The sequence below is a fragment of the Ranitomeya imitator genome, chromosome 4 (assembly GCF_032444005.1).
Source record: "Ranitomeya imitator isolate aRanImi1 chromosome 4, aRanImi1.pri, whole genome shotgun sequence".
NCBI classification, from domain to species: Eukaryota; Metazoa; Chordata; class Amphibia; order Anura; family Dendrobatidae; genus Ranitomeya; species Ranitomeya imitator.
The window spans coordinates 394564415-394824467 of record NC_091285.1 but is presented as its reverse complement, the minus strand read 5'-3'; the positions used below and the strand labels follow the sequence as shown (position 1 = coordinate 394824467).

At 43.0% G+C, this 260053-nt stretch overlaps 1 protein-coding gene across 2 annotated transcripts; it reads left to right on the top strand.

Moving 5' to 3' along the window:
* The first annotated feature begins 16834 nt into the window (after positions 1-16834).
* Positions 16835-149776, top strand: TAF3 (TATA-box binding protein associated factor 3). Of its 2 annotated transcripts, none has more exons than XM_069765299.1 (7): positions 16835-17156; positions 26861-27103; positions 118493-120258; positions 123908-123993; positions 139700-139952; positions 144230-144336; positions 148802-149776. In XM_069765299.1, exons 1-7 carry the CDS (start codon positions 16991-16993, stop codon positions 148911-148913), a joined length of 2733 nt encoding a protein of 910 aa, XP_069621400.1. In that variant the 5' UTR covers positions 16835-16990; the 3' UTR covers positions 148914-149776. The 2 variants fall into 2 exon arrangements, with proteins under 2 accessions (XP_069621400.1, XP_069621401.1); XM_069765300.1 differs by having other exon boundaries at positions 16853-17071.
* Positions 149777-260053: the final 110277 nt, after the last annotated feature.

The following is a 260053-nucleotide window of genomic DNA, read 5'->3' as shown; positions in this document are numbered from 1 at the left end:
AGATAGAAATACAAGCCTGACTTACCTCAGAGAAATACCCCAAAGGAATAGGCAGCCCCCACATATAATGACTGTTAGCAAGATGAAAAGACAAACGTAGGAATGAAATAGATTCAGCAAAGTGAGGCCCGATATTCTAGACAGAGCGAGGATAGCAAAGAGAACTATGCAGTCTACAAAAAACCCTAAAACGAAAACCACGCAAAGGGGCAAAAAGACCCACCGTGCCGAACTAACAGCACGGCGGTGCACCCCTTTGCTTCTCAGAGCTTCCAGCAAAAGATAATAACAAGCTGGACAGAAAAAACAGAAAACAAACTAGAAGCACTTATCTAGCAGAGCAGCAGGCCCAAGGAAAGATGCAGTAGCTCAGATCCAACACTGGAACATTGACAAGGAGCAAGGAAGACAGACTCAGGTGGAGCTAAATAGCAAGGCAGCCAACGAGCTCACCAAAACACCTGAGGGAGGACGCCCAGAGACTGCAATACCACTTGTGACCACAGAATTCACAACAGGACTCTACCTGCAGGATTTCACCTCCAAACTACTTATATGCACATGTGGCTCTTTCAAAGACAAGTCCACAATACCTTTACATGGCCAGTCTGTTCCTCCTTTGCTAAGAAATCAGTGTTTTCATTGATATGAGGGGTAGCTCTGAAGCCTCTGTCACTCCAGCTCTGTTCTCCACGCAGCGCTGCCTGCTCCTGCCTGACTGATGGCTCATCTGCCTGAAGTCACACAGTATAGAGGCTGTCAGTCAAACAGGAGGAGGCAGTGCTGTGAGGGGAATAGATCTGGAGTGACAGGTGACCTATCAGTTCAAACACTGATTTCTCAGTAATGGAGGAACTGGGTACAGGTATTGCTGGACTTGTCTTTGAAAGAGCTGCGTGCGCATATAAATAATTCGGGGTGTGAACTCCTACTGACACATCTCCTTCAGGGTATTATTTCATACAGCGATGGCTTATCACTAGGGTATACCATCCCAGGGTCTGACTTCTGAAACACATGCCATACCTGATGAGGGTCACAATGCAGGTGTGTAGGTATGAGCAGCACATAAGAGAGCATACAGTAATGGCACATCAATGTCCTACTCCAATTTATGAGCTGGAAATCCTTAGATTTGATCATTTGCAGAGTTCTCTATGTACAGCAGCAACTGCCCCAGCAATGTTTGGCGGAGCTAGGCCCCCTCTTAAAGATTTTAGGAAAACTTGAGGAATAGTGGTACACATTTTCATTAGCCTGGGAACAATGTATTTTTAAGCAGGTTGGCCCATTGATGCCAGCCAGGTGCAGTTTCTGCATCCACAACAGAACACTCGCCTCTTAACATCATAGATTACATCTATCTTTTCAGGCTGCAGAAAAGATGGTCACCTCCTGTGCCCTGCTTCCACTCAGGTGAGGCTTGCAAATAAAAATGCAAACTACTGCTGTGCAAACATGGCCTCAAGCCAATTAAAAAAGGGCCGTAGCTTTGACCTAGTTTTAAGACCTATTGTCTGTTTCTTTAAATCCTGTCTGATAAAGCCTATCACTGTATGCAGGTATAGTAAGGCCACGTTCATATGGTAGTATTCTGCATCATTATGCTGCAAAACGAGCCGATCCAACTATCACACCAGGTAGAAATCAGATCTACTAATACTGCGGTGTGACAGTCATCTATTTCTGTATAAAGGCACTTACCAACTCAATGGGAATGTATAGCTATGTGTGGCACTCCGTCAAAGAGAAAGATGCCAGTGTATAGTTACAATGTATTTATGAACAGTTTATCGCGGTGTGGAGAGCTACAGAAACGGTCACTATATTGTTTGTCATACAGGACTCTGTGCTAAAATCCGTTACCCATGTCATAGTCACCCTTACATTATATAGCAATTCCACATCATATGGAAACCAAGCTGTAACACATAACTACCTGCAATCCCCATAAAATGACATTATTAGGGTGCAGAAAAGTCTGTTACAGGGAATCTGTCAGCAGGTTTTTGCCTTGTAATCAGAGGACCGCATGAGGCATGAGCTAGGGGTTAAAACACTGAATTAAACTATGTATAACATGTCCAGCTGTGTGCTGTTGTTTACTTAGACCAGGAGTGTCAAACTGCATTCCTCAAGGGCTGCAAACAGATCATGTTTTCAGGATTTCCTTGTATTGCACAGGTGATAATTTAATCACCTGCACAGAATGATTCCAGCACCTTGTGTAATGCAAAGGAAATCTTGAAAACACGCATGGTCTGAGGCCCTCGAGGAATGCAGTTTGACACCCCTGACTTAGACTGAAGTTTTAATGTGAATAACATTGCTGTGACTAGCTGGCCTTGGTGCTTGCAAGTCTGACTCCGCCCCCTTCTGTGATAAGCAGCTCACGGTTTATAAACAAAGTACATGCAGAGCAAAAAGAAAAACCAGCTCACCGCAATCAATGTCCAAATGTCCGCAGCACAGAAAGACGTCTTTTGCAGGTCCGCAGTAGAAATGGCAGACAGAGGAGTCCAGCTTCACAGGATAAAACTTGTCTTTATTAGTTAATACTAGTGAATACCAAAGGTGAAGGTAAAAACATAGATGGAATATCACAAAAACTTGAAAAAGCTGAAAGCTCTGAAATCAACGCATTTCCAGTGTGATACACACTTAGGGCTCATACCCATATGCGAGAAAAAAAAGGTCTGATTTCTGGACCAAAAAATCGGAGGCAAAACGTGCGCGTATCACGCGATGTCAATGCGATTTTTTTTTTTTATTTTTATTGTTTTTAATCGCAACATCCGTATGCATTTCGATTTTAACATGAGCTTTTACAAACAGCAGTTCTCTGACATTTACACATCGTTTTACAACTAAATATTGTTCCAAAATATATATATATATATATATATATATATATATATATATATATATTATATTGACAGATAGAAAAGGCGGCAATTCCTGTGCGCTTACAGTAAAATCACACTGACAGGTTGCAATAAAATAAATGTCTACACATAGTATAGGTAGTACATATATATATGTGAAACAAGCACTGGAACACAGGAAAAATGCGGCAGCACTCACCCGTCCTGGAGTGATCTGAGTCCTTTATTGAGACATTGTTAAAATAACATCTTCACGGCTCGGGGGTGTGCAGATGAAAAGGTGTGCAGGGGATGATATTGTCAATTGACATTGATTGCCCGGCCCAAAGCTCCGGCGATACTCGCATGGCTGCCGCCATCTTCCGTTCCCAGGATGCATTGCGAAATTACCCAGATGACTTAGCGGTCTCGCGAGACCGCTAAGTATTCTGGGTAATTTCGCAATGCATCTATGGGAACGGAAGATGGCGGAGGCAGCGCGCAGCTCAGCGGACAACTGAGGGTGAGTATAGCAGGTTTTTTGTTTTTTTATTATTTTTAACATTACATTTTTTTTACTATTGATGCCGCGTAGGCAGCATCAATAGTAAAAGGTTGGGGACACACAGGGTTAATACCGGCGGTAATGGAGTGCGTTACCCGCGGCATAATGCGGTCCGTTACCGCCGGCATTGAAGGGAACCTGTCACCCCGAAAATCGCGGGTGAGGTAAGCCCACCGGCATCAGGGGCTTATCTTCAGCATTCTGGAATGCTGTAGATAAGCCCCCGATGTTACCTGAAAAAGGAGAAAAAGATGTTAGATTATACTCACCCAGGGGCGGTCCCGCTGCTGGTCAGGTCAGATGGGCGTCTCTGGTCCGCTGCGGCGCCTCCCATCTTCATTACAAGACGTCCTCTTCTGATCTTCAGCCACGGCTCCGGCGCAGGCGTACTTTGCTCTGCCCTGTTGAGGGCAAAGTACTGCAGTGCGCAGGCGCCGGGCCTCTGACCTTTCCGGCGCCTGCGCACTGCAGTACTATCCTCTGCCCTCGAGGGCAGAGCAAAGTACGCCTGCGCCGGAGCCGTGGCTGAAGATCAGAAGAGGACGTCTTGTAATGAAGATGGGAGGTGCCGGAGCGGACCAGAGACGCCCATCTGACCTGACCAGCAGCGGGACCGCCCCTGGGAGAGTATAATCTAACGTCTTTTTCTCCTTTTTCAGGTAACATCGGGGGCTTATCTACAGCATTACAGAATGCTGTAGATAAGCCCCTGATGCCGGTGGGCTTACCTCACCCGTGATTTTCGGGGTGACAGGTTCCCTTTAACCCTGTGTTAGCGGTGGCCGGAGGGGAGTATGCAGGCGCCGGGCAGTGAGTGCGGGGAGTAAGGAGCGGCCATTTTCTTCCGGACTGTGCCCGTCGCTGATTGGTCGTGGCTGTTTTGCCGCGACCAATCAGCGACTTGGATTTCCTTGACAGACAGAGGCCACGACCAATGAATATCCATGACAGACAGACAGAAGGACAGAAAGACGGAAGTGACCCTTAGACAATTATATAGTAGATATATATTTATATTCTCTACCTATACTATGTCTATAGATCTATTCTAACCTGTCAGTGTGATTTCACTGTACACCGCGCTGAATTAGTGGCTTTTCAAAGAACACCGATGCGTAAAAATCAGACAGCACTCGCATGGTGCGAGTGCTGTGCGATTTATTTATTTTTTTCTCTCGCACCCAATGACTTGCAATGGCGAGTTTCGTCCGAGACTCACAGCAAATTGCAGCATGCTGCGATTTTTTTTCTCAGTCCGATTTCGGCTGAGAAAAAAATTGCGAATGAGATGTCACCCATTGACTAACGTTAGTCCGAGTGCAATCTGATTTTTTTTTTTTATCGGATTGCACTCGTCTGCTTTGCTCACAAGTGAGTATGAGCCCTTAGTCATAGAATTACTGGAATCACAGGATCGATAAACATGTTAGTGATACTCATTTGGTACCAAGCATGAGCGCAATGTGCAGAAATCCATCCACTTCCACTCCTTGGCAGTCGATCAGTGAGTTTAGTAATGGTTGTCTGAGGTGTGTTCAGCCACACTGAATGCAAATCGTAAAACTCTGCTGCTGGCAGCTCCCTTTGCAATTGCCAACCGATGATGTCTCCAATGTGCTTGATGGGAGACAAGTCTAGAGATGCTGCAGGCCATGGTAGTACGTTTAGGCCGGGATCACACATGCGAGGAATATGGCCGAGTCTCGCATGTTAATACCTGGCATTGCCGCAGTCACTCAGGAGCGGAGCGTGCGGCTCCATGTATTGCTAGGTGGCCGCACGCTCTACATACTGTGCACGGTAACTTGAGTAACAAGCGGCCTGACATTTCTGTTAGAATACTGGAAAACCCCCACTGGTTTAATGACCAAATCAATGTATCACCAAGCAGCTAGTGTACTTCAAATGATCAATAAAGGAGTCTGACTACATTGTTACTCTACACCTTAGGCTCCTTCACACATCTGTTTTTTGTGTCCGTTTCCTGTCCATTTTTTGCAAGGGCCACAAACGGACACCCACACATCCATTGTCTTCAATGATGGTGCGTACGTGTCAGGTTTTTCAGACCATGTGAAAAACCCACAGAGAGGTCAGTTTGTTTTTTTTTATCAGCAGCAAGGACAAATGCACGCAGCACACTGATGACATACATGTGTCACCAGCGTGATGCAACAGCGCCTGGGAAGAAGCGTTAATGTTTGTGCTGTTCCCAGGCGCCGGCTGCTGAAAACCGCTCTCAACATTGTATCTTGGTCTTTCTGAGACCAGCGCGACCATGATGGGAGTTGTATTCAGCACCTGCTATGTCCCTCCTATGTAATATGAAGAATTAAACTTAAAAAAATGGCATGGACTCCCGTGCAAATTTCATAACAAGCAAATTTCATAACAAGCAGAGGCAAAGCCCATGGCTGGGGACTGATGTTCATAATTTGGGATAATGGACAATGTCCCAAAAGGTTCCCAGCCTACTAATAACAGCTCATAGCTGTTTGCTTAGCCTTTACTGGTGAATTAACGAGGAATCCAAGAAAAAAAAAAAGTCCCCCTATAAATTCAAACCACCAAAGGCTAAACAGACAGCTGAGGGTTGATATTAATAGCCTGGGAAAGGACCAGAGATATTGCTTCCTTCACCCCAGGCTACCAACATCAGCCCTCACCTGTCCCAGAAATGGCACATCCATACGCTGCGCCAAATCTGGCACTTAGCCTTGCTTTTCCCAGTTGCCCTGTGGCAGTGGCAAGTGAGGTAATAGTTGTGGGGTTGATGTCACCTTGGTATTGTCAGCCCAGGAATAAGCAATGGAGAGATGTCTATAAGATGCCCTCATTACTAACCCCATAGTAAGTTTTGAAATAAACACAGCAAGAATCGAATCCTGTTTGAAATAAAACAAAACACCATTTTACAAATTTATTTAAAAAAAAGAAAGTTAATACTCGCCTCTATGCCTAATCCATTGAAGTCCATATCCTCTGTACAAAAAAAAAAAAAAAAAAGTTAAAATAATAAACAACCATATCCCTCACCTGTGCGATGTGAAGATAATCCATACTTGTCCCACGCCATAATCCATCTCTGCGACATCTGTTTTTTGAATTGAACGATGGCATGATGTGATGGTCCAGGTTGAAAAACATGAGCCAATGAGCTGCTTTGCGTGCAGCTTCAGTGATGAGCGATGATGTCATAGCGGATACCACTGGTCACTGAAGCTGCATTCCCAATCTCAACAATGATATGTGCTGCCTTCAGCAGCCGATGCCTGGGATCAGTGCGAAATGTACTGCTTTTCCCAGATACTGGTATGTGGCACACGGACAGCAAACGGATACACGTACATATGGATGGCACATGGGCCACAGATCTCTCCAGTACTGTTTTATCCTCTACAGGAATCACCAGGACGTGTGAAAGAGGCCTTATTCCCAGTAGTTGGGCCAAAGTAATGTTTCCTCTTGAAAGATTCTTCACTACCTTATGTGGTCTCCAGAGAACAAATAGAATGGAGACATTTCCTCTTCAAAGATGACTTCCACGCTTGTTTTTGACACAATGGCAATGCTCCAGTCTGTCCTCAACTCTGCTGCCCGACTAATCCACCTCTCTCCTCGCTACTCCCTTGTTTCTCCCCTCTGCAAATCCCTCCACTGGCTCCCAATTCCCCAACGAATCCAGTTCAAACTACTAACACTGATCTACAAAGCCATCCACAACCAGTCCCCTCCCTATATCTCTGAACTAATCTCCCACATCTTCCCTCACGCAATCTTCGATCCTCCCATGACCTCCTACTTTCCTCCCCACTCATTCGTTCCTCACACAATGGCCTTCAAGACTTCTCCCGAATATCCCCCATCCTCTGGAATTCCACGCCTCAACACGTCCGATTATCCACCACCCTCGGATCCTTCAGACCGAACCTGAAAACCCATCTCTTCTGGAAAGCCTACAGCCTGCAATAACCAATTGCAATGTGCAATCACTATCACCAGAGCTGCTGCACCCTCGACCTTCTGTCTCTTCCCCATTATCCCGTAAAATGTAAGTCCGCAAGGACAGGGTCCTCTCCCCTCTGTACCAGTCTGTCATTGTAAACTTGTTTACTGTAAACGATATCTATAACCCTGTATGTAACCCCTTTCTCATGTACAGCACCATGAAATTAATGGTGCTCTATAAATAAATAATAATAAGAGGCCTTTTTGAAGAAACATCTCACTTATGCTGTTCCAATGATTGTGATGTGACAAAATGTATGTAAGCCTACACTAATAGCTCAACTTTGACATTGATTTCATGGTGGAACCAGTGGTATGACCATTTCTCCAAAATATCTCAGGAGCTGTTTTTCAACAAGTAGCTTGGTCTAAACATGGCGTGGCTTAAACGTACTAACATGGCCTTTAGCATCACCAGACTTGCCTCCTATCAAGCACCTCTAGGACAGCAATTTCAAAGTGAGCTGCCAGCAGTGGATCTTGATGATTTGTGAGCCCAAATGTATTCACCGTGGCAGAACATTCCTCAGACGATGATTAATGATTTAATTGATGGAATTCAAGGCATATGTGTACTTCTATGGGTGGCATTCATATCAGGTACTGAATAAATAGATCTTTTGAAAATGTTTACATTTTTTCATCATTTGCATATCATTAACATGTCTATTAATCCTGTGATTTCCATAATTTCATGACGTTTCCTACTTGCTGTTGCAATTTCAATATTATGGAGTGTAGATAGCGAGAGATCATATATAACGTAAATCTAATGGAGGACACAGCTACTTGAGGTGCCATCTTTTATCCACACGCTGCAATTGCCGCCTATTTTTACACATAAAATGTATAATTTATACTTCACTACTTCTCATATTATATATGACTGTGATGTGCATTTGGCCGTTTTGCCCACTGTTCATATTTTACTATATAGTGATGCTGTTTATGCTGGGCAAAGGACAAGGTTAAACCTGGCAACCAAATAGAACAGCATCCTGATGCAGTCCATAAAATGATGATGGGTATAAAGTATGTTTGCTATTTTGCAAGATATTTTATTACTTGCAAGGACTGTAATCTGAGGAAGCCCTGAGCGACATTGAAACCGTGGACACAAGGAAGCTTTCTGTTGGGAGTTGCTGGAGACATCTTACATATTGCATCCATGGTTGCCAACTTTATTTTTTTTCTGGACAGTTTTTCAAAAATCACAAATAGCCAACTTTTTTAACCCCTTTCTGCCATTAGACATACTATTCCATCCATGTGGGGTGGGCCTTACTTCCCAAGGACGGAATAGTACGTCATAGACGATCGGCCACACTCACGAGGGGAGCACGGCCGATCGCAGCCGGGTGTCAGCTGCTTATCGCAGCTGACATCTGGCACTATGTGCCAGTAGTGGTCACGGACCGCCCCCGGCACATTAACCCCCGGCACACCGCGATCAAACATGATCGCGATGTGCCGGCGGTACAGGGAAGCATCGCGCAGGGAGGGGGCTCCCTGCGGGCTTCCCTGAGCCCCCCGCAGCAACGCGATGTGATCGCGTTGCTCCGGGGGTCTCCTACCTTCCTCCCTGCAGCAAATCCCGGATCCAAGATGGCCGCGGATCCGGGTCCTGCAGGGAGGGAGGTGGCTTACCAAATGCCTGCTCAGAGCAGGCACTTGGTAACGCTGCAGCGCTCTGAGACAGATCAGTGATCTGACAGAGTGCTGTACAAACTGTCAGATCACCGTAAAAAAGTAAAAAAAAAATTTACAAGTGTGTAAAAAAAAAAAAAAAAATCCTAAACAATGAAAAAAAAAAATTATTATTCCCATAAATACATTTCTTTATCTAAATTAAAAAAAAACAATAAAAGTGCACATATTTAGTATCGCCGTGTCCGTAACGACCCGACCTATAAAACTGTCCCACTAGTTAACCCCTTCAGTAAACACCGTAAGAAAAAAAAAAAGAGGCAAAAAAACAACGCTTTATTATCATACCGCCGAACAAAAAGTGGAATAACACGCGATCAAAAAGACGGATATAAATAACCATTGTACCGCTGAAAGCGTCATCTTGTCCCGCAAAAAACGAGTCGCCATACAGCAACATCAGCAAAAAAATAAAGAAGTTATAGTCCTCAGAATAAAGCGATGCAAAAATAATTATTTTTTCTATAAAAGTTTTTATCGTATAAAAGCGCCAAAACATAAAAAAAATGATATAAATGAGGTGTCGCTGTAATCGTACTGACCCGAAGAATAAAACTGCTTTATCAATTTTACCAAACGCGGAACGGTATAAACGCCTCCCCCAAAAGAAATTCATGAATAGCTGGTTTTTGGTCATTCTGCCTCACAAAAATCGGAATAAAAAGCGATCAAAAAATGTCACGTGCCCGAAAATGTTACCAATAAAAACGTCAACTCGTCCCGCAAAAAACAAGACCTCACATGACTCTGTGGGCCAAAATATGGAAAAATTATAGCTCTCAAAATGTGGTAACGCAAAAAATATTTTTTGCAATAAAAAGCGTCTTTCAGTGTGTGATGGCTGCCAATCATAAAAATCCGCTAAAAAACTCGCTATAAAAGTAAATCAAACCCCCCTTCATCATCCCCTTAGTTAGGGAAAAATAAAAAAATTAAAAAAATGTATTTATTTCCATTTTCCCATTAGGGTTAGGGCTAGGTTTAGGGTTAGGGTTGGGGCTAGGGTTATGGTTAGGGCTAGGGTTAAGGCTACAGTTAGGGTTAAGGCTACAGTTAGGGTTGGGGCTAAAGTTAGGGTTAGGGTTTGGATTACATTTGCGGTTGGGAATAGGGTTGGGACTAGGGTTAGGGGTGTGTCTGGGTTACCGTTGGAATTGGGGTTAGGGGTGTGTTTGGATTAGGGTTTCAGTTATAATTGGGGGGTTTCCACTGTTTAGACACATCAGGGGCTCTCCAAACGCGACATGGCGTCCGATCTCAATTCCAGCAAATTCTGCGTTGAAAAAGTAAAACAGTGCTCCTTCCCTTTCGAGCTCTCCCGTGTGCCCAAACAGGAGTTTACCCCAACATATGGGGTATCAGCGTACTCAGGACAAATTGGACACCAACTTTTGGGGTCCAATTTCTCCTGTTACCCTTGGGAAAATACAAAACTGGGGGCTAAAAAATAATTTTTGTGGGAAAAAAAGATTTTTTATTTTCACAGCTCTGCGTTATAAACTGTAGTGAAACACTTGGGGGCTCAAAGTTCTCACAACACATCTAGATAAGTTCGTGGGGGGGTCTAGTTTCCAATATGGGGTCACTTGTGGGGGGTTTCTACTGTTTAGGTACATTAGGGGCTCTGCAAACGCAATGTGATGCCTGCAGACCATTCCATCTAAGTCTGTATTCCAAATGGCGCTCCTTCCCTTCCGAGCCCTCCCATGCGCCCAAACGGTGGTTCCCCCCACATATGGGGTATCAGCGCACTCAGGACAAATTACACAACAACTGTTGGGGTCCAATTTCTCCTGTTACCCTCGGGAAAATACAAAACTGGGGGCTAAAAATAATTTTTGTGGGAAAAAATTTTAGTTTTATTTTTACGGCTCTGCATTATAAACTTCTGTGAAGCTCTTGATGGGTCAAAGTGCTCACCACACATCTAGATAAGTTCCTTAGGGGGTCTACTTTCCAAAATGGTGTCACTTGTGGGGGGTTTCAATGTTTAGGCACATCAGTGGCTCTCCAAACGCAACATGGCGTCCCATCTCAATTCCTGTGAATTTTGCATTGAAAAGTCAAACGGCGCTCCTTCCCTTCCGAGCTCTCCCATGCGCCCAGTGGTTTACCCCCAGATATGGGGTATCAGCGTACTCAGGACAAATTGTACAACAACTTTTTAGTTCCAATTTCTGCTCTTACCATTGGGAAAATAAAAAATTGGGGGCGAAAAGATAATTTTTGTGAAAAAAAAAGATTTTTTATTTTTACGGTTCCGCATTATAAACTTCTGTGAAGCACTTGGTGGGTCAAAGTGCTCACCACACCTCTAGATAAGTTCCTTAGGGGGTCTACTTTCCAAAATGGTGTCACTTGTGGGGGGTTTCTAATGTTTAGGTACATTAGGGGCTCTGCAATCGCAATGTGACGCCTGCAGACCATTCCATCTAAGTCTATATTCCAAATGGCGCTAGTTCCCTCTAAAAAAAACCCTCCCATGCGCCCAAACGGTGGTTCCCCCCACATATGGGGTATCAGCACACTCAGGACAAACTGCACAACAACTGTTGGGGTCCAATTTCTCATGTTACCCTCGGGAAAATACAAAACTGGGGGCTAAAAAATAATTTTTGTGGGAAAAAATTTTTGTTTTATTTTTACGGCTCTGCATTATAAACTTCTGTGAAGCTCTTGGTGGGTCAAAGTGCTCACCACACACCTAGATAAGTTTCTTAGGGGGTCTACTTTCCAAAATGGTGTCACTTGTGGGGGGTTTCAATGTTTAGGCACATCAGTGGCTCTCCAAACACAACATGGCGTCCCATCTCAATTCCTGTGAATTTTGCATTGAAAAGTCAAACGGCGCTCCTTCCCTTCCGAGCTCTCCCATGCGCCCAAACAGTGGTTTACTCCCACATATGGGGTATCAGCGTACTCAGGACAAATTGTACAACAACTTTTTGGTTCCAATTTCTTCTCTTACCATTGGGAAAATAAAAAATTGGGGGCGGAAAATAATTTTTGTGAAAAAAAAATGATTTTTTATTTTTACGGTTCTGCATTATAAACTTCTGTGAAGCACTTGGTGGGTCAAAGTGCTCACCACACCTCTAGATAAGTTCCTTAGGGGGTCTACTTTCCAAAATGGTGTCACTTGTGGGGGGTTTCAATGTTTAGGCACATCAGTGGCTCTTCAAACGCAACATGGCGTACCATCGTAATTCCTGTCAATATTGCATTGAAAAGTCAAACGGCGCTCCTTCCCTTCCGAGCTCTCCCATGTGCCCAAACAGTGGTTTACCCCCACATATGGGGTATCAGAGTACTCAGGATAAATTGTGCAACAACTTTTTGGTTCCAATTTCTTCTCTTACCATTGGGAAAAAAAAAAATTGGGGGCGAAAAGATAATTTTTGTGAAAAAAAAATGATTTTTTATTTTTACGGTTCTGCATTATAAACTTCTGTGAAGCACTTGGTGGGTCAAAGTGCTCACCACACCTCTAGATAAGTTCCTTAGGGGGTCTACTTTCCAAAATGTTGTCACTTGTGGGGGGTTTCAATGTTTAGGCACATCAGTGGCTCTCCAAACGCAATATGGCGTCCCATCTCAATTCCAGTCATTGAAAAGTCAAATGGCACTCCTTCGCTTCCAAGCTCTGTCATGCGCCCATGCGCCCAAACAGTGGCTTACCTCCACATATAGAGTATCGGCATACTCAGGACAAATTGTACAACAAGGTTTGGGGTCCATTTTCTCCTGTAACCCTTGGTAAAATAAAACAAATTGGAGCTGAAGTAAATTTTTTGTGAAAAAAAGTTAAATGTTAATTTTTATTTAAACATTCCAAAAATTCCTGTGAAACACCTGAAGGGTTAATAAACTTCTTGAATGTGGTTTTGAGAACCTTGAGGGGTGCAGTTTTTAGAATGGTGTCACACTTGGGTATTTTCTATCATATAGACCCCTCAAAATGACTTCAAATGAGATGTGGTCCCTAAAATAAAATGGTGTTGTAAAAATGAGAAATTGCTGGTCAACTTTTAACCCTTATAATTCCCTAACAAAAAAAAATTTTGGTTCCAAAATTGTGCTGATGTAAAGTAGAGATGTGGGAAATGTTACTTATTAAGTATTTTGTGTGATATATCTCTGTGATTTAATTGCATAAAAATTCAAAGTTGGAAAATTGCCAAATTTTCAAAATTTTCACCATATTTTCGTTTTTTTTTCCACAAATAAACGCAGGTAATATCAAAGAAATTTTACCACTACCATGAAGTACAATATGTCACGAGAAAACAATGTCAGAATCACCGGGATCCGTTGAAGCGTTCCAGAGTTATAACCTCATAAAGGGACAGTGGTCAGAATTGTAAAAATTGGCCCGGTCCATACCGTGCAAACCACCCTTGGGGGTAAAGGGGTTAAAGGACACATTAGAAAACCATAAAGAATCAATAAGATTACCATCTAGTAAGATTATAAGTGATATATGTCTATAGCCCATAATTCTGATAGGAAGACATTATCTACATTGACTGTGAACTGTAAAATGATGATAGTCAAAAGAATCTGTATGAGTTTCTCCAGCTTCAAAAAAATCACGGACGCAACGATTTTTTTTTAGGAATCAGGGAAAAAAGTGCCTAATTTCTGGACGGTTGGCAACCCTGATTGCACCTCATATAATAGTTCAGAAAAACATGGTGGATAGTAATTTGAACAGTCTCTTATGCGAGCACCTCTGATATCTCGGGTTAGATCAAAAAAATGGTGCACAGCAGTGTGAGCAGTCTCTTCTTACCTCAACACCCCTGGTATCTCCAGTATTAGATCAGACAGGGTGAACAGCAGAGTGAGCAGAAACTTCTTACCTCAGCACCCCTGGTATCTCCAGTATTAGATCAGACAGGGTGAACAGCAGAGTGAGCAGTCTCTTCTTACCTTAGCACCCCTGGTATCTCCAGTATTAGATCAGACAGGGCGAACAGCAGAGTGAGCAGTCTCTTCTTACCTCAGCACCCCTGGTATCTCCAGTATTAGATCAGACAGGGTGAACAGCAGAGTGAGCAGTCTCTTCTTACCTTAGCACCCCTGGTATCTCCAGTATTAGATCAGACAGGGTGAACAGCAGAGTGAGCAGTCTCTTCTTACCTCAGCACCCCTGGTATCTCCAGTATTAGATCAGACAGGGTGAACAGCAGAGTGAGCAGAAACTTCTTACCTTAGCACCCCTGGTATCTACAGTATTAGATCAGACAGGGTGAACAGCAGAGTGAGCAGAAACTTCTTACCTTAGCACCCCTGGTATCTACAGTATTAGATCAGACAGGGTGAACAGCAGAGTGAGCAGTCTCTTCTTACCTTAGCACCCCTGGTATCTCCAGTATTAGATCAGACAGGGTGAACAGCAGAGTGAGCAGTCTCTTCTTACCTTAGCACCCCTGGTATCTCCAGTATTAGATCAGACAGGGCGAACAGCAGAGTGAGCAGTCTCTTCTTACCTCAGCACCCCTGGTATCTCCAGTATTAGATCAGACAGGGTGAACAGCAGAGTGAGCAGTCTCTTCTTACCTTAGCACCCCTGGTATCTCCAGTATTAGATCAGACAGGGTGAACAGCAGAGTGAGCAGTCTCTTCTTACCTCAGCACCCCTGGTATCTCCAGTATTAGATCAGACAGGGTGAACAGCAGAGTGAGCAGTCTCTTCTTACCTTAGCACCCCTGGTATCTCCAGTATTAGATCAGACAGGGTGAACAGCAGAGTGAGCAGTCTCTTCTTACCTTAGCACCCCTGGTATCTCCAGTATTAGATCAGACAGGGTGAACAGCAGAGTGAGCAGTCTCTTCTTACCTTAGCACCCCTGGTATCTCCAGTATTAGATCAGACAGGGTGAACAGCAGAGTGAGCAGTCTCTTCTTACCTTAGCACCCCTGGTATCTCCAGTATTAGATCAGACAGGGTGAACAGCAGAGTGAGCAGTCTCTTCTTACCTCAGCACCCCTGGTATCTCCAGTATTAGATCAGACAGGGCGAACAGCAGAGTGAGCAGTCTCTTCTTACCTTAGCACCCCTGGTATCTCCAGTATTAGATTAGAAAGACATGGTGCACAGCAGCCTCTTCATACCTCAGCTGCTACCTCCAGTATTAGATCAGACATGGTGGACAGCAGTGTGAGTAGTCTCTTCTTACCTCAGCACCCTTGGTATCTCCAATATTAGATCAGACAGGGTGGACAGCAGTGTGAGCAGTGTCTTCTTACCTCATCACCCCTGGTATCTACAGTATTAGATTAGAAAAACATAGTGCACAGCAGTGTGAGCAGCCTCTTCATACCTCAGCACCCCTGGTATCTCCAGTATTAGATCAGACATGGTGGACAGCAGTGTGAGTAGTCTCTTCTTACCTCAGCACCCTTGGTATCTCCAATATTAGATCAGACAGGGTGGACAGCAGTGTGAGCAGCCTCTTCATACCTCAGCACCCCTGGTATCTCCAGTATTAGATCAGACATGGTGGACAGCTGTGTGAGCAGTGTCTTCTTACCTCAGAACCCCTGGTATCTCCAGTATTAGATCAGATAGACATGATGGACAGCAGTGTGAGCAGTCTCTTCTTGCCTCAGCATCAATGGTATCGCCAGTATTAGATCCGACAGACAGGATGGATAGCAGTGTGCGTTACACCTACCCCTACTCTTATACCCCCCTCTGGCATCTTCAACCATTTTTTGGTGCAGCTCTGGTCTCATGGAGCCATCTTGTCACTGCAAGTTGGAAGCTACGTCACAAGCTCTCAATACAGGCCTATGAGAGCTAGAGCGAGGCCCCCATAGACTTGTAGTGAGCTGTGTGTGACCTCTGGCTAGGTCACATTCTGTGGGGGACAGATGGGTACAGCGGTGATGACAGAGGAAGGCGCTGGAAGGTGAGTATCGTATCACACAGGGGGCAGAGGACTTAGATTTGAAGCAACACGCCAGCAGTAAAAGAAAAACCCGCTGCAGTGGAGCTATCTCCCAGACAAAAAAGGCAAGGAATTTATTAATAATGACATTCTCTTCATTTTTTTTACTAATGACGTAGAACCTTTGCCTGGTTTGTGCCCAGTAGAACCTCCGGGGGGCACCCAGGTAGGCAAGGAGCAGAGAAGTGTAATGGAGGACAAGCAGGAGGCGACAGAACAGGGGGCGTGAGGGAGAGAACAGGCGGCCTCATGTACCCCGCTAAGATTAGGGTCTATTTGGGACTGTGTACAGGGGACTGGGACTCCGGCACGTAGCGGAGCGTTATCACTACTGATCTGATGTCACCGTCAAAATTGAAATCTTTGAGAAAGGACTTGTGGGTTTTAATAGTAAGCATACCAGCCCCATCAGGTATAAGAGCTCTACCTCTCAGTGTATGCACTGTACTGTAGGAGCTGAGGGCAGCTGCTATAATGGCCGTCTGTCTGATCACTGGAGGGGTAATGGATAGTATGGGGTCTCAGCAGCTGCAGGCAGGCGGCTCCGGATACTTTCCAGTCCGATTCTGGGATTCCAATGTCTGGTATTTTGCCCTGGAGCAAAATGGCGACCAGCAGCCCAAGTGTGAAGTCCACGGTCCTCCGCCTCGTTATAACGCCTCCTCCAGGGAGCAGTGGCTGATGCCAGAGCAGCAGATTCAGGCCGGAAGCTGCTGAGCGAACAGCTCGGGGATGGATTGGAGCGGACTGCTGCCTCTGCTAAGCGGCGACAAGAGGGGAGGCCAAGATGGCGGCACGGGCGAGAGCGCGGAAGGGGCCGTGCGGATAACCGGCTGGAAAGCGGCGAGACTGCGGCGCCTGCGCGTGTGATGGGCGCGGGATAAGTCGGGATGTGTGAGAGCTACTCGCGCTCGCTGCTGCGGGTGTCGGTGGCGCAGATCTGCCAAGCTCTGGGCTGGGACTCCGTGCAGGTGACCGCCTGCGACCTGCTCACCGACGTGCTGCATAGGTACCTGCAGCAGCTGTGCCGGGGAGCCCACCGCTACTCCGAGCTGTGTGAGTACCGGCGCTAGCGGCACCCTCCTGCCCGGGCACCGTGTGCTGGCGCTGCCTGTCTGTGGGGGGCACCGAGGGCTGAGACCTGGCAGCTGCGGCCATGGCTGGCTGCCCTCAGTGACCAACTTCTCTGCTGCTGGTACAGGGCAGACCTGAGTGATGGGGTATGCCATTGTTTAAAGGGGTTGTACCTTTTCATAAAATTCCAATCACTAGATGTATTTTATTTAACCCTCCCAGGACCGTCCCTGAGATCCCACTGGAGTCTGTTGTCTGCATTGCCATGTTGGTACCACTGCAGCCAATCAGTGCGCTCAGTCTCCGAGGCTGCGTTCCCACCATTGGGTTTTTCGTGTTGTTGAGAAACCCAGGCAGCCAGTTTTCCTTAATGGGGGCAGAAGATCTGCGTCACCATAAGCTCATTGTGGCGCCGTAGCCTCCGCCACTGACCGCCTGCCGCCTTCTCCACTTGGCATCCACCAGTGTTGTCGCTGGCTCCAGGGGCAGCAGCCGATACTGAGTGATGGACCTGAGGAGGGTGAATAAAGCGGCAGCTGGAGGACAGGAATTTTCTGAAAGGTGACAACCCCTTTAACTGTAATACAATCACTGTGCAGCAGATATAGGGAGCAGTCACTATATCCTGCGCTTGGTGCGAGTCCCATAGGTCTGATCCCCAGGGATGGTTGTCTGGGACCCCTTCTCTCACATCAGGCGATGATTGGTGCTGATTCCCCCCTGCACATGATAGGCGGGCATTGTGCACCCATCCTGGTCTTTGGTACATGGGCACAGTACCTGCAGAATGTGTGTCTCCTGCTGGTTTTCTGCACACAGCCCCTTTAAGTGATATTTAGTGACATTCCAGCGCTTACTGAGATGGGTGTAAGGGCACCTTTTATTGCTACACAGTTCTGTGGGATCAACTGGAACCCCTTTGATCCCTAAACCAAGAGATCCCGGTCCCAGCAGTCAGCCGGTTCCCCCAATCTTACATTTGTCACCAGTAGATGATGATTCTGGCTGGAGAGCCTGTTTAACCCTTTGGTTTTCTGTGCTCTTATAGTGGCAGTAATCACACTTTATCATCAGTCCTAACATTAAAGCCACCTCCAGGTATATAATGCTTCTCATTACAGGGGCACCTATGAATGAGCGTTATGTACTGACCCCTGCACCGGGTCTATTAAATGGCTCATTACAGGGGCACCTATGAATGAGCGTTATGTACCGGACCCCTGCCCCGGGTCTATTGAATGGCTCATTATGGGGGCACCTATGAATGAGCGTTATGTACCTGACCCCTGCCCCGGGTCTATTGAATGGCTCATTACAGGGGCACCTATGAATGAGCGTTATGTACTGACCCCTGCACCGGGTCTATTAAATGGCTCATTACAGGGGCACCTATGAATGAGCGTTATGTACTGACCCCTGCATCGGGTCTATTGAATGGCTCATTATGGGGTCACCTATGAATGAGCGTTATGTACCTGACCCCTGCACCGGGTCTATTGAATGGCTCATTACAGGGGCACCTATGAATGAGCGTTATGTACCGGACCCCTGCACCGGGTCTATTGAATGGCTCATTACAGGGGCACCTATGAATAAGCGTTATGTACTGACCCCTGCACCGGGTCTATTGAATGGCTCCTCACGGGGGCACCTATGAATGAGCGTTATGTACTGACCCCTGCACCGGGTCTATTGAATGGCTCATTACAGGGGCACCTATGAATGAGCGTTATGTACTGACCCCTGCACCGGGTCTATTGAATGGCTCATTACAGGGGCACCTATGAATGAGCGTTATGTACTGACCCCTGCACCGGGTCTATTGAATGGCTCCTCACGGGGGCACCTATGAATGAGCGTTATGTACTGACCCCTGCACCGGGTCTATTGAATGGCTCATTACAGGGGCACCTATGAATGAGCGTTATGTACCGGACCCCTGCACCGGGTCTATTGAATGGCTCATTACAGGGGCACCTATGAATGAGCGTTATGTACTGACCCCTGCATCGGGTCTATTGAATGGCTCCTCACGGGGGCACCTATGAATGAGCGTTATGTACTGACCCCTGCACCGGGTCTATTGAATGGCTCCTCACGGGGGCACCTATGAATGAGCGTTATGTACTGACCCCTGCACCGGGTCTATTAAATGGCTCATTACAGGGGCACCTATGAATGAGCGTTATGTACCGGACCCCTGCACCGGGTCTATTGAATTGCTCATTACAGGGGCACCTATGAATAAGCGTTATGTACTGACCCCTGCACCGGGTCTATTGAATGGCTCCTCACGGGGGCACCTATGAATGAGCGTTATGTACTGACCCCTGCACCGGGTCTATTGAATGGCTCATTACAGGGGCACCTATGAATGAGCGTTATGTACTGACCCCTGCACCGGGTCTATTGAATGGCTCATTACAGGGGCACCTATGAATGAGCGTTATGTACTGACCCCTGCACCGGGTCTATTGAATGGCTCCTCACGGGGGCACCTATGAATGAGCGTTATGTACTGACCCCTGCACCGGGTCTATTGAATGGCTCATTACAGGGGCACCTATGAATGAGCGTTATGTACTGACCCCTGCATCGGGTCTATTGAATGGCTCCTCACGGGGGCACCTATGAATGAGCGTTATGTACTGACCCCTGCACCGGGTCTATTGAATGGCTCCTCACGGGGGCACCTATGAATGAGCGTTATGTACTGACCCCTGCACCGGGTCTATTGAATGGCTCATTATGGGGGCACCTATGAATGAGCGTTATGTACCGGACCCCTGCCCCGGGTCTATTGAATGGCTCATTATGGGGGCACCTATGAATGAGCGTTATGTACCGGACCCCTGCATCGGGTCTATTGAATGGCTCATTACAGGGGCACCTATGAATGAGCGTTATGTACCGGACCCCTGCCCCGGGTCTATTGAATGGCTCATTATGGGGGCACCTATGAATGAGCGTTATGTACCGGACCCCTGCCCCGGGTCTATTGAATGGCTCATTATGGGGGCACCTATGAATGAGCGTTATGTACCTGACCCCTGCACCGGGTCTATTGAATGGCTCATTACAGGGGCACCTATGAATGAGCGTTATGTACCTGACCCCTGCACCGGGTCTATTGAATGGCTCATTATGGGGGCACCTATGAATGAGCGTTATGTACCGGACCCCTGCCCCGGGTCTATTGAATGGCTCATTACAGGGGCACCTATGAATGAGCGTTATGTACCGGACCCCTGCCCCGGGTCTATTGAATGGCTCATTATGGGGGCACCTATGAATGAGCGTTATGTACCTGACCCCTGCACCGGGTCTATTGAATGGCTCATTACAGGGGCACCTATGAATGAGCGTTATGTACCTGACCCCTGCACCGGGTCTATTGAATGGCTCATTATGGGGGCACCTATGAATGAGCGTTATGTACCGGACCCCTGCACCGGGTCTATTGAATGGCTCATTACAGGGGCACCTATGAATGAGCGTTATGTACCGGACCCCTGCCCCGGGTCTATTGAATGGCTCATTATGGGGGCACCTATGAATGAGCGTTATGTACCTGACCCCTGCACCGGGTCTATTGAATGGCTCATTACAGGGGCACCTATGAATGAGCGTTATGTACCTGACCCCTGCACCGGGTCTATTGAATGGCTCATTATGGGGGCACCTATGAATGAGCGTTATGTACCTGACCCCTGCCCCGGGTCTATTAAATGGCTCATTACAGGGGCACCTATGAATGAGCGTTATGTACCTGACCCCTGCACCGGGTCTATTAAATGGCTCATTACAGGGGCACCTATGAATGAGCGTTATGTACTGACCCCTGCATCGGGTCTATTGAATGGCTCATTACAGTGGCACCTATGAATGAGCGTTATGTACTTACCCCTGCACCGGGTCTATTAAATGGCTCATTACAGGGGCACCTATGAATGAGCGTTATGTACTGACCCCTGCATCGGGTCTATTGAATGGCTCATTACAGGGGCACCTATGAATGAGCGTTATGTACCTGACCCCTGCACCGGGTCTATTGAATGGCTCATTATGGGGGCACCTATGAATGAGCGTTATGTACCTGACCCCTGCACCGGGTCTATAGAATGGCTGCTCGAGTCCACATTGTGGCAGGCAACATCTGGGCTGCAGTGTAATGGCTGCAATGAATGAGTAGCGCCATAAAAATATCTCGGGTAGCGGAAGTCAGTTCCTAAAGTATGTGTGCGGGAAACCCCAAAAATGGGCAAGAGTGAGGATGTGAGACCCTCAGACCAAATAGTGATGTCTAGACAACTGGGTCAAATAAGTGTTTCCAGCATGCGGTGGTTGAGCGCTGGCACTTTGGATTACTGTAAGAAGGGAGTTGTACCACTGGTTTCATTATCGATCTCCTTCTTCAGCATAAATACATATAAACAGATGGGCTCCATGTCCTGGCCCGGCAGCTTCAGTTTGGTTCTGTGCCCTCATCTAATGCCCCTGATCTTCTGCAGCTTAGGTCAGGACAGACCAGTCTTGCAGTGTAAAAGGTTTTTGAATTTGGTAGTGCCAAATACGTGTTCCTGCAATTTTCTTGACCCTTTCCTACAAATTTTGCTCCTTTTTTTTTTCAGGCTGACTGCCTGTTTATTTTTCTTTTTTGTCCAGATTGGCGCAGGTGTGTGACAGGTTTCACTCTACATTAGATGCAATCCACAGAAAGAGTTGTCATGCTACAGACGTAACTCCTTCCTGTACCTGACACGTGCCATTATAGTATAGCACGGGCTAAGACGGCAGGTATAAGCATCTAAGGGCTCTTTCAGATGTCAGTGTGTCTGGTGACAGTTTTCACACACACGTATCGGAGACCCTTACACACGTGACCCATTCAAGTGAATGGGTCTGTGCCCATGTCAGTGTGTGTCCATGGGCAAGATGTGCTGACGTGTCCATTTTGTGTCATCAGCACGGTCCACACCAATAACATCATCCGTGTGTCATGAGTGTGGCACGTACCGCATGGAAATCAGCTTTTAGCGCTGTTCCCCGACTCCGGGTGCTGAACGGCTCTCTTCATTCTCCCCTGCTCATGCTGGGATCAGCGCTAGCAGATTAGAATGTTAAGAGTTGTATTCAACTGATAACCGTAAAAGCAGGCGCCGGCCCATGCTACAAATAATAAAACTGGCGAGGGTCACCAACAAGGCAAAACTGACAGCACAGCTATGGCTGCACCCCTCAGCGCTCAGCTTCAGCAAGGCTACTTATCAAGAATAGAGGGGTCTCCACGCTTTTTATTTAAAAAAATAAAAAAGTGACATGGGGGTCCCCCTATTTTTAACCCATTCATGACCTCGGATATTTTAATTTTTTGTCTTCGTTTTTCGCTCCCCTCCTTCCCAGAGCCATAAATTTTTATTTTTCCGTCAGTATGGCCATGTGAGGGTTTATTTATTGCAGGACAAGTTGTACTTTTGAACGACCATTGATTTTAGCATGTCATGTACTAGAAAACTGTGGAAAAAAAAATTCCAACTCCGGTGAAATTGCATAAAAAGTAGAATCCCACACTCATTTTTTGTTTGGCTTTTTTACTAGGTTCACTAAATGGTAAAACTTACCTGCCATTATCATTCTCCAGGTCATTACGAGCTCATAGACACCAAACATGTCTAGGTTCTCTAAGTGGTGAGAAAAAAAATTCCAGACTTTGCTATTTTTCGTGATATGGGGTTGGATTAGGGCTTATTTTTTGCGTGCCGAGCTGACATTTTTATTGATACCATTTTGGTGCAGATACATTATCTTGATCGCCCATTATTGCATTTTAATACAATGTCGCGGCAACCAAAAGATACCACAATTCTGGCGTTCTGAATTTTTTTTTCTCGCTGCACTTTTTATCAATCGGGTTAATCCTCCTCCTCCTTTTTTTTTTTTTTTTTTTTTTTTTATATTGGATCAGGTGATTCTGCACACAGCGATACCAAATATGCGTAGGCTTGATTTTTATTTACTTTTAGATTTTATTTTGAATGGGGCGAAAGGGGGGTGATTTTAACTTTTTTTTTTTTTTTTTTTTTTTTTAAATTCTTTATTTTTTTTCATATTTTTTAAAAACTTTTTTTTTTTTTTTTTTTACCTTTGCTATGGTTCAATATCCTCCATGGGAGGCTAGAAGCTGCCACAACTTGATTGGCTCTGCTCTGTAGAACGCATTTTTCCATTTTTATTTAAAAATAAGGTATGTGAGTATAACGCCGCTTACGTTGAAGCCCTCATCTCCTGTAATAAAGCAAAAATAAAAAACAATCATATCCCTCATGTCTGTAGTTCTATCCCACGCCATAATTCATATCTGGGGACAAATTGTTTTCAACCGGGACGGTGCCAAGATGCGTCCGTGATCTGCTGTAAACTCACTGACGTTTTCTCATGGTGCTGATGTCGCAGCAGCTCATTCCTCAGTGGTTCTCAGCCTGGACAGTCGCATCTTGGCATGGGATAGAACGACTGACAGGTGAGGGATATTGTTTTTTTTCACTTGTTTTATTACAGGAGGCTAGGGCTTCAATGGAATGGGCGATTGGTGAGTATGACTGATTATTTTTAAACAAAAATGGGAAAAGTAAAATATACAAACAACTAAGGGCGCTGCACAAAGGGTTACGCTAGAATTTCTCCCTTGCTGCAAATAAAAGGACACAACTACCAAAAAGTGTCCAAGGTAAAATGTAAAAAACACAAAAACTAAAATATATATATATATATTTGCGCTAGGGAACCCCAAAAGCTGAGAAACAATTAGTAACAAAACTATTAGTAACAAAACTATATACCCAAGATGGTATAACTCATAACATGTACCGAAAAGATTACCTATTTGGCATAATTTTTCTTTCATCCATACAATCTACACAATGTGACAGGCGTCCACGTGTGTGCTGCACTTTCCCGAATAGCAGTGACTCTCCAAAAACAAGTGAGGAAAAGGGTGTGAAAAACTGTCCCGGCCGGTGACAGTCACCCCCTACCTCTTCCCTGAAGAAGGAGTCTGCCGACTCCGAAACGCGTTGGATAAGTCTTTTGGTCCTAGGTGCATCTCGTCAGCCGATCACGTGTATCATCACGTGCATGTGACGTCACGAGAGGTCCTGCAGCTTCTCTGCACCTCGCCGGCAAACTTGTTTACAGAAGCGCGGCTTTTTGCAGCTGAAGATCTGGGATTATCGCCGGGTACTCGCCCGAGTAAGTGCGGTCCCACCGCTGAAGATCCAGGAAGATCGCCTGTGAGGTAGGGGGTGACTGTCACCGGCCGGGACAGTTTTTCACACCCTTTTCCTCACTTGTTTTTGGAGAGTCACTGCTATTCGGGAAAGTGCAGCACACACGTGGACGCCTGTCACATTGTGTAGATTGTATGGATGAAGGAAAAATTATGCCAAATAGGTAATCTTTTCGGTACATGTTATGAGTTATACCATCTTGGGTATATAGTTTTGTTACTAATAGTTTTGTTACTAATTGTTTCTCAGCTTTTGGGGTTCCCTAGCGCAAATATATATATATTTTAAAAATGGGAAAAGTGTTTTTGTTTCAAATAAAAGACTTTATACTTGCTTTGTCTTTATTTACCATATAACTATAGGATTAGTAATAGATAGGTGTCTTACAGACCTCTCCATTACTAATCTGTGGGCTTGATGTCCTCCGACAATACAAAGGTGACATAATCCCCACAAATATGAACCCCAAAAATAGCTGGGGGCTGCTATTTTTAGTCTGGGGGAGGCAATATCCATGGCAGCCAGCTGTCTGCTTTTGCAAGGTTTGTTCTCAAACATTTAAAAAAAAAAAATAATACAGCGTGGGGACTCCACTATTTTTGATAACCAGCCTTGCTGAGGCTGACAGCTGAGGTTTGCATCCTGCAACTGTTAGTTTTGCCCGGCTGGTTAAATATAGAAAATACAGGGGGACCCATGCCATTTTTTTATTTATTTATTTTTATTACTTCTAGCGCATGCAGCGGCTGATGAATACTCTATTCAGCCGTCGCCTGCTCTCGCTATTATCAGCTGAATACAACTCTCAACGTCCTCCCTTGCTAGCGCTGGTCTCAGCACTAGCTGTCTTCAGCACCCAATGCTGAGGAACAGCGCAAACAGTATCGCTGCATCCCAGGTGCCGGTCCGTGTGGTACTGATGCGGCACACGGTTGCCACATGTATTACACACATGGATGCTGATATCTCCGGTACTGATTTTTCTCATCTCATCCTCTCTGCTGTTAATGTAATATTCTAAGGATTCTTTGTACACACATACGGATAGGAAATGTGCAGCCTGTGTGTGAGCATTTTTTTCCTGGGCTGCAATTGTTGGCCAGTGATTGTTTCAAGGGCTCTAGTTCACGGACAACAAACGTGAGCTATATAGTTGACTCTTGGGTGCTATGAAAATTGTTCTATATGTTGTACTGGAGGGGTTCACAGTGTAAAGACACGGGGGGACATCTATTTGTCGCAATTGCTTTTTATTGCCGCAGGTGGATATCAGATGTATAAACCGTGCTATGGCACACCACATGCCACAGTGCCATACTTCTAGTAGATCAGACGGCACAAAAATATACGTGATACTGTTTGGCTACTAGTAGTGTGAAGAATACACTTGACCCAAACTCTTGTGTGTTTATTAGGAGAGCGCTCACAGCCCCTCTCCACCTCTCTGCAGTGACTGATAGACCGCTGCCAATACACACATGTCCAGCAACCTGCCAGGATGGTGCTCTCCTACAGAATACACTGGCCTCACGCACCATGTATGTGCTGTAGTATTTCGCCACTCCTATAGCTAACCAGTGAGGGGTTCGTCCTGCATAGCTACACCGGATGCCAGAATGTGCTGTGCCCTCTTTATAATCTTTGTCATCTTTTTGCCTGTATAACCCCACAGGCTTCATGTGTTTGTAATTAAACCCTTATTCGCCCCCTAAAGCGTATGTATCACATGACATGTTAGAGGCTTTGAACCCTGGGGGCCGGGCTCTGGCATGCAGGGGTGGGATCGTTCAGCTTGTGCTCCTCCTGTTGTAAATAATTTATTTTCCTGCTTTTCATACAGAAACTCTGTAAATGATTTTTCACTGGCTTTCTTAGGCTTCTTTCACACTAGCGTCGGAATCTCCCCGTCGCAATGCGTCGGGAGAGATTCCGACGCTAGCGTTTAACGCTTTGCACAATGGGTGCAGCGGATGCATTTTTCCGGCGCATCCGCTGCCCCATTGTAATGTGCGGGGAGGTAGGGGCGGAGTTCCGGCCGCGCATGCGCGGTCGGAAAAAGCGGTCCGTCGGGAGAAAAAAACGTTACATGTAGGGTTTTTTTTTCCCGACGGTCCGCCAAAGCACGACGCATCCGTCGCAAGACGGATGCGAAGTGTGCAAATCCGTCGCAAATGCGTCGCCAATAGAAGTCTATGGGGAAAAAACGCATCCTGCAAGCACTTTTGCAGGATGCGTTTTTTCTGCAAAACGACGCATTGTGACGGATTTACAAAAAACGCTAGTGTGAAAGTACCCTTATGTGATCTCATTCTTTTCTCCATGTAATACTTTGGAATTATGTACTGCTATATCCCAAGTATCTTATTTGCTTTTCTATTGTGTTGTTTTTTTGTGTTCTAGATGGAAGAACAGACCCTGTGCTGGACGATGTAGGACAAGCCTTTAAGCTGATGGGGGTGAATCTCCATGAACTGGAAGACTACATTCATAATATTGAACCAGTCACCTTCCCACACCAGATCCCGTCCTTCCCTGTTAGCAAGAATAATGTCCTGCAGTTTCCTCCTCCTGGAAGCAAAGATGTTGAGGACCGGAAGGAATACATACCGGACTACTTGCCGCTTATCATCTCTTCACAAGAAGGTATTGTGTGCATCCTAATTGTGATCTTTTCCTTTTGGTACTTTCTGACAGTCCAGCACATTATGCTGATGTAAACTTGGTGAATGATAGGAGAATAATCAACTTCTGATACATCATAGATACATGAGAAAAGATCAGTGGTAGAGCCTGTGACTTCAGATTCCCATTGATGTTGTTCATTAGAAATCTGAAACCATTTTCTTAAAGGGAATCTGTTACCTGTTTTTTTTTTTTCATCTGAGAGCAACTTAATGTATGAAAAGAGACTCTGAATCCAACGATGTATCACTTAGTTTACTAGGTGAAGCCGTTCTCATACAAAGCTCAAAGATGCAGCAGAGTTGAGAAAACTAACCCCGCCCACACCAGGCTCTGTATGTACGTTGTCTATAGAGAGTGAGCTGCTTATCATAGGAAGGGGCAGAGTTGGACAACTTGGCATGCGCCAGCTAGCCACAGCAATGATGAGGTCCTAGTGATAAAACCTTCATTGTATGTAAACAGGAGCACATAGCTTGATAAGCGAAACATTTCTGTATTTGGTGTTTTAATGTCCTCAGATTACATGGCAAAAACCTGCTGACAAATTCCCTTTAACCTTCGTCAGGTTGCATAATTTTACAACGTTAACAGGCTGCAGAGGTACAATTGTACCTTCATATATATATTTTATTGAAATTTGGCCAATATATTCTGGACCAAAACTGCAGAGATGTCACAATTTCAGCCCTCTACGGCTTTTCGAAAAAAAGTTATTGTAATTTTAAAACGGAATAGTTAAAATTGTACCTACTCAGCCGGACGAAGGTTAAAGGGTTTTCTAATTTTTCAAAAAAACCTGTTCTCTGGCTGCAGTTGGTTGTTTAAAAAAAAAAAAAGCCTGTGTTTTTTTTTTTTTTCACTTTTTACTAGTCCAGTGCTGAGTCTCCGCAGCTGGTCCGGGTGTCTCATTGCCTGGAACGCTAACTACATGTTGACCACTCTGTGGCCAATAACAAAGCTCAGTGGCTAATGCAGTCAATTGGGGCAAAGCTGTTGAGCTTAGTTATTGTCTACCCCTCCACCAGACCTATCCATCAATGTCAATGGCTGCTCACTATCCCCAGTCCCACACGCCCGGTGCCTCGGGGTGATCCTCGACTCTGCCCTCTCTTTCAAGCCACATATCCAAGCCCTTGCCTCCTCCTGTCGTCTCAAACTCAAAAATATTTCCCGGATCCGTGCTTTCCTTGACCGCAACACTGCAAAAACGCTAGTGCATGCCCTTATCTCCCGCCTCGACTACTGCAACCTCCTACTCTCTGGACTCCCCTCTAGCACTCTGGCACCACTCCAATCCATCCTACACTCTGCTGCCCGACTAATCCACCTGTCCCCCCGCTATTCCGCAGCCTCCCCCCTGTGTCAAGCCCTTCACTGGCTTCCTATCGCCCAGAGACTCCAGTTCAAAACCCTCACACTGCCATACAAAGCCATCCACAACCTGTCTCCTCCATACATCTGTGACATGGTCTCCCGGTACCTACCTACACGCGACCTCCGATCCTCCCAAGACCTCCTTCTCTACTCCCCTCTCATCTCTTCTTCCCATAACCGCATCCAAGACTTCTCCCGTGCTTCCCCCATACTCTGGAACTCTCTACCCCAACACATCAGACTCTCGCCTAACATAGAAACCTTCAAAAAGAACCTGAAGACCCACCTCTTCCGACAAGCCTACAGCCTGCAGTGATCCTCAACCTACTGAACAGCCGCGCAACCTGCCCCTACCCTCTCCTAGTGTATCCTCACCCACCCCCTGCAGACTGTGAGCCCTCGCGGGCAGGGTCCTCCCTCCTTATGTACTCGTGTGCCTTGTTATCTGCTCATGGTTAATGTATTTGTCTACATTTGCCCCGTATTCACATGTAAAGCGCCATGGAATAAATGGCGCTATAAAAATGTATAATAATAATAATAATAATAATTGTCTGCAGCACAGTCCACATGTCAGCATGTCTGGCAATGACAGACACCGGGAGCAGAGGTGGAGACCCAATTTCTGGTCCCAGAGAACCTCAATAAAGCACTGGGTTTGCAGCTTGGGACAAGGATTTTCTGAACCTGGAAAACCCTTTTTATCCTACATTCCCAATATGAGTATTTGGAGCATTTCCAGGTTTCAGATTTTATGCACATGTTATGTTACTTAGGTTGGTTGCAGTTTTTTTTTTTTTTTTAACTCCTTTTATAATTATTATACGATATAATAAGGTTACATTAAAGAACAAACCGCATTTCTCATTGCTCATTAATACTGTCTGGCAAATTTAGCTTTGCCCGTAACATATCATGGGTGTTGGGCACCAAATTTCACATACTTAAAGGGAACCTGTCACATGCAAAGTGTCCTCAGTGCATTGTCGTCATACAATGTGCATCACTAACACGTTTTGTTTTCCTTTAAATCGCTGCTTTAATCCTTATCAAAAAGCACTTGACTAGTTGTTCCCAGCGCCTGTGCACTGAAGGTGTGAGTAGTTCCCAGCTTCACTGGCTCCGGCGTATGCGCACACAGTCAGTGAAGCTGGGAACTGCTCACAGCTTAAAGGGAACCTGTCACCCCGTTTTTTGAGATTGAGCTATAAATACTGTTAAATAGGGCCTGCGCTGTGTGTTCCTATAGTGTATGTAGTGTACCCCGATTCCCCATGTATGCTGAGAAATAACTTACCAAAGTCGCCGTTTTCGCCTGTCAATCAGGCTGGTCAGGTCGGGAGGGCGTGGTGACATCGCTGGTTCTTCCTCAGCTTTACGTTGGTGGCGTAGTGGTGAACAAGCAGCGCGCGATCTGCGCTGTCATCCCTTTCGTCGGTGGGGGCGGCCATCTTCCTGGGGCCGCGCGTGCGCAGATCGAGTGCTCTGCTTCACGGGGCTTCAGGAAAATGGCCGCGGGATGCCGCGCGTGCGCATTAGAGATCGCGGCGGCCATTTTCCCAAAGCCGAGTTTGCATCTCGGCTTTGGGAAAATGGCCGCCGCGATCTCTAATGCGCACGCGCGGCCCCAGGAAGATGGCCGCCCCCACCGACGAAAGGGATGACAGCGCAGATCGCGCGCTGCTTGTTCACCACTACGCCACCAACGTAAAGCTGAGGAATAACCAGCGATGTCACCGCCCTCCCGACCTGACCAGCCTGATTGACAGGCGAAAACGGCGACTTTGGTAAGTTATTTCTCAGCATAGGTGGGGAATCGGGGTACACTACATACACTATAGGAACACACAGCGCAGGCCCTATTTAACAGTATTTGTAGCTCAATCTCAAAAAACGGGGTGACAGGTTCCCTTTAATTGCTCACTCACAGGCACGAGCTGCTCGCTGATAAACACTGCGCAAGCGCGGCTCCTTTTATACACACTGCACAAGTGCAGCAGCCAAATGCACATCTTGCATGGATGGGATTTCAAGTGACGTTGGCACAAACCCGGGAACATAAATAAAATTGCGTGTAAGGTGGCAACCGTGATTGCAATGTATCACAACTATATGACTAAACGAGCAAGTAAGATCTAACTATGTAAAGTGCTTTTTGATCAGGATTACCGCGGTGTTTTTTTTTTTTTTTTGTAATTAAAATTGCGTTCGTGATGCACAAAGCTAACAACGGACCTTATAGATGCTACAAATGACGTGACAGGATCTCTTTAACCCCTTAGTGACAGAGCCAATTTGGTACTTAATGACCAGGCCAATTTTTGCAATTCTGACCACTGTCACTTTATGAGGTTATAACTCTGGAACGCTTCAACGGATCCCGCTGATTCTGAGATTGTTTTTTCGTGACATATTGTACTTCATGTTAGTGGTAACATTTCTTCGATATTACTTGCGATTATTTATGAAAAAAACGGAAATATGGCGAAAATTTTGCAATTTTCAAACTTTGTATTTTTATGCCCTTAAATCAGAGAGATATGTCACGAAAAATAGTTAATAAATAACATTTCCCACATGTCTACTTTACATCAGCACAATTTTGGAAATTTTTTTTGTTAGGGAGTTATAAGGGTTAAAAGTTGACCAGCAATTTCTCATTTTTACAACACCATTTTTTTTTTTTTTTTAGGGACCACATCACATTTGAAGTCATTTTGAGGGGTCTATATGATAGAAAATAATGGTGTGACACCATTCTAAAAACTACACCCCTCAAGGTTCTCAAAACCACATTCAAGAAGTTTATTAACCCTTTACATGCTTCACAGGAACTGAAACAATGTGGAAGGAAAAAATGAACATTTAACTTTTTTTTGCAAACATCTTAATTCAGAACCATTTTTTTTTATTTTCACAAGTGTAAAAACAGAAATGTAACCATAAATTTTGTTATGCAATTTCTCCTGAATACGCCAATACCCCATATGTGGGGGTAAACCACTGTTTGGGCGCACCGCAGAACTTGGAAGAGAAGGAGCGCCGTTTGACTTTTAAAATGCAGAATTGGCTGGAATTGAGATCGGACGCCATGTCACGTTTGGAGAGCCCCTGATGTGCCTAAACAGTGGAAACCCCCCACAAGTGACACCATTTTGGAAACTAGACCCCTTAAGGAACATATCTAGATGTGTGGTGAGCACTTTGAACCCCCATGTGCTTCACAGAAGTTTAGAATGCAGAGCCGTGAAAATAAAAAATATTTTTTTTTTCCACAAAAAAGATTTTTTAGCCCCCAAGTTTTTATTTTCACAAGGGTAACAGGAGAAATTGGACCCCAAAAGTTGTTGTCCAATTTGTCCTGAGTATGCTGGTACCCCATATGTGGGGGTAAACCACTGTTTGGGCGCACGGCAGAGCTCGGAAGGAAGGAGCGCCGTTTTGGAATGCAGACTTTGATAGAATGGTCTGCGGGTATTATGTTGCGTTTGCAGAGCCCCTGATGTACCTAACCAGTAGAAACCCTCCACAAGTGACCCCATTTTGGAAACTAGACCCCCCAAGGAACATATCTAGATGTGTGGTGAGAACTTTGAATGCCCAAGTGCTTCACAGAAGTTTAGAATGCAGAGTCGTGAAAATAAAAAATATTTTTTTTTTCCACAAAAAAGATATTGTAGCCCCCAAGTTTTTATTTTCACAAGGGTAACAGGAGAAATTGGACCCCAGAAGTTGTCCAATTTATCCCGAGTATGCTGATGCCCCATATGTGGGGGTAACCCACTGTTTGGGCGCACGGCAGAGCTCAGAAGGGAGGGAGCACCATTTGACTTTTTGAGCGCAAAATTGGCTGTCGTGTTTGGAGACCCCCTGATGTACCTAAACAGTGGAAACCCCCCAATTCTAGCTCCAACCCTAACCCCAACACACCCCTAACCCGAATCCCAACCTGATCCATAATCCTAATCACAACCCTTACCCCAAAACAACCCTAATGTCAACCCTAACCATAACCCTAATCAAAACCCTAAATCCAACACACCCCTAATCCTAATCTCAACCCTAACCTCAAACCTAACCCTAATCCCAATACACCCCTAATCACAACCCTAACCTTAACCCTAATCCCAAGCGTAACCCTAATGCCAACCCTAACCCTAATACCAACCCTAATCCAAACCCTAACCCTAATCCCAGCTCTAACCCTAACTTTAGCCCCAACCCTAGCCCTAACTTTAGCCCTAACCCTAGCCCTAAGGCTACTTTCACACTTGCGTCGTTTGGCATTCCGTCGCAATCCGTCGTTTTGGACAAGAAACGGATCCTGCAAATGTGCCCGCAGGATGCGTTTTTTGCACATAGACTTGTATTGCCGACGGATCGTGACGGATGGCCACACGTCGCGTCCGTCGTGCACTGGATCAGTTGTGTTTTGGCGGACTGTCGGCACAAAAAAACGTTCAATGAAACTTTTTTTTTGTACGTCGCATCCGCCATTTCTGACCGCGCATGCGTGGCCGTAACTCCGCCCCCTCCTCCCCAGGACATAGATTGGGCAGCGGATGCGTTGAAAAACTACAGCTGCTGCCCACGTTGTGCACAATTTTCACAACGTGCGTCGGTATGTCGGGCCGACGCATTGCGACGGCCCCGTACCGACGTACGTGTGAAAGAAGCCTAACCCTAAATTTAGCCCCAACCCTAGCCCTACCCCTAGCCCTAGCCCTAACACTACCCCTAACCCTAATTTTAGCCCCAACTGCTGTTCTCCTGCCGGCCGGCAGATGGAGACAGATGGCGGGCGCACTGCGCATGCGCCCGCCATTTTCTTCTGCCGGCGGCCAGGAGGAGCAGCAAGAGGATCCAGGGACACAGGTGAGTATTGTAGGGTCCCCGAATCCCCCTATTTCTCTGTCCTCTGATGTGCGATCACATCAGAGGACAGAGAATTACACTTTGCTTTTTTTTTTTTTTTTTTTTTTTGCGGTCGCCGGTAAACAGTTAATTACCGGCGATCGCAAAACAGGGGTCGGTAAAACCGACCCCGATCATGCTCTTTGGGGTCTCGGCTACCCCCGGCAGCCGAGACCCCAAAGATTCTCCCCGTGGCGGGCGCACTGCGCATGCGCCCGCCATTTTGAAGATGGCGGCACCCACCGGGAGACACGAGGAGCATCGGGGGAGATAGGTGAGTATTGAGGGGCCACCTGGGACCCCTTTTCTCTGTCCTCCGATGTGCGATCACATCGGAGGACAGAGAAATTAAAAAGAGATCGCGTTTTTTTTTTTTTTTTGCGATCGCCGGTAAACGGTTAATTACCGGCGATCGCAAATGCGGGGTGGGTTAAAAAAACCCCGAATCATGTTCTCTGGGGTCTCGGCTACCCCCGCCAGCCGAGACCCCGGAGAAAATCTGCCTCTGGGGGGAGCTATTCACTTTTTCCACAGCGCCGTTAATTAACGGCGCTGTGGTTTAACCCCTTTCTGCCATTAGACGTACTATTGCGTCCATGTGGGGTGGGCTTTACTTCCCAAGGACGCAATAGTACGTCATATGCGATCGGCAGCGCTCACGGGGGGAGCGCCGCCGATCGCGGCCGGGTGTCAGCTGCCTATCGCAGCTGACATCCGGCACTATGTGCCAGGAGCGGTCAAAGACCGCCCCCGGCACATTAACCTCCGGCACACCGCGATCAAAGATGATCGCGATGTGCCGGCGGTGCAGGGAAGCACCGCGCAGGGAGGGGGCTCCCTGCGGGCTTCCCTGAGCCCCCCGCAGCAACGCGATGTGATCGCGTTGCTGCGAGGGTCTTGCCTCCCTCCCTCCCTGCTCCAGGCCCGGATCCAAGATGGCCGCGGATCCGGGTCCTGCAGGGAGGGAGGTGGCTTCACAGAGCCTGCTCAGAGCAGGCACTGTGAAGCAGCCTGCACTCCTATCAGATCGGTGATCTGACAGTGCTGTGCAAACTGTCAGATCACCGATCTGTGATGTTCCCCCCCCCCCCCTGGGACAAAGTAAAAAAGTAAAAAAAAAAAATTTTCAAATGTGTAAAAAAAAAAATTTAAAAAAATATTCCAAAATAATGAAGAAAAAAAATATTATTCCCATAAATACATTTCTTTATCTAAATAAAATAAACAAAACAATAAAAGTACATATATTTAGTATCGCCGCGTCCGTAACGGCCCGACCTATAAAACTGGCCCACTAGTTAACCCCTTCAGTAAACACCGTAAAAATTAAAAAAAAAACGAGGCAAAAAACGCTTTATTCTCATACCGCCGAACAAAAAGTGGAATAACACGCGATCAAAAAGATGGATATAAATAACCATGGTACCGCTGAAAGCGTCATCTTGTCCCGCAAAAAACGAGCCGCCATACAGCATCATCAGCAAAAACATAAAAAAGTTATAGTCCTGAGAATAAAGCGATGCAAAAATAATTATTTTTTCCGTAAAATAGTTTTTATCGTATAAAAGCGCCAAAACATAAAAAAATGATATAAATGAGGTGTCGCTGTAATCGTACTGACCTGAAGAATAAAACTGCTTTATCAATTTTACCAAACGCAGAACGGTATAAACGCCTCCCCCAAAAGAAATTCATGAATAGCTGTTTTTTGGTCATTCTTCCTCACAAAAATCGGAATAAAAAGCGATCAAAAAATGTCACGTGCCTGAAAATGTTACCAATAAAATCGTCAACTCGTCCCGCAAAAAACAAGACCTCACATGACTCTGTGGACCAAAATATGGAAAAATTATAGCTCTCAAAATGTGGTAACGCAAAAAATATTTTTTTGCAATAAAAAGCGTCTTTCAGTGTGTGACGGCTGCCAATCATAAAAATCCGCTAAAAAACCCGCTATAAAAGGAAATCAAACCCCCCTTCATCACCCCCTTAGTTAGGGGAAAAATTAAAAAAATGTATTTATATCCATTTTCCCGTTAGGGCTAGGGCTAGGGTTAGGGTTAGGGTTGGGGCTACAGTTAGGGTTGGGGCTACAGTTAGGGTTGGGGCTACAGTTAGGGTTGGGGCTACAGTTAGGGTTGGGGCTACAGTTAGGGTTGGGGCTAAAGTTAGGGTTAGGGTTTAGATTACATTTACGGTTGGGAATAGGGTTGGGATTAGGGTTAGGGGTGTGTCAGGGTTAGAGGTGTGGTTAGGGTTACTGTTGGGATTAGGGTTAGGGGTGTGTTTGGATTAGGGTTTCAGTTATAATTGGGGGGTTTCCACTGTTTAGGCACATCAGGGGCTCTCCAAACACGACATGGCGTCCGATCTCAATTCCAGCCAATTCTGCGTTGAAAAAGTAAAACAGTGCTCCTTCCCTTCCGAGCTCTCCCGTGTGCCCAAACAGGGGTTTGCCCCAACATATGGGGTATCAGCGTACTCAGGACAAATAGGACAACAACTTTTGGGGTCCAATTTCTCCTGTTACCCTTGGGAAAAAACAAACTAGGGGCTAAAAAATTTTTGTGGGGAGAAAAAAAAAAAGATTTTTAATTTTCACTGCTCTGCGTTATAAACTGTAGTGAAACACTTGGGGGTTCAAAGTTCTCCCAACACATCTAGATGAGTTCCCTGGGGGGTCTAGTTTCCAATATGGGGTCACTTGTGGGGGGTTTCTACTGTTTAGGTACATTAGGGGCTCTGCAAACGCAATGTGACGCCTGCAGACTATTCCATCTAAGTCTGCATTCCAAATGGCACTCCTTCCCTTCTGAGCCCTCCCATGCGCCCAAACGGTGGTTCCCTCCACATATGGGGTATCAGCGTACTCAGGACAAATTGGACAACAACTTTTGGGGTCGAATTTCTCCTCTTACCCTCGGGAAAATACAAAACTGGGGGCTAAAAAATAATTTTTGTGGGAAAAAATTTTTGTTTTATTTTTACGGCTCTGCATTATAAACTTCTGTGAAGCCCTTGGTGGCTCAAAGCGCTCACCACACCTCTAGATAAGTTCCTTAGGGGGTCTACTTTCCAAAATGTTGTCACTTGTGGGGGGTTTCAATGTTTAGGCACATCAGGGGCTCTCCAAACGCAACATGGTGTCCCATCTCGATTCCAGTCAATTTTGCATTAAAAAGTCAAATGGCGCTCCTTCGCTTCCGAGCTCTGTCATGCGCCCAAACAGTGGTTTACCCCCACATATGGGGTATCGGTGTACTCGGGACAAATTGTACAACAACTTTTGCGGTCCGTTTTCTCCCGTTACCCTTGGTAAAATAAAACAAATTGGAGCTGAATTAAATTTTTTGTGAAAAAAAGTTAAATGTTCATTTTTATTTAAACATTCCAAAAATTCCTGTGAAGCACCAGAAGGGTTAATAAACTTCTTGAATATGGTTTTGAGCACCTTGAGGGGTGCAGTTTTTAGAATGGTGTCACACTTGGGCATTTTCTATCATATAGACCCCTCAAAATGACTTCAAATGAGATGTGGTCCCTAAAAAAAAAAAATGGTGTTGTAAAAATGAGAAATTGCTGGTCAACTTTTAACCCTTATAACTCCCTAACAAAAAAAAATTTTGGTTCCAAAATTGTGCTGATGTAAAGTAGACATGTGGGAAATGTTACTTATTAAGTATTTTGTGGGACATATATCCGTGATTTAATTGCATAAAAATTCAAAGTTGGAAAATTGCGAAATTTTCATAATTTTCGCCAAATTTCCGTTTTTTTCACAAATAAACGCAAGTACTATCAAAGAATTTTTACCATTGTCATGAAGTACAATATGTCACGAGAAAACAATGTCAGAATCACTGGAATCCATTGAAGTGTTCCAGAGTTATAACCTCATAAAGGGACAGTGGTCAGAATTGTAAAAATTGGCCCGGTCATTAACGTGCAAACCACCCTTGGGGGTAAAGGGGTTAAGTACCCTTAGCGGCCGCCGTTAAAAGGCGTATCGGCGGTCGCTAAGGGGTTAAGGCTGGGATCACACATGCGAGAAACACGTCCGTGTCTTGCATGTGAAATCCAAGCTCTGGCGCCGGCACTTCAGAGCGGAGCGTGCGGCTCCATGTGTTCCTATGCGGCCGCACGCTCCGTTCCACAGTGCCGGCGCCAGAGCTTGGATTTCACATGCGAGACACGGACGTGATTCTCGCATGTGTGATCCCGGCCTAATCATGAGAATACTTCTAGTCACCTGGGGACTGTTAATCATGGGGGGAATCACACCAAGGTTTCCATACCTTATCACATTTTTGAGGACCGTATCTGTTTTTATATATGACCCTCCTCATAGAAAGCTTCAGTATTTACCATATTGACTGTAGTGCTAAAATGTTAATGGCCATCAGGAATCCATATTGGTAGCCTGTCTTTAAGGCACCTTTAAGATATTAGTAACCTTTCAGCTTATATTAGCCTTGTATTTTCTGTAATCTTCCAACAACTGGACTGCATAGCTCCTTTATCAATATTTAGTGGGAAAGCATATGTTTATAGTATCATCCAATTACTGCATAGTGTCGTTATCCATGTTTAGTGGGAAATGTTGTGTTTATAGTATGGTAAAACATTTGGTACCAGGAGAGCCTCTGGCATATTTTATCCAATGATGTATTTGTCCAATGTTGATTGACATCTAAAGAGTTGGCCACTTCGCCAGAAGTGTACTTTATCGGACAAATAGAACTTGTTAGGGCTTGTGTAATACTTGGTTACGCAAGCATTTGTTTCTAAACAAGTTATAAGTTGGGGAAGACTTCAGCAAAGACAGAAACCCTGTTAACCTGTGGACTTAAAAGGGGATGCCCGTGACGCCACAGTGTGGATCCCAGGATTTTCTCTGTCTTCGCTGTTCTGCTTCTCACAGCTGATGTTCCCAGACAGAGGATGTGCTACTCCTGGTGAAGTTTTTCCTTTGTACTGTGCAGTATAAGTACTTTACCTTTAGTGACTTAGATTATGCAAAAGTGTACGCAATATCACACTATTTCCTATTTTCTGTAATCATTTAATTGTTATAATAAAATTAATCACTGCCTTTAAAGCCGTATCTGACCCCTTTGAATACTTGGCAAAACAATTGACCCAGTGTTAAATTTGCGGGGGTCTTCTATCCATCTCATGGTGATAACCTTGCAAGCCAAAAACAATGTTTCCCTGAGAAGATTGCAAGGGTAGTGAGGCCAGGTCTCTGCATAAAGGATTCCTAGTAAGCACACCTTAAAGGGATACTCCGGGGAAATAAAAAGAAAAAACGTTTGTACTGTCCCTGCCCTCATAAACTATAAGGATGAGATGCCCACTTCTATTATCTTTATAACACTTACAATTCCATGTAACAGGAGCTTCTCCTCCCTGCTCCAAGCTGCTCCCATCTGGGACAATGTCACACACCAGTGTGAAGCTCCCCGCTGTGAGTAAGGGCCAGTCCGAGAAGAGGGGACCTGAGTAAGCGCCCTGTTCTCTGCAGAGAAACGGCTATTAGGAGGCTGGCTGGAGTCTCTGATCCGCCTATATAGAAGGAAATGCCAATATAATAGAAAAAAAAATACTAGTAAAGCCAATGAATAAATCGGATATTAAACCTATACACAGTATTCAAAATTGGGCAAAATTGATTTGTAAGAATGACTTTAGTAAACCATTTACAAAATGCAGCGAACAAAATACCATAAAACAGGTATTTTGTATATGGTTTAACCCCTTACTGACATCGGACGGGATAGTACGTCCGATGTCAGCATCCCCTGCTTTGATGTGGGTTCCGGCGGTGAGCCCACCTCAAAGCCGGAAAATGCGTTCACCGGTGACCCGTGTCACGTGATCGCAGGTCACCGGTGTGTCAGCATGACTACCCTCTATGGTTGTTGATGCCGGATTGCTGTGAGCGCCACCCTGTGGTCGGCGCTCATAGCAAGTCTGTAATTCAGCTATATAGAGGCAATCTGCCAATCAAGTTGTGGCAGCTTCTAGCCTCCCAATGAGGCTAATGAAGCATGCCAAAAGTAAAAAAAAAAAAAAAAAAAAGTTCAAATCACCACCTTTTGCCCCATTCAAAATAAAGCAATAAAAATTAAATCAAATATAGACATATTTTGGTATTGCAGTGTTCAGAATCGCCCGATCTAGCAATAAAAAAAGATTAACCTGATTGCTAAATGGCGTAGCGAGGGGGGGGGGGAAAAAAAAAGCAAAATGCCAGAATTACACTTTTTTTTTTTTTTTTTTTTTTTTTTGTTGCCGCGACATTGCCTTAACCCCTTTCTGCCATATGATGTACTACCCGTCGAGGTGACATGGGACTTAATTCCCAGGGACGGGATAGTAAGTCATGGGCGATCAACTACGCTCACAGGGGGAGCGTGGGCAATCGCCGCCGGGTGTCAGCTGATTATTACAGCTGACATTCGGCACTATGTGGCACATTAACCCCCGGCACACTGCGATCAAAGATGATCGCAGCGTTTTGGCGGCATAGGGAAGCATCGCGCAGGGAGGGGCCTCCATGCGTGCTTCCCTGAGACCCCTGATCACGTTGTTCCGAGCGTCTCCTCCCTGCGGGCCACAAATCCAAAAAGGCTTCAGGGCTCCTTCCGGGTCCTGCAGGGAGGTGGCTTGCAAGTGCCTGCTGAGAGCAGGCGCCGGCAAGCCTGCAGCACTGCCTGTCAAATCGCTGATCTGACACAGTGCTGTGCAAAGTGTCAGATCAGCAATCTGACACTATACAACCATGTCCCACCCTGGGACAAAGTAAAAAAGTAGAAAACATTTTTTTTTTTTTTTACAGGTGTATAAATAAAATTCCTAAATAAAGAAAAAAAATTGTTCCAATAAATACTTTTCTTTATGTAAATAAAAAAAAAAAATAGAAGTACATATATTTAGTATCGCCGCGTCCGAAATGACCCGACCTAGAAAACTGTCCCACCAGTTAACCCCTTCAGTGAACACCATAAAAAAGGCAAAAAACCAACGCTTTATTATCATACCGCTGAACAAAAAGTGGAATAACACACGATCAAAAAGATGGATATAGATAAACATGGTACCGCTGAAAACGTCATCTTGTCCCACAAAAAACGAGCCGCCATACAGTGTCATCAGCAAAAAATAAGTTAGTCCTCAGAATAAAGCGATGCAAAAATAATTATTTTTTATATAAAATAGTTATCATATAAAAGCACCAAAACATAAAAAAAAAAGATATAAATGAGGTATCATACCGTGAAATGTTCCCGGAGGCGGGTCTTTCCCCCCTAATTAGACGCAGCACAGCCGTCACTCCGGACCTGTGTGCGCCGGGCGCCGCCGCCTCTTGCTGCATTATCATCCCCGTCACCTGCGCATTAAGTTTTTCTTTTTCCGGGCGTGCGCAGTTGCGCTGCCCTTCGTACTTACAGCGCAGGCGCCAGGGACAATAATGCAGCAAGAGGAGGCGGCGCACACAGGTCCGGAGTGACTGCTGTGCTGCGTCTGATTAGGGGGGAAAAACCCGCCTCCGGGAACATTTCACGGTATGAGGGGGCACTTTTTATAAACGTTTATTTCAGCGTGTGCAGGCATCATAACTAAAAGAGCCACCTTGTCAGAATGCAGCATTTGTGCTGCACAAGGTGGCTCTTTTAGTTACAAACGCCTGAGGGGGGTGACAGTTTCCCTTTAAGGGGTTAAAATGCAATAACAGGCGATCAAAAGATCATATGTGCACAAAAATGGTATAATTAATAACCTCAGCTTGGCACTCAAAAAATAAGCCCTCACCCAACCCGAGATCACAAAAAATGGAGACGCTACGGGTATCGGAAAATGGCGCAAATTTTTTTTAATCCGTTTGGAAATTTTTTTCACCACTTGGATAAAAAAGAACCTAGACATGTTTGTTGTCTATGAACACGTAATGACCTGGAGAATCATAATAGCAGGGCAGTTTTAGCATTTAGTGAGCCTAACAAAAAGTCAGACAAAAAAACAAATGTGGGATTGCACTTTTTTTGCAATTTCACCGCACTTGGAATTTTTTTTTTCGGTTTTCTGTTACCATTGGTTTTACCATGCCGTGTATCATTCAAAAGTACAACTCATCCCGCAAAAAATAAGCCCTCACATGGCCATATTGATGGAAAAATAAAAAAAATTATGGCTCTGGAGAGAAGGGGAGCGAAAACCAAAAACGCAAAACCGAAAAGCTCCTGTCATGAAGGGGTTAAAAAAGTCCGTATTCTTACAAAAACAATTTTGCCTAATTTTGAATACTGCATTTTGGTTTAGAAAGAGAACACAAGGCTGTATCCTCTCGATGAGGACAGCTTTGACCTCCTTCCAGAAGTCTTCAATAGGAGGGCTATACCACATCAGGTGTATAAAATCTGCCCCCTCATCTGTGGTAATCTGCAGTGGTAGATCTACCCATTTTATATAACCTGATGGGTGTCGGGTAGCATTGATTGATTGGATTATATACATTTGGACTGACTTATTAAATGTTGGTGACACAAACTGTGGTGTGGTCAAGGCCTCGCTCCAATCCTGTAATAGTGAGGGTATTACTGTCCTCCATTTGGCCTCAACCAACAATAGCGATCATCTCCTGCTCAGTTACTGGGTATATAAAAAGGAGATCAATCCCTTTGGTCTGGCTCTTTAGAATCTCTATCAGGTGGTATGAGAATACTTCTAATGTCTGGGAACAGGCTATTTGGGGCATGCCTCATTTGTAGATGCCTAAAGAAAGCGTGTCTGGGGACTTGATTAATCTGTTGACATTGATCGAGGGGAAACAAGTCCAAAAATATAAATATGTATGTGTACATGTGCCAGTGTCTTGACCTGAAACTGAGCTTCTTGGGGAATGCAGAACTGTCCTTAAATTGAAAAATCTTTTTGGTGGCTCTCCACATTTGAACAGCAAGTCTGTGAATTTGCAAGAAGGATCAGGAGTATGGCTCTGGTGCCTCCAAGACACCCCCCTTCCTGTAGACTCTGAAGACTCCAAACCATGTCCAAGGTAGTGTTCAGATTTGAGTAAATGATTATCTGCTACCAAGTGTTGTAGAAAGTGAATTTGGCCAGCTAACTAATATATGAAGTCTAGGACTGCTGCACCTGCCTCATCCCTGGGCCACTGAAGTTGTCCCTTTCAGTTTGTCCGTTTTACCCCCATATGAAGGATGCGAAGTGAGAGTTGATCATAACAAAGAATTTTAGTGGGACTAAGGAGGATGTTCGTTCAAAAACATATAGGGATTTAGGGAGGATTTATCATTTTAATGACAGATTCTCCCAGCTATTGACAGAGGGAGGTCACTCCATATCGTAAGAGGAGATATATTAAAGGGAACCTGTCACCCCCAAAATGGAAGTTAAGCTAAGCCCACCAGCATCAGGGGCTTATCTACAGGATTCTGTAATGCTGTAGATAAGCCCCCGATGTATCCTGAATGATGAGAAAAAGAGGTTAGATTATACTCGCCCAGGGGCGGTCCCGCTGCGGTCTGGTCCGATGGGCGTCGTGGTCCGGTCCGGGGCCTCCCATCTTCTTACAATGACGTCCTCTTCTTGTCTTCATGTTCCGGCACAGGCGTACTTTGTCTGCCCTGTTGAGGGCAGGGCAAAGTACTGCAGTGCGCAGGGAAAGGTCAGAGAGGCCCAGCGCCTGCGCACTGTAGTACTTTGCTCTGCCCTCAACCGGGCAGACAAAGTACGCATGCGCCGGAGCCGCAGCGTGAAGACAAGAGGAGGACGTCATCCTATGAAGATGGGAGGCCCCGGACCGCAACGCCCATCATCTCGGGACCGCCCCTGGGTGAGTATAATCTAACCTCTTTTTCTCATCTTTCAGGATACATCGGGGGCTTATCTACAGCATTCCAGAATGCTGTAGATAAGCCCCTGATGCTGGGGGGCTTAGCTCACCTTCGATTTTGGGGGTGACAGGCTCCCTTTAACCCCTTAGTGACCGAGCCAAATTTTTGAAATCTGACCAGTGTCACTTTATGTGGTAATAACTCTGCAACGCTTCAACAAATCCCAGTGATTTTGAGATTGTTTTTTCGTGACACATTATACTTTATGATAATGGTAAATTTAGTTCAACATTTTTTGTGTTTATTTATAAAAAATATAAAAAATTTGAGAAAAATGTTAAAAAATTAGCAATTTTCTAAATTTGAATGATTATCCCTTTAATCCAGATAGTCATACAACAGCAAACCATTAATAAATAACATTTCCCACATGTCGGCTTTACATCAGCACCATTTGTAAAATGTTATTTTATTTTGTTAGCATTTTAGGAGGTTTAAAAATGTAGCAGCAATTTTTCATTTTTTCAAAGAAATTTACCACATTTATTTTTTTAGGGACTTATCCATGTTTGAAGTGACTTTAGGGGTCCCATATATTGGGAAACCCCCAAACGTGATACCATTTTAAAAACAGCACCCCCTGACATATTGAAAACTGCTGTCAGATAGTTTATTAACCCTTCAGGTGCTTTACAGGAATTAATGCAAAGTGACATGACAGAAATGAAAATGTGTATTTTTACCACCTAAATGTTGCTAACTTCTAAACAGATTACTATAGCCGGCAGACTCTAAGGCCACTATTTGGTCATGAATTGCCATCGCAAACATCAGGACAACAAAATCATGATCTGAGGGCACCAATTGGGATAAAGAAGAAGCCCCCACACTCTGTTAACCATTTATAATGATGTAGTCACTATTGACAGCAGCATCTAAGGGGTTAAACAGATTTGGACGGTGCAAACACTGATCATGGCTGATACAGCAAGTTGTCAGCTATAGTGTACAACCAACAGATGCTGGATTGTCACCTGTATGGGGAGGCCATTCTCTTATATGTCAGGTCAGTTAAAAGGCGTATTGGCGGTCATTAAGGGGTTAAAATCAGAGTTCCGAGTGATTTCGTACTGTGTATATTTTGATATTTAAAGTGGGATACTATTCGTAGCGTGCAGAATTCATCCCATACTGCGCCCAAATTAATCATTCGGATCCATTAACCAAAGGCAATGTAACTCTTGAACTAGCCATAAACAGGATTGAGTCATCTGCATATAACCCAAAGCGGTCCTCTTGGGAACCTACTTTAATCCCTTGATACCCTGTAGCAGTATTCCCCCAACTCCGGTCCTCAAGAGCCACCAGCAGGTCATGTTTTCAGGATTTCCTTAGCATTGCACAGGTGATTGAATGCTTGCCTGTCGAGGTGATGCAATTATCACCTGTGCAATACTAAGGAAATCCTGAAATCATGACCCGTTGGTGGCTCTTGAGGATTGGAGTTGGGGAACACTGCCCTATAGTCTTACAGAGCCATACAGATAGTGGTTTAATAATAATAATAATATTATTATTATTATTATATAGTGGTTGAATGGCAAACAAAAGGGGGGACAGAGGGTGCACCTGTCTAGTCCCTCTACCTTAGGGAATTGGTGAGGACATACAACCATTAAAGGGCTACTGTCACCCCCCTCCAGCCGTTATAAACTAAAAGAGCCACCTTGTGCAGCAGTAATGCTGCATTCTAACAAGGTGGCTCTTTTAGTTTTTTGTTCATGTATTCCCAAAATACCTCTTTGTCCATGGAGGCGGGTCCTCACTCCCCAGCTTGAACCGCTACTCTGCCGTCACTCACATCTTCAGGGGCTTTCGGCACCGCCCCCTCCGCGCTTTTTTCGCTTCAAAACTGGCGCCTGCGCTGTGTACGACTGTGTGGGGGCAGGCGCAGTAAGCTCTGGCCATCTGACGTCCCAGCCAGGCTTGCAGACTGCGCCTGTGTGGGCAGTGCGGCCACCCACCTTGGGAATCCCAGCCCCACAGTGTGTTATGCATTATGCACAGTGCGGGGCTGGGATTCATAGGCAGGGCGGCCGCACAGGCGCAGTCTGCAAGCCTGGCTGTGACGTCAGACGGCCAGAGCTTACTGCGCCTGCCCCACACAGTTGTACACAGCGCAGGCGCCGGTTTGAAGCGAAAAAAGCGCGGAGGGGGCGGCGCCGAAAGCCCCTGAAGATGTGAGTGACGGCAGAGTAGCGGTTCAAGCTGGGGAATGAGGACCCGCCTCCATGGACAAAGAGGTATTTTGGATAAGTTTCAAAGCGCTTTATTTTGGGAATACATGAACAAAAAACTAAAAGAGCCACCTTGTTAGAATGCAGCATTACTGCTGCACAAGGTGGCTCTTTTAGTTTATAACGGCTGGAGGGAGTGACCGTGGCCCTTTATTCAGGACCCTTGGCTTTCAGAGATCAATACAAGACTGAATCCATCTACTGAAGCCTGGTCCAAAGCCAAATAGTAGAAGGGCCTTCTCATGGTAGGTCCACTTGACAGAATCAAATGCCTTAGCAGCATTCAGAGATGCCAAGGCCCAACTGTGCAATTTCCTGCTTTTCTTATTATTGGATGTAGACTGACCCAGAATTAATCTGCACTGGTGTGGATAAATAATTTTGTGAATTACTTTTAGTCTATTTGCTAGAATTGTGGTCAGTATTTTATAAGGATATAAGTCTATATGATTCACAACCTCCAGGAGGCTTATTAGGTTTTAGTATTACCACAATATTGGGCTGGAAATCCTTCTTCCAGTGAGGAATTATTTACTTTTGATATTTAGAGCAACTGGCTCCTCATCATCTTAGGGTACCGTCACACAGTGGCATTTTGATCGCTACGATGGCACGATTTGTGACGTTCGAGCGATATATCCGTGACGTTCCAGCGATCTCGCTGTGTCTGACACGCTCCTGCGATCAGGGACCCCGCTGAGAATCGTACGTCGTAGCAGATCGTTTGAAACTTTCTTTCGTCGTCTAGTGTCCCGCTGTGGCGGCATGATCGCATGGTGTAACAAAGGTGTGCACGATATTGTATACGATGTGCGCATAGTAACCAACGGCTTCTACATCGCACATACGTCATGAAATTATCGCTCCAGCGTCGTACATTGCAAAGTGTGACAGCAGTCTACGACGCTGGAGCGATATTGTTACGATGCTGGAGCGTCACGAATCGTGCCGTCGTAGCGATCAAAATGCCACTGTGTGACGGTACCCTTAGACTTTCAGATGGAGGCCATTTGGACCCGGAAACTTCCCCCATGCCATACCTCTGGCTTCTTCCGTTATCTCTTCTCCAGCAATAGGGGTCTTTAGGACCGCAGCACTTTCCTCTCCGAGGATCTTGAGATTTATACTGTTCATATATTCCTGTAGAGTCTTCTCCATGTAATCAGCCCAAGCGGAGTACAGGTCTATCTGCTTTGTCTATTAAAAGTTGTACATATTGTCTACCAGTCTGAAGCCAGCTGTGTTTGTCAGAGGGGTTAGCCACAAAAGCAGCCTTCATTGTGAGGCTAAAGGTACCGTCACACTTTAGCGACGCTGCAGCGATACCGACAACGATCCGGATCGCTGCAGCGTCGCTGGAGAGCTGTCACACAGACAGCTCTCCAGCGAATAACGATCCCGAGATCCCCGGTAACCAGGGTAAACATCGGGTTACTAAGCGCAGGGCCGCGCTTAGTAACCCGATGTTTACCCTGGTTACCAGCGAAGACATCGCTGAATCGGCGTCACACACGCCGATTCGGCGATGTCAGCGGGACCTCAACGATCAAAAAATGGCCCAGGCCATTCCGACACGACCAGCGATCTTACAGCAGGGGCCTGATCGCTGGTACGTTCACTCATAGCGAGATCGCTACTGAGATCGCTGTTGCGTCACAAAACTTGTGACTCGGCAGCGATCTCGCTATGTGTGACGGGGCCTTAACTCCTCTTCCCGTGATGAGGGGTTTTGTTTTTATTTTTTTTATGTAGGAGATGGTAGAGCAATAATCAATGAGAGACACACAACATTAAACATGTCAGTCTCAACTGTAGCCATAGAACAAAGTAGTTGAACCTAAACCCACGAATCTGAGCTATCAGGTTACAAAGGTTGTGGCACTAACATTAGAGGAGTCCATACGGTTGTTTTGAAACGGTCACCGCACGGACTGTACATCCTGCTGGAAAAGATTGCTAGTAAAGTCCTTCCTGGACAGAGTTAAATACCAGTAGGTTGGGAACGACTCTTATCCAAGTAATCCATCAGAATTCCTTTGATTTAAAGTAGAAAAACAAAAGATGTATCTCTCTCTGCCCGGTTCTAGCATGTCACCTTCTGTCTCTTGGTCAGCCAGTTATCAGTCTCACTAGGGGTGGTAAAGAAATGGGCATGGCCTCCATCAACCACTCATAGTCGAGCCGGGAATGCACTGAATATGGTGTCTGGATATCTCGCAGGCGATGTTTGATGTTGATGAATGTGGCTTTTTGCTTCCATGCAACGGAAAAGTCTGGGAAGATGGAAACTATGCCATTGTCAAACTGGAGCACTGCTTTACATCTAGCCATGTGGAGTGTCTTGGTCCTGGTAATCTAGAAGTCTGTCTAAAAATGGACTGTGGAGGGACATGGTCCCGGAGGAGGATATTTATTTGCAAGAGAACTTGACATGTTGTGGATTTTAAACAGGCATTGCAGGTCAGTTTCCACTGTGCGTGTGTGTGTATATGTATATGTATGTGTATATATGTATATATATATTATTATTATTATTATTATTATTATTATTATTATTATTATTATTATTATTATTATTATTATACAAATACATTAAACATGAGCAGATAACAAGGCACACGAGTACATAAGGAGGGAGGACCCTGCCCGCGAGGGCTCACAGTCTGCAGGGGGTGGGTGAGGATACACTAGGAGAGGGAAGAGCTGGCTGTACGGCTGTTCAGTAGGTTGAGGATCACTGCAGGCTGTAGGCTTGTCGGAAGAGATGAGTCTTCAGGTTCTTTTTGAAGGTTTCTATGGTAGGCGCAAGTCTGATGTGTTGGGGTAGAGAGTTCCAGAGTATGGGGGAAGCACGGGAGAAGTCTTGGATGCGGTTATGGGAAGAAGAGATGAGAGGGGAGTAGAGAAGGAGGTCTTGGGAGGATCGGAGGTCGCGTGTAGGTAGGTACCGGGAGACCATGTCACAGATGTATGGAGGAGACAGGTTGTGGATGGCTTTGTATGGCAGTGTGAGGGTTTTGAACTGGAGTCTCTGGGCGATAGGAAGCCAGTGAAGGGCTTGACACAGGGGAGAGGCTGGGGAATAGCGGGGGGACAGGTGGATTAGTCGGGCAGCAGAGTGTAGGATGGATTGGAGTGGTGCCAGAGTGCTAGAGGGGAGTCCAGAGAGTAGGAGGTTGCAGTAGTCGAGGCGGGAGATGATAAGGGCATGCACTAGCGTTTTTGCAGTGTTGCGGTCAAGGAAAGCACGGATCCGGGAAATATTTTTGAGTTTGAGACGACAGGAGGAGGCAAGGGCTTGGATATGTGGCTTGAAAGAGAGGGCAGAGTCGAGGATCACCCCGAGGCACCGGGCGTGTGGGACTGGGGATAGTGAGCAGCCATTGACATTGATGGATAGGTCTGGTGGAGGGGTAGAGTGAGGTGGGGGAAAGATGATGAATTCTGTTTTGTCCATGTTCAGTTGTAGAAAGCGAGCAGAAAAGAAGGCTGAAATGGCAGACAGACAGTGCGGGATTTTGGTAAGCAAGGAGGAGAGGTCAGGTCCGGAGAGGTAGATCTGCGTGTCGTCAGCGTAGAGATGGTACTGCATACCGTGGGATTCTATGAGCTGTCCCAGGCCGAAAGTGTAGATGGAGAAGAGTAGGGGTCCTAGAACAGAGCCTTGAGGAACACCGACTGACAAGGGGCGAAGTGAGGAGGTGGTGTGGGGGAGGGAGACACTGAATGTTCGGTCTGTCAGATATGACGAGATCCAGGAAAGGGCCAAGTCTGTGATGCCAAGGGATGAGAGGATTTGTAGCAAAAGGGAGTTGTCTACAGTGTCAAAGGCAGAAGACAAGTCCAGGAGAAGGAGGACAGAGTAGTGTCGCTTGCTCCTGGCAGTTAGTAGGTCATTGGTGACTTTAGTTAGGGCAGTTTCAGCTGAGTGATGGGAACGGAAGCCTGATTGTAACCGATCAAAGAGGGAGCAGGAGGAGAAGTGGGAGGACAGTTGAAGATGGACGTGTTGCTCCAGCTATATATATATTAATATCTCTATCAGCAAACGAAGGCAGCACTCCAAATCCTTATAGAGGTGAAAAAATGTGACTTTTATTGAACCCACATCTCTGTGCGACGTTTCGGCTCACACTGAGCCTATTTCATATTCTACAAATCCATTCCACTTTGCCAGAACTCTAGGATGCTGTGTTTGCTTTGCACAGCGCCAAAAACGCATTGTGATAACCTAATGTACATGGTTTATATTGTGAAACCTGGTGACAAATCTTCATTTCAGCTAAGTTACTGTTAGGCTATGTGCACACGTTGAGTATTTGATTGCAGACATTTCTGCATCATTAGGAACTTGGCATAAAAAAAATCCCACATTTTTGTATGCGTTTATGTACAGCAATGTATACTTTTTTTGAAACTACCGTAAATAAAGATATTTAAAAAAAAAATAAATAAATGTTATGTCATTTCCTTGTTCAAAACCTTCTTTTTTTTTTTTTTTTTTTTTTCTTGCTTATTTTCCCTGTCCCAGGCTAAAAATACCAGTCCTCAATTGCCCCAGAAATAGACCTTCATATTTGAAACACCAATTCTGGCACTTAACCCGGGCTTTTCTCCATGTCTGGTGCAGTCGCATTGGGGTAATGGCATGAGAGGTTGGTTTCAGCTGCTGTCGCTGACACCATGCCCTAGGTTTAGCAATGAAGGTGTCAGCAAGACACCGATTTTACTAACCCTGTAAGTAAAGAGTTAAACACTCACACTTAGGCCAGCCTCACACACAGCGAGATACGGCCGAGTCTCGCAGGTTAAAACCAAGCTCTGGCACCGGCACTCCAGAGCGGACGCTGCATGATGCAGTTTTTTTCTGCGCCAAAAAGCACGCAAAAGTGAACGCATGCGTCACAAAACGCTGCGTTGTGCATTGCGTTGCCGACACTGCACCGCACAACGCTAATGTGAACGTAGAGTTTGCATGCTGCGAATGTCCTTGTATGTCAGACGAGAATCATCAATGTGTGCGAGAATATAATTACATGTTACTGACTGTGCGACTGCTGTCCAAATTTCTTTTTTTTCACACCCATGTCCTTGAAAACCCAACATTTCATCTGAGACATACCGTAAAACCACAGCGTGACCTGACAAAATAGAATAGATATATGAACATGTCAGTCACATATATAATTAGTACAGTGTAACTTACTGTACGTGTATTTAATGATTTTTCTTAAAAAAATAAATAAAATAAATTGTGTGGATTACCGCATAATTTTCATAACCAGCTGAGGGAAAGCGGACAGCTGATGGCTGATGTTTGTATCTTGGGAAGGGGTTAATACCAATGAAGCTTCCCAGGCTATTTAATATCAGCTCACAGCGGTATACTAAGCCTTTCCTTGTTAGTAAAATGGGGGGACACCCACAAAAAAATTATGCAGTGTCTCCCTATATTTAATACCATAAAAGGCTAGGCAGACAGCTATGGGCTGATATTAATAACTCGGAAGGGCCATGGATATTTGCCCCATCCCAGACTTGAAACATCAGCTCTACATCATCCATAAGATGTGCCAGTTCTTGCATTTAGCCTCGCTTTTCCTACTTGCCCGGGTGCGATGGCAAGTGGGGCTGTCGATAGTATTGAGGTTAATTTCACCTTAGTATTGTCAGGTGACATCAAGCCCAGAGGTTAGTAATGGAGGGGTGTCTATAAGACGCCCCATTACTAACCCCCCCATTACTAACCCCCTTAGTGATATTGTGTGTATATATCTATATCGTCCTTTAATTGAAATAATGACAAACTCCTTTTATTGCATCTAAATTAAACCATCCGAATGTCATCGCCCAGTCCACTGAAGCCATGGTTTCCTGTAAATTAACTAAAACACCAATATTCCTCACCTGTCTGCCAAGATGATCCTGACGACTGAGAGTAATCACTGCCTTTCATTCCCATTTATGGATCCCCACAAATGTCCCCGATTTAACAATTCAAGGTATTACCCTGAACATGGGTTTAGTAAAAAAAAAATAAATAAATAAATACACTGCTTTTAGTGGGCAAGCAACAGAATCTGCCCGCAGCACCCCAGTATTTGCAGCTGTCATGTCTCGAGCCCGTTATGAAGCCCTAATGAGACTCCTTCATTTTAATAAAAATTTCCAAGAAATGACCCCAACCACGATCGGCTGAGCAAATTGGGACCCCAAATTTACCTGCTGAAAGATTAATATCTAAATTCCTATCCACCTGAGCAAAATTTTGTGGATGAGTCCTTGATGAGTTTTATGGGCTGTTATTCCGCCAATTCGTCCACTATAAGCAAGCAAAATACGGCGTCCAACTATACAAAATGTGCGAGAGCACATCAGAGCACCCATCCACTTTCCTAATATATGAAGGTAGGGACCGCCAAATTTACCCCCTCCAGACAATTGTTGTCCCAGGTAAAATTGTGTGCAAGCCATTGATGCGCATATATATATATATATATATATATATATATATATATATATATATATATATATATATATATATATATATATATATATTTTATTATTATTATTATTTATTGTTATAGCGCCATTTATTCCATGGCGCTTTACATGTGAGGAGGGGTATACATAATGAAAACAAGTACAATAATCTTAAACAATACAAGTCATAACTGGTACAGGAGGAATGAGGACCCTGCCCGCGAGGGCTCACAATCTACAAGGGATGGGTGAGAATACAGTAGGTGAGGGTAGAGATGGGCATGCAGCGGTTTGGTCGATCGGTGGTAGCTGCAGGTTGTAGGCTTGTCTGAAGAGGTGGGTCTTCAGGTTCTTTTTGAAGGTTTCGATGGTAGGCGAGAGTCTGATGTGTTGTGGTAGAGGGTTCCAGAGTAGGGGTGATACGCGAGAGAAATCTTGTATACGATTGTGGGAAGAGGAGATAAGAGGGGAGTAGAGTAGGAGATCTTGTGAGGATCGGAGGTTGCGGGTAGGTAAGTACCGGGAGACGAGGTCACAGATGTATGGAGGAGACAGGTTGTGGATGGCTTTGTACGTCATGGTTATGGTTTTGTAGTGGAGTCTCTGGGCAATGGGGAGCCAGTGAAGGGATTGACAGAGGGGAGAGGCCGGGGAATAGCGGGGGGACAGGTGGATTAGTCGGGCAGCAGAGTTTAGAATAGATTGGAGGGGTGCGAGAGTGTTAGCGGGGAGGCCACAGAGCAGGAGGTTGCAGTAGTCAAGGCGAGAGATGATGAGGGCATGGACTAGGGTTTTTGCAGATTCATGGTTGAGGAATGAACGGATTCGTGAAATATTTTTGAGTTGCAGTCGGCAGGAAGTGGAAAGGGCTTGGATATGTGGTTTGATATATATATATTTTACAATGTGTACACCAATAATTATTAAATCAGTATCCCCCTGTACCTATCCCTCAGCTGCAAATACAGGGCCTGTGGGACAGTCAGAAAAAAGAGTAGGGTTTCCATTGCAGTTGGTGTCCAGACGTTCGGAGAAGGTTACGACATTCTCACTTGCAAGTGACCAACTTCTTTCAGTGAAGTGGAATGATGTGCATTCTGACCACCCTGCATGCGGACACCACTGTGTCGGTCAGACAGGTGCCACCAGGGACAGCAAAAACCAATCTGCATCACAAACTCTTAATAAATTTATGGGTGTCGTTGGCTTGTCAGACCAACTGCTGCTACCGTATCTGGAGAAGCGGAAAACCAGGGCCTGGTACAAAAAGGTAGCAATCTACCTCATCCAGATTACTACTTAGAACAGTTTTGTTCTGCGCAAAAAGTCACAAGGAGCACTCGCTCTTCTTCAGTTCCAGGAGAAAACTGTCGAGTGTCTCCTATTTGATTCAATGTCACAAGAGTCAGTCTTCGAGTCAAAAAAAAAAAAGTGGTCACTTGTGAGTGTTTTCTGCTGTCTTGGTGCTTTCGGGGCCCTGCAAATGTGACATGGTGCCCACCATCTATTTGTTTTCCAAAATTCAAATGGTCCTCCTTCCATTCCGAGCCCAGCAGTCTGTCCATACAGAGCTTTTTGACTACATGTGGGGTATCACAGCACTCGTAAGAAAGTGGGTAACTGTGGGGTCCACTTTTTGGTGTTGCCTCTTGTAAAAGTAAGAAATTCTGGACTAAATAAACATTTTAGAGGTAAAATGTATGCATTTTTTTTCATTCCACTTTGCATTAATTCCTGTGTAGCAACTGAGGGGTTTAAAAAAAAAAAAAAAAAAAAATTGAAAGGTTTTGAAGTGTTTGAGGGGTGTTTTTTTTTTTTTTTTTTTTTTGTATCACTTTTGCAGAGTTTCCAATGTACAGGCCCCTCAAAGTCCATTTCAATCTGAACGAGTCTTTTTGAAGAAACCGATTTTGTAAAATTGCTGAAAAAATAAATTGCTGCTAAACATTTTAACCCTTCTAACATCCTAACAAAATATTTGAAAAATTACATAGATATAAAGCAGGGCTGTGGAGTCGATAAGCCAAACCTCCAACTCCTCAATTTCCATGACAGAATCTGACTCCACGTAGATACAGTATATGTGAAATGTTGTTTATTCTGAACAGCATAACTAACTGGTTTAAGGATATAAAGATCAGAAGTTTGAACATTGTGAATTTTTTGCCAAAATAGCAATATCTTAATAAGTAAATGGAAAAAAATATTGGCCTATATTTACCAATAACATGAAGTTAACATGTCAGGAAAAAAACAAGTCTCATAATCACAATATTACCACATAAAGGGACATTGGTCAGATTTATAAAATTTGGCCTGGTCATGACGGTGAAAATTAAACCTGTGTTGATTGCACTGTATACTGCAGTATTGCGGTATGTAGTGTAAATATTGGTTTCCTTTGAAGCCTAGTACATAACTGAGCTTCACAGCAGTACCGAATGGACATCGAAGGCCTTCAGCAGCCCCCCAGTTGTCGTAATAACCCCTCAGTTCACCATAATGGCATCACAGGTGGTTGATGAGAGCCGATGCTGAGTACACTGCATTAAAATGCTGCAGTCCAAGATTGACATTGCCATTTAAATTAACATCCACAGTCAGAACTTGGCTGATGTCGGTTATGTAATAAAGTTGGCATCAGCTGCGTGCGGAGGGAGCATGAATTCGTGCATTAACCTATTATCTACCAATGTCCTTTTTATGGGACGCCTAATCTTCAGCTTCTTGCAACTAAGATTTTATAATTAGGTCCAATTTTTTGTGTTTGTAAAATGAATGTTTTCAAAATAGAAAATCATGTTGTTCTCATTTGTAAATGAATATTGGGATTTTTATTTTCTGAAAAATCCGTACTTGTAAGAATTTTGCAAATTGTTTGATTCATTAGGACCCAAATCATTAAAAATCTGTCATTTGAGAAAAAAATTGCTAATTTGCCAAGTAATGGGTTAAAGGAAATTTGTCAACAGGTTTTTGATATGTAATCTGAGGACTGCATGAATTAGGGTGGTTAACCCCTTTCTGCCACTAGACGTACTATCCTGTCGAGATGACCTGGGACTTAATTCCCAGGGACGGGATAGTACATCATAGGGGAGTGCGGCCGGGTGTCGGCTGATTATTACAGCTGACATCCGGCACTATGTGCCAGGAGCGGTCACGGACCGCTCCCGGCACATTAACCCCCAGAACACTGCAATCAAACATGATCACAGCGTTCTGGCGGCACAGGGAAGCATCACGCAGAGAGGGGGCTCCCTGCGTGCTTCCCTGAGACCCTCGGAACAACGCGATGTGATTGCATTGTTCCGAGTGTCCCCTCCATCGTCCTCCCTGCAGGCTCCGGATCCAAGATGGCAGCAGGGGGCATTCCGGGTTCTGCAGGGAGGTGGCTTGCAAGCGCCTGCTGAGAGCACTGCCTGTCAGATCGCTGATCTGACACTATACCATGATATCCCACCCTGGGACAAAGTAAAAAAAATATATATATTTACATGTGTTTGAAAGAAAGAAAGAAAAAAATCTATATATTGTTCCAATAAATTTATGTAAATAAAAAACAATAAAAGTGCACATATTTAGTAACGACCCGACCTATAAAACTGTCCCACTAGTTAGCCCTTTCAGTGAAAACTGTAAAAAAAATAAATAAATAAACGAGGCAAAATAAAAGCTTTATCATACCACCAAACAAAAAGTGGAATAACACTCAAACAAAAAGACGGATATAAATAAACATGGTACCGCCGAAAATGTCATCTTGTCCCACAAAAAACAAGCCGCCATACACAGTCATCAGCAAAAAAAATTAAGTTATAGCCCTCAGAATAAAGCAATGCAAAAATAATTGTCTATAAAATAGTTTTTATTGTATAAAAGCGCCAAAACCTAATAAAATGATATAGATGAGGTATCGCTGTAATTGTACTGACCCCCCCCCAAGAAATTCTCAAATTGCTGGTTTGTGTTCATTCTGCCTAACAAAAATCTGAATAAAAAGCAATCAAAAAATGTCATGTGCCCGAAACGGGTACCAATAAAAAGGTTAACTCGTCCCGCAAAAAAACAAGACCTCACATGACTCTGTGGACAAAAATATGGAAAAATTATAGCTCTCAAAATGTGGTAATGCAAAATACATTTTTTGCAATAAAAAGCGTCTTTTAGTGTGACAGCTGCCAAACATAAAAACCCGCTATGAATAGTAAATCATATACCCCTTTTATCACCGCCTTAGTTAGGGAAAAATATACTGCTCAAAAAATAAAGGGAACACTTACGGTATATTCTGTTTAACTCCAAGTAAATCAAACTTCTGTGAAATCAACTGTCAAATTAGGAAGCAACACTGACAATCAATTTCACATGCTGTTGTGCAAATGGAATAGAAAACAGATGGAAATTATTGGCAATTATCAAGACACCCTCAATAAGAGTGGTTCTGTAGGTGGGAACCACAGACCACCTCACAGTACCAATGCTTTCTGGCTGATGTTTTTGTCACTTTTAAATGTTGGTTATGCTTTTACACTCGTGGTAGTATGAAATGGAATCTACAACCCACACAAGTGGCTCAGTGCAGCTCATCCAGGATGGCACATCAATACGAGCTGTGGCAAGAAGGTTTGCGGTGTCTGTCAGCGTAGTGTCCAGAGGCGCTACCAGGAGACATGGAGGGGGCCGTAGGAGGTCCACAACCCAGCAGCAGGACCGTTACCTCAGCCTTTGTGCAAGGAGGAACAGGAGGAGCACTGCCAGAACCCTGCAAAATGACCTCCAGCAGGCCACAAATGTGTCTGCACAAAATGGTTAGAAACCGACTCCATGAAGATGGTTTGAGTGCCCGACGTCCACATATGGGGGTCGTGCTCAAAGCCCAACACCATGCAGGACGCTTGGCATTTACCACAGAACACCAGGATTGGCAAATTCACCACTGGCGCCCTGTCCTCTTCACAGATGAAAGCAGGTTCACACTGAGCACATGTGACAGGCGTGACAGAGTCTGGAGATGCCGTGGAGAGGGATCTGCTGCCTGCAACATCCTTCAGCATGACCGATTTGGCAGTGGGTCAGTAATGGTGTGGTGTGACATTCTTTGGAGGGCCGCACAGCCCTCCATGTGCTCACCAGAGGTAGCCTGACTGTCATTAGTTACTGAGATGAGATCCTCAGACCTGTTGTGAGATCATATGCTGCTGTGGTTGGCCCTGGGTTCCTCCTAATGAAGGACAATGCCAGAACTCATGTGGCTGGAGTGTGTCAGCAGTTCCTGCAAAATGAAGGCATTGAAGCTATGGACTGGCCCGCCCGTTCCCCAGACCTGAATCCGATTGAACACATCTGGGACATCATGTCTCGCACCATCCACCAACGCACAACAGACTGTCCAGGAGTTGGTGGATGCATTAGTCCAGGTCTGGGAGGAGATCCCTCAGGAGACCATCCACCGCCTCATCAGGAGCATGCCCAGGCGTTGTAGGGAGGTCATACAGGCACGTGGAGGCCATACACACTACTTGGCATCATTTCCTTGTCTTGAGGCATTTCCCTTGAAGTTGGAGCAGCCTATAACTTCATTTTCCACTTTGATTTTGAGCATCATTCCAACTCCAGACCTCCGTGGGTTATTAGTTGTGATTTACGTTGATCATTTTAAGGTTTTATTGTTCTCGACACATTCCACTATGTAATGAATAAAGATTTACAACTGGAATATTTCATTCAGTGATATCTAGGATGTGGGATTTTAGTGTTCCCTTTATTTATTTTTTTTTTTAGCAGTGTTTTAAAAAAAAAAAAATGTATTTACTTCCATTTTCCTGTTAGGGTTGAGGCTAAAGTTAGGGTTTGGATTACGGTTGGGTTAGGAGTGTGTCAGGGTTATGGCTATGGTTAGGGTTAAGGTTGGGATTAGGGTTAGGGGTGTGTTGGGGTTGGAGTTAGAATTGGGAGGTTTCCACTGTTTAGGCACACCAGGGGTTCTGCAAATGCAACATGACATCTGATCTCAATTCCATCCAATTCTGCGTTGAAAAAGTAAAATGCCACTTTCCAGGACGTCCTCCTGACAGCACCCTGGAGGACGTCCTCCTCCCCTTGCTGGGACAGGAAACGCACGAGTTTAAAAGGTCAAGTCCCAACCACAGTCCTCAGTGTTTTTCCTGTCCCTGCAAGGAAGGGACGCACGAGTGAGAAGCTGCGCAGGACTTACCGGAGCTCAGGGGGATCGTGCGGCTTGCCAATACCCTTCCCCCTGTCAAGAGGCTCAGGGCAGAAACCCTCCGGTGGGGGGTCCCTCTGCTCCAAAGACCAGGAGCGGGACGAGGCTCCTGGTGGCAGCCGCTCCTCCCGGTGGGAGGCTCTCGGCTGCGGACGCTATCCACGCGGTGTGCGGCCATCCTGAGGCAGCGTGGTGTCCAGAACGGCGTCTCCAGGCAGGAAGTCGTCAGAACGCATCACTTCCGGTCCGTCGGCATTTCGTTACCGCTACTTCCGGTAACGCTGTATGTGCGGGGGAAAGCGTGCAGTGAATCGCACAGCGGCAGAAGCGCTCCTGATCTGGCGATGAGAGCTGCGGGGACCTGCTACCCTCATCATGGAAGCAAGCATACCAACCGAGGAGGGGGTAAGTGCGCATAGCGCAGATTCCCCTATCTGTATGCAGAAGCAAGCTCACCCCAGTGCTTATCCCTTCTTATGTCATTTAAGGATAAGGGAAACCCCGCGGGTCCTCCTGTTCAGATTAAGAAATCCGGCAAGGCATCTGGGAAATCCTCTAGATGTCCCCTTTGTAATATGAAGCTCCCGGACTCCCATGGGAAAACCTTATATGGGGACTGCACAGCTAAGGTCGTAAGGGACGAGCAAACCACACTGCTGGCTGAAATGAGATCCCTTATACGCGAAGAAGTACAAGCTTCTTTGTCTACCATGGTGCAGAAATCCAGTCCTATCCCCAGCCGTAAGCGGGCCAGACGGTAGCAGGATTTAAGAGAGCAGGAGGTTACTTCTGAGGACAAGTCTAACTCAGAAGACTTCGTCTCAGAGGAAGAGGGAGAGCTTCCGTCAGGAAGCCAGGATTATCAAAGAAAATACCTCTTCCAGGCAGAAGACACAAATGATCTGGTGCAGGCGGTGCGATGCACTATGCAAATAGAGGAGACATCTAAACCACAAACCAGGCAGGACTTGATGTTTGGGGGACTTATGTCACGTCAGCAGACAGTGTTTCCGGTTAGCGAGCATATTAAGGCCATGATTCTGGAAGAGTGGAAAGAGGCAGAACGCCGGCTGGTGTTATCCAAGGACTTTAAGGCTCGTCTACCTTATGAGCCTGAAGACATAAGATTATGGGACGAAGTTCCCAAAATAGACGTTCCTGTGGCAAAGGTGGCTAAGAAAACGGCCATACCTTTTGAGGACTCGTCAAACCTGCGCGATCCTATGGATAGGAAGGCTGACATATTGTTAAAAAGAGCCTGGGAATCTTCTGCGGCTCTAATAAAAACAAATATAGCAGCTACTTCGGTAGCTCGGTCTATGTACCTGTGGATGGGTCAATTGGAGGAGCACCTATCCAATAAGACCCCGAGATCCGAAATCTTAAATTCTCTCCCTATAATGAAATCTGCCACGGCTTATCTGTCCGATATGACTGCTGAGTCAGTCAGATTTTCGGCCAGATGCAGTTCCTTATCTAACGCGGCTAGGAGGGCGGTCTGGCTAAGGTCCTGGTCAGGGGATAATGCTTCTAAATCTAAATTATGTTCAATTCCCTTCTCAGGTGAAAGGGTTTTTGGACCCTCCCTGGATACTATTCTGGAGTCAGCCTCTGACAAAAAGAAAGGGTTTCCAGAGGAGAAATCTAAGAAGCCCCAATCCTTTCGGAGAGGATTCCCCTTCAGGAGGCAGTCTGAGTTTAGAGGAGGCAGATCCAATAGAGGATCTTTATAGGGGTTCCCGTAGCCAGGGCAATAGAAACAGAGGTTTCTTCTTCAGTCCTTCCTCAAAATCTAAGTCTCAATGACGCCACGCTTATAGGGGGTCGGCTCCGCCATTTTTCGCACAATTGGGCCCGGATCACCCAAAATCAGAAGGCTACAATATCGAGCTGTACTCCCCCCCCCCCCCCCCCCCCCCCCCCCAACCAGACAGATTCCCGTGGATAGTTAGATTCATCAGAGCCACCCAGAGGTTGCGCCCCACCATCAGACATCTGTCGCCTTCTTGGGACCTTAACCTGGTCCTCAGATTTCTTCAAAGACCTCTATGCGTCAGTGGATAATATGCCCATTTCCATTCTTACACGTAAAACGGCATTTCTAGTGGCAGTTACTACGGCTAAAAGGGTGGGGGAAATTCAGGCCCTGTGTACTAGGGACCCATACCTCCAAATTAGAGAGGATTGTATAATTCTTAAACTCGACCCCTCTTTTATTCCACAAGTAGGAACAACTAAAAATAGAAATCAAGAGATCGTGTTACCATCTTTCTGCAATAACCCTGCTAACGCTAAAGAAAAGGCCCTTCATTCACTGGATGTCAGGCAGGCAGTTCTAGACTACCTGGCAGCCACCAACGCTTGGCGCATTGACCCAAACCTATTCATTTTGTATGGGGGCAAGAATAGGGGTAAAAAGGCCTCTATCGCACGGTGGATCACGTCGGTGATCTCTGAGGCCTACCAATCTGAAGGGCTCTCTCCTCCGGAGGGTCTCCATGTACATTCTACTAGAGGGATAGCTACTTCTTGGGCAGAGAGGGCAGGCGCCTCTCTAGAACAGATTTGTAAGGCCGCGACATGGGCTAGTGCCAATACCTTTTGTAAACACTATAAACTTGATGTTTTGTCTGGTCATCATACTGCATTTGGGAGAAAGGTTCTCCAAGCGGTAATCCCACCCTGAGGAGGTGCTTTGGTACTCTCCAGGGTGCTGTCAGGAGGACGTCCTGGAAAATGGGTATTAAGCTTACCGTTAATGATGTTTCCAGGAGTCCATCCTGACAGCAAGGGTAGTTCCCTCCCTGTATTTTATATTAAGTATGGTATTCTAGCATGTATGTAACCTATTCCTTGCATATGATGTAATATGTTCCTGGTTATAATGTAATATGTTTACCATTAAACAATCTTTTTCTGCATTTCCTTGAGGCGGTTCTTGTTACAACACTGAGGACTGTGGGTGGGACTTGACCTTTTAAACTTGCGTGTTTCCTGTCCCAGCAAGGGGAGGAGGACGTCCTCCAGGGTGCTGTCAGGATGGACTCCTGGAAACATCATTAACGGTAAGCTTAATACCTATTTTTTTCCCTTCCGACCTCTGCCATGCGCCTAAACAGTAGTTTTCTCCCACAAATGGGGTTTTGGCGTACTCAGGACAAATTGCACAACAACTTTTGGGTCCAATTTCTCCTTTTACCCTTGGGAAAATACAAAACTGGGGGCTAAAAAAACACTTTTGTGGGGAAAAAAAAGTATTTTCACGGCTCTGTTATAAACTTTAGTGAAACAATTGTGGGTTCAAAGTTCTCACAACACATCTAGATAAGTTCCTTGAGGGGTCTAGTTTTTAATATGGGGTCACTTGTGGGGGGTTTCTACTCTTTAGGTACATCAGGGGTTCTGCAAACGCAGCGTGACACCCGCAGACCATTCCATCAGAGTCTGCATGCCAAAACACCACTTCTTCCGTTCCGAGCTTTGCCATGCTCCCAAACAGTAGTTTTCTTCCACATATGGGTTATCAGCGTACTCAGGATAAATTGGACAACAACCTTTGGGGTCCAATTTTTCCAGATACCCTTGGGAAAATGCAAAACTGGGGGCTAAAAGATAATTTTTGTGGAAAAAAAATTGATTTTTTTATTTTTACGACTCTACATTATAAACTTCTATGAAGCACTTGGGGGTTCAAAGTGCTCACCACACATCTAGATAAGTTCCTTAGGGGTCTACTTTCCAAAATTGTGTCACTTTTGGGGGGGTTCCACTGCTTAGGCACATCAGGATGCCATGTCTCATTTGGAGAGCTCCTATCTCAGTTCCAGCCAGTTTTGCATTGAAAAGTCAAACGGGGCTCCTTCCCTTCTGAGCTCTGCCATGCGTCCAAACAGTGGTTTACCCCCACATATGGGGTATTGGCGTACTCAGGACAAATTGCACAACTTTTAACCCTTAACTCCCTAACAAAAAACAATTTTTTTTGTTCCAAAATTGTGGTAGACATGTGGGAAATGTTACATATTAAGTATTTTTTGTATGACCTATCTCTCTGATTTTTAAGGGCATGAAAATTCAAAGTTGGAAAATTGCGACATTTTCAAAATTTTCGCCAAATTACTGTTTGTTTTTCACAAATAAACGCGAGTAATGTCAAGGAAATTTTACCAGTAACATGAAGTACAATATGTCACGAGAAAACAATGTCAGAATCGCTGGACTCCATGAAAGCGTTCCTGAGTTATAACCTCCTAAAGGGACAGTGGTCAGAATTGTAAAAAGTGACCCAGTCATTAACATGCAAACCACCCTTAGGGGTTTAAGGGGTTAAAACAGTATATTCAGAAACGTGTCACTTCTCAGGCTGTGTGCTCTTTGTAACTTACAATGAAGGTTTTATGACCAGGATATTATCACTACTGGACTAGGTCTCACGCTCCTGCTATACAGACTCCGCCCCCTCCTCTGATGAGCAGCTCGCTGTCGATATACAGTGTACACTGAAAACTGTGGTGTGGGTGGGGTTAGCTTTTTAGCTCTGCTGCATCTGTGAACTCTGTATGAGAACGGCTACACCCAGTAAACTAAGTGATAGTTCATTGGATTCAGCTTCTTTTTCTACATTATCCTGCCTTCAGATAAGGTAGCAAAAACCTGCTGACAACCCTTTTCTGCATTAAAGGGAGTCCAAGCTTGGGTAAGCCTTCATTATCTCTTATAAATGTGCTCATTGATCATCTCTTTTCTCAGAAACTCATGTAAAATAATACACCTATTTAATATAGGGTTTGTTCGATATTTATTGTGCTAAGTCTTAAACACTAAAAGCTAAAAATCCTAAAAATAGGTGTTTTTGCTTTTTGTGTAAACTGCTCACACAACTAGGGCAACGATTGTATTGATAATGTAGTCATTTGGAGACATATAAAGCCTTGCACATTCAGGGTCCGCCTTCTTGAAGTGTACAGCACATGTATTGAATATATCCTGTTTGTGGTCTGTGGATGGACGAGTGTTTTTGCCTGTAAATGACAGAATGTTTTCCACTTCTAAGGATCCTGCACAAAGTTGGGATTTTTGTGACATCTGTTTGTGTGTGTAGCTGTGCGCTTACTTAAACTACATTTCTTTATTTGAAACACTCCTAATGCTTTTCTTTTGACTAGCACATTGCTAATTGCTCCGGACAGAAGCACATGGGAATAGTCCATGGATGTAATGGCTTCTGACCAGTGCACACCATGCTACTGAACTCAGAAAGTCACGAAGCATTTTCACAGCCTTTTGTCTGGATTCGTCTGAGTGTAGCTGCTATGGGGAGTGAGAGGAACTTCTGGGATGATGTATCACTAGAGAAGAGGGAACCCAAACTTAAAAGTTTGAGGTTTGTACCGGATACTTGGTGTCCAGTGCTAAACTCCAATCACGGGCTTCTCCTGGACGTCTGTTTTAATGTGCAGAGTTCCGGGGAAAGTCTGGGGACGAGAGAATATTCCAGCTCAAAAGTTCGGGTCTCTGTTGTTTTCAATGCGGTTTGGTTTCTGGTTCAAGTTTGATACAGTCTTTCTAACTGAACTTTGGACACCAGAACACAAACTTCCACGTGTCCGCTTGTCTCTATACATTACTTCTTTTCCTCGGTAACAAAGGTTCATGCCTCTAAGTACTAGGCTTTCTTGTCTTTGATGTGCTACGAATACATTCATAGAGAAGTCACTGGCTTCTTAGGGTGCACGAATAAGGGGGTTGTCCTCTACTTAGTTCCCCCATGTCAAATAGTAATCACTCTGTTACAAGCATTGTTCCAGCGTTGTTGGCGCATGCTATCCCAGGGATTGTGTTACAATGTTAGGCGAGCCCCGCAACCATTCTGCTGCCACTTCTGACGAATGCCAGCAACGTTCGAAGGAAATCAGAGCATCAGCTGACATTTCTGGGTGACAGTTTTGTCCAAAGTAAGTGAGAGGGCAGGGACTGTTCATTGACTTGTAGGGCTCGTGTGTGCAGGTGGCGCTGGGACAGTGTAAAATTGTCCCAGAAAATGAAGTATTTCTCCCAGAAAGCTATTGCAATTACACATGTTTTGTTATACATGTTTATCTCCTTTTATGCGCCCCCTGCTGGTATAACCTCAGATAAACTCAAGCGTGGGAATTTTTCTGAATATTTTCTCACGCTCGAGTTCATCTGAGGTTATGCCAGCAGGGGGCGCAGCACCGCAAGTCTAGGTAGCTACGTTCCCCTGCTTTCCATTCATTCACCAGATTTTACAGGCAGGGGCGGCTGCATTAGCAGGCTCCTGCTTGTAAAATTATTTAACCCCTTCAGATGGATTTACAGCGTGGGACAAGACTGAACGACGGAAGGTATGGGATATTGTTGATTTTTTTTTATTTTAACTTTGTTTCAGGTGACAAGGGTCTTCAATTGGATTGAGAGTATAATAAACTATTACAACACCCTGTGTCTTTTTTTCAATAAAATACTTTTTTCCTAATGTGTGTGTTTTATTAACAATTTACTACTATTGGATTAATAATGGATAGGTGTCTTATTGACTCCTCTCCATTATTAATCTGGCTTAATGTCACCTTACAATAGCAAGGTGACATTAACCCTTTATTACCCCATATCCCACCGCTACATGGGAGTGGGAAGAGAGAGGCTAAGTGCCAGAATAGGGGCATCTTACAGATGTGCCTTTTCTGGGGTGGCTGGGGGCAGATGTCTTTAGCCAGGGAAGGGGGGGGGGGGCAATAACCATGGACCCTCTCCAGGCTATTAATATCTTGCCCTCAGTCACTGGCTTTCCCGCTCTGGCGGAGAAAATTGCCAGTTTTTTCCGCGATTTAACCCTTTATTTTAACAGCTAGAGTCCCCAAATTTTGCACACATACACTTCTAACATTAGTAGTGAGGAATATTTAAAAAAATAAGGGATATGAAATGGTTTACTGTATGTAAACCATGTCTCATATCCTGTTGGATTTGGGAAGGAGATAGCAAAAGCCGGCAATTGAATTACCGGCTTTTCTGCTATCTAGCGCTGTATGAAATATACATTATAACTATATATGTTTTAACGAATATTTGAGCCCATGGATCCTTTGTATGTCTGTTTTGCAAGCCGGCGAGAAAATCTCGCTGTACGGATGCCATACGGATTACATACAGAGGATGACATGCGTAAATACGCTGCCACACCCTGCCTACGGATGACATACGGATCACTATTTTGGGAACATTTCTGCGTGTTACGGCCATAAAAAACGGACCGTATTTTCATACGCCTAGTGTGACGCCGGCCTTACTCTTTAACCCCTTCACTCTCGAGCCGGTTTTCACCTTCATGACCAGACCCAATTTTGCAATTTTGATCAGTGTCCCTTATGAGGTTATAACTCTGGAACTCTTCAACGGATCCCACTGATTCTGAGACTGTTTTTTCATGACATATTGTACTTCATGTTAGTGGTAAAATAACTTCGATATGACTTGTTTGTTTATGAAAAAAAATAATGTAATTTTGGTGAAAATTTAGCAATTTTCAAACTCTTAATTTTTATGTCCTTAAATCAGTTACCAGCAGGTCACACCAAATAGTTAATAAATAACATTTCCCACATGTCTACTTTACATCAGCACAATTTTTAAAATAATTTTTTTTGTTAGGAAGTTATAAGGGTTAAAATTTGACCAGCGATTGATTTTTTTTTTTATTTTCTTCTTCTTTATTCTTCCAACAATTTACAAAACCATTTTTTAGGGACCACATTGCATTTGAAGTGACTTTTGAGGGGTCTATATGATAGAAAATGCCCAAAATTGACTCCATTATAAAAACTGCACCCCTCAAGGTGCTCAAAACTATTATTAGACGTTTAAAAACCAGTCAGGTGCTTCACAGGAATTAATGGAATGTGGAAGGAAAAAATGAACATGCAAATTTCACTTTAGACCCAAATTTTTTTTATTTTCACATGGGTAACCGGAGAAAATTAACCCCAAAAATGTTGTGCAAATTCTCGTGAGTACGCCGATGCTCCATATGTGGGGGAAAACTACCGCCTGCGCACACGGCATAGCTTAGAAGGCAAGGAACAGTGTTTGACTTTTTCAATGCAATATTGGCTGGAATAGAGAGCGGAACCCATGTCATGTTTGGAGAGCCCCTGATGTGCCTAAACAGTGGACACCCCCCACAAGTGAAGTCAACCCCCCCCCCCCAAGGAATTTATTTAAGTATGTGATGGGTAGCTTGAACTCGCATGTTCCTCATAGAAAATTATAACGTTGAATTGTGAAGAACAAAAGAGTGGTGCAAAATGGAGGGGGAATAGTGGAAAAAAGTTGCAGAAAACAGCAAGCATGACTGCAGACCAGTACTTTGCGTCACTGATCAACGCTTGGCTGCTGCAGGACGCGTGCACGGAGGTGGTGAAAGGGGATGAAGGGGGGGTTATGGACAGGGATTAAAAAAAAAAGTCCTGAAAAACAGCGAGCATGGACATTGATCCGTGGTTTGCGACACTGATCAACGCTCGGTGGCTGCAGGAAGCATGAAAAAAAACTGCCAAAAATCAAGCGATCAAGTACTGATCACTCTGCTGCAGAAGGTAATTGGGGTGGATTAGGAAAGATCAGGGAGGGATCAGGAACTCTTCTTATTTTTCTGCAGGAGCACAGGCGACAGCAGCAATAATTGTGATGGCGCATGATTCTGTGGCACCACAAGGCCCAGCACGGCGCACAGAGTGACACCGTGACCACCCTGTACAAATCTGCAGCTAGAATGAGGAAGTACAAAATTTGAACAGCCAATCACAGCGATCGTAGTTGCGGAGGTGCGTCCTCACCCCCCAGGACATCTCCATGTGCTCAGCTTTAAGATGGTGGCTCCCTTTTTTTACATGCTCACCTGAGCGAAAAATATTTCAATGTGGGCGTCCTCCATGGTTGATACCTTTCAACTGAGAGAAACTATTTTGGAAATGCTCTCCAGAATTGGTGACTGGTCCGGGAAGGCCTCATTCAGACCTCTGTTTGTCACCGAGCTGTTTGTCCTTGGTTTTCACAGGTGACGTCGATGTGCTGTCCATTTCTCACATTCTATTGAGTGGGAGAAGCATTTAAAATGTAGTAATTTTTGGGGGGCCCATGCTTGAAAACCACTGATGGTAAAATACAAACACCCTGACAAAACACCGATGAAAATCTGATCCATCTTCATATACAACAAAAAAAATGGACGACTGAATGAGGCCTAATGCATAGAGCTACATAGTCTATGGACAAGAGAGAAAAATCCTTTACTGTAACCTTTGACAAACGCTTTATGGACGCTTTAAGGAAGAACACCGTAATCCGGAACGACTTGATGAAAGAATAGTGACTGTACATATTCTCGTAGTTTTGTTTTCGATAATAGTTAATAATTGCCCATTTTCTGCTGGAAGGAACAATTGTAAAATTTAAATGGGCAATTTTGGAGTATTTCCACCAGGTGGCGCTGTTGTCATACATTACACATTACTTAAGAAAGCAAGTGCTGGTTTAAATTAGCATTGAAGGAATCTGTGCTGGGATCGAGAACGCTGGTGGGGGATTAAGGACCTGCTCGCAGTATGTATAGCTGAAATGTATACATACACCAGGACTGGCAATTCAGACAAATATTAATGGAGCCGTTAGGCAGATTATTCTTTACTGCATGTATCGTTGAGTAAATGTTTTCTCTTTCTAAAGCAATTACTGCCATTAAATTAAACTCTGGATTGTAACGTAAAGAGTTCTTCTACATATTCATCAGCAGCACAAGATTGTTATATATATATATATATATATATATATATATATATATATATATATAAAAATATGCAGCTGATAATTTATTTAGCAATTAATATAAAGTATGAAATGCCACTATTAACAAAAAAACTAATTATATAATTTTATTTACTTGAGATCATATGGCTAATATTGCATTGTACATATATATATATATATATAATACTTTGTATGTGTACACAGAATACATTTATATATATAGTATAATATGATTAGTGTGGGTGTATATGTCTGTAATATTACTAATATAATTAATATATTAATTATTTAAGTGTGGGTGTGTGTAATATATATTATATATATATATATATATATATTACACACACCCACACTTAAATGATTGATACATATATTAATATATTATTACCGGCACACCCACACTTCATTAATACATAAATTAATACATATTACTATTACAGACATATACACAGTCATACTAGGTAGAGGTATAATTATAATGTATTATATGTGCACATACACAAAGTATGTGTGTGTGTATATGTATATATGTGTGTGTGTGTGTGTGTGTGTGTGTGTATATATATATATATATGTATGTGTATATATATATAATATATATATTATTGCAATGTGATCTCAAGTAAATAAAGTTATTTTTTTTTAATAGCGGTTTTTCATATTAGACATATACCGGTACACACAGTCATACTTGCCATATATTATAATTATGTATAAATTTCTATGTACACATATATTACACACACAACCACACTTAATTAATACATATATTAATAATTGTTAGTAATATTAGATATATTTATACCGGTATATATATACCGTATTAGTAATTTTGCACTCACCCACCTACTCGATAGATAGAAAATATATATAATGAATTTTTCTAAATGTTGCTTGTCTTTTCAGAATGTTATTATATATTACATATTCAAATAATCTGCCCACTCTTATAGTGCAGGGGTTCGGTTACAAAGCGCACAAACCGTTCCATTACAAGAGCTGATGAGAGTACTTCTTGCTTTAAGTTTGGAGCACATCCTAGTTAACCTTTTTTTTTTTTTAGTTTTCTTTATGTTTCCGGAGGTACACTTCATCATGTGTTTTAGAGATTGTTTCCTTCTTTCATGTTTTACTTGCTGCTTATTGACATAATATTCCAACTTGATGAATGTTCGCTTTCCCCGCATCTATCAGCTAATACACGGATTCATTGCGGTTTCAGTAAGGAGCGACACTGGAGATAATATTTATAGAAATGTTGCCGGACAGCCTACACTTTTACTTTAGGTCAAAAAGGGTCATGTCAGATCTGTGGTGTTATTTTACCAGCAAAAGGCACTGAAGCACATTTATCGTGCAAATAAAAATGATCTATACAGGAAGAGACCATGAGGCACGCCAGATCACTGTTTGCCCAAAATTTGAGGGAATAACTTCTATGGCTTCTTACCTCCTGTTTATTTGAAGAAAAAAAAAAAACTTTTAAGACTTATAGAAATGGTATTTAAATTAATCTATATATTATAGTGTGTATGTATGTGTGTGTGTGTATATATATATATATATATATATATATATATATATATATATTTTATAATATAATAATAATTTTTTATTTATATAGCGCCAACATATTCCGCAGCGCTTTGCAAATTATAGAGGGGACTTGTACAGACAATAGACATTACAGCATAACAGAAATACAGTTCAAAACAGATACCAGGAGGAATGAGGGCCCTGCTCGCAAGCTTACAAACTATGAGGAAAAGGGGAGACACGAGAGGTGGATGGTAACAATTGCTTTAGTTATTCGGACCAGCTATAGTGTAAGGCTCAGGTGTTCATGTAAAGCTGCATGAACCAGTTACCTGCCTAAGTATGTAGCAGTACAGACACAGAGGGCTAATACTGCATAAAGTGTATGAGAACATGATGCGAGAAACCTTTTTTTTAATATTTTTTTTATTATAAATAGGCCACACAGGGATCGTTAGGTTAATGCATTGAGGCGGTAGGCCAGTCTGAACAAATGAGTTTTTAGGGCACGCTTAAAACTGTGGGGATTGGGGATTAATCGTATTAACCTAGGTAGTGCATTCCAAAGAATCGGCGCAGCACGTGTAAAGTCTTGGAGACGGGAGTGGGAGGTTCTGATTATTGAGGATGCTAACCTGAGGTCATTAGCGGAGCGGAGGGCACGGGTAGGGTGGTAGACTGATACCAGGCCATGGAGTGCTTTGTGGATGAGGGTAGTAGTTTTGTACTGGATTCTGGAGTGGATGGGTAGCCAGTGTAATGACTGGGTAGAGGCATCGGTGTAACGGTTGGTGAGGAATATGATCCTGGCTGCAGCATTCAGGACAGATTGGAGCGGGGAGAGTTTTGCAAGAGGGAGGCCGATTAGTAGAGAGTTACAATAGTCCAGACGAGAATGAATAAGTGAAACAGTCAGAGTTTTTGCAGAGTCGAAAGTAAGAAAAGGGCGAATTCAAGAAATGTTTTTGAGATGCAGATAAGAAGAGCGAGCCAGTGATCGGATGTAGGGGGTGAATGAAAGGTCAGAATCAAGGATGACCCCAAGGCAGCGGGCATGTTGCTTTGGAGTAATGGTGGAACCGCACACGGAGATGGCAATGTCAGGCAAAGGTAGGTTAGTAGAGGGAGAGAACACGAGGAGTTCAGTATATATATATATATATATATATTGTTTACAGATACTGAATGTAAAGTTTTCGTCTAAAGGTTTCACTGTATGATGTATTTTTTGTTTCTCCTCAAGGAGAACTAGCAAAATGAAAAAAAAAAAAGTGCCCGAGAGTCCATTTACAGTCATCACAACCCCTTAGTAATATCTTTTAAAATAATAATTTTCTATAGCACCAACATATTCCGCAGCACTGTACAATTTAGTGGGGCCGTGTACAGACAATAAATGCGACACGAAGTAACCCACAGTTCACCACTGCTCACCATCTATAAGATTATCTTTTTTTTTTTTTCACATTCATTTGAGTAAGTGAAAAATGCAAAAAAAAAAATTGACATGCAGGAGATTTAAAAAAAAAAAAAACAAAAAAAAAAAAACACCCGAAACAAAACGCTCTGCCGATACATGAAGACCACAGCACCTTGGCCACGTACAGAACTGCGATCCAGCCTGCATTGCTGAAAGAGACGCTCTCGTATCAAAATTGTGACACTTGGAATGAAGAGTGCAGACTGAAACTTTTGTTAACTAAATGTAACCACTATCGCCTGTTAAAACATTTTTCCATGTCAAAGATGTCCATTATTGTTAAATCAAACCTGACCAATCTTGCTGGAACTACACCTGCATTCTGAAGTTTTTACATCTTGTTTTCAGTTTGTTTTTTTTTACCTGGCTTTTTTTGTATTTGTACTGGCCAAGGTCAATGTATGAAGGCAAGAAAATATATGCTGCTTACGTGGTGCACGGTCTCTCCATGTACCGCCTCAGCGCATGTAATGGGGGCCGTGACGTCGCCCTCTCCTCCTCACCATAGTTTTCTATATACTGACATGTTACTCCTGGCTTTTTCTAGTTTGCCCTTCCCGATGTAACTTGTATTTGATATTTTTGTGAGAGACGCTCCGTGGGAGTTCAAGTGTTTCCTGATCTTCCCACAGAAAGGGAAGTGCGTGCTCAAGCCTGTCTCTGAGGTTCATGATGGAAGGAAACAGGATGTTAATAAGAAGGGAGGCAGGAGACCAATTGAAGGTATAATCTACTCCTGACTAGATGGTTGTCAGCCTGCATATGTAGTGCTAGAGCTGGGGGCATATGTACGAGCTGTTCTGCAATGACGGCGGGTATCAGATCGGCACCCCATAGTGATGACCTACCCCACGGATGGCTTATCAATAGGGTCTAACCAGACAACCCCTCTTGATAAATTTTACCCTGCCAGTGACTTTCTTATACACTATCCTGTTTGCTCCGAGGTTGCCTTGGGCATCTCGTCATGGGAGTTTCATTTCCAAAAAAACATATATATATATTTGTTAGCGTAGCTGTCAAGTGACAGGATGTCCATTAAAAGTTTATTGAAAGCTCCTTGTCAGAAGAGTACGTTCCCGGCCTCCGATCTTACCATCAATTGATAGTTTGGGTCGGCAGTCATGGACAGCGGCCTAGAAATGAAGGTACTGCCGGTGCGTGTGCTCCGGCTCCCATCGGCTTTTTTGTGACGCGAGTGTGGAACACTAAGGCTATGTGCACATGGTGCGGATTGGATCCGCAGCAGTTTTCCATGCGTTGTACAATACCATGAAAAAACAAAATCCACTGCACACGTGCTGTGAAAAATTCCGCGTGGAAACGCTCCGGTTTATTTTCCGCAGCATGTCCATTCTTTGTGCGGAATCCGCAGCGTTTTACACCTATTTCATTATAGGAAGCTGCAGGTGTAAAATTGCAGGCGAAATCCGAACAAAATCTGCACAAAAACGCAGGCAGAATCCGCAACGTGTGCACATAGCCTTAAAGGTTTCTTTTTTCCGATGGTAACCCTTCTGCTATCACTGCGTCCATGAAAATGTGAAATGAACCCAATACCTAAACACTGTAAAGATTTAAAAAGCTTGAAACGCCAGAAATGTTTACTGTGCAAAGAACCCAAACGACTACAGCTGAACTGCATTTTTTTATTTCACAACGTCATCCTACTTGGATTTTTTTCCCATTTTTCAGTACCTTTTATGGTAAAATGAATGGTGTCCTAAAGAACAAACCCCTGTGTGGGATGAAGGACAAAATGATGGCTCTTGAAAGAAGGAAGAGAAAATGAAAGGGCAAATAATGGAAAATTGCCTTGTCCCGGCAGGGTTAGGGTATGTGCACACGTCCGGAATGCATGCAGAATTTTCCTGAGATAAACCTGAGGTTTTCCGCAGGAATTCTGCATGCGTTTTTTGTGCGTATTTTATGTGGATTTTTTGCATTTTTTTTCCAATAACTCCAATATAATGGGAAATCCGCAAAAATAATGAACATGATGCTTCTTTTTCCGGAATGCGTTTTTTTTGCGGAAAAAAATGCATCATGTGCACAAAAATTGCGGAATGCATTCTAAATGATAGGATGCATATGTATGCGTATTTTATAGCGTTTTTATCGCAAAAAAATGCGCAAAAAACGCAAAAACGTGTTACTGTCACTTTTTTTACCGTGGGCCAATTTTCACCTGGAATAGGGGGATTGTGTGTAGATTTTAGTTTAGGAAACCTACATGATTTTCCAACTTCTTTTACAGTAAATGCATATTAAAACAGTTGTCAGCCAGGATGAGGAAGCTCTGTTTTCAGTGTGAGCGTGGAACTGGGGGTTAAAGGGATGTTCCGAGGGAAAAATATCCTCTATGGAAATATAAGGTCTATTCAGCAGGACTGTGAGAGTATGGTGGTGGCAGAAGAGAAGCATGTTTTCCTTGTGTTCCCACTGGTTTTGGCATGCTAGATTTGTCTGCTGTGCATGCTGCTGAAAAAAATAAAATCCTATTCCTTAGAATCAGGTTTTGGCACAAAAAAACGTAACAAAATCTGACACTTGTGTTTTTTGTTTCGTTTTTTTTTTTCACCAACTATTCAAGTCAATGGGTGAAAATTGCTAAAAAAAAAATTAAAAAACCCTGAAAGAGGTAACATGCTGTATGTCCAAGAAAACATACACAATACTGATGACAAAAATCCCAATGTGTGTACATGAGATTTCTGAAATCTGTCTTTGCTTTTACTGTAAAACACAGCTGAAAAAACACGAAAAAGCAGCAAAAACACCCTGTGTGAACGTTAATCATCTAGCTGATCTTCTGATCACTGCATGAATTAAAAAAAAAAAAAAATTGGAAAGCTAAAAAGCTTTTAATTTTTTCGTGAACTTTAAATGCATCTTACTTGTTCACTACTATCCGGACTGATTTGGCATCACATAGGATCTTTGTGCAGTAAGTGTAGCCGCTCTGAGACGCGGGAGTGAAGGAGTTCTCCCATGTAAGTGTTAAGGTCGCCAGGGTGTCCTGTTTTTAGTTTAGGCTTACGAAGTTATGGGCTGTTATGGAAGTAATGTGATTAAAGTCGAGGCATGAACGGGCAGCCCTTTAATCTACTGTTTTCAGCAGATCTTCTCACTTTTGGCCAATATTTTTGTTACAAGGGTTGAAGCAGTAACCCCTTGTGGGGGAGCTGTATGATATGGAGCCGTCGCCTTCAGCACTGAAGAAATTTAAAAGTCGTGGGAAGAAGCCTTGCGTACACTTTAATACATTAATGAGTCTCTGTAGGGATTCTGAGTATCGCAGGTAGGGTAAAGTTTCCAAAGCCGAGCTCTCTTTAAGTGGGAATTGTCCATGAAATGCATTAACAAGCCTGGCAGGGCTTTCCTTGGGCCACCAACAGTTTTCTCTAAGTGCCGCAGTGGAGGGGATGTTTCCATGTCGGCTGCCTGTTCTGTGTGTAAGTCACGTTGGGAAGATCTTGTCACATTGTAGGCCATCTCTGGACGGCTCCTCGTTAATGAAGCCCTGGATTGCGAGACGCCATGTGCAGCATTTTGTGTCCTCCGTCGGCTATAGGTGCGTGCGTATTTATACTGTAGCTGTACTTTCTTTGAGGCCGGTAACCGGATTATTAATGACCAGATCTAGTTGCAGTCTGTGAACACTTTTATGACAAGTCTGCTTCCCCAGTTATACAATACGGTTAATAAGTCTCAGTTTACGGAACTTTGTTACAATATCCTTTTTTTCTATTTGTTTCACATTTAAGTTTTGATTAGTCTTGAGGTAGTTTATGGTATATTGCACTTTGGCGTTCTGCAGTAAGGTGCTCTAGTGCAGTGTCTCCTGTTTGGGGAAAAATATGTCCAGTTTTGTTCTAAACTTTAAATTGTTATTGTTTTCTGAAAGTATCTGTTATATAGTAATTGGGCGAGCACTGGAAACCCTGCAAGGATAAAAGCACTTGGCAGCAGAAGTAGGTCAACATTGAGCTGTCCATTGGGTACAAACACTGTGACCCTGATACAAAATCAGTAAGGCTCCAGTCCGAATCCTCTCATTTTCGATGACATGAGAACCTAGTTGATGTTACTCTTGTTCTTGTTTCCACACTGCCTTGCATTTTTGTGTGGTTCCTGTCTCGTCACCAATCCTGTGATCCTGTTTCCCCAAATATTCACGACTGCCGCAGTTTTGGTCCACTGAAAGGTGTCATCTCATCTTTTTTTTTTTGTCTTCAGGAGTGTTCCACTACCATGCCTCGTGGCTTGCTGGGGGACGGGTGTACTCCTGAAGATTGACAATTCTGACCAGCGGAACGGTTGCACAACTGTGCCATACTGTGCCCACTCTCATGCTGCAATTTTACCCATTTAACAAGTTCAGAAAACCCCCTCAGATTTCCCAACAGTAAAGCTGCACTTGTAGGAAGAAATCTGATGTTTTGCGTACATCTTTACAACACCACTTGCTAATATCGGTTTCAGTGCAAGTGGGGATAGGTGTCTGTCAGACCTTTTTGAGGTTGCTTACCCCAGGTCAAACAGGAACAAAAGGGTAAATTCAATATGTCCAAACCCCACAGATTGTCATGCATTTGTCATTAACATTATACTGTGTGTTACAAGCATGGTGACTTCATATAATATTTATCTTGCATCTTGGCTCTAGTTTCTGTATTCTTGTGCGCAGGCATTGGCTAGCAGTCTCTGGGTTTGCAGGCCTTTTGGCTTGTGATGCCGTCATGTTGGTATGAATCTGTAAACTGGATATGGATCTTGGGTTGCATTTTTCTTTTTCTTCGTTCTGTCAATCATTCTTTATACTCCTTTCCTTTTTCTTGACTTTTTTTTCCCCCTTACCTTCACTCCTTTTTCCCCCTTACCTTCACTCTCATTTTCCCCCTTACCTTCACTCCTTTTTCCCCCTTATCTTCACGCTTTTTTTCCCCTTACCTTCACACTTTTTTCACGCTTCCCTTCACTCCTTTTTCCCCCTTACATTCACTCCTTTTTCCCCCTTACCTTCACTCCTTTTTCCCCCTTATCTTCACTCTTTTTCTCCCCCTTATCTTCACTCTTTTCTCCCCCTTACCTTCACTCCTTTTTTCACGCTTACCTTCACTTTTTCCTCCCTTATCTTCACTCTTTTTCTCCCCCTTATCTTCACTTTTTCCCTCCTTACCTTCACTCTTTTTCCCCCCTTATCTTCACTCTCTTATTCTCCCCCTTACCTTCACTCTTTTTTTCCCTCTTACCTTCACTCTTTTTCCCCCCTTACCTTCACTCTTTTTCTCCCTTACCTTCACTATTTCCCCCTTACCGTCACTCTTTTTTTCCCCCCTTATCTTCACTTTTTTCCCCTTCACTTTTTTTTTTCCCCCCCTTGCCTTCACTTTTTTTTCCCTTACCTTCTCTCCCCCCTTCCTTTTGCTCTCCCCCCTCTTCCTTTTACTCCCCCCCCCCCTTCCTTTTACTCTTTTTTCCCCCCTTACTTTCACTCTTCCCCCCCCCCCTTACCTTCGATCTTTCCCCTTCCCTTTTCCCCTCCTTCTTTCTACATTTATAAAGTATGTATAAATCTACATCAGAAGGCATTCCAAATGAAAAGTCGGTAAAACCATGAACATTTTTTTAGTGATGGATCATTCTCAATTTTTTTTTTTTAGACATCTTTTTTGAAATATTACTATATTATGTAGTACGGCTAACTTGGTATCTGTTTATCACTGTTTTATCGCATGTTTCTATTGCATTCTCTCTCTCCAGGGATCTTATGGTACAATGATTTGTTTATTGTTTGATCCCTCAGGATTTTTTTCAATAGTTATAATATAAAACCTGTTTGCATATTCATAACCTGGCCTACATGCGCTCGTTATGTTGTAGACTCCTAGTGTTCTGGAGTAAGTAATGCTTAGTAGTTGGGTCTCTTTATGCCAGCAAGGCTCTGTTCACACTACTGTTGTGGCGTCTGGCATAAATAAAATCCACTTTGTACTTCATTAGAACACGGAATTATCAAAAGTGTCTATTAGATTTTGCTAAGGTATCAGTCATTTAGCCTGGAAGATTTGCTCTGCATGCGGCAGTATTCTTCCTGTAAATGAAGTACAGGTTCACATTGTCCTGGTTCACTTTCCGTCTATTATTTTTTTTTCTACATTCAGATCCAGTGTCTATAGTTTACTGAGCAAAACCCTGCTGACAGGTTAGCTTCAGGTAACCTCGGAAATGGATATACAATTAAAATCACCCCTCTAGTTAATATTTTTTTTTCTTTTTGTTCCAAATTTTCACATTGTCAACATGCTTGTTGACTGTTTCCAATCAAACCTAATACAGGCTGTAATTCAAGATCAGTGCATGGTAAGTTGCTTAGCTTTTACAAGCACAAGTTTCCCCCCTTCCTTAAGGAGTCGCTGGTCTTTAGTTGATTATTATTATTATTATTTATTTATATAGCACCATTGATTCCATGGTGCTGTACATGAGAAGGGGTTACATACAAGTTACAAATATCACATACAGTAAACAAACTAACAATGACGGACTGATACAGAGGGGCGAGGACCCTGCCCTTGCGGGCTTACATTCTACAGGTCTGATCTGATAGGAATACCTCCCTTTGATGTGTCTGAGGCCAGATTCAGTGGAAGCTCGGTAGCCTTTCAGTGGCTGCATCGTTTGGTTTTACTCAGGCACTAGAGCCTGGATCGGGACCTAATTTAGCTATATACTTGGAAGAAGGTTGCCGTCTGAAGAGCTCAGATTGCACAGCTACATTTACAATGGTTCTTCTTTCCCATAGTCAGGACAGTGACCCCCACAGTTCATTACACACCATTTAGTATGCTCTGTAGATGAGCTTTTTTTCCCCTTTCATGTGCTGCTGGTTTCTTGGAGTTTGGGGTAGCACCAAAAGCCGAAAATAGGTGTTTATATGTATTTATTGCCTTCTAAGCTAACCTGTTGCCAGGTATGGCCAAAATAATTTACGGCCACCATCTTTCAGGGCTAATATATAGCATTCTATAATGCTGTATATTTGCCCCTAACATGACCTAATAAGAGAAGAAAAATAATTATTATACTCCCCTGCGGGGCGGTCAGGTGGGTGTCGCTGGTCTTGGTCCGGCGCCTCCCTTCTTCTGGCGATGCTGCCCTCCTGCTTCATGTGGATGATGCGTCCTATGTCATCCACACAGTTTCCTCGCTCCTGCGCAAGCGTACTTCTCTGCCCTGATGAGGAGAGCAAAGTGCTGCAGTGCGTTTGTGTCACTTTGAACTGCCTCAGAGGTCAGAAACCCTAAAGCAACTAAAAAAATGACTTGGTGGAAGCTGCCCGCTCTTTATGCTTGAAATGATAGGGACTTTGGCACCTTTTTAAGGCTGCAAAAATGTCTGAAAAGGTGTTAAAAAAGCTGCTATGGGACCACTTGGCTTTAAAAAAAACAAAAAAAAAAAATGTATATATATAATATTTGCAGCTTTTCACATAATTGGGGCAATGTCTGAGAATAAGCACTACTAACTTGTGTAATCCCCTGCTGCAGCGGCGCTCTTCCCCACCTTCCTGTGCTTACACGGCTGCCGTGATGATGTCCCGTGTACAGCACAGTGACATTCCTCCACCATTCATCAGCTGATCACTTCTGATATATGGGAGCACATCCTAACACCAGCAAGATATGTCACTATATTAATCACAACGCCCAGCTTTCTACCAATCCTTGTTTGAAAGAGTTACATTTCTGTACGCCTAAGGCCACACTCAGGCCACATGCACACATTCAGTATTTTACCTCAGTATTTGGAAGCCAAAACCAGGAGTGGAACAAGCAGAGGAAAAGTACCGTATAATAGAAACATATGCACCACTTCTGTATTTATCACCCACTCCTGGTTTCTGCTCACAAATACTGAGGTAAAAACTGACCAAATACTGAACGTGTGCATGTGGCCTAACCCTTGTGTGTTTTATTTTTGTTAGTGTTGTTTTCACAAACACACCAGGGTTAACCCTGGTGTGTTTTATTTTTGTTAGTGTTGTTTTCACAAACACACCAGGGTTAACCCTGGTGTGTTTTATTTTTGTTAGTGTTGTTTTCACAAAGAGGAGAACACTGAACGCCGCTCCTGCTCGGGTTTGGGAGCGTCGGGACATGATAGACATTTGCCTGTCTGACATGGTCTTTGTGCTGCTACAGTTGTTCGTCCAAAACTCGATCTGATCATGAAAGAATAATTGTATTTTTTATCCCTCTGCTCTTATTCCACCTCCTACAGAAAACACTCTGTCCTTGGTTACTATGCCTTTCTGGCTGTTGTACAAGCTGTACTTTCTCAGTATCAGAGACATAATTTTTTGGTAAGTCTTTTCTTGTTGTCATCAGTTCCTTTTTCACAATGTCTTTCTTTACAACACTTTCAGTTCTTGATGTGAATTCCTCCGGGCACCGCCGGGCAATCTGAGCTTTGGTTGCTGCGTCTTTCCTTCTTTTTCCAGAAATGTGCTCTCCTTGTGTAATTCTCCCCTTTCCCTGGGTGGCCTGACCTCTGTCGTGCAGGTCAGTAACCTGTAGAGCTTCTGTCTGCAGACTGCCGCACTGCAGCCTCCGTTAGCCCAGAGGTGTAGTGTTTACGGCTCGGAAAGGCCGGGCCACTTAGGGAGAATATTTGGACTTGCTGTATACGCACATAAGCACTCTGCTGTGTAACATTTCACTTGTACAAACATTTTTTTTTCTTAATGGTTTAATCTTACTTGACCCTGCCGCATTTTAGCTTTGAGACCATATTTAGTATCTGTATTATAGCACACATACCACTAAATGCAGCTTACGGAGGAAGTTTAGGGAGCAGCGGACATTACCGGTAACTCAGATTATTTTGGCTTATTAGTAATGGGGATCAATATTTTGTATCACAAGTGAATCTGTATCCCTGTATGGCTTGTCCCTCACCCACCTGCCCAGACATCGTGACTTCTGGCCGGCACGTGAGGCATCTAGTCACCCTATGCCGAGAGTCTTCCTTCAATGCACCCAATTACCCTCAGGGGTGTAAGCATTGATCACTCTTTAAATTTTTTATAAAAACAAAGAAATTAATTATCCCATTAGAATGAGGGTCTTGCATCTGTTGGCAAACATTCAATTAACTTTTTAGTGTTTGCCACTTAATGTTGTGTTTGACCAGCCGACCGCGGAGAACGACTCTCCTTTGAAACTCCCGGCAGCAGATGCACATGGTGCACATAGCCGTGCCACCGGCTGCGTCTAGGGATCATCAACTCCTTCTCATGGCCTTGCATCTAGAAGGGAGGGAATCGGGTCTGCAGAGTGATTTCATGAGTTAACCCTTTCTCTTTTCCTTTCTGCAAAATGAATCACCCCTCTATTTTATTAATCCTTGCATGTATATAGGTATTTAACCCCTTTCTGTCTTCGGACAGAATAGTACAGAACCCCCTCTTTGATGGGGGCTCCGGCAGTGAGCCCGCATCAAAGCCGGGACTTGTCAGCTGTTTTGTACAACTGACATGTGCTCGCAATAGCAGCGGGTGGAGTCGCAATCCACCTGCCACTATTAACTAGTTAAATGCCGCTCTCAAACTGACTGACAGCGGCATTTAGCTAGCGCTTCCGGCCATCTGGCCGGAAATGCGCACTTTGCTGACCCCCGACACGTGATTGAGGGTCAGCGATACGTCGGCATGACAACCGGAGGTCTCCTGAAGACCTCTATGGTTGTTGATGCCAGATTGCTGTGAGTGCCACCCTGTGGTCAGCGCTCATAGCAATGCAGTAATTTAGCTACATAGGAGCAATCTGAGTATCGCTCCAATGTAGCAGAGCCGATCAGGCTATGCCAGCTTCTAGCCTCCCATGGAGGCTATTGAAGCATGACCAAAAAAAAAAAATATTAAAAAAAATATATAAAAGTTCTAATCACCCCCTTTTCGCCCCATTCAATAAAACAATAAAATAATCAAACCTACACATATTTGGTATCGCCGCTTTCAAAATTGCCCGATCTATCAATAAAAAAAGGATTAACTTAATTGCCAAACAGCGTAGCAAGAAAAAAAATTCAAAACGCCAGAATTACGTTTTTTTTTGTCGCCGCGACATTGCATTAAAATGAAAAATCAAAAGAATGTATCTGCACCAAAATGGTATACGGTAATTAAAAACATGAGCTCGGCAGCAAAGTTTGGAAAAAAGTTTTTACAACTTAGACACCAAACATGTCTAGGTTTTTTTTTTTTTTTATCTATGAACTCATAATGACCTGGAGAATGATAATGGCAGGTCAGTTTTAACATTTAGTGAACCTAGCAAAAAATCCAAACAAAAAACAAGTGTGGGATTGCATTTTTTTTTTTTACATTTCACCGCACTTGGAATTTTTTCCCCATTTTGTAGTATACGACATGCGAAAACCAATGATGTCGGTCAAAGGTACAACTCATCCCGCAAAAAATAAGCCCTCACATGGCAATACTGACGGAAAAATTAAAAAGTTATGGCTCTGGGAAGGAGCGGAAAACGAAAACGCAAAACCGAAAAAAGCTGGGGTCATTAAGGGTTTAATATGCTTCTGCCCAGTACCTTCAATTAAGACCTCGTTCAGACATCCATTTATTATGTCTTTTATTTTTCACTAATAAAACCCATACCCATTATAGTCTCTGGGGCTGTTAACAAATTTTATTCTTTGTTTTTTGTCTGCTTTTTTTTACCAAAAAAAAAACCCCACGGAGACATCCATTTTTTTTACTTGACTTGCAGATCAATCCCTCCCATGCAAGTGAATAAGAACCAGATAGCACTTAAATATCAGGCAAAAGAACTGTACAACTGTTCTTGACAAGGATTTTCAAAGTAAATACACCAGCCTCATAAAGCCTGTGATCTATTTAGTAATGTACGTATGCAGTGTATATTGTGAAATCTGGTGACTGATCTCGTAACCTACAACCTTCTCATCAGGAATTTGAAGTGATGGGACGTTTTGAGGCGATCGTCCTCTTCTGCATCAGATTGTAATGGTAAAAATCGTCCTGTGTGTTTACTCCGCTCGGGAATTATGACTTGTTAGACCTCGGGGAGAAGGATTCTCCAAGTAATATTTGGTGCTGGCAGTATGCTTTCCGGGAATGTCTAGGAAGGACCAGTGCATATAGATATTCCAGAGGATGGCTCCCAGCTTAGGGCCCCTGTGCCATTATATTATTATTTATTACTAGATGGTGGCCCAATTCTAACGCATCGGGTATTCTAGAATATGCATGGCCACGTAGTATATTGCCCAGCCACGTAGTATATTGCCCAGCCACGTAGTATATTGCCCAGTCACGTATTGCCCAGCCACGTAGTATATAGCACAGCCCACGTAGTACGGTATATTGCCCAGCCACATAGTATATTGCCCAGCACAGAGCCACGTAGTATAGAGACTTAAAAAAAAAAAAAAAAACATATACTCACCTATAGCCCGTTGAAGTCCTGCTATACTTACCCTCCGCCGCCTTTCTCGCTCCTCTCCACGCTCCCGGGACCGCTCCATTGCAAGCGCCAGCTTGCGGTCCCAGGGCTGGTGTGAGCAGGACCTATGATGACGTCGCGGTCACATGACCGTGACGTCACAGCAGGTCCTTGTCGCACACCAGCCCTGGGACGGGACCGGAAGCTGCCGCTTGCAATGGAGCGGGAGCGTGGAGAGGAGCGAGAAAGGCGGCATCAATAGTAAATAGTTGGGGAGACACAGGGTTAATAGCAGCGGTAACGGAGTGCGTTACACCACGGGCCGTTACCGCTGCCATTAACCCTGTGTGAGTGGTGAGTGGAGGGGATTACGGAGCGGGCGGCGGGCAGTGAGTGCAGGGGAGGGACTAATCAGACTGTGGCTGTCGCTGATTGGTCGCGGCAGCCATGACAGGCAGCTGCCGAGACCAATCAGCGAACGAATAACCGTGACAGAAGGACAGACAGACAGACGGAAGTACCCCTTAGACAATTATGTATATAGATTCTTATATTATGCAATCATATTCTCCAGCAGTTTACTGGAGACATCATCAGCACTGCCCCCATTGGGGCTCACCATCTAAATTCCCTATCATGTTTGATAGTATGTTGTCCTTGGTGGGATCGGAATTCAGGACCCCAGTGCTGCAAGGCTGCAGTGCTAACCACTGAGCCACTGTGCTGCCCAGGTCCAGGGTTGTCTTGTATTACAAGGATAGCCATAAGTCAGGTCTTACCATGTCATATTATATGCTACTGCAGAGAAAATGGCTACTTAGCCGTTTGATAAGCTAATCACCCAAAGACAGAAACCTAAACCTTTAAGATCACACCTATTTTAGTTTTCCAGTAGTGCCAGTCTTGCTGTCCTGGGTGTCACACTGGGCCTTCCAGGTGTCTGGGCTTTTCCCGTTGGTTCTTTAACAGATTGTGCGGCGCAGGTAAGAGCAGAAGAAATGAGGACGATGTAGAGGGCACAGGAGTGATTACTTAGGTAGGAATTCTGGTGGAGAGCGGAGCAAATAATCGGAGGCCAGCGCATTCTGAAAGGGTTGGTCTGCTGAATACAAATAAAGCATTGAGCATGCAGTTCTGCCTCAGAGAGCTGGCGCGCTCAGTAATGCTGTGATAAATGCACTGATAATTCCCAGCCCAGGAGTGCTATTGCCGACGTTTGAAGAAGGCTAAAAAGTGTCCGGTTAGTAGGAATTGCATTGCTTGGATGGGTTCATCAGAATTGACAATAACCCGTTCTCTGCCAGATAAGAGTGCTGCGCCAAACTTCAATCATACTGACCCTACTTTGCTTCCAGAATGTATTGCACAGATTTGCTGACATGTTATTAAGTAAAACATGCCAGAATTCAGGCTCTGTTTGCGCCAAAAAATTACCCTACATTCTATGCACTAGATTTTAGATACTTTGTGCCTCACTAAGCAGTTTGTAAAGTCTCTAGTCAGGAGGATTTTTCATCCTAAACTATTTATATGTCCATGTCGCTCTTTCCATGACAAGTCCAGCAATACCTTTACCTAGACTGTCTGTTCCTCCATTACTGAGAAGTCAGCATTCCAATTAATATTCAAATGAGGCTAAAGATCTGAAGCCTCTGTCACTCCAGCTCTATTTCTGCTCAGCGCCGCCTCCTGCTTGACTGACAGCATCTCTGCTCTGTGACTTCAGGCCAATGAGCTGTCAGTGAAGCAGGAGGAGGCGGAGCTGGGCAGGGAACAGAGCTGGAGTGACAGAGGCTTCAGATATGCAAATTAAGCTGCACTACTTTTACATCAATTCTGATTTCTGTGGACCGGACTGGCATTGTAAATGTATATCTAGACATGCCTTTCAAAGAGCTACACGCACATAATGGTGGCTGAAAGAAAGCGCCTTTAATAAATCTTCCCCAACGTGTGTGATGTGTGGCCATAGTAGTTGTGTTAATGAACTGGAATTTTGTAGCTATTTTCTAAGGCTTCATTCATACCTGTGAGTGTTGCCATCCCAGAGAAAAAGAACTACGGTATTTATTTTTCCCTTTCTCGGCTGTCAGCCCATTTCCATCGGGTGCATTATTATTATTTTTTGTCATTCTGTTTTTGAGCAGTAAGCCATTGGTATAGCACATGTATCATGAGCATGTAAGTGTTTTGAGCTAGCAGTGCCTGTAAATGAATGGAATAATGGGCTACCGTATACCTGCTGGCTAGAAAAATGGCTTTAAAAGGTTTCCGAATCCGACTCCATGTGTTGCCTTGTTCCCCGATTGACAGGATTTGCACAGAGCGGTCTCTAGAGCTGGCTATTATAATGTCTATTAATTCGCCAAGTTTAACAAGTTTCCATTTTTGTGTCCTGGCTTTTGTGCACATAACCCCTGAGTCACTGGGAACAGGAGGTTGCTCCAGGCGATAACTGGTTCCTAATAATAGGAGAAAAATGTCTTGGCTCTTATATTTTTATAGCTTGTAATATTTGAAGGCTTCATCATCATTTCGGCTACATCATCCTGTAAGAATTTCCTCGGCAGTAACTTTTCCTCTTGATTAGCAGGGGTCATTTCAAGCGCAGTATTAACAGAAGAGGTGGGATTTATTATATTGGTGTACGCAGTAGCGGGTTGCCATGGGCAATGCTATAATTTGGATTTTATACACCAAGAAGACCTTTCCACCTCTCTTTACTAGGTTAACAATGTTGTTTGTAACATTATCAAAGGAGTTTATTAATAACGTAAGTTCTGGTTTTGCTGATCGTGCAGCATTGACATAAGCAACCTCTTCTAATATATTATTTTTACAGGAAATACGGCTTTTCTTTAATGTAACGGGGGGAATGCTCGTTTGTTTTCCGTGCGTCTGTCTGTCCTGGCCGTCGTGAGTTCTTTATGGTGCCAGGATTAAATTGGTTACATGTTCATAAATGCATTCGTTATTTCTGTGTTGTGTCCCCTACTGGCGCAAACGTTTAGCTGGCCACCATGGTCCGCATTTCTTTCTTATTTTTGTTGAACTTTGCTCCAGATCCAACGTCAGAGCTCAATAAGCACGTATTGGGAATGTCTCGATCTGAAAAAGGAGCGTGGTAGGCTCCAGTAAGATTTCTATCTTAAATTGTGTTGTCCGGACAAGGCCTCTACAGAACCCAAACGCACCCGTTTCAGCAAAACACGTTTTTTTTTTTTTCCGCTTTGCTTTTGTTCAGAGGTGTCTGGCAGCACTTTTCCTCATCTTCCCTCCCCATGATGCAAAGTGAGCAGGGATGGGGTGGACAGAGCTGTCGGCTATCGGAGATTTATGGGTGCTGTATAGCGCTACTATTTTTGGCTGTAAAGAGCCATAATATGGTGGTGTGCACGAGGCCTTGCGCTAAGCAGCATTAAAACAATGTCCAACTAGAGCACGAATAAAACTCTGTATCTAGATTTTACAGCGGATTTCTAGATCTGACTCTATCTGTGAGGTTTGTAAATGATACTCTTTTTAGAAGAAGCTGTATCCATGAAACACGGGGGTCAAAAATGAGAGAAAGCCGAAACTCTATATGCATTCTCCCCAGGTTGCAAAAGAAAGTGTGTGTCTGTACATGCAGATAAGAAACCTGCAGGGACAATAAACCAATTAAACTATCTTTATTGATTGATTGCCAGGGATCCTCTCTGGAGCATCCATCTTCCAGATGTGCTTAATGTGTCACCTTCACCCAACAGACCAGTGGCGGCTTCCATCCACCGTGCCCCTGTTTGTGTTTTCTGACGTTCCTCTGTCTTCATTACTCTGGTATCGGCGTAGACCAGTCCATGTTACTTGTATGCTGCGGTATTTTCCAGCCATCCAATGGACGATTTCTGATTAAAGCCATTTTCTGAAGGAGTCGGCATACAGTCGGTATTAGTGTGATTGTAGCCTATCACAGCGGAACAATCAGAGGAAACGTGTAATAGAAACTTGTCACCCCTTCTGTATTTATCATACACTGCTGGTTTTGGCTTCCCTACGGAGGTAAAATCATCATCGTCTACAGTCACATTAACAGACAAAATATATTAAAGTGGTAAAAAAAAAAAGTGTAAATCATCCCTTAGACTGCATTCACATGTCCGTGTGACATGTCTGTGTGCATACTGTTTTTAAACTGACAGCGCAACGATCCATAGTTTCGTCCTATTGGCATCTATTTTAAGGATCAATCTCGCCCATTAAAGGGAACCTGTCACCTGAATTTGGCGGGACTGGTTTTGGGTCATATGGGCGGAGTTTTCGGGTGTTTGATTCACCCTTTCCTTACCCGCTGGCTGCATGCTGGCTTCAATATTGGATTGAAGTTCACTCTCTGTCCTCCGTAGTACATGCCTGCACAAGGCAAGATTGCTTTGCGCAGGCGTGTACTACGGAGGACAGAGAATGAACTTCAATCCAATATTGCAGCCAGCATGCAGCCAGCGGGTAAGGAAAGGGTGAATCAAACACCCGAAAACTCCGCCCATATGACCCAAAACCAGTCCCGCCAAATTCAGGTGACAGGTTCCCTTTAATGTTTTACTGCCTTTCATTAGCACAGAAATAAAGATTCATTACAAGAAAGTGTGGTCTAAAACCATAAGAAAAATGGGTAAATTGGGAAAACTGTCAGTTTTCTCATGTTGGTATGGACTAAAAAATTAGTCCAAACTTGAGGTCAATCAAGTGTTCGGGTATTTATGACTACAATAATGGGTGTATTCATGTAGAGTATTTATCTCTGTTGAAAAATATGAAATTATTTTTAAAGAGAATCTGTCAGCAGGTTTTTTGCGATGTAGGGGATGAAGCACAGATTTCAGTTATGTGTCAACTATTAAGTTGTGTGCCATTATTTGCTTGCAATGAAGGTTTTATCACCAGGATATTATCACTACCTGGACTACAGCTCCCATGTATCCTGGTCCAACCACGCCTCCTTCTTTGATAAGCAGATCACTGTCAATAGACAATGTATGTAGAAAGCTGTGATGGGCGGGGTTAGCTTTCTGAGTTCTTCTACGTGTAAAAACTTTGTCACAACTGCTGCACCCGGTAAACCAGTATTCCCCAACTACGGTCCTCAAGAGCCACCAACAGGTCATGTTTTCAGGATTTCCTTAGTATTGCACAGGCGATGGAATTATTGCCTGTGCAGGTGATGCAATTATCACCTGTGCAATACTAAGGAAATCCTGAAAACATGACATAGCTGAACTAGAGCGGGTGCAGAGAAGAGCGACCAAGGTTATTAGAGGACTGGGGGGGTCTGCAATACCAAGACAGGTTATTACACTTGGCGCTATTTAGTTTGGAAAAACGAAGACTAAGGGGTGATCTTATTTTAATGTATAAATATATGAGGGGACAGTACAAAGACCTTTCTGATGATCTTTTTAATCATAGACCTGAAACAGGGACAAGGGGGCATCCTCTGCGTTTGGAGGAAAAAAGGTTTAAGCATAATAACAGGCGGATTCTTTACTGTAAGAGCAGTGAGACTATGGAACTCTCTGCCATATGATGTTGTAATGAGTGATTCATTACTTAAATTTAAGAGGGGACTGGATACCTTTCTGGAAAAGTATAATGTTACAGGGTATATACACTAGATTCCTTGATAGGACGTTGATCCAGGGAATTAGTCTGATTGCCGTATGTGGAGTCGGGAAGGAATTTTTTTCCCCAAGGTGGAGCTTACTCTTTGCCACATGGGTTTTTTTTTTGCCTTCCTCTGGATCAACATGTTAGGGCATGTTAGGTTAGGCTATGGGTTGAACTAGATGGACTTAAAGTCTTCCTTCAACCTTAATAACTATCTAACTATGACCTGTTGGTGGCTCTTGAGGACCGGAGTTGAGGAACACTGCGGTAAACCAAGTGATACATCGCTGGAATCTGGGTCTCTTTTCATACATAATGCTGCTCTCAGATGTTGTAGTTAGAACCTGGTGAAAGATTTTAACTCTTTCATGACAGGGCCAATTTCTGTTTCTGCATTGCCTCCCCCTTCCCCTTTTTCTCAGAGCAATAACTTTTCTTTTTCTGACCACATAGACATATGACTGGTTCATTTTTTGCGGGAAAAGGCAACTTTTTAATACCATTTAGGGATAGATGTGACTTTGTGATCACTTGTTACAGCATTTTTTTGTAGAATTGCAGTGACCAAAAAAAGTAATTTGAGCTGTTTTGATTTTTTTTTTTTTTTGTTTTACGGTGTGTTTTTTTATATTTTGTTCAGACTTTTCTGAATGCAACAACACTGTGTCTGTGTGCACCATATGCATGTATGTGTGTGTATATGTACATACAGTATATATGCATGATATATAAAATATATATATATATCAATCATATTATGTGTCTGTGTGTGTTTGTTTAATGGGGCAAAACTAAGGTGATTTGAAATTTGTTTTTATTTTTTTTATTTATTCATTTTTGTCAGCTGCTATATATTTGATTGCTTCGTTGCATATAGTGAAAATGACGGTCTCTTTGAAGCCCGGCCACAGGCAGGGTTTCAAAGGAGCTTTGTAATGAAAAACATCGGCGACCCGCAATCGCGTCACAGGCACACCGATGGATGCATGAAATGACCACCTTTCTGGCGCATGTTAAATGTCGCTGTCAGTTTGTTAACCTGTTAAATGCTGCTGTCAAAGCTCTGCTCCACCTAGTGATTGTTAGGCAGGTCCTTGCTGTAATACACAGCTATGATCTGCTGGGTATGGGGCAAGCTCTCCCTGTAAAGCCCCCTTTATACATCTCCTTCTGACTTGCGCCGTACATGTTGTGAAGGACTTATGAGAAATCCACATAAAAAACTGTGTTTTGTTTTGATTTGCGCTTACTTTTTATGACCTATTTTTACTGCAATATCTTTCCAGTTAAGAATAAAAAATAAAAACTCCAACAGACCCTCTCCAACATTTCAGAGGTTAAAGGGAATGGACGTTTTCCGGTGCATTATTTTATTTATTTTTTAATAGATGTGTTTTTGGTTCAAAATCATTTTTTGCAATTTAGTTTTATTCATTAGTTTGCCTTCTATAGCTTTTGCAAAATCTCTGCTCAGCTTTGCGTTCCGCCAACATTTTGCACCTTTTCAAGGTAATTTTCTTGAATCGGGACCACAGGCCGTAGAAGGCAAACTGCAAAACTTTTAATGAATTCCAATCGTGAAATGATTTTTAGTCCAAATTACATGTTGAAGTAAAATAGCCCCAGAGGAGTTTGTCACACCTACATTGCGGCTACAAACGGAGAAACCATTACTCTTCTACATTGTGTAGTGCAGCGGGGATGGTACAGTGTGACAGACAGGCAGTGACAACAGGAAAGTTCAAAGCAAAGTGTCTTTAATGTCCAACATACTCGCAAATGGAAAACAAATGGTATCATCCGGATCACAGCCGGGAATTAAGACAGTCCGTATCTGAGACCAGTTGCCGTGGGCGAATGCACCGCCGTGTAGGCTGAGGAGTACCAGGCCTTTTGGCTTATCTTGGCTCCGTATTACTTCACACAGGCTGAGCCTTGCAGAGCCACCTGCTCTGCAGTTTACAAACCAAGACACACACTAAATCCTTTGCTGCAGGGTTTTAAATGAAATCTGTGGCCATGGGCCACTTGTAAGACTCGGCCATCCTGTAGTTCGCTCCAAAAATAAAAGCCCATGCCGGGTTTTCTTAAATCTGCGTAGGGCAAATAGCTTGTCCAAGAACCACACTTACTTTTATTTTGCATTACAACCACAGCTACGCCTGTGACTGCAATGCAATCCAGCGGTCTTATTACGCTTCTGTGCGCATCCCGGGGGACACATAGCGACCCTTACATAGAATACCTGTCACTGCCTCACAATTGCTGTAACTTTACTATTATTATTTGATATCTAAAAATTAGGGAAAGGTGAAAAACAAATGTTGCAAAAACCTTTCCTTTTATGTACAAAATGGAGTATCAGATCTGCACCAAGTCTTGGCAAGCTGGCGTTCACATGTATGATACCAGGTGGAATCCGTGCAGAGACCTTGGATGGTAATGAGCCCACCAGACAGGGAGAACATTGCTACTCAGTGTGAACTCATCCGCACCGGAAAGATTTCAGGGAGAAATTCAAGCGAAATCCTCATCAGACCTCACAGAAAACAGCCCGGGGCGAATTACCGTAATACAAAATCTTAGATGCGTTCGTGCTGAACGGTAAATACGTGGATATTATTCCCACTAATATTTATAGGCTAAATAATCTGCATGTTACGAAGTTCGAGGCTAGTGAGTTGCTGAAGGTTTTTAGCATTTAGTTTTGTAGGTTGTAATGACTGTATCTTGTGTACTGGATTATAAAGTAAAATCCCCATGAAAGGATGTGTACGAGCCCTGAGAGACTCAGGCGGGGGTTCTCCACACTGTCAGATCTCTCGTCAGATGTTTGTGCTCCTTTCATTCTTTGTGCCTTGCCCTCATAGTTGCTCCTTTCTTGCATTCATCTCCCCCCTTCCTGTGACACTCCTTTCTTCCCTCTTACATGGGGGTACATGCAGGCCCTTTTCCTCTCTGAGGAATACATGTCTGCACTGCGCCACCCCCTGCCCCACAGCTTTCTAAAGAGTCCAGTTGCGGAGACTAAACAGTCTCCCACATCCTCTATGTCACAGTGAGTAAAAGGCTTGCACATCACACGGATCTGCTATTAGCTGGGCACATCGAAGCAGAGTCTCCCCTAACTGTAATAGGTTTCTTCTGTCCCTTCCACCCAGGGCTGTGGAGTCAGTCCATTTTGGTAGAGTCGGAGTTGATATAAAATGGACCGACTCCAGCAATATATATGGTAATATATTGGGTAGAGTAGCACAGTGCAGGATGTGTTGTAAATGTATCCATAATTTGGGAAAGTTCTGAGATATCCTATAAATGTCTTCTGTTCCTGATCTAATGATCTGGGCTTTTAGCGGAGATGATTCTGTGCTGCACTTTATGGTCTTGCTCAGTTGAGTTTTTTTATTTAATTAGGCCTTTTCTATACTAGTCATTTTATTGCTACTATCCATGTGCAAGCTCTCTTCTACCTGTTCTGTATGGTCCGTGGACTTTTTATCCTTTTGTGATTTCTTTCTTCAGTTTACTGTACTGTAAGGCGATTATTAATCGGAGCAGGTCTACAAATATTACCTACTGTTACCCCTACTGCCTTTTTGGGTGTGCTTATCACCGCATACTTGTGAGGAAGTTCAGTATCTTACTGAAACTCCTCTTGAATGGATATTCTTACCTAGAAAGCTCAAAAGTTTAATCCAAAGTATAGAAGAAATACCAATCATGACTGCCATCTGGATGAATTGACGCTGCTAACGAAATCCCAATATACACATTAGATGGCTGTCACCTGAACAGCCTCCCCAGTTCACCCCAATCAGAAGAGCGCTTGGTTCTGCTGTGTGCTCCTGTGTTCTCCAAGAGTGTCGCTGTCAAACTCTTGGTGGAGGCTTTTCTCCTACTATGCTGAAAAAGAGCATGGACCGCACGGCCAAAAATCATACATGGATCTAATGCCACTAGGCAAAAATGTATATAGCTGAACATGAGGTTCTTAGTTTACCATTCTGATCAGACTGTATGAAGCCCACTCCCACGTCACAGGGAACCTCTCAGTTGGTCCCTATCGCCCTAAGGAAATGGAGTCATGTGCTGACCACCATCGCAGCGACCGTGCACAAGCAGGGCGGACGGCCTGGTGCCTCACAGCGCCCATGCTGCAAAACAGAGTCCCCATGACTACGGACTGCGCCATCCCACCAGCACAAAACCACAGCAACAATGGCCGCCACACAGCACCTACACCAAATGAAAGGAGCATTGAAACTCCCCTTCCTCAAGCTGTCCAGTGAGCGCAAAAATAGGCTCCAACCCTTTTCTATGCAGTCTCCTGCTAATTTAAAATCACCTCTGCCAAATGGGAGGAGTGCACATCCAAAAAAAAAAAAAAAAAAAAAAGGACAGGTCAAGCTTTTCTCCTAGGAGAATCAAAGAATTGGAAATTTAACAAGCCGGAACCTTCTCCACCCGACATCTGTCAGGAGAGAGTTGGGAGGCCCCATACTCATTAGTCGACCCCATAGAGACCTTGAAAGACCACTTGCGTTTTTTTAGGTCCCCTCTGTTAACAATTCGTAATATGTATGTGTATATGGAGAGTGTATTCAGGCACTTACCGGCCACTGTCACCGGCCACTGTCACCTGCAGTTTTCAGCACCGCACTGGTGTCCTGTGACCACTTATACATGTCTTTAGTGTAAGTTGAGAAAATGATCTCCCGTCCACACAGAAGCAGCTGTGTGAATCGGCTGGTCACAACTACGGTCACGTGATGCTGGGAAGTAGCAAGGTGGTATTGGAAGCGGAAGAAGATGGCAACTGGGCCTATACAAAAAAGACAACAAAAAAAAAACATAGTGCTTCTTTAGGGGAGATTTCAACATGCTTATGAGTTCCAAGTTTGCGAAGAAGTGACTAATACTTGGCCAGTTTATAAAGAAAACTGATGAAACAAAGGTTCTTCTATAGTGCCGTAAATGTGGTGGCATGATTGGATAATGTAAATAAGATTTTGTTGGGGATAGCGGGAATGGCACCAGATTTCCTTCAGATCCTCTCTATTACCTCTCACCCCACCCATCATTTGTCAATGGCTTGAAAACTCTTGCTTCTTGAAGCAGTCTTTATCGGGTCCTCATGACTGCAAGCTTACAAATTTGTGCAGTCTTAAGTCCACATTCACACGGTCAGTATTGTACCTCAGTATATGTAAGCCAAAACCAGGAGTGAGTGATAAATGCGGAACTGGTGACGTGTTTCTATTATACTTTTCCTCTGACTGTCCAACGCCTAGATGTGGTTTACAAATACTGAGGTAAAAAAGTCACCAAATACTCAACGTGTGCATGTGGCCTGAAACAACCTCTCCTTCGGGTGCTTTTATATTTGGATCATCCATTATTACATGTCTCTTCTGAATTTTTTGCCTATTACCGGCAATGACTGCGATCTTATGATGTTAGATTGGATCCGTGACACCGGCCAGTCACAATATTGGCGTGATGGTGGCAGTGTTCCTCTACCTCCTGGAGTTAAGGCCGATTCTGTGACAGCTGCTGTACGAAATATACGAATGTTTAATCCATAGATTCTTATTTTTGCCATCTGATAAAGCTTCCTAGACCTCTGGTGATGAACCTACGACCTGGCTAGTCCAACTTCTACCAGACCTTGAGGAGCTTGGGACGGGGAGAATAAAATGCTTCTAAATATATCAAGGGTTTCTGTAATCTGACTTTTCATGTTTGGCTAATCAGCTCGTCTATCCCATGTAGTGATGTGTTTGGCTATATTTGACTTATCTGCAGAGATTTTATTGCATTGGGGAGTGCGCTGTTGCCTTCAAACCCTCATTGTATTTTTTTTCTCTGTGTGTAATATTACCCTAAGCTCCTCTCTTATCAGTCCAGTGATATAACTGATAAATGATTGAACCGTTAGCTGTGTCACCCACAAAGCATCTATCTGATTGCATTGATTTCTTGTGTGGTTCGAGTAATGAAATGGAAAACAGCCCGGCTTTCAACTCTCCCCAGTGGGCTAATTCATTTCCTTCAAGAGCAAAGCTTGGCTACATTAAGTGCATGTGTATTTGTATTCATTATAAAGGCCTGGTTAACCCCTTCAACGTTCGTTGGTTTTGAGCACCGAGCTGCCACAATTTCTCAACGACGTACCACTCTGAATACTGACCTGTTCACATCATACCAGATGGAAAGCCTTCTATTAAGTGTTTAACCTGTTCATCAATTGAGAAGTATGGCATTTTACTTTCTTGATTGAGATCTGCACATTTCCAAACTTAAGGCCGCCATTGTGCTCTGTGGCGGATTGATCTTGGGCAGAACGATAACCTTGCCCCACTTTTGGGTTATCAGGCGGAAATTCTTAAGCAGCCTATGCCGCTTTTTAATATTAATCTGAAATATGAGCAGATGAGCGATAAGTGTGGAAGCCAGTGCACGACATGCTCATATATTTTACTATCGTTTATATCTTACATTCTTATGATGCAATTGTGCGTTGTGTACTTTCTTCATTTAGGACAAAAGGGTGAAAGTTTAAATCTGTAATTTTTCCTCTAATAAAAACAAGATCTGGTGAAGCAACCTTGTAGAAAAGCCATTTTATTGCGATTCCTATCTGTTTTCATCTTGAAGTAGAAAGCCATTTTCTCAGCCCTCCCTCTGTTTACTTAATTTTTTTTTAATATGAAATACTCAATGGATGGAAGGCTCTTTCCAGGCCAATTTTGTTATAGTCGGTGTCAATATATTGTACTATTGAGGTAGAGTTCACCTTACAGATTACACCAGAGGCTATGCTAATGACGGTCGGGTATTAGCTAGCCTTTAGCAGAGGAGACATGAAGGCCAAACCATTGACATTTCTTTAGATAAAATCTTTAGAATTCAAATTTGCTAGGTTCCTGAAATGTATTTATTGTATTTATTTTTTTTTACTCTGCCAGAAATTGCAATACAGTTGTAGCACTGTATCCAACCCCATTAAAGCTTCAAGAAACTGGTAACCTGTAGTAACCAATAACCATTTAGTAAAACAACAACATTGGTTTTAACATATTGTGGGAAAAAAAATTCCAACTGCAGTGAAATTGTAAAAAAAAAAAAAAAGTACAATTCTGCAGTGTTTTTTTTTTTTTTCGTTTTGTTTTCTTTACCATGATCAATAAGTTCTAAAACTGACCTGCCATTATGATTCTCCAGGTGATTACGAGTTCATAGACATCAAACATATCTAGGTTTTTTATTTAAGAATTTAAGAGGTAAAAAAAATTCCGAAGTGTTTAAAAAATAAAAAAAAGGCGCCATTTTCCGATACCTGTAGTGTATCCATTTTTCGTGATCTTGGATTGGGTGAGGGCTTATTTTTTGCGTGCATAGGTGATGTTTTTAATGATACCATTTTGGTGCAGATATGATGTTTTAATCGCTCATTATTACATTTTAATGCAAAGTTGTGGCGACCAAAAAAAACGTAATTCTGGCGTTTTGACTTTTTTTTTCTCGTTACGCTGTTCAGCGATTGGGTTAATTATTTTTTTTAAATTGATCGGGCGATTCTCAACACAGCAATTCATTTTTTCACTGCAGCACGGTGGCGCAGTGGTTAGCACAGCAGCCTTGCAGCGCTTGAGTCCTGGGTTCAAATCCCACCAAGGTCAACATCTGCAAAGAGTTTGTATGTTCTCTCCGTGTTTGCGTGGGTTTCCTCCGGGCACTCCGGTTTCCTCCCACATTCCAAAGACATACTGATAGGGAATTTAGATTGTGAGCCCCATCGGGGACAGTGATGATAATGTGTGCAAACTGTAAAGCGCTGCGGAATATGTTAGCGCTATATAAAAATAAAGATTATTATTAAAGATTATTATTGTTTTATTTTGAATAGTGCAAAAAGGGGGTGATTCTAACTTTTGTTATATATTTTGTAATCTTTTTAAAAACATTGTTTTTTTTAACTTTTGGCATGCTTCAAGAGTTTCCATGGGAGACTAGAAGCTGCCAGAACCCGATCGGCTCTGCTACATACAGGCGATGATCAGATTTCCTGTATGCCGCAGAATTGCTGACTTGCTATGAGTGCTGACCACCGGGTGGCGCTTACACCAATCCTGCAGTGGCAACCATAGAGGTCTGCTAGAGACCTCTGGTTGTTATGCCAACCCATCGGTGACCCGCAAAAGGGCGGGATTTCCGGCACGCTTGCTGCAAGCACACGTTATTTGCTGCTATCAGTTTGACAGCGGCATTTAACTAGTTAACAGCTGCGGGTAGATCGCGTTTCTACCTGCGGCTATTAGGCTACTTTCACACTTGCGTCGGTACGTGTCCGTTGCTATGCGTCGGGCTGACGTACCGACGCACGTTGTGAAATTTGTGTACGACGTGGGCAGTGGATGCAGTTTTTTCAACGCATCCGCTGCCCATTCTGAAGTTCGGGGAGGAGGGGGCGGAGTTTCGGCCGCATATGCGCGGTAGAAAATGGGGGACGCGACGGACAAAAAGCGTTCACTTGTATGTTTTTTCGTACCGACGGTCCGCCAAACCACGACGGATCCGTTGCACGACGGACGCGACGTGTGGCCACCCATCGCGATCCGTCGCTAATACAAGTCTATGGGCAAAAATAACGCATCCTGCGAGCACATTTGCAGGATCCGTTTTTTGCCCAAAAGGACGGATTGCGATGGATTCAAAAGAACGCTAGTGTGAAAGTAGTCTTAGAGGCGCACATGTCAGCTGTTCAATACAGCTGACATGTGCTGGACAAGATGTGGGCTCAGCGAGGGAGTCATAAACATCCGCGTACATTTACGCCCTATGTCAGAAAGAGGTTAAATAACGGGCAAGATTTGATTTACCAATGTTAATTGATTTTTTTTTTTCTTGTTTTTGATATCTTTAGTGCTTTTCTTACCATTTGCACGGTCTCTGCAGTGTCACATACGTATTGCATTGCTTAACTTTCTCTCGTTGTACAGTAGTAACTGGTCTGTATTCTTATTGGTTTAGGAGGCACACAAAACAGCTGTTTAGTATACCCAAAAAGTTGATAAAATTCCAGCACCTGGTGTAAAAGTGTACCTTTTTGTTATTAATGGAATCCTAGTTAAAAAGTGGAGTAAGCACTCACACCCGAAACGCGTAGACTCTGCTACGTGTGTGGCTGCGTGTGATGTTAACTAATAATTCAATAAAGGAATAACATTTTTATACCGAGTGGTGGAATGTTATCAACTTTTTTGATTCCTTCCCACTGTCATCGCTATTCCAGAACCTCCAGTACGTCAGCTACTTGACTGTTGCGCTTTCCCCCCCCCCTTTTCGTTTTGATTTTTTTTATATTAATATGCAATGAATATGGTCTGTAAAGTATTGTGATACATAATGGCGGTATATAAGTAAAATCAGGCTTTCCACCAAAATGCATAGGTGTGTGAATTTGTGTGGCTCTGACATGTCGCTGCGCAGAAACATGAATGGTGATGGTCTCCAGAAGATGTAAGCTGACTCCTCTCTTCCTCCAAATTTGTCTTTTAAAGTGTGACATTTGATGTCGGACTTGAGGCGAGTACATTAAAGATTGTCACATTGCTAATTTTGTGATAAATGTTGCCTAGGTCATACACATGAGATGGCTGTATGACAACTGCTATCACTTCCTACTCTCTTTCACATGAGCGCCTGGTTCGGCTGACCATTGATATGATTTCTACAGGCCAAAAGAAGAACCACTATACAGTACTAGAAATGTCTGACAGCGACTCATCCGCCCTGAAAACAAAAGGAACTTCCAAGTTTTTGATGTTGTGAGGTTCCTGTATGTTGCAGATGGTTGTGTCAAACTAGCAAGGTTCAGTAGACTTTCATCTAGTATGTAAAATGGTCTAATCATGGAGCTGTCTTCTATCGGTGACCGTGATGATTTTGGTTCTGTCCCATGATGTGAGGACCATACAGACAAGTTCTAAGCGCTGAGTTACAGTAATATCTGCTTTTAGACTTATTGTATGATGCGTGCTTTCTGCGTGCGTGGTACAGTTTCGGCCTTCTTTCCGGTGTGTCTCGCTGACCTTTTATGTGAACTCTCCCTTAATGTAAACACTTTCTGGGGATATTTTGATGCAGACCCAGCAAATCTGGAGAGTATTAGTGGAGCAATGTTTGCGGGAAGCTGGATTCCCTAGATAATTGTCACAAGCCGCCTTCTAACCCCAGATCTTACATTTTGTTTAAAGTTTTCTAGGGTTCACTGCTAATGTTTTGCGTATCTTTCTGAGATACAATTAGTAAAACACATAATTGGTTTGACATGAATGGGAATGTGAGTGAATCTACGCTTATTAATTGTTGAATCCATTTCCTATCCCTAGACAGCACATTTGATTTATTGACTTACTTTCTTGGTGTCACGTGGATCCGTGTTTTGTCAGTGATCATTATTGAGACATTTTTATAGGTTTTTATTTTTTTTTAAAGTATTTTATATGATTAACATGCATCGCTGGGCTGCAGAAATGGCACAAGTACTAATCACCAAACTGAACACCAAGACGGGCAAAATATACCTCGTTAAATCAGTTGGATGGGAGAATAGTAGAATAAAAATGTTATCTGTCGGCCTGCGATGTCATAAGAGTCCTTATGGTATATTGACCGTACGGAGCATCAAGACTCCACGTCTATAGTCGGCCATATACATTAGTTGGCTGGACAACCGAACAATGCTTTGGCCAATCGCATCTCAGCCAACCCTGCCATACACAGGAGCGCTCGCTTGGTCGCTCCTGTGCTGCCAACTAGCGCATCGGCCAGTATCTTATCTCCAAGAGAACAATGTAATCGTCAGTCTGAAAAAGGACATGTGCAATTGACCTCTCGCCTCACCATCAGTTGGCCGAACCTATTGATATCAGCAGATGTGGCTGACATTCTTTGTATGAGGACCAAAAAGAAAAAAATCCAATATGTGGTGAATGATTGGAGTTGTCATATAAAGATAGTAAAAAAACATTATTGGAAACACAAGTCGGTGTGCATTGGTAATGGAGGAGACCATTCTCAATGTTAGGCCGGGATCACAGATGCGAGAAACACGTCCGTGTCTCGCAGGTGAAATCCAAGCTCTGGCGCCGGCGCTCCAGAGTGGAGCGTGCGGCTCCATGTGTTGCTGGGCGGCCGCACGCTCCGCTCTGGAGTGCCGGCGCCAGAGCTTGGATTTCACCTGCGAGACACGGACGTGTTTCTCGCATGTGTGATCCCGGCCTAAGTCTAAGAGCGCCACGTTCTGGCTCTCATGCACTTGTATAGAGAAGTGATTTCATTGTCGCCCAGCAGGTGACCACCTGTAGGAGTCCGACCAGAGCGGCACCAATACCAGAAAATAGTGGCTAGTAAGTAAATAATAGGGGCAGAGAACTTAGGTTAGTAGCAATATAAAAAGCTTAATGGAGAGCTGCTTTCTGGACATGTTCACATGTTTTTTTGCTGCTTTTATGCAAATTTTAAGCTGTGTTTTACAGTACCAGCAAAAGCTATGAGGTTTCAGAAATCTCATGCACACACATTGTTTTCTTTTTCTGACTTATTTAGAAAACTGCTACGTTTTTGCACGCTGCAGCATGTCTCTTCTTTCGGCGGTTTTGCCCCATAGAAAGCAATGAGTAAGTTCAAAAGCGCAGGCGTCAGGTTTTGCTGCGTTTTTAGTGCAAAAACCTTAGGACTTTGCATCGTGATTTTTTTGGGGGCGACGGGGGTACTTAACTTTATCAGCATGCACAAGAAACAACAAAAATGCATCAAATACACAGGAAAACCTGCTTTTTGTAAGCGGCTTCTTTACTGCCAAGAGAGCAGGTTTTGCCCTCAGAAAAAAAAAAACGCAAAGTGTGAACATAGCCTTGGGGCGCTTTTACACCACCCATTTTTGTGATGTTAATCGACTGCCAAAAAGTAAATCTTTACCAAATGATGTACCTCTGAGAATTATCGTTTCTTCTGTGTTTTGCTCTTTGTGGTGCTTGGCAGTCTTTTTAGCCTGAAAGATTATCATGCAAAGAGCAATCCTAGGAACCCTTCTTCCCAATAATCTGGTGGTGTAAATAACGGTTTTTGGAATCCACCTTGTCTGAGGTTTGTTTCTGGAAAGTACAAATATATGTATGTTTTCTAGCCTTATACAACCCCCCAAATGGCTATTTAGTGTGGGCCCCCACAGGGCTTTGTGCCACTTGTGCATGTTAATAATCGGTTTTACACCCCCCACATGCATACCTAGTGAATTATAATTAACCCTGTATCACAATCAGAGTGCTTTGTACTTTTATGATTTAAAATGTTTGTTTTCTTCATAAGAACCTTGTACAAGGCAAGTTACATATTAGTGGTGTCGGTAGGTTCACAAAGGTTTGCACAAGAAGTGTCCTTGTTAGAGTAGTTCCCGTAATTCATTAGTTTGGAGTTTGGGTAATGGAGGATTATGTGCAGTTTGGCATATTGCTAACATAAGTAGGCTACTGAAACTCTGCTTAGCTCTGTGCACTTTTCCCCTTCTGCCATGTGCATGCCAGAGTAATCCATTAACTTGTCTAGATTACACCTTTGATAAGGCACTTCTATCAAGTTCGGTTTTGTATGAGTGCTCAGGAATCTAGGAAGCCAGTTTTCTACAGACCCAGGATATGAAGTAGCTGTATATGCCCATGTGCCTCCTGACTGCTATAACCTCGATAACGTGACTGCCTGCCACCATGGTGGTGTAGGAAAGCCTCCATGATGGCTCATGCACACATCCATGTAAATGCACGGACCAGCCGCGGGTCTCCTGACCTGAACGTTACGACCTTTATATACGGTATTGCTTCTGAGGTTGGGGTCAGGAGACATGCCATCAGTCCGTGCATTGTGTGTACACAGACATGTGAATGAGGCTTCAATCTGTGTGTGTGTGTATGTATGTATATGTATGGGCAGCACGGTGGCGCTGTGGTTAGCACTACTGGGTTCTAATCCCACCTTGTACAACATCTGCAAAGAGTTTGTATGTTCTCTCCGTGTTTGCGTGGGTTTCCTCCGGGCACTCCGGTTTCCTCCCACATTCCAAAGACATACTGATGGGGATTCTAGATTGTGAGCCCCATCCGGGACAGTGATGATAATGTTTGCAAACTGTAAAGCGCTGCGGAATATGTTAGCGCTATATAAAAAATAAAGATTATAAGATTATTATATATTATCTGTACACCAAAAATGAGCTATTTCCCATAGCTGTGTGGCTTACTATCTAAGCAGATAATTTAGTAATTCAATATAAGATGGCAATATAGATGGTTGTTACAAACCTAAAAGGCAATTTGGGGATTTTAATTTTCATTATAAAGGAACCTGACAGCTCTACTAGCGTGTCTGTTTTAGTAGACTTGTATTTCCCATCAGAATTTTAGAGCAGCATTTCTCATAACTCTACATGGTGCCGTGCCTGTTATTTCTGATATCTAATAAATAATTGCCAATCAGCTCTGTCACCGCTTCCGGCGATTGTGTCGCTATCCCACAATCCACCGCGGCCAGAAGGCCTTGAACTGCGCCTCCACAAGTGCCAAAAACGGCACTGCTATTCCCGCCACAGTGAGGTCAGGGGTGACGCAGTCGGGAGATGAGCAGCGCATCAGAACTACGCCGACCGCCATATTGGAACACCCAAGTTATGGGTATTTCGATATGGCGACCGGGATTCATATCCCCAGCCAAGCCGCGTGGCACCGCTCATTGGCAGAGCGCCTCAGCCAATGAGCGGCGTGGGATTCAAATCCCCCACCGGCTGAGCCAATGAGCGTTGCCACGTGGGATTCAAATCCCCCGCCAAAGCCGCGCGACTCCGCTCATTTGCTGAGCCGCCCGCCGGCTGAGGTTTGGCTGGGGATTCAAATCACGCTCCCTGGCTGAGCTGCCGCTGACTGAGCCAATGAGCGGTGCGGGATTCAAATACCCGCCAAAGCCGCGTGGCACTGCTCATTGGCTGAGCCACCCGCCGACTGAGCCAATGAGTGGTGCCACGCGGGATGTGAATCCCCCACCAAGGTGCGCTGAGCCGCCTGGGATGTGAATCCCCCACCAAGGCACGCTGAGCCAATGAGTGGTGCCGAGCGGGATTTAAATCCCAAGGCGTGTGGCACCTCTCATTGGCTGAGCCGCCCCTGGCCGTGCGGCTTTGGTGGGGGATTCAAATCCCGCACGGCATCGCTCATTGGCTCAGCAGGGAGGGTGGGGGATTTGAATCCTGTGCGGCACCCAAATCCTCCACTAAGGCCTGTGGCACCGCTCATTGGCTGAGCCGCCCCTGGCCATGTGGCTTTGGCGGGGGATTCAAATCCCGCGCGGCATCGCTCAATGGCTCAGCCTGCAGGTCGGGAGATTTGAATCCTGTGCGGCACCGCTCATTGGCTCAGCCAGTGAGTGGTGCCGCATGGCTTTGGCAGGGATTCAAATCCCATGCAGCACCGCTCAGCCGGCGGATGGCTCAGCCAATGAGCGGTGCTGCGTGGCTTTGGCAGGGGATTTGAATCCCGCGTTGCTCAGCTGGTGGCAGCTCAGCCAATGAGCTGTGCCACGAGGGATTCAAATCCCTCACCAAGGCGGGCGGCACCGCTCATTGGCTGAGCGCCCCGGGATTCAAATTTCCCGCCGCCAATGAGCTGTGCCGTGCGGGATTTGAATCCCCCGCCAAAGCTGGGCGGCTCAGCCAATGAGTGGTGCTGCGCGCCTTGGCGGGGGATTTGAATCCCACACAGCACCGCTCATTGGCTCAGTCGGTGGGATGGGGGATTTGCATTTCCAATGCAATAGCATCGGGCCTATTTCTAGTTTATGAAATAATTGACGGCTAGGTTTTTCCATGCCCCTCATCAAAGGGGTGTGTCCTTACACTGTGAGCACTGATTGGACAATGTCTGTGTGCATGGACCCGCCCCCATCTGACAGTACAGCTATGTTCACACGCAGCATTTTTGCAGTCGTTTTCTTTTTTATGCAGCCAAAACTTGCTCACTTGTCAGTAAAAATGTTATCTTCCAAATGTTGTTTTTGCTGCTGACTGCGTGTGTGATTTGGCTATGGTATATGTTTAATAGTTAATTTTATCACTAAAAATGTAGCAAAACCTGTTCATATTGAGTCAGTGAAAATAAGTGTGTGCGTGAGATTTCTGAAATCTCATAGCTTTTTCTAGTACGTTAAAAAACGCTGCGACTCAACATAGCCTTACACATCCATTTGTAGGAGGAATAACAGGAACAGCACATGTCAGAGAGATAAGAAAAAATGATCCATAACTACTGTATTATGGGGGATGAAAGTATTTCCCAAACTAGTCACATCAAGAGTGATGTCAAAAAATCTGAAGCCTCCGTTTAATGGGCTAGTTTTGGATATTGCCGTTTTGTGCCCATAGGAAATAAGCTTGGTCCCTCTGTGATATGGAGATCAATACACTTTTGGACATTCCACAATGTATTAGTAGAAATTCCTCGGTAAAGGTGAAGCTAGATTCCTTGTTTGTCCTCCTTTGTCCAGACGTCTGTGTTGACACCATTCCTAGTTGTGATGTCTGTGCTACCACTCCTGATACAAGCGGGCTGGGGGCTTTGTTTAGACTCTAGCTGTAGCACGGCACATCAAAAACTAGAAAGTCTGGTTACAACGAGCAACCGGTCACCGGGCGTGGAAGCTATGCTCACAGTGCAGAGAGTGTAGCGTGTGGACATGCAGCATCACCCGTACCCATATTCTACATTCTGAGAAGGTACCTGTCTCCAGAAGATGTGTGATCTGTGCCATAGCCAGGCTCATTATTTATGGTTTCCAGCTGGCGCCAGACCTTGACAATGCCAAAAAGTGCACAAATAAAGAAGTATACAGCCAGAAGCCGGTAACTCTGTCGTTTTCAATGGAAGAATTGTATGATTTCTCATGAATAATAGTCAGTTGTAAGCAGTGGCCCATGTTAGAAGCAGCCAGTGATGATCAAAAAAATGTCCTAGTATAACAGTTTACGAATTCGCATCTGTTAATGACCCTGCCGCAGCAGGGCTCCCTCACCGCACAGTGTCGCAAAAAGCACTGCGTCAAAATATTCGTGTGATTCCAGCCGGATCGTCAACTGTCAATGCAAACAATGAATAATCTGCTGCAAATACTTGTTATCATGAAAAGCTATATGTAGTATACATGTTTTTTAGGCGTTTTCCCCCTTTAATTTGAATGGATGAAAAACACTGCAAACCGGCTGCGAGAAGAGACCTGCTGCAGATTTGAAAAAAGGCTTTGAAGATTCAAATCTGCAATTAAAAAATAAGCAGCATGAGATTTCAGAGACCTCCTTCACTTTGCTGATACTATAAAACACTGCTTGTTTTCCCGTGGCAAACTGTGAACAAGCCCATCTAATACTCCCATCCCCTTTTTTTATATACCACTCTGTCACATTCCATTTTTGCGCCTGCACCAATTGCTGTTTAGCAACAATAACAATATAAATATTCATGGCTGAAAGTGTTGGCACCCTTGAAATTGTTCCAGAAAGTGAAGTGTTTCTCACAAAAATTATTTCAGGTACGTTTTTCTCTACACATGGTTATTTCCTTGTGTGTATTGGAACAAAACAAAAACAGAAAAAAAGCAAATTGGACATAATTTCACACAAACCCCAACAATGGGACAGAAAAAATTGTTAGCACCTTTCCAAAAATGTGAGTAAAAAACGTTTATTTGTTTCAAGCATGTGATGCTCATTCAAACTCACCTATGGCAAGTAACCGGTGTAGGCGATATGAAAATCACACCTGAAACCAGATAAAAAGGGGAGAAATTGACTCAATCCTTGCGTTGTGTACCTGTGTGTGCAACACTAAGCATGGAGAACAGAGAGAGGAAAATAGATCTGTCTGAAAGATTGCAATGCAGGATCGTTCGGATAGTGGATAAGCAGCCCCAAACAAGTTTCAAAGAAATTCAAGCTTTCCTGCAGGCTCAGGGTGCATTCGTGTCAGCGCGAACTATCCAACCAAAATCTTTCTGGGAAAATGTTTTGTGGACAGATGAGTCCAAGATGGAGCTTTTTGGTAAAGCACATCATTCTACTGTTTACCAAAAATGGAATGAGGCCTACAAAGAAAAGAACACCGTACCTACAGACAAATATGGTGGAGGTGCAAAGATGTTTTAGAGTTGTGTTGCTGGCTCTGGCACTGGGTGCCTTGTCTGTGTGCAAGTCATCATGAAATCTGAATATTACCAATGGATTTTGGGTTGCAATGTAGTGCCCAGTGTCAGAAAGCTCGATTTGCTTCCTAGATCAAGTCTCTTCCAACAGGGAAATGACCCCAAACATACTTCACGAAGCACTCAGAAACAGATCGAAACAAAGTGCTGGAGAGTTCTGGCGTGGCCAAAAATGAGTCCAGATCTAAATCTCATTGAACACCCGTGGAGAGGTATTAAAACTGCTGTTTGGAGAAGGCACCTTTCAAACATGAGACCTGGAGCAGTTTGCAAAAAAAAGAGTGGTCCACAATTCCACTTGAGGTATAAAACGCTTGTTGAGGGGTATTGGAAGCAATTGATTGCAGTTATTTATTCCAGAGGGTTTACAACCAGATATTAAGTTGAGAGTGCCAACAATTTTGTCTGGCTCCTTTTTGGGGGTTTGTGAAAAATTATGTCCAATTTGACTTTACTTTTTTTTGCTTTTTGTGGTGTTTAAATACACACAAAGGAAATAAATGTGGAAAACAAAACGTGTAATTGCAATGATTTTCTGAGAAAAATACTTCATTTACAAGAACAATTTCAAGAATGCCAACACTTTCGCCGCTGACTGTAGCTCTGTGCATGTGCTCATTTAGGAGTTTCAGCTTCAGCAGGCTGCAGTGCCTTTTTTTTTTTTTTTTTTTTTTTTTTAAGTTATCGGTGGAGATCTCTGAACATTGACCCTCTTCGATCTGCCAAACTTGTAAAGGGGTGAAATGTACTTTCTCATCTTAGAATTAAAATGTGATCGTTCCACTTTAACAATAATTGGGGCATGTTTCACAATAATGTCTAACTTTCAGAAAGTTAAAAAATGACCGCAAAACGACCGTTAAAAAAAAAAAAAAATAGGAATCACAAAAATCACTGCTGTAACTTTGACAGTCCTGCAGCCAAGTGGGTAAGTGAGCGTGCCGCTGCATCAACTTGGGCAGAGCTCACAGATTGGCTACGGCGCTATTGACATCAAGGCAGCAATGAAGATAATAATGGACAATTGGGGGTAGTGGCACGGAGACCGTTTTGATTTTTTGTTTGCTTTTTCTCACCCTTTCCGGTTGTAGCATAGTTTGTTTTTACAAACAACCTTCTGCCGGGGACAGGATTTTCCCAAAATCAGAAAACCTCAGAAGGCCTCATTCAGCCATCCATCTTTAAATTACGTATTCTATTTATGGTTTTCACAGAACACGTACCCGTTATGGGTCTGTTCATGTGTCCACGTTTTTTTGCACATTGTGTGTCTGTGAAAGAATCGCAGAGACCATGTCTGTTTTCACAGATGAAAAGTGAAAATACCAGTCCATGGGTTTGTGAAAATGACAGACCCAAGATGGCATCATTGTGTAATCAGCCTGCAGTCCATGATTACCACGGTATTGTATAGGAGAAGCTTTGTCATTTATATTTATCCATATGTGAAAATCGCTGATGGTGAAAAGTGACACTGACCAAACGCTGATGAACTCGGGTCCATAACACCGATGATGCTCGAGCCATTTGTATGCGTACGTGAACAACACATAAGTCACTATGAGACCTAACTGATTATTTTACTTTCTTGCCATTCAGACTTGTCATAGGGATGGTGTCTAGATCTAAATCTATTCATAGAGTAAATGATTATTTGAGTTACAACATGGTAGAAATTGAGGGACAAGAGTAGAAGACACTTTTGTTTCATAGTTAAGCATTATTGGATGCACCTCCTACTTGTAGATAAACTTCGCCTGGGCTAAATGAATTATGCTCTGTATGGCGGGTATACAAAATACTTCGCTACAATGCATTACTACAAAATACATTATGTCCTCACTCCATTATGTCCAAAACTGAACTCGTCTTGTTTCCTCCCTCTACTAACCTACCTAAACCCAATATTATTGTTTCCATGTGTGGTTCCACTCTTACTCCACAGCTTGGGGTCATATTTGATTCAGATTTTTCCTTCACTCTGTACATCCAATCACTCACTCACTTATGGCACCTACACCTCAAAAACATTTCTAAAATTCTACCTGATCTCACCTTGTCTCTGTAAAAACTCTTAATGTTTCTCTTATTCATTCTCGTCTAGTCTATTGCAACCTTCTATTAATCGGTCTCCCTCTAAACTCTCACCTCTCCAATCCTTCCTAAATGCATTAGCCAGGATCATAATTTTTTCCAACCGCTACACCGATGCCTTTACACTGTGCCAGTCATTGCACTGGTTGCCCGTCCACTACAGAGTTTAATATAAATTTATCACTCTCGTCCACAAAGCACTTCACAGTTCTGCACCACCTTACATCTCCTTCCGGCTCCCTCCTCTCTGTCTGTCATCCTACACATGCTCTCCATTCTGCTACCAACCTAAGGCTATCATCCACAATGAGCCAAACCTCCCACTCCCATTTGAAAGACTTCTCATGTGCTGCTCCAGTTTTCTGGAATGCACTATACAGGACAAATTCCCAGTAGTTTTAAATGTGGCCTAAAAACACATTTCTTTAGTCTGGCCTATCACCTCACCAAACCTTATCTACCGTAATTATCCCTATTTTGCCTTTATAAAATTTTCCTCCATTCAGGCCCCTGGTAGCATCTGTTCAGACACCCGCCATGCTCTTAATAGCCCTCTGTGTCCGTACTTATACTGGTTGGTGACCAGTTCCTGCAGCTTTCTGGGAATACCCTATTTTTACATTGATGGGCGGACCATACAACACAAGCACTATATTCTCACAGATTGTAAGCTTGCGAGCAGGACCCTCAATCTTTTTGGTATCTGTAGAATTGTGTTATTCTGTAATGTCTTTCATTGTCTGTGCAAGTCCCCTCTAACATGTAAAGTGCTGCAGAATATATTAGCGCTATAGAAATATAAATGATAATGATCTATGTTCAGGTTATTACAGTGTGGATGGTTCTGCTATTTGGTGCATATTATTTTTTCTTAACTCTTTCTGAACTTTTGCATGGAGCATTTTGTCATCACTGTTCTCATTTAAGTTTATGATTTATAAAACAACTGATGTTTCCAAGACAAAATAATGCAAGAGAAGAAAAGTCACATACCAGACTCTTGCCGTGGAGCCAGTCTGTCCGGCCCAAACATGCAGGTATTTTCACAACCTCATGTAATTATCGGAGTCTTTGTCATTTTTTTTTCTTTCCCCTTTTAACAACATTTGCAGAGTATTTGAAGTGTTATGAGAACAATGATTAAATTACCTTTTTGTTTAATCTTTCCTTCGCGTTTCACTGATAAGGCGGCATAATGTGGCTAGTCACTACTTTTTATATGTGATTTTATATAAAATCTGGTACTGCCGCGCATTAATATAGAAGCCTGGCGTTGTTCTAATTGTTTTTGTGTTAATTTAATTTTTGTATTGATAATCGGCTTTTAGTTTTTTTGTTTTTTTAGTTTTAATCTGACTTGCCTAAGGGTACCGTCACACAGTGCAATTTTGATCGCTACGACGGCACGATTCGTGACGTTCGAGCGATATAGTTACGATCTCGCAGTGTCTGACACGCTCCTGCGATCAGGGACCCCGCTGAGAATCGTACGTCGTAGCAGATCGTTTGAAACTTTCTTTCGTCGTCTAGTGTCCCGCTTTGGCGGCATGATCGCATGGTGTAACAAAGGTGTGCACGATATTGTATATGATGTGCGCATAGTAACCAACGTCTTCTACATCGCAAACACGTCATGAAATTATCGCTCCAGCGTCGTACATTGCAAAGTGTGACAGCAGTCTACGACGCTGGAGCGATATTGTTACAATGCTGGAGCGTCACGGATCGTGCCGTCGTAGCGATCAAAATGCCACTGTGTGACGGTACCCTAACAGTTTCACCATCTGGCCGTATTTTAAAAGGTTTTTCCAGGCTGAACAGAAAGGTCAGAAGTCAATTTATGACTAGCTTAGGCCTCTTTCACACTTCCGTCTTTCAGCTCCCGTCACAATTCCTCGATTTTTGAGAATGTAGGATCCTGCATTTTCCCATAGACTTGTATTAGCGATGGATTGTGACGTATGGCAATCCGTTTCATCCGTCTTTCACTGGATCCTGCATAAAAAAAATGGTCCGTCGGGCAGAGAAAACGCTCAGAGGAACGTTTTTTCTGCACGTCGGAAAATCTGTCAGCGACGCATCCTGCGTCCATGCGTCGCTGACTGTGAAAAGCAGGAATCCAGCGACGGGTCCCGTCTTTTCAAAGAGCGCACACGTGGAAGAATTTCCTGTCAGGGAAATTCTCGCTCGCTTGCTCTCATTCTCTTTTTACTAGTAACAAGATACAATGTGAAAAATAATTTAAAAAAAAATAAAAAATTGCAATATCCTCACTTATACATTAAGCTTTAATGTATATTTTAGTTTGTTTTTTTAATTTGCCATAATGTATTTAAAAAAAAAATTGAAATCTTGCAATTACCCGTTTCTGTACCTTGTAATATTTTTGTTTCCTAGTCATGCCCCCTTGTCAAACATTGTGTAGAAAAGGTCGTAGGAAAAAATGTCTTGCATCACATTTATCAATTTTGAATTAATTAAATCAGAATTCAGGCATATTTTAACTTTTTATTTTTTATTTAAATTGTTTTATAATCAGTCAATTATGGACCTAGAAATGCATTCACCTTAATTGGGAATGGTTCCACAATTCTATGTAGCCGAATTACCCAAGCAGGAATAATGATGAATAAACCCAGCACATTAGACCATAAAGGTATTTTTATAATCAACCTGTATGCTCGTTAAGATGGGCATTTATTATTAAAAAGTCATGATCTTATATTTTTAATCTGTTATGTACCCCTTTCATGCTGTCTAACGGCAAAAGTCACTAAATGATGTTACATTCGCCCTGTACTGAGCCAACAGCCTCCCCCTGTAAACCCGCTATTTGCCATGGGTGTGAACCGCTAGACCCTGATCGCACAGATCACTACAATGGTCTTGGTTACGTCGTCTTCCATGGAGTATTGGTTCCTGATCATGTTGGGACTACACACTTTTTGGCTCATTGGCACGTGTAATTTTTTTGTGATTTGGAAGAGTTGAGAATGCTCCATGATCACACATGACTTACATGCAGCTTGTCATCATTCACTAGCCAAGATGCTGCTTGCTTTGTGACTCTGATACAGCGTATGGAATGACACGAATGAATAACAATAAAATGCAATAAAGAACATGCAGAATTAGAAAAAACACCCCCCAAAAACTTCTCGTTTCTGTCAATTTTTTTTTCTCAATTTCCTTTGGTGGAAAGGTCATAAAAAGTTTACAGAAACTTTATCGAATCCTAGCTGGTAAGCTTAATTGTTAGCGGTACGTTGTAACGTGATCACTGGTTTACATTTATTTAAACACCATGTCCAGTGGCCTGACAATCCTAATTAAGCCGGCTTTAATTATAACCTCTTGCTACACCGAGCCGTGCCCACCCCACAGCAGACACACATTGACTTGGCCTCTGAGTGCTTGTTAACCTTTTCACTTTCTTAGGGTTCATAAACCTTATATCGCACTCAAAAAAAAAAAAAAAAAAAAAAAAATATATATATATATATATATATATATATATATATATATATATATATATATATATATATTATATATAATATAGCTCACTTTCGCATATGTTCAGTTACACTGCTGCTTAAGCTTGACATACGCGTGAGATCAGGGCTACCGCTCCAGCCTCCCCCCATCCACATGGATGCTTTGATTGAGCCACTGATGTGTTTTCATTGGGGAAAGAGGATGGAGAGGATTAGGGTATGGTTATGTGGCAGCTCCTGCAGTGACTTATCTACTAGAAATTCCAACTGCTTGATCCTTCTATCCCTCAACGTGGAAACTGTTAGGCTGTCTTTATTATTACCGTAGTCGCCAGCCCAGACTGGAGTTTTTATTCAATGTAAGTTGGTGTCAGTCCCGCTCTTAAGTGCTCCCAATACCCCCTGAAAGGGACAGACTTTCTACCAAATGTGGGCCAAACTTCTGGGTTGAGGGACCCATAGCGAGATCACACCAGCCGCTGCGGCTGTTCTTACTGTGTGTGTGATCTTGCTCTTTCGCTGCTGCGGTGTGTGGAGTCACTCTGCATGCCGGGATCCCACAACCCAAGCCTGATACAAAGTCGGACCTTTTTTTGGGACCGTAGGAGCACTTATGACCCAACGGCTACACTCTCTTTTAAGTATAAAGGGCAGCCCCAGGTTGGTGACAGGTTCCCTTTGATGCTAGCCCACATTCCCTCCCCCTCTAAAGATCTGGAGCAATTGCTCCCCACACCATTCTGTCTGGTGAGGATATTTGGTATCCCTGGGTCTCTGCCAGTGTTCTCCTTTAACTTTATGGAAAGTGCTACCGAGACATGGCTTTCTTTATCTTGTATGATTTCTGTGCTGGTGAAGGATCTATTCTTTGGCGTTTAGTAAGCCTCTATGCTTGTCTAATAAGCTTTTGAAAACAATTAGTGCATCTTTCAAACGAAGTAAACTTGATGAAATAATTACACTAATAATGGCCAGTAATGGAATACGAATGGTTATCTCAAAGCTAATCCTGAAGTAATGCAATTGGTGTATCTCTGACGTTTCTCCTTGCCATTCCCAGTGTGCAGAGGAACGAGACAAGCGGTTATGGGAAATAAGGGGGAGCCACTGGAGGCCAGCGAAGAAAACGAGACCTTATCTGAAGCAATTAATCAAGAAACTCCTATTGTGGGACAATTATTCAAAGCTCATTCTAAAATAGCTTTAGAGCCCCAGGTCCTGAGATATTTTTCCAGAATTTTGTCAAGGTCATTGAGAGCAGTGGGGCAAGTCCTGCATTAGAATGAAGGCATCGGCTCAGCTAGTTAATAGTTTTATATTCCTGTTTACTGCAAACGAGAGCGACGAGAAGGAGCCGGCGAGTATTTGTGCAGTAGCTCCTATGGCGGGGCCGAAATCAATCTTTGCAAAATCGTTTATACCGTAGATTTGCTTTGTGTTCAACAAATATGTTGTCGAAACTAGAAAACATATAAAATATTATGACCGTTGCATCGAAGACATCTAAAACCCATATAATGCCTGCTTACTAAGCTGAAAGGAAGCATGATTTGAATTGGCCACCCAGATTTTTTTCAGAAACAAAAATGTAAAGTTTAGTTTCTGTAATAGGTTATGTTCATATCAGGGCTGTGGAGTCAGTAAGCCAAACCTCCGACTTCTCCATTTCCATGACTCAGACTCCACCAAAATGGGCCAAACTTCGAATCGGAGTCTGTGTCATGGCAACTGAGGAGTCAGACTCCACCAAAATGGGCTCCGAATCCACGACTCCAACTCCACAGCCCTGCCAGGTCTGTGGCGTCAGTAAGCCAAACCTCCGACTCGGAGTCTGTGTCATGGCAACTGAGGAGTCAGAGGTTTGGCTTACCGACTCCACAGACCTGTCAGGGCTGTGGAGTCGGAGTCGTTTATTCGGAGCCCATTTTGGTTGAGTCGCAGTCTGTGTCATGGCAACTGAGGAGTCAGACTCCACCAAAATGGGCTCCGATTCCACGACTTCGACTCCATAGCCCTGGTTCATACATTGTATTATACACTACCAGCAAAGTGAAAAAGTTTCTGAAATCTCATGCACATGTTGCTTAGTGTGTTGAGGCTCTTGAATAGCCGTGAGTCATGAAGGCACAGCAAGTCGAGCATTTGTTTCGAGCACGCCGAAAATGCTCGATAAGGACACAAGCATGCTCAGATAACACCTAATCTGAGCACGCTCACTCATCACTAGTAGGTGCAAATTCTACTTACAGGACTGTTACCTCCACCAATCTGCATCCAAAGGCTGGGTGTTTACAAAGAGTTTTTGCGGAGTTATTTTTTTTTGTGTATTTTTGCTGCATCAAAAAGGCAGCACCTTACATTTCCAGCAAAGGGGATGGGGTTTATAGAGCTCTCATGGCCACTGTGCTTTTTTTTTGCGCAGCATAAGCTGACCTCTGTTTCAAATCCACAATATGTCTATTTCTCTTGTAAAAAGAAAAAAATGAGTTTAGTACTGTGTTAGCCAGTTGAAAAAAGATTGATAGTTCTCAGTGGGAGAAACAACATAAGAATCTTGTAGTAATGATACCTTTTTAAAGGGAACCTGTCACCCCCAAAATCGAAGGTGAGCTAAGCCCCCCAGTATCAGTGGCTTATCTACAGCATTCTGTAGCAAAGTACTGCAGTGCGCAGGTGCTGGACCTCTCGGACCTTTCCCGGCGCCTGCGCACTGCAGTACTTTGCTCTGCCCTCAACAGGGCAAAGTACGCCTGTGCTGGAGCCGCGGCGTCAATACAAGAAGAGGACGTCATCGTAAGAAGATGGGGGGCCCCGGACCGGACCGCCCCTGGGTGAGTATAATCTAACCTCTTTTTCTCATCTTTCAGGATACACCTGATGCTGGTGGGCTTAGCTCACCTTCGATTTTGGGGGTGACAGGTTCCCTTTAATGGCTAGTTAAAATAAAATATGTGATGCTGCAAAGCAAGGTTTCAAGACTACTTGGGTCTCTTCATAAGGCATGGTATAACAAAGTATCTGATACTTCTCCTGTAAGTATGCTGAGTTTTATTTGCAGATTTTCCCCATAGACTTGCATTAGATGCAGAAAATCCGCATAAGAAAATGCATGTAAACCGCACATGACTGTATCCTAAACGATTTGTCAAAGCCAAATACTAGGAAGTTTGTTTTTTTTTTAAAGCGGCTTTTTTGGCATATCAAAGACATACAAAAAATGCAGTCAAAAACCCCCAAAAAGGAAAATCTACCACATCCCAGACTCGCCAAGTACTCATCGTGGGATAGCCTTATGGTACATTCAGCGGGTTTTTTTTTTTTGCGAGGATTAAGAAATAGATTCTGGAATAAATCCACATCAAAAACTTCTTCAAATACTCTGAATTAAATTGGACATGTTATTTTGAGCATATGAAGCATTTTTTATGTGAATTTGCAGCCAAATCCACTTCTAAATCCTTATTAAAAAAAAGTTTCAGAATTCCCAGATCTAAGGGATAACGTTTCTCCTTGTGGAGAGTGACATGACAAGCCTGACATGCCAAGGTGAGGAGACTTTTAAGCTGCAATGCTCCTTTTCACTAGAGTTCTAGTCCTCTTAAAGATTGCCATGTATAGAACATATTGGCAGCAACACTTTGTTTCCGTGCTCGGACTGATACCACATCGGACAGATGAATTAAGGGTGAGCTGAAATATACCTTTTTTCTGTATATAACATCAAAGCTGGACAAAATGTGCCAGGATCACCCAGTTATATAGAGCGTGTGATTACATCATATGCTTGGGTAAAAAGGATCTTCTCCTTTGTTCTCCCCTAAAAGTCTGGCAATGGTTTATTCCCCAGTGAGCACACATGCACATTCAGTCAGTGCGAGCGTGCAACAATGTCTGTCGGCAGAGCGAGCGTTCTTCCAGCTATGGAAGCTTTATGGAGTTATTAAAATCTAAATTTACACATTGACAATTGTGCATCTTCATTCTTTGCTTTTGGTCAGACTAAAAAAAAAAATCCATCATTTTCCGCTTGCTGTATGTTACGGTCAACAGTAATGACACAGATGTGGTGATTTATGAGTCCAATTTATTGTATGTGACAGGCGGAGGGAATAGGTTGAGGTGTCCTTATCATAAACTATATCATAAATAACAAAGGCCCCGCGGTCTGAAGCCGCTCGTGGTGTTGGCAGCGAGGCCCTGTAAACAGCGCGCGCTCGCATGTAGTCATAGAAACTGAGTCCTTGCGTTATCAGGGCACTCTGCAGTTATGTGATACAGCGCTATTACCATATATATGAGGCCATTTATAATATCAGGTGTCAATGCCGCTCTGCTGTGTGCACTGCTAGGGCATGCAAACATTTAAATGTGTCGGCGCCCATAGGAGGACGAAAGTGCTACAGGGATGTAGAGATGAATTCACTTTGGATAAAGTCATTCTAAACATATATGTTGTTCTCCGTCGGATGACTTTTATTCGGCTAAAATGAGTCCCTTTTGGCACGGAGATGTTTTCAATCACCTGGTATACAGGCCGGGAAACATTGGGAACAGCAGGTGATAGAGATGCCTTCTTTTTTTTCTTTTTTCTTTTTTTTTTTTACTAAAGATGATTTTTTTTTTTGTAGCATTTTGCTTACAGGAGTTTTCCAAGGGTATAATATTTCTTAAACAATGTAGTCTTTTAAAATTAACAAATTATCGCCCTCATCAATGTACTTCATAGCTTCCGCCTAGACACTTGATTCGTCTACAAAAAATGCCCTTGTAACAACCCTGCCGGCATCACTGCATGGCCTTCCATTCCCCACCTGCCTGTTACATCTACTCACTCACCCAGTGCCATGCTGTGAGATCTGTCTGCTGCTGGTTCCATGCCATGTGCTTCATGGCGGCCTGCTCTGTGTACACTTCCTGGCTGTGTGCATAGGGGTGCGGCGCCAGCCACTCCGGATTCTTATTGAGACTGTGTGCACCTCCCTAAGGTGCTTCTGGCCAATAGCCTTGAGACCTCTGATACTTAAGGCATCCTCACCTATTGGAGGATGCCTGAGCAAACTATTCCCCTCAGTTAGCATTTGCTACTGAGCTGCCAGGTCGTGTGTTTCCTGTCTCAGAGGGCTGCACTATTGCAGGCCTTCATCTGTGTTCTGTTTGTGTATCCGTGTCCGTTCCTGTCTGTACTCTGGTCTATGTCCGTCCCTGCTCCTTCTTTGTCTTTAGTCATTTCCCACTCTGCTGTGTGTACCTCTGCCTTATCTTTCTGCTCTGTTCGCCACTGTCTGTGGCTCTTCTTCTCTCTGCTCAGTTCTACCACAACCTGTGGTTCTGTGTCTCTCAGCTCTGCTCTCTGATCTTGCTCCGCACTCTGTGGCTTTGCTCTGCGGCTCCGCTCCTTGCGGTTCCACCTGGCACCGCTGCTTGCAGTTCTACGTCTTTAGCTCTTGGCGTTACCTCCTGCGGTTCCGCTCTTGGCTCCGCCTCCAGCGTCTCAGCTCTTGGCTCCGCCTCCAGCGTCTCCGCTCTTAGCTCCGCCTTCTACTCGTACTCAGCCTCCTGGGATTCAGCTTTGCTTCCACTCTTGCTCTATCTTTATTCTGCAACTTTCCATACAGGTCTCTACCTGTTGCTTTATATTCTCCAGTCTGAACAGGTTCTTACCTGTTTCCACACATCCATCTGAATCCCAGTTCCTACCAGAGTATCAGTCCTGTCTGCCAGTGCCAGCCGTGCCCGCCTGTCTGCCTGAGTGCCAGCCGCGCCTGACTGCCTGCCTGTATCTCTGTCAAGCCAGTCCGCCCGTCAGGGCCTCTGCCATACCCGTCTGTCAGCCAGTGTCACAGCCGTGCCTGCCTGCCCGTGTCTTGTCCCCGGTGGGATCAGCATCCACAGTCCGACTCCACCCTGGAGTGGTACCTGGTAGCTTCCTATTGCACAAGTCTGACCTCACCATCAGAGGCTCCAGCGAACACCTAGGAAGCTACTTAGTTACGCCCCTTCAAGGGAAGTTCGGTCTGTGGTCCAGTGGGGCCACACCCCCAGGCGCCCGCGCCAACCAGTCTCGGTGCGAGCGTTACAGCCCTCTCAGCCAACCAATATATTTTGTATGTGTATATTCTGTATCATAATTTCTGGCCACTATATGACTTGTATCCTGTGAACAATTGACAAAAAGTACTCCATGGCGAACATATTCATGCTCCACCTGTCTCTGGAGAGTGAAAACCAGCATGGAAAAGGTTCTGCTGTGGCTAAAAAAAAACGATGAGTAGGGTTGCTGCCATGACTTGTAGCCTGTATTTTCACCAGCTTCTCCCTCCTCCAGAATCCGTCTTTTACTTTGCAATTGGCTCTGAGCTGGTGGGATGAGACAAGCTAACAAGGAATCCTGCTCTTGCTTCTTTAGTTTGCATACAGATAAAAGGAGCAGCATGGAGACCATTATATAGCATATTACTAAGCAAGTGTATATGTGAATTCAGCTGTGCGGGTGAAGTAAAAGACTTTTTAGAAAGCTCGAATGATCTTTGTCTCTTCTGCCTGTTTTCTCTTCACTTCTTCGCTTCATCTCACACTATAGTGTATAATAAGTTGTATATACTGACACCTCATTGTGTTGGTCTTATTTTACTGCAAGCTGTTTTTTTTCAGACTGGATGGTCTTTTTAATCATAGACCTGAGATAGGGACAAGGGGGCATCCTCTACGTCTGGAGGAAAGAAGGTTTAAGCATAATAACAGACGCGGATTCTTTACTGTAAAGGTACCTTCACACTGAGCGACTTAACAACGATATCGCTAGCGATCCGTAACGCTGCAGCGTCCTGGATAGCGATATCGTTGTGTTTGACACGCAGCAGCGATCTGGAGAAGAAGAAGCAGGGATGTGCAGGGACCGCGCCAGGAGCAGGTAAGTATAACTAGATAACACCCGACCCCCCTCCCCTGCCGACCCCCGGGTATGACTCAAGTATAAGCCGAGAGGGGGACTTTCAGCCCAAAAAAATGGGCTGAAAATCTCGGCTTATACTCGAGTATATACGGTATGTTACTATGGCAAATTTAGCAGGCAGGGGGATGAGAAGTGGCTCATAAGTGGAGAAAGAAGCAGAATTCTTTAATAAGATAAATTACAACAGTTCTTATATTCACTTGTCCTATTTATTCATACAAAGTTTTTTTGCAAATACAGTTCTCTTTTAATTGTATATACTTAATCGGAATATGTAGTTCAAGAACTAAGTTATGATTAGGTGTTTAACATAGCTACAGATATTGTCAGTTTCATTTTTGTGATCAAGTTTAAAGTGATTGTAATTTTGTTTTTCTTTTTACAGAGGAAGAAGAGGAGCAAGTACCCACAGATGGTGGGACTTCAGCAGAAGCTATGCAAGTTCCTTATGAGGAAGGAGAGATGGAAGAAGATGAAACTATTAATGATGAGAACTATTTGAGTAAAAGGCCACTGGATAGTCCAGAGGCCGAAATGCCTTTTCCAAAGCGGCAACGATTAGCTAATAGTAAAGGAGATATTTTGGATGGAACTTTGGAACCAAGGGAGCCACTTAGCTCAATAAATACTCAAAAGGTTTCCCCAATGCTTTCACCCACTCACCTACCAGATAATTCTGACTTGACTATTTCTTCTTCAGAACCAGTAATGCTTTCACCTATTCTTAAACCTCAGACTCCTTCAAAACCTTTAGAATCTAAGGCATTAACCTCTAAAACCAAATCAAAAAGTTCACCAGGACAGAAAACTAAATCCCCCAAATCCACAGCTCTAGGCAGTCCAATGCGGTCACCTAAAAATACTCTAAAAGACAAAAAGTCTCCTGGACGTGCCAAAAGTCCCAAGAGCCCTAAAAGCCCCAAAACTTCTGCCCCTGCTAGCCAACCAACTGTTAAGTCTGAAACGCCTAGCCGTACACCACTAGCTGCATTAAGTGAAAAGATTGGGAGAGAGAATATACAGGTAAAGCCAAGTCAAGCATCACAGGATTCTGAAAAAGTAAACCCTGAAAATCCCTCCAAAAAACCATCAGTGACTGATAATACAATTGAGGATTCGATTGATGCTGTTGTTGCTCGTGCTTGTGCTGAGCAAGAACCCGATCCATTTGAGTTTTCCTCAGGTTCTGAATCTGAAGGTGATGTCTTTACTAGTCCAAAAAGACTGACCATAGCAGAACCCGGTACTCCTAAGGTTTCAGCAGCAAACAGTAGTCTTGGTAAAATGTGTAGCACACCACTGCCTGCTTCAGGAGGTACATCTAGTTCTGATATTTCATGGACAATGGATGACTCAATTAATGAAGTGATTCGAAAGGTCAACCAGGAAACTCCACAAAGTGTGTCTATAAGTCAGCCATGCTTTTCCTCTCCCTCTGCATCTCCTCCTACTCCAGAGCCACTTGTAAAAACCTTTGAGGACAAGGCTAAATTAGCTTCACCAGTTGAGTTGAAGAAAAAGGCAAAGAAGGAACTGAAAACAAAGACGAAGAAAAAGGACAAAGAAAAGCAGAAAGACAAAGATAAAAGTAAGGAAAAAAACAAGGACAAAAACAAGGAAAAAGATAAAGACAGTAATAAAGATTCCAAACTTCAGTGGAAGGACTCTATCAAGGATGATGATGGTGAGCTGCCTAGGCTCAAGTCAAAGGATTTGAATGACTCTGAACAGAAACCAAAACAAAAGGAGAGCAGTGGAAAGAAAGAAAAAGAAAAACATAAAGATAAGAAGAAAGATAAAGAAAAGGGTAGAAAGGATAAAGAGAAGAAGGAGAAAGGAAAAGATAAAAACAAAGAAGAAAAGCTAAAAAATGCTCAACCAACCCCTGTTGTGTTACCTTCTAAAGACCTGTCACTGGCAATTCTAAGTACCCCCAATGCAGTTAGACTGCCATCTTTGATGCCTTCCATATCCCCACTAGTTTCGGAAAAAGTAACTGAAGATCGAGAAAAAACTAAAGAGAAAGACAAGAAAAAGGAGAAGAAAGAGAAGAAGAAAAAGAAGGACAAAGAGAAAGTCAAAGAGAAAGAAAAGGAGAAAAAAGAAAAGGAGAAGAAGGACAAAGACAAGGAAAAACACAAGCATGACAAAGTAAGGGTTTATAAATGTTCTCTATTATATTCCATATTGCAGATTTATGGTGACCATTGAATGAAGTTAGCCAAGCCTGCTGACAATCTAATATATATGGTGATGCCATGAATCCCCTGACTGCACATGTAGGGTAGGAAAAGATGGGCATGTTGAATTGTAACATGCCCGCTTCTCATGCCTTACAGGGTTATTCTCAACATGTTATCTACTGTTCTCAAAATAGGTGATAATTTGCAGATTAGTGGGGGACGGGTCCAACAGCTTAGCTTTTTACTGATCCTGAGAACCGAGTCGTTGTAATGTGATAGTGGTCACACATGCACCCAACCACTATATTTATTCTCCGAGACTCTAGGAGATGGTAGTGCTCAGTGCTCTATTTCTGGCCTTCCCATAGAAAATGAATTGAGCAGTGGTGTGAATGTGTGGCCCCCTCTCCTTTCCAAGGAGGCTTGTGGAGCCCCACCTTTTCAGGAGTGGTGGATGTCCCATCCATTGGAACCCTTCGGATTCACAACCTGTGATTGGTAGGAATTTAATAGAAGTGACATGCTCATTCTAAGGCTAACCTCCCACCCGCTGTCTAAGCTTGGTAGTACAGAGCAAGAGACCCTACAAAACCACTGGTGCAGCCACTTCAGGAAAATGACCGCCAGTGTTTTCCTAAAGCAGCTTTGCCTAAGAAAGATCAGCGGTGTAAATGACGCCATGTACACATAGCCTAAGGGAGGTAAGCCAGCGGTGTAAATGACGCCATGTACACATAGCCTAAGGGAGGGAAGCCAGCGGTGTAGGCTTCTAGCCTCGGCTAGCTCCTCTCTCCTCATTGAGAACACAAGCCCGCCATGAAGAAGTGTGTGGACTGTTAACGGTCAGTGGCCAGGCAACGCAGCCATTTATAAATAAGGTAGTGAACTTAAATACCGTAAATGGGAAACTTTTATTGTTCTTTATGTGGGTGACTTGGCTTCTTATGATTAAAGCGAAGGAGACAAATGAAGAAATGCTGTAATACCAGATTATATTGGCAGAGCTGGTCAGTAGCCATCAGGAAGTCCCAGCAAAGATAAACTGTAAAGCCTCCAGCACAAAGAATTCCCGAATAAATGGAATTGTCCAGCCAAGGGTTTCCTAAATCCACCTGACTCCTGCAAGTTAGGATGTTAAACTGGTTCCCGTGTAAATTGTTCTCATTCTCCCGGCGTTTTTGTGCTCTGCCGGGGTTTAGGAGCAATATGGAGTTAACGCTTTATCAGTTGGTGCCCCGAGGTATGTGGCAAAGCAGCTAAATCCTTAAAGATTAGCAAAAAATGCAGCACATGGCAGTAAAGGGTTTATAAGACTACCATTATTAGTTCAGGTGAAAGGAGAGTTGCTTATACATTAAACTGGACAAATCCACTAACAATGTATTTTCAGGCCCTTACAAAGGGATGTCTTATTGCAGTACATTGCTTTTATGACGATTTGGGAAGCTTAAAAGTGAAACCGCTCCTGGCCACAGTGTTGTGCTTTCCCTAAAGGCCGTTTGTCCTTTTAACTTGTAAGGCTCAGTTTCCACTTTTGCTAAAACAAAAAAAACAAAACCCTGGCAAGGAAATGCAAAATGTGATGAATTAAAATTACAGTCAAGCCAAGCAATGATTGAATCTTAATGAAAATGGAGATAACACATTAACACAGCAGCAGCGCTAATGAAAATGTAAATGAGATTCTTGTTTTGTCTAAATGATTACATTGTCTTCTTTTTTTTTTAATATCCCATCTACTACCAGAGGGCCAGACTATGCCCTGCTGAGCCGATTTTCCACGCTCTGAAAGTGCACGCAGCCAGTGTGCTCCTCACTGTTACACTAACTAGCGAGTAATAGGGGCCCGCTCCTGTGCGTCTGCTAGTGTATAGCGAGTAATAGGGGCCCGCTCCTGCGTGTGTCTACTAGTGTATAGTGAGTAATAGGGGCCTGCTCCTGTGTGTCTGCTAGTGTATAGCGAATAATAGGGGCCCGCTCCTGCGTGTGTCTACTAGTGTATAGTGAGTAATAGGGGCCTGCTCCTGTGTGTCTGCTAGTGTATAGTGAGTAATAGGGGCCTGCTCCTGTGTGTCTGCTAGTGTATAGCGAGTAATAGGGGCCCGCACCTGTGTGTCTGCTAGTGTATAGCGAGTAATAGGGGCCGCTCCTGTGTGTCTGCTAGTGTATAGTGAGTAATAGGGGCCCGCTCCTGTGCGTGTCTGCTAGTGTATAGTGAGTAATAGGGGCCCGCTCCTGTGTGTGTCTGCTAGTGTATAGTGAGTAATAGGGGCCCGCTCCTGTGCGTCTGCTAGTGTATAGCGAGTAATAGGGGCCCGCTCCTGCGTGTGTCTACTAGTGTATAGTGAGTAATAGGGGCCTGCTCCTGTGTGTCTGCTAGTGTATAGCGAGTAATAGGGGCCCGCACCTGTGTGTCTGCTAGTGTATAGCGAGTAATAGGTGCCGCTCCTGTGCGTCTGCTAGTGTATAGCGAGTAATAGGGGCCCGCTCCTGCGTGTGTCTACTAGTGTATAGTGAGTAATAGGGGCCTGCTCCTGTGTGTCTGCTAGTGTATAGCGAGTAATAGGGGCCCGCACCTGTGTGTCTGCTAGTGTATAGCGAGTAATAGGGGCCCGCTCCTGTGCGTGTCTGCTAGTGTATAGTGAGTAATAGGGGCCCGCTCCTGTGTGTGTCTGCTAGTGTATAGCGAGTAATAGGGGCCCGCTCCTGTACGTGTCTGCTAGTGTATAGTGAGTAATAGGGGCCCGCTCCTGTGTGTGTCTGCTAGTGTATAGTGAGTAATAGGGGCCCGCTCCTGTGTGTCTGCTAGTGTATAGCGAGTAATAGGGGCCCGCTCCTGCGTGTCTACTAGTGTATAGTGAGTAATAGGGGCCTGCTCCTGTGCGTCTGCTAGTGTATAGCGAGTAATAGGGGCCCGCTCCTGTGTGTGTTTGCTAGTGTATAGCGAGTAATAGGGGCCCGCTCCTGCGTGTGTCTACTAGTGTATAGTGAGTAATAGGGGCCTGCTCCTGTGTGTCTGCTAGTGTATAGCGAGTAATAGGGGCCTGCTCCTGTGTGTCTGCTAGTGTATAGCGAGTAATAGGGGCCGCTCCTGTGTGTCTGCTAGTGTATAGCGAGCAATAGGGGCCCGCTCCTGTGCGTCTGCTAGTGTATAGTGAGTAATAGAGGCCCGCTCCTGTGTGTGTCTGCTAGTGTATAGCGAGTAATAGGGGCCGCTCCTGTGTATCTGCTAGTGTATAGCGAGCAATAGGGGCCCGCTCCTGCGTGTGTCTTCTATTGTATGGCGACAAGCCCGTATCCGGCGCTTCAGGCTTTTTCGCCGGAAACAAAAAACGTTACAGTAGACGTTTTTTCCAGACGCTGGAATCGAGTGTACGCCGGATCCGGCATCAAACCAGAAGGAACGCGGCGCAATCCGGCGCTAATACAAGTCAATGGGGGAAAAACCGGATCCGGTTTTTATTTTTTCCGGTTTTTCTCCCGAGAGCTGGATTTAATATGTACTCCCCCTCCGGAATATCGCTGCTAATCTGTTTCCATCTAGGGGGAAACAAATTCTGATGTATTTTGTGTAGGTGGCTAACTTCATGTCTTCTAAACAAAACCTTCTATTTTAGCAGGCCAAAGTGGAATTATCTATTCCTGCCCCTTCACCTGTGATTCCCCGACTGACACTGAGGGTTGGCGCAGGCCAAGATACAATGTAAGTAATGACAGGTGACAATGGAACAACTTGTGTTATTTTTCCATATTACTTCTGTGATGAGCATTGTAGTTTGAAATATTATAATTGTAAAGATATTGTCATCAGAAAATGCCATATTGTTTAAATTAGGTTTTTTACATTAAATTAAAAATGAGAAGCTTGGGGAATCTTACAATTTGCACGTGTCCCTCATTGGACTTAGTCTCTTAATTTCCTATTGTTTCAGGAAATTCACATGTACGTTAGCCACAATAGCTACTCTGACTCTGACCCTATTTTTGTATTGAAGCATCTGAGCGTGTGCCAAGGTCATTGTGAGGGTAGGGGAGCAGGCTCAGGTGTGGCATTGATGAAGCCTGTGATCAGCTGGGTATGAAGGTGTTACCTGTCATTGTAATCTTGCCTCAGATAATGGAGCTCCTGTTAACTCTTCCCAAAATGAAAGAAAGTTGGAGTCTAAATAGCCCCAGTGGCCCCTGTCAAAATTGCAAGGTTACCAACTTTGTTTTTTAATAAATATTGTGATATAGAGAAGAAAAAGCATTGCAGCATTTTCCCACATCTGCCTAAAACTTTTGAAAGAAAAAAAATTGGCAAATCAAGAATGCTTTCAAAATCCAAACCGAATGAACAGAAGAGAAATTCAAATCAATATTTGGCGTGACTGTTCATTTCCCTGAAAACAGCATACATTCTTCTCGGTACACAGGCACAAAGGATTTTGTAGGTCTATAGCCTGGTGTTTGAGTAACCAACTGTACCCAACAGGTGATATTGGTCATTATTTTCAGAAGTAGGTTCAAACACAGTCAGCAATTGTAAAAGAAAGAGGCTTAAAACTGGGTGAGGAACTGCCAAACACTGCTATAAAGGTGAGGTTGTGGAAGACCAGTTTTGTGTCATAGGTTATACACCATAGCAAGACTGAGCCCAGCAGTAAGACACAATTTCAAAGCCGACTGGCGTTTCAAGATGTGCTATTTAACCTTAGTGACTGAGCCAATTTTTACAATTCTGACCACTGTCACTTTGAGGTTATAGCTCTGGAACGCTTCAACGGATTCCACAGATTCTAAGATTGTTTTTATGTGACATATTGTACTTCATGTTAGTGGTAAAATTTATTCGATATGACGTACCATATATACTAGAGTATAAGCCGACCCAAGTATAAGCCGGCCTCCCTAATTTTGCCCCAAAAAACTGGGAAAACTTAATGACTCGAGTATAAGCCTAGGGTGGAAAATGCAGCAGCTACCGGTAAATTTCAAAAGTAAAAATAGATACCAATAAAAGTAAAATTAATTGAGACATCAGTAGGTTAAGTGTTTTTGAATATCCATATTGAATCAGGAGCCCCATATAATGCTCCATACAGTTCATGATGGCAACCATAAGATGCTCCATACAAAATACGCCCCATATAATGCTCCATACAGTTTATGATGGGCTCCATAAGATGCTCCATATTAAAATATACCCTATATAATGCTGCACAAATGTTGACTATGGCCCCATAAGATGCTCCATAGAGATATTTGCCCCATATAATGCTGCACAAATGTTGATTATGGCCCCATAAGATGCTCCATATAGATATTTTCCCCATATAGTGCTACACAAACATTGAATATGGCCCCATAAGATGCTCCATAGAGATATTTGCCCCATATGCTGTTGCTGCGATTTAAAAATATATATATATATCACATACTCACCTCTCGTCGCTCAGGCCCCCGGCATTTGCAATACTCACCGGTCCTCGTTCCGGCGCCGCTGTGTCTTTCGTATCCTCTGCACTAATGTTCAGGCAGAGGGCGTGGACTAACCACGTCATCGCACCCTCTGACCTGAGCGTCACTGCAGAGGACGCAGAAGACAGAGTGGAGCCGGAACGAGGACAGGTGAATATCGCGCAGTGCTCCCCCTCCCCATTATACTCACCTGCTCCATGCGCGGTACCTGCACATCCCTGATTCTCCGGGCGCTGACAGCTTCTTCCAGCGTTGTGCGGTCACCGTTAACGCTCATTAAAGTAATGAATATGTGGCTCCACCCCTATGGAAGAAGCTGTCAGCGCCCAGAGACCGGAGATGCAGGGACCTCGCCAGGAGCAGGTGAGTATGTCACAGCCGCTGCTCCCCCTCCCCGCCGACCCCCCTGGGACAATGACTTGAGGATAAGCCAAGAGGGGCACTTTCAGCCTAAAAAAATGGGCTGAAAATCTCAGCTTATACTCAAATATATACGGTAAGTTTATTTGTGAAAAAACGGAAATTTAGCAAAAATTTAGCAATTTTCAAATTTCTAATTTTCGTGCCCTTAAATCGGAGAGCCGTGTCACACAAAATGGTGAATAAATAACATTTCCCACATGTCAACTTCACATCAGCACAATTTTGGAAACCTATTTTTTTGTGTGTTAGGATGTTATAAGGGTTAAAAGTTGACCAGCGATTTCTAATGTTTCCAACTAAATTTACAAAACCATTTTTTTTAGGGACCACCTCACATTTAGGCTGCCGTCACACTCGCAGTATTTGGTCTGTATTTTACATCAGTATTTCTAAGCCAAAACCAGGAGTGGGTGATAAATGCAGAAGTGGTGCGTATGTTTCTATTATACTTTTCCTCTAATTGTTCCACTCCTGGTTTTGGCTTACAAATACTGATGTAAAATACTGACCAAATACTGCTAGTGTGACGGCAGCCTTAAAGTGAGTTTGGGGGGGTCAATATGACAAAATACCCAAAAGGGACACCATTCTAAAAACTGCACCCCTCAAGGGGCACAAAACCACATTCAAGAAGTTTATTAACCCTTCATGTGGCTGGAATCAATGGCGGGCACCATGTCGCGTTTGGAGACCCCCTGATGTACCTAAACAGGGAACCCCCTAATTCTAACTCCAACCCTAACACAACCCTAACCCCAACACAACCCTATTACCAACCCTAACCGTAATTTCAACCATAACCCCAACTCTAGCCCAACCCTAACCATAGCCCTAGCTCTAACCCCAACCCTAACTGCAAAGATAGGTAAAAATAATACAATAAAAAAATGCATTTTTTCCAAACTAAGGGGATGAAAAAGGGGGGTTTGATTTGCTATTTTTTTTTTATTTTGATCAGTGATCAAAATGAACCAATAGGAAAGATCTCCTATTGTTCCCAGATACCGGCCGGCAGATCTCAGCGGGCACACTACGCATATGCCCGCCATTTTCTTCCAGGAAGATGAAGCGGCGGGCCAGGGGACAGAGCAGGAGGGTCCAGGGAGGGTGGAGGTACCAGGGTTGCTCGGGGGACCCCATTTCTCTCTTCTATGGTGTGCTAAATCATATCAGAGGAAGAGAAATGAATGGGAAATCAGACTTTTTTTGTGATTGCCGTTATTCGGTGACTCACAAGATTGGGGACTGTAAAAACCAAACTGAATCATGTTCTCTGAAGTCTCAGCTAACCCCGGTAGCCGAGACCGCAGGGATTTTCCGGCCGCTCTGGGAAATAAGGCTCCTTAACTGCCGCCGTTAAAATCGGCAGTTGTTAAGGGGTTAAACTTTTTTTGAAAGAAAGGACAACAATAAGGACTGTAGAGACAGTGGTCAGCCAAGGAGACTTTGCGCAGCACATGAGACACATTCCAAGGCAACTACCCTTGGAAAGTGGACAATGTCCATCAGTGCCATCCGCCCAGGTCTGGCAGCAGCCAGTGGGATCCAGCAACACCCATCTACTGTACAGAAAAGTGTGTCCAGAAGTGGTCTTCATGGAAGGATTTGTTTACACAAACCGACCAGTGGTACAATACGACCACCGATCGTTAAACTTTAAATGATTGCCAGTCTTTCGAATACCTGTTTACACTGGCTGACCAAATCTTTGCTAGATCGCTCCATGTGCATAGGCTGCCTTTGTTCTTAGCAGTGAGAGTCCCATTAGCACAATAACGCCAGGTTCATACTGCGTTAAAGCAGCCCGTTCAAGGCATAGCGTTGACGGGCTGCGTTAATGCTATATCATACACTCCATCATGTTATGCTATACCGCTAGCGCAGATGATTCATCTGTGCTAGCGGTGACGGAGCCTCAGACGCTGCAGCCCGTGTGTCACGGGGGTATTGGGTATACTAAAGCTGATTACCCGGGCCCCTGCGATATCCCTCAGACTAGGGAAAACCCTGTCTGTCCTTCTCCCAGAATTTACACTGATGGTGTGCTTGTCTGGGCCGCCAGGCCTGACCCTGACTCCTGTTTCAGCCCTATGCTGAAACCTCCACCCGCCACCCAGTGATAAGACCACACACACTAACCTACACAGAAAGTACAGATAGGGAAAACTAAAAACGCACCTCGCCGCAGACACACAAGAAAACACTATAATGTGCACAGGGCAAAAATAAACACATATAGGAAGGAGAAATATGACAAAGGATAATACACCACCAGATACTTCAACTCCTAGACCACCACTCCAGACCAAGATCACCAGGCACAAGACACAAGCTATAATCGGCGACGCCCAAAGTCCAGAATGACTATTTAAAGGCCACGGGAGTGACCCAGCCTCCAACCAGATAACCAGCCAGATTAACCCTGGATAACCTGGATAAAATCTAGCCGGCGCCACTGAGCGTATAGTGGACAAATGTGGAATTACCGCTGTCTGTCGGACGCCCTAGTGTGAACAGCGTCCGACATGACACTGTGTCCGAGGCTCCGTCACTGAATGACGGCACATCGCTAGCGTATGCCGATTATGGCATGCGTTGGCGATGCGCCCGATACTAGGGGTTAATTGCAGCGTAAACGGACTGCCGTAACGCAGTGTGACCCCAGCCTAACCTGTACATGAATGCGGAAGTGACCGCATGTGATGGGAGCTCAGGAGCTGAGATCTCTCCGCATACTGCAGATGACAGCTGTATTACATAGCCAGTATCTCTAACAGCTGTCTAGCCATTTAAATCCATGACCACGGGCATCAATTGGCTTCCAAGGCATCCGGCGGTCTCTTGAAGGCCTTTGTCGCTGCCATCGTGGTACTCCACATGCTGAACTTTAAAAGATACAAAGATTTTCACTATATGCTGCAACTTTACCATATTGCAGTATTTTGCATAAGTAATCAAACACCTATTCAAACCCCCTAATGGGACCCAAAAATAAAAAATGAAAAATCGAACTGTATATCAAGGGTTAAAGGGTTTTTCCCCATGTTTACGAGTTCCCAGCTCTCCACAGGATACTTGAAAACTTGCTTATCCCTTGAATAGGGCTGTGATATGCCCGATTGGAGTGGTGACTGCCCATGCTCACCACCGCTCCATGTATTGTCTACTGGAGCAGTCCCATAGACAATGAATGGAGTAATCTACAAGTGGTCACTGATCCCTGAGGTTAGCCGTGTCCAGGATTGCCATATATACTTTTGGATTAGAAGTCTCCAGTTCTCTGCTTTATTGAGAACAAGTTATGGTCCTGACTATCTGATTACAGCATACACGTTGCCATTTACAATAGCCGCATTTGCCGACATACCAATTCTACAGCTGCCAAATAAGTATTTCAGGGAAATTTACTGGATTCAATTCTAATGCAATTAGACCTCATTTGGTTCCCTAAATAAATAAAAGGTCAGTCTGCAAATTAAGCTTATCTCTGGCCACAGCTTCCATAAATTGTGTTTTAATGTTTTTTTCACAGATCTTATCCATAATGGGTTAGGTGGTGTTAGTTCATTTGGATTTAAAATATTTAAGACTGCTTCTTAATGTATTATTTGAACAGTGCATTACGGCATTTTCTCTGCAGTGTTATCAAGTCCCTGATCACTAATTGAGTTAATGCCACTAGGTGCTTAAGATATGGCATGTAGCGGACACTGAGGTTCTCCATTGGGTGCGCAAATGCCTTGTCCACCTACTGTACATTAGCATTCACATCACTTACCCAAAATCTAGAAATGAACAACCAGCCATTGTGTATAGCTTGTCGGCACACATTGGGGTAAACCGCTTGATCGGAAGAGTTTATATACCGTATTTAATTGAAATGGGTTCGGAGCAGATGATGAAATAACTTCTACTCGCCCTTCCGTTTCAGTGCTTGTGCATTGGCGGTCTCTCCCCTGCTCTGTAACGATAGATTCACACATACAGTGCTCTCCACTGAGCGCAAAAGTTTCTGTGGGAATCCCAAACTGAAGCCCCTGACGGAGCCATTCACTTCAGTGAAGCCATCGCGTCACTTTGGCCAATGTTTGGCCTCCATCCTGGCAGTGTTGATCTTTTTCAGATATGCACAGAAATGTGGCAAACATCTGCACATTTCTGTCCCACTAAGTATTCCATTTATTTTGTTTTGCACCCTCAGGCCACTAAGAATGCAGTGGCCCGAAGAGGACAACCCTTTTAAAGGTAACCCGTCATGTAAAAAATAAACTGTATTACCTGCATGGGGTTAATCTGCAGGTTAAAAGTATTCTGAAGATGTGTGGATGCCATATTGAGACCCCAGCAGCCAAGAGAAAATATTCTGAAAATGTGTGGCTGCCACACTGAAAGCCCAGCAGCCAAGAGGGAATTAACTTTTTTTTTGCCAACAGCCTTTGGCTTTCAGTCATAGAGGAGTGGCCGGTGCAGCTTCAGTCATCACAAAATACACAGTGAGCCGTGGCTGTATCCACGCCCTGGCACTGACTCACTGACTGACAGCCAGCTCAACATTAGAAGCGGCTGTCAGTCAGTGGCAGGATGAGGTTATAGCCACTGCTCACTGTGTACTGAGCAATGACTGAAGCCACTCCTCTATGACTGAAAGCCTGAGGCTGCCGGGAGGAATAAAGTTCATTTCCCCCTGGCAGAAGCGGTCACATGGTTTCAGAAAACTATTAACCTGCGGATTGACCCCATAGCTACAGGTTATTAGGTTTTGGGTTTTTTTTTTTAATGATTGGTTCTCTTAAAGTTTGACCATTGCTGAGTTGCAGCTATTTTTTATGTGACTTGTGGGCTTAGCCTTGATAAATCAGGCTTACGTACTCCTACAATAAATGTCCATGACACATTACTCAAAGTAGTAAAATGGGCAATGAGTTGACAGTAGAGACTCACACTTGTAGAAAAGTACGGGCTGGGGTGCTTATTTTTTATTTTATCAGAGGAATGGTTAAAATTTTTCTGAAAAGTGTAGTATAGTATTATTCCGGTTACTGCTTGTACTATTATTTTGCTGGAGTGCCTGTTACTATTATTATCCATGTGGGTTGGCGGCACAATAAGTGGTGTGTTTTGAACAGGTAACTCTTTGCTGTGCATTGACATAACTGTGAGCCTGTTTATTCACATGGCAGCCACTACAATGTTTACATCCAGGCAGATAAAGGAGTAGGGATCATTAGACTGCCCCCTATGGTCATATCCAGATTGCCTTTGCCCTTAACCTTGGCTCTTTTCGTGTGTTTGGGCAAGGATGGGTGGCTTCCTATTGACTTGTCAAGCTGTTGGTTTGCATTCCAGTCCAAGCAATTCATGACCTAGTCCATTTAATCCACTGTTATGTGGTGGGGAAACAGGTAAAGGAATCCTGCTGAAATTCCCTCCTTCTGCACGTTTTTATGAATGAGGCCAGTGTGTGCAGCAGTTAGGGCAGCGTGACCAAATCCCCCAGAAAACGTAATGCTAGCAGCATGGGGCTATTGTGGGCCGCAGCTGTGGGCGGTGTTGGTTACTCCACTAGAGATTGCTCATTCAGCAGAAGCCCATGAATTCAAGAGGACGAAATGATACCGCCGGGGAAGAATGTGGGAGCGCAGACCACTGGATGGGCAGCGCTACACAATGGATTGCTGGCACTGGCTGCCTGTGTTTATTGCTCACTAATGGGCCTCCAAATGATTTTACAATGTGGAATTTAGTGGTTTATTACTTAGAAATGAAAACTGCTAACAGCTGGAGAGCCGCATTAACCCTGCTGTTCTGTTGGTCAAAAATGACCGACTTTGAACTTCAATATTCTTTAAAATATTCAAGATGCGGCTCTGAAACCCGTGGCCGACCGACCCATCCTCATTTAAGTCAATCAATCACAAGTTTCAGAACCGCATCTTGAACACCCCAAAAAATACCAAAGTTCAAAATAGGTCTCCCCAGACCAAACAGAACAGCAGGGTTAAAGACTGCTGAGTGACTATAGAAAGCGAAAATGGCAGCCGTGTGCTGCGCATGGCACTTTAACCCATCAGGTCAGAGGCTGTTCTAAATGGCACCAGCTATGCAGCTGAGACTTTATAGCAAGTGATTAGGAGGAGAGGATTGGGTGAAATCTGATTTCTCTTCTGAATGGTACGATGAATGCTTCAATAGGACGCAGTCTGCAGCAGGTAGCAATGAGCTGAAGGCATTTAAATCTTTATTGGCTACAAAGCCACCGAAATTATTACTGCAGCCTTCTCCAGAAAGCAAGCACCACAGGAATGGAAATCTAATTACTGCAAATAAACAGGCTGTCTCATAACGGTGACTGCCTCCCTAAGATGACAGATCGCAGCTTTGGTCTTTCCCCTGCCATATTTCACATATGAGGCTCTGGGGAGAAAGTGGTGCTAGGCGCACAGCAGATCTGGGCTGTCTTCTCCCACTCTGTAGTTAGTATTGATGATGTTGTGTTCTGTTATTGACTGTTTATTTTTCATGGATTTGTGTCTGCCTTTTCTTCTTCCTCTCTCTCCTCCTTAATATCTTTCTCTCAATCTCTCTTTCCCTCAATAACTTTCTTTTCCTCGATGATTTGGGCTCTCTTTCTCAATCCCTGTTACTCTCTTTTCCTCTATCATGGGCTCATTTCCTCAAGCCCTCGCGCGCTCTTTTCCTCAGTTGCCTGTCATGGCTGCCGCGACCAATCCGCAACGGCCACAGTCCGATTAGTCCCTCCCTACTCCCCTGCAGTCAGCGCCCGCTCCATACTCCCCGCAGTCACCGCTCACACAGGGTTAATGCCAGCGATAATGGACCGCGTTATGCCGCGGTGTAACTCACTCTGTTACCGCCGCTATTAACCCTGTGTGACCAAGTTTTTACTATTGATGCTGCCTATGCAGCGTCAATAGTAAAAACATCTAATGTTAAAAATAATAAAACATCATTATATACTCACCTTTCGCGACACTCCGGTAACCGCTCCATGCAAGCGGCAGGTTCCGGTGCCAAGGATGGTATGGGAGAAGGACGTGCCATGAAGTCGCAGTCATGTGACCGTGACGTCATCACAGGCCCTGCGCGAGACGGACCTGCCATGACGTCACGGTCATGTGACCGCGACATCATCACAGGCCCTGCGCGAGACGGACCTGCCATGACGTCACGGTCATGTGACCGCGACGTCATCACAGGGCCTGCGCGAGACGGACCTGCCATGACGTCACGGTCATGTGACCGAACTACAAGGGGCCCTCGGAAGGTGAGTATATGTTTATTTTTATTTTTTTTAACCTGTGACATACGTCTGTGACATACGTGGCTGGGCAATATACTACGTGACTGGCCAATATACTACGTGGCTGGGCAATATACTACGTGGCTCTGTGCTGTATACTACGTCACTGAGCAATATACTATGTAACTGGGCAATATACTACGTAACTGGGCAATATACTATGTAACTGGGCAATATACTACGTAACTGGGCAATATACTACGTCACTGGGCAATATACTACGTCACTGGGCAATATACTACGTAACTGGGCAATATACTACGTCACTGGGCAATATACTACGTGGCTGGGCAATACACTACGTGGGCTGTGCAATATACTACGTGGACATGCATATTCTAGAATACCCGATGCGTTAGAATCGGGCCACCATCTAGTTAACTGTATAATGGCGACCACAAAAAAAATTCCGATTTTCCATTTAATTTCTCTGTCCTCTGATGTGATCGCACATGAGAGGAGAGAGAAATGGGTTCTCCTGATCTCTCATCCTCCCCCCATCCCTGTACGTCTGGTGTCCCTGCAACCCCCCCATGAAGTCCCGCCGGCATCGTCTTGCCGGAGAAAATGGCGGGCGCATAAATAAGTGCGCCCGCCGAGATCTGCTGGCCGACACCCGGCAACAATAGGACATTTTTACTATTGGTTTATTTTGATTACTGTGATAGACCCTATCAAAGTGATCAAAATAAAAAAAAAAATAATAAATCAAACCCCCCTTTATCACCCCGTTAGCTAGGTAAAAATAATAAAATACAAAAAATGTATTTATTTTCATTTTTCCGTTAGGGTTGGGGTCAAAGTTAGGGTTTGGGCTAAAGTTAGGGTTGTGGTTATGGTTGGGATTAGGGTTAGGGTTGGGATTAGGGTTTTGTTAGGGTTGTGGTTAGGGTTATGATTAGGGTTAGGGGTGTGTTGGTGCTAGGGTTGTGGTTAGGGTTATGGTTGGGGTTAGGGGTGTGTTGGCGTTATAGTTAGGGGTGTGTTGGGGTTAGGCTTGGAGTTAGAATTGGGGGGGGTTCCACTGTTTAGGTACATCAAGGGGTCTCCAAATGGGACATAATTTCCAGCCAATTTTGCATTCAAAAAGTCAAATGGTGTTCCCTCCTTTCTGAGCCCTGCTATGCACCCAAACAGTGGCTTTCCCCCACTTATGGGGTATCGGCGTACTCAGGAGAAATTGCACAACAAATTTTGTCATCCATTTTCTCTGATACCCTTGTGAAAATAAAAAAAATTGGTTTCCAAGTAAATTGTTTGTGAAAAAAGTAAAATGTTCATTTTTTCCTTCCACATTGCTTTAGTTCTCGTGATGCACCTAAAAGATTAATAGACCTCTTGAATGTGGTTTTGCTCACCTTGAGGGGTGCAATTTTTAGAATGGTGTCACTTTTGGGTATTTTCTGTTATATTGACCCCCCAAAATCACTTCAAATGTGAGGTGCTCCCTAAAAAAATGGTTTTGTAAATTTTGTTGGAAAAATGAGATCGCTGGTCAACTTTTAACCGTAACATAACGTCCTAACAAAAAAAAATTATCTCCAAAATTGTTCTGATGTAAAGTAGACATGTGGGAAATGTTATTTATGAACTATTTTGTGTGACATGTCTCTCTGATTTAAGTTTTAAAATTGTACAATTTTTCTACATTTTTGCCAAATTTCCATTTTTTTCATAAATAAACGCAAGTCACATCGAATAAATTTTACCACTAACATGAAGTACAATATGTCACGAAACACAGTCTCAGAATCGGTGGGATCCATTGAAGTGTTCCAGAGCTATAACCTCATACAGTGACATTGGTCAGGATTGTAAAAATTGGCCTGGTCATTAAGTATCAAATTGCCTCTGTCACTAAGGGGTTAATCATTATGCGGTTCTATTTAGCATAATTTCTAGGGATTTACATTTGTTGTATGACTATTTTTTTCTGGTCTGTCTTGGAATTTCTGGACAGTTGGCACCCTTCCGCCATCATGCAGACAGCCTTGGTCTCCTGAAAATCCGACCCTCTGTTCAGCTGCAATGTGCATTTGATGGACGGGTAGAACCCGGAGGTCGGCCCACTCTGTGGTCGGCCCACTCTGTGGTCGGCCCACTCTGTGGTCGGCCCACTCTGTGGTCGGCCCACTCTGTGGTCGGCCCACTCTGTGGTCGGCCCACTCTGTGGTCGGCCCACTCTGTGGTCGGCCCACTCTGTGGTCGGCCCACTCTGTGGTCGGCCCACTCGGAGTCGTAGGACATGAAGCTTGGTGTAAACTATAGTTGACACTAAGGAAGAGAGCAGGAAGCGCTGTAACTGCTGGGGTTACACTGTTTAGGAATTTGTTTTGCTGCCAGCCAGAGATCTTTTCTGAGGAAGGAAGTATTGAATTAGCAAATATTTGTAATGTCTTTAATGTAAGAAGCTGAAAGACTTGGACGCCCCTTCATCTTCGAGATAAAAGTTATCAGCACTAAATGGGCCTCTATTAATGTTCATTTGAGTAGTTCCCACATGTCAAGTTAAAGACTCCAGTGTATTCAGGAATTTATTTTTGTCTGTTCAGTAAATTTGTAATATTTTTCCAAGCATGTATAATGTGAGTTTGATTTTGCAGAGGAAATTCTTATTACTTGGACCCCAAGTGGTTAATCTGAAACTGTTTGGTACTGCGGATACGTGCACTATAGGGGATAGGAATCTTCGCTCACCTTTGTATGGGTGATGTACATGTGTTATGGATTTCTACTGTCCTACCCCACTCTGCTTGGTACTTTGATATCAGACTGATCCTGCAGCACAATTATATGCTGTGCACATTATTCCATTTTTTTTATTTCTTATTTTTATTTTATTTTTTTTGTAGGTGGGGTAGAGCCTAACAAAAACTCAATGTTTATAAATCATGCTAAAAAAATGTGCCATCAGCGAGCCTTTACATCTGTAATGCTACCTTCCTCTGAACGTAATATGAAAAATGAAATAATTGTCCATGTTTTCCACTGATACAATAGTGGGAGCAGCCACTCGCATTTGCCTGCAGCAGCAATAGTAATGCTGCCTGGTATTCTGCTTGCTGTAAATGTACAGCCGGCACTGCTCCCAGTACTGAGACGTCACTCCTCACCTCCCCTTCTTGGTGTTAGCAGAAGGAAGGTGGAAGATCACATTTGGGATCACAGTGCAGAGACACTTTGTTGGCGACTAATAGTCATACTTGTGGACAGCATTTATTACTAGAATCACTGTTGGATAGAGGTATGCAGCGAGGCACACAGAGCTGACGGGCTCCCAGCAGCGTGTTCATTCAGGTGCTACCTCGCTCACATCTGGAGAAATAACACTGCTGTGGCACCTTGTCAGCTCCTGTACACTTAGCTGAGCTGTGCCACTATACACTGCTGTGGCACTTGTCAGCACCTGGGTGCCTCCCTGAGCTGCGCCACTATACACTGCTGTGGCACTTGTCAGCTCCTGGGTGCCTCCCTGAGCTGCGTCACTATACACTGCTGTGGCACTTGTCACATACCGGGTGCCTCGCTACTGCAACCCATGTCAGCTCCTGGGTGCCTCCCTGAGCTGTGCCACTATACACTGCTGTGGCACTTGTCCGCTCCTGGGTGCCTCCCTGAGCTGCGTCACTATACACTGCTGTGGCACTTGTCAGCTCCTGGGCGCCTCCCTGAGCTGCGTCACTATACACTGCTGTGGCACTTGTCCGCTCCTGGGTGCCTCCCTGAGCTGCGTCACTATACACTGCTGTGGCACTTGTCAGCTCCTGGGCGCCTCCCTGAGCTGCGTCACTATACACTGCTGTGGCACTTGTCAGCTCCTGGGTGCCTCCCTGAGCTGCGTCACTATACACTGCTGTGGCACTTGTCAGCTCCTGGGCGCCTCCCTGAGCTGCGTCACTATACACTGCTGTGGCACTTGTCAGCTCCTGGGTGCCTCCCTGAGCTGCGTCACTATACACTGCTGTGGCACTTGTCAGCTCCTGGGCGCCTCCCTGAGCTGCCCCACTAAACACTGCTGTGGCCCTTCTACAAACACTTCCTCATTGTACAAGACCTATAATATAGAAAGCTGTCACATTTGCTTCCAGTTATAGGTGTTTGGGGCAGCGGGTTAATTTAGCTCAATGCCTTGCGCTGGGCTACAAAAACCTTGTGCCAGTTTCTCCTTACACTTTTGAACTTCGCATGCCAGGGCCTACAAGACGAGTTCCGTGCCAGTCCTTACTCTCCTATGCTCTGTGCGTGCCAGATTTGCTTTCTGTAAGTGTCGTGCAGTGACACATTATACACCGGCAAATATTAATGGCAGCCCTCCCCCCCCATGACAGTAATATATATATATATATATATATATATATATATATATATATATATATATATATATATATATATATATATATATATATATATATATATATATATATACACAGTGGGGCAAAAAAGTATTTAGTCAGTCAGCAATAGTGCAAGTTCCACCACTTAAAAAGATGAGAGGCGTCTGTAATTTACATCATAGGTAGACATCAACTATGGGAGACAAACTGAGAAAAAAAAAATCCAGAAAATCACATTGTCTGTTTTTTAACATTTTATTTGCATATTATGGTGGAAAATAAGTATTTGGTCAGAAACAAAATTTCATCTCAATACTTTGTAATATATCCTTTGTTGGCAATGACAGAGGTCAAACGTTTTCTGTAAGTCTTCACAAGGTTGCCACACACTGTTGTTGGTATGTTGGCCCATTCCTCCATGCAGATCTCCTCTAGAGCAGTGATGTTTTTGGCTTTTCGCTTGGCAACACGGACTTTCAACTCCCTCCAAAGGTTTTCTATAGGGTTGAGATCTGGAGACTGGCTAGGCCACTCCAGGACCTTGAAATGCTTCTTACGAGCCACTCTTTCGTTGCCCTGGCAGTGTGCTTTGGATCATTGTCATGTTGAAAGACCCAGCCACGTTTCATCTTCAATGCCCTTGCTGATGGAAGGAGGTTTGCACTCAAAATCTCACGATACATGGCCCCATTCATTCTTTCATGTACCCGGATCAGTCATCCTGGCCCCTTTGCAGAGAAACAGCCCTAAAGCACGATGTTTCCACCACCATGCTTTACAGTAGGTATGGTGTTTGATGGATGCAACTCAGTATTCTTTTTCCTCCAAATACGACAAGTTGTGTTTCTACCAAACAGTTCCAGTTTGGTTTCATCAGACCATAGGACATTCTCCCAAAACTCCTCTGGATCATCCAAATGCTCTCTAGCAAACTTCAGACGGGCCCGGACATGTACTGGCTTAAGCAGTGGGACACGTCTGGCACTGCAGGATCTGAGTCCATGGTGGCGTAGTGTGTTACTTATGGTAGGCCTTGTTACATTGGTCCCTGCTCTCTGCAGTTTATTCACTAGGTCCCCCCGCGTGGTTCTGGGATTTTTGCTCACCGTTCTTGTGATCATTCTGACCCCACGGGGTGGGATTTTGCGTGGAGCCCCAGATCGAGGGAGATTATCAGTGGTCTTGTATGTCTTCCATTTTCTAATTATTGCTCCCACTGTTGATTTCTTCACTCCAAGCTGGTTGGCTATTGCAGATTCAGTCTTCCCAGCCTGGTGCAGGGCTACAATTTTGTTTCTGGTGTCCTTTGACGGCTCTTTGGTCTTCACCATAGTGGAGTTTGGAGTCAGACTGTTTGAGGGTGTGCACAGGTGTCTTTTTATACTGATAACAAGTTTAAACAGGTGCCATTACTACAGGTAATGAGTGAAGGAAACAGGAGACTCTTAAAGAAGAAGTTACAGGTCTGTGAGAGCCAGAAATCTTGATTGTTTCTGACCAAATACTTATTTTCCACCATAGTATGCAAATAAATTGTTAAAAAAACAGACAATGTGATTTTCTGGATTTTTTTTTCTCAGTTTGTCTCCCATAGTTGAGGTCTACCTATGATGTAAATTACAGACGCCTCTCATCTTTTTAAGTGGTGGAACTTGCTCTATTGCTGACTGACTAAATACTTTTTTGCCCCACTGTATATATATTGCAAAAGGTAGTTTAGTATTTTTATTTTTTTTAAAGATGTAATAAAAAATTGATTTTAATTAAAATTGTGACCCGTTCCCTTTAAGCATTGTGTTACAATCTAGAACTGTGCTAGTCTGTTATTTAGCTGACCGTTTTGTGTGTTTTCTCCCTTTCTCTTTTCACAGAGTTATCAGTAAAGTGGTATCTGCTCCAGATGCCAAAGCTGCTCCTCCACCATCCTTGCCTAAATCTCCTCTGCCCGCCCCATCTCCGGCTCCCGCACCAGTTCTTGTGGTCCCACCTCCTGTGCCGGCACCCCCTGCACCAGCGGCAGCATCACCAGCCCCGAATCCAACTCCGCCTGCTCCTGGGCCAAATGCTGGCAACTCTAAAACTCCGTATAGAAGTGTTGTCACCGAGACGGTCAGTACTTATGTGGTAAGTGCAATCCTTTTCCTTAGTATATTCAGAATATTTGAGGTGGTTTTTTCTTCATCTCTGTCCTCTTCTGGTTTTTTAAGTCGTTTCCAGTTGTTGAGCATTTTATGTTGCACCCCAATACTACTTCAGAGATGAGGTTCTTTGATGGTTGCAAAAATGGGTGCAGGATTGAGGCCATTACTTTTTACTAAAACGATTGAAGGTTCCGCTCATCAAGGCATCATGGGAAAGAAAGTCCAACAAACAGAGCTATTGACATGGAGCAAAAATTGTAATGTTGGTCCTAATTGGTCTTCCAGTATGTCTTTTGTGTTTACCCCTAAAAAGCTGCTGCTATATATAGTTTGTCACAAAAATGAGTACACCCCTTACATTTTAGTAAATATTTTATTATATATTTTCATGGGACAACACTGAAGAGCTGACACTTTGATACAATGCACCTTTAGGCTGTGTGCACACGTTGCTGATTTTTCGTGTTTTCTGCGATAAAAACGCTATAAAACCACAAAAAAAAACAGCATACAATATGCATCCCATCATTTAGAATGAATTCCTCATGTTTTGTACACATTATGCGTTTTTTTACGCATCGCGGTAAAAAACACAGCATGTTCATTAATTTTGCATTTTTTTTGCAGATTTCCCACTATAAAATGCATTGGGAAATGTCCGGAAAAAAACGCATCAAAAACGTGCAAAAAACGCATGCAGATTTCTTGCTGAAAATTTCAGTTTTTCTCAGGAATTTACTGCAAGAAATCCTGAACGTATGCACATAACCTTACCCTCAGTTTTCGCTAATCTTGGTCCAGGCCTTTCTTCTTATTGCGATGCCGTCTCCCTTCTTGCTTCGTCTGTATGACACGTACTTCTCTGCCTCTGACTAGTGCAGAGTAAAGTACTTCAGTGTGCATGCGCCGGGGCTCTTTCACCTTTCTCGGCGCCTGCGCACTGCAGTACTTTACTCTTCCCTGCTCAGGGCAGAGAAGTTCGTCTGCAGGAGCATGATGCCGGGGATCCTGTGTGGATGATGTAGGGTTGCGTCATCCACACAAAGCAAGGAGGACTGCTATCGTAAGACGATGGGAAGTGTCAGACCAAGAACATCAACTCCCCTTGAACTGGACCGCCCTGCAGGTGAGTATAATAAAAGGTCTTTTTCTAGCCTTGCAGGTCGGGTTGGGGGCAGAGATATAGTATTATAGAATGATGTATATCAGCCCTGAAAAGTGGTGGCCAAAACTCATATCCGCCAAACCTGGTGAAAGGTTCACTTTAACTCCATGTGCATAAAACGTAATAATCACCGAGGCTAGGTAAATGTGGGTATGAATGCCTTTGGGAATAATTGTTGTTTTCAGCACTTATTTGTGGTGACTTGCCCCTTAGTGTAGTCCAGCTTGTAGTATGAGCTGTCTCAGCCCTCATCTCCAGTTACAACAGTGGAAATGTTAATTCTAGGTGGCAGAGCACTGGATCTGGTCAATTATCCAGTGTGAATGGGACTTGTCTTCTGGTTTTGTTTCAATTGGATTTTCATTCCGAGTGACAGCGATGTCATAAAGTAAATGGAAAGTTACTGAGTAACAACATGTTCTACCCTTGATCTTATCAGCAAGTTGAACTGGAGACTTTAGGTAATAAGTAAGGATGCAATAAAACTGAAAGTCTTACCTCTTGTGCATATGTAATTGCTAGGACTGTGGGGTAACCTGTACATCTAGGCTGACCCTCTTGTCAGGTTACTGTAAAGTAAGTTCCCACCGGGTGGAATAATCCATAGAATATCCACATGGAAATTTGCAAGTGTAACACGTGAATCTTGCTGCAGATTTCATCCCATTACATTTAAAGGGGTGAAATCTACAGTTTAAAATCCAAAACTGATATTGTCATGCTGCAGATATAAAAACCTCACCACAAGTCTATTCCTACATATTAATTCCTGAACATGTAAGGATTTGTTCATATCTCATGTACGTGGATGGTACTGTAATCTGAGGCAGATGTTCTGTAGAAAGTCTACCCAAAACCTTTTAAAGAGTTATTCCCATATTTTATGATGCTTAAATTTGCAAGGTGCTTGTGAATACAAGCAAGTTTATAATTTTATTTGGGCTGTTCTCCAGAAATCTTATATTTGTATTTTTTATTGATTGTCTCGGCGACCATCCACCACTGCTGTCTACCAGCCGTGGCCAAACAGGCGAGTACTTATCTGTAGTGACCTTAGAAGCATTGTTTGAGACTAGCCATGATCTCTAGAGCCCACTGTCGGCTCCTGATCCCAGCCAGCTTCAGCTCCCTTGTACATCCAGCACTACAGAAGAAAAGCTGTCTCGTACAGTATCATCAGATTGTTGGAGCTACCAATCGGTTAGGAACATCCGCCCACCAGTCATTGAGAAACTGGGAGGCTGGGGAGCTGTGTGCTCCTGCAGACAGAAGAGAGAGCTTGATTCTCAGTTTTGCATATTTCTTGCTACAATAAAAAACTTAAGTATGTGGATCAGTTTTCATGCAAATGTAACATCTATTATACGTTCATGATTGAACACATTTTGGGCGATATTCTCACATGTCTGTTGGGATGTTTACATTCAGGGGGCATTGAAGTCTGAGGATTTACAGATGTATGCTGGACAAGCTGGCTAGACTAAGACTCAATGGAACTGGGCTTGTCCATGGGGAGGGCTGACAGTGATTGATACGAATTTGCGAAATATTAGCTGACACTTTGTAGGTAATGTTGACACAAATTGAATGAAGGCCTTTTCCGGAGACCCTGACATCTCCCCTGACACGGCTGTTTGACCAAATACTATGTTCTAAATCCTGATTTTCTTGTGCTATTGCTTTATTATTCCTCCTGCAATGACTGAACTTACAACTGGGTGTTACATTCTGTTGATGGAATGTATTCCTATTGTCTGACACAATCTATGTTGACAGTGTCAGTTTACAGGGACTTGCCTCCAAAAGGTACCGCCCAGGTGTCAATTCATAAATTTCCAAAAGAAACATGACAAATTTCTAAGAAATGTTCTTTTAAGTAAATCCAAAAAAGGCATGTCCACAGTGATGACAATAAAGGCCCCCATACACATTAGATAGTTGTCGTCCGTTCAATCCTTTGGCCGATTGTCTGGCCGACAGCCATTTCAGCTGACTCTCCCATACACCGGAACATTCGTTTGGCCAAACTTTCTTGTGTTCTCCTAAGAAAAGCTGCCGGCTGATGTATCAGTTGGCAACTATCTCTTCGGAAACATTTCGATCGGCAGTCCAACATCAGACATGCAAGTTCGCGTCTCCTCCGTCCTTCAGCTGGCCGGCAACCCCATACACATTAGATAATAATAATAATAATATTTGTCTGCACACATTGTCATCGCTGTCCCCGATGGGGCTCACAATCTAGAATCCCTAACAGTATGTCTTTGGAATGTGGGAGGAAACCGGAGAACCCAGAGGAAACCCACGCAAACACGGAGAGAACATACAAACTCCTTGCAGATGTTGTCCTTGGTGGGATTTGAACCCAGGACCCTAGCGCTACAAGGCTGCAGTGCTAATCACTGAGCCACCGAGATTATTGGTCATACCCGTCATTATCAACTGGTGCAGCTGACATTAATCTAATATATATGTGGGTCTTAAAGGTTGCTACCTGAGACTTTATAAAAAAAACTACTGAAAATGTACCTAAGCAATAACGGACAGGTAATTGCAGCCACCTGCTTGTTCTGTCCGGCGCTGTTCTTCCCCGGCAAAGAGCGGCCACAGACGTTCCTGCCAGGGACTTAGAAGCCTCTGCTGATGTCACATCTATAGAGCGGAGGCTTCTTTTCAGCTCCACTCTATCGACTGGGTGGGACTTGTAATGTCATTCTGATTGACAGCCGGCTCCCTGCTGCCTAATTGGGGGAGACAGCTGTCAATCAGAATGACATCTGAAGTCGTGTCAGCAGAGGCAGCTGAATCCCAGGCAGAAGCAGTCTGTGACCACCATATGACAGGGAAGAATGGCGCTGGGCATAACAGGCAAGAAAGCTTAAATTTCCTGCCTGTTAGTGCTTGGGCACATTTTTTGTTTTTCCATCAGTTCCCAAATATACCGTTTAACTCTTCATCGGGGATCCCAGCTGTCGCCCCTATCTCCCTCCAATTAATGAGAAAGCTAGTACCGATCGCCTATAATTTACTTTCTTTGGCTCAGTCTGGAATGGTAATATGACTGGATACTTGTACACCTGTTAATCTTTTTACAGATCCGCGATGAGTGGGGGAATCAGATATGGATCTGTCCGGGGTGTAATAAGCTCGATGATGGCAGTCCAATGATTGGATGTGATGGGTGCGATGACTGGTATCATTGGTAAGCTAATTATATTGTATGCTTTTTGCCATATGGGTTTTGCCATGGTAACACACATTTTGGGAAAAGCTACCCAAACCTTAGAGGGATATTCGATATAATATGAGGATAGATGTACTCGCTAGAAGCATGTATCTATTATTGAATCTCGTGATGTTTTTCATAGACTTGGTAGACGTCTTTCACTACTTGTGAATAATTGGTCCTTTTACTATTGTGTTTAACCATTTCACTGCCTGGGGTTTTTCAACATTTTTGTGCCTCTGGTAGCGAAGACAAGATTTAGAACTTTTGACGTGAACAAATAAAATCTAAATTACAAAATAATAATTTAATATTAACAAACCCCCTTACCTTTGTTTTCTGAAACTAGACCCATGGCAAATTGTCAAAATGCCACTTGGCACTTTGATGCAAAATACCATCAAGGTGCCTGCGTGTATAATGTGATGTATTTTTCCACAAGGAGAAATGGGAGTAAAATACCCCACAATTTACCTTATTTCTGCCAAGCTCGGCTATACCCTACATGTGATCGCACTCTGCTTATTGGACGGAATATTTGCTGGATTTGCTTTCCTTTGCCTTATTGCATTTACCGAACCCTCCCAGAAGTGAACCCCTTTTTGTAAACTACAGCCCTCGAGGAATCCATCTAGGGACGTAGTGAACATTTTAACCTTACAGGTGTTTCACAGATTTTTTTTTTTTTTTTAAAGAGGTCCACTAGTTTAGCATTGATAACCTCTCCTTCACATAAGTCATCAATGTCTGATCTGTTGGAGCCCGGCACCCGTCAATGAGCTGTTATTGGTGGCAGTGGCCGCTGACTGAAGGCATGCCGATACAGATAGCAGCTGATCGGCGGGGGTGCCAACAGGTCAGACATTGATGGCCCATACTAAGGAGAGGTCATCAATGCTAAAGTAGTGGACAACCTCTTTAACCATTGGCCTGTGAAAATTAAAAAAGGAAAAAAAGTTTAGTACATCATGTAGACTGGCTAAAAAAAATAATTTCTACAAGCAGTAATAAGAAAAAAATTGTTATACTTCATTACTCAGTTTTCCCTAAGTATGGGAATACCCTATATCTGGTCATAAACTGGGCACATGGCGAGGGTTAGCAGGAAGGAGCGCCATGTGGAGCACAAATTTTGCAGGATTTATTTTCAGTCACAATATTGCATTTGCTGAACCCCTGAGGTATTAGTACAGAATAACCCACTAACCCCCCACAAAAGTAACACCGTTTTGGAAACGCTACCCATCTATTCATTTATCAAGGACCATCATGATCATTTTTACCCCAAAAGTGTCTTCAAGAAATTTAATGTGCTGCAGATGGCAAAAAATTTAAATTGCTGATTTTTTTTTTTTCTGCTAATGAAGGTCTATTTTTTTAATCAATGGCTGTGTGGTTTATCAACTTTATTCTGTGGGTCACTGCAGTTACCAAGATTCCAAAATTCTATGGTTTTACTCATACTTTACTCTGCACAATACAAACACTTAGACAACACAAAAGTGCATTTTATCCATTTTAATTTGTCCTCAACAGGTGAAGGTTTAATAGGCAACATTTTTCCTTTTTTACCTAGCTGGGTAATTCAGCTTTTTATAACTAATTTGCTATGAAATGCATGCTTTAATGAAGTTTTCTTATTTTCCTGAACTAGTATACTGTGAATTGATAAATGCTCCTCGTGTGCAAATCTCCCAAGTAAAGAGCTTGCTCAGAGTCAAGATACCTGAAAATCTCTTGGTCAGACTCCCATTTATAAACACGATGCTTATTCTGCCCTTAAAATATACAGATACTGGTCAGGAAGCTAAGAGGCTTTGTTTATCTGCACTGTGCAAGCCGAAGTAATACTGATTGACAGCAAACTTAAACTTGCCGAGATTGACCAGAGATCAGCCGCCTCCTGTTTTAATTCTGCATTCGGTATAGCGCAATGTGCTGCTGTTCTGGGCTGACGAGGAGCAGCTAGAGGTCCTGTCACTTCACACAAATATTATTATTTTTATTATTATTATTTATTATTATAGCGCCATTTATTCCATGGCGCTTTACATGTGAGGAGGGGTATACATAATAAAAACAAGTACAACAATCTTAAACAATACAAGTCACAACTGGTACAGGAGGAGAGAGGACCCTGCCCGTGAAGGCTCACAATCTACAAGGGATGGGTGAGAATACAGTAGGTGAGGATAGAGCTGATCATGCAGCGGTTTGGTCGATCGGAGGATACTGCAGGTTGTAGGCTTGTCGGAAGAGGTGGGTCTTCAGGTTCTTTTTGAAGGTTTCGATGGTAGGTGAGAGTCTGATGTGTTGTGGTAGAGAGTTCCAGAGTATGGGGTGATGCGCGAGAGAAATCTTGTATGCCATTGTGGGAAGAGGAGATAAGAGGGGAGTAGAGAAGGAGATCTTGTGAGGATCGGAGGTTGCGTGTAGGTAAGTACCGGGAGACGAGGTCACAGATGTATGGAGGAGACAGGTTGTGGATGGCTTTGTACGTCATGGTTAGGGTTTTGTACTTGAGTCTCTGGGCAATGGGGTGCCAGTGAAGGGATTGACAGAGGGGAGAAGCTGGGGAATAGCGGGGGGACAGGTGGATTAGTCGGGCAGCAGAGTTTAGAATAGATTGGAGGGGTGCGAGAGTGTTAGAGGGGAGGCCACAGAGCAGGAGGTTGCAGTAGTCAAGGCGAGAGATGATGAGGGCATGGTCTAGGGTTTTTGCAGATTCTTGGTTGAGGAATGAACGGATTTGTGAAATATTTTTGAGTTGAAGTCGGCAGGAAGTGGAAAGGGCTTGGATATGTGGTTTGAAAGCGAGATCAGTGTCAAGGATTACCCCAAGACAGCGAGCTTGTGGGACTGGGGAGAGTGGGCAGCCATTTACGGTAATGGAAAGGTTTGTTGGGGGGGGTCACGTGAGATGGGGGAAAGATGATGAATTCTGTTTTGTCCGTGTTAAGTTTCAGAAATCTAGCGGAGAAGAAGGATGAAATAGTAGTATCGATTTTGTGCCACTATTCAACTGAATCTGGAGATTTTTCACGTTTCTTTTTCTTATGTCTTGAGATATGGCTTGTTTTCTTTTTTTTCTTTCTTTTTTTTTTTTTTTGTGCCCCAGTATGTAAACCCAGTTTTGTTAGTCGAGGGGAGATGTGATCCATAACTCTTTTTTTCTGTTGGCATCTTCTTGAGAATCACACCCTCTTAGTTATCATGACGAGATTTACATACATGAGGCAAACACTACCGGGCTAGTATGTGTGCCCTTCAGGGTCCTCGATATGCCCACCGTCACTGACCGTATAGAATAAAAAAAAAAAGAGGTCAGAGAGAACCTTAAATGGGTTTTCCCACCAAAAAAGTTCATGTTAATCAGTAGATCTAGGAATAATAATAATTTCCACATTTGGAGGTTATATAAATACAATGTTCCTGTGCTGAGATAATCTTATAAATGTGCTCCTGCTGTGTACTGTGTAATGGCCGTGTCTGACCGTGCAGGGTCATGGTCTGATCATACCACAGCTCCTGGACAGGGGGGGAAACTAGTATACTGACATTATAGCAGGGATCACAGCTGATTCTTTTTGTGATAGAAAGCATTTCCCTGCCTGTTTCTAAATAACGTTTTACCTCAAAGAAAGAATCATTTGTGATCCCCTGCTGTAATGTCTGTATACTTTTTTTTATCCCATCCCCCCATTGGTGTTGTGTGAGACATAACTCAAACAGCTTGAAAATGTCGGCTTCTGCAGACCCACAAGATAAAGGAGAAGAAACCATGGAGAAATGGGGTTCAGTGCGTTGCTGAGGAGACCAGGAAATGAAACCACGAGACTAAGAATATTTCTGTGCGATTTATCATCAACAAACCTCTTCACCAGGACAAACCCTAAGAAGGCGTTTGTTTGACTTTGAGGCGTGTTGATGAAAAACCGCACAGAAATATCCTTGAGCTCCTGGTTTCAGCTACTGGTGTTTTCCACAACAACTAATCCTCCAGTCATAATCTCCTGTTGATATCAAATACTGATTGTATTGAAATTACAGCACACAGCCTATTAAGTGGCACATCACTGGATTCAGGCTTTCTGCCTCTTCATTATGCTTCTCACAGTTAAAATGGCAAAACCTGCTCACAGATTCCCTTTGAAGCCATGAGGGGTCCAAATGTATTTGAGATCAGTCATAATGATCTCATCCCCCGGCCCATGATTGTACTGTCCACCTATGATCAACTTGTATACAACCAGTTAGCACTCATTGAACTGCCGCTGTTGGTTCTTCTGTGTGGGCCCTAAAAGTCAGCTGCTTGTTGAGGTTCTGCCATCTGAATGATGCATTGATAATCTTGTCTGGTGAACGTCCATTTATCCCTATAATATTGTGTAGTCTCACTCTTCTATCTTGTTCTTAGTTTTTCAATCTGTTTCTTTTTCAGGCCTTGTGTTGGATTAACGGCAGAGCCAGAAGTAGATCAGTGGTTTTGTACAAAGTGTGACAGCAAGAAGAAAGATAAAAAGCACAAGAAAAGGAAGCACAAAGCTCACTGAGACTTCCAGGGACCGTTTATTGGGGCTTAAATTGTTAGTGCATCTACTGGAGGAGCTTACTGCTTGGTCATGCTTCCTTTTGCACGGTGACGCAAGCAGTAGGTCTTGGCGCAAGATCTAGAACATCCACGTGAAGCTCCACCACAAGTCACGGAGAGACAGTAGACAGTGCGCTGCAATCTTTCTTCGGTTTCCGTGCCAGCGCTGTTTTTCCTGTATGATAGATGGACTTCATCTCCACAAGTTGAACTTGTAGCCCACTTGATAAATAATCTGTAAAATGTAGTGAATGATTTTTAAAAATGAAAAAAAAAAAAAGACTCTGATGGGACTGCACCCATTTCACTTTGAACATATTAGCTGTACTGGACGATAATTGTATAAAAATCTGTACTATTCCTGTACCAATACGTGTCAAGTTCATATTTTGTTATAAAAATATATAAATCTGCTTTTTCAACTTCATGGGTTTTTGTTTCCTTTTGTCCTAGTATAAATAAATGATCCCTGCTTTGTGAAAGATATATATTTTTAAAGAAAAATGTTTCTACGCTATCCACTTCTTTCCTGCCCATTATTTGTATTTGTAATATATTTTAGATTTTTTTTTTAAATAAACCATATGTCTATACATCAGTGTGCACGTGCTTGACATTTATTGGATTCATAGTCCCTTAGCGGTTTGCACTGACTTGGGTGCAGATTCCCAATTAGGACATGAGACTAGTATAGTTGTATAAAGCCCAGCTATGTGCTTTTGTGTCGGCTTATTTTACACTGCTGCTTATAGCAGCATTACTGATGTGTTATCTTTCATCTGTAAGTATGTTTTGTATATATTAAAGGTGTGTCTGAAACCTGCACTCTGCTGTCATTTCTATGTTTTATTGGAGTTTGTTGCAGAAATTGTTGGAAATGTCTTGCTTGCAGCACCCTGTTCACATGAAAGTAACACTCTCTTTATAATTTACTTTATCAGTAGTCAGGATATATTTAGTTGTTCCTGTTTATCTGAAAATGCGTGGTATTCTTCTACTCAGTTGGGTAATGTGAATTCATGGTGACCCCCTGAGAAATACATAGTATTATTTTCTCTGAAGAGAGGGGTCACCATCTCTATCACCAGAACTTACAGTTGCATAGACTTTACTACTGAAGTTCGGGAGGAATGTGGGGACAGAAACTGTTATCAGAGTTAATGATGATGACTACACAGCTCCTCTCACATATTTATAATGTTGAAGATCACTCTTCAGCTATCCATAGGTGTATATATATAATTTGTTAGTTTATTTAGAAGAATCTAAAGGGCAGGATAATCATAGTGTCCCCTCAGCAGGCAGAGCTGGTACTGATTTTGGCTGTATTGAAAAGAATCTGGCACTCGCTGATAGATATAGTAACATAGTTAGTAAGGCCGAAAAAAGACATTTGTCCATCCAGTTCAGCCTATATTCCATCATAATAAATCCCCAGATCTATATCCTTCTACAGAACCTAATTGTATGATACAATATTGTTCTGCTCCAGGAAGACATCCAGGCCTCTCTTGAACCCCTCGACTGAGTTCGCCATCATCACCTCCTCAGGCAAGCAATTCCAGATTCTCACTGCCCTAACAGTAAAGAATCCTCTTCTATGTTGAGGTGATAGAGATGATATTGAAACAGAAAATATCAGCCCTGGAGAAACTTCTGCTAGAATGTGCAGGGGAAGAATTCTTCCTCTGTGTCTCTCTGAAGTGTGGACCACAACCGTAAATGCAGTTTGATAAATGCATGTTTATAATGTTTATGGATATATTCACATTCTGCAGGTTTGTAGTGGAAATTTCCACATCTGGAAAACTGTTGCATATATCCAAATAGATTTCTGAAATAGATCCGCCATTTTTTTCCTTGGAAACTGTACGTTGTAGTAAGATCCACTCCTCTGACAACGGTATATGTATATCTCTGATTACATCTGTATTAATGTTTTCTGTTATTTTTGCTTTTCTGCTTCTATGATTAAACAGAGGTACCGGATACTTAAAAAGAACATATGTTAGAGTTCCGTATCTAACACAATGTAGGGCTTGTAATTGCCTTCCAACTGCTGTTGTGTCATAGGTATCGGTCAGTGGTGAAAGCCGAAAATAACTTTAGAATCCCCCATCTCTTGCTCCATTCCCTTTGTGGTGCTGTACAGAGCAGTCGCGTTGTACTTCCAATCATGGCTACTGTTAACTTAATTGACGTCCTGCCTTTCAGGTTCATGGCACAGACAAGCACTAGACTGCCCTCCCTTCACTTGGGTAGGGAATCTTGACCTAATGGCTTTCCTTTTAATAAGAATATCAGCAGCAGCACCCAACGATCTCCATTGATTGTAATGGGATCCATCTGGTTGGCCGTCATTTTCCCAAACTTAATAGGAGTGCATGCTGAGGTATTGGTTAGTGGTTTTGACTGAACGTGTCACGGGATCCTCAAGTGAATACCCCTTTAACTACCTGGAAATTGTGTTGGCTTCTTAAAACTTGACTTTGATGGCTGCTCATGTGATCATGTAAAGATGCCAGAAGATGGCATATCGATCAATAGATCAGTGACCAGTAATGGAAGTCTGCTAATTAAATTGTCCGCTATCTTCAAATGGGATCGCCTTTTTCTGTTCAGACTTTGTCTAGTGAAATTCAACATATTAGGAAGTTATTTGCTGGAATTATGTGCCACACTTTTCTTAGATGCACTGTATTAGTGTTTTTCACTGCTCAGACCACTCCTTTTGTTAAAAACTGTTGCTCCAATATAAAATAAAATATGCTCTATGCTCACATCCCATACCGGAGACATTTCTGCTTTGCCGCTGCCGAGGCTCATGTGACATTACGTCAAGTGAGCCATGCAGCCAATCAGCAGTCGCTTAAGGGCTGCTGCGCTCTCCCTTCATTTGGACTTCCGAGGTTTGTTCAATGGAAATGAGAGCACAGCAGCTCACATTATGATTGGCTACAGGGCTCACGTGGTATACCTAATTGGAGGTATTTGTGAATAATAATATTACACCTAAATATTGGTGTAGGATCTTGGAGATGGGAATACACTAGAGATGAGCGAGTATACTCGTTGCTCGGTTTTCCCGAGCATGCTCTGGTGGTTTCCGAGTATTTGTTAGTGCTCGGAGATTTAGTTTTCGTTGCCTCAGCTCTATGTTTTACAGCTGATAGCTTGAATACATGTGGGGGTTCCCTAGCAACCAGGCAACCCCCACATGTACTCAGGCTGGCTAGCAGCTGTAAATCATGCAGCTGCGTCAACAAAAACTAAATCTCCGAGCACTAACAAATACTCGGAGACCACCCGAGCGTGCTCGGGAAAACCCGAGCAACGAGTACACTCGCTCATCTCTAGAATACACATTTTAATGACTTTACTATAGATGAGAATAGAATATAATGAAGTAAGGCTACGGACATTTAACATGTCAGAAACATGTCCTGTTTTTTTTTATTCCCCCTTACATATATAATTTTTTTAATGGATAATCAATAAAATACCAATACATGTTTAATGGACTGGACCCTCGTTCTCTCTGAAGTTATCCTGCTCATCACCACTCATTGCGATCAGGCTGAAAGACTTAAAATTCGAATCACAAGTGGTAAGTTCACAAATACTTTTTGTTTTGTGTAAATGTGTATATAATTTTGTATATAAAATTAATAAACAATTAGTAACACTTCCCATGCATTAGAGATGAGGAAAGCATCAGAAAATTGTCACTAAAAATAGGAAGGAAAGGTTACAAATAAGGTGGGTTATGATGAGTTTTTTTTTTTTTTTCATTTTGTGTGCTTGCTATTTTGGCTTAAAGCTATCGATAAAATCTACGTGTTCTGAAAGTCACCTTGAGGTGAAAATCCTTTGAACTGTGATATTACAGTAACATACAAGACTTTTCACATATATGAAAAAGTTAAATGTTGGGACTTTTAAGAATATGCAATGCACAGAACAAGTGTTGTTTTTTTTTTTTTTTACAAATCTATGAGTAAATACCATTAAATTCTGAGTGTTCTGCTACTCTCAAATTTTGATCTTTTTCTGAGAGTCAGAATTGAGCATTCAATATGTGAGGCAACATTAAAAAAAAAAAATTCTTTTTGGTCTTCCTATGCAAATGATGCATGGGCATCTGCGTGTTGTACTCTTAGGAAGGTGGACTCCTGTTTTGACCTCTGTATAAAGATTTTGACTCCTTCCAACTACTCTTGATAAACGCTTGCTGCCCAAACCTCCACCACCTTTTTTTTTTTTTTTTAAGGTTGAGTGACTAGACTTGAAAATCCCTAATTTTGAGTTTTGACAACACACGATTTTGTTTGTGTACCCTTCAAAATGTTCCATATTTCAGCATAAACTTAACATAAAACTACAACTTCACACTGTTCTTTTAATGTGCTTTCAGGATTAAGTCAAACAATTGAGCAAAATTAGACAAATTAACTTTATTTTTTTAAATGAAGGTAAATTGTCCAATTACACATGTCTATCAGTGGCAAAAGTAAGTTAATATTCAGAATTGACAGTTGGTTTGAAGGTAAAGTTTAAAATCTGGTGTCTTTTCCCCTCACCCATGACAGCACCTGGGAAAGAGAGTAATCTGCTCTATCACTGTACTGGAAGCCAAGAGCAAAAAATCAAAATGCAACTCACGCTTCCTCCTCCTCCAGTTGTTTCCTGTTCTTAGGACAGAGGAGCCTTAGAGCAACTTCTAGCAGGAATGGCAATGAGTACATTGGCCCAGTTGGGCACTGAAATGTTATCAATAGCTTGAGAAAAGTTAGATTTCATGTCTCCAGTACCTACTGCCTTAATTTCAATGTTTGGCTCACAACTTCCTGGATGATGCCAGCCCTGCAGCATCATGGTTGATGCCAGCCCTGCAGCCTCATGGTTGATGCCAGCCCTGCAGCCTCATGGTTGATGCCGTCCCTGCTGCCTGGTGTTTTGGTCTGCTCTCCCTGCCTTATGGCTGGGCTGGATGTAGCCTTCAGCTGGGTATGAATTCCAAGTGATATGGGGGTCTGTTATAATTAAGCAGTGGGCCAAAATGCAGTCCTGAAGGAGGCTGTTGAGTCCTATAGATTCCCAGTCTCTCTCTCCTACTTGGGATGTGCATATTGCACAAAGTCAAGAAAATCAAATGTATTGAATTTTGGCATCAGGGACACCCCAGGCGGACAGGTTTTAACAGGTACATTTCTAAGTATACTGCTCAGCATTGGCAGCAGGACATTGAATGATGAGGCAGGTTATGTTGACAATATACAACTGATTCAGTGTGGCTCCTTCATGGGTGCACATTACTGCGCGGAAGAAAGACCTGGCAGTCTACTTCTGTGTAACGCCAAGAAAACTTGATGCAGAGTACATCTAAAGGACGTCGAGATAGTGCTGGAAGATGCGTCCCTAGGTCGGAAGGTACTCAAAAAAAATACTAGGGAAGAGCAGATTGTCTACCTGAGAATAATCAATGCTCATGACACACCAGGATCAAAGCTGCAAAATTGTCTTGATGCTGATGTCCCTTGGATAAAAGGGAAGATCAAAACCTGCAGAAATACAGGGTGGAGCGCGGTAATTTGCTGATTTGGGAATGAAATAAAAAAATTATGATCATTAGAAAAATTTATTTTATATTTTAATTATACTGAACAGTAATGGAATTTTTAAATTACATGGTTTTAAATAGTGTATCTGGCAAATGTCGACCTTCGCTATCCACACACTGCTGCATACGTTTTCTGAAGTTTTCATAAACTCTAACAAGCATGTCCACTGGTATTCTGCCAATTTCAGCTTCAATATTGTTCCTTAGGTCTTCCAAGGTGTTGGGACGGTTGATATACACCTTAGACTTCAGGTAACCCCAAAGGAAAAAATCGCATGGGGCTAAATCTGGTGAGCGTGCTGGCCAGTTCACATCTCCCCTCAAAGAGATAAGCCGTCCAGGAAACATTTGCCTCAAACAATTCATGGTAACCCTCGCTGTGTGTGCAGTGGCAGCATCCTGTTGGAACCATGTATCCTCTACTTCCATTGCCTCAAGAGCCGGCTGAAAAATAGTCCCATGCTGGCAAATGGTGGACCACGCACATTTTATACGGGTGAAAATTCAGTTCATCATGAAGAATCCGGTGGAGAGAACGTCTTGAAATGCCAAGAGCAAATGATTGCTTCCGAGCAGAGCGTTTTGGAGATTGCAGTACTGCTGCTCTAACTCATTCGATGTTTTGTGGTGTTGTAATCCTTCTCTCAGGTCCCCTTCGTACACATGACACATTCCCTGCTGTTCTGAATGCATTCACCCAATTTACAATTGATTGCCGTCCAGGAACACGTCCGCGTGGAGGAACAGCGAATTGTAAACGAAAAGCACGCTGCACTGCAATGATCGAGTGGGCATTTGAAAAATACGCTTCAACACAAAATGACCTCTCCTCACGTGTCCACTGCATGATGGCAACTGAAAGGCAGAGGAATACAAATCTCCCATCAGCCACTGTAAGCCACACCCACTCTCCCCTCTCTTCGACCGACAGTGCCGCCACAGCATGCAGTGCAAAAAAGCAAATTACCGCGCTCCACCCTGTATAAAGTTCAGAACTTGGAATGTACAAACCATGAACCAAGTCAAACTCTACATTTTCAAAGCCGAAATAGACAGAACAGAACTCTTAATTACACGGAATTAGCATATTAAGATGAACTCAATCCAGACACTTCCAGTAAAATGAACATTGGGTCTACTATTTTAGCATTGATAACTGAAGATAAAACTGATTACTTTTATTCTCAACTGATGATTAACACCAAAAAAGGACACATTCAAGAAAAAACACCAAAAATAGGCAAAGATGCTTACCTGTCTAAATAGGCCTCAATACAAATGCACAAGCAGGGTGCAGCGGACCCAAAATTATTCTGTACACTGTGGCCTCTGTTCACACGGGATGCATTTTAGCACTGGGCAGCCCGCCATAGGGCGTTACTAATAGGCTGTAGCCAGATGCTTTGTATTCCTTGTGTGACCACGCCACATACAGAGTATTTTATCTTACTGCATTGGTGTACCACACGGCCAAACCCTTCTTGAAGGCTGGCTGTTTCATTAGGTATTGCACCTGTGCATTTGCTATTTTGTTTGGGTCCGCTGCACCCTGCTTGTGCATTTGTATTGAGGCCTGTTTTTGGTGTTTTTTCAACTGATGATTAGCCAGCACAGTCCTAAACTACAATATAGTCAATGATAGTCATCACGATACAACTACAAGGAGCGCCAATCCATGTACAAGTCTACTCAACAACAGGGGCCGAGTAGAAGGACATTGAACTATTTTGCAATAAAGTTCAAGAGGTAATCGACAAGATGACAAAATAAGACTTACTCATTATCATGGGAGACTTGCATTCCAAAGTAAGCCAAGGCAAACATGTAGCCATTGTTGGAAATTTTGGACTTTGTGAACGAAACAAGGCTGGTGGAAAATTCATTGACTTTTGTATGACAAACTGTCACATCATGAACAAGTTCTTCCAAAATCATAAATGGACGCTCTACACATTGACATCACCAAGTGGATGACACAGGATGCCTGCAGAAGTAGGCGGAGCTTAAGGGAGGACGTGCGAAGCCATCCGCAGACCAGCCACATGCAAGTGTGAACTTAGCCTTAGTCTGTTTCAGTAGGCTCCACAATCATGGGGAAGACTGCTGACTTGACAGATGTCGAGAAGGCAGTCACTGACACACTCCACAAGGATGGTAAGCCACAAAAGGTCATTGCTAAAGAAGCTGGCTGTTCAGAGTGCTGTAAGCATACTAATGGAAAGTTGAGTGGAAGGAAATAGTGTGGTAGAAAAAGTGCACAAGGAACCAGGATAACTGCAGCCTTGAAAAGATTAAGAAAACGCCATTCAAAAAATTGGGGGACATTCACAAAGAGTGGGCTGCTGCTGGAGTCCTTGCTTGACGAGCCACCACACACAGACGTATCCAGGGCATGGGCTACAAGTGTCGTATTCCGTGTGTCATGCCACTTATGACTAGAGCAAATTTCTTTGGGTCCCCGCTTATTCGGCAAGCTATAGCGCTTGCTGAATAAGCTGCAGAGGGAACCCGGCTTCCTGGATGGCGCCAGCTGATCAGTGCCGCAGCTGTATGTGTCGCAGCTCTGTCACTGTTACAGCACATGCATGGAGAGCCTGTTTGTTGGGTAAGCCCAGGCCATCTAACAACCAGCAGCATATCAGGGCCCGGAGTCGCCACCAAGGAGCGACACCCAGAATAGGCTCAAGCGGCCTGCCATGCGGGTAACGTTTTACACAAACTGACAGTGAAAGGAACTTGTGCAGAGCTTAAGGCAGCAAGGACCTAAGAGAACAGTGCAGAAGGAAGGCCTCCGAACCCACCTGGCTAGGTGGATCCTAAATTGCTTCCAGGCTGCCCGGACCCCCATCATCACCTGTTACCCGTGCCCCAGACTGCATCTTCTACCACCAAGTAAAGGTAAAGAAAACTGCAACATTGTGTCCTCCAGTCATTTCCCGCACCCTCAATCCTGCACCCCAACGTCTACAATCCCTTACAAACTACCGGTAGCCCTGGGACCCCGCTCCACCTGTGGGGAGCAGAACCATCCCAGCTGCATCACCATCGGCCCCAGTGGTCACCTTAAGCATCGTCGGCCACTCTGTTATGTTTGCTAATGACAGGTGTTATGAAGGCAATCCAGAAACACAGTGTGCTTAGCGATCAGAGCGCACACAGTGATCTGACAAATACCCCAAAATACAAGAACGAGCTCTGAGACGTGGAAACTCTGTAGACTGCACACCTGATCCTATCCTAAACACAACTAAAAGCGGCTGTGGATTGCGCCTAACAACTACCTAGGCAACTCGGCACAGCCTAAGAAACTAGCTAGCCTGAAGATAGAAAAATAGGCCTGACTTGCCCCAGAGAAATTCCCCAAAGGAAAAGGCAGCCCCCCACATATAATGACTGTGAGTAAGATGAAAAGACAAAACGTAGGGATGAAATAGATTCAGCAAAGTGGGGCCCGATATTCTAGGACAGAGCGAGGACAGTAAAGCGAACTTTGCAGTCTACAAAAAACCCTAAAGCAAAACCACGCAAAGGGGGCAAAAAAACCCCACCGTGCCGAACTAACGGCACGGCGGTACACCCTTTGCGTCTCAGAGCTTCCAGCAAAACAAAAGACAAGCTGGACAGAAAAAAAGCAACAAAAAAGCAAAAAGCACTTAGCTATACAGAGCAGCAGGTCACAGGAACAATCAGGAGAAGCTCAGATCCAACACTGAAACATTGACAAGGAGCAAGGATAGCAGCATCAGGCGGAGTTAAGTAATGAAGCAGTTAACGAGCTCACCAGAACACCTGAGGGAGGAAGCTCAGAAGCTGCAGTACAACTTGTGACCACAGGAGTGAATTCAGCCACAGAATTCACAACAGTACCCCCCCTTGAGGAGGGGTCACCGAACCCTCACCAGAGCCCCCAGGCCGACCAGGATGAGCCGCATAAAAGGCACGAACAAGATCGGAAGCATGAACATCAGAGGCAAAAACCCAGGAATTATCTTCCTGAGCATAACCCTTCCATTTAACCAGATACTGGAGTTTCCGTCTAGAAACACGAGAATCCAAAATCTTCTCCACAATATACTCCAATTCCCCCTCCACCAAAACCGGGGCAGGAGGCTCAACAGATGGAACCATAGGTGCCACGTACCTCCGCAACAACGACCTATGGAATACATTATGTATGGAAAAGGAATCTGGGAGGGTCAAACGAAAAGACACAGGATTGAGAACCTCAGAAATCCTATACGGACCAATAAAACGAGGTTTAAATTTAGGAGAGGAAACCTTCATAGGAATATGACGAGAAGATAACCAAACCAGATCCCCAACACGAAGTCGGGGACCCACACGGCGTCTGCGATTAGCGAAAAGTTGAGCTTTCTCCTGGGACAAGATCAAATTGTCCACTACCTGAGTCCAGATCTGCTGCAACCTATCCACCACAGAATCCACACCAGGACAGTCCGAAGACTCAACCTGTCCTGAAGAGAAACGAGGATGGAACCCAGAATTGCAAAAAAATGGAGAAACCAAGGTAGCCGAGCTGGCCCGATTATTAAGGGCGAACTCAGCCAACGGCAAAAAGGACACCCAATCATCCTGGTCTGCAGAAACAAAACATCTCAGATATGTTTCCAAGGTCTGATTGGTTCGTTCGGTCTGGCCATTAGTCTGAGGATGGAAAGCCGAGGAAAAGGATAGGTCAATGCCCATCCTACCACAAAAGGCTCGCCAAAACCTTGAAACAAACTGGGAACCTCTGTCAGAAACAATATTCTCAGGAATGCCATGCAACCGAACCACATGCTGAAAGAACAAAGGTACCAAATCAGAGGAGGAAGGCAATTTAGCCAAGGGCACCAGATGGACCATTTTAGAAAAGCGATCAATCTCGACCTGGAACGGAAGAGAAACATCTGGCTGACACAACACAGGGGCAGAACAAAAACGACGCTTCAACTCCTGAAAAGCTTCCACAGCAGCAGAAGACCAATTAACCAAATCAGCACCCTTCTTGGTCAAATCGGTCAATGGTTTGGCAATGCTAGAAAAATTACAGATGAAGCGACGATAAAAATTAGCAAAGCCCAGGAACTTTTGCAGACTTTTCAGAGATGTCGGCTGAATCCAATCCTGGATGGCTTGGACCTTAACTGGATCCATCTCGATAGTAGAAGGGGTAAAGATGAACCCCAAAAATGAAACTTTCTGCACACCGAAGAGACACTTTGATCCCTTCACAAACAAAGAGTTAACATAGTAACATAGTAACATAGTTAGTAAGGCCGAAAAAAGACATTTGTCCATCCAGTTCAGCCTATATTCCATCATAATAAATACCCAGATCTACGTCCTTCTACAGAACCTAATAATTGTATGATACAATATTGTTCTGCTCCAGGAAGACATCCAGGCCTCTCTTGAACCCCTCGACTGAGTTCGCCATCACCACCTCCTCAGGCAAGCAATTCCAGATTCTCACTGCCCTAACAGTAAAGAATCCTCTTCTATGTTGGTGGAAAAACCTTCTCTCCTCCAGACGCAAAGAATGCCCCCTTGTGCCCGTCACCTTCCTTGGTATAAACAGATCCTCAGCGAGATATTTGTATTGTCCCCTTATATACTTATGCATGGTTATTAGATCGCCCCTCAGTCGTCTTTTTTCTAGACTAAATAATCCTAATTTCGCTAATCTATCTGGGTATTGTAGTTCTCCCATCCCCTTTATTAATTTTGTTGCCCTCCTTTGTACTCTCTCTAGTTCCATTATATCCTTCCTGAGCACCGGTGCCCAAAACTGGACACAGTACTCCATGTGCGGTCTAACTAGGGATTTGTACAGAGGCAGTATAATGCTCTCATCATGTGTATCCAGACCTCTTTTAATGCACCCCATGATCCTGTTTGCCTTGGCAGCTGCTGCCTGGCACTGGCTGCTCCAGGTAAGTTTATCATTAACTAGGATCCCCAAGTCCTTCTCCCTGTCAGATTTACCCAGTGGTTTCCCGTTCAGTGTGTAATGGTGATATTGATTCCCTCTTCCCATGTGTATAACCTTACATTTATCATTGTTAAACCTCATCTGCCACCTTTCAGCCCAAGTTTCCAACTTATCCAGATCCATCTGTAGCAGAATACTATCTTCTCTTGTATTAACTGCTTTACATAGTTTTGTATCATCTGCAAATATCGATATTTTACTGTGTAAACCTTCTACCAGATCATTAATGAATATGTTGAAGAGAACAGGTCCCAATACCGACCCCTGCGGTACCCCACTGGTCACAGCGACCCAGTTAGAGACTATACCATTTATAACCACCCTCTGCTTTCTATCACTAAGCCAGTTACTAACCCATTTACACACATTTTCCCCCAGACCAAGCATTCTCATTTTGTGTACCAACCTCTTGTGCGGCACGGTATCAAACGCTTTGGAAAAATCGAGATATACCACGTCCAATGACTCACCGTGGTCCAGCCTATAGCTTACCTCTTCATAAAAACTGATTAGATTGGTTTGACAGGAGCGATTTCTCATAAACCCATGCTGATATGGAGTTAAACAGTTATTCTCATTGAGATAATCCAGAATAACATCCCTCAGAAACCCTTCAAATATTTTACCAACAATAGAGGTTAGACTTACTGGCCTATAATTTCCAGGTTCACTTTTAGAGCCCTTTTTGAATATTGGCACCACATTTGCTATGCGCCAGTCCTGCGGAACAGACCCTGTCGCTATAGAGTCACTAAAAATAAGAAATAATGGTTTATCTATTACATTACTTAGTTCTCTTAGTACTCGTGGGTGTATGCCATCTGGACCCGGAGATTTATCTATTTTAATCTTATTTAGCCGATTTCGCACCTCTTCTTGAGTTAGATTGGTGACCCTTAATATAGGGTTTTCATTGTTTCTTGGGATTTCACCTAGCATTTCATTTTCCACCGTGAATACCGTGGAGAAGAACGTGTTTAATATGTTAGCCTTTTCCTCGTCATCTACAACCATTCTTTCCTCACTATTTTTTAAGGGGCCTACATTTTCAGTTTTTATTCTTTTACTATTGATATAGTTGAAGAACAGTTTGGGATTAGTTTTACTCTCCTTAACAATGTGCTTCTCTGTTTCCTTTTTGTCAGCTTTAATTAGTTTTTTAGATAAAGTATTTTTCTCCCTATAGTTTTTTAGAGCTTCAATGGTGCCATCCTGCTTTAGTAGTGCAAATGCTTTCTTTTTACTGTTAATTGCCTGTCTTACTTCTTTGTTTAGCCACATTGGGTTTTTCCTATTTCTAGTCCTTTTATTCCCACAAGGTATAAACCGCTTACACTGCCTATTTAGGATGTTCTTAAACATTTCCCATTTATTATCTGTATTCTTATTTCTGAGGATATTGTCCCAGTCTACCAGATTAAGGGCATCTCTAAGCTGGTCAAACTTTGCCTTCCTAAAGTTCAATGTTTTTGTGACTCCCTGACAAGTCCCCCTAGTGAAAGACAGGTGAAACTGCACAATATTGTGGTCGCTATTTCCTAAATGCCCAACCACCTGCAGATTTGTTATTCTGTCAGGTCTATTAGATAGTATTAGGTCTAAAAGTGCTGCTCCTCTGGTTGGATTCTGCACCAATTGTGAAAGATAATTTTTCTTGGTTATTAGCAGAAACCTGTTGCCTTTATGGGTTTCACAGGTTTCTGTTTCCCAGTTAATATCCGGGTAGTTAAAGTCCCCCATAACCAGGACCTCATTATGGGTTGCAGCTTCATCTATCTGCTTTAGAAGTAGACTTTCCATGGTTTCTGTTATATTTGGGGGTTTGTAACAGACCCCAATGAGAATTTTGTTACCATTTTTCCCTCCATGAATTTCAACCCATATGGACTCGACATCCTCATTCCCTTCGCTAATATCCTCCCTTAAAGTGGACTTTAGACAAGACTTTACATAGAGACAAACCCCTCCTCCTCTCCGATTTTTACGATCGTTTCTAAACAGACTGTAACCCTGTAAGTTAACTGCCCAGTCATAGCTTTCATCTAACCATGTCTCGGTTATTCCCACTATGTCAAAGTTACCTGTAGATATTTCTGCTTCTAGTTCTTCCATCTTGTTTGTCAGGCTTCTGGCGTTTGCGAGCATGCAGTTTAGAGGATTTTGTTTTGTTCCAATCTCCTCACTGTGGATTGTTTTAGAAATGCTCTTACCTCCCTTCTGAGTATGTTTTCCTGGGTCGTCTTTGTTCGAGTCTAATGTTTTTCTTCCCGTCCCCTCTTATTCTAGTTTAACGCCCGCCTGATGAGTGTAGCGAGTCTTCTGGCGAATGTGTGTTTCCCAGGTTTGTTGAGGTGTAGTCTGTCTCTGGCGAGGAGTCCATCATACCAGTAATTCACACCGTGGTCCAGGAATCCAAATCCTTGTTGTCTGCACCATCGTCTTAGCCAGTTGTTTGCATCAAGGATCCTGTTCCATCTCCTGGTGCCATGCCCGTCTACTGGAAGGATAGAAGAAAAAACTACCTGTGCATCCAGTTCCTTTACTTTCTTCCCCAACTCTTCAAAGTCCTTGCAGATTGTCGGTAGGTCCTTCCTTGCCGTGTCATTGGTGCCAACATGTATCAGAAGAAATGGGTGGACGTCCTTGGAGCTGAAGAGCTTTGGTATCCTATCGGTCACATCCTTGATCATCGCACCTGGAAGGCAGCATACTTCTCTTGCAGTTATGTCCGGTCTGCAGATGGCTGCTTCTGTGCCTCTCAGTAGTGAGTCTCCCACCACCACCACTCTTCGTTGCTTCTTGGCTGTACTTTTTGCTGTCACTTGTTGCTGTGTGCCCTTTTCTTTTTTGCTTGCTGGTATTGCTTCATTCTTAGGTGTGCCATCTTCATCCTCTACAAAGATTTGATATCGGTTCTTCAGTTGTGTGGTTGGTGATTTCTCCATAGTCTTCTTGCTTCTTTTGGTCACATGCTTCCACTCATCTGCTTTTGGAGGTTCTCTGACACTTTTTTCACCTTCTGTGACCAGTAGAGATGCTTCTGTTCTGTCTAGAAAGTCTTCATTCTCTTTGATGAGTTTCAAAGTTGTTATTCTTTCTTCCAGACCCTGCACCTTTTCTTCTAAAAGGGCCACTAGTCTACACTTCTGACAGGTGAAATTGGATTCTTCTTCTGGTCGATCTGTGAACATGTAGCACATGCTGCAGCTCACCATGTAGGTTGTCACATCTGCCATGTTGCTCCTAGATCCTGCTGACTTGCTGTGTGTTTTCCTTCTTGTTAGCACGCAGGACCTGAAAAACCATTCTGACCTGCTTCACATGAGACTCCCAATCATCTGAGATGATCAAAATGTCATCCAAGTAAACAATCAGGAATTTATCCAGATACTCACGGAAGATGTCATGCATAAAAGACTGAAACACAGATGGAGCATTGGCAAGTCCGAACGGCATCACTAGATACTCAAAATGACCCTCGGGCGTATTGAATGCAGTTTTCCATTCATCTCCTTGCCTGATTCTCACCAGATTATACGCACCACGAAGATCTATCTTAGTGAACCAACTAGCCCCCTTAATCCGAGCAAACAAGTCAGATAACAATGGCAAGGGATACTGAAATTTAACAGTGATCTTATTAAGAAGGCGGTAATCAATACACGGTCTCAGCGAACCATCCTTCTTGGCTACAAAGAAGAACCCTGCTCCCAGTGGTGATGACGATGGGCGAATATGTCCCTTCTCCAGGGATTCCTTCACATAACTGCGCATAGCGGCGTGTTCGGGCACGGATAAATTAAATAATCGACCTTTAGGGAATTTACTACCAGGAATCAAATTGATAGCACAATCACAATCCCTATGCGGAGGTAGAGCATCGGACTTGGGCTCTTCAAATACATCCTGATAATCAGACAAGAACTCTGGGACCTCAGAAGGGGTGGATGACGAAATCGACAAAAATGGAACATCACCATGTACCCCCTGACAACCCCAGCTGGATACCGACATGGAATTCCAATCCAATACTGGATTATGGGTTTGTAGCCATGGCAACCCCAACACGACCACATCATGCAGATTATGCAACACCAGAAAGCGAATAACTTCCTGATGTGCAGGAGCCATGCACATGGTCAGCTGGGCCCAGTATTGAGGTTTATTCTTGGCCAAAGGTGTAGCATCAATTCCTCTCAATGGAATAGGACACCGCAAAGGCTCCAAGAAAAACCCACAACGTTTAGCATAATCCAAATCCATCAGATTCAGGGCAGCGCCCGAATCCACAAACGCCATGACAGAAAACGACGACAAAGAGCATATCAAGGTAATGGACAGAAGGAATTTGGACTGTACAGTACCAATGACGGCAGACCTAGCGGACCGCTTAGTGCGCTTAGGACAATCAGAAATAGCATGAGTGGAATCACCACAGTAGAAACACAGACCATTCAGACGTCTGTATTCCTGCCGTTCAACTCTGGTCATAGTCCTATCGCACTGCATAGGCTCAGGTTTAACCTCAGGCAGTACCGCCAAATGGTGCACAGATTTACGCTCGCGCAAGCGTCGACCGATCTGAATGGCCAAAGACAAAGACTCATTCAAACCAGCAGGCATAGGAAATCCCACCATGACATCCTTAAGAGCCTCAGAGAGACCCTTTCTGAACAAAGCTGCCAGCGCAGATTCATTCCACTGAGTGAGTACTGACCATTTCCTAAATTTCTGACAATATACTTCTATATCATCCTGACCCTGGCACAAAGCCAGCAAATTTTTCTCAGCCTGATCCACTGAATTAGGCTCATCGTACAGCAATCCGAGCGCCAGGAAAAACGCATCGACACTACTCAATGCAGGGTCTCCTGGCGCAAGAGAAAATGCCCAGTCTTGAGGGTCGCCGCGCAAAAAAGAAATAATAATCAAAACCTGTTGAATAGGATTACCAGAAGAATGAGGTTTCAAGGCCAGAAATAGCTTACAATTATTTTTGAAACTTAGAAACTTAGTTCTATCTCCAAAAAACAAATCAGGAATAGGAATTCTTGGTTCTAACATAGATTTCTGATCAATAGTATCTTGAATTTTTTGTACATTTATAACGAGATTATCCATTGAAGAGCACAGACCCTGAATATCCATGTCCACACCTGTGTCCAGAATCACCCAAATGTCTAGGGGAAAAAAAAAAGTGAACACAGAGCAGAAAAAAAAAAAAAAAATGATGTCAGAACTTTTTCTTTCCCTCTATTGAGAATCATTAGTTAGGCTCCTTGTACTGTTATGTTTGCTAATGACAGGTGTTATGAAGGCAATCCAGAAACACAGTGTGCTTAGCGATCAGAGCGCACACAGTGATCTGACAAATACCCAAAAATACAAGAACGAGCTCTGAGACGTGGAAACTCTGTAGACTACACACCTGATCCTATCCTAAACACAACTAAAAGCGGCTGTGGATTGCGCCTAACAACTACCTAGGCAACTCGGCACAGCCTAAGAAACTAGCTAGCCTGAAGATAGAAAAATAGGCCTGACTTGCCCCAGCGAAATTCCCCAAAGGAAAAGGCAGCCCCCCACATATAATGACTGTGAGTAAGATGAAAAGACAAAACGTAGGGATGAAATAGATTCAGCAAAGTGGGGCCCGATATTCTAGGACAGAGCGAGGACAGTAAAGCGAACTTTGCAGTCTACAAAAAACCCTAAAGCAAAACCACGCAAAGGGGGTTAAAAAAACCCACCGTGCCGAACTAACGGCACGGCGGTACACCCTTTGCGTCTCAGAGCTTCCAGCAAAACAAAAGACAAGCTGGACAGAAAAAAAGCAACAAAAAAGCAAAAAGCACTTAGCTATACTGAGCAGCAGGTCACAGGAACAATCAGGAGAAGCTCAGATCCAACACTGAAACATTGACAAGGAGCAAGGATAGCAGCATCAGGCGGAGTTAAGTAATGAAGCAGTTAACGAGCTCACCAGAACACCTGAGGGAGGAAGCTCAGAAGCTGCAGTACAACTTGTGACCACAGGAGTGAATTCAGCCACAGAATTCACAACACCACTCACTGCCGAACACAGGTGGCGTCACATTAAATCCCCTACAAACTGGCCCTCTTCATTTTTATTGCACGCCCAGGGCCACGGACCGGGTCACTGCTGCCGTGACAACCCCCTGAAGAACTGTCCGACCCGGTTTCGAATACCCCATGGCTCTAGCGGGCGTCACAGTGGTAATATCAATCCTGCAGAACATATAGGAGATTATAATACCGTTATCTACTAGCTGACATATAGATGACATTCTTTCTGACTGAGTTGTTCACTGTTTCAGTCTTTTCCATGACAACTTCTCCAGCCAGGGCTTGTCTGCACAGATTACAGCAAACACACATCTAACAATCTCACATTTCCAGCATTGTCCCCGTATATTCCCAACCTGCACAAACTCCTCATCCTGCTGATACCCCAATACTTAGGCACTGCTGCCACATGTGTCCCAACCACTGTGCCCCTTACATACAGTGGGGCAAAAAAGTATTTAGTCAGTCAGCAATAGTGCAAGTTCCACCACTTAAAAAGATGAGAGGCGTCTGTAATTTACATCATAGGTAGACCTCAACTATGGGAGACAAACTGAGAAAAAAATCCAGAAAATCATTGTCTGTTTTTTTATCATTTTTTTTGCATATTATGGTGGAAAATAAGTATTTGGTCAGAAACAAACAATCAAGATTTCTGGCTCTCACAGACCTGTAGCTTCTTCTTTAAGAGTCTCCTCTTTCCTCCACTCATTACCTGTAGTAATGGCACCTGTTTAAACTTGTTATCAGTATAAAAAGACACCTGTGCACACCCTCAAACAGTCTGACTCCAAACTCCACTATGGTGAAGACCAAAGAGCTGTCAAAGGACACCAGAAACAAAATTGTAGCCCTGCACCAGGCTGGGAAGACTGAATCTGCAATAGCCAACCAGCTTGGAGTGAAGAAATCAACAGTGGGAGCAATAATTTGAAAATGGAAGACATACAAGACCACTGATAATCTCCCTCGATCTGGGGCTCCACACAAAATCCCACCCCGTGGGGTCAGAATGATCACAAGAACGGTGAGCAAAAATCCCAGAACCACGCGGGGGGACCTAGTGAATGAACTGCAGAGAGCTGGGACCAATGTAACAAGACCTACCATAAGTAACACACTACGCCACCATGGACTCAGATCCTGCAGTGCCAGACGTGTCCCACTGCTTAAGCCAGTACATGTCCGGGCCCGTCTGAAGTTTGCTAGAGAGCATTTGGATGATCCAGAGGAGTTTTGGGAGAATGTCCTATGGTCTGATGAAACCAAACTGGAACTGTTTGGTAGAAAGACAACTTGTCGTGTTTGGAGGAAAAAGAATACTGAGTTGCATCCATCAAACACCATACCTACTGTAAAGCATGGTGGTGGAAACATCATGCTTTGGGGCTGTTTCTCTGCAAAGGGGCCAGGACGACTGATCCGGGTACATGAAAGAATGAATAGGGCCATGTATCGTGAGATTTTGAGTGCAAACCTCCTTCCATCAGCAAGGGCATTGAAGATGAAACGTGGCTGGGTCTTTCAACATGACAATGATCCAAAGCACACCGCCAGGGCAACGAAGGAGTGGCTTCGTAAGAAGCACTTCAAGGTCCTGGAGTGGCCTAGCCAGTCTCCAGATCGCAACCCTATAGAAAACCTTTGGAGGGAGTTGAAAGTCCGTGTTGCTAAGCGAAAAGCCAAAAACATCAATGCTCTAGAGGAGATCTGCATGGAGGAATGGGCCAACATACCAACAACAGTGTGTGGCAACCTTGTGAAGACTTACAGAAAACGTTTGACCTCTGTCATTGTCAACAAAGGATATATTACAAAGTATTGAGATGAAATTTTGTTTCTGACCAAATACTTATTTTCCACCATAATATGCAAATAAAATGTTAAAAAAACAGACAATGTGATTTTCTGGATTTTTTTTTCTCAGTTTGTCTCCCATAGTTGAGGTCTACCTATGATGTAAATTACAGACGCCTCTCATCTTTTTAAGTGGTGGAACTTGCACTATTGCTGACTGACTAAATACTTTTTTGCCTGACTGTATGTGGAAGATCTGTATGGAGGAGTGGGCCAAAATCCCTGCTGCAGTGTGTGCAAACTTGGTCAAGAACTACAGCAAACGTCTGACCGACTGTAATTGCAATTAAAGGTTTATGTACCAAATATTAACCCCTTAAGCCCCGAGGGTGGTTTGCACATAAATGACCGGGCCAATTTTTACAATTCTGACCACTGTCCCTTTATGAGATTATAACTCTGGAACGCTTCAACGGATCTTGGCGATTCTGACACTGTTTTCTCATGACGTATTGTACTTCATGTTAGTGGTAAAATTTATTCGATATAACTTGCGTTTATTTGAGAAAAAAATGGAAATTTGGCAAAAATTTTGAAAATTTCGCAATTTTCCAACTTTGAATTTTTATACCCTTAAATCACAGAAATATGTCATGCAAAATACTTAATACGTAACATTTCCCACATGTCTATTTTACATCAGCACAATTTTGGAACCAAAATCTTTTTTTGTTAGGGAGTTATAAGGGTTAAAAGTTGACCAGCAATTTCTCATTTTTACAACACCATTTTTTTTTTTAGGGACCACATCTCATTTGAAGTCATTTTGAGGGGTCTATATGATAGAAAATACCCAAGTGTGAAACCATTCTAAAAACTGCACCCCTCAAGGTGCTCAAAACCACATTCAAGAAGTTTATTAACCCTTCAGGTGTTTTACAGGAATTTCTGGAATGTTTAAATAAAAATGAACATTTAACTTTTTTTCACACAAAATTTATTTCAGCTCCAACTTGTTTTATTTTACCAAGGGTAACAGGAGAAAATGGACCCCGAAAGTTGTTGTACAATTTGTCCTGAGTACGTTGATACCCCATATGTGGGGATAAACCACTGTTTGGGAGCATGGCAGAGCTCGGAAGGAAAGGAGCGCCATTTGACTTTTCAATGCAAAATTGACTGGAATTGAGATGGAACGCCATGTTGCGTTTGGAGAGCCCCTGATGTGCCTAAACATTGAAACCCCCCACAAGTGACACCATTTTGGAAAGTAGACCCCTTGAGGAACATATCTAGAGGTGTGTGGTGAGTACTTTGACCCAACAAGTGCTTCATAGAAGTTTATAATGCAGAGCCATAAAAATAAAAAATCATATTTTTTCACAAAAATGATCTTTTTGCCCCCAATTTTTTATTTTCCCAAGGGTAAGAGAAGAAATTAGACACACAAAAGTTGTTGTGCAATTTGTCCTGAGTACGCTAATACCCCATATGTGGGTGTAAACCATTGTTTGGGCTCATGGCAGAGCTCAGAAGGGAAGGAGCGCCATTTGACTTTTCAATACAAAATTGACTGGAATTGAGATGGGAAGCCATGTTGCGTTTGGAGAGCCCCTGATGTGCCTAAACATTGAAACCACCCACAAGTGACACCATTTTGGAAAGTAGACCCCCTAAGGAACTAATCTAGAGGTGTTTTGAGAGCTTTGAGCCCCCAAGTGTTTCACTACAGTTTATAACGCAGAGCCGTGAAAATAAAAATTCTTTTTTTTCACAAAAATGATTTTTTAGTCCCCAGTTTTGTATTTTCACAAGGGTAACAGGATAAATTGGACCCCAAAAGTTGTTGTCCAATTTGTCCTGAGTACGCTGATACCCCATATGTGGGGGGAAGCACTGTTTGGGCGCTTGGCAGAGCTCGGAAGGGAAGGAGCGCCATTTGGAATACAGACTTAGATGGATTGGTCTGCAGGCATCACGTTGCATTTGCAGAGCCCCTGATGTACCCAAACAGTAGAAACCCCCCACAAGTGACCCCATATTGGAAACTAGACCCCCCAAGGAACTTATCTAGATGTGTTGTGAGAACTTTGAAACCCCAAGTGTTTCACTACAGTTTATAACGCAGAGCCGTGAAAATAAAAAAAAATTTTTTCACAAAAATGATTTTTCAGCCCCCAGTTTTGTATTTTCACAAGGGTAACAGGATAAATTGGACCCCAAAAGTTGTTGTCCAATTTGTCCTGAGTACGCCGATACCCCATATGTGGGGGGGAACCACTGTTTGGGCGCATGGCAGAGCTCGGAAGGGAAGGAGCGCCATTTGGAATACAGACTTAGATGGATTGGTCTGCAGGCGTCACGTTGCATTTGCAAAGCCCCTGATGTACCCAAACAGTAGAAACCCCCCACAAGTGACCCCATATTGGAAACTAGACGCCCCAAGGAACTTATCTAGATGTGTTGTGAGAACTTTGAACCGCCAAGTGTTTCACTGCAGTTTACAACGCAGAGCTGCGAAAATAAAAAAAATCTTATTTTTCCCACAAAAATGATTTTTAGCCCCCCACATTTTTATTTTCCCAAGGATAACAAGAGAACTTGGACCCCAAAAGTTGTTGTCCAATTTGTCCTGAGTACGCTGATACCCCATATGTTGGGGTAAACCCCTGTTTGGGCGCACCGGAGAGCTCGGAAGGGAAGGAGCACTGTTTTACTTTTTCAAAGCAGAATTGGCTGGAATTGAGATTGGATGCCATGTCGCGTTTGGAGAGCCCCTGATGTGCCTGAACAGTTGAAACTCCCAAATTCTACCTGAAACCCTAATCCAACAACACCCCTAACCCTAATCCCAACGGTAACCCTAACCACACCCCTAACCCTGACACACCTTTAACTCTAATCCCAACCCTAATCCCAACCGTAAATATAATCCTAACCCTAACTTTAGCCCCAACCCTAACCCTAACTTTAGCCCCAACCCTAACTCTAACTTTAGCCCCAACCCTAACCCTAACTTTAGCTCCGAACCCTAACCCCAACCCTAACCGTAGCCCCAACCCTAACCCCAACCCTTGCCCTAACCCCAGCCCCAACCCTAGCCCCAACCCTAACCCTAGCCCTAACCCTAACCGCAACCCTAACCCTAACCCTAGCCCTGATGGGAAAATGGAAATAAATACATTTTTAAAATTTTATTATTTTTCCCTAACTAAGGGGGTGATGAAGGGGGGTTTGATTTACTTTTATAGCGTTTTTTGTATCGGATTTTTATGATTGGCAGCTGTCACACACTAAAAGACGCTTTTTTATTAGCAAAAAAGTTTTTGCGTCTCCACATTCTGAGACCTATAATTTTTCCATATTTTGGTCCACAGAGAGTCATCTTAGGTCTTGCTTTTTTGCGGGACGAGTTGACGTTTTTATTGGTATCATTTTTGGACAAGTGACAGTTTTTGATCACTTTTTATTCCGATTTTTGTGAGGCAGAATGACCAAAAACCAGCTATTCATGAATTTCTTTTGGGGGAGGCGTTTATACCGTTCCGCATTTGGTAAAATTGATAAAGCAGTTTTATTCGTCGGGTCAGTACGATTACAGCGATATCTCATTTATATCATTTTTTTTATGTTTTGGCGCTTTTATACGATAAAAGCTATTTTATAGAAAAAATAATTATTTTGGCATCGCTTTATTCTCAGGACTATAACTTTTTTATTTTTTTGCTTATTATGCTTTGTGGCAGCTCGTTTTTTGCGGGACAAGATGATGTTTTCAGCGATACCATGTTTATTTACATCCGTCTTTTTGATCGCGTGTTATTCCACTTTTTGTTCGGCAGTATGATAATAAAGCGTTGTTTTTTGGCTCGTTTTTTTTTTTTCTTACGGTGTTCACTGAAGGGGTTAACTAGTGGGACAGTTTTATAGGATGGGTCGTTACGGACGCGGCGATACTAAATATGTGTACTTTTATAGTTTTTTTTTTTTTTTAGATAAAGAAATGTATTTATGGGAATAATATATATATATTTTTTTTATTTATTTAGTAATTTTTTTTAATTTTTTTTTACACATGTGGAATTTTTTTTAACTTTTTTACTTTGTCCCAGGGGGGGACATCACAGATCGCCGATCTCACAGTTTGCGTAGCACTCTGTGAGATCGGTGATCTCACTCATTGCTGCAGGCTTACAGACCTGCAGCTGCAGCCTGCTCCTGACCCGGAAGTACTCCCTGCAGGACCCAGATGCAGCCTTGTGGCCATTTTGGATCCGGGGACTGCAGAGAGAAGACGCTCGGTACAAGGTGAGCACATCACCTTGTACCGATCATCTCAGGGAAGCACGCAGGGAGCCCCCTCCCTGCGCGATGCTTTCCTGTACCGATGGCACACCGCAATCATGTTTGATCGCGGTGTGCCGGGGATTAATGTGCCGGGAGCGGTCCGTGACCGCTCCTGGCACATAGTGCCGGATGTCAGCTGCGATAGCTGACACGCGGCCGATCGCTATGACGTACTATCCCGTCGGTGGGAATTAAGGCCCACCCCACCTCGACGGGATAGTACGTCATATGGGATTAAGGGGTTAAGTTCTGTTTTTCTATTGTATCAATACTTGTTTCATGCAATAAAATGCTAATTAATTATTTAGAAATCATACAATGTGATTTTCTGGATTTTTTTTAACCCCTTACTGACATCGGACGGTATAGTACGTCCGATGTCAGCTACCCTGCTTTGATGCAGGGCTCCGCGGTGAGCCCGCATCAAAGCCGGGACATGTCAGCTGTTTTGAACAGCTGACATGTGCCCGCAATAGCGGCAGGTGAAATCGCGATTCACCCGCCGCTATTAACTAGTTAAATGCCGCTGTCAAACGCAGACAGCGGCATTTAACTACCGCATCCGGCCGGGGGGCCGGAAATGACGTCATCGCCGACCCCCGTCACATGATCGGGGGTCGGCGATGCTTCTCCATTGTAACCATAGAGGTCCTTAAGACCTCTATGGTTACTGATCGCCGGTAGCTGTGAGCGCCACCCTGTGGTCGGCGCTTACAGCACATTTGATTTTCTACTACATAGCAGCGAATAGCAGATCGCTGCTATGTAGCAGAGGCGATCGAGTTGTGCCTGCTTCTAGCCTATTGAAGCATGGCAAAAGTTAAAAAAAAAAGTTAAAAAAAAATGTGAAAAAAATAAAAAAATATAAAAGTTTAAATCACCCCCCTTTCGCCCCAATCAAAATAACTCAATTAAAAAAAAATCACATCTACACATATTTGGTATCGCCACGTTCAGAATCGCCCGATCTATCAATAAAAAAAAGCATTAACCTGATCGCTAAACGGCGTAACGAGAAAAAAAATTGAAACGCCAGAATTACGTTTTTTTGGTCGCTGCGACATTGCATTAAAATGCAATAATGGGCGATCAAAAGCACGTATCTGCACCGAATTGGAATCATTAAAAACGCCAGCTCGGCACGCAAAAAAATAAGCCCTCAACCGACCCCAGATCATGAAAAATGAAGACGCTACGAGTATCGGAAAATGACACAATTTTTTTTTTTTTTAGCAAAGTTTGGAATTTTTTTTCACCACTTAGGTAAAAAAATAATATAGTCATGTTAGGTGTCTATGAACTCGTACTGACCTGGAGAATCATAATGGCAGGTCAGTTTTAGCATTTAGTGAACCTAGCAAAAAAGCCAAGCAAAAAACAATTGTGGGATTGCACTTTTTTTGCAATTTTACCGCACTTGGAATTTTTTCCCGTTTTCTAGTACATGACATGGTAAAACCAATGATGTCGTTCAAAAGTACAACTCGTCCCGCAAAAAATAAGCCCTCACATGGCCAAATTGACGGAAAAATAAAAAAGTTATGGCTCTGGGAAGGAGGGGAGTGAAAAACGAACACGGAAAAACGAAAAACCCCACGGTCATGAAGGGGTTAAGATTCTGTCTCACAGTTGAATGATGAACATTACAGACCTCTCCTTTCTTTGTAGGTGGGAAAACTTGCAAAATTGCCAATGTATAAAATATTTATTTCCCCACAGTACGTGAATCATGCCTATTTTCAATGTAGTTCCACCTGAAGGCCCGTAGATCACGAACATCCAATATTGACGCTTAGCCTTATCCCTTGTGCACATGGATTTCTCCTGAACTTCTGAATCTTTGGATAATATTATGTAATTTAGATGGTGGGATAGTTAAAGTCTTTTCAATTTTACATTGAGGAACAGTTTTCTGAAACTGTTCCACAATTTTTTGATGTAGCTGTTCAAATTGGTAAACCTCTAACCACCTTAGCTTCTGATAGGCTCTGCCTCTCTATTATGCCCATTTTATACAGTCATTTGACTTAATTGAAAATTAAGCTGCTTTTAATATGTGCCACTTATTTTGTTAACCCTGTCCCATCTTTCTTGAGATGTGTTGCTACCATCAAATTTTAAATTATTTTTTTTTAAATGAAATGGAAAAATGTTTAATTTTCAACTTCTGATCTGTGTTCTATGTTCTGTTATCATTAGAATATCACTATGAGAGATTTCCAAATCATTGCATTCTTGTTTTCTTTACATTTTATAAAGTGAATAACAGAATAACAAACTAATGGACCTGCTCTAAGGTGTTTACAATCCATGAGGTGATACGGGGACACAAAAAGTACAATTGCCTTTTTGTACAATAGTCCAGCCATCTTATATAATAATAATACAATACATATAAAGGGGCACACGTTTTTATGAAGAGGTAAGCTATAGGCTGGACCACGGTGAGTCATTGGACGTGGTATATCTCGATTTTTCCAAAGCGTTTGATACCGTGCGCACAAGAGGTTGGTACACAAAATGAGAATGCTTGGTCTGGGGGGAAATGTGTGTAAATGGGTTAGTAACTGGCTTAGTGATAGAAAGCAGAGGGTGGTTATAAATGGTATAGTCTCTAACTGGGTCGCTGTGACCAGTGGGGTACCGCAGGGGTCGGTATTGGGACCTGTTCTCTTCAACATATTCATTAATGATCTGGTAGAAGGTTTACACAGTAAAATATCGATATTTGCAGATGATACAAAACTATGTAAAGCAGTTAATACAAGAGAAGATAGTATTCTGCTACAGATGGATCTGGATAGGTTGGAAACTTGGGCTGAAAGGTGGCAGATGAGGTTTAACAATGATAAATGTAAGGTTATACACATGGGAAGAAGGAATCAATATCACCATTACACACTGAACGGGAAACCACTGGGTAAATCTGACAGGGAGAAGGACTTGGGGATCCTAGTTAATGATAAACTTACCTGGAGCAGCCAGTGCCAGGCAGCAGCTGCCAAGGCAAGCAGGATCATGGGGTGCATTAAAAGAGGTCTGGATACACATGATGAGAGCATTATACTGCCTCTGTACAAATCCCTAGTTAGACCGCACATGGAGTACTTTTTTTTTTTCGTCGTTTTTTGACGAAAATCGGACGCACGAAAAATGCAACTTGTTGCATTTTCTTGCGTCCGACGCTAGCGTCGGAAACGACGCACGTGTCGGAAAACGCAACAAAAAAACGCATGCATCCCCCATGTTAAACATAGAGGCGCGTCGCCGCTGCGTCGCCGCTGCGTCGCCGACGCAACAGCGACGCACATTAGTGGAACGCTAATGTGAACGTAGCCTTAGCAGCATTCTGAAGTTGCCTGGCATCTGGACTGAAAACCCTGCTACCGGGAGGAAATTAACTTTTTTCCTCCTAGCAGCCTTGGGATTTCAGTCATAGAGGTGGTCCTGGCGCTGCTTCAGTCACCACGCAGTGCACAGTGAGCGGCCGCTGTAACCGCACCCCTGCACTGGCTGACAGTGATAATAATGTGAACTTTTATATATTTTTTTTATTTTTTTCATATGTTTTGGAACTTTTTTTTTTTTTTTTTACTTTTCATTGTCTGTATTAGTCTCCTTAGGGGACTTGAACCTTGCGATCATCTGATTGCTTGTACTATACACAGCAATACCATTTTCAGTAGATCACAGCCTTCCACCTTTAAGGCAGGAAGTGGCGGCCTACAGGTAAAATTCAGGCAGGACAAATAATCTGTGTGCACATGAGATTTATGAAAGTTTATTATGTGTTAGAAAAAAAAAATTGCTGCAAAAAAACACCACGTGTGAACAAAGCCTGTAACTCTCTACCGCAAGCTGTGATCACTTATCAATGAACCATTTGCATCCTTGTACGGAGAAATGACGGCATTCTCGCACTGTAACGCAAGTTTGGACTTTACAGAATCATAACAGCTCAACTCGGCTAATCCATAATACAAAAAATTAATGATCTTTGAGGATAGTCTGATATAACCCTCCTAATATTTTCATACACCCTACATGTTAGCCATCTGGAATTCTTACACTAATGTTTAAGAGGAGACAGGCAATCATGTGTCTCCTCCTGGTTCCATTGACTGCTTAAGTTCTACTTTGTCTTGTCTGGCTCCTCCAGAGATAACACATAGTGCATTACTGTATAAACTAAACCACCTTTGTGCCGCGCTCAATGGGACAATTAAACAAAAGACCCACTCACCAAACAGAGGGATAAAATGAACAGTGACATAGAAACCTCACCAGCCCAACTGATAATGACAGCAGATCAGCGACAGCAAGCTGCTTTGCTATTCAATACTAATAGTTTTTATTGCTCCACCCTTCAGATGATTGCAGATTTCCATCCTAAAATGGCGGTGGCTCCTCAATTATACAATATGCTTGATAAGAACCCAGGTCTTTGTTACATCTGTGGAAGTGGATATCTTACCCTTTGTCAGCTTTTCACATCAGTGGATCGTAAAAAAAAAATATTGAATTGGTTTCAGTGTCCACGGAGAATTGGAATGATGGAATAATTTGTTTGCTGTGGATCTTTGACACATACAGGGTTAAGATCTGTTTGTGATGGACAGAAGACGTTCTACCAAAATCCTTTATATATGAAATTCAGTAGTTTCAAGCCTTTGTTTTCGAAAGTCTACGGGACATGTATTGTATTGTTCACAAGCCGAGCTATCTTTTAAATGCAATTCTTGTGTTACTATATAGCTACCTGCACCTGACCATAGACATGAACATTTTTGATCTTACCTATATTGGTGTGTTATAGTTTCATCGACCATCACTGAACCTTGTTAGATAATTGTTAGGATAGGAAACAGAAATTAGATAGGTCCGGATTTTTCTTTGGTCTTATTCATTTTCCCAATCCCAGATAAATGACATGCTCAGATAACTGAACAGAGGTATACATGTTGATGGGTTTTTGACAATTTTTTTTTTTGCTGAAATTTTTTTAATTTTTTAAGCCGATAATACTTCAATGTTGCTAAAACAGGTTAATTTTTCATGCCACTTTTATTTAACCCAAACATTTTTTAACTTGCTTTAAACCTTGATACAGTAAATAAGGAAACTCAAGAATTTAGGAGAACACAGTCATAGTACCCCAACGGAGCCAGCTCATAACATAAATTATCGAGGTCCTTGATAATTACATCTCTTGTAATGAGGCATAATTATCACCGTTCTCAAACATAGCTGGTTGTCCCCATGCAACTGGTTTGGATTGTTCAAATCATGATCTCAAATCTTCTGCAGGGCTAAATAATTGTAAAATGTTTGGATGCAACTGTTTGGTGTCCTAGACAAGGTACTTGGGTGTGGGAATTAAATATCCCCCAGACTTAGATGTTCCTTTACCTACGACATCAAATAACGGGTGCGTGTAAGTACTTGTCGTTCACCTTTACAATTGTTAAATGAGCAGTTGCGACGCAGAATCCTATGCATTATCGAGGTGTGTAAAACACCTTATTCTGCGCTTTTATTTATCTCTTATTTGCAACCATCAGTCAGTAAAACGTAACAAAGACGCTATTCAGGTTATCTATAGGCAGCTAAACAAACGTATCTTGCTTGTCTGTTATCTTCTTGTTAACAAAACACTATCAGGATGTTCTAAACATCAGCATTTACTGCACAAGGGCTGTAGTCTTTATCTGAGATGATATATTGCAAGTCCCTCAATTAGTACAAAGGGCTGTGAATCTTTGCTATATATTCAGGCATTGCTTTCACCCTAAATGTTTTCTTTCCATATCATTTTTTCCATCTTTGTCTTCTATACATATTAAATCATGAATATAGGCATGTTTTTAGTGAAGAGTATTCTCCGGTGGCCACACATATTGGAGGGAAGTCTGCTAAACTTGGATTTCACCTTGCCCAATTGGTCGTACAGGAGACATGCTGGTGTTAGATATATCTGTCAGTGTCCTCCTCTCACTTTTGGCTCCTATACAAATAGCAGTGTTTACCAAACTCTCCAGTTTTGGTAGGGCTAGCCTATTTTATATAGGAGCTTCCCAATTCTAAATCGTTAGTTGATGTTGGCCAAAATTAGTATACATATTAAATTTTAACGTTTTCTTCTGAGGGAGGCCAAACCGATTGTGCATCTGTAATGAGGGTCATGAAGAATAGCTGTTTGGTCAACAGCTATTCTTGGATCCCGGTCAGACCCCTTTCACACAGGGAAACCAGATCTCACACTTTGCACCTATGAGGGGCAGCACCTGAAACACAGTTTCTGCAATTTGAGATTTTATTTTTTGGCTTTTATCCTAAGTCATGTGGCAAGGCTCGTTGGAGAGTCGATATTGACATCTAGGATTTCTACTTCCCATTGTTGGCACTAGAGTTCTAGTCCTCTTTCTCTCCGGAGACAATTTGCATATTTCCCAGAGGAGCATTGAGGCTTGATATGTCACCCTCCGCAAGGAGAAATGTTAACATTAGCCACTAATATTTTGGGTGTATGAATAGATTCCTGATCACGCAGCGGAAGAAGCAGTTATTTAGGGTGAAACCCTGGATCAGGCTAAGTGATTGGCATTGATATACGTTGGCCATCTATGCTGGTTATCCATTGTTTTTATTGAAGGCTCTTTTTTATGTATTTTCATGAGTATAGCAGAAAAAAACACTACTTTTATATGCATATTATCTGTTGGTTCTATTCTACATCATATAAGTTTTACTAACCAGACAGGCTGCATGAATACACAGGATGCCAGAGACTTTGAATGGTGGGAGTACAGCCTCATACTAAAGTGTTAACCGTGGCTGAATTTGCAAAAAAACTCTGAGGAGCCCAGTTTGGTTCACAGTGAGCGACTGCCATCACTCTGTTAGATATTTATTACAGCTTTATGCTATAGATCAAGGTATTAATATTTTGTTAGCTTCAGACTCGAGATTTAAGAATTTATCCTGTTTGTTCATAGCTGCTCCATTGTGGTGAACGGACTAAAGCAACAGCAGAAATCTATATACTATAATCTTGTATTACGGATAGTTTGCTTGATATTCCTAAAGAAGTTACAGACAACTTTTACAACAATCTGTAGTCTTAATATTATTTACTCCTTTCCTATATCCCAACTAAAACCTCAAAATCTCAGTCTCTTACTTACTCCTTTAAATCCACAAATTAGAATAATGCCAACCAAACCCACCAATATTGACGTGTTAGCGTGGAAAGCGAAGAAACACTCTCCTGATGACCTCGTAGTGCTGATATGTGTTATATTGCTATATATGTTTCAAATGCTGATATTTGATGCAATTGTGTAACATGTGATTAATGCCCCTTTGTGCACTAGGGCTGAGAAAGTAAAAGTTACAGTATAGATGTAGGGCACCGAAGAGTTAACAGAGAGTGCTGCAGAAGGGAGGAGCGTTTGGCAGTAAGAAGAGTTACTGGATACAGTATACAGGAGAGCAGTTAGTACTGAAGTAGAGAGTGGAGCCAGGGAGTAACACAGACTAGGCTGCAAGTGTGTGTGTGCAAGGGAGAGATTTTATGAGGTAGAAAGCCCTGTATCTGTACTGTATAAAATGGCTGTCTGGAACTTAATGTGGCCAGGACATCCTGGATCCTTTGAAGCGGAAAAGACCAGGAAGGAGAGCTCAGTGGGTATGGCCTAGAGCCCAAGGAAATCTAGCTGCTGTTGGTAACCCTGAGACAGCACAGGTGAAGTGGGGCTGAAGAAGCAACGAGTAGGCCGGACCTGGGAATCTCAATGAAGAAATACTGGACTTGCCAGGCTGGGGCAGGGTAACTCATTGAAGTGGTCTATAGTCAGTGAAGATCAGGTAGAAGGAATAGAATATTCAAGTCAGGCATGCTGTATTGGTGAAATTTTGTTTGCAAATAATAAACCGAAACATGAAATCGATATGCCTCTGTGTAAAACGCATGTCAAAACCAAGCTTTGTACCTGCAATCTGCAGTCGAGGTCCGTGAGCCTTTTTAACTAGCGCTTGCTGTATATGAAGTCCCTGCTGCCTGAAGCTTTCTGCAGAGTCCTTTATTCCCCCTGTCCTGAGACAGGTACCTGCATGATGGGCAGCTTGAGCCTTTTTATAGGGACTCTATCATGTCCCGGGCTCCTCAGGTGCTGCTGCGTCTCAGGTGTGGTGTGGGCCAATCCCATAAAGTTCTCAGCCCTCTGGTTCTGCCAAGTGTCCTTGGCCTTGGGCTCCCGGTACCTGGTACTGCGCTTCGGCTCTGAGGGTGCCTGGTCACAGTTCCCCTCTGAGCCCTGTTCCTCTCATTTGCTCCTTTCTTCTGAAGCTCCACCACATACAACCCCTCGGGTTATCTGTCCTTTTGGAGGCTGCAGCTCCCTCGTGGCTGCCAGGCCTCTATGTCTGCTCTCTCAGACTTCCTTCTCCTTTAGTGTCTCTATCAGACTGGCTAACTCCTCCTCCAGACCACAACATATATCCATATTTGATGGAAGCTCCCTTGAATCCGGGTCTTGTGCTCCCCCTCCTATTATTATTATTATTATTATTAATTTATATAGCACCATTAATTCCATGGTGCTGTACATGAGAAAGGGGTTACATACAGGGTTATAAATATCGATTACAGTAAGCAGGTATACAGTGACAGACTGGTACAGAGGGGAGAGGACCCTGTCCTTGCAGACTTACATTCTATGGGAAAGTGGGGAAGAGACAGAAGTGTTGTGAATTCTGTGGCAGAGTTCACTCCTGTGGTCACAAGTGGTACTGCGGTTGATTCTCTCTGGGAGCTTCCGTTTGTGGAGGAAAGTGGTACTGCAGCTTCTGAGTTTCCTCCCTCAGGTGATCTGGTGAGGTCGTTAGCTGCTTCTCTACTTAACTCCACCTGATGCTTTGATCCATGCTTCCTGTCAATGTTGCAGTGTTGGACTTGTGTTTCTCTGGATCATTCCTGTGGCCTGCTGCTCTGCATAGCTAAGTGCTTCTTTGCTATTTGTTGCTATTTTTTCTGTCCAGCTTGTCTATTTGTTTTGCTGGAAGCTCTGGGACGCAAAGGGTGTACCTCCGTGCCGTTAGTTCGGTACGGAGGGTCTTTTTGCCCCCTTTGCGTGGTTTTCTTTAGGGTTTTGTGTAGACCGCAAAGTTATCTTTCCTATCCTCGTTCTGTCTAGAATATCGGGCCTCACTTTGCTGAATCTATTTCATCCCTACGTTTGTCTTTTCATCTTACTCACAGTCATTATATGTGGGGGGCTGCCTTTTCCTTTGGGGTATTTCTCTGAGGCAAGGTAGGCTTATTTTTCTATCTTCAGGCTAGTTAGTTTCTCAGGCTGTGCCGAGTTGCATAGGGAGCGTTAGGCGCAATCCACAGCTGCCTCTAGTTGTGTTTGGAGAGGATCAGGAATTGCGGTCTACAGAGTTTCCACGTCTCAGAGCTCGTTCTATTATTTTGGGTTATTGTCAGATCACTGTATGTGCTCTGATCGCTATGTACATTGTGTTACTGAATTGCCTATCATAACAGTACAGGAAGCCAAAAGTACTAATGATTCTCAATAGAGGGAAAAAAGAAGTTCTGAGACCTTTTTTTTCCTTTGCACTGTGATTTGTCTTTTTTTTCCCCTAGACATTTGGGTGGTTCAGGACACAGGTGTTACAATGGACATTAAAGGTCTGTCTTCATGTGTAGATCAGCTCACGGCAAGAGTTCAAGATATTCAAAATTTTGTGGTTCAGAATTCATTGTTAGAACCGAGAATTCCTATTCCAGATTTGTTTTTTGGAGATAGAACTAAATTTCTGAGTTTCAAGAATAATTGTAAACTGTTTCTGGCTTTGAAACCTCGCTCCTCTGGTGACCCAGCGCAACAGGTTAGGATCGTCATTTCTTTTTTGCGTGGCGACCCTCAGGACTGGGCATTTTCTCTTGCGTCAGGAGATCCTGCATTGAGTGATATCGATGCGTTTTTCCTGGCGCTTGGATTGCTGTACGATGAGCCTAATTCAGTAGATCAGGCAGAAAAAAATTTGCTGGCTCTTTGTCAGGCTCAGGATGAGATAGAGCTATATTGCCAGAAATTTAGAAAATGGTCCGTGCTCACTCAATGGAATGAATCTGCGCTTGCAGCCATTTTCAGAAAGGGTCTCTCTGAAGCCATTAAGGATGTCATGGTGGGATTTCCTATGCCCGCTGGTTTGAATGAGTCTATGTCTTTGGCCATTCAGATCGGTCGACGCTTGCGTGAGCGTAAATCTGTGTACCATTTGGCGGTATTACCTGAGATTAAACCTGAGCCTATGCAGTGCGATAGGACTATGACCAGAGTTGAACGGCAAGAACACAGACGTCTGAATGGGCTGTGTTTCTACTGTGGTGATTCCACTCATGCTATCTCTGATTGTCCTAAGCGCACTAAGCGGTTCGCTAGGTCTGCCGCCATTGGTACTGTACAGTCAAAATTTCTTCTGTCCGTTACCTTGATATGCTCCTTGTCGTCGTATTCTGTCATGGCGTTTGTGGATTCAGGCGCTGCCCTGAATTTGATGGACTTGGATTATGCTAAACGTTGTGGGTTTTTATTGGAGCCCTTGCAGTGTCCTATTCCATTGAGAGGAATTGATGCTACACCTTTGGCCAAGAATAAGCCTCAATACTGGACCCAGCTGACCATGTGCATGGCTCCTGCACATCAGGAGGTTATTCGCTTTCTGGTGTTGCATAATCTGCATGATGTGGTCGTGTTGGGGTTGCCATGGCTACAAGCCCATAATCCAGTATTGGATTGGAATTCCATGTTGGTGTCCAGCTGGGGTTGTCAGGGGGTACATGGTGATGTTCCATTTCTGTCAATTTCGTCATCCACCCCTTCTGAGGTTCCAGAGTTCTTGTCTGATTACCGGGATGTATTTGATGAGCCCAAGTCCGATGCCCTGCCTCCGCATAGGGATTGTGATTGTGCTATCAATTTGATTCCTGGTAGTAAATTCCCAAAAGGTCGACTGTTTAATTTATCCGTGCCTGAGCACACCGCTATGCGCAGTTATGTGAAGGAATCCCTGGAGAAGGGGCATATTCGCCCGTCATCGTCGCCATTAGGAGCAGTGTTCTTTTTTGTAGCCAAGAAGGATGGTTCGCTGAGACCGTGTATAGATTACCGCCTTCTTAATAAGATCACTGTTAAATTTCAGTACCCCTTGCCATTGTTATCTGATTTGTTTGCTCGGATTAAGGGGGCTAGTTGGTTCACTAAGATAGATCTTCGTGGTGCGTATAATCTGGTGAGAATCAGGCAAGGCGATGAATGGAAAACTGCATTTAATACGCCCGAGGGTCATTTTGAGTATCTAGTGATGCCGTTCGGACTTGCCAATGCTCCATCAGTGTTTCAATCCTTTATGCATGACATCTTCCGTGAGTACCTGGATAAATTCCTGATTGTGTACTTGGATGACATTTTGATCTTCTCGGATGATTGGGAGTCTCATGTGAAGCAGGTCAGAATGGTTTTTCAGGTCCTGCGTGCTAATTCTTTGTTTGTGAAGGGATCAAAGTGTCTCTTTGGTGTGCAGAAGGTTTCATTTTTGGGGTTCATCTTTTCCCCTTCTACTATCGAGATGGATCCGGTTAAGGTCCAAGCCATCCATGATTGGACTCAGCCGACATCTCTGAAAAGTCTGCAAAAGTTCCTGGGCTTTGCTAATTTTTATCGTCGCTTCATCTGCAATTTTTCTAGTGTTGCCAAACCATTGACCGATTTGACCAAGAAGGGTGCTGATTTGGTCAATTGGTCTTCTGCTGCTGTGGAAGCTTTTCAAGAGTTGAAGCGTCGTTTTTCTTCTGCCCCTGTGTTGTGTCAACCAGATGTTTCTCTTCCGTTCTAGGTCGAGGTTGATGCTTCTGAGATTGGAGCAGGGGCTGTTTTGTCACAGAGAGGTTCTGGTTGCTCAGTGATGAAACCATGCGCTTTCTTTTCCAGGAAGTTTTCGCCTGCTGAGCGAAATTATGATGTGGGCAACCGAGAGTTGCTGGCCATGAAGTGGGCATTCGAGGAGTGGCGTCATTGGCTTGAAGGAGCTAAGCATCGCGTGGTGGTATTGACTGATCATAAGAACTTGACTTATCTCGAGTCTGCCAAGCGCTTGAATCCTAGACAAGCTCGTTGGTCGTTGTTTTTTGCCCGTTTTGACTTTGTGATTTCGTACCTTCCGGGCTCTAAAAATGTGAAGGCGGATGCTCTGTCTAGGAGTTTTGTGCCCGACTCTCCGGGTTTATCTGAGCCGGCGGGTATCCTCAAGGAAGGAGTAATTGTGTCTGCCATCTCCCCTGATTTGCGGCGGGTGCTGCAAAAATTTCAGGCTAATAAACCTGATCGTTGCCCAGCGGAGAAACTGTTTGTCCCTGATAGGTGGACAAATAGAGTTATCTCTGAACTTCATTGTTCGGTGTTGGCTGGTCATCCTGGAATCTTTGGTACCAGAGAGTTAGTGGCTAGATCCTTTTGGTGGCCCTCTCTGTCGCGGGATGTGCGTACTTTTGTGCAGTCCTGTGGGATTTGTGCTCGGGCTAAGCCCTGCTGTTCTCGTGCCAGTGGGTTGCTTTTGCCCTTGCCGGTCCCGAAGAGGCCTTGAACACATATCTCTATGGATTTTATTTCTGACCTTCCCGTTTCTCAAAAGATGTCAGTCATTTGGGTGGTCTGTGATCGCTTTTCTAAGATGGTCCATCTGGTACCCTTGTCTAAATTGCCTTCCTCCTCTGATTTGGTGCCTTTGTTCTTCCAGCATGTGGTTCGTTTGCATGGCATTCCAGAGAATATTGTTTCTGACAGAGGTTCCCAGTTTGTTTCAAGGTTTTGGCGAGCCTTTTGTGGTAGGATGGGCATTGACTTGTCTTTTTCCTCGGCTTTCCATCCTCAGACTAATGGCCAGACCGAACGAACCAATCAGACCTTGGAAACATATCTGAGATGCTTTGTTTCTGCTGATCAGGATGACTGGGTGTCCTTTTTGCCTTTGGCTGAGTTCGCCCTTAATAATCGGGCCAGCTCGGCTACCTTGGTTTCGCCGTTTTTCTGCAATTCTGGGTTCCATCCTCGTTTCTCTTCAGGACAGGTTGAGTCTTGGGACTGTCCTGGTGTGGATACTGTGGTGGACAGGTTGCAGCAGATTTGGACTCAGGTAGTGGACAATTTGACCTTGTCCCAGGAGAAGGCTCAACTTTTCGCTAATCGCAGACGCCGTGTGGGTCCCCGACTTCGTGTTGGGGATCTGGTTTGGTTATCTTCTCGTCATATTCCTATGAAGGTTTCCTCTCCTAAGTTTAAACCTCGTTTTATTGGTCCGTATAGGATTTCTGTGGTTCTTAATCCTGTGTCTTTTCGTCTGACCCTTCCAGATTCTTTTTCCATACATAACGTATTCCATAGGTCATTGTTGCGGAGATACGTGGCACCTATGGTCCCATCTGTTGAGCCTCCTGCCCCGGTTTTGGTGGAGGGGGAATTGGAGTATATTGTGGAGAAGATTTTGGATTCTCGTGTTTCAAGACGGAAACTCCAGTATCTGGTTAAATGGAAGGGTTATGCTCAGGAAGATAATTCCTGGGTTTTTGCCTCTGATGTCCATGCTCCCGATCTTGTTCGTGCCTTTCATATGGCTCATCCTGGTCGGCCTGGGGGCTCTGGTGAGGGTTCGGTGACCCCTCCTCAAGGGGGGGGTACTGTTGTGAATTCTGTGGCAGAGTTCACTCCTGTGGTCACAAGTGGTACTTCGGCTGATTCTCTCTGGGAGCTTCCGTTTGTGGAGGAAAGTGGTACTGCAGCTTCTGAGTTTCCTCCCTCAGGTGATCTGGTGAGGTCGTTAGCTGCTTCTCTACTTAACTCCACCTGATGCTTTGATCCATGCTTCCTGTCAATGTTCCAGTGTTGGACTTGTGTTTCTCTGGATCATTCCTGTGGCCTGCTGCTCTGCATAGCTAAGTGCTTCTTTGCTATTTGTTGCTATTTTTTCTGTCCAGCTTGTCTATTTGTTTTGCTGGAAGCTCTGGGACGCAAAGGGTGTACCTCCGTGCCGTTAGTTCGGTACGGAGGGTCTTTTTGCCCCCTTTGCGTGGTTTTCTTTAGGGTTTTGTGTAGACCGCAAAGTTATCTTTCCTATCCTCGTTCTGTCTAGAATATCGGGCCTCACTTTGCTGAATCTATTTCATCCCTACGTTTGTCTTTTCATCTTACTCACAGTCATTATATGTGGGGGGCTGCCTTTTCCTTTGGGGTATTTCTCTGAGGCAAGGTAGGCTTATTTTTCTATCTTCAGGCTAGTTAGTTTCTCAGGCTGTGCCGAGTTGCATAGGGAGCGTTAGGCGCAATCCACAGCTGCCTCTAGTTGTGTTTGGAGAGGATCAGGAATTGCGGTCTACAGAGTTTCCACGTCTCAGAGCTCGTTCTATTATTTTGGGTTATTGTCAGATCACTGTATGTGCTCTGATCGCTATGTACATTGTGTTACTGAATTGCCTATCATAACACAGAAGGTAGGGGTGAGGCGGTGGCTCTGGCGATGGCGAGGCGGCAGCTCTGGTGATGGTGAGGCGGCAGAATGGTTATTGCAGGCTGTAGGCTTTCTTGATGAGATGGGTTTTCAGGTTCCATCTGAAGGAGCCGAGGGTGGTAGATAGTCGGACGTGTTGAGGCATGGAATTCCAGAGGATGGGGGATATTCGGGAGAAATCTTGGAGGCGGTTGTGTGAGGAACGAATAAGTGTGGAGGAGAGTAGGAGGTCTTGGGAGGATCGGAGATTACGTGAGGGAAGATATTGGGAGACTAGTTCAGAGATATAGGGAGGGGACAGGTTGTGGATGGCTTTGTAGATCAGTGTTAGTAGTTTGAACTGGATTCGTTGAGGAATGGGGAGCCAGTGGAGGGATTTGCAGAGGGGAGTAGCGAGGAGAGAGGTGGATTAGCCGGGCAGCAGAGTTGACGACAGACTGGAGTGGTGCAAGAGAGTTAGCAGGGAGGCCACAGAGGAGGGTGTTGCAGTATTCGAGGCGGAAGATGATGAGGGCATGCACAAGAGTTTTAGTAGATTGTGGGCTGAGGAAGGAACGGATTCTGGCAATATTTTTGAGTTGGAGGCGACAGGAGGTGGCAAGAGTTTGGACGTGCGGTTTGAAGGACAGGGCAGAGTCGAGAGTTACCCCGAGGCAGCGGATTTCAGGTGCGGGAGAGAGCGTGATGCCATTTACCATAATAGATAGGTCAGGTAGGGGGGATACATGAGATGAGGGAAAGATGATGAGTTCGGTTTTGTCTACATTGAGTTTTAGGAAGCGAGAGGTGAAGAAGGAGGATATGGCTGACAGACACTTTGGGATTCTGGACAGCAGAGAGGTGACATCTGGGCCAGAGAGGTAGATCTGAGTGTCGTCCGCATACAGGTGGTACTGGAAGCAGTGGGACTTTATGAGTTGTTTATGCAGTGATATTGGGCGGTAGCTGGGCATAGCAGATGGGTCAAGGTTAGTTTTTTTGAGGATGGGTGTGATGGTGGCATGTTTGAAGGCCGAAGAGAAGGTACCAGAAGATAGCGATAGGTTGAAGAGATGGGTTAGGGCTGGAATGAGCATGTTAGTGAAGTTGGGGAGCAAGTGGGAGGGGATGGGGTCAAGTGCACAGGTGGTGAGGTGCGATTTGGAGAAGAGGCGAGTAAGCTCTCCTTCAGTGATGTTGGAGAGGGAGGGGCAGAGGTCTGGTATATGGAGTGGTTGGGGCGATGGAACTGTAAAGGTTAGCCTTGTTTGGTCGATCTTGTTTTAGAAGTAGGTGGCAAAGTCCTCGGAGGAGATGAGGGGAGTTGGAGGTGGCAGTGGTGGGCGGAGGAGGGAGGTAAATGTGCTGAATAGTTGTTTTGGGTTGTAGGCCTGGATTCGGAATGTGTTGCATGTGGGTGCCTTACCTGGTGAAGAGAACTCCATTGCCTCTGAGCATGATATCACCCTCCCCGAAAGGAAGGCAACATCACTGCAACAACCGGTTACCTGGGGTGTTACACGGACATATTGACAGATTTCAGCTGGTTGCTAATATAGCACCAACATAATCCATAGCACTTTACTGCATAGCACTGCAAAGCAACAGTGTCCACTACCGAGCCGCCCTGCTAGCCAACGCGATCTGTCTGGCACCACTGGCGTCCATTATGCAGACGTCCATACACTTGTGTTACTTTCTTATATCTTGTCCTATAATAAAACAGAAATAAGGAAATGCCAATGCTTAGTCTTAATTTACAAAAAATCTACACAGTAACACATGGTAAAATTATTAATGTTTATTAGTTTTCTATTAAACATGAGTCTCAATATCAATAGTTTACCATTCAGTTGCTCGGCATATTATATAGTGGATACAACAAGACCAATGTTCTAAGTATAAAGGATCAACTGTGACATTAAAAAATGCCCGTTTTTCTGTAAATTTACTGGAGCTTGGTCAATATGAGATAGTGTTGGTCCCATTAAGAGATAGGTTATCTCTGTGATCCCATCTAATATATTACATCTGAAAAAACTCACTGTGCAGAGTTGAAGGAAATTCAGGAGGACGCTGACATTGTGCTGCCTGGATGTGCTGCTCACGGCAGACGGTGTTATCTTTTATAATTGAGTTTAGCTTCTTTAAAGGGGTTTTGTACTTTAATATAAACATGTCTCAAGTAACTGAGCACATGTAACACTCACATTCGCTAATGCAAACTGTGTTAACCCCTTAATAACTGGTCATATGTGTTTATGGTAGCCGTTGAATAGATTTGTTCTTTCTGCAGATGGAGCCAAGACAAATGGAGTGCTATATAGATACAGTATTATAGGATGAGGTACAACTGCAAAATGACAGAATATGACCCACACAGGTCTTCTGATCTGATACACAAGCAAAAAAATGCAATAAATATTATTATTATGACCTCATTGCTGATACATTGTTAGATGCCACCAAGAAATCCAGTTGTGAAAATTCTTCACTCCTAAATACAGTATATGGACGATACTGTAGTGTAAAGGGTCGGATGATGGCAGGGGGACTAAAAAATAAAGTGAAAAGTAAAAACCTGAACATAAGTTCAAATCAAACCCCGTTTCCTTCATTTAACATAAAGATATCAATGTAATCGTACTGACATGGAGAATCATAGTTCCAGGTGAATTTTACTGCAGAGCAAATGTCATAAAAACAAAATCTAAAAACAAATGCAGAATTGCGTTTTTTTTTTTCTCACAATTTTTTCATCACTCACTTAGAAATGTTTCCCTGTATTCTAGTATATGATATAGTAAAATTATTGGTCCATTCAAAAGTACAACTAGTCTCGCAAAAAAAAAAAATCCCTCATATGGGCACAAATAAGAATGTTATAGCTCTTGGATGAAAATGAGGGGAAAAAAAAGGGGAAAAAGAAAATTCACTCCGTTTCTAATGGTTAAACGAAGCTTGTCAGCATGAAACATGCTATTTACCTTCAGATGTAGAGCTTAAATCCTGAAAGCTTGGCTACAGGGAGAAAATTAAGTTTCATTTTCCTTGTAACTGCTCTTTTCCAGCCATTGGGGCAGTGCAAGGACTGGTGACTATCCTAATCAAAGTGCAGGGCAGAGATTACAGCGCTCTCACTATGCAGCAAGCACTGACTGTAACTGCCTCTTGCACCACCTCAATGACCAGAAGCAAGCAGCTACAGAAAGAATAAAAACGTAATTTTCTCCCTACAGCCACGCTTTAAGTGTCATGATCCAGGCTGGGGTTTGTTTCTTGCTATTTTCTCCCCGGTCTGGTCATGCGGGGGTTAACCTTCTCTGCCTCATTTTGGGTTCTGTGTGGCTATTTCAGTCTGCTGTGGCCTGCAGACCAATGTCAGTGTTAGTTCATGCTCCCAGGCTACAGCAGCTGACCCCTTGATACCGTGTTTTGTCCTCTGCCCGTGTACTCTGTTCCCGTGACATTCCTTTCCTGCCACCCCGCTTTGTCTTAGTGTTCGCTCCCTGTGCTTGGACCTCTTGGTATGTGACCCGGCTTATCTTCTGATCTGTTTTACTGTCTCTTGTCTCATTTATATTTGCTCCCGTCTGGCTCTGACTTCTGGCTTGTATTTGACCACGTGTATTGCTGTGACTTCTGGTACTTCTTGTCCTGACGGTTTCTGACTCTGCTCGTCTGACCACTCTTTCGCCACTTGGTTGCGCTTATGCTGCTGCTCAGTGGTGTTACGCTGTGTGTGCAACCTCTCTTCCCTCACCAGCATCCCTGGTGGAGGTTGTGCTATACTGCACTGCAGCAGCATTACATTAAGTAAGCTGTCTATACAAGATTTAAACATTATTTTCTCGCAGATTACCCCTTTATCTTCAGGAAAATATTGTTTCTCGAAAAGACAGATTCTCTTTAAAGGGAACCTGTCACCCCGAAAATCGCGGGTGAGGTAAGCCCACCGGCATCAGGGGCTTATCTACAGCATTCTGTAATGCTGTAGATAAGCCCCCGATGTTACCTGAAAGAGGAGAAAAAGACATTAGATTATACTCACCCAGGGGCGGTCCCGCTGCTGGTCCGGTCGGATGGGTGTCTCTGGTCCGCTGCGGCGCCTCCCATCTTCATTCCAAGACGTCCTCTTCTGATCTTCAGCCACGGCTCCGGCACAGGCGTACTTTGTCTGCAGGCACCGGGCCTCTCTGACCTTTCCGGCGCCTGCGCACTGCAGTACTTTGTTCTGCCCTCAACAGGGCAAACAAAGTACGCCTGCGCCGGAGCCGTGGCTGAAGATCAGAAGAGGACGTCTTGGAATGAAGATGGGAGGCGCCGCAGCGGACCAGAGACACCCATCCGACCGGACCAGCAGCGGGACCGCCCCTGGGTGAGTATAATCTAACGTCTTTTTCTCCTCTTTCAGGTAACATCGGGGGCTTATCTACAGCATTACAGAATGCTGTAGATAAGCCCCTGATGCCGGTGAGCTTACCTCACCCGCGATTTTCGGGGTGACAGGTTCCCTTTAAATATAATATTGATGTATTCTTGTTCTGTTAGCTCCAAAGATATATGACAAAAAAACATGGTAATATAATAATAATCATTCATAAATTAGTCACCATGTAAATAACGGATTACTATAGCCTATCATCAACTACTACATAGACGCTTGAAAAACGATGATCCAAAGGCAATGGTTTCATATAAAAGCCAAAATTTTATTAATACATAAATTGATTTAAAAGACACATTCTGCCAATCATTGGGGAAACAGAACAACCGACAAACATCATACCAACACCAATGTCCACGCATAGTGCTCCAGCATACTTAAATTATGGATAACAATATCCAGCGATAGTACATATAGACAGAATACCGGCCGATACCTGCCTCAATGTGCCACTAATTGAGCCAATATGCATACCCCCTAGCACCACCCCTATCAAACCTATCATAGGCCTAAATAATAGAAGGGAACATGGTAATTACCGTATGGAAAAGGGGTCCCCACTGCTGGACACCATGCGTCTGCCCCGACGCGCGTTTCGAACTCCTTTTTCAAGGGGCCTTGTTCTGTTAGCTTGTTCTGTTAGCTGTAGCTTTAATAACTCTAAATAAAAAACATTATGAATAAAAAAGTGGCAAAATCTCTTGAAAATCCTGGATCCAAATGTCAATACGGCTTCCTAAATACACTGCTCAAAAAAAAAAAAAAGGGAGCACTAAAATATCACATCCTAGATATCACTGAATGAAATATTTCAGTTGCATATCTTTATTCATTACATAGTGGAATGTGTTGAGAACAATAAAACATAAAAATTGTCAATGTAAATCAAAATGAATATTCCATGGAGGTCTGGATTTGGAATGATGCTCAAAATCAAACTGGAAAATCAAATTACAGGCTGATCCAACTTCAGTGGAAATGCCTCAAGATAAAGAAATGATGTTCAGCTGTGTGTGTGTTTCCTCCATGTGCCTGTATGACCTCCCTACAATGCCTGGGCATGTTCCTGATGAGGTGACGGATGGTCTCCTGAGGGATCTCCTGAGGGATCTCCAGACCTGGACTAAAGCATCCGCCAACTCCTGGACAGTCTGTGGTGCAATGTGACGTTGGTGGATGGTGCGAAACATGATGTCCCAGATGTGTTCAATCGGATTCAGGTCTAAGGAATGGGCAGGCCAGTCCATAGCGTTCTTGCAGGAACTGCTGACGCACTCCAGCCATGACGTCTGGCATTGTCTTGCATTAGGAGGAACCCAGGGACAACCGCACCAGCATATGGTCTCACAAGGGGTCTGAGGATCTCACCTCGATACCTAATGACAGTCAGGCTACCTCTGGCGAGCACATGGAGGGCTGTGCGGCCCACCAAAGAAATGTTACCCCACACCATTACTGACCCACTGCCAAATCAGTCATGCTGAAGGCTGTTGCAGACAGGAGATCGCTCTCCACGATGTCTCCAGACTCCATCTGTGGACGTCAGGCACTCAGAGCATCCTCATGGAGTTGGTTTCTAACCGTTTGTGCAGACAAATGCACATTTGTGGCCTGATGGAGGTCATTTTGCAGGGCTCTGGCAGTGCGCCTCCTGTTCCTCCTTGCACAAAGGCTGAGGTAGCGATCCTGTTGCTGGGTTGTTGCCCTCCTACAGCCCCCTCCATGTCTCCTGGTGTACTGGCCTGTCTCCTGATAGTGCCTCCAGCCTCTGGACACTACACTGACAGACACAGCAAACCTTCTTGCCACAGCTCGGATTGATGTGCCATCCTGGATGAGCTGCACTACCTGAGCCACTTGTGTGGGTTGTAGAGTCCATCTCATGCTACCACGAGTGTGAAAGCACAACCAACATTCAAAACATCAGCCAGAAAGCATTGGTACTGAGAAGTGGTCTGTGGTCCCCACCTGCAGAACCACTCCTTTATTGAGTGTGTCTTGATAATTACCAATAATTTCCATCTGTTGTCTATTCCATTTGCACAACAGCATGCGAAATTGATTGTCAAACAGTGTTGCTTCCTAAGTGGACAGTTTGATTTCACAGAAGTGTGATTTACTTGGAGTTATATTCTGTTGTTTAAGTGCTCCCTTTATTTTTTTGAGTAGTATAGTATTTGTCATTGCCCTTGGGCATCTTCAGGGCACCAAGAGTCAGTACAACTGCTACCGCTGTGCTCTTTATAGGTGCATCCATGTTCTAAGATGCCTAAGTAACAAGTATTTTTTTCTGCTGATTTTCATGGATAAGCTTTTAGTTTAGATCTCACTTAATATAAGAAGAGTTTGTGTATAGAAGGAGGGTACACAAAGTCAATAATAAGTTATAATTAGTCATTAATTTGAAACTCAGTCTGTTTTACATGATTATATGCTGTAGATGGGATGAAGCCACGGTAGGAGAACTCATCAATGAGAATTAGATGGAAGGCTATGCAGCCATGCATTTTATCATAGTATGAAATCAGAGCCTTCAAAAAGGTAACAGTATATTTCACAGATCCTTGTTCTAGAGCTTAAAAAAATAAAATAAATTATAAATCTTTTACTAGCTTCAAATATGACTTGAGAAGGTTGAATGTCACTTTAGGCTTCTTCTTTAGAAACATGGAAAATGTTAATGAGTTGAAGGTGTGAAATTAGAAATAGTGGCATCAATTCCTTTTTAAACGGAACAATTGGGTTCCTGTGAAGTTAATGGGGTCATATGTAGGCCATTGGGAGTGAGGTTACCAAATGGCAACAGTGCTATATTACCATTAATATATGAACAATCTACTAGATGTGTGTCTTCTTTGGTAGGAATCCTGGTAAACCCCACATCGGATGCATGGGTCAGATCGCTGAAACCCAGTTATGTCAGTTATTTCAGATAAGTTGTCATATGCCTTGCTTTGAAACATGAAGTTTCCAAATGTGAAGCAAAAGAAGGAATTTAATACAAAGACATAGTCCTTATTTTACATTATAGTCATTGGAACTATACTGAACAGTACACATTGCAAGATTGTTGTGTACGTCTTTTATCATTCAGATATCACTGAATGGCAGAATTACAGGGACCATACATAGGAAACGTATTCGTTAAGATATATATTACAACATAACTTCTAGTTCTCAAAAACTAGAGAAAGCTTAAAACTTAAATAGCCACTGACTACAAGAAAATAGCAAAAGTGGCTACTATTGCCCAATTGCACTAAGATAGCTCTAATCGACCAGTCCTAATTCCTAAAGGAAATGCAAGTTGACGGCACACAACAGCTTTACCCATTCTACATATCAGTTCCAATCCTTGATCTCACATCCATGTGCACAATCTGCAATGAAGCCTGAAAAATATGTAACCAAGCATATAAGAGAATTCATAAGGTGCCCAAGATGGAATCTGTAGTGTAGGACACATATATTTAGAGCACTCCCTCACCCTGTATTGTTGAGTTCCAACGGCGTAGGTATTGCATGCTTTATAGTACACGTATTGTGCATATTTTCTATTCCTACAAAGTATAGGAATACTGATAGCACAAATTTATCCTTAGACATTCCAATAATGTTATGCCATACAACTTGATTCTCTTACTGCATGTGAGATGGCAGCTTCATCTAATGTTTCCAGACCATATACAGGTACAGTGGGGAAAATAAATATTGGATACACTGACGATTTTGCACATTTTCTCACCTTCAAAGAATGGAGAGCTCTGTAATTTTTATCATAGATACACTTCAACTGTGAGAGACAGAACCTAAAAATAAAATTCAGAAAATCACATTGTATTATTTTCACATAATTAATTTGCATTTTATTGCATGAATTAACTTGGGAGCGGAGCGTGCGGCTCCATGTGTTGCTATGCGGCTGCACGCTCCGCTCTGGAGTGCCGGCGCCAGAGCTTGGTTTTCACATGCGAGACACGGATGTGTTTCTCGCAAATGGAAAAGAGCCCTTTGATGTGGGCTCCAGAGGTGAGCCCACATCTTTCCCAGGATATGTCAGCTGTTTTGAATCGCGATGCACCCACAGCTATTAACTAGTTAAATGCAACTGTTAAACGCTGACAGCTGCATTTATATGGCACTTCCGGCAATCTCGCCGGAAATACGCACACGGTGCGTCACATGATCGCGGGTCACTGGTGGTGTCAGCATGACAACCCGAAGTCTCCTGGAGACCGCTATGGTTGTCAGTGCCGGATTGCTGTGAGCTCCACCAAGTGGTCGGCGCTCATAGCAAGTCAGCAATTCTACTACATTGAGGCGATCAGAGCTGATTGGGCTATGGCAGCTTCTAGCCTCTCATGGAGACTATTGAAGCATGCCAAAAGTAAAAAAAAAATGTTTTTAAGCATGTTAAAAAAAAAGAAGCTCAAATCGTCCCCTTTCCACCCCATTCAAAATAACACAATAAAAATAAAATCAAACAAACACACATTTGGTATCGCCATGTTCAGAATAACCCGATCTATCAATAAAAAAAAGGATTAACCTGATCGCTAAACGGCATAGTGATAAAAAAAAGTAAAAACGCCAAAATTACGATTTTTGGTCGCCGCGACATTGCATTAAAATGCAATAACGGGCTGTTAAAAGATCGTATCTGCACCAAAATGGTATCATTAAAAACAACAGCTCAGCACGCAAAAAATAAGTCCTCACCTAACCCGAGATCATGAAAAATGGAGATGCTATGGTATCAGAAAATGGTGCAATTTTCTTTTTTTTAACAAAGTTCGGATTTTTTTTCACCATTTAGATAAAAATTAACCTAGACATGTTTGATGTCTATGAATTCGTAATGACCTGGAGAATGATAATGGCAGGTCAGTTTTAGCGTTTAGTAAACCTAGTCAAAAAGCAAGTGTGGGATTGCACTTTTTTTTGCAATTTCACCACACTTGGAATTGGTTTCCCGTTTTCTAATACATGACATGGTAAAACCAATGGTGTCGCTCAAAAGCACAACTCGTCCCACAAAAAACAAGCGCTCACATGGCCATATTGATGGAAAAATAAAAAAAGTTATGGCTCTGGGAAGAAGGGGAGTGAAAAACAAAAATGCAAAACTGAAAAAAAGCTCCGTGGGTTAAGGTGTTAATATTTGGTACAGAAACCTTTGTTTGCAATTACAGAGGTCAGACATTTTCTGTAGTTCTTGACCAAGTTTGCACACACTGCAGTAGGAATTTTGGCCCACTCCTCCATACAGATCTTCTCCAGATCTTTCAGGTTTTGGGGCTGTTGCTGGGCAATATTGAGTTTCAGTTCTCTCTAAAGATTTTCTATTGAGTTCAGGTCTGAAGGCCACTCCAGGACCTTGAAATGCTACTTACGGAGCCACTCATTAGTTGCCCTAGTGGTGTGTTTTGTGCCATTATCATGCTGGAAGACACAGCCACGACCCATCTTCAATGCTCTTACTGAGGTAAGGAAGTTCTTGGCCAAAATCTCGTAATACATGACCCCATCCATCCTCCCTTCAGTACAGTGCAGTCATACTGTCCCCTTGCAGAAAAGCACCCCAAAGTATGATGTCTCCACCACCATGCTTCATGGTTGGGATTGTGTTGTTGGGGTTGTACTCAACCTTCTTCTTCCTGCAAACATGGCGAATGGAGTTGATACCAAAAAATTCTATTTTGGTCTCATCTGACCACATGACCTTCTCCCATGCCTCGTCTGGATCATCCGAGTGATCAGTGTTGAACTTTAAATGGTCCTGGACATGTGCCGATGTGAGCAGAGGGACCTTTTGTGCCCTGAAAGATTGTAATCCATGATGGCGTAGTGTGTTACCAACGTTAATGTTTGAGACTGTGGTCTCAGCTCTCTTCAGGTCATTGACTAGGTCCTCTCATGTAGTTCTGAGCTGATTCTTGACTTTTATCAGAATCATTCTTACCCCACAAGGCGAGATCTTGCAAGGAGCCTCAGACAGAGGACGATTGACAGTTATCTTCTGTTTCTTCCATTTTCTAATAATAATTGTGCCAACAGTTGTTGCCTTCTCACCAAGCTGCTTCCTTACTGTCTTGTAGCCCATTCCAGTCTTGCGCAGGTCTACAATTTTGTCCCTGGTGTCCTTAGACAGCTCTTTGGTCTTGGCCATGGTGGAGAGGTTGGTGGACAGGTGTCTCTTATACAGGTAATGAGTTCAAACAGGTGCAATTAATACAGGAAATGAGTGCAGGGTATGAGGGCTTCTTAAAGAAAAACTAACAGGTCTGTGAGTGCCAGAATTCTTGCTGGTTGGTAGGTGATCACATATTTTTTCATGCAGTAAAATGCAATTGAATTATTTAAAAATCACACAATCTTATTTTCTGGTTTTTATTTTTAGATTCTGTCTCTCACAGTTGAAGTGTACCTAAGATAAAAATTACAGACCTCTCCATTCTTCATAGGTGGGAGAACTTGCAAAATCGGCAGTCCAACATTGGCAGAGAAGAATTGATGATATTATTTTGATTCGACTAAATTCACATCAATTAAATCCAGAATGAGGTGTAGATTTAATTACGACATATTTCTGGTCAAAGGAGGCCTTGAGGCATAGAGGTGGTGAGACCTTTTTATAGTGGAAGGAATGGATCCAAATTGTTCAACGTTTTGGTATGAATGCTTACCTGGATAAGCCCCTTCCCTCCAATTAAGCAGAGATCCACATGTCATTCAACCACTGCCCAGTCACCACAAGGAGGCAGAGTTGTATCCGGGTCCAGGAGTGAAGCGTACAACATTTTTGCTCAGTGTATTTTTAATACACAATGTGATAAAAGTCCTCCCAACTTCCAAGGTCTCCACTTGCTGTTAACGCTTGCCATAAATGAAAAGTTGACTACAGGGGATCAGATCTTCCCTAAACATGATGAGCACAGGTTATTACACTCTCCACTCATAAACCTATTCACCTAAAGAAAGTAAAGATGGAGCAATTGACAACAACATATTCAGCAATGTATCAGTAGAACATTTCCATAAAGACTAATTACATTTTATTTGCATAAAAAAAACCTTTAGGTAAATGAACTCTTTGAAGACTATCAATCTATTTTTTTAAGTGCCATAACTCATGTGTTGAGGCAGAACCAATTTGTTCCGATATTTTAAAGGTTTTGAGAACATAGTTTTCTACCACTGCTTCTGAGTTAGAAAAAAAGGATAAAATACATTGAGACATAAAATAATGTCATTAGAAATCAGTATTTAGATACATAACTGCACACTTTAACATATAGCATGACATCAGCTACAGTGTATTATGTATGTAATGTGTTCCACATATCTATTTAAATGAATAATTGCACAAATATTATAAGGTTTTGGTTGTCTGAGTTCTGTGGCGTGCATTTTTACAAACCGCTTGCGAAAAAACAAAGGCCCCCTTCATTTTTAACTTACATTTTTTAAGTTGCCTTGAAATCTTGCCCATGCATTTCCATTAATCCTATTAGCTCCTAGTGTATCTTTCTGGAAACTGCTGATGTAAAGCGTTAGAAAGAATTTCAATACGTATTTCAATAGGAAAAAAAAAAAAACAGAAGATATATGAATGTGTCAGTGTGGAAATGATCAAACACAGAGACGGTGTATTAACTTCAGACTCAGATTAATACAAAGTTCCTGCATTCTTTATCTACCTGCAATACCAAGGTTTCAAGCATGAATTTGTAATGCGTTTTGGTAATGCAGATACAGAAAATATTTTTTTGAAATTGAATCCAGAGTGATTAGTCACTGACTATCTGGATGCTGGATGCTAAATTGTTTACTACAGGAAGGGAAATGATGGTTCGTACACAGAGCCTCCTTTGGATATACAGTCTGTGCACAAAATGTAGTCTTAGTACGAGTACATCCATGTGCAATCTATTTATTGCGTCCTTAAACCTTTCCGAGATTTATATGTTCTTTTGTGTCTGGTTTTACACTTCGGCCCAGTTCAGATGATCTGTATGGAAAATGTGAGGTGGAAGAATTAAAAAGCATACAATATTTTTTATTTAAAACATATGATTCTATAGGTCCCTTTAGCATTGGCTTTTTGTGGTCCACAACCTGTGGTTCTTGGATAGTTCCTGGCCAATAATACACAGTGTCTAAGCATGTTGGGAGATCTTTTGGTGACTTTATTCATGGAAGAATCCTAAGGCATATAACAATTTATGCCTACAGGTTCCTACAGGTGAAACAAATTACATATTTCTAGGAAGAATGAACCACTCATGTAAAGTTCTAAGAAAAGATGGCGCAAGAGTGACGACGGGTTCTTTTTAATGTATATTTGTGCAAAAAATGCCACAATCTTCAGTCTAAGTTAAGATGCTAATAATTAAAGAGCTATTCTCATGATATTAAATTGTTTTCATCAGTTAGATTAAAAATGAGCGAGTTTGAAATTGACCTGATTCTTGTATATCTCTAAGAATCACAGTAGACCGCACCACCTCCTTTTGTTATAGCTGAGCCTGCCCACCTGCAATGGAGATGTAACCGCCGGATCCCGGGTGCTTCTGCCAAAAACACATGCCAGTAAATCCAATGAAGAAAAAGAAAGGCAGCACTCACCGATCCTTCCAAGACAGGTATCTTTATTTATTCATAGTAAAAATCTTCACGGCCGGGGGTACAGATGTAAAAGAAGCGCCAGGAGGGCGCGAAACGGCCGTCGTCAGGCTTGCCGCACTCTTTACATCTGTACCCCCGGCCGTGAAGATTTTTACTATGAATAAATAAAGATACCTGTCTTCGAAGGAACGGTGAGTGCTGCCTTTCTTTTTCTTCATTGGATTTACTGATTCTTGTATATGCTGTCATTCCCCTGCAATGAGAGAGTTTATCTTACATAGTACTGCATATAGCTTGATCAGAACAGGAGAAAAACAGAGTATAAAGTGATAGAGATAAAAAAAGTACAAATTTTTATTAAAGTCTAATTACATCCATAAAACAGTAGTGAAACAAGACAAGCACCATAAAAAATGGAGTCACGTGCAACAAATACAACACTGTCATAATGTGCATATACCTTATTCTTAAAACAAGCAATTTTGTAAAGGACAAATGAGGCAGATGTAGCCTGATGTAATATACACAAAAATAGAGTTATACTGCAAGGGGAAACCAATCCCTGAATCACAGTAAAAAAAATGTACAAAACACACACAGGCACAGCTTACCACAGTATGAGCACGGACCCCAAGTCAGATGTGAAGCACCCCATTCTCCTGCAATGAGAGAGTTTATCTTACATAGTTTATAGCTTGTTTCCAAGGAGATCAGACCCCAGAGCCTGGCTAATTGTACACAATAGTTACATTCCAGGAGAGGAGTTAACTCCTAAGATCCCAGCCATCTCTTTTCAGCCCATTGAATTTTATACAGCAATATGCTGTTCACCTCCCATACCATCTCAGATTTATTACTCTTGTATCATCACAATCATTTGATACTCAGCATTAGCAGTTTCTAGAACAGCACCCCCGAATCATGGTCATGGTCTTTCCTGAACTGTGTGCTTTTTCAAATGCACTAATATCTCTGTATACAAACATAATAGTAAGAGTGTAGACTTCAGAACAAACCACTGACAGACCATTAATATGTTGCAGCAGGAAAAAGCTCTTGGATCTGAGCTGTCACTCAATTTGGGGCACCCGCTCACCAAACCACAAAGAAGTAAAGAGTCTACAGAGCTGTGAGCTGCTCAACTTGATAATGCACTTTTAAATTACACAATATAATAAAACAAAATGTATAGAATCAAAATAAGAAATACAAAATATTTATTTTAGTGTATATAGCATAAATGCTATGGGAGAAACACATGATAACCATATAACCATCCACAGTTTTGTTATACACATGCTTATTTCCATTTGTGTTTTGAAACAGCACAAACAAGCAGGGATAAAAGGCAAATTGGCCATCATTTCACACAAAACACTGAATATGGGCAGAACAAAATTGTTGGCAGCCTCATCTTAACATTTAGTTGCACACCATTTGGAATAAATAACTGCAATCAATTGCTTCCTATAACCCTCAACAAGCTTCTTACACCTCTCAACTGGAATTTTGGACCAACCTTCTTTTGCAAACTGCTTGAGGGCTCTCATATTTGAAGGGTGTCTTCTCCCAGCAGCAATTTTAAGATCTCTCCACAGGTGTTCAATGGGATTTAAATCCAGATTCATTGCTGACATTGATTATGTTGCACACTGTGGAGAAAGGAACATCAAGATCTCTGGAGATGGACTTGTAACCTTGAGATTGGTGACATTTTTCAACAATTTTAGTTCTCAAGTCCTCAGACAGTTCTCTTCTATTTCTGTTCACACACATATATGGCCCACACCTGTAACAGGTAAGTTTGAATGAGCATCACAAGCTTGAAACAAAGTTGTTTATCCTCAGCTTAGGAAAGGTGCCAACAATTTTATCCTGCCCATTTTGGGGGGTTTGTGTGAAATTATGTCCAAATTGCCTTTTTTCTCTGTTTTGTTGTGTTGTTCCAATGCACACAAAGGAAATAAACATCAGGTGTGACTTTTCATATTGCCCACACCTATTACTTGTCAGAGTTGAGTATGAATGAGCGTCACGTGCTTGAAACAAAATTGTTTACCCACAATTTTGGAAAGGAGTTAACAATTTTGTTCAGCCCATTTTCGGAGTTTTGTGTGAAGTAATGGCCAATTTGTCTTTTATCTCTGTATGTTTTTGCTGTTTCAATACACATAAAGGAAATAAACATGTGTAAGTAAATAATTTTCTGGGAGAAATACTTTTCTGGAACAATTTCAAGGATGCCAACATTTTTGGCCATGACTGTATATATGGAAACTAAACTGAAGTTGATGTATTAAAAATGTACATTTCATTGTTGACGAGATTAAACCTATGATCTGCATCATCTAAGACAGGGGTGTCAAACTGCATTCCTTGAGGGCTGCAAACAGGTCATGTTTTCAGGATTTCCTTGTACTGCACAGGTGATAATTTAATCACCTACACAAATAATGAGTTGGTGATTAAATTATCACCTGTGCAGTACAAGGAAATCCTGAAAACATGACCTGTTTGCAGCCCCCGAGGAATGCAGTTTGACACCCCTGATCTAAGATGTTAATCACTTATATCCATTGATGCCATCAACATTTTTGGTTTAATAGCTTTGTGTGTAAGAAACGCGGTATTTATTTTTCGACTCTACATGTAAGTGGAGAAGCTGAATGCACTTTATGTCTTGCACTTTCAACATGTAAATTGCTTGGTAACTGAAATAAATTAATTAACATTTACTTAATTAGTTTAATATATATTTTTTCTGTTAACTTTGACAAAGCCTCCTTATTCTGTTTAAAGGTTATAATAATTTATATCTACCACTGTTCCCCAGTTGCACTACTCTTCCAATCTCTAGTCCCAAGTCTATCTCCCAAGGGACCACATGAGAGACCCTGACTGTTGTGGAGCACTGAACAAATAGGCTGAAATTAATTCTGCTCAATATTAACATATTAATTCTGAATATTATTTAATTAATATTAATTTTATCATTAATATTGAGCAGAGTTAAGTAAAGTGAAACCACTCTATATACAGTATGAGCCCATACACAGCCCCCTACATATAGTATAAGTCCCCACATAGCCCCCTACATACAGAATGAGCCCCCACATATTCCCTATATACAGAATGTGTTCTCACACAGCCCCTTATATACAATATGAGCCACCACACATTCCCCCTATAAAATTAAGCAATATATACTCATCTCGGTCCCGTTCTCCCGATGCTCTGTTCCAGTCTACAGTGCACTGACTCTCCACATAGCAGAATTTATACAGGGACGTCATCGAGTCTGCTGTCACACACGCTGATTGGTGGAAGAAGGGCCTTGATGGCTCTGTGTCTATTCACCACTATCTGAATACTGAGAGTGCAGACAGCAGCAATATTGGGACATAGGTGGGGGAAGGCATGGTGCAGCCCCTTGGCCACTGTTTTTGGCTGCAGTGCTCACTTGATGCCCCCACCAGATGTTGATCCTAGCAGATCAGTGAAGGATGCAGAGAATGTAAGAGTGCCGACAGTCTTAAAGGTGAATATCATTTTCTTACATTTTTATGTAATTTTCGTGACCTATCAATAAGGAGTTGTTCAGCAGTGAACAATTCCTTTAACCCCTTCCCAACATTAGAAGTACATATACATCATGTTTGGTAAGTTGTTCCCGACCGATGAAGTATTTAGATATCATGGTAATCGCCTTGATTGCAGGAATTAGAAGGCAGGCAGAGGGAGGGAGCTATCTCTACCCTCTGATTGGCGACCCTGCTATGTCATCGCGAGGGGCCGATCACTGCCATGGTGACCCGGTGTCTTCATGATGACATCTGGGTCACCACAGCTAGCAGACATGTTAAACCATGCTCAGAGCACGGTACATCAAGTTTCTGTGTCAGTGCAGCACTGACAGTTTATAAAGTGTAGAAATGCTCATGCATTGCTATGCTTTAGAAGCGATCAGAGCTCTCAAAGTGAAAGTAAAAAGTTTAAAAAAAAGTAAAAGAAAAGGTAACAAAATTTTAAAAAATAATAAAAAAAATAAAAAGTAAAAATATATTGTTCCCATAAATAAATATTTTTATGAAAAAAAAATTAAAAAGTACATATATTTGGTATAGCTAAGTCCAGAACAACTTGAGCTATAAAACTGTCCCACTAGCTAACCCCTTCAGTGACCATAAAAAAGGACAAATGCAAATACAAGTTGTATTGCTGAAAGCATCTTGTCCTGCAAAGAACAAGCCACGATACAGTTCCATCAGTGTAAAAATAAAAAGTTATCGTGATGCAAGAATATTTTTTTCAATTAAATATTTTTTATTGTGTAAAAGTGCCAAAACATAACAAAATTATAAATGTGGTATCGCTATTATTGTGCTGACCCGAAAAATAAAACTGCCTTATCAATTTTACCACATGCGGAACGACATAAAAAATGCTGTTTTTTGTTCATTCTGCCTCCCAAAAATGTAAATAGAAAGCAATAAAAAAAGTCATGTGACCAAAATTGGTACCAATTAAAAACGTCAACACGACCCACAAAAAATAAGGCCTCAAATGACTGTCAGTCGAAATATGGAAAAATTATAGCTATCAAAATATGAGATTTCAAAAAAGATTGTTTTTTCAATTAAAAGCGTCTTTTAGTGTGTGACAGCACATAAAAAAATTATATACAGTGAGTACGGAAAGTATTCAGTTTAACTAAACAGCTGGACTCCACTGAAGGAGTAGAACCATCTCAAGGAGGATCACAAGGAAATGGACAGCAAGTGACTTAAATATGAGTGTCTGAGCAAAGGGTCTGAATACTTGATCATTTGAGAAAATTTTTTTAACCGTTTTTGAATTTACCAAAATGGCTGCAATGAAACAAAGAGCGAAAAATGTAAAGCGGTCTGAATACTTTCCGTACCCACTGTAAATCTGGTATTGCTGTAATTGCAGCAACCCGAAGAATTAAGTTGTCTAATCACTTATACTGCATGTGGAATGGTATAAAAAATTAATAGAACAAATTCTTAAGCTACTACTGATTTGTTCATTCTGTCTCCCAAATATTGCAATAAAGCTTGGCTCACATTTATCCTGCGCTTGGCGCTGAGCGCTTAAATCAGGGTATTCCGTGTAAAACTCTGAAATACGTGATACAGATCGAAACCTCGGCGGAAGATTCTTGATAATGAGGCAAAGGAGGCACTGTGGACACCATTTGGCCTTTGATCCAGTGGTGTCCATCTTTTTAGGCGTGCCTAAAAGCGCAGGCCACTACAGTTTTGTGTTCTTCTGAAAAGAAGAACACTAAACAGAGGCCAGACTGAGTCCAGAGTAACTCTGCTGCCTCATTATAGTTAATGGATCCCTCCAAGGTTTTATCTCAATCACATCACTTGGAGATTTAGATGGAAAGTCTAAAGTAAGCTCTCAGCATAGAGCACCTTATAAATGGGATCCCAATTGTCATGTAAAATGTTCCCAATAAAAGCTTCAACTAAATCCACAAAAAAGCAAGTCCCCACTCAAGTCCATAATCTGTTAACAAAATATAGGGGGCTTCTTCATTACTCATAGCACAAAGGCTCTGGAAAAGCGCTATGTCTCCTCGCCCTCCAAAAGAAATCCAGCAAATTCTGTGCTCTCTAATCCAAATGCCCCCCTCACTTCTGAGCCCTAGTGTGCCTAAACTACATAAAGCATCCACATGTTTGGTATTTCTGTAGTGATAAGAGCCCGCCTAATTTACAGGTGCGTGTCTCCAGAAGCATGAGATCGGCACTACCACATACAGGGAACCACAACATACTGGTTTGCAATTTTCACTCAGCAACATCCACTGCTTCTTGTTTCTGGAAAACACCCATGGAGTCAAAATCGTCACTACACATGTAGATAAATTTCCAAAGGCGTATAATTTCTAAAATGGGGTCACGTGAGGGGGGATTCTGCTCTTTTAGCACTTAGGGGCTCTGTATTTTAAGTCCAGAAGCTATTCTAGGAAAATCTGTGCTCCAGGAGGAAAATAGCGCTTCCTTCCAAGTCTCGCCGTGTGGATAAGCAGTACGGTACAGCCACATATAGGGTATTTCTACATTCAGTAGAAACTGTGGGACAAACTTTGGTGCCATTTTTACCCATTTTCCAGTGTGAAAATGTAAAATCTTGGGCTAGAACAAAATTTTGTTGGCAAAAATGTCATCATTTTTTTCCTTCACTTTCCAATGGTATAAAATTCTGTAACACACCTGTGGTGTCAATATGATCATTGAGAAGTGTAGTTGGTAAAATAGGGTCAATTATGGAGCGTTCTGCTCTTCTGGCACCTAAGGGGCTCTGCCAATGTGAAATAGCACCCTCAAACCAGTCCAGCAAAATCTGAAATCCAATATGGTGCTCCTTCCCTTATGAGCTTTGCACTGTGCCTCAAAAGTAGTTTTTCACCATATATGGGGTATTGGCGTAATCAGGAGAAATTGAACAACAAAATCTGGGGTCCATTTTCTCCTGCTGTCCTTGAGAAAAAGAAAACATTTGGGGCTAAAGTAACATTTTTGTGGGAAAAATAATTTTTTTCATTTTCACAGATCAAGTCATTAAATGAGCTAAGGGAAAATGGGAAGTAACCAAAATTGCAGCTGTTGATCATTAGTGGTCAGGTGAGGAGAGTAAAGAATGAGTATCCCATACACAATGCTGCGCAGTGTACGGGCATTACAGACAATGGGTAAGAGGTCCTTGTATACACTTTGGCTGCGTCTAAGTTAGCTGTTTTGACTATTATGCCTTGTTGAGTTTACTGATGTAATACACAGCACCTTCGGCTGCACAGCACTTTATGTGTCTTAAGATAGACTGCACATTATTTACTACTATATTGGAGGCTGTCGGATTTGCTGTGCATGTGATACTCATCCTTTAGGGTATGTTTCCATGTTCAGGAAACGCTGCGTGTTTGATGCTGCATAGAGACGCAGGGTCAAACACGCAGCGTCCAGATGTTACAGCATAGTGGAGGGGATTTAATGAAATCCCGTCTCCACTATGCGTGGTAACATGCATCCAGTGGCCCTGCGATTCCAGACATGCGGCGCGTCTTTTTAGATCGCAGCATGTCCGTTTACTTTGTGGCGAAGCTGCGCCGCCGCAAAGTATAACACAGGGCCCTATGTATGTGGTGCGATGATTCCGGATGTGTGCAATGAACACATCCGGCATCATCGCGTCTCCAGAAGGGGGCGGAGCGAGTTTGCCGCTCCATCAAAACCGCCGGCCATCCTGAACGTGGACACGTACCCTTACTCTCCTCACCTGACGGCTAATGATCAACAGCTGCAATTTTGGCTACTTCCTCTTTTCCCTTACCTCATTTAATGACTTGCCTGTATTGCTGTCTCATGGTTGTATCACTGCCCGCCTTTTATTACTATTTGATATATGTGATTTATGTGGTACAAATAGTTTGTATTAATATGTCTTGTTTATGTGAATGTAAATAAAATATCATTTTGCACTTTGTTATAAAGCAAGACTTAGAATTTATTTTAATTTCTATCCACATTTTTCTCCACTTTGATTAGGGATCTAAGCTCCCAAATGTTCTCTCATGTTTTCCAAGTTGTACTTTTGAACAACACCATTGGTTTTACCATATCGTGTACTCAAACACGGGGAAAAAATTCCAAGTGCGGCGAAATTGAAAAAAAAGTGCAACGCCACAACTGTTTTTTGGATTTTTTTTAGCATGTTCACCAAATGCTAAAACTGACCAGCCAGTATGATTCTCCAGGTCATTATGAGTTCATTGGCACCAAACATGTCTAGGTTCTTTTTTATTTAAGTGGTGAAAAAAAATCCAAATTTTGTAAAAAAAAATGCGCCATTTTCCGAGACCCGTGGCGTCTCCATTTTTCGTGATCTCGGATTGGATTAGGGCTTATTTTTTGCGTACCAAGCTGACATTTTTAACGATACCATTTTGGTGTGGATACAATCTTTTGATCGCCCGTTATTGCATTTTAATGCAATGTTGCAGCAACCAAAAAAACGTAATTCTGGTGTTTTTACTTTTTTTCTTCTATACACCGTTTACCGATCAGATTCATTTTTTTTATTTTTTGATAGATCGGGTGATTCTGAATGCAGTGATGCCAAATATGTGTATGTTTGACTTTTTATTGCTTTATTTTGAACCGGGCAAAAGGAGGGGTGATTTGAACTTTTATATTTTTTATATTTTTTTTTATATTTTTAAAATCATTTTTTAATACTTTTGGCATGCTTCAATAGCCTTCATGGGAGACTTGAAGCTGCCATAACCCAATCGGCTCTGCTGCATACAGGCGATGATCAGATTGCCTGTTGGTAGCAGAATTGCTGACTTGCTATGAGCGCCGGCCACCGGCGTGACCCGCAATCACGTGACGGGGTCACCAATGGGCAGAATTTCTGGCGCGCTTACCGGAAGCGCGCATTAAATGGGTTAACAACTGCAGGTGGATCGCGATTCTACCCGTGGCTGTTAGAGGCAAATGTCAGCTGTTTAAAACAGCTGACATGTGCCGGTAAAGATGGGGGCTCAGCGCCGGAGCCCACATCAAAGGGGGAGACACGTCATACGCAGTACTAGCATGGTGCATGTTGTGAAGGGGTTAAGGGCATAAAAATTAAAAGTTTGAAAATTGTAAAATTTTCAAATTTTTTGCCAAATTTCCATTTTTTCACAAATAAACCCAAGTCATATCAAAGAAATGTTACCACTATCAAGAAAATCAATATGTCACGAACAAACATTCTCAGAAACAGTGGGATCCGTTGAAGCGTTTCAGAGTTACTACCACATAAAGAGACACTGGTCAGAATTGTAAAATTTGGCTTGGTCATAAAAGTGAAAACAGTCTCCGGGGCGAAGCGTTTAAAGTGCCACTCTTTGTGGCAAAATCATGCACTAACTTATTTAGCATATATACACCATGAGAGATCTAGAAAATGAATAACTACTCAAGAGTAAATATAAATACAATTTTATTAATATATGAAATTCATAAAAATTACTCATCCAATTGGGAGAGTGTTTCAAGAGGGGCACCACAAGGCTCTGTCCTGGCCCCAATGTTGTTCCACATTTTTATAAACTATCTAAATAAGGGAACTGAAGGTAAACTAATCAGATTTGCAGACAATGCAAAGCTAGAAGGGAGAGCTAACACAGAAAAGATTCAGAAGGATCTAGATAGACTTGAACAATGGGCATCGACTTATAGAATGGTATTTAACAGGGAGAAATGCAAGATTCTGCATCCCGGCAAGAAAAACAAAAAATACATCTACAGAATGGGATGAATATACCTAAGCAACAGCACATGTGAAAAAGACTTGGGTATACTAATAGATCACAGACTACACTTGAGTCAACAGTGTGATGCAGCAGCAAAAAAGGCAGACACAGTTCTAGGATGTGTTAAGAGAAGCATAGAGTCTAGATCACGTGAAGTAATTATCCCCCTCTACTCCTCCTTGGTCAGGCCTCATCTGGAATACTGTGTCTAGTTCTGGGCACCACATTTTTAAAAAAAGACATTGAAAAACTGGAGCAAGTTCAGAGAAGTGTTACCAGGATGGTGAGCAGAATTCAAAGCATGTGCTACGAGGAACAGTTAAAGGATCTGTGAATGTTTCGTTTGCAAAAAAGAAGGCTAAGAGGAGACTTAATAGCTGTCTACGTAGAGGGATCATCCTTATTCTCATTTGTACATGGAAACATGAGAAGCAATGGAATGAAACAAAGGGAGAAGATATACAGGGTGGGCTATTTATATGGATACACCTAGATAAAATGGGAATGACTGGTGATATCAACTTCCTGTTTGTGGCATATTTGTATATGGGAGGGGGGAAACTTTTCAAGATGGGTGGTGACCATGACAGCCATTTTGAAGTTGGCCATTTTGGATCCAACTTTCTTTTTTTTCAATGGGAAGAGGGTCATGTGACACATCAAACTGATTGAGAATTTCACAAGAAAAACAATGGTGTGCTTGGTTTTAACATAACTTTATTCTTGCATGAGTTATTTACAAGTTTATGACCACTTATACAATGTGTTCAAAGTGCTACCCATTGTGTTGGATTGTCAATGCAACCCTCTCCCACTCTTGACACATTGATAGCAACACCGCAGAAGAAATGCTAGCACAGGCTATCAGTATCCGTTGTTTCAGATGCTGCACATCTCGTATCTTCACAGCATAGACAATTGCCTTCAGATGACCCCTGTAAGACTCATGCTGGTGTGGTAGATGGAGGCAGGTATATCTCGCCCAGGTGTTTGTCCTATGTGAATTAGGCCACTCAGTATCTTCAGGGTGCTAATGGGTTAATGATTGCAGGAATAAAAGATGACCAGCTGGGTGTTTCCAGTGTCTGCCTGGGGCACACAGATTGCCTGCCTGTGTGAGACAAACGTGAGTGAAGAGCTCTGCTCAAGATCTGTATGATGTTAGCTGGGTGGGAGAAGCCCCCCCAGTTGTTGAGATAGCAACGTATTTGTTTAGTTAGTGCCGGACAGGCTAGGGTTTATTTTTATGTTTTTTTTTTTGTGTTGCTTTCACGTTAATAAATCTGACCTGAGGTCAGCCTGCTCAGAAACCTGCTGTACGCCTCAGATTCAATGCACAAACCACGTGTCCTTTGACCCCAGCAAAGGCGATCCCAGAGTGTTTTGTCACACCCCAAAGATAAAAGTCTAAGGGTGTCATATCGGCTCCCGGCCACCTTGGTGGCCATTCAACAGGCCCACGATGAACAATCCACTTTCCAGGAAACTGTTCATGTAGGAATGCTCGGACCTTACATCCATAATGTGGTGGTGCTCCATCTTGGGTTTCAGGTCCGAGCATTCCTGCATAAACAGATTCCTGGAAAGTGGATTGGTCATTGTGGGCCAGATGAATGACCACCAAGGTCTCCCTATCTGACCCCCTTAGAATTTTATCTTTATTATCAGGTATAATAAATGGGGAGCGTCACAGAAATAAAAAGTTCATGAAAAAGCATCAGGTAGGAGGATAATTTATATGGCCAATATCCTAATTTATATCAAGTAATTAGTTGCACATTGAAAACATGGTATTAAATGAGATTAGAAAACAATAGGTGAATTACAATAACAAATTACCAGGTAAAAAAACTATCACTAACTCATATCATCTAGTAAAAATGTAACACTAGTAAATATCTCAGAGCATCACAATACCATAACAATGAAATTAATGCTATCATACTATGGATACGATGAAACTGACCAAAGACCTGGTGACCTTACTCTTTGGTCATTTACACCCTATCCATGGTATGAGAGTTGAGTCGCCCGTCAGGGCCGTGGGGTACTCGGTACCGGGTCTGGTCACAATTAAAGGGGTGGTCACGGTGGCAGCGACCTGGTCCGTGGCCCTGGGCACCCAAGTAAAAGGAATAGTCTTTAACCCCTTCACCCCGAAGCCTGTTTTCAACTTCCTGTCCAGGCCATTTTTTTCAATTCTGACCACTGTCACTTGAGGTCATAACTCTGAAACGCTTCTACGGATCCTGGTGATTCTCATATTGTTCTCTCGTGACATATTGTACTTTATGATAGTGGTAAAATTTCTTCAATTTGACTTGCGTTTATTTGTGAAAAAATGGAAATTTGGTGAAAATTTTGAAAATTTAGCAATTTTTGAACTTTGAATTTTTATGCCCCTAAATCAGAGAGATATGTCACAAAAATTAGTTCATAAATAACATTTCCCACATGTGTACTATACATCAGCACAATTTTGGAACCAAAATATTTTTTGGTCAGGAAGTTATAAGGGTTAAAAGATGATCTGCGATTTTTCATTTTTTCAATAAAATTTAGGAAACCATTTTTTTTAGGGACCACCTCACACTTGAAGTGACTTTGAGGGGTCTATATGACAGAAAATGCCCAAAAGTGACACCTTTCTAAAAACTGCACCCCTCAAGGTACTCAAAACCACATTCAAAAAGTTTATTAACCCTTCAGGTGCTTCACAGGAATTTTTGGAATGTTTAAAAAAAATTGAACATTTAACTTTTTTTTACAAAATTTTTAATTCAGATCCAATTTGTTTTATTTTACCAAGGGTAACAGTTGAAATTGAACCACAAAAGTTGTTGTACAATTTGTCCTGAGTATGCCGATACCCCATATGTGGGGGTAAACCACTGTTTGGGCGCATGGCAGAGCTCGGAAGGGAAGGAGTGCAGTTTGGAATGCAGACTTAGATAGATTGGCCTGCAGGCGTCACGTTGCATTTGCAGAGCCCCTGATGTACCTAAACGGTAGAAACCCCCCACAAGTGACACCATATTGGAAACTAGACGCCCCAAGGAAATTATCTAGATGTGTTGTGAGAACTTTGAACGCCCAAGTGTTTCACTACAGTTGATAATGCAGAGCCGTGAAAATAAAAAATCCTTTTATTCCACAAAAATTATTTTTTAGCCTCCAGTTTTGAATTTTCCCAAGGGTAACAGGAGAAATTTGACCCCAAAATTTGTTGTCCAATTTGTCCTGAGTACGATGATACTCCATATGTTGGGGTAAACCCCTGTTTGGGCGCACGAGAGAGCTCGGAAGGGAATGAGCACTGTTTTAGTTTTTCAACGCAGAATTGGCTGGATTTGAGATTGGACTCCATGTCGCGTTTGGAGAGCCCCTGATGTGCCTAAACAGTGGAAACCCCCAATTCTAACTGAAACCCAAACACACCCCTAACCCTAATCAAAACCATAACCCTAATCCCAACCGTAAATGTAATCCAAACCCTAACTTTAGCCCCTAACCCTAACCCTAGCCCTAACTCTACCCTAGCCCTAACCCTAGCCCTAACACTAGCCATAACTCTAACCCTAACCTAACCCTAGCCCTAACCCGAGCCCTAACCCTAGCCCTAAACCTAATGGGAAAATGGAAATAAATACATTTTTTAAAATTGTATTATTTTTTCTAAACTAAGGGGGTGATGAAGGGGGGTTTGATTTACTTTTTTTTTTTGGGGTGCGGATTTTTATGATTGGCAGCCTTCACACACTAAAAGACGCTTTTTATTGCAAAAAATAGTTTTTGCATCACCACATTTTGAGAGCTATAATTTATCCATATTTTGGCCCACAGAGTCATGTAAGGTCTTGTTTTCTGTGGGACAAGCTGCCGTTTTTACTGGTACCATTTTCGGGCACATGACATTTTTTGATTGCTTTTTATTCCGATTTTTGTGAGCCAGAATGAACAAAAATCAGCAATTCCTGAAATTCTTTTGTGGGGGGGGGGGAGCGTTTATACCGTTCCACGTGTCCACGTGTAGTAAAATTGATACAGCAGCTTTATTCTTCAGGTCAGTTCGCTTACAGCGATACCTCATTTATATCTTTTTTTATGTTTTGGCGCTTTTACACATTAAAAACTATTTTATATAAAAAATAATTGTTTTTGCATCGCTTCATTCTGAGAGCTATAACTTTTTTATTTCTATGCTGATTATGCTGTATGGCAGTTTTTTTTTTGCGGGAGAAGATGACATTTTCAGCGGTACCATGTTTATTTATATCCGTCTTTTTGATCACGTGTTATTCCACTTTTTGTTCGCCGGTATGATAATAAAGCGTTGCTTTTTGCCTGTTTTTTTTTTTTTTTTGCGGTGTTCACTGAAGGGGTTAACTATTGGGATAATTTTATAGAGCAGGTCGTTACGGACGCTGCGATACCAAATATGTGTACTTTTACTATTTTTTTATTTACATAAATAAATGGATTTATTGGGATTTTTTTTTTTTCCGTATTTGGGGATATTTTTTTATACATTTTATTTTTTTACTTTCTAAAATTGTCCCAGGGTGGGACATCAATATATTAGATCAGATCACTGATCTGACACTTTGCATAGCACTGTGTCAGATCAGCGATCTGACAGGCAGTGCAGGAGGCTTTCCGGCACCTGCTCTGAGCAGGCGCCGGCTAGCCACCTCACTTCAGGACCCGGAAGGAGCCCTGCGGCCATCTTGGATCCGGGGACTCCTTCCAGGACACCGGAACAATGCAATCGATTCGTGTTGTTCCAGTGGGAGAGCACAGGGAGCCCCTGTCCCTGCGTGATGCCCCTACATGTCGTTGTCAGTACTGACAGCGGCATCAGAAGGGTTAAATGCCCACGATCAGCGCTAGCGCGGATTGTGGGCTTTGCTGTGGGGTGTCAGCTGCCATATACTGCTGACACCTGCACACGATCGCCGCGGTGCTCAGCGTGAGGCCGCGTCATCGTGCCACCGTAGTAGTACTGCGGTTTCCGAGAACTCAGTTCCCGCAGAGCAGTACTAGTATGGCGCATGTCAGGAAGGGGTTAAAGGGATTTGTAGAAATTAGGAAAGATCGTGATGCCACCTGTGGTATTCGGTCAGGGGTGACCAACGCTGCTTAAAGGGGTCCTCTGGGGTGATGTTATGGCAGCCGGATGATATAACTTCCCACAGGAAGGATGGTGTGTTGTGTGATAAGGAACGGAGGACACAGGTTTGCAGTCTCTTTACCTGGTTTACTGATGGTAGCAGGTAGCCACAGTCCAGGGCACCGGATCAGAGGTACAGGCAGGGTCCGGCCGGCTTGGAAGCGAGTTCAGAGTCCAGCTTTACCAGGTGGAGTTAAAAGCCTTCCTCTTAGCGTGGTGGTATTATAGTCCCTTACTGCCTATGGCTTCTTAGCAAGGTCCTCTCAGTTATCTCTGTCCTTTATTGAAGTGGGACACAAACCCAAATGACAGGTGACTCGAGCCTTTTTACAGGGTCTCTATCATGTCCGGGGCTCTATGTGTCACTGTGTCTCTTGGGCATTAGGGCGGACAGTTACATGTAGTCTAGCTATTCTACTGGTTTCTGCTGTGCCTCCTAGAGTATGACACAACCTCGGTCTTTCGGTTACCGGTATCTGCACTCTGTTCAGTCACAGCTATTCTCCCTTGTTGTCACTCTCCTGTGCTTCACTCTCCGGCACTTTAGCTAAAGGCTGTTCTTCCTTCAGTATCTCGCTATCTAGGAGCTACAGCACCTTAGACTGTACGGCCCATCACCCGTCCTTCTGCCTCAGACTGCTCCTGTCTGCTGTCCGGCACCAACTGACTAAATCTTCTTAACTGCCTAGCAACTAACTCCTCCTTCCGACTAGAGAGAGCAGCTCCCCTTAAGTCGGGCATAGAGCTCCCCCTTCTGGCCTGGAGTTAGAACCGTGTTGTATATGCTAATTACCTGTTAAGAGGGATCTCACTTCCAAGCATGACATCACTCTCTCCATGAGGAAAGCAATGCCACTGTGACAACCAGGACCCTGGGGCGTCACACTCCCCCCCCCGTTAAATCCAGTACTCCTGGACTGGGAAAAGAAAACAACAATTCAGGTTAGATAAAAGACATACAAAAATTTTTTTTTTTAAATGCATGTAACAGGTTAAATACATGTAAACTTTGGCTTCCCTTTATGGGAGGTAATTTCTTGAACGATACATAACACAAGTGCAAACATTTTTTTTTTCAAATGCACAACATTACATTTATAACACTTTTACTTCTTGTTTTAGGGCAGGTCCTCAGGCCTGCATCCTCCTGGACTGGAGGTCAACTGGGTCTTCTCCTTTGAGAGCACTTGCATGGACTGCACAATTTTGGTTAAGGGCATAGTCCCCTATACTGTTCTGCACCCTCTGTTTACATCCAAAGAATCTCATCTTTATATCTGCAGCAGTGCGGGTGTGAAAAGTGTCCTTAAGTTTGGCAAATATCTGCTCCACAGTCCCTGTTTCAATATCCAGCCAGGATACTTCTCTTTGTGCTGTACCAATTAATAGGCCAGTTGGGATGCTGACATTTTGTTGTCCCAACAAGGGGTACACCTGAAATAAGCTGCAGAGTCTTTAAAGTCATTAAGGGTGGGGGACTCCCCTTAACCTTCGTCAGGCTGCATAATTTTACAATGTTAACAGGCTGCAGAGGTACAATTGTACCTTCATATATATTTTATTGAAATTTGGCCAATATATTCTGGACCAAAACTGCAGAGATGTCACGAAATTTCAGCCCTCTACGGCTTTTCGAAAAAAAAGTTATTGCAATTTTAAAACGGAATAGTTACAATTATACCTACTCAGCCGGACGAAGGTTAATATTGTGGCAGCCAGGCCGCTCCTGGTATATAGGGCATGGATAGCAGCATTACAGGAGCTGTTACTGCAGCTGCATCCATCGCTGGACCTGGGGCAATCATGGGACTCCTCCCAGGTCAGACATTTTCATTCCCCCGTGCTATCCTTCAGTTTGGCTGACGTCTCTCCTCCGGAGTCTGCAGCAGTCCTTCCTGTGCGCTGTAAGTCTCTATTTCCAGTCCTCTGTCCAGGGCTTTGCAGCGTCTTCACTTGCGGTTCTCCTGCATGGCGTCCTCACTTGCGGCTCTCACTTCAGGCTCTTCTCACAATGGCAAATCCCTCTTTTCCTGCGCTCTTTGTGGCGCTCTTTCTGGTTGCTGTTGGCGGTTATTTTGAAAACAAAGTGTGCTCACCGTGTGACGCAGTTATGGCGGCAGTTATGGTGTGAAGCAGTTATGGCGATGTTTTGATGGTGATATTTTAGAAACCCATTAAAGTCTCTGGCATACAACGTAATAAAGTCTCTCTTTTAAGTGCAGATTCTTGGGTGCACAAGACCCACTTCAAAAGGTCAGTCAATCCTGTTTGTGATGCCGTCAGGGCCGTGGGGTACTCGGTATCGGGTCCGGTCGCAAATAAAGGGGTGGTCATGGTGGCAGTGACCCGGTCCGTGGCCCTTGGCACCCAAGTAAAAAGGACGGTCTTTAAAGGGGGTTGCGGAAATAAGGAAAGTTTGTGACACCACCTGTGGTTCTCGGTCAGAGGTGACCGATGCTGCTTAAAGGAGTCCTCTGGAGGCGATGGTGTTGCAGCAAAGGTGGTGTCACTTCCCACAGGTGAAGTGGTGTCCCCAGGGCTCCCAGTGTATTTGGCAGGGATGGTGAATGCCGCAAATAATTGGAGGACACATGGTTGCAATCTTTACCTGTTTTACTGAGATGGTATTCAGCCTCAGTGCAGGGTACCGGTAACAGGTGTAGCTGGAGTCCAGGCAGCCTGAAAACAGGTGGAAATCCCCTTGACAGGTCAGTTTGGGAGCCTTCCACTATGCGCTGGTCTGTGGTTCCTTGCTGCCTGTAGCTCTTTAACAAGTCCATCTTTCTTCCCTGTCCAGGGACAGTACCTGCACGGTAGGCAACTTGAGCCGTCTCTTTTGGGTCTCTGTTCACAGTGACTCTGGACTCTGATTGCTGCTGTACCTCAGGTATTATGTGGGCAAGTCCCTTTTAGTTTCTTGCCCTCTAGTTCTGCCGTGTGGCTTGCAGTCCTCCTCAGCCTCGGGCTCTCGGTACCCGGTTTCTGCACTCTGCTTATAGAGGCCCAGTAGCAGTCTTTCTCTAGCTCTTTAGTATGTCTGTGCTCCTTCACTATCTGCTACCAAATGTCAACTGTCTGCTTGTCTGCCTAGCAACTGCCTAGCAACTGACTCATCCTCCCGACCAGAGAGAGCAGCTCCCCTCAAGTCGGGTGTAGAGCTCCCCTTCTGGCCTGGCGTCAGAATGTGTTGCATGTAAGGTTACCTACCAAAGGGATTCCTCCTGTCTCCAGGCATGGCATTACCCTCCCCGAGAGGAACGCAATACCACTGTAGTACCTGAACTCCTGGGGTGCCACAAGAGCATCGATTTAATTGCTATTGTATATAGATATTCTGAGATATTTAGTGGTGACATGTTATATTTTCACCAGACAATATTAGTTAGTGGTACTTTTTGTACCTTGTAATTTGTCATTGCAATTCACCTTCTATTTTCTAGCCTTATGCATGTTTTCAATGTACAACCAATTACTTGATAAAGATTCTGATACTAGCCGTATACACAATTCCACTACCTGATGCTTTTTTTGATGAACTCTTTATTTCTGTGACGCTCCCCACACATTGAAATATAATTTTTAACAATTTTATATATTATTAAAATTCTATTTATATATTTTTCCTGAGGGGTTATTTATTTTCGCAGATCTTTGTTGTTTTGAGAATCCACTAAACCTCTATATTTGTGATTCAGTGTTTTTAGTATGCTTATATATTTATACCATTGTTGATTTAGCATAATCTGTCAATCTATACTAAGTGCTCTGATATTCTTTTACAATGCATGCCAAGGTATATCTATGAATTAAAAATTGTTGTTATAATAATAATAATAATTAATAATATGTAATATCTGTATAATAAAATTCCAAGTTGTTTAGTCTTATAAATATGCCACAGATCCCTTCCTGGCAGACAGTATTCCTCATTGAAAAACTAAACCATTTTGCCTAGGTTCAGTAGTAATTGCATCGTGATCAAACCAGAGATTATTCAGGAATTCATTGACAAATTTCCTTCTGCTTCTCTAAAGTGGATTCTAAATTGGAGGAGCTCAGGCTGTTTGATAACAAATCGGCCTCTGAGCGGTTCTCCACATGGCATTTTTAGTCTCAATTTAGATCACCAGATTTCTCATTGTGGCTATCTCAAGGTAGTCTTCTTTGTTAATCCTTTTTAGATTGATGATTCTCTCACATTACATATTTTTACTTCCAAAACTATTCAACTCCTTCTGTTCTGTCCATTCCAGTAATGACAGTGTAGCTTGTATTATGCATTGAAGTTTAGTACTATAGTGTTTGGTTTGCTGTGTTATAGCACCATCTAGTGGTGGTTAAATTTATAATCTGTGCCTTAGTAACAATTAGAGTGTTGCACTGTGGGATTGTACCAAGGTATGCTGGGAGAGGGAAACTCCATTATTTGCTGTGTACTTCCTGGGACACACATGCTCATGTGCTGTGCTGGAACCATCTCACTTACTTGCCATCCTGGTTAAGTTTATCCGGTAAGATTCTTACCTCTGTTTTTGTAATATAGTGCTGTACAGAATGTGATTTACTGTATGCCAGCCAGTACATAGGAAATGTATTATCAGAGTCTTACTGTATGTAGTTATATACACAAGGTGCATCATGCTGTATACTTTCTCTGTTAGTTGTAAAGTGTCAGCTGTGCTATTATATGGCCCAATACTTATTTATGTAATTTGTATTCTTATAGTTTTACCGCATTTGCAATACATGTTTACCAATAAACAAGTTAGACTACAGAGAACAGTCTGCTTATTTGGAGGACCGAAGTGGTTTATGCTGTATGTTGGATCACACACTGTATCAACGTGTATGAAGACAGAACACCTTCTACCCCATCTTTTTTCTCTTCTATTTACCTCTGTTATTTTTTCTTCTTCTCATTTGTATATATTTGACCCTTTAGTTTAATTTGCTTATATACCCTATGCTGGCATGTGCTTTTGTATCTACATCTCAGTCTTAAGCTCTATGTATGTCATACACTTGTATGGAGGTCAAGGCCTTCCCTTCTAGAGTCAATGTTGTTACCATGCTTATATTTTGTCTGACTGTTGTTCAATAAATGTTTATTGAAGCATCTATTTCGCGCTTCAGCCTCCAGCTGGTTCTGAGCTTCTAACAGCAATGCAGCCGCTACAATCGCAGGTACATCCGAAAGAGACATGGCAACCTGAAAAAGCACAATAAAAAATAATTATTACATATGATTTGCTAAAGTGACACAAGACAACCAATACTGTTAAATAGTGTTCACACATCTTTTTTTTTTTTTTTTTTTGTTATAAGGCAAAGTTCACATTAGCGTTTTGTTCGGTGCAGCCACGGCAATGCATGTGCCACTATATTTTACCTAGGGGCCTGAAATAACATGTGTTGCCCTATCGTTTTGTGAATCATGCGTCAGGACACAGAGGACGATGCATGATGTTTTTTTTCTGACCCTAAAACCATGGAAAAGTTAATGCATGGGTCACAAAAAGCGGCGTTGGGCATGTGCTCACATATCTGTTCAGCGTTGCATCTCAGACGCTGCCCTGTTCTACAGAAATGTGAACATAGGATTTAATGGAAATTTATATTTACATGTGTAATAAGCAGCGTTTAACACTACAGCCGCACCTCATTAACATCCCAAAATTACGATACAAGCTACTACAAAACTGAAAGCAAGACAATAAACGCTGTGACTTGGTAACGGGAACGCAAAAAAAAAAAAAGGATGTCTGGAGCCGGCGTCACAAACGCGACGCTGTGCATAATCAGAGACGCTATAGCGATGCCGATCGCGCCGCAGCTAGGACCTCCTCTGGGCGTGGTTAGGCGGTGCCGTATAGCGTCTATCTTTAGAAAATGGCGGCGAGACAGCGCTGTGCTCCTCTGGGGCAGGCCGAGGTGCGTTTTTTTGTGGACAGGATGGATGCCCTCGACTATGAGGGACGGAGGAGCCGGCCTGCCCACCCAAATTTGCACAAGAATGCAGTGCTGGGCCGCATTGCAGAAATGATGGAGAGGAGGTTTAGCATCCGGCGCAGTGCGCTGCAACTGCGCAAGAAGTGGGCCGACCTGCGCTATAAGCAGCCACTCCATCTGGCACACTTGCGAGCGGAGGCAAAGCAAGGCAAGTATCAGAATGGTGGAATTGGAAGACGCACGGTACCGAGCGGGGGGAAATGGGAGACTCGTGCCCGTGGTTGCCAACTTGTCCGGGACTTACGAGGACAAAAATTTAATATTTTCTTTTCAAATTTCTATAATGTCCAAGCGCAAAAATGCGTTGTCGCGTAAAAATTGGTCAGGTCATGAATTCCATAATCTCCACCCCCCATATTTAATTTATACGGATGTCCGCAATTGTAATCCCGATTGGCCTGAAATCATTACGTGGAGGTTGGCAACCCTGCTCGCACTGCCAGTAGGGGGAAACAGGAGACGTGCACTGCCGTGAGGTGCTTCCTATGTTCTATATATGTAATTACATTTAGCTTGTCAAAATTGATTTTTACTCCTTCCCGCAAATGGCCTCTTTTTTTTTTTTTTTTTCTACAGCTCTGTACTTTTGTTGTCTAAACATGGCGATTTTTTTTTTTTAATTTTTTTGTGTAGAGAGACGCCGCCGGCACCAGAGGGCACTGGCCTCCACCACAGCGGCCAGCAGCAGGCCACAGCCTGGACCGTCACGTAAGTTATCCATCATTCATTTCAGGCTCCTAACTTTTGCTGTCAATGTTGTCTAGTTTTATTGTGATGTCTACAGCTCTGTACTTTTGTTGTCTAAACATGGCGATTTTTTTTTTTAATATTTTTGTGTAGAAAGACGCCGCCGGCACCAGAGGGCACTGACCTCCACCACAGCGGCCAGCAGCAGCCCACAAGCTGGACCGTCACGTAAGTTATCCATCATTCATTTCAGGCTCCTAACTTTTGCTGTCAATATTGTCTAGTTTTATTGTGATGTCTACAGCTCTGTACTTTTGTTGTCTAAACATGGTGTTTCTTTTATTTTTGTGTAGAGAGACGCCGCCGGCTACAGAGGGTACTATCCTCCCCCACATCTTCCAGCAGCAGCAGCAGCAGCCCACAAGCTGGACCGTCACGTAAGTTATCCATCATTCATTTCAAAATTATAACGGCATATGGGACATAAGAGGTGAGCTGAAATATTGTATACATTACAGATGCAGTAACCCCACCGCAGTCCACTACTCCGCCCTTCCGCTACCCATCTTCCTCCCCCGGCTCGGCATCATTCTCCCCAGAGGCGAGCATTCGTAAGTGACGATAAACTGCGAGCGGTTCCCCACAGCGAGTTCAATTGTTAAACAGATATGATTTTGATTACTTTTAGCTCCGGGAACTCTGGCCCGAGACAGGGGATGGGTGGTCAGCAGCTCCAGTGATGGACAACAGGCGTCCCTTCTCCGTAAGTATACAGACAGTGGGAGGGGTTATCGGTGGGATGTCACATTTGACAGCGACTAATAAAATGCAACCAATAAAAAAAAGACCTCTGGGACAGGACAAAAAAAAAAGACTTTTATTCTATCTTCTATCTACAGAACCGGACACTGTGAGAGAGCTGCTGGCCAAACAAGAGGGACTGGAGCGGACAGTAGCGCTCTTGGAGCGCACAGTAGTGCTGCTGCAGCATCAAGTGCAGCAACATGGACGCACGCTGCGACACCTTTTGGCGCGCGGGCGTTAAAAATGTTTTTTTTTTCTGTTTTTCTTGACAGATGTTAGTGTTTTGTTGAAAAAAAAAAAAAAACAGTTCAGTTTCTAAAAAAAAAAAAATTTCGTTCCTTTAAGTTGTGTGCTGTTTTATTTACTAGCGGAGCACGCCAGGGCCAGCCAAGGCAGACACAAGAGAATTAGTTAACCTTTCCATATAGTGTGTGCAAAATTGGCAGACAGCTAGTTTACCTTTCCATATGGTGTGTGCAAAATTGGCAGACAGCGCAACTGAGTTTGCAAATCGCATAGTAATGCCTCCATCTTGTGCGTCTGCTTGCCAGATGCACAAGATGGCTGCCGGAGGTGTTTTATCCATCATTACACCATATACATAGATAAACATTATTGAATAGCCATAACTATACACAAAAGAAACAAACAACTGAAAGACATTTCATACCGTTGATGAGCAAGAAAAGAAACGATGAAGACGCCTGCAGTAGAATACGTTCTAGACAGAACGTCCACGGGAGAAGAGGATCGTAGCTGGCGAAGGATCGTTCCGAACAGGACGCTGGAAAGGCAGAAGACCGTGAAGACACAGCGCTCCAACAATATGAATCAATCGCTGTAGAGTTGCGGTTTATATTCCGGGACGCCGTAACGTCACATCCTGGGTGTCTCCCTGTGCAGAAAACACACCTATCTGGCTACGTCTGCATCGTTAGATCGTTACACTCTTGCTGTGTGACACTGAGCAAACGACTAGCGAGGACGATCTGTGAGTCGCTGTTACGTCACTATATCGCTCCAGCATCGTTCGTAGGTTGGTGTGTTTGGCATCTCTGCAGCGACCTAAACAGCGACGTTCCAGCGATCTTATTTTGGTCGGATCGTTGTCGTTCTCGTTGTAAAATCGTCTAGTGTGACGGTACCTTTAGTGGAGCCTAATCTCTCTCTTAAAAATGAAAAGGAGACAATGCCCTGAAAGGGATGAACCTGAAGAGTAGCCTAAAATATCCCTACCTATTCCTTTACGTCCCCAAATGTAGACAGACTTATTAACGGAGTACTGAGGGAACTTGGCAATTGGAAAAGTTTAAAAGGGAAAAACCGTAGTGCTCGTCCAAAAATTGTTATACTATAGAGAGGGGCATAATGGAGAAGGTATCCTTATGTATTCATATTAACAGCAAGAATTAGATAATATGCTTTATTGATTAAATGAATCCCAATGTCATGATGTCAGCTCCAATCCTTTGACCTGGCACCCCCAATTGTGGCATTTCTCGACACAGGATGGAGACTCCCTTCCCAATGTCAATTACAAAGGGGCCAGCTGGCTGACTTATTTCAAAACCTATACCAGCCCAATTCCCTGTCAGGAGCTGGCTGACCTACGTTGAATTCCACCATCTATGTCATTCTGTGGAGCCCCTCATTTGAAAAGAAATTTGATCTCAGTATCCAAGCCCGAGGATGACCATTCACAAATAATAATTTATTTAGCATTTATCAGGTTTCATCAAAGATAACGTATTGGATCTTTTTATAATATATCCTGTCTTGAACAGCCTCCATGCTTGGTCAAAAAATGTGGTTGGATAACCAATATTTGGAAGTCGGTTACATACCTAATAATCTTGTACCATTTGTGTATTAGGACATTTGTAACTACATTTCCTATATCAATTTTTCCACTACTTCTACTGTTCAAACTTTATAAGTCTTATTTCTGAACTCTGTAAAACTGTAAAATCATAACCTCAGGCTCTTGAGGTAATGGTTGATGAAGCTCACTTACATTGGCTGAGACAGAGAGGGACATTTGATCTGCCTCAGTCTTGGATGTATTTGTGCGACTACCAAAAAGAATCATGTGTTTGGGAATTCACACATCTGCAAGACTTGTTAAGATTTGACTAGGGTCACTTCCAGAACTGTTTTTCCAGGACGATTTCGAAGAAAGCCCTTCTTTCACTATAGTGATCCTGTTGAGAAGTAGGTAAAACTTCAGAAAGCTAGAAGAAGAACCCCATTCTAATATCAAATACACATATTTCACACCACCGGGCACAACATATAAAAATGGCCCCATTTATTATGTGATGCAACTAGAACAAATATGTTTTTCCAAATTGTATTAATGGCTCCAAAGTGACTTGAGTTTTCCGAAAGCACCAATATGTGACCCATGGAAGGAATAGAAAACTCTTTATGTATTTATATGATAGTTGTTATTTGTGGCACATGTACTTGTGGCTTTAAAATGAATCATAAGTTTTATGTCATCTGGACTAAGATATGATGAGCTTTATCTACAGCCAAAAGAACTTCAATGGTTAGAAACTCAGGAAGACACGAAAATAACAATTATGATTCTCCATATGTTAGGGGCTAGATCATCTCATAAAAGGTTAGTGATAAATATTCAACATTTGCTAAATTCAAGAGTCAAAACCATAGTACCTAAAAAGGAAACTGAGGAAACACATCTGACAAAAGAAGTTAGTCATTGACTATAATAAATTAAAAATGTATGTTACTATTTAAAGTTTATAGAGAGTACAAGATTTCTGACAGACAGGTGTGGACAGAAAGATGAACTAAAAGTTTTTATCTAGCAATTATATATCAGGAAAAAAATTAATGAGTAGCAGCAACTGTCCAGAAAATATAATGTGTCAAATCACTTATCCTGCTTTGCAGTGATGAGTGGCAAACACCTTAAACACATTTCTGTAAATGGAGTGTCTGGTCTTGTTTTTTTATCCGTCATGTGACAAGGCTTGTTAGAGGGTTGATATTGAATTTTAGGATTGCAACTTCCCATAAGCGGCGAGAGAAAGATCAAGTTCTCTCCCTCTCTGTAGAGACCATTTGCATATTTAAATACCCATAAAAGCATTGCATGGCCTAATACTCTCCTTATGCCGGCTTGGCAAATTCCAAAAGGATAAATATTCCTCCTTAAACACCTAGTCAGGGGTCGGCATGAACAATGGGGTGACAGCATTTTCCAGATAAATCAATTGTTTTAAGGTATTGAATAATTTTGCAAAATATTAGATGTAAATATAACAAGCCATAACATATTGGTGTGTATATAGCTAAGGGGATAGTTATGACTGACTTCTGTAGCAGGGACCAAGTAAGAAACATAATATCTTGACTTTCCTCATTCGAGCTTATCAGTACAGCTACAGGTGTCTATATTGCTTTGCTTCTGAAATGTGACTTAATGCCTGCGCTTTTCCCATCTTGCGGACACTATTGGTAACCTAACCAATACAGTTAATGGAGATACATATTCACAGCTTGTATTTTTATCATTCCCAGCAATGTAATTTTATGTTTATTGAGGCATGCTCTAGTCAGAATAGGTTAGAAATGTGTTTGTCACATGAAATATACTTAAGATTGGAATTTTTCTACTAAGAACTTACATGGGAATGGCTATCTGGATAGGAAATTTTAAATTATTTTAGATTAAGTCTTCTTTTCACCACTCCAGTGACATAACCTCGACGCTGCTCTCAGGGCATGCATAGAGCTGTAGATTATGAGAAGCTGAAGGAGCACAGACTACAATGCACTGCTCTGAACAAAGCTGCATAAGAAGCGCGTGTTGTGTACATGTGTGTGTGTGCGCGAGTGTTGTGTACGTGTGTGTTGTGTGTGTGTGTGTGTGTTGTTGTGTGTGCATGTTGTGTGTGCGTGTGGGTGTAGTTGTGTGTGGGATGGGGAGATTTATTATTCCCCCTATGCTTGTCACGCATTATGATGCATGAATAATTTGATAATTTGGGATTTTATTTCTATTTATCATGGTGACTGTCTAAAACATAAGTGGAACTTACTGGAAAGAGGTGCTGGGCAATTTATAATAATTGATTAAATATTTAACTCTCTGGCGCACATGAGTCGCCCGCCAGGGTTGTGGGGTACTCGGTACCCCACAGTACTTAAAGGGGATGTCACGGTGGCTGCGACCAGGTCCGTGGCCCTGGGTGCCCAATTAAAGGGGAAAGGTCTTTTAAAGGGGTTTTAAATAAAGTTCGTGTTCGTGACGCCACCTGTGATGTTCGGTCAGTGAGGACCGACGCTGCTTAAAGGAGTCCTCTGGGGTGATGTCATGGCAGCTAGATGGTATAACTTCCCACAGGTGAAGTAGGTCCACATGGCTCCCGGTGTATAGATGAGGATGGTGAGTGGTGCAGCAAAGAACGGAGGACAAAGGTGTGCATTCTCTTTACCTGGTTTACTGAAGGCTTCAGGCAACTGCAGTCAAGGGGACTAGATCACAGGTACAGGCAGGGTCCGGGCCGGCTTGGAAGCAAGTTCAGAGTCCCCTCTACCAGGTGGAGATGAAAGCCTTCCTCATAGCGTGGTGGTGTTGTAGTCCCTTACTGCCTATGGCTTCTGGCAAGGTCCTCACAGTTCTCTCTGTCCTCCGTAAAGGTGGGACACAAACCCGTATGACAGGTGGCTCAAGCCTTTTTACAGGGTCTCCCCCCTCCTCCCCGTTTTCGTTGGTACCTGCCATAAGAGTATGTTTTGAGTTAGTTAAGAGGGATATTCTTCGATTGCGTCCCTTCTCAGGCACACCGAATAATCTTGGGGCAGATGAGAAACAAGCCATTATCAATTTGAAGTCTAACCCGGCCTTCCTAATTAAGGAGGCTGACAAAGGGGGCAATGTGGTCTTGTGTCCACATACCCTCTATCTGGAGGAGGCCTATCGTCAGCTAGACAATACCCGTTTCTACAGAAAATTGCCATCCGATCCTACAGGGGTTTTTTCAGTCAAATTGAGAGGTCTTCTGGAGAAGGCCTGGGACTTGGGGATCATTAATGGTCATGAATTCAATTTCATGTGGGTTGAATACCCAATTACAGCTACCTTTTACATGCTCCCCAAGGTGCATAAAGATCTCTGCAAGCCTCCCGGTCACCCTATCGTGGCCAGTATTGGGAGTTTATGTGAAAAAAACAGTATTTACGTCGATCACTTTTTACAGCCCTTGGTTAAGAGGCTACCTTCCTTCACATTGGAATCCTCTCATTTTATTAGGAGGTGCCAGGGCATTGTGTTACCATCTGAGACGTTATTGGTAACGTGCGATGTAGAGGCCCTCTACTCGAACATTGACCATGAGGATGCGGTCAGGGCAGTTCTTCATTTTTTGGATGAGTTAGGGCATTCTGACAGAATGCACGACTCATTGATTGTGGATCTTATGGAATTTGTCCTCAAGCACAACTATTTCACATTCGACAGGACATATTATCTCCAGACCTCGGGTGTGGCCATGGGGGCCAGGTGTGCCCCTGCCCTCGCCAACCTATTTTTAGGATGGTGGGAGGCCACCGCGGTATATGTGCTTGATACATTTAAGGACAAGGTGCGCCATTGGATGCGTTTTATCGACGACGTATTCTTCGTGTGGTCCGGGACAGAGGCTGAGTGTAGGGCATTTATAGATATGTTGAATGATAACTCACTTAACATCTTTTTGACACATTCAATATCTTCCTCCTCAGTCACATTTTTGGATTTGGAAGTTGTGATGGAAGATGTGTTATGGCTGGCAATCAGGCAACACAGCGTGCAGTAATCAGCGCACATACAGAGATCTGGCAATAACCAAAAACAATAGGACGAGCTCTGAGACGTGGAATCTCTGTAGACTGCAGTACCTGATCTATCCTCACACAACTATAAGCAGCAGTGGATTGCGCCTATCACTACCTATGCAACTCGACACTGCCTGAGGAGCTGACTAGCCTGAAGATAGAAATACAAGCCTGACTTACCTCAGAGAAATACCCCAAAGGAATAGGCAGCCCCCCACATATAATGACTGTTAGCAAGATGAAAAGACAAACGTAGGAATGAAATAGATTCAGCAAAGTGAGGCCCGATATTCTAGACAGAGCGAGGATAGCAAAGAGAACTATGCAGTGTACAAAAACCCTAAAACGAAAACCACGCAAAGGGGCAAAAAGACCCACCGTGCCGAACTAACAGCACGGCGGTGCACCCCTTTGCTTCTCAGAGCTTCCAGCAAAAGTTAATAGCAAGCTGGACAGAAAAAACAGAAAACAAACTAGAAGCACTTATCTAGCAGAGCAGCAGGCCCAAGGAAAGATGCAGTAGCTCAGATCCAACACTGGAACATTGACAAGGAGCAAGGAAGACAGACTCAGGTGGAGCTAAATAGCAAGGCAGCCAACGAGCTCACCAAAACACCTGAGGGAGGAAGCCCAGAGACTGCAATACCACCTGTGACCACAGAAGTGAATTCAGCCACAGAATTCACAACAGTACCCCCCCCTTGAGGAGGGGTCACCGAACCCTCACCAGAACCCCCAGGCCGACCAGGATGAGCCACATGAAAGGCACGAACAAGATCTGGGGCATGGACATCAGAGGCAAAAACCCAGGAATTATCTTCCTGAGCATAACCCTTCCATTTGACCAGATACTGGAGTTTCCGTCTAGAAACACGAGAATCCAAAATCTTCTCCACAATATACTCCAATTCCCCCTCCACCAAAACAGGGGCAGGAGGCTCCACAGATGGAACCATAGGTGCCACGTATCTCCTCAACAACGACCTATGGAATACATTATGTATGGAAAAGGAGTCTGGGAGGATCAGACGAAAAGACACCGGATTGAGAATCTCAGAAATCCTATACGGACCAATAAAACGAGGTTTAAATTTAGGAGAGGAAACCTTCATAGGAATATGACGAGAAGATAACCAAACCAGATCCCCAACACGAAGTCGGGGTCCCACACGGCGTCTGCGATTAGCGAAAAGCTGAGCCTTCTCCTGGGACAAGGTCAAATTGTCCACTACCTGAGTCCAGATCTGCTGCAACCTGTCCACCACAGAATCCACACCAGGACAGTCCGAAGACTCAACCTGTCCTGAAGAGAAACGAGGATGGAACCCAGAATTGCAGAAAAATGGAGAGACCAAGGTAGCCGAGCTGGCCCGATTATTAAGGGCGAACTCAGCCAACGGCAAAAATGACACCCAATCATCCTGGTCAGCGGAAACAAAACATCTCAGATATGTTTCCAAGGTCTGATTGGTTCGTTCGGTCTGGCCATTAGTCTGAGGATGGAAGGCCGAGGAGAAAGACAGGTCAATACCCATCCTACCACAAAAGGCTCGCCAGAACCTCGAGACAAACTGGGAACCTCTGTCAGAAACAATATTCTCAGGAATGCCATGTAAACGAACCACATGCTGGAAGAACAAAGGCACCAAATCAGAGGAGGAAGGCAATTTAACCAAGGGCACCAGATGGACCATTTTAGAAAAGCGATCACAGACCACCCAAATGACCGACATTTTTTGAGAAACGGGAAGGTCAGAAATGAAATCCATCGAAATATGTGTCCAAGGCCTCTTCGGGACCGGCAAGGGCAAAAGCAACCCACTGGCACGTGAACAGCAGGGCTTAGCCCTAGCACAAATTCCACAGGACTGCACAAAAGCACGCACATCCCGCGACAGAGATGGCCACCAGAAGGATCTAGCAACCAACTCCCTGGTACCAAAGATTCCTGGATGACCGGCCAGCACCGAACAATGAAGTTCAGAGATAACTTTACTAGTCCACCTATCAGGGACGAACAGTTTCTCGGCCGGACAACGATCAGGTTTATTAGCCTGAAATTTCTGCAACACTCTCCGCAAATCAGGGGAGATGGCAGACACAATGACTCCTTCCTTGAGGATACTCGCCGGCTCAGATAACCCCGGAGAGTCGGGCACAAAACTCCTAGACAGAGCATCCGCCTTCACATTTTTAGAGCCCGGAAGGTATGAAATCACAAAATCAAAACGAGCAAAAAATAACGACCAACGGGCCTGTCTAGGATTCAAGCGCTTGGCAGACTCAAGATAAGTAAGGTTCTTATGATCAGTCAAAACCACCACGCGATGCTTAGCACCCTCAAGCCAATGACGCCACTCCTCGAATGCCCACTTCATGGCCAGCAACTCTCGGTTGCCCACATCATAATTACGCTCAGCAGCAGAAAATTTCCTGGAAAAGAAAGCACATGGTTTGAACACTGAGCAACCAGAACCTCTCTGTGACAAAACCGCCCCTGCACCAATCTCAGAAGCATCAACCTCGACCTGGAACGGAAGAGAAACATCAGGTTGACACAACACAGGGGCACAGCAAAAACGATGCTTCAACTCCTGAAAAGCTTCCACGGCAGCAGAAGACCAATTAACCAAATCAGCACCCTTCTTGGTCAAATCGGTCAATGGTCTGGCAATGCTAGAAAAATTACAGATGAAGCGACGATAAAAATTAGCAAAGCCCAGGAATTTCTGCAGACTTTTTAGAGATGTCGGCTGAGTCCAATCCTGGATGGCCTGAACCTTAACCGGATCCATCTCGATAGTAGAAGGGGAAAAGATGAACCCCAAAAATGAAACTTTCTGCACACCGAAGAGACACTTTGATCCCTTCACGAACAAGGAATTAGCACGCAGTACCTGGAAAACCATTCTGACTTGCTTCACATGAGACTCCCAATCATCCGAGAAGATCAAAATGTCATCCAAGTAAACAATCAAGAATTTATCCAGATACTCACGGAAAATGTCATGCATAAAAGACTGAAAAACAGATGGAGCATTGGCAAGTCCGAACGGCATCACCAGATACTCAAAATGACCCTCGGGCGTATTAAATGCCGTTTTCCATTCATCTCCCTGCCTGATTCTCACCAGATTATACGCACCACGAAGATCAATCTTAGTAAACCAACTAGCCCCCTTAATCCGAGCAAACAAGTCAGAAATCAATGGCAAGGGATACTGAAACTTAACAGTGATCTTATTAAGAAGGCGGTAATCAATACACGGTCTTAGCGAACCATCCTTCTTGGCTACAAAAAAGAACCCTGCTCCCAATGGTGACGACGATGGGCGAATATGTCCCTTCTCCAGGGACTCCTTCACATAACTGCGCATAGCGGTGTGTTCAGGTACGGACAAATTAAATAAACGACCCTTAGGGAATTTACTACCAGGAATCAAATCGATAGCACAATCACAATTCCTATGCGGAGGTAGGGCATCAGACTTGGACTCTTCAAATACATCCTGAAAGTCCGACAAGAACTCTGGGATGTCAGAAGGAATGGATGACGAAATAGACAAAAATGGAACATCACCATGTACTCCCTGACAACCCCAGCTGGTTACCGACATAGAGTTCCAATCCAATACTGGATTATGGGTTTGTAGCCATGGCAACCCCAACACGACCACATCATGCAAATTATGCAGTACCAGAAAGCGAATAACTTCCTGATGTGCAGGAGCAATGCACATGGTCAGCTGGGCCCAGTACTGAGGCTTATTCTTGGCCAAAGGTGTAGCATCAATTCCTCTCAACGGAATAGGACACCGCAAAGGCTCCAAGAAAAATCCACAACGTTTAGCATAATCCAAATCCATCAGATTCAGGGCAGCGCCTGAATCCACAAACGCCATGACAGAATACGATGACAAAGAGCACATTAAGGTAATGGACAAAAGGAATTTGGACTGTACAGTACCAATAACGGCAGAGCTATCGAACCGCCTAGTGCGTTTAGGACAATTAGAAATAGCATGAGTAGAATCACCACAATAGAAACACAGTCTGTTCAGACGTCTGTATTCTTGCCGTTCTACTTTAGTCATAGTCCTGTCGCACTGCATAGGCTCAGGTTTACTCTCAGACAATACCGCCAGATGGTGCACAGATTTACGCTCGCGCAAGCGACGACCGATCTGAATGGCCAAGGACATAGACTCATTCAAACCAGCAGGCATAGGAAATCCCACCATTACATCCTTAAGAGCTTCAGAGAGACCCTTTCTGAACAAAGCCGCTAGTGCAGATTCATTCCACAGAGTGAGTACTGACCACTTCCTAAATTTCTGACAATATACTTCTACATCATCCTGACCCTGGCATAAAGCCAGCAGATTTTTCTCAGCATGATCCACTGAATTAGGCTCATCGTAAAGCAATCCCAGCGCCTGGAAAAATGCATCAACATTACTCAATGCAGAATCTCCTGGTGCAAGAGAAAACGCCCAGTCCTGTGGGTCGCCGCGCAAAAAAGAAATAATAATCAAAACCTGTTGAATAGGATTACCAGAAGAATGAGGTTTCAAGGCCAAAAATAGCTTACAATTATTTCTGAAGCTCAGGAACTTAGTTCTGTCACCAAAAAACAAATCAGGAATCGGAATTCTTGGTTCTAGCATCGATTTCTGATCAATAGTATCTTGAATCTTTTGTACATTTACAACGAGATTATCCATTGAGGAGCACAGAGCCTGAATATCCATGTCCACAGCTGTGTCCTGAAGCACTCTAATGTCTAGGGGAAAAAAAAGACTGAAGACAGAGCTAAGAAAAAAAAATGCTGTCAGGATTTCTTTTTTCCCTCTATTGGGAATCATTGGTTTGGCTCCTTGTACTGTTATGGCTGGCAATCAGGCAACACAGCGTGCAGTAATCAGCGCACATACAGAGATCTGGCAATAACCAAAAACAATAGGACGAGCTCTGAGACGTGGAATCTCTGTAGACTGCAGTACCTGATCTATCCTCACACAACTATAAGCAGCAGTGGATTGCGCCTATCACTACCTATGCAACTCGACACTGCCTGAGGAGCTGAGTAGCCTGAAGATAGAAATACAAGCCTGACTTACCTCAGAGAAATACCCCAAAGGAATAGGCAGCCCCCCACATATAATGACTGTTAGCAAGATGAAAAGACAAACGTAGGAATGAAATAGATTCAGCAAAGTGAGGCCCGATATTCTAGACAGAGCGAGGATAGCAAAGAGAACTATGCAGTCTACAAAAACCCTAAAACGAAAACCACGCAAAGGGGCAAAAAGACCCACCGTGCCGAACTAACAGCACGGCGGTGCACCCCTTTGCTTCTCAGAGCTTCCAGCAAAAGTTAATAGCAAGCTGGACAGAAAAAACAGAAAACAAACTAGAAGCACTTATCTAGCAGAGCAGCAGGCCCAAGGAAAGATGCAGTAGCTCAGATCCAACACTGGAACATTGACAAGGAGCAAGGAAGACAGACTCAGGTGGAGCTAAATAGCAAGGCAGCCAACGAGCTCACCAAAACACCTGAGGGAGGAAGCCCAGAGACTGCAATACCACCTGTGACCACAGAAGTGAATTCAGCCACAGAATTCACAACAAAGATGGTACTATTATCACCAAATTGTACCGTAAACCAACAGCAACAAACAGCCTTCTGGATTTCAGAAGCTTCCACCCTCTTCACACGAATTACGGAGTCCCTACTGGGCAGTTCTTAAGATCACAAAGAAACTGCACACGTTATGAAGACTTCAAGTCTGAGTCTTTGACATTGACCTCCCGCTTTAAGGAAATAAACTACCCCCAGAGGTGTATATCTTTGGCATTCCAGAGGGCAAGGACCCAGACACAGGAGTCTCTGCTGGGTACGGAACGCAAGATACGGGATAATGCCCCCAAGTTTGTAACGAACTATAACACTCATTGGTCACAATTGGGATGTATTTTGCTAAAGCATTGGGGCATTCTCACTACAGACTTGAATACGTCAAAGGTTGTTGGTGAACGACCCCATCTTGTGGCCAGGAGAGCGCCCAATTTGAGGGACCTCCTGGTCAAAAGTCATTACAGACGTCAGACCATCAGAATCAATCGTGGGGTCAGGCTCAAGGGGTTTTTCCCCTGTGGGGACTGCAATATCTGTCCCCACATGGGTCCAACCAGGGAATTCTTCCAAAACCCCATTGATGGCCAAAAATTTAAACTTGGGGGATATATTAATTGCAGGTCTAGATATGTCATATACGCTCTCGTCTGTCCATGCAAGATGGTCTATGTAGGCCAGACCTCTCAAGAATTACGACGGAGGGTCCAGAAACATTTCTCCACAATTAATTTGGCCAGAAGTGATGTGGAGAAAGGGAAGATCTTGACCCTGGTGGCGGCCCACTTTTTGTCACATCATTCGGGTAGTATTATTAATATACGGGTGGTTGGATTGGAGAGGATCTTTATATCTGAGAGGGGGGTTCCCCTAAGAAACGGCTACTTCAAGTAGAATCACGGTGGATATTTAATTTGGGATCTGTTACTCCCGCAGGTCTGAATGAGGAATTATTATTCACCGGATTCCTTGGCTAAATATGGATCACCTGTATATGTGCTCTCTCCGTTGACTTGAAGTATTGATGGACAATGTACAGTATCCTGGATGAATATGAAATACGCACTATGGATGGGAACTCTGTTTGGAACTTATTCAGCTGGAGGACATCTTGGAGTCAGGATCATCCATGGGCTTTCCTTTATTGATTTCATGTTTTATATAGATTTTGGCCTTTTTTCTCTCTATCTCTTCCTGGGGACTTTTCTGTATTTTGCTCGCTATTGGCCCATGGGGGTAGGGTGAGCGGCTTGATTGGTTCATGGGGGTAGGCATAATATAATAAATATAATAAATATATAATATATAAAAATATAAATAATAAATTTATATTTGTGGTGGTTGTGATACCCTCTTCTGGCTCATGAGTTTGGGTCCCATGGGGCTTTCTTGGATCTCGGATAGGGCTTCGGCACTTTAGATAGTGGGTTGAGCCTTATATGACATACTACCTGGTATTTTGGACGGACTGGGTTTCGGTTCTTATACGTGTCCCCTTTCTCAATTTTGCAATGGGGATGGTTTGGGTTTTGGACAGGGCCTCTACGGTTTTGATAGTGGGCTAAGGGCCTTATATTATATACTGTAACTTATCTGGTATTTTAGATGGACTTGGTGCTGGTCCTTATAAATGGACCCCCTCTTTCCTTTGTAATTGGGATGGTTTTATATATATTTACTTGTCCATGCCCATTGGTCTTAAGTGGTTATTAGCCACTGTTCTCCTTTTCCTGGAGGGTACCTCTTTACATATACCACATGGCTACTTGTAAGGATATGGCATTGTCGGTCATGGTGTATACACTGTTTGGTTACTGGTAATTTATATTTACAATATATAAATAATAAAGATGTATTTATAACAAAATCTATCTGTCGACATTTACTTATGCCCTTGATGTAGGGTGAGTGGCTGTTTTTTCCCCCAGGGTGAGATGTGAGTTTTGTGGGGTGTATGTGTATTGCCGTATGGGTGTGTTATGCTACATTATTGCACTCACCTCATTTTTCCGGCCCTTGGCCATGCTTTACTTCCTGCATGGTCATGTACATGTGTATGTGGGGGTATATGTGCTTAGTGCATGATTATGTATGTGGGTGTATATGTATATATGGGTAGTGTGTATTTATGGGCTGTATTTGGGGGTATATGTGTTTAGTGATTGATTATGTGTGTGGGTGTACACGTATGTATGGGCGGTGTGTATGTATGGGATGTATTTGGGTTGGTCTATTTATATACTCTGATGTCTGATATGTCCATCTTTATGTTTACCAGCATGTATGATCTTTTCCACCTTTGTCTATATGGGCCTTATGTTGTGTCCAACTGCCCTACTTTACATTTACATCGCCCTATATTGGTCTAGGGCCTTTTATGTCCACTTGTCCTTCTTCTATACCGGCCCCCTGGCTGTGCTTGCTCGGGATTAGTTTCCCGGGCGTGCGCAGTTGGGTTGTTTATGTGACCCTGATGCGGACGCGCACGGGTTAATAGCGGCTCTGCGGTTTAGTTGCGCACTGGCCACAGGTATCCGCCCCCTCTTGTCCCTCTCATTCAAGTTCAGCAGCTTGCGTTGTGGCCGACCCCAGGTATTTGCGCTTGCGTGGTTCTATCTGGTACCACGCATGCGCAGTGTCTGTATGGAGCTGCGTAGAGTCCAATTGCGCAGGCGCACTTCTTGTGCGGCTCACCTATCCACATTGATTCAGGGGCGCAGGCGCTCTTATGTGCCCTGCTTTTAAGCTCTATTGGGCTCGTCACTTCCGGATTCAGGGCAGTGTATTAGCCCCGTCTCTTTGACATTATAGGACTACACACCGTTAGGCGCTTTAAGCACTAATTAGATACCTATATATCCACTTGTGTATTGGCAGAGTGCACACTTCCCCTGACGAAGCCTCATTTCGGAGGCGATACGCGTGAGGGCTATGGCCCACTAGGTCTCCTGGATATCTCAGCCTGTCCTTCTATAGGCCGGTTTGCATTATACCGCAGCTTATAATACTCTATGACTCTGTATGGAGGTATGGGGATTCTTTTGTGACCACTATATAGGTAACCTTGTGGCTATTTAGCCTACCCTCTTTTTCTTGGGTCCAGATATGTCATCTTACTATATATATGCCTTTAGATACCCCATGAGCCATTAGGCAGGACGGTATTATTTTATACTTGTTCATATTCTATTCAGGGCCGGCTCCAGGTTTTAGAGGGCCCCGGGCGAAAGAGTCTCAGTGGGCCCCCCCTTTAACACATAGCACGATTTATGATGCACAGATACAGCAGAGAAATATAGCATAGCCACATAGCATATAACACAGCCCACGTAGCATATAGCACAGCCACGTAGTGTATAACACAGCCCACGCAGTATATAACACAGCCCACGTAGCGTATAGCACAGCCATGTAGTATATAACACAGCCACGTAGTATATAACACAGCCACGTAGTATATTGCACAGCCCACATAGCATATAACACAGCCACGTAGTATATAACACAGCCATGTAGTATATTGCACAGCCCACGTAGTATATTGCCCAGCCACGTAGTATATTGCCCAGCCACGTAGTATATTGCCCAGCCACGTAGTATATTGCCCAGTGACGGAGTATACAGCACAGAGTCACGTAGTATACAGACTTAAAATAAAAAAAAAACCATATACTCACCCTCCGTTGAAGTTCTGGCCCTGTACCGCATGCGGCAGCTTCCGGTCCCAGGGCTGGTATGAGCGCAGGACCTGTGATGACGTTGCGGTCACATGACCGTGACATCATGGCAGGTCCTTCTCACATCCTTGGAATCGGAAGCTGCCGCTTGCATGGAGCGGTCACCGGAGCGTCACGAGGAGCGGGAAAGGCGACAGATGGTGAGTGTAGCAGTTTTTTTGTTTTTTTATTATATTTAACATGACATATTTTTACTATTGATGCTGCATATGCTGCATCAATAGTAAATAGTTGGGGACACACAGGGTTAACCCCTTTCTGACATGGGACGTACTATCCCGTCGAGGTGGGGTGGGCCCCCATGACCATGGACGGGATAGTACGTCCAGCGCGATCGGCGGCGCTCACGGGGGGAGCGCCGCCAATCGCGGCCGGGTGTCAGCTGTTTATCGCAGCTGACATCCGGCACTATGTGCCAGGAGCGGTCACGGACCGCCCCCGGCACATTAACCCCTGGCACACCGCGATCAAAGATGATCACGATGTGCCGGCGGTGCAGGGAAGCTTCCCGCAGGGAGGGGGCTCCCTGCGGGCTTCCCTGAGCCCCCCGCAGCAACGCGATGTGATCGCGTTGCTGCGAGGGTCTCACCTCCCTCCCTGCTTCCTCCAGCCCTGGATCCAAGATGGCCGCGGATCCGGGTCCTGCAGGGAGGGAGGTGGCTTCACAGAGCCTGCTCATAGCAGGCACTGTGAAGGCTGCAGCGCTGCATGTCAGATCAGTGATCTGACAGAGTGCTGTGCACACTGTCAGATCACTGATCTGTGATGTCCCCCCCTGGGACAATGTAAAAAAGTAAAAAAAATTTTTTCAAAATGTGTAAAAAAAAATAAAAAAAAATATTCCTAAATAATAATAATAAAAAAAAAATATTATTCCCCTAAATACATTTCTTTATCTAAATAAAAAAAACAATAAAAGTACACATATTTAGTATCGCCGCGTCCGTAACGGCCCGACCTATAAAACTGGCCCACTAGTTAACCCCTTCAGTAAACACCGTAAGAAAAAAAGAAAAAAAACGAGGCAAAAAACAACGCTTTATTATCATACCGCCGAACAAAAAGTGGAATAACACGCGATCAAAAAGACAGATATAAATAACCATGATACCGCTGAAAGCGTCATCTTGTCCCGCAAAAAACGAGCTGCCATACAGCATCATCAGCAAAAAAAAAAAAAAGTTATAGTCCTGAGAATAAAGCGATGCAAAAATAATTATTTTTTCTATAAAATAGTTTTTATCGTATAAAAGCGCCAAAACATAAAAAAATGATATAAATGAGGTGTTGCTGTAATCGTACTGACCCGAAGAATAAAACTGATTTATCAATTTTACCAAACGCGGAACGGTATAAAGCCTCCCCCAAAAGAAATTCATGAATAGCTGGTTTTTGGTCATTCTGCCTCGCAAAAATCGGAATAAAAAGCGATCAAAAAATGTAACGTGCCCGAAAATGTTACCAATAAAAACGTCAACTCGTCCCGCAAAAAACAAGACCTCACATGACTCTGTGAACCAAAATATGGTAAAATTATAGCTCTCAAAATGTGGTAACGCAAAAAATATTTTTTGCAATAAAAAGCGTCTTTCAGTGTGTGACGGCTGCCAATCATAAAAATCCGCTAAAAAACCCACTATAAAAGTAAATCAAACCCCCCTTCATCACCCCCTTAGTTAGGGAAAAATTAAAAAAATGTATTTATTTCCATTTTTCCATTAGGGCTAGGGTTAGGGCTAGGGCTAGGGTTAGGGTTTGGGCTAGGGCTAGGGTTAGGGCTAGGGTTAGGGCTAGGGTTAGGGTTAGGGTTAGGGCTAGGGCTAGGGTTAGGGCTAGGTTTAGGGCTAGGGCTAGGGTTAGGGCTATGGTTAGGGCTAGGGTTAAGGCTACAGTTAGGGTTGGGGCTAAAGTTAGGGTTAGGGCTATGGTTAGGGCTAGGGTTAGGGCTACAGTTTGGGTTGGGGCTAAAGTTAGGGTTGGGGCTAGGGTTAAGGCTACAGTTAGGGTTGGGGCTAAAGTTACGGTTAGGGTTTAGATTACATTTACAGTTGGGAATAGGGTTGGGATTAGGGTTAGGTGTGTGTCAGGGTTAGAGGTGTGGTTAGGGTTACTGTTGGGATAAGGGTTAGGGGTGTGTTTGGATTAGGGTTTCAGTTTTAATTGGGGGGTTTCCACTGTTTAGGCACATCAGGGGCTCTCCAAACGCGACATGGCGTCCGATCTCAATTCCAGCCAATTCTGCGTTGAAAAAGTAAAACAGTGCTTCTTCCCTTCCGAGCTCTCCCGTGTGCCCAAACAGGGGTTTACCCCAACATATGGGGTATCAGCGTACTCAGGACAAATTGGACAACAACTTTTGGGGTCCAATTTCTCCTGTTACCCTTGGGAAAATACAAAACTGGGGGCTAAAAAATAATTTTTGTGGGAAAAAAAAGGATTTTTTATTTTCACGGCTCTGCGTTATAAACTGTAGTGAAACACTTGGGGGTTCAAAGTTCTCACAACACATCTAGATAAGTTCCATGGGGGTCTAGTTTCCAATATGGGGTCACTTGTGGGGGATTTCTACTGTTTAGGTACATTAGGGGTTCTGCAAACGCAATGTGACGCCTGCAGACCATTCCATCTAAGTCTGCATTCCAAATGGCACTCCTTCCCTTCTGAGCCCTCCCATGCGCCCTAACGGTGGTTCCCCACAACATATGGGGTATCAGCGTACTCAGGACAAATTGGACAACAACTTTTGGGGTCAAATTTCTCCTCTTACCCTCGGGAAAATACAAAACTGGGGGCTAAAAAATAATTTTTGGGGGAAAGATTTTTTTTTTCAATTTTCACGGCTCTGCGTTACAAACTGTAGTGAAACACTTGGGGGTTCAAAGCTCTCACAACACATCTAGATGAGTTCCTTAGGGGGTCTAGTTTCCAAAATGGTGTCACTTGTGGGGGGTTTCTACTATTTCGGTACATTAGGGGCTCTGCAAATGCAATGTGACACCTGCAGACCATTCCATCTAAGCCTGCATTCCAAATGGAGCTCTTTCCCTTCCGAGCCCTCCCATGCGCCCAAACAGTGGTTCCCCCCCACATATGGGGTATCAGCGTACTCAGAACAAATTGGACAACAAATTTTGGGGTCCAATTCCTCCTGTTACCCTCGGGAAAATACAAAACTGGGGGCTAAAAAATAATTTTTGTGGGAAAAAATTTTTGTTTTATTTTTACGGCTCTCCATTATAAACTTCTGTGAAGCCCTTGGTGGGTCAATGTGCTCACCACACATGTAGATAAGTTCCATAGGGGGTCTACTTTCCAAAATGGTGTCACTTGTGGGGGGTTTCTACTGTTTAGGTACATTAGGGGCTCTGCAAACGCAATGTGACACCTGCAGACCATTCCATCTAAGCCTGCATTCCAAATGGAGCTCTTTCCCTTTCGAGCCCTCCCATGCGCCCAAACAGTGGTTCCCCCCACATATGGTGTATCATCGCACTCAGGACAAATTGGGCAACAAATTTTGGGGTCCACTTTCTCCTGTTACCCTCGGGAAAATACAAAACTGGGGGCTAAAAAAATAATTTTTGTGGGAAAAATTTTTTGTTTTATTTTTACGGCTCTGCATTATAAACTTCTGTGAAGCACTTGGTGGGTCAAAGTGCTCACCACACCTCTAGATAAGTTCCTTAGGGGGTCTACTTTCCAAAATGGTGTCACTTGTGGGGGGTTTCAATGTTTAGGCACATCAGTGGCTCTCCAAACGCAACATGGCGTCCCATCTCAATTCCTGTCAATTTTGCATTGAAAAGTCAAACAGCGCTCCTTCCCTTCCGAGCTCTCCCATCTGCCCAAACAGTGGTTTACCCCCACATATGGGGTATCAGCGTACTCACGATAAATTGTACAACAACTTTTGGGGTCCAATTTCTTCTCTTACCCTTGGGAAAATAAAAAATTGGGGGCCGAAAGTTAATTTTTGTGAAAAAATATGATTTTTTATTTTTACGGTTCTACATTATAAACTTCTGTGAAGCACTTGGTGGGTCAAAGTGCTCACCACACATCTAGATAAGTTCCTTAAGGGGTCTACTTTCCAAAATGGTGTCACTTGTGGGGGGTTTCAATGTTTAGGCACATCAGGGGCTCTCCAAACGAAACATGGCGTCCCATCTCAATTCCAGTCAATTTTGCATTGAAAAGTCAAATGGCACTCCTTCGCTTCCGAGCTCTGCCATGCGCCCAAACAGTGGTTTACCCCCACATGTGGGGTATTGTCGTGCTCAGGACAAATTGTACAACAATGTTTGGGGTCTATTTTCTCATGTTACCCTTGGTAAAATTAAACAAATTGGAGCTGAATTAAATTTTTTGGGAAAAAAAGTTAAATGTTCATTTTTATTTAAACATTCAAAAAATTCCTGTGAAGCACCAGAAGGGTTAATAAACTTCTTGAATATGGTTTTGAGCACCTTGAGGGGTGTAGTTTTTAGAATGGTGTCACCCGTGGGTATTTTCTATCATATAGACCCCTCAAAATGACTTCAAATGAGATGTGGTCCCTAAAAAAAAATGGTGTTGTAGAAATGAGAAATTGCTGGTCAACTTTTAACCCTTATAACTCCCTAACAAAAAAAAATTTTGGTTCCAAAATTGTGCTGATGTAAAGTAAACATGTGGGAAATGTTACTTATTAAGTATTTTGTGTGACATATCTCTGTGATTTAATTGCATAAAAATTCAAAGTTGGAAAATTGCGAAATTTTCATAATTTTCGCCAAATTTTCGTTTTTTTCACAAATAAACGCAAGTACTATCAAAGAATTTTTACCATTGTCATGAAGTACAATATGTCACGAGAAAACAATGTCAGAATCACTGGGATCCGTTGAAGCGTTCCAGAGTTATAACCTCACAAAGGGACAGTGGTCAGAATTGTAAAAATTGGCCCGGTCATTAACGTGCAAACCACCCTTGGGGGTAAAGGGGTTAATAGCAGCAGTAACAGAGTGCGTTACACCGCGGGCCGCTACCGCTGCCATTAACCCTGTGTGAGCGGTGACTGGAGGGGATTATGGAGCGGGCACAGACTGCGGGGAGTATAGAGCGGGCACCGGGCACTGACTGCAGGGGAGGGACTAATCGGACTGTACCCGTCGCTGATTGGTCGCGGCAGCCATGACAGGCAGCTGCCGAGACCAATCAGTGATGACAGACAGAGGCCGCTACCAATGAATATCCATGACAGAAAGAAAGACAGAAGGACAGGCAGAAAGACGGAAGTGTGAACCTTAGACAATTATATATATATATATATATATATATATACTTCTCACCTGTGTCTTGCCTCTCTGTTGTGTTTTCTGTCTCTCTTCTTACATCTTTTCTGTTTCCCAATCTGATTTTTATATTTCCTTCTGCTTTCTTCTCCCTGCTTGTCTGTGGCTCCACCCCCGACATTTAGCCACGCCCCTCCATGGCTCTTCACAGTGTGGGAGCTGTGACGCTGCTGGAGGGGAGGGATCCAATGCTTCTGCTGCAGGTGCGGTGAGTAGTGTCACAGCATGTGTGACTGTGTGCCCCTGCTACACTGCAGCCAGCAACTCTCTGCACGGCCGCGTGCACTGCCAGCGCTCTGCTCCAGTTTTCACTGATACCCGGTGTTCCAGCATGCCGGCTGTACTAGGAGAGCAGAAGTGAGGGGCCGCTCTCTGCTCACTGGGCGGGCACCATACGCCAGTGCAGCCCTGCAGGGAGGGATGACGTCCGGCTTCGGGGCCCCCCCCAGAAGCGCATGATGCACATTAGTGTTGGCAGCAGTGTCTTACCATTATGGGCCCCCTCCGTCTCTTCAGGGCCCCGGCATTTGCCCGGGTACACCGGGTGCTGACGCCGGCCCTGATTCTATTGATATATTGACAGGCGTTTTATTTATCTGTATATGTTGTTACATCATGTATCCAGGTGGCCCATAGTGGCGTAGTGATTTTAATTGTTTTTATTGTTATGCCAATAAAGTGTTTTGTTTTGTATATGCAGCGCCCCAGAGACCTGGTCATTGCAGTATGGCCCCAAGGCGAGTAGCGGAACGTCCGATGGCACTAAAGAGTTCTCCTGACCAGGTATCACCAGAACACATTACACTTCACACTCCAGCCACTAGGGGGAGCAAAAGGCTTTATTTATTGGGCCACTCCTCACACTGGTAAAACTAAGGGCTGGGGAGGAAGTTAGTCAGAAGCTGACTGGGTTGGAACCAGGCAACATCCCGTGGCAGGGGGTGTTGCAGGGAGAAGGCACAGGGGGGTCCCTGTCAGGCGTGGGAACCTGGCAGGTGCCTAGCGACAGAACAGAACGTTACGGAACTGCGCCTGCACACCTTGCGGCGGTATCCTAAGGAAGAGACAAGAGGGGAAGAATATTGTGGAACAGTGTAAACGAGATCAGCACAAAGGAGAGCCAGTAAGAGTCGTGCCGAGAGAGGAAGGCAACATCTTACTGAGGCGCGTAGTCGGTGGCCGGATCACCGTAGGAGTAACTGACTTCACGCATTACTTCAAATTCCGCTGGACAGTCAATTATAGGTTGGCTGTCTACCTTCTACAGCTACGAAGACATAGGGGGCAACATTGGGAGAGGGGCGTCTCTAGGGTCCCAGAAGACCTCCAAGCCTTCCCGTCAAACGGGTGGCGTCCTAGCCATAACATATCTGGGGGACGTTAGAAACTAGCAACATCTGGAACCAAAGAACGAGAGAGAGAGAGAAAGCTGTAGAGAACGAACGAAGGAGAACAGCAGTTGTGAGGACTATTCCGAATGCTCAGCAGGGTAGGACAACAACACACAGGCGCTATTGGTAGGTAACGATTTCCATCTGCGAGGGAAACTCTGGATGTGCCCATCGGACCGGCCGGTCTCTGATAGCCCGGTTGAACGTGCTCTGGACTGAGTGTACTGAAGCCTTCAGTAAAAGGTAAAGAGACTGCAACCCTGTGTCCTCGTTATTGCCTGCACCTCACACCATCACCATCCACCTTACTGGGAAGCCCTGGGGACATACTTCACCTGTGGGAAGGTATACCATCCAGCTGCCATTCCATCACCCCAGCGGACCCCACAGCAGCGTCGGTCGCTCTGACCGAACATCACAGGTGGCGTCACGAACTACTGACAGACTCTACTACCACATTCATTGGACGCCCCTTAGCAGGATCACGACCGGGTCCAGCCACTGTGACAACCGCATAACTGAGCAGAAAGGACCGGTACCGAGTGACTAGTGGCCCTGTGTCTGGGGGCGCTCCATATATATATATATATATTGGGTGGTGTGCAATTTTGTAGCAGTGTATTTTTTCTTCCCTTTTTACAGGGTCTCTATCACGACCCAGTCTCTATGTGCCACTGTGCCTCCTGGGTATTAGGTCACACAGGTGATATATAATCCAGCTGTCCTGCCGGTTTCTGCTGTGCCTCCTACAGTCCAACACAACCTCGATCTTCCGGCTACAGGTTTCTGCACTCTGCAGGGAGATAGCTCAATCACAGCTGTCCTCCCCCAATGTCACTTTCCTGTGCTTTGCTCTCCTGCACACTTTCTACAAACTGTCCTTTCCTTCTCAGTTCTCTTTCTCCAGGAGCTGCAGCAACTCTGGCTACACAGCCCCTTCAGTATTTCCTACACTCACTGTCTGTCTGCTCTGTTCCTGTCCTCCTGACAGACTGCTCATTCACTTCCCCTCCAGCCAGAATATATATCAAGAGCAGCTCCCCGGAAAGCCGGGTTCAGAGCTCTCCCTTCCGGCCAGGAATGCGAACATTTTGCTTGTATTTATTTACCTGATAGAAAAGATATTTTCTTTTGCTTCCAAGCGTGACATCACTCTTCCTGTGAGGAAAGCAATGCCACTGTGACGACCAGGACCCTGGGGCGTCACACTCACATATCAAGAAATGTGCTCAATTTGCTGGGAGGTGTGCATTTTACCCCAGCGTGTTTTTAATTAAGACCAGTGTGAAAAAGGCTGTTATTAATACTTTGTGTTACTTTCTATATTTAGTAATAGTTAATAAATTAATAAAAAGAGAAAAAGAATATTAACTTATTTTTGTGGAATTTAGATATTGTTCTTTTCTTCTCCTATTCAACGTGGCAAATATATCAATACTGTCTAATTCTTAGTGCAAACTTGGGCTAGCCATGCCCATTAGGTGACTGATGGATGATCGATGCTTTGGCTAATTGTTCTGCCAAGAGTCATCTCAGCTGACGCTCCCATTCACAGAAGCGCTTGCTCGGCCGAGCGCTCTTATGTTTTCTATGGGAAATCTGCAAACTGACATGTTGACTGGTGGCTTACTCAGGGAGAACAATGCTATCGACAGTCTGAAATTAGATTTGTGCAATCAACCTCTCTCCCAACCATCAGTTGATCGACCGGCATACACATTAGACCATCACCTGAACCTGTCAATATCAGCGTGCTCAGTTGACATTAATCTAATGTGTATGGGGGGTTCTAAGACTAAGCAGTCTTCAAATGTGACAAATTTTTCAAAATGACTCATGCCACTAGAGTAAATTTACTTCTTTTTTTTTTCTATAAATCTTTGCGCACAATTTTTTGGTACATAATGTAATGTTTGGGTTAAACCCTCATCTGCTATACCATGTCCCTTTCCACGGGTGAGGAATGTGTTTTGCTTTCTTTAGCCAAAATTAAAGTTTGATTTAAAAAAAAAACTGTATAAACCTTCATTTAGATGTTTGTGCTCGTTCACGTATGCAAAAAATGCTACAAACATCATCAATGTTTTGGATTCACGCTTCATCATGTTTGGTCCATGTGTCAGTTTTTACCATCAGTGTTACATCAGTGATTTTCACATATGGATAAACAAATTCCCAAACTTCTCCTATACATTACAGTGTTAATCACTGACCGCTAGGGTTGAGCGAAATGGATCGTTCATTTTCAAAAGTCGCTGACTTTTGGCAAAGTCGGGTTTCATGAAACCCGACCCGACCCCTGTGTGGGGTCGGCCATGCGGTACGCGTCTTTCGCGCCAAAGTCGCGTTTCAATGCTGCGAAAAGCGCCATTTCTCAGCCAATGAAGGTGGACGCAGAGTGTGGGCAGCGTGATGACATAGGTCCTGGTCCCCACCATCTTAGAGAAGGGCATTGCAGTGATTGGCTTGCTGTCTGCGGAACCACAGGGGCTATAAAGAGGCGTTCCCGCCGACCGCCATCTTACTGCTGCTGATCTGAGCCTAGGGAGAGGTTGCTGCCGCTTCGTCAGAAGCAGGGATAGCGTTAGGCAGGGTCCATTAACCCCCAAACCACTTGTGCTGTAGCGATTTCCACTGTCCAACACCACCTTTTGTTTGCAGGGACAGTGGAAGCTACATTTTTTTTTCCTCAGCGCTGTAGCTCATTGGGCTGCCCTAGAAGGCTCCCTGATAGCTGCATTGCTGTGTGTACGCCGCTGTGCAAACCAACTGCTTTTTTCAAAGCACAAATCCTGTTGTTCCTTCCTTTCTGCACAGCTATCTTTTTTGTTTGTCCACACTTTTTATTTAATTTGTGCATCAGTCCACTCCTTATTGCTGCCTGCCATACGTGGCTGAGATTACTGCAGGGAGATAGTAATTGTAGGACAGTCCCTGTTTTTTTTTTTTTTTAATTCTCCCTAAAAAAATAAGTTGTGGGAGATTAAGATTGGCATTTCTGCTCGAGTGCCATCCCTGTGTGTGCCATCTCTCTCACATAGTGGGCCATAGAAAGCCTTTTTATTTTTCTGTTGTTTTTTTGGGGGGTTTATAAATTCTCCCTGAAAAAAAAAAAGCAGTGGGAGATTAATATTGGCCTTTGGGCTTGTGTGCCAGTCCTGAGTGTGCCATCTCTCTCTCAAATAGTGGGCCATAGAAAGCCTATATATTTATTTTTTTTAAAATTTGGTTTCTAAATTCTCCCTGAAAAAATAACAAAAAACCGTGGGAGATTAATATTGGCCTTTCTGCTTGTGTGCCAGTCTTGACTCCTGGGTGTGCCATCTCTCTCTCTCAAATAGTGGGCCATAGAAAGCCTATTTTTTTTTATTTGTTTTCTAAAGTCTCCCTGAAAAAAATTAAAAAAAATCAGTGGGAGATTAATATTGGCCTTTCTGCTTGTGTGCCACTCCTGACTCCTGGGTGTGCCATCTCTCTCTCTCAAATAGTGGGCCATAGAAAGCCTATTTTTTTTTTATTTGTTTTCTAAAGTCTCCCTGAAAAAAATAAAAAAAAATCAGTGGGAGATTAATATTGGCCTTTCTGCTTGTGTGCCAGTCTTGACTCCTGGGTGTGCCATCTCTCTCTCTCTCAAATAGTGGGCCATAGAAAGCCTATTTTTTTTATTTGTTTTCTAAAGTCTCTCTGAAAAAATAAAAAAAAATCAGTGGGAGATTAATATTGGCCTTTCTGCTTGTGTGCCAGTCTTGACTCCTGGGTGTGCCATCTCTCTCACTCAAGTAGTGGGCCATAGAAAGCCTATTTTTTTTTTATTTGGTTTCTAAATTCTCCCTGAAAAAAATCATTTTTTTATTTGGTTTCTAAATTATCCCTGAAAAAATCATTTTTTTTATTTGGTTTCTAAAGTCTCCCTGAAAAAATAAAAAAAAATCAGTGGGAGATTAATATTGGCCTTTCTGCTTGTGTGCTACTCCTGACTCCTGGGTGTGCCATCTCTCTCTCTCAAATAGTGGGCCATAGAAAGCCTTTTTTTTTTTATTTGGTTTCTAAATTCTCCCTGAAAAAATCATTTTTTTTAATTTGGTTTCTAAATTGTCCCTGATAAAATCATTTTTTTTATTTGGTTTCTAAAGTCTCCCTGAAAAAATAAAAAAAAATCAGTCGGAGATTAATATTGGCCTTTCTGCTTGTGTGCCAGTCTTGACTCCTGGGTGTGCCATCTCTCTCTCTCAAATAGTGGGCCATAGAAAGCCTATTTTTTTTAATTTGTTTTCTTAAGTCTCCCTGAAAAAAATTAAAAAAAATCAGTGGGAGATTAATATTGGCCTTTCTGCTTGTGTGCCACTCCTGACTCCTGGGTGTGCCATCTCTCTCTCTCAAATAGTGGGCCATAGAAAGCCTATTTTTTTTTAATTTGTTTTCTAAAGTCTCCCTGAAAAAAATCAAAAAAAATCAGTGGGAGATTAATATTGGCCTTTCTGCTTGTGTGCCAGTCTTGATTCCTGGGTGTGCCATCTCTCTCTCTCAAATAGTGGGCCATAGAAAGCCTATTTTTTTTTATTTGGTTTCTAAATTCTCCCTGAAAAAAATCATTTTTTTTATTTGGTTTCTAAATTCTCCCTGAAAAAATAATTTTTTTTATTTGGTTTCTAAAGTCTCCCTGAAAAAATAAAAAAAAATCAGTGGGAGATTAATATTGGCCTTTCTGCTTGTGTGCCACTCCTGACTCCTGGGTGTGCCATCTCTCTCTCTCAAATAGTGGGCCATAGAAAGCCTTTTTTTTTTTATTTGGTTTCTAAATTCTCCCTGAAAAAATCATTTTTTTTTATTTGGTTTCTAAATTGTCCCTGAAAATATCATTTTTTTTATTTGGTTTCTAAAGTCTCCCTGAAAAAATAAAAAAAGATCAGTGGGAGATTAATATTGGCCTTTCTGCTTGTGTGCCACTCCTGACTCCTGGGTGTGCCATCTCTCTCTCTCTCAAATAGTGGGCCATAGAAAGCCTATTTTTTTATTTGTTTTCTAAATTCTTACTGAAAAAATAAAAAAAAACAGTGGGAGATTAATATTGGCCTTTCTGCTTGTGTGCCAGTCTTGACTCCTGGGTGTGCCATCTCTCTCTCAAATAGTGGGCCATAGAAAGCCTATTTTTTTTTTTAATTTGGTTTCTAAATTCTCCCTGAAAAAATCATTTTTTTTAATTTGGTTTCTAAATTCTCCCTGAAAAAATCATTTTTTTAAATTTGGTTTCTAAAGCCTATTTTTTTATTTGTTTTCTAAATTCTTACTGAAAAAATAAAAAAAAACAGTGGGAGATTAATATTGGCCTTTCTGCTTGTGTGCCACTCCTGACTCCTGGGTGTGCCATCTCTCTCTCTCTCAAATAGTGGGCCATAGAAAGCCTATTTTTTTATTTGTTTTCTAAATTCTTACTGAAAAAATAAAAAAAATCAGTGGGAGATTAATATTGGCCTTTCTGCTTGTGTGCCAGTCTTGACTCCTGGGTGTGCCATCTCTCTCTCTCTCAAATAGTGGGCCATAGAAAGCCTATTTTTTTTAATTTGTTTTCTAAAGTCTCCCTGAAAAAAATTAAAAAAAATCAGTGGGAGATTAATATTGGCCTTTCTGCTTGTGTGCCACTCCTGACTCCTGGGTGTGCCATCTCTCTCTCTCAAATAGTGGGCCATAGAAAGCCTATTTTTTTTATTTGTTTTCTAAAGTCTCTCTGAAAAAATAAAAAAAAATCAGTGGGAGATTAATATTGGCCTTTCTGCTAGTGTGCCAGTCTTGACTCCTGGGTGTGCCATCTCTCTCACTCAAATAGTGGGCCATAGAAAGCCTTTTTTTTTTATTTGGTTTCTAAATTCTCCCTGAAAAAAATCATTTTTTTATTTGGTTTCTAAATTCTCCCTGAAAAAAATCATTTTTTTTATTTGGTTTCTAAAGTCTCCCTGAAAAAATAAAAAAAAATCAGTGGGAGATTAATATTGGCCTTTCTGCTTGTGTGCCACTCCTGACTCCTGGGTGTGCCATCTCTCTCTCTCAAATAGTGGGCCATAGAAAGCCTTTTTTTTTAATTTGGTTTCTAAATTCTCCCTGAAAAAATCATTTTTTTTTATTTGGTTTCTAAATTGTCCCTGAAAAAATCATTTTTTTTATTTGGTTTCTAAAGTCTCCCTGAAAAAATTAAAAAAAATCAGTGGGAGATTAATATTGGCCTTTCTGCTTGTGTGCCACTCCTGACTCCTGGGTGTGCCATCTCTCTCTCTCAAATAGTGGGCCATAGAAAGCCTATTTTTTTTGTTTTCTAAATTCTTACTGAAAAAATAAAAAAAAAAACAGTGGGAGATTAATATTGGCCTTTCTGCTTGTGTGCCAGTCTTGACTCCTGGGTGTGCCATCTCTCTCTCAAATAGTGGGCCATAGAAAGCCTATTTTTTTTTTATTTGGTTTCTAAATTCTCCCTGAAAAAATAATTTTTTTTTTATTTGGTTTCTAAATTCTCCTTGAAAAAATCATTTTTTTAAATTTGGTTTCTAAAGTCTCCCTGAAAAAATAAAAAAAAATCAGTGGGAGATTAATATTGGCCTTTCTGCTTGTGTGCCAGTCTTGACTCCTGGGTGTGCCATCTCTCTCTCTCTCAAATAGTGGGCCATAGAAAGCCTATTTTTTTATGTTTTCTAAATTCTTACTGAAAAAATAAAAAAAAACAGTGGGAGATTAATATTGGCCTTTCTGCTTGTGTGCCAGTCTTGACTCCTGGGTGTGCCATCTCTCTCTCAAATAGTGGGCCATAGAAAGCCTATTTTTTTTTTTTAATTTGGTTTCTAAATTCTCCCTGAAAAAATCATTTTTTTTATTTGGTTTCTAAATTCTCCCTGAAAAAATCATTTTTTTTAAATTTGGTTTCTAAAGTCTCTCTGAAAAAATAAAAAAAAATCAGTGGGAGATTAATATTGGCCTTTCTGCTTGTGTGCCAGTCTTGACTCCTGGGTGTGCCATCTCTCTCTCTCAAATAGTGGGCCATAGAAAGCCTATTTTTTTAATTTGGTTTCTAAATTCTCCCTGAAAAAATCATTTTTTTTTATTTGGTTTCTAAATTGTCCCTGAAAAAAATCATTTTTTTTATTTGGTTTCTAAAGTCTCCCTGAAAAAATTAAAAAAAATCAGTGGGAGATTAATATTGGCCTTTCTGCTTGTGTGCCACTCCTGACTCCTGTGTGTGCCATCTCTCTCTCTCAAATAGTGGGCCATAGAAAGCCTATTTTTTTTTGTTTTCTAAATTCTTACTGAAAAAATAAAAAAAAAAACAGTGGGAGATTAATATTGGCCTTTCTGCTTGTGTGCCAGTCTTGACTCCTGGGTGTGCCATCTCTCTCTCAAATAGTTGGCCATAGAAAGCCTATTTTTTTTTTATTTGGTTTCTAAATTCTCCCTGAAAAAATCATTTTTTTTTTATTTGGTTTCTAAATTCTCCTTGAAAAAATCATTTTTTTAAATTTGGTTTCTAAAGTCTCCCTGAAAAAATAAAAAAAAATCAGTGGGAGATTAATATTGGCCTTTCTGCTTGTGTGCCAGTCTTGACTCCTGGGTGTGCCATCTCTCTCTCTCAAATAGTGGGCCATAGAAAGCCTATTTTTTTATGTTTTCTAAATTCTTACTGAAAAAATAAAAAAAAACAGTGGGAGATTAATATTGGCCTTTCTGCTTGTGTGCCAGTCTTGACTCCTGGGTGTGCCATCTCTCTCTCAAATAGTGGGCCATAGAAAGTCTATTTTATTTTTAAATTTGATTTCTAAATTCTCCCTAAAAAAAATCATTTTTTTTTATTTGGTTTCTAAATTCTCCCTGAAAAAATCATTTTTTTAAATTTGGTTTCTAAAGCCTATTTTTTTTATTTGTTTTCTAAATTCTTACTGAAAAAATAAAAAAAAACAGTGGGAGATTAATATTGGCCTTTCTGCTTGTGTGCCACTCCTGACTCCTGGGTGTGCCATCTCTCTGTCTCTCTCAAATAGTGGGCCATAGAAAGCCTATTTTTTTATTTGTTTTCTAAATTCTTACTGAAAAAATAAAAAAAAATCAGTGGGAGATTAATATTGGCCTTTCTGCTTGTGTGCCAGTCTTGACTCCTGGGTGTGCCATCTCTCTCTCTCAAATAGTGGGCCATAGAAAGCCTATTTTTTTATGTTTTCTAAATTCTTACTGAAAAAATAAAAAAAATCAGTGGGAGATTAATATTGGCCTTTCTGCTTGTGTGCCAGTCTTGACTCCTGGGTGTGCCATCTCTCTCTCTCAAATAGTGGGCCATAGAAAGCCTATTTTTTTATTTGTTTTCTAAATTCTTACTGAAAAAATAAAAAAAAACAGTGGGAGATTAATATTGGCCTTTTTGCTTGTGTGCCAGTCTTGACTCCTGGGTGTGCCATCTCTCTCTCAAATAGTGGGCCATAGAAAGTCTATTTTTTTTTTAAATTTGGTTTCTAAATTCTCCCTGAAAAAATCATTTTTTTTTATTTGGTTTCTAAATTCTCCCTGAAAAAATCATTTTTTTAAATTTGGTTTCTAAAGCCTATTTTTTTATTTGTTTTCTAAATTCTTACTGAAAAAATAAAAAAAAACAGTGGGAGATTAATATTGGCCTTTCTGCTTGTGTGCCACTCCTGACTCCTGGGTGTGCCATCTCTTTCTCTCTCAAATAGTGGGCCATAGAAAGCCTATTTTTTTATTTGTTTTCTAAATTCTTACTGAAAAAATAAAAAAAAATCAGTGGGAGATTAATATTGGCCTTTCTGCTTGTGTGCCAGTCTTGACTCCTGGGTGTGCCATCTCTCTCTCTCAAATAGTGGGCCATAGAAAGCCTATTTTTTTTAATTTGTTTTCTAAAGTCTCCCTGAAAAAAATTAAAAAAAATCAGTGGGAGATTAATACTGGCCTTTCTGCTTGTGTGCCACTCCTGACTCCTGGGTGTGCCATCTCTCTCTCTCAAATAGTGGGCCATAGAAAGCCTATTTTTTTTTATTTGTTTTCTAAAGTCTCTCTGAAAAAATAAAAAAAAATCAGTGGGAGATTAATATTGGCCTTTCTGCTTGTGTGCCAGTCTTGACTCCTGGGTGTGCCATCTCTCTCACTCAAATAGTGGGCCATAGAAAGCCTATTTTTTTTTTATTTGGTTTCTAAATTCTCCTTGAAAAAATCATTTTTTTAAATTTGGTTTCTAAAGTCTCCCTGAAAAAATAAAAAAAAATCAGTGGGAGATTAATATTGGCCTTTCTGCTTGTGTGCCAGTCTTGACTCCTGGGTGTGCCATCTCTCTCTCTCAAATAGTGGGCCATAGAAAGCCTATTTTTTTATGTTTTCTAAATTCTTACTGAAAAAATAAAAAAAAACAGTGGGAGATTAATATTGGCCTTTCTGCTTGTGTGCCAGTCTTGACTCCTGGGTGTGCCATCTCTCTCTCAAATAGTGGGCCATAGAAAGCCTATTTTTTTTTTTTAATTTGGTTTCTAAATTCTCCCTGAAAAAATCATTTTTTTTATTTGGTTTCTAAATTCTCCCTGAAAAAATCATTTTTTTTAAATTTGGTTTCTAAAGTCTCTCTGAAAAAATAAAAAAAAATCAGTGGGAGATTAATATTGGCCTTTCTGCTTGTGTGCCAGTCTTGACTCCTGGGTGTGCCATCTCTCTCTCTCAAATAGTGGGCCATAGAAAGCCTATTTTTTTATTTGTTTTCTAAATTCTTACTGAAAAAATAAAAAAAACCAGTGGGAGATTAATATTGGCCTTTCTGCTTGTGTGCCAGTCTTGACTCCTGGGTGTGCCATCTCTCTCTCAAATAGTGGGCCATAGAAAGTCTATTTTTTTTTTAAATTTGATTTCTAAATTCTCCCTAAAAAAAATCATTTTTTTTTATTTGGTTTCTAAATTCTCCCTGAAAAAATCATTTTTTTAAATTTGGTTTCTAAAGCCTATTTTTTTTATTTGTTTTCTAAATTCTTACTGAAAAAATAAAAAAAAACAGTGGGAGATTAATATTGGCCTTTCTGCTTGTGTGCCACTCCTGACTCCTGGGTGTGCCATCTCTCTGTCTCTCTCAAATAGTGGGCCATAGAAAGCCTATTTTTTTATTTGTTTTCTAAATTCTTACTGAAAAAATAAAAAAAAATCAGTGGGAGATTAATATTGGCCTTTCTGCTTGTGTGCCAGTCTTGACTCCTGGGTGTGCCATCTCTCTCTCTCAAATAGTGGGCCATAGAAAGCCTATTTTTTTTAATTTGTTTTCTAAAGTCTCCCTGAAAAAAATTAAAAAAAATCAGTGGGAGATTAATATTGGCCTTTCTGCTTGTGTGCCACTCCTGACTCCTGGGTGTGCCATCTCTCTCTCTCAAATAGTGGGCCATAGAAAGCCTATTTTTTTTTATTTGTTTTCTAAAGTCTCTCTGAAAAAATAAAAAAAAATCAGTGGGAGATTAATATTGGCCTTTCTGCTTGTGTGCCAGTCTTGACTCCTGGGTGTGCCATCTCTCTCACTCAAATAGTGGGCCATAGAAAGCCTATTTTTTTTTTATTTGGTTTCTAAATTCTCCCTGAAAATATCATTTTTTTATTTGGTTTCTAAAGTCTCCCTGAAAAAATTAAAAAAAATCAGTGGGAGATTAATATTGGCCTTTCTGCTTGTGTGCCACTCCTGACTCCTGGGTGTGCCATCTCTCTCTCTCAAATAGTGGGCCATAGAAAGCCTTTTTTTTTTATTTGTTTTCTAAAGTCTCTCTGAAAAAATAAAAACAAAATCAGTGGGAGATTAATATTGGCCTTTCTGCTTGTGTGCCAGTCTTGACTCCTGGGTGTGCCATCTCTCTCACTCAAATAGTGGGCCATAGAAAGCCTATTTTTTTTTTATTTGGTTTCTAAATTCTCCCTGAAAAAAATCATTTTTTTTAATTTGGTTTCTAAATTCTCCCTGAAAAAATCATTTTTTTAATTTGGTTTCTAAAGTCTCCCTGAAAAAATCATTTTTTTTTTATTTGGTTTCTAAATTGTCCCTGAAAAAATCATTTTTTTAATTTGGTTTCTAAAGTCTCCCTGAAAAAATAAAAAAAAATCAGTGGGAGATTAATATTGGCCTTTCTGCTTGTGTGCCACTCCAGACTCCTGGGTGTGCCATCTCTCTCTCTCAAATAGTGGGCCATAGAAAGCCTATTTTTTTTTATTTGTTTTCTAAATTCTTACTGAAAAAATAAAATAAAAAAAACAGTGGGAGATTAATATTGGCCTTTCTGCTTGTGTGCCAGTCTTGACTCCTGGGTGTGCCATCTCTCTCTCAAATAGTGGGCCATAGAAAGCCTATTTTTTTTTTTTTTAATTTGGTTTCTAAATTCTCCCTGAAAAAATCATTTTTTTTAATTTGGTTTCTAAATTCTCCCTGAAAAAATCATTTTTTTTAATTTGGTTTCTAAAGTCTCCCTGAAAAAATAAAAAAAAATCAGTGGGAGATTAATATTGGCCTTTCTGCTTGTGTGCCACTCCTGACTCCTGGGTGTGCCATCTCTCTCTCAAATAGTGGGCAATAGAAAGCCTATTTTTTTTTTTATTTGTTTTCTAAATTCTCACTGAAAAAATAAAAAAAAACAGTGGGAGATTAATATTGGCCTTTCTGCTTGTGTGCCACTCCTGACTCCTGGGTGTGCCATCTCTCTCTCTCAAATAGTGGGCCATAGAAAGCCTATTTTTTTTAATTTGTTTTCTAAAGTCTCCCTGAAAAAATTAAAAAAAATCAGTGGGAGATTAATATTGGCTTTTCTGCTTGTGTGCCAGTCTTGACTCCTGGGTGTGCCATCTCTCTCTCTCAAATAGTGGGGCATAGAAAGCCTATTTTTTTTTTATTTGTTTTCTAAATTCTCACTGAAAAAATAAAAAAAAAACAGTGGGAGATTAATATTGGCCTTTCTGCTTGTGTGCCACTCCTGACTCCTGGGTGTGCCATCTCTCTCTCTCAAATAGTGGGCCATAGAAAGCCTTTTTTTTTTTTTATTTGGTTTCTAAATTCTCCCTGAAAAAAATCATTTTTTTTTATTTGGTTTCTAAATTCTCCCTGAAAAAATCATTTTTTTAAATTTGGTTTCTAAAGTCTCCCTGAAAAAATAAAAAAAAATCAGTGGGAGATTAATATTGGCCTTTCTGCTTGTGTGCCACTCCTGACTCCTGGGTGTGCCATCTCTCTCTCTCAAATAGTGGGCCATAGAAAGCCTATTTTTTTATTTGGTTTCTAAATTCTCCCTGAAAAAATCATTTTATTTTATTTGGTTTCTAAATTGTCCCTGAAAAAATCATTTTTTTTATTTGGTTTCTAAAGTCTCCCTGAAAAAATAAAAAAAAATCAGTGGGAGATTAATATTGGCCTTTCTGCTTGTGTGCCAATCCTGACTCCTGGGTGTGCCATCTCTCTCTCTCAAATAGTGGGCCATAGAAAGCCTATTTTTTTATTTGTTTTCTAAATTCTTACTGAAAAAAAAAACAAAAAAAAACTGGGAGATTAATATTGGCCTTTCTGCTTGTGTGCCAGTCTTGACTCCTGGGTGTGCCATCTCTCTCTCACATAGTGGGCCATAGAAAGCCTTTTTTTTTTTTTTTTTAATTTGGTTTCTAAATTCTCCCTGAAAAAATCATTTTTTTTTATTTGGTTTCTAAATTCTCCCTGAAAAAATCATTTTTTTTAATTTGGTTTCTAAAGTCTCCCTGAAAAAATAAAAAAAAATCAGTGGGAGATTAATATTGGCCTTTCTGCTTGTGTGCCACTCCTGACTCCTGGGTGTGCCATCTCTCTCTCTCAAATAGTGGGCCATAGAAAGCCTATTTTTTTTTATTTGTTTTCTAAATTCTTACTGAAAAAATAAAATAAAAAAAACAGTGGGAGATTAATATTGGCCTTTCTGCTTGTGTGCCAGTCTTGACTCCTGGGTGTGCCATCTCTCTCTCAAATAGTGGGCCATAGAAAGCCTATTTTTTTTTTTTTATTTGGTTTCTAAATTCTCCCTGAAAAAATCATTTTTTTTAATTTGGTTTCTAAATTCTCCCTGAAAAAATCATTTTTTTTAATTTGGTTTCTAAAGTCTCCCTGAAAAAATAAAAAAAAAAGTGGGAGATTAATATTGGCCTTTCTGCTTGTATGCCACTCCTGACTCCTGGGTGTGCCATCTCTCTCTCAAATAGTGGGCAATAGAAAGCCTATTTTTTTTTTTATTTGTTTTCTAAATTCTCACTGAAAAAATAAAAAAAAACAGTGGGAGATTAATATTGGCCTTTCTGCTTGTGTGCCACTCCTGACTCCTGGGTGTGCCATCTCTCTCTCTCAAATAGTGGGCCATAGAAAGCCTATTTTTTTTAATTTGTTTTCTAAAGTCTCCCTGAAAAAATTAAAAAAAATCAGTGGGAGATTAATATTGGCTTTTCTGCTTGTGTGCCAGTCTTGACTCCTGGGTGTGCCATCTCTCTCTCTCAAATAGTGGGCCATAGAAAGCCTATTTTTTTTTTATTTGTTTTCTAAATTCTCACTGAAAAAATAAAAAAAAAACAGTGGGAGATTAATATTGGCCTTTCTGCTTGTGTGCCACTCCTGACTCCTGGGTGTGCCATCTCTCTCTCTCAAATAGTGGGCCATAGAAAGCCTTTTTTTTTTTTTTTTTGGTTTCTAAATTCTCCCTGAAAAAAATCATTTTTTTTTATTTGGTTTCTAAATTCTCCCTGAAAAAATCATTTTTTTTAATTTGGTTTCTAAAGTCTCCCTGAAAAAATAAAAAAAAATCAGTGGGAGATTAATATTGGCCTTTCTGCTTGTGTGCCACTCCTGACTCCTGGGTGTGCCATCTCTCTCTCTCAAATAGTGGGCCATAGAAAGCCTATTTTTTTATTTGGTTTCTAAATTCTCCCTGAAAAAATCATTTTTTTTTATTTGGTTTCTAAATTGTCCCTGAAAAAATCATTTTTTTTATTTGGTTTCTAAAGTCTCCCTGAAAAAATAAAAAAAAATCAGTGGGAGATTAATATTGGCCTTTCTGCTTGTGTGCCACTCCTGACTCCTGGGTGTGCCATCTCTCTCTCTCAAATAGTGGGCCATAGAAAGCCTATTTTTTTTATTTGTTTTCTAAATTCTTACTGAAAAAAAAAACAAAAAAAAACTGGGAGATTAATATTGGCCTTTCTGCTTGTGTGCCAGTCTTGACTCCTGGGTGTGCCATCTCTCTCTCACATAGTGGGCCATAGAAAGCCTTTTTTTTTTTTTTTTTAATTTGGTTTCTAAATTCTCCCTGAAAAAATCATTTTTTTTTATTTGGTTTCTAAATTCTCCCTGAAAAAATCATTTTTTTAAATTTGGTTTCTAAAGTCTCCCTGAAAAAATAAAAAAAAATCAGTGGGAGATTAATATTGGCCTTTCTGCTTGTGTGCCACTCCTGACTCCTGGGTGTGCCATCTCTCTCTCTCAAATAGTGGGCCATAGAAAGCCTATTTTTTTTATTTGTTTTCTAAATTCTTACTGAAAAAATAAAAAAATAAAAACAGTGGGAGATTAATATTGGCCTTTCTGCTTGTGTGCCAGTCTTGACTCCTGGGTGTGCCATCTCTCTCTCAAATAGTGGGCCATAGAAAGCCTATTTTTTTTTTTTTTTAATTTGGTTTCTAAATTCTCCCTGAAAATATCATTTTTTTTTATTTGGTTTCTAAATTCTCCCTGAAAAAATCATTTTTTTTAATTTGGTTTCTAAAGTCTCCCTGAAAAAATAAAAAAATAAAATCAGTGGGAGATTAATATTGGCCTTTCTGCTTGTGTGCCACTCCTGACTCCTGGGTGTGCCATCTCTCTCTCAAATCGTGGGCAATAGAAAGCCTATTTTTTTTTTAATTTGTTTTCTAAATTCTCACTGAAAAAATAAAAAAAAATAGTGGGAGATTAATATTGGCCTTTCTGCTTGTGTGCCACTCCTGACTCCTGGGTGTGCCATCTCTCTCTCTCAAATAGTGGGCCATAGAAAGCCTTTTTTTTTTTATTTGTTTTCTAAAGTCTCCCTGAAAAAATTAAAAAAAATCAGTGGGAGATTAATATTGGCTTTTCTGCTTGTGTGCCAGTCTTGACTCCTGGGTGTGCCATCTCTCTCTCTCTCAAATAGTGGGCCATAGAAAGCCTATTTTTTTTTTTATTTGTTTTCTAAATTCTCACTGAAAAAATAAAAAAAAAACAGTGGGAGATTAATATTGGCCTTTCTGCTTGTGTGCCACTCCTGACTCCTGGGTGTGCCATCTCTCTCTCTCAAATAGTGGGCCATAGAAAGCCTTTCTTTTTTTTTATTTGGTTTCTAAATTCTCCCTGAAAAAAATCATTTTTTTTTATTTGGTTTCTAAATTCTCCCTGAAAAAATCATTTTTTTTAATTTGGTTTCTAAAGTCTCCCTGAAAAAATAAAAAAAAATCAGTGGGAGATTAATATTGGCCTTTCTGCTTGTGTGCCACTCCTGACTCCTGGGTGTGCCATCTCTCTCTCTCAAATAGTGGGCAATAGAAAGCCTATTTTTTTTTTTATTTGTTTTCTAAATTCTCACTGAAAAAATTAAAAAAAATCAGTGGGAGATTAATATTGGCCTTTCTGCTTGTGTGCCAGTCTTGACTCCTGGGTGTGCCATCTCTCTCTCTCAA

What these genes read in the sequence shown, in the direction of transcription:
- TAF3 (XM_069765299.1), top strand. Translation starts at nt 16,991, where the DNA reads ATGTGTGAGAGCTACTCGCGCTCGCTGCTGCGGGTGTCGGTGGCGCAG. An exon ending in TATCATCTCTTCACAAGAAG is followed by an intron (nt 27,104 to 118,492) that starts GTATTGTGTGCA and finishes TTCTTTTTACAG; the next exon opens with AGGAAGAAGAGGAGCAAGTA. An exon ending in AGACGGTCAGTACTTATGTG is followed by an intron (nt 139,953 to 144,229) that starts GTAAGTGCAATC and finishes ATCTTTTTACAG; the next exon opens with ATCCGCGATGAGTGGGGGAA.